A 256,148-nucleotide genomic window follows, 5' to 3' on the forward strand; every position below is an offset into this window, starting at 1 on the left:
TGGATAGGCTGGAGAGGTGGGAGGAGAGGAACCTCATGAAGTTCAGCAAAGGCAAGTGTGAGGTCTTGCACCTGGGGAGGAACTCCATGCACCAGTACAAGCTGGAGCTGACCTGCTGGAAGGCAGCTCTGCAGAGAGGGACCTGGGAGTCCTGGTGGACAGCAAGCTGGCCATGAGCCAGCAGTGTGCCCTGGTGGCCAAGAAGGCCAGTGGTATCTTGAGGGGCATCAGGAGGAGCATGGCCAGCAGGTCTAGGGAGGTTGTCCTCCCCTTCTACTCTGCACTGGTGAGGCTGCATCTGGAGTGCTGTGTCCAGTGCTGGGACTCCCAGTTCAGGAGAGACAGGAAACTACTGGAGAGCGTCCAGCAGAGGGCTGTGAAGATGGTTAAGGGGCTGGAGCATCTCCCCAATGAGGAAAGGCTGAGAGAACTGGGCCTGTTTAGCCTGGAGGAGAGAAGGTTGAGACTTAAGACTCTAAGACTGAGATTTATCAATGTCTACAATATCTTAAGGGTGAGTGTCAAGAGGACAGGGCCAGGCTCTTTTCAGTGGTGTCCAGTGACAGGACAAGGGGCAATGGGCCCAAACTGCAGCACAGGCAGTTCTACCTGAATATGAGGAAAAACTCCTTTACCTTGAGGGTGACAGAGCACTGGCACAGGCTGCCCAGAGAGGCTGTGGAGTCTCCTTCTCTGGAGACATTCAAAACACACCTGGACATGATTCTGTGCAACCTGCTCTAGGAGAACGTGCTTTAGCGGGGGGGGGGGGTGGTGGTGGCATAGATTAGATGATCTCCAGACACCCCTTCCAATCCTGACCATTCTCTGATTCTGTGATTACAGCAAGATCTATAAACTAAGCCCATTAAAAAAATCATGCAATGTTTTAAAGCTGCAGCTATCAGTGCCAAAATCCCACATTTAGATCATCCAGTCACCATGTCTCAGCTCCCGTCTCAAACCCTTTAGGAGTTTTCTATACAGAAGTGTCTACATCTTCAGTTTTAATTTCATTAAGAGCCTTGAAGGGCTGCCCTTGAGCACTTTTCCTCTTGACAGAGCTGAGCAGGTTGGCACCAATTTCATGCATCAGCCCCGCTGTTGCTCATGCAGCAGACATTTCTCCACACCTCTCCTCTTTGCATGACTCAACACAAAAAGCACTCTGAGTGCCAGCCAGCAAGCTGGACACTACATAAAGGCCACTCAAAGAGCAGCACGGGTGGTAAGGACATTGTTCCCTGTGCTGCTTTTCCAAAGTGTTAGCTGTCAGGGGGAGACAGAGGAGTAATCCCTTCCTCTGCCAGAGAAAAGTTGGAAGCAGCCTTGAGACGACCAGGTGATGGCAGTGGGAAGGGGGACAGGAGCACTCATTACATCCTGGAGAAGCAGTCCCACTTAGTGTGGAGTAATTATGTACAAGTCAGGTCTCAAAGAGAGAGAAAATCCTAATCTTAAGGAGTGTCCCTCAAGAAGGAATGGCCCTGAATGCAGGTCTTTCTTCCAACAAACACCTCACTCATTGAGTTTATGTCAAAGGTGCAGCTCGTGCAAAAGGGAATGCCCACAGCAGGATGGAGAGGGAGCAGATGTGCACACCCCCATGCACAGGGCACTGCACCGGGTGGTAAAAGTCACAGTTCAAATCATCTTAGGCAGCCAAGAAAAGGGTACAGAGATTGCCCCCAGGGACCTGAGCAGTGCTGCACAAGAGGGAGCAGATTCTCACTAGTCTTCAGAGAGGTTCCAGCACTCCATTGCAGGAGACAGCTGAGGATTTGGGCTTGTAAGAGGGTGAAAAAAACTCTTGGTAGCATGAAGTAGCATTCTTACATCCTGGAGCAGGTTGGACACTGCCCTGACATCTCTTGAGGAGAGGCCAGCTCTGCCAGGCCATTGCAGACCTCGTTCAGCCCCCAGTGTGCTGAGATCCTGCCTTTGCTGCAGGGGAAGCATGGGTCACTGAACCCAGGGCTGCAGATACAGCTCAGACCTAAGGACAAGGGAAGCTAAGGAAAAGCATGCTGTTGCTGGGAGATTACAGAGACAGGAGCTTGGCCACTTTGGACCTTCACTGGCAGACATTTGGATGCTACAAAAAGCTACCATCACAAGTTCTGAAAAATCCTGTTTGGGCTGAGAGCTGTGTGCCTGGGTCCTAAGATGCTTCCCATGTCCTGCACGTGCAGAAAGTCTGCAGCGGAGCTGCGGGTTTGCCCTGAGCCTCAAGCTGGAATGACTGAAACCGTTTTCTTCCTTCAGCTCACAGGAGACAAGAGAAAAATGTTTCTTGGCAATTAGTGCTCAGGCAGCCCCTGAGTTGTCATAGATTTAATTCAGCTATACCAATAGTCCACAGACTAAACTGCATCAAATATCTAGGGCTACTGAGGAAAGGTAACCAGCATTTTTTCATGCTTTTATACATGAAAAAAATACAAAACTCCCTGGAAAAAAAATTATTTTGGCAAAGCTTTTCCCATTCTCTGGGGGCAAAAAAACCTGTTCATTTTAATTTCTTAAGTTTTCCTTCTTGGTTTTAATGCAACCCAGTAATAGACTATATCGACTTTGTCCCAGACATGCAATAATCACTCTGTGGATGAAGGGTTTACAGTCAGGGCATTTAATAGGGAACTTTTTGCATACACTCATTTCCAAATACATAAATAAATAATCTCAGAAGCAGCTAAACTCAGTATTAGCAGCTGAATTAAACTTGCATATTTCTGAAGTTCACAGTCCCATTGCCTGAGGAAAAACTAAGAGAGTGAGAGACATTATAAAAGTGGCAGAGAAATACTGAATTGCTTGGAAAAGCTGCCTTTCCCCTTTTGGTGCTAGCACTTCCGTGACAGCACCCAGCAGAGCCTGGCTTTGGTACCAGAATGGCATTAAAATATAATTGCTACAAAGGTGACCAGCCTGATACATGGACCTGTTTTGTGGGGATTTTTTTCCCTGGACGTGAAAGAGAAGAGAAACCCTTAACTGAATCAAGCTGAAATGAAAAGGCCACAGGCCACAGGCCAGAGCAGCTTGAAAGAAAAGATGAGGTTAAAAGCTATGTTGTGTGAGAACCATTTTGCCCCCTTTTCTATTCACTTATCACCACCTACACAACGACTAGTTAAATCGTCATGGGGATAACCACCACATAGATTTTTTTCTGGCAGCTAAAGTGAAACTTTATTAATTTGACAGCATCTCGGATAAATCGCATAGAGATCTAGAATGCAAGATTTCCCTGACAAAAAACACAGTTTCAAAGAAACTCAGACAACTCCATCAATAGCAACTGATACAGCTGAATATCCAGGGGGAATGTATAAAGCAGTAAAAAGCTTTTCTGGGGGGTCAGAAAATTGCCTGTAAGAAATGTGTGATAAATGTAGATTTCAAAATGACTCTACATTTGTTTGTGCATGGAAGTCAGCTGAAACAGTGAACTGGACCGGTTTTGAAATTTAAAAAATTTATTTCAGCAACTAATATCTGCTTATTTGTTCAAAAGGGAAAAGGGGAATTGCAAAAAGTTTCCAATAGAAAATTGCAAGACAGTCTGAAAATAAGTCCTGGTGGTGTCAATATGGAATTTTGTAAGTTGTGTATGATACTGTGCCAGGCCAAGCCAAAAGGGGAGACCATTTTTAGGCACAGTGGAATGAAGAAGATCACTCCTACCTGGAAGAGCTTACTCTGACCAGCTGGGTTTGAGACTCATTTTTCTTTGCCATTTGGCTTAATGATTCTATAAATGTATAAAACAGCTCCACTGTTACTATTATTATAGTAGTATCATAATTTACTATTTGATCTACAACTCTCACTTGACTACTGCTCAAAAAAATGATGCTGTGGTGGAGAAGCAGGCTGAGTCTCTCACACAACGTTTCCTCCCTGGAGCAGGCGATGTGTGACTGGAAGCCAGAATCAGCTTCTCAGTCTACTCCCGGGGCAGACAGTTTAAACAGGCCTTGTGTATGGAAATAAAGAACAGGTTTAGAAAGCTGGAAGTGGATCACACCTCTTGGTGTATCACCTCTAGCCCATGGCTCTCTCAGACACTAGTGTCTGAAAACCCCTTTCAGAAGCTCATCAAGTGCCATCTTCCAGTCTGGTGGCTTTTTTGACCTCACTGTTAAAGGGCTGATCCAGCGTCTAGTTTTGTGAAAGTCCTTTCTTGTGTTTAACTCCCTCCCAGCTTTCATTTTCTGAGCATAAGCAAGCCAAAATCTTCTGGTGTTTTCTATTATGAAGAGCTCCCCCACTCCTCATACCATCACAGCATCCCCTTACAGTACATTTTCTAGGTTAAGTTCACCCATCTTGAACTGGGATGACCCAGACTGTATGCAACACTCCAAGTTAAAACCATTTCACTATTCATAAGTACTTATAAAATGTGGTGAACCCAATAATTATTTGACTGGGAACATAAGATACGGTCCCAGCCCCTAGAGGCTCTCAAGCCACCTCTTGCACTGAAAAACACTCAAAAATATATGGCAAGACCGTTGGTAAATAAACAATTATAATGCTCTCACTTCTGACCCTCTGAGTTTGCATTTTAGTCAGGCTAATTGCTCATTGAAAAGGGGATATGTGGGGTCATTTTTTGAGAATTAATCTATTTGGTGACAGTTCTAAACTCACAGTTACTTTCCTATGATCACTTTTCAGTTTAATATGTGAACAAATGAGTCTCCATTCTAGCCTTCTGAAGTGATCACGTTGGGTTATTTGTCAATATATGTATTGGACAGTGTGTTTTTCCAACAGGTGTGCTGAACATGGAAAACTATTAATTATGTCCATATTTTTCAGGATAATTTTAATTAACCTTCATGGCAAATCAAGATGTTTCCTGTTTCAATAGTCCCACACTGACACCATCTCAAATGTAGTAATAACTTACAGTTGATAAAAGAAGTACCGGTCATCTAGTGGGTGGTCTCTAAGCAGTGAGCCAGAAGACAAACTATTCCTAGCTTGCTTGCTTGCCTACAATATGAATAATGATTCTTTTACATCTCAGTTGGTTTTGTACATGTATGCATATTTTCTTCTTGCCTTCCCTCCTTGGATTTTAAGGTGATTGGGTCATAGTAAACTACATTAGCAAGTAATTTGGCACAAAAGGTATGTAACCACAGAGCAAAACTGTCAGAACTGGGGACCCAAGAGCCATGGTATTCATCTCTCATTTTGTGTAGCATATTTTGTCCTATGCATTTTGTTCTAGTCTGATTCAAAGCCCCAAAATCCCATTAGCAGCCAAAGCACCTATGTTTCTGGTTCAGTTTGGTTCAAAAGCAATCCAGTTTGCTTTCTTGAAAACCATTCCTTGATGGAAACCAGATTGTGGTAAGTACAGGTGGCCAGGAGACCTTCTTGAAAACTACACTCCTGCTCTGAGTGAAAACATTAGTGTATACTCATATGCTCTTTCATTTTGTTGTATGTTGTAAATGATATTAGACTGGAGCTTTCAAAAGTTAAAACAACATTAATAACCTAGAAAGACAGAGCAAACAGCAATACATGAAGAAGAGGTAGAATGAATGAAAAAACATCAGAGCAAACCTATGCACAAAGCCAGCCTTATTAATCAAAATATGTCAGTTTGGGAATGTTTGCAATCTTGATAGAAAATGCTGGCATTCCTGAAATTATACCTTTCTGAGTTAGTTCCTCACTTAATGATAATTAATTTTTTCTCCTTCATTGGGACACAAAACCGAATATTAAAATACTAGAATTTGGTGTAAGTTACAGTTTCCCCTTTTCAGTCAGTAACAAGTCCTTTTTTTTCTAAAAATATACAGACTGAACATTTTTATAATTTTCGACCAAACATTTTGTTATTTGAGATTGTGGTTTCTCATGAGTAAATAACATTGGGCACATTGGGCCAAAAACTGGCATTTGCATTTTGCAACTCCAAGGAAGAGCCAGTAATCAGAAGACAATGGCAAAAGCTAGATCAAAACCAAGATCTTAAGTGGTCTCCTCTTCAGCATCAAAGCCGTCGACAGCAGCTGTTACTGACTACCAAAGCAGGGCTTGATCACTGGGAATCAAAGGTCACAGTAATGCAAGCTGTATCTCCTGACTTCTTCAAATACTGTAGGAACTTGTTGACATTTTGGAGTGAAGTAGGAGAAAATTTTGCTAAGAAGCATCTTATTCCATAGAATTCACTTAATTTACTTGAATTTTTTTGCTTTCCTTAGATTTGTTCACCTAAATGGTAACTTGTGAATCTATCTTATTAGGCACTTGATTTTTGCCTTTATGTGTGGAACACTTTCTGACAGCCACTGTTGCACAGAGTAACATTTGTATATAGTAAATGGAGGCTTAGCAATTGCATATCATCGTCTACCCCAGAGAAACAAAAAATGATGATTCCTGATGCACACAGATGGCTTTTTATCTTCAGGGAAATACCAAGCAATTCTCTATGCACCATCCTCTAATGCTGTTAATGTTCATAATTACTATATGTTTTCATAACAGCATATTAAGTTTTTTTCTTCTTTATGAGCGTTTTCATTAGCCTTTGTTTACTTCCTAAAATGAACCCAAGTTCATTTCAGTTCACTGCCATACTTTCTTTTCTTCACACTTCTAACTACCAACGAGTTGCTTTATTTCAATCGAGGGCCTTAACAGGCTTAAGCTAAGGCCTGTTTAAGTGGCTCCTGCACTTAGGTCACACCAGCCCCACGCAGCGCTACAGGCTGGGGCAGAGCGGCTGGGAAGTACCTGGTGGGAAAGGGCCTGGGGGTGCTGGTCAACAGCCAGCTGGACATGAGCCAGCAGTGTGCCCAGGGGGCCAAGGTGGCCATCAGCGTCCTGGCTTTTATTAGAGACAGTGTGGCCAGCAGGAATAGAAAAGTGACTGTCCCCCTGTACTCGGCACTGGTGAGGCCGCTCCTCGAATATTGTGTTCAGTTTTGGGTCCCTCACTGCAAGAGGGACATGGAGGTGCCGAGTGTGTCCAGAGATGGGCAACGGGGCTGGTGAAGGGTCTGGAGCACAAGTCTTATGAATAGAAGATGAGGGAACTGGGGTTGTTCAGCCCAGAGAAGAGGAGACTCAGGGAGGACTTTTTTGTTCTCTACAAATCCCTGATAGAAGATTGTAGGCAAGTGGGGACCAGTCTCTTCTCCCAAGTAAGAAGAAACAGGATGAGAGGAAGTGGCTTTGTGCTACACCAGGGGAGGTTTAGATTGGATATTAGGAAAAATTTCTTCTCCAAAAGTGTTGTCAAGCATTGAAACATGCTGCCCAGAGAAGTGGTGAAGTCCCCATCACTGGAGGTATTTAAATGACATGTAGATGTGGTGCATAAGGACATGGTTAAGTGGTGGACCTGGCAGACCTGGGTTAACAGTTGGACTCAGTGGTCTTAAAGGTCTTTTCCAACCCAAATAATACTATGATTCTGTGATTCTAAATGTCTGCTGAATGGTACCACCTCCATGCAAAGCTAGAGGGGCCAGAGATTTGCAGGTTTTAAGCTAGGTGTATCACTTGCCAGGGTTAGGTAAAAGGTCCTGTATAATCAAGTTTGGGCAATGGATGCCCAAAGATTTTATCTGCACAAAAGGTTGTTTGTTCTCAGAATGTTTACTGTTGGTGTCTAGATTGCTTTGTTTATAAAAAGAGGTTTTAAGAGTGAAAATAATCTGTCCCTTCTGAGGCATCTAGGTGGGGGATGAATTCAGGTCATTTTCTTTGCACCATCAAGACATATCTGGTGGCATATCAGATGTACCATGCATACACCTTGTGAAAGCCTCAAGAGTAATGCAAACCCAGGAGCTTACATATGAAAGCGGTGGGAGCATTCAGAAAGACAATATTTCAGCCTATCAGTCTTGATAAAGGCCCAGATGGGTAAAAACGTCAGCTTTATGTGCATGTTCCAGCCACTCTCAATCAATCTACTTTCGTATGTAGGTTACTGAGTGTGTCTGCCCCAAAGCCTTGAAGGCTTTAAATCTTGTGCCCAGAGTGATGCCATTATTTTAATGATAAAATTGATCCAGGCAGACATCAACTTTCATTTTCATGGTGCCAGACTGGTGGGATTGTACTTTTCAGCTCAATGGTTCTAGAAATTCACATTGCAGTGGTGATGTATTAAATTGATTCTCCTTTGCTTTATATATCACTAACGCTGCACAGGAGAAGTGGAGGGTTTTTTCCTTTCTGCCCACATTTGATATGATGTAACTGAAGTGCTCAAAACCAGGGGACTTTAATAATCTTTCCACAAGGTCTTACAGCGAGTCCAATTAGTGTATTAGATTTCAACCATTGTATTATTAAATGCACTGGAAAGGATTCAGTGACGGAGAGAGAAAAATAACATTTTAAGGCCTGATGTGTAGCATACCTTCCCTTTTTTCTTGTCTTTTCCACATCTCATTCTGCCTCTTAATTTTCTCTTGGAAGTTCCACCTTTACTCCTATAGCCTCTACTACCATCATATATTGTATTTATAACTTGTCTTATAAATGCTTTTTTGTCTCCTTCCCATCTTTTCCATTTCTCTCAAAACACTCCTCATAAGCTCCCACCTCTTGTTCATCCCAAGCAGACACTGTCTGGCAAGCTGTCCTGTCCTTGGACTCTTCACCACCAGTACCTTGCCAAATCCTCACACAGTAGCATGGCTCTGGACAATCACAAAAGTGAACCACAGGACAAAATCCCTAAGTGTCTTTTCTGCACAGTAGGAAATGGAATGAAATCTGAAAGCAAGTAACACCCTCTGTTCAAAGGAGCAGACACGAAGTTCAGGTACAGTGTCGTCCAGTTAGGTGGTGGTTTTCGTAGTGAGGGCTCCTTGGTAGTCAAGCAGTATGCTGGGGTCAGAAAGGCAGAAAGGTGTTCTTGACACTATCACATATCTCAAAACCCCTGAGGATTTTCAGGCCACCAGCCAGTTTTGGTTTATATCCATCTTCTTGTCAGACATTTTTCACCTTCTCTGTGAGATACTCTGAACTTGAGGAATTTACCCACAGTTTTAAAACTTCACTGATCCATAGGGAGTTGGTCAATGAGTGGTGTCTTTCTGTCACCTACAATTCCATTTTATTTTACAGGTATTCCTTCCCAGAAAATAACTGCAAAAATAAATACATTTTAAGGTTTTAAAACTTTATAGGCATAAACACATGCCTCCATATTTACATGCTAGAATCATAGCACCTCCATGCATCCATGATACCTAAAATTCATGTTTGTTGCAGGGAGAAAAACATTGTTCTTAAATCCTTGAGGCATCAAAAACATTACCAGGGGATGACTTTTGGTTTCTGTAGAACTCTGCTGCTTCCACCTCTATCAAAGTCTGTGACACTTCTCCTGAGGATTTGCTACTGCAGAAACACAGGTGTTAATCCTCAGCAACTCTGCGTGTCCAACCCACTGTGAAAATTACAGAAAACAGAGCTGTTCTAATTTATTCTGTGCTTCCCACTGAATCCAAGGGAGCAGCTCTCCAGCATTGTCCCATTTCTTCTCCTTGTTTCCTTCCCTGATGTCTCTTGGACTTTACAAGGCAGACAGAAGCCATAATGCTGCATTATCTACCAAAAGCAGGGAGTCCCTGAGTGCAATAACTATATCCTACTGTGAAGATCCACTGCCAGCAAAGCCCCTTAACCTAAGCAAGTTAATACAGAGGTTCCCCAAAGTAGCAGAGTCTCAAATCTATTTTCTTAATAGAAATAATTGTTCAAGCAGCTTGTGAAAGTGGGAGTAAATGTTGATGTTGAATTCTAAAGGGTAAGATGGAAAATTCCTTTCCTTACTGAGCAATGACTGAGCAATGTTTAGCTATTCATGCAAACCATTTATGCTTACCTGTAACAGGGAGGAAGATCAGACTGTTATATACATTTCCCATTTCACTAGCCTTGTACTAGAGTTTCATAGTCAAACTTCTCCAGTGTAAGTCCGTAATTTAAATAACACTGAAACATCAAAACAAATCAAGCTTTTCTTCCTAGAACCACAGGATGCCTTAAAGTCTAGATCCAAATTCAAACCACCCCACAGTTCTGAAAAGCTCAAATGTGGCCACATAATTGATTAAAAGTGGACTTTTCCTCATGTAATTCCCTATGACTGCTATCTAACACAGAGAATTATTTGATCAGGAAGCCATTGCATCAGGGGTGTGGAAAGTGTTATCTATAATACCTGAGGCAATCCATTGGCACTTGAGGCTTCTCAGGCCATTCTGGATTAATATTGTTGAAATTAAGGACTTTTAGCTAATTTATTGGCAGAATATTCTGATTAGTCATATACTGGTCATGACTGTAGGCTGATGGCTTCAACATTTACACTCTTCCCATCCTCTAGCCTCTCTACCTTCATTTCACTTCTAAACTATCGATCTTACTTCTCCTAGTCCTTTCTTTCATCCTGTTTTCCTTCAAAATTCTCTCTCCTTTTTCATGTCTTTCTTTACCTATTAAAAAATAAGTTGAACTAACACAACATTTACTATTGCCATGACATATATCTTCGTGGTGGACCACATCCCTTGGCAATACTGTATCTGGCTTGTTTTCATAGATTTATGACATAGACTATATTCCACTGTCTGTGCGGTACAGCACAACAAGGCCTGATTTTTCAGTTGGCCCTTATGAATTATGGATAATTATTACTTATTGTTAACAAACAATACTAAAATTTCTAGAGTATCCCTTCTCACTAAGATCTTGATGACTGAATCTAGAGGAAAGACTCCTGCTGATGTGAATGGTCCTTACATTTTAGATCTGGGCACTGTGGTTGATATAGTCCAAAAAGAGAACTCACCACTTGGGAAGCCAATGTACACTTAAATCAAATCTTTTGAGGATGAGTCATCTCTATACTCAGCTCTGCTCAGTGACATTTAATAATAGTGTTACAGATTTCCCAAAGTAGCCTTTTATATCTGCATGAAAATGTAAAGAAGCAAATACCGAATCAGCTTGTTGTATAATGAAGAGGGTAGAACTGTGCAGATTTTACCACTATGATTCTTTTATCACCTTTCAATTTAACATTCAGAGTTGGTGCTTCTGAAATAGAAAGCAGTTTTCTTAAGGGATAACAACACTGCAGGGCTTGGAATTACACAACTGAATAAGAATATCGAGAAGGCTGCATACATCTCCCAGTCAAACACTTCCAAGTAACCATCATCGGTAACTGAACATAGTCCCCCAGCCCATCTTGATGTGAATATGGTTTTCAGAAAGTACTGGCTCATGCGGCACTGTTGCAATAAAAATATTTATTTATAGACTTTGAATAGTTTCTCTGCCACAATTGCAAATTCTGACTTCATTCTCATGTCCCACTAGGGCATTATTTGCTTATGGAGGAAGTACAGAAATATGAGGGAAAAAACCCATTAAAAAAAAAAAAAAAAGAAAGAAAAAAGGTCTATTTGATTTCACCAGTTGATATGAATATACTTTGTGGCTTTCCAAAGGATGACGTAAAGCATCAAATCAAAGTTGTCTAGTATATCCTGCAAGTTCTGGGATTTCCAACAGGCTGGTAGGTGTTTACTTCTCCCAAGACCATGACCTACTGCTGAAAGAGTACGGAGATCCCTGAGGTCAGCTCCAGTGGGACATGGAGCTCATTTGGCATTTTGTGGATTTTGTGTTAGCTGTTGTGCCCAGGACATCTCTCTGCCCAATGAAGCACTGAGAAAAAAGACCTGACGAGGGCTGTCAGGTCCTTTATATGAGAGAGTGCAAAAGTAAGATTTCAAAAAAATGCCAATATAGGAAAAAAACATGAGCTGGATGGGCACAGTGTGGGGAGAGATGTTTTGTAGTGATGGAGTGACAAGAACTCCACACTTTAGAACAGCAATAAGGCAAAAAATCCACAGTGAAGCACAGTAACTATTTAATGTGAGACTGACTAGATCACTACAGATATAGTGATCACTAGATCACTGCAAATGTATCAGTGACTGCAAATAGATACTAGAAGTCTAAAAACCAGGATGGACAAGATGAAATGCCTGGTTTAAAATGGAAGTATCCCTATATTCACACCTATAATTTAGGGGTGTAAAGGTGATCAGTGAGACATTGTAATGTTATGATACAAAGGAGACTCAGTCAAGGCGTTGATTTATTTTTTAAAGTATTAGACAATATAAGAGTAAATCATCATCTTAGAAATAACTTGGAATGTGGCTTGGAATTCCACGCATGTTAGGAGTGCAGAACTGTAGTCTTCCACAACCTGCTGAGGAAGGGAGATTAACAAATCTGTGAAGGCATACAATGATCAGATGCTCCCACATAAACATGCTACATCTCTGAGTCAGTTGTAACACACGGGCTGATTTTCAGACATGAGAAACAGCTCCTCCTTGGAGCAGCTAGTCTGAGCACTTGGAAGAAGAGGAGTAAATTGCAGTTTAACTTGGACTTCAAAAAAGGTTCAAGATGCAACTGTGTCCCTGTCACAGTGAGTATAATGCCTTCAAATTCAATGTCTTTTTCTTTCACAGGAAAAATTTTTAACAAATCACACTAAATAACATTTGATTTTTAAAAGTACAGCTACATAATAATGAGGAAAAAATATAAAGCAAAACGAAGTGAGCTGCTAAAATAGACAAAATGCTTTTTGCTGTTGTGGAGGCTGCCTAAAGACTCTACATCAGAAGTTCGGGTTAACGCCGTATTACTCCAAAAGATCCAGACATGCCAACGTGGATGAATGTTACAATAAAGGAAATTATTATGAGTAAAAATACATTTGTAAAAAAAAAGGAAATTCATACATAGGTGAGGAAATAGACCAGAATATGAGCATTTAAATATAAAATATATATCTAAATATATATATATGCATGCTAAAATATAATATATACTAATTCAATACAAGAAAGACCAAGGAGCATCTACCTCTATAGAAAGCAGAAAGCCTCCAAGCAAGTTCATGGGATCAAAAGTCAAGACAAGCACATCACAAAAAGCTAAGTGACTTACTTGTATTAGCATGCACATCAGAAACCAGGAAGTTTTCACACCACAGTAAACCTACATGGGTAGTGAGACTGAAAGATGTATTGCAAAAAAAAAGTGTCAGTGAAGATATTTCAGATTGAATTAGTAATTCAAATTGTAACATATCAGGAGGTAGGGTTTTGTGTTTTTCTCTTTTTTATCCAAAAGCTCCAAAAGAACTCAAATATGAAGTTGATCAGAACTGATTTTAGTTTGAACAACAGTTTATCCAATAGTCCTGTTCCATAATACAGGACTGAAAAATGGGAACTCTGACACCAGTCTTTAGGAAAGCCTTGCAGGGGTGATTCTGGGAACTACAGACCAGTAAACCTGACCTCTGCACCAGGAAAATGCTAAAAGCTATAATAAAGAGTGGAATTAGCAGACACAGAAATAAATAAACTTGGGGACAAGTCAACACCTATTAGTTCTTTTGAATTGATTTTGAAGAAGTCAGTGAGCATACCAGTAAGTGGCATTCAGTTCATTTAGTAAGGTTTGTTGGTGGCTACAAAGCATAATGAAACTTCCAGCTCACAAACCCACTAGGCTTTCAGTTGATGGAAGATGGATGTCTTTGCTGGTTTTATAAGGCAGCACGTGATGATTTCCTAAGGCTCTCAGTGATATCCCTGTCTCTGCTCCACCAAAGTAAATGGGAGTCTTGTTAGGAGCAAGACAAGTTTTTTCTGTTTTGCCTATGAATTTGCAGTGGCACATGTTTCCTCCCCTTGTAGTGCTTCCATATGCACTTTATTTATTAACTTTTTTGTCTTCATTTTAATGTTATTTTTATTTGAATTCTATTTTTCAGTTGCTTATCACCCCAAGTGCCTCTGCAGGAGAGTAGGGCATACTGTGCCCTTTATAAATTAAGTATTAATTTTATGATTAATTATTATCATTTCAGTTCCCTGGAAGGTTTTATACAAAGACAGTTAAAATGCATATATTCTCTAAGGTATGTCTGTAGTGTGATTATGAACTTCACACTTAACAAAGCTATTGATTTCTTTCATGTACTCTAGTCTACAATACCATGTTCTATACCAAATAGACAGTATTTTAATATGTTCCTCCTCTTCATGATTTTTTTTGTATAAATTTTTTGTATAAGATTTTATGGAAGGGAAAAAAAGAAAGTTGTATAATTTCTCACACGGAGACAGAAATTTGTTTCCTGAAAAAAATCTGTTCCCTTGGGAAACAGGGAAATTGTACTTAACCTTTGTTTTCATTAGTTGCTCTATATTATCATTTTGCTTCTATGCAATGAGATGGTGACTTTAGTGAACGTTACAGGCAGCAAAAGGATTTGCACTTATAGGTGAACTCAGAAGAAACCTTGCAGATATCTTCAAGCAAGGCCTGCTTTGGCTGTGGTTGCCACCTCAACAACAGCCTTGGGTCATGGGGAATTTACACTCTGTAATTTATTTCAGAGGCGCTTGTGAACACTTTTGGATTTTCATGCCTCCCAATTTTCCTTCAGAAGCTGAAGAGCAGCAGAGCAGCATTTGCCTGTTGGAGGGTGAGTACAACCCTCACTGGGCTTGGGACACCCTGTGCTCATCCCACCACTGGGGATTCACAGCATTCAAAGGGAGGAACCTCCCTCCAAACGTTTCCTTCCCTTTAGTAAAGCTATGAAGGCAAATGCTTATGAAAACCCCAAAAGACAGAGATGAAGTGAGTGCCACAGAAATTCAAGCTGACAGAGGAGCACAGGTGGCATGGGCTGGAGACCCGTCTCCACAGAGCTTCTCCAAAAGTAGCTCTCCCACATGACAGCCCACACTCCTGGGGACCACAGACACAGAAAACCAGGGAGGGTTTGGCCACATCCTTTTTCTGTCTGATTCAAGTGCTGTTGTGTTCCTCCTTCTGATCCTCACACGATGGTGGTGAGAAGGGAAGATCTTAACTAAAAGGATTGATTTGAGAGAGCAATTGACATTCTCAGCAGTACCCGAAGTTTATCTAATCCTATCAAACCTTATTGTTACTGCCCTAACATACATTCATCAGCAATAATCAAAACAATATGAAACTACACAACATCCCCTCCCTGGGGAGAGGGATGTTCCAATTTGCAGACTAGAAATATTTTTTCAAAAGCAAAACATTGTCATCAAATCCTCCAAAAATGATCTTGCTTGACAATATCCAATGTCTCCTCCTCAACGCAAGAGTATGGACGCCGTTCACCTCACTGACAATTAACCCTCCACCCTAGAAGGAGAAACCCATCTGCTTGTATGTCTGTTTTTCTAAACCATTTGACACTGGTAAGCTTAGCTAAACAGTCTTGGCTGCATTTCTCAACTGGAGTCTGTGTGCTATTCTTGTAGGCCTTTTAGAAGCCACATTAGAACCTTCTGCTGCCTCTCCTGTAGTCTGTGTCTATAGGCAGGTGACAACAAGGTAACGGACAAGCACGTTGTGGTAAATACCTGCACTACCAATTTCTGTTTTGTATGAGGTTGGTTTTTTTTTTAAGATAATGTACGACCTTTGGTTGTGTAGTAACAAGCTTTGATTAAATCAGTCATTTTATTGCAAATCATGTCACTAATCATCTTCATTTATTTACATATGTTTACATGAAAAATAATATTTTATCATATTAATAACTACAATGTGATGAAAGCTGTACTGTCTGACTGAGTTGTCCTAGTGGTCCAGGGGTCAGTACCTACCTCTGATTAGGGTCAGACTCTAGATTTTGTGCAGAATTAGATATGGATACCAGAGCTGTATATTTACGCCTTAAGGCTGTTTTGCTCTTCAGTATCAGGCTGGAGAAAGTGGCTGTCTGTGCCTATGCCTGTGCTCCCACTGAGACAAGTCAGAAGCGAGGGAGACAAGGCTGTCCTCTCATCCTAGCAGCAGGGCTAACCACTGCCAGGCATCAGCTGGTGCTGAAATGTGGTATGGCAGGTAAGTAAGAGCAACCCTCCATAAAATTATGAACTAGCACAATCCAGCTGTCACCACTGAGTTTGAAGTCCCATTAGAGAGATGGAAAAACACTGCTAGAGAGCAACCAAATCAGTCATACTTTAGGTACTCGGCAGCCCAAGTAACCATCACATGGAGGAAACATCTTCAGCTGACCTACTTGTGCAATGGGAGCTGGAGTCCTGGTCTGGACTCACACGAGGAGCCAGAGCGAAGGAAAAACTTCGTCATTCTGAGCAGCTTTAACACGAGTGTGAGTGCTGCTGGGTGGGGAAGCCTTCAGTTCACAGATTGCTCTGCACAGCAGAGCTGGTGCAGGGAAAGAGGGGTGGCAGGAGACATGAACACCAGAGCTCAGGGCCAAGCCAGCTGCCCTTGCTTGCCTTTGGTGCTAGATTTGAGGTACTCTCCCATTACATGTCCTGCAGCACCATGTGAAGCACTAACCCAAAGCATGCAGCTTGCACTGAACAGTTGCTGGAAGCAGAAAGAGGCAGGAGAGGAAGGGTGTTGCAGGCATCACAAGGGCACAGGGCCCACGGAGGACTGCGGTGTCAACTGACCACAGCAATACCTCCGCTGTCCTTCTCTGGGGCCAAAGAGATCATCCTCAGCTCCCAAAGCTCAGCCCTGGTGGCCCTGAGCCAGCCTAGACCCCTGCCCCAGCTATGCCCCTCATGCCAGGGAGCTGCTGATGAGCCACCTTGCTACAGTGCCGCTCGCAGCTCAGCCACACACTGGTCCATGCCATCACCTCAGTGACACATCCAGGAACGTCTGTGGCTAACGGTAAGTAGTGGTTGTAAAGCAGGGGATGTTCATGGGCTTAAACTTTAAGCTCTGTCCCTAAAATGAATTGGAAGCATCTGGCTGTTTTGCTGTTGGTGGGTAATGATGCAGCCCCGTCACAAGTCCAGATGTGATTCTACATTCCTGCAGCTGTTCTGGTGGGAGTTTCAACACCCGAAACATCTGCTACTGGGAATCAGAGGCACGATACTTACATGATCTTTTAGGGCTGTTATTTTTATATGTTTGCGATTTTGTTTTTTCCTTTCCTTTGGAAAATACATTTTCTTTCTATAACGTCATTCTCCATTTGTCTGGCAGTGACGGCTCCCCCAGTGAGAGGGGATCCTCACGTAAAGTTGTGCTATGCAGCACTGGGCACAAACCGCAGCAGATTCAGGGTGTCACAAATGAGGTTTATGGGGGTTGACGCTGCAGAACGTTATGGTCTGTCATGTAAATATATATGTAGGGAGGTGCTAAAATGAAGTCATTACTGTCGGCTGCATAAATATGTATTTAGACCATCTTAATAATACAGAAATGCCCATCTATCAGGCAATTAAATATTTAGACTGTGGGAGAAAAGGCTGTTTTGACATCCAGTAGTTACTTACATGCATTAAAAAAAATAAACCATCGAGGCAAAAGAGATGAGAAGACCATATCATGACTTTACAAGGACGATAAAGGGAAGATGAAAGTATGCAGGAGAAAGCGAGCTCTGGACTGTGGGGAGTTGGTAAAGCCTTATAGTGCCCAGACTGATCTACTGAATTTTGTAGGGGGGAAAAGGCAGTCCAGCTGGGACCTCTAAATACCAGGATTAATCCTGAAGTGAAAGTTCATTTTCGTATTACTCAAACCCATTAGAAACAGATTTTCTAATGGAAATGCTGACTTTGCACTGTAACACAAGCGGTCAATATTATAATTTCTTATTTCCTGTTACTAGGGACAGTTAATACACTGTAAAGAAACAGAGGACCTGGAAAATTTATACAAGAGACTATATCGTGCCATTTGTTACCACTCTGATAATCACACTTTGGTTCTCATTGCGTGACTCGGCGCAGGCTCACCAGCCCCCTGCATCTGGAAGCCATCCCTTGCCCTCCCGCTTCAGGCAGTTAATCCTACACCTTTTAGGTGCTGCAGAGGACATGCTACCCCACCAACTCTTCTGCATGCTGATCACCTCCCAAGCACCCATGAAAATGATGATCATCATGCCTCTGGTCCCCATGTTACTGTACGGAAGTGAGGCACCAGGAGGCCATGGTGGTGGTCGCTGGTGGCAGGGTCCACCTGCATGGGACTGGCAGGCAGCACTACACTCAGGAGAGAGGGGAAAAAGCCAGAGTAGGTGATAAGAGAAGTTGGGGACACCAAGGACAAGGTGATAGGTGCAGCAACTGAACGGGGCGGAAAAGGCAAGGAATGAGAAGATGGGAATGGTAGGTCAGAAAAGGAAGGAAGGCAGCCTGGAAAAAACTGTTGCCCTCAGAAACGTTGCTTTATTCATGCAGTTCATGGTGGGGCTGCCTGGAGAAGAGCCACTTCTGGACAGGGTAAGGGCTCCTGGGACAAACTGGGAAGCCCTGAATTATCCGCCCCAGCATAGGGAAGTAATGAGGTAATGGAGCTGAAGGGGGAAGCAGGGGAGCAAAGGGAAAGGCACATCAAAGGGATCAAGCAGAAATATTATCTTCTTTTGCAGTAGGGGAGGAAGCCCCCATTTAACTTTTCGATGTTTTTTTTGGATTGTTTTCAAGCAAGGCACTCTGGGTTGGTGCTACATCTCAGGCAAAGAAACTCCAGCAAAGCAAGCCCAGCTCCTCGCTTTGGCATCTCAGTCAGCAGTAATTTATATCGCTGTTCCTCCTTAATAAAATCCATCGTGCACTCCAAAAGAGTAACTAGGACACTTAGTTTTTATTCCACATGCATCTCATTTGTCTTCAGCAGGTTCTTCCATAATCTCATCATTATTGCAATCACCCTCTGAGGACAGCTGACTTGCATTAATCAGCTAGGCCTCTCATCCCTCACTAGATTCTTTACAGTTTTACTGTGCCCTTGGGCATCCTAACTTTACTTGAAAAATTAATAAACCTCCCCTCTCTTATCTTACCTTATTAATGTCTGTCTTTGTAACCCATTATCCCTGCATCTCTTTGGTGACCATTTGAGAATGTGGTTACCACCAAAGGATTGTGCCCTGGTGAGGCAGCACACAAGAGTGCCCTACATAATTGAAAAAAAAAGAAAGAAAGAAAAAAAAAAAAAAAAAGAAGAGTGGGTGTGATGAGAGAAAGAAGGGAAAAGACCCTAAAAATTTTCAAGTTCAACATCATTGTTTACAAGACAGAATAAAAATATAGGAATTGCTAAGAACCCAATATAGACTATTAAGACTCATCAAATAGTTCCTTCTTGCCTTATTCCTCTTTCCATGTAAGCAGCCCCTTGCCCTGCAGCTCTGCCCTCCCCCCCCTGCCCCATGCATTCTCCAGTTCTCACCGATCCCCTCCTGCTCCCTTTCCCTCTGATGTACCCCATTAAACCTGACTCAATCGTTTTAGATGTTTTGAAATCCTGGTACATTAATCATTTGTGTTTGCACACACTTTATGTGGGTTGTTGGTCATGGTCTGTAGTTATACTGGCTGTCTCCCTTGCTTACTTAAAAGTACAATCCAATTGAAAATAAAGATTTTGCAGGTTTGCTCATTTCACACAGCGATAGCAGCTGGTAAGTGTCTTTTGCAATTCATCAGAGGCCTCCCAGACCACCTGCTCTTGGCATCCTGCAAACAGCTGGCTCTGTGTAAGTACCATAAGCTATTATCTTACTCAATAAATAATGAAATAAAGAAAGAAAGCAGGACAAAACCACATCTTTGTGAGCAACATACATTCACGACTAGCCATCTATCCTGTTTCGGAGAAGAAAATCAAGTTAAGATCCTTTGCTGGATTTAGCAGTACCTCATGACAGAAGAGGGAGATAAATCAGCACCAATACATAGGGCTCTGTATTTTCTTTCTTTCTTTCTTTTTGAAACCTGCTCTATTTCTAAAAAGGCCATAGGGAGCTTTTATGAAAATTCAGCTAATGTCACCAGATGTCCCACTATTGAGAGGTGACTCTTGGTCTTTGAAAGACTGTCCCACTTAACATTTTTTTAAATGAACTTTTGTCCTCTCTTTCTGGTCCCAAGAGTAGATACGAGGTCACTTTCTCCTCCCCAGCGCTCTGCTGCCCGTGAGGCTGCTGCCAGGTCTCCTCCAGGCTGGGGGAAGAGCTGCCAGCTTGTCGGGCAGGAGACAGGCTGGAGCTGAGATCAGAAGGGCTATGAGCTGCCAGAGCTGGAGCATGAAACACATCCCTGTGACTGGGAAGGAACTTCAGAGGTGAGAAGGAGGAAGAGAATGATGGGGGAAACAGTGCCAGAATATTCCCTCTAAAGACAAATAAAGGTTTTAATAGGAAAGTGCTGCATTTTGGGCACAAAGCCTTTATCTTGTAAGGATTTTTATTTTTTAATCTATGAATTCTACGAGGCGCATCTAACAGATTTCTTGTGCTGCAAACAAAGGCAATAAATAAATGCAATCTGTTGCATGAATGATTTATATCAGCACAATTTAAATTTAGGGTCTGATTTATCTTATTTTTTTTAAATGGCCTCCTGTTTTATGTTTGCCATAAACTGAGGATGTGAGGGATGTCAGTTGGAGATTTGACTGCCTGAGCAGCAGAGAAAACTGGGAAGTTCAGTGTCTGCCACGATTTGCAGACACAGCCGCTCTCCCTCCCGCAGAGGAAAGCCTTGCTCGGTGGGCTGTCTCATTCCCTTTAATGGCAGTCCTCCTGTAGCAAGTTATTAATCACTGCGAGAAAGGATGCCTGATCCCAGCTCCTGTTATTGCAAGTGGGGACTGGGAGAGGAGTGTTTAAGAGCTGGCTTTTACATCCTGTAAAAAAGCATACTTGCGGTGGTTTTCAGAACAACTATTTTTTTGCCTTGCAACCACCATAGGGGATTTGTTACTGAAACTGCAGACCAAGGTATCATTCCCTCTCCTTAAATCAGATGGAGTGGCTGGTTCCAGAAGTGGGGTGGAAGGAAAGGAGCCCTCGTTTGATCTCATATGCGCCAGGCAGCACAGCTGAGCTGGCGCTGGGATGTTTTAGTTTGCTCTTGTCATAGATCAGTGGTGTGTTAATACCTTTCTGACATGGTGTGTAGCCAGGAGGGGGGCAAGGCAGGTACTCTGCCTCAGAGAGATGTCTCTGATGGGCCCCTTAAAATCCTGTGATTGACAGGGCCATGCCATGCACTTCTAATGAAGCATTAAAATGCCCCGGTAAGTACAGCAAATGTGCATGACATCCCTGCAAGCTTTCCTGTTTCATTTCAACCTTTCTGCCCTTTCCAGTCCCTCTCTCCTCTTGTTTCCAAGAGCAGTCAGTTCCGAAGGCCAATTTACACATAAACATGAGATGCAAACAAACCTGCCCAACACTTACCGCTCCTTTGGGCAAATGCTGGGGACAAACAGCTGCAAAGAAGTCTTTGGAAAACCCTGGTGCAAACATTACCAGTGGCTGGTTTCTGGGAATACCTTTCAGGACTGACTTCCAAGCCTGTGACATGGCAGACCATCTTTTTGGGCCATTGCTGTTCCAGCGGCAGGGCGGCCCATTCAGGGAGTGTGGCTGGCCAGAGGTCTTAGCAAGGGAACCGCTCACCCCAGTCCCTGCAGGCAGGGTTTTTCTGATTAAATGGGAGTGAAGGAGCAATGGCTTTGACAAGCATTGAGCAGTTTGGCTGCTTTGATGAATCCCGCAGTCTCAAGAGAACAGCAGAATGGATGGCAACATCTCTGTGATGTCAATGGGATCTGCAGAGGGTGGAAAGATCTGAATTGGCCTCAGATACTGAACGTTTTGCAACTCCTCTCCTGTGGCATTTATATACTTCTGCTACTAAGGAGATGAATACTGTCCCACTGAACATTATGTGTTTCTTGTGCTTGCAATAAACTGGAGCCTGAAGCAAAAGCCCAGACCTAAATGTTCCTCCATTCTGCGTATCAGATTTTCTTTATGCCCTATATCTTGCAGCTTTTTCTCTTTTTGCCACTAAGCATTTTCTGAAACTTGTGGCTAGAAGCTATAGTTTTTATGATATTTTTAGTACACTGCATGGTTGTTTAAAGTGCACCTTATAAAACTTCAGTCCTCAGCCAGCTCCCTATAAACTGGTTCTGTTTTACATCAACAGGCTTCAAACCTTCCTAGCTGTTCCCCACCCTCCCCTTTTAATAACGAGGCAATCTATAGCAACAATTTCTCTTGCATGTGGTGATGCAGCCTACTCAGAATTCAAGACGGGAGGCTTTTACTTTATTATTTCACCAAGACTAAAATCCTCCAGATACTATTTACATTTTTAAGAGCAGCCTGGGTAAACACTGAAGATAGAATTAAGAATTTTGCTCTTGACAGAAAGAAACTGAATAAAATGAACACAGGACATAGCGTAACCTAGCCAGGAACCTGAAAAATTAGCTAGGGGGGAAAAAAAAGAAAAAAGGCTAGCAATTCACTATGAGCACAGGCTCACTCTATCAGAACTCAGGCTCTAAAAGTCCTGAAACACGTGGGCAGTTCAGATCTCATTTCTGATCTGGCCAAATATGTGGTCGAACTGGTCTTTCAATATTAATTTTGAAGAGTTTGGCTTTGCAGCCAGCAGCTTGTGTTTTTCTATAAAAAGCAACGATGGGCCAAGCTTAAAGCGTATGAGCTTTGGCTAACATCTATTCTTCAACAGCAAGGCTATTTCTTTGAGAGTTAAGTGAACTACCTACTTCAAGACCTGCAAAACTGGGTTAGAAACAGCATGTTTTTTCCAATTATATTGACTGCTTCTTTTCCATCAGGACAGAAGTATACAAGTATCCTCTCCTGTATGGTACTGATGCCTCTAATTAATACATTACAATACTTCAATTTCAATACAGTAGTATTGGAGACTGCCTAGAACAATCAGCCAAGCCTAGAGCATTGCTGCAGTAGGCTCACTACATATATATATTTAATAGGAAACTTAACGCTGGGAAAAAATAACCATCAGTGAATCCCATTCACCACTTTTGCACCAGCCTCAGTGGAGTTTCTTTTATGCTTGGACGGGGGGCACATGCTTGCAAAACTGGAACCTCATTAGACTAAGAATAACAGAAAGGAAGTATTTTTACTTTCTCTGTCATGGTTATTGTTACTGTTTTGGTTTAGTGTTATTTTCACTGAGGGAATGGAGTAACAAACTCTCACCTGTGAAAGTTCCTCCTAGTCTCTTCTGCAATATCATCTTCCACACCAGCAATTCAGCACTTGCTTCCCTTTCTCCGAGTGTCATCACACACAAGGCAACATGTTTTTCAAGCTGCCTGCCACTGCAGTTGAAACTCCCATACTTAAAAACTAAAAGTAGATGGAGGATATGGAGTATCAATGGGAGGTAGCACTCAGGCTGATGGTGCAGCACTGTTAATTACACAATACTTTTATAGAGCAATTCAGTGGTAATTCTTACTGCTATTCCTCCTTAATAAGATCCATTGTGCACCATAAAATAGTAACTAGGACACAGTTTGTATTCCACATGCATCTCATATCTCTTTAGCAGGTTCTTCCATATCCATAATCTCATCATTATTACTATTACCCTCAGAAGACAGTTGACTTGCATTAATCAGACAGGCTGCCATTCCCTTGCCAGATTTTCTGCAGTTTTATTGTGCTTTTGGACATTTTAATTAACTTGAAAAATTAATTAAAAATCTTACCTTATTAATATCTTCTACCTTCCCCCTACTCGGTAATCTATTATCACTGTTTATCATCACTGACCATTCAATTCCAGAATGGTCTTGTAATGGAAGAGCACACTAGAATGCCCAGGTAATGCTAAAATGATAGGGTGACTCTGAGACATCTTAAAATGCTCAGTTTGCTCTTTTACTTAAAGTATACACGACCGTCAGAGAAGTAAAACCAAACTGCTACAGCTCATTAAAGACTATTCCAATTCCTTCCCACTCACAATCCAGTTTAAATGCTCAGACTTTTCTTCTGTTCTTGTACAGTTGGTTGGAGATTGCCAGAGAACGGACTGAATGAAATGAAAGCAAACTCATTTAAAGATGCCATGACACATCCCTGAAATTTGGTGACCAACCACATTAGTGTTTTACAATCTTCTTTATGAAAAAAAGAAAATTAAACAGGGAGCTATAGAAATTAATAAGGAGTCCATGGAAATTACTCTTAAAACATATGTACCTTAATGGAGTAAAAAAGCCTTTCTACTGATATTTTTAAAGCAAGCTACAGGAATTAGTAAAGAACAGTTGCCCCAATACTAAATTCTTTAGGGTGGTTTAAAATTCTCAAAGGCTGCAATATTTTGTGCAAAAAATGCAGTGTTAAGCAGAAAGGGTATTTTTCATGCATTTTTTGTCTTTTCTGCCGTGTCTCTCTGAGTCGCTCAGCACTATTAATATGTAAATTATGATTGTACTAACATGAGCCAACTAGACTAACTAGACTAACACACTAAGAGTGCCACATGCCACAAGGGTGCACAGACCTGTCCTCAGCACTTCTGTTTGAGGTGACAGCTGGGATCTCACCTCTGTTCTCCAGCTCATACAAAGTGTGATGCCTGGACTAAGATTTGGAAACAGAATATAAGATTTTTTATTCAGTGCATCGCTACTTTTAGTGATGATCCAATGATATGTCAGTGGAGCCACTACATATTACCTCAGCTTTAAAAACCTATTCAATGTTGTATCTTGGTCTTTTGTTAAGAAGGGCCAAGAGACACCTGAGTCAGTTCCTCAGGCTTAGGAATGGGAGCCCTCAAGCTGCTGAAGTGATAAATTATCACACACACATCCTGCAAGGGTTCATCTCCCTTTGCCCTGGGAAGAAGAAAGATAGCACCTGTGTACTGTAGTCATCCACGCAGGGTTTCAATAGTGAAAATAAAGAAAGAAACCCAGGTTCCTACAGACATTTCTTGTGATGCTGAACTTCTTTTAGAAAGAAACAGCACCTGCTGGAGACGCAGTGAGATTCAAGGTTTACTTTCCCTAAGAGTAAGAAAAGATTGCCCCATGGTAAAGGCACTTGGCTCATGGCTTAGGAGATGTGGGGTAAATCCTACCTATGGGCATCCTATGAGTCTAAATAAAAGTAATTTAGACATTGCCTGTCTCTGTCCCTCACCTGTAATCAGAGACATGTAAACAACTATAACTAACACTACTGCTCAATGGAGAGTCCCAACAGCAGAGAAAAAGTTAATTGATTATTGCTAATTAAAAAAAAAAGAAAGTTAAAAGTTCCCAGCAGATAACATACAAATATTCACAGCAAGAACAGCACACTTCCAGCTCCTCCTAAACAGGACAATTCCAAGAGCTCTCCATAGAGGAGGATGATCCAAAAAAGAGATAACACAAACTGCCTGTGGTTTCAGTCCTTCCAAGAACAAATTTGTTTTCTAATTAATGTCAGAGTTTCATGCACAAAGGCATTCACCTACTTTTCATCCAAGTAAGCACCCAGATTACCAGAAGACAAAGAAAAAGTTGTGGCCAGTATAGCTTATTTCCTAACAAAAAGCACTTTGAGGTAGTTTAAAGCTGTGCTTACTATCACAGCCAGGAGACAAGCTTCTGAATTATTTAGTAACCTCAGGCCTTTCAAAAGGAGAAGAAACTCATTGCCCGGTTCCATGGGACTTAGATGAAGTTGTGTGGGTAAAAGTAGTAGATATTTATTCACCATGGACTTTGATAAATAATTTACTGGTTCAACTGTGACTAACAAAATCGCTGAATGGTGAAATCTCTGCAGTAAGGAAATAGAAATGTTTCCTCTGCCAACTGCACAGGTGAGGTCCCAAACTCATCAAAAGAAACCCAGGCTGCATTTTCTAAAAGTCAGCCAGGTAGCCAGAAAGCTTTAGGGCAGTGGACAGAAGTATTTTGCTTCACAGTTATCATTATGGACCCAGTCTTACCTGGCATATGGTAAATTAATATAAGCCTGCACTACTGGGTCAGAGGGGCCCTCTGCCCAGTACCACAGTGCTTTTCACACAGATGTGTCAGAGAGATGAGGAAAGTGTCTTGTTCTTACAGCAAGCAAGCAAAAAGCATATGAATCCTTCTCAAACAGCAGAGCACTTTCAGCCATGCGTACAGAAGGGAAGGGAGTTCCCTTCATTAATGCTGCTAAATGTACAGAAGCAGAATTTATGTGCATTCCTAAATAGTATACCTTTCTCATTCCTTTTAAATAGGTGGCCCAGAGGCTTTCTTTAACCCCCCTGTCCCGCTCTTCTTTTGAACCTACCCCATTTATACTCTTACAGTTACATGTACATTGTCAAGCAATAGTGACATCAAGTGGCCTAGTTCAGCTGATGGCTAGCATTTTTGGTTCCCCACTCATCTGGAGGCCAGATATCGATCGTCATCAATCCTTTGTGTAAACAGATCTGAAATAAATCCAGTATCAGACATTTATCCTGTTGAGAGTATTGCTCATCAGCTTGATTTAAGTTATGTTTATATGCGAGTACAGTATGATTTACAAAAGACCTCCCGACTTTTCACTGTATGGTAGTTTAAAAGTTCTCTATCAGAAATATACCAGTATAATCCTGACAGTAAGAAGATTAAGCACCACCTTCTTCCATCTGATCTATAGCACAGGTAGACCAATGCAGCAGGAATGAGTATTATTTATTGTTTGTATTTCCTGACTGTCTAGTATCCACCAGCAGAGATCAGGGCTCTGTTATGCTAGACACTGCAAACACATGAGGAAAAATGATCCCAGCACCAAGAGACCTTGTAGTCTCCCCAGTGAGAAATGAAAAAGGCAGAAGCAGTCAGCAGATGGGAAAGCACAAGGCTATGAATAGACAAAAGCAAGACAGCAATGTAGTCCTGCCCCACCAGCTCCCTAAGTAACAAGGAGGCATAAACCCTTTTTTTATGGCTACGCAGCCCCTAAAACTATAAAGACATTGTGATGGCAAACCCGCCACCGTTGGCTGAAGGTATCTGGTAATGGAATGAACTTCCAGAAGAGATTAAATGATTCCAGGGTCTAACCATCACCTGGGACCACAGCCAAACCTTCTCCTCTTCCCTAGTGACACCTGCAATGGCAGGTCCACCTCACCTTCTTGAAAACAACAGCTGAAAATACTTATCCTTTTCCTCAAACCTACCAGCATTTTGAAGATTTCAGACAGATGCGTTAGCTGATGAGTACAAACTATTTTTACACTATTTTCAACATATCCCTAGTGATATATTCAATTGGTTATTTCCTGTGAGCTGTAAGTCACCTGATGTATTTGAATGGCCACAAATGGTACTTCAGTAAACTGCCCCTGAATTCTGAAAGTTTTCTGGGACAAAGGGTTAAATTCATACAGGTATCCATTCTTCAGAAGTACTCTGACCAACATCAGACAGTAGCATGTGGAAAAGGAGTCGCTTAGCAGACAATGACTCCACCACACACATTTTCATCTTAATCACAGCATTTATGAGCCCTAGCAGCTTTAACACGTGCCTTCGGTTCCTTTGGAGAGAGGGATTAGCGCAGCATACAAGGAGGGTGAGCATATGCTAGTGCATGTACTGAAGATGTCAATACAGAGAAATAAGTATAGATGCTTTTGAAAGCACACTTCTTCATCAGTGACTGTGATGGTGTATATGAAGTATACTCACCATCTTTTTAGAGGTACCTTTGGGTTTCAGATGGGGTCCACCATCAGCGGTGGATGTGGATGCAAAGCAAATTGGGGGAGGTAATACCATGAGCCTGCCAGCTTTAATCTAGTAAGGCAAGTGTAAGATCATGGAAGGCACAAACGAACATGCCTAAAAAGGTTGAATAAGGGTGGTAAGAAGTAGAAACATGCAGGGATGCTTTTTCCTTCTACATTAAAGGTGATGGTCACAGTCATATGACCGCACAGCCTGTCTAGTCTGGCTGCAGCTGTCCAACCTCCAAGCTAGTCACTGGGCACATACCCGAGTCCCTGGTTGCCAGTGGGTGTTGAAGCCTGTGCAGTGCACCTTCAAGGCTACTGATAGTCATGCTGGTCAACTGGCATCTGGCACTGGTTCCTCTCCTTGTGCTAAAACCACACCTGCAGTTTGTTATGGAGGTACATCCATGGCACCATGTGGTTCCTCTGCATCAGACCCGCAATATGTGGGAGCTGGATTTCCAACAAGAGTAAAGTGTGAGGGGCTGGGCTGACCGTGGTCTTGTCCTGTGCTTCTTTACTGTTTCCTGACACCTAAATAGCAAGATTCCTATTTCCTTCCTCCTGTATTGAGAAGTTAGCTGTGGTACAGCCCTCATGTGGGTTCTTGAGGCCCAGGTCCAGCTGAGCAAAACAGTGGTGTCTCGTGGCACACAGCAACACGGTGCACTACCCAGAGTGACCTGTATGGCACATGCACAGTGTCACAGCCAGGGGAAAAGAGGCCTTTGCAGCTGGGAGGTCCAGATCATGGGTCCCACTGCCCCATGCTGTCAGACAGCCCTGGTTATTGCTGAGTACAGGCGCAAGTGAGAGAACATGTTCCTGGTTATTAGCTATTCACCATGTGTGCTCCAACATGCATTAGTCTCCTGTTTAACTAGAGTTATTCAAGTAAGGAGCAGAGACAATACCATATGATTTATGTGAACACACACACGGTGAATAATGAATAGTGAATAGCCAAACTGAACCTCTCACTGGACTGAAAATGCTTTGTCCAAGCTGTTTAACAAATACTTAGGAATAATATTCCCATTGACAGAAAATGGATCTTGTTGAGGAATAATTGATGCATGCACAGAAGAAATGGAAAAAAAATAACCTTTACACACACAGTTTACTGAATTTTCTCACAATGAATAACCTCAGTAGGCTCTATTTTTCTGCAACTATGGAAATCCTTCCTTGGATCCACAAGAGGGGGAAATATATAGTTTTATATATCTACGCACCATACTTTTTTTTGTTGCTGTTACGGCTTTTTGTATTTTTCTAGACAGCAATAGTACTGAAATAGTTTCCTCTGACAGCAGACTATTAAGTGGAAGCACAGTGGAAAAGTAGGACAATGTTGCAGCCATGCAGGGGCTCATTCATCCTTTCAGATTTCGAGGGGAGGGACGTTCCTTCCAGTAGCAAGTTGCCCACATAGGTTGTAGGGACTATGCAAAACAAACAGAGATGCCTGGGCACAGACTCGCTCTGTCATTCTGGTCTGTCAGGGGATAACTTTTACTCCAGCTTTCTCATGTTGGGTTGTCATGTTGTGTTGAATTCAGTACTCAACCCAGAAATGAGAGGTGGCAGGATCAGAACGCTGAGACAGCTAACAACAAAGATTATATGAGCTGGAAATTATCTCTTACAAAGCAAAACCGTAAAACTAAAGGTAGCTGTATCTCCTGGTTATTATACTAATAACAGGTAGGCTGGATAGATGTTCTACAAGGTTCAACAAGGCTCAGTGCTGGCTCCTGCACTTTGGGTCACACCAGCCCCACACAGCGCCACAGGCCTGGGGCAGAGCGGCTGGGAAGCGCCTGGCAGAAAAGGACCTGGGGGTGCTGGTCAACAGCCAGCTGGGCATGAGCCAGCAGTGTGCCCAGGTGACTGACAGCATCCTGGCTTGTATCATAGATAGTGTGGCCAGCAGGGCTAGGGCAGTGATTGTCCCCCTGTGTTTGGCACCTCAAATACTGGGTTCAGTTTTTGGCCTCTCACTACAGGAAAGACACTGAGGTGCTGGAGCGTGTCCAGAGCTGGGCAACGGAGCTGTTGAAGGGTCTGGAGCACAAGCCTTATGAAGAGAAGATGAGCGAACTGGGGTTGTTCAGCCCAGAGAAGAGGAGACTCAGGAAGGATCTTACTGCAGGTAAGGATCTTATGACAGGTGGGGGTCAGTCTCTTCTCTCAGGAAACAAGTGATAGGACAAGAGAAAACAACCTCAAGCTGCACCAAGAGAGGTTTAGATTGGATATTAGGAAAAATTTCTTCTCCAAAAGGGTTGTCAAACATCAGAACAGGCTGCCCAGAGAAGTGGTGGAGTCCCCATCACTAGAGGTATTTAAAAGACATGTAGATGCAGTGCTTAGGGACACACTTTAGTGGTGGACTTGGCAATCCTGGGTTAGTGGTTGGACTTGATGATCTCAAAGGTCTTTTCCAACCTAAATGATTCCGTGATTCTATGATTCTATATGCACGGGCTATGCACAATGCATTGGATAGCAGCTTGAAAGCTGCTCCAAATGGCTTAGAGAAGCTGCTGAGGAGAAACTAATGTGTAAGACTTTTGAAACAATCAAAACCCTAACAGAATCTGAAATGGTTTCATCTTCTGCATTGTGTTTTGAATTAAATGACAGAGACACAAGCTGAAAATGAGGAGCTGTAGCCACAGCTTGATCCCTATATAAAGCTTACCTCACCTCACCAGAAGGATTCAGGGTAGTGTTATAAGCCAAATATTCACATCCTCTGTACTCTGGCATAACACACAGCATCATCTTTGGAAAATATATGACCTACCAGAAATAGAAATGTATAGACCCAGGATGCTGAAAAAATGTACCCTTTGCAATCAGGATCAACTTTTGTTCTTAACACACCTCTTTGTCCATTTCATTTCATATCACTCTGGTTTTTTGCACAGGAGCCATGCATAGCGCTGCAGATAGAGAGTAAAATCCCAGGGCTGTGTTAAAAAAATTCCAGATGTAAAGCAAAATGGATTAATACACTTTTCTACAAAGTGGTAAAATGAAAACACATCTGATGGACTTCCACACAGTTTGCCTCAGGCAAAGAGCATTCCATTAAAATAAAACTACATTTGGTTAGAGCAAATTAAATGTTCCCAAGGAGGAATAGCTTGAGGTCAAAGGTGAAGCCACTTTACTTGCACACATGTTTTCAATCTGTTTGACCTCTGTGATCAGCAAAGCTCAGATGTGCAAAGGGGAAGGAGCTTAAAAGAGATTGGGAAGAATAAAAAAATAAAATACAAAGAAATGCATAAAAGATCTGCATAACATAGCTGTAAACTCCCTGTACTGAAAGACAAAAAGTTGTGAGTTTTTCTGTGATCCTTCTCTGGGTAATAAAAGACCTGGAAGATCTTGACCACATTGCAGAATAATGTTTTTTCTCATCAGCTGGGACAGAAAGAACCACTCTTAAGCTGTTGTGGCAGGGATTGTGTGGCTGATGGTGAGCACACCTGAAAAGACTCAAGGGAATTGGATCAGAAAGAAGAAAAAGAGCAAGTGAAGGACTTTCTGAGGAACCAGTCCCCCGTTCGGCACACACTCCCCATGGAATGTGCTCTGGCTGCTCTCTTGCAGGCAGGCTTTTGGGGCAGGTTAGTGCCCAAGAAACCAGGGGGTTGAAGCAATCAGGCAGAGAACAGCACCCTGCCAGCTGGCCAGGTGACAACCTCCAGCACAACTTTCTCAGTGGCTTAAATCCACAAGGGATAAGCAGTGCATGTCCTGCCTCCTTTATGAGACTAACCTAAGCCAGGGTCTTATTCCTGCACTCCGGAGAGATTCAGCAGGCAGGGGAAACAGGGTGAGCAGGGGCAGGAAAAACGGGATTGTGTGTTTTGCCCCTCAGCTGCTTCCCATCTTCTCCTCTAATAGACATCATGAGTCACGATCTTCTTCAGCACAATGTGAATGTTTCAAACCCAGGCTCAAATATGTCCAAAGAAAAGTGAAAAACCCAAACACACCTCAGCTGAAGGCTCTTTGGAGCTTGCTCGCTTCAGCATATGTAGCCCAGAATGCTACAGACTACAGACGCCTTTAGTGCCAGCCACAGGTTTATGGTGCCTGCTAGCGCTGCACGTTCGCTGCCCTGGCAGCCCGCATCAGACTGGCTTTCCCCTGCGGCTGGTGCTTGAGAGAGGAGCCTCTCAGCAGTAGCTGTTCCTTGCAGCCGAGCCTTAATTGGGTCAACAAGAATGGATTTTGCTTCACTCTCCCAATGAAAGGCTGTCACATGAGCAGACTAGAAGTCCACAGATCCTTTGGACAAACTAGACTTACCCAGGAGCCACATTTGGTCGGATTGCTGTTTTGAAGCCAGTTGGTTTAGCTACTCAGTATTTCACAACTCATCTGTTTGCTATGGGTTAGCAAATCCATTGGCCCCTCTCCATCTATGACAGCTGTGTTATTGCCTATACCACTGCAGGAAAAAAGAAAGGTGCTTTACAACTTTCCCAGGTTATTACTGCAGATTGATCCATGCAGAGTGCTGCAGCTGCAGGTTGCATCCTTGGTGGCACACTACTCACCCACATGCTAGCAGGCACCAGTGCAACCAGTGCATCTGCTATGCAAAGCCCTGGGCTCAGCTGGGGCTCATGGCTCGTCTGTGCACCCATCTGGGCTCAGAAGATTTGAGTGGTATTTCCACTGGGACTTTCAGCACTCCTTCATCTTCTCAGCTGCTGCAAAGCAGCAGACAACCACAAACGCATTTTTCAGAAGGGGAGTGTGTCAGCATCTCTACTAACTCCTGATCAAGAAAAGCAGCTCTGTCTCTGTCACAAATCCATCTTCTCGCTGGTCCTGAAATCCCAAGCCAGCACCTCAGCCAGCATGAATGAGAGGACCTGAATCAATTTCAACTATATGATATGGGTTAAAATCAGCTGAAAATCTGGGAGGCATGGGAGGCAATGTTCAGAAAGTGCACAACCAACTAACGTGTGCTTCAGCTGCAAATCAACCCCAAAGTTCTGACCTAAATTCACCCTGCTTTGAGTCAGTCCCAAAACTCACACCCCGGAGCTTTGGGGCAATGGGGATCCTGAAATCAGACTTGAATCATTTGCAAGACCAATGCTATTTATGCCTTACCTGATGGCAGCAACACACCCAAAAGGGATTTGCTACACCTCTCTTAGAGTAGCCAGGATCTGTGAGGTCAGCTTTTTTTTTAACAGGTAAGTGTGTGCCATGCGAGGAACAGCAAAATTTGCACTTGCCATCTGCAAAATGAATTACATGTTCCAGGCATCTGCAGCTTCATAAATTATAACGCAGTGTCAACAGTGCACCTGTGAAGAGATTTTAGACAACAGGAGCAGAGACACTGCCAGGGCACCAAGGGGATGCACAGGCAGACATGCTGGAAAGGCATTTGGATGCTACTTGCTTCTGCTTGCTGAGCTTTTCCCTCCCGTGTGCTCATCCACCAGCAGATTTGCACCACCAAGCTTTTCCCTCCTGGCAGATTTGCACCACCATCACTGACAGTGCACACTTTCATCAGCCTTTTAAAGGCTCAGCTCCTCTCTGTAATTAGGCGTGGTGATGAAGCTCTGCTTGGCATTCGGATGTGGTCCCCCTTGAGCACCGCTGGTGCGGGGCCCCTGGGGGAGAAGGGGGGCAGGCAGGGGGCGGCGGGGGCTGAGGTTTTGCATATGAGATTAAGGACTGAAGATCTCGTTCATTTCCCTTTTATCTGTCTGTGTGCTGCAGCACTGAAGTCTCTGCTTTCTCTGTGTTATATTCAGTGTGCAGTGACTCATCTGCAAGCGCAAATTACCTTGCTAAAGTATTCTTAGGAGAAATAATTAGCCACAAGCACCTCCTCTCCAGCCTCCTGTATGTGCCTCCGGGGACTGGGGCGCTTGACATAAATCATTTAGTCCCGAGCCCTAGCACACACCTTTCCCAAAGGACTCCATAATTGGCAAAGTAGTTGCCAACCGGGTTTAAAGTGATTTGGAATTGTTTTCCATACAGCCTTGCTGATAGCAAAAGGTTTCCCCCTTTCCTCAAGCATGAGTTACAGTAACATGATTGGATGTAACCCGTTATTCAGTTCAAGCTGTGATTCTGATACGGTATAGACAATATAAATTCCCCAGAGGTCTGTGAGGCCACCTCAATGGTCCATTTAAGTCCAATTCAATTAGGCTCACTATAGTTCTTAGGATTTCTTAGGTATGTTTGCAGCAGCCTTGGGGTTTGAATGTGAGAACAGTATTCATCTAGGAGTTTTAAATTAGGTCTCAGGTGTCATCATTCTAAATGAATTATTACAGTGGTGTGTTCATGCCATTACAGGTAAGGTTATGTTAGTATCTCCACTCAGCCATATTAATGCACCAAGGGTTGGAGCTTGGTATGTATGTGAGGTCCTTGCCTTACAGTGACTTTTTTAACCCACTTTTCAAAATAATCAGACTGCCGGGCACCGAGCGGTATTTAAAATGCATGTAAATAAGTTGTTTACTTTCAGTTTCTGACTGATTGTCAGCAATGTGGTGTAGGCGACGACGCACTGCCAGGGCATTCCCCTCCACAGAGAGTCGGGGGAAAGCATCCCTGCCCTGCCCAGCTCGCTGTCACTGCCTGTGGCAAATAGGTGGCCAGGGGGGAAGGGAGTGCTGGGATGGGCAGAGTAATGGGGGAAGGAGTGCAAGCTGCTGCCTCACTCATGCCTTCCTTTCAGTTGTTGGATTTTGGAGTCCGTCTGGTTTTGCTTTATTTCCCTAGCTACAGCTGGTGGGGAGGGAAACATAAAGATGTCCTTTATTTTGCTTTCCCCAGCTTTTCTCCATTTGTATCTGAATCCAATCTCTCTCTGATGTTTAACACTTTCAGGAATGAGTGTGGGGAGGGGAGGGAAGCGCTTCAGCAGCCCAAATGGCTCCTCCATATTTCGTGTCTACAGATGGACACCGTTTGGTTCCTCTAATAAGGCAATGCAAACGCCAGGTATGCAGATGAAGCTTACTTCAAAGAAGGAAGAAAGGACCAGAGAAGATGTTTAATTTTTAGCAGGTAACTCTGGAAATCTGGCATTTTGACTGAATCCCAAGACCAGTATTTAAAGGGGAAAGATATGTCTTTATTGGCTTAAATGGAGAAATTATTTTCATTATTTCACTCTGGTCCCATCGAGTGGTTCCAACAGAAAGTGAGAGCCCCTCGGTCCATCACTGTATTAACAGGAAAAAACAGTCCTGCTAGGGCTAAATAGAGAAGGGGCAGGGGATATGTCGGGGGGGGGGGGGGAGCTGAGGAACAAAGCAATCAGCTGTCCTTTACATAGTTTTACACAGGCTGTCAGGTCTCCTGGATCCAAGCCCCCTCAGACCTGTGTAGTACTTTCTAGAGGAGTATCTTACCCCTCATAGCCGTAACCTTTTCCTATTGCTTTTATCCTAGAAATATCACTTAGTTTCTCTCTATTCAGATATGCTATGACCTGCTCCTGTGCTCCTGGGAGAGATATGCCAATATTTTGCCTGTGTTGTGTAGGGGAATAGTCGGAAAAAAAGACTCAAAATCTCTTTCCTCTGCTCTCTGTCGTATCTTTGCTAGGGCCGACTGTAGCCCTAAGGTCCTTCCAAGATCAAATAAATGCCTCCAGGAAGAAAAGATCAAAGGAGAAAAAAGCTTAAGAAGTCACTAGTCTGGGTATTTCCTCATATTAGAGTGGCCCATCATGATTCAAGCAGTCTCCTGGGTTACAAAAATTAAGGGGCAAAGCATCCTTCTCTGGGGACAGAGGTCCCCAGGTGAGGGGGAGGATCCCCTAGGGCACACCCATACAGACAGGGCTCACTTTTCCTTTCTCCCAGCCATCTAGCAGAGTTAGACCTTATCCACAGGCCAAGTAGCAACATTAGTACTGATTATTTCCAAGATTCACAGTAAGGTTTGCGGGCAGTGCAGCACTAGCAGAGGCTTGGAGAGCCACTGCTTCTGAGTACCTTGCTGCCCCTTCTGCCTGCCACAGCCAGGGTCCCATTCTGGCTGAGCACAGAGACATGGGGCCCGGGAAGGTCATGGTTCCTCCAAAGACATTTGGGGTACACATTGAGGAATGGCTCAGTTGTTTCTAGACCTGGGCTGGGATATCCTGACTGTCATTATGCCATGGGAGCTTTTCTGTGGGATTAACACTAAGTGGGGGATGCCTGCACTGTGCACAGATTACAGTTTAACCAAACATATTAGGCCACCTGCTAGGTGCTGGATGTTTTCCAGGCTTTCTTCAGTATCTGTTTCTAGTAACGGAATTTCAGCAATTAATTTTCTTTTTGCCAGCTTCACTTTTTCTGTCTTAAGGTTTGTTTCCTCACTCTCCCGTATCATCTTCTTTGCTCCTTTTAACGCTGCTACTATTAAAGTACAATCAAGATCACTTTTGGGTGTCACTCATGGGACTGTCCCTTGTCTGCAGAAACCCAAGGGAATTAGATCCAAATGACTTGAAGTTAGTCACATAGATGTCTTATTGGCTCAAGACTCCAGTGAGAGGGAATGTGTTAAAAGGAAAAATAAACATCTCCTAAGGAGCAATGTTCCTTTGCAAAGTTTTATCTTGTTCAGCAGAATGTTTTTCCTTCAGGTACTGGGAAAGCCTATGCCTTTCTGAAGTTTTATTTAAATAATTAGTTTGTATGGATGTATTTTCTTACCATTTAACTATCCCCTTTTGGAAGTTTTTGCATCAGCTGGAGAACAAGGATTTAGTAGGAAGACATCAGGTGCCTACTTTATACCTTAAGAAAGGTAGGACATTTCACACAAGAAGACAAATCTTGACATTTCTACAGAGTTAATCTAAAGTCAGACTGGCAACTGGGAGCAAAAAAACTTCCCTGAAGCAAAAAAGCACAACAGCTCTGTGTTGGACTCTCAGATCTACAAATTGATCCTCATCCGTGAGGGGCCTGTGTTCGGCACAAGTATTGGGGAGGAAGGAAAGAGAAGGAAAATTACTTCTGTCTCTGCTTCTCCAGTCCTAGAGCCTGCTGGGGCCTAATCTGTTCCTACACAAAGCAGGAGCATTCACAGCTTTGCCTAACGTTGTACTGGCTGCAGACACCCTCGAGCGCTCCCAGTGCAGGCACAGGGCATGGGGAGCAGCCCCAGGAAAAGTCAGAGGCACCCTAAAGCTGCTGCTGGGGGATGCTGCTGGCTGTCTGGCCTGGACCAGCTGAGAAGAGGCTTTGTTTGGGCCAGAGATTTGTTGCCACGTTTCTTCACTGTTTGTGCCTATTGCATTTTCGCAAGCTGTGAGCCAAGAAGCTGTGAATGTTCTGAAGTGGTCCTCAGCCCAAACCTGTCACTTCAGGGAAGCTCTTTCTGCCCTGTACCCAGCAGATTTCGTCAGGGTTTGCTTCCAGCATCGGTAAGGAGCAGACTCTATCACCAAACAACGCATGGCACCAGCAGGGCACAGTCTCAGAGCTTGCAAAATACGGCACCCATAGCATCCATACCCCACACCCACCGCATCCATGCGGACCCTTTGCGTGAGACGGGACTGCTCGGAGCCACTTAAAAGCAGCAGATTCCACAGAGGGTGTGAAAATCTGCGCTGTGCTCTGCCACCCCTTGCCATCAGCTCTGCTCCGGCGGCGGCTGCCGCGGGGGTTCCGCGGAACAACAGTGACATCCAGTGGCCGCGGCCACCCAGCCGAGCCGCCTAAGCCCTGCTGCAGGCGTCACTTGGGAGCGGGCGGCTGCTTTGCCTTCGTTATGGAAAAAAAAAAATAAAAAAAAAAATGTGCAAAGTACAGCCAGGCTGGTGAGACAGCAGCCTTACGGGAAATACAGATCTCGCTTTCCCGCAGCAAACCTGCACGCTGCTAAAGGCAAGCAAAAAGGAAGGGTCGCGGTTCAACCAGGGGACTCGGGAACAGAAACTGCACAAAGAATGCAGACGGAAATATTTTGGTGACAGAGGAGAGGGTATTTCTGGAAGGGGAAGGTTACCTCCATGCCCCTGGCTGCTAACCTCCAAAGCCAAAAAAGTGATGGGCTGTAGCCTCATATTAGCAAAATTGGCTTGGTGTAATTTTTCCGTCTCCTCCTTGTTTCAAATCTCACGAGTGTGTCTGTAAATCTTTCAACCATAATCAAGGGGCTTTAAAAAAAAAAAACAAAAAACAAATGCTGTGACTGTCCTGATACCTGCCCATCACTGTAACCTAGTGAGTACTGGGAAACAGGCAAAATCAAAGGGTTGGTGATGTTGCAACCTCTCAGACTTTTTTTTCCCCCAACAGTCCAGCTTTAGTGTAAACGCTGACAAGAGCTACCCTTACAAAACTGACCTGAGGCTAAGTCTGCACTAGAAACCTCTATCTGTGGAACCACATTGGTTTAAGCAGTGACATTTTTATTCCTGTTTTTTATTCCTGGTAAATCCCTAGAGCAGGATTAGCTGTACTAGCAAAAGCTCCTGTGAAGGAGTGACAGGAGGCAAGTTAACAGGCAGTAGTCTCCGCTCACTAGCGGTGCCTGGGGCAGCCCTAGCTCAGCCTCAGTGTCCTTTCCTCCTCACCTTCCTCCCTCTGAAGCGCATCCCATTGCCCGTGAGCTATGCCTCTGCGGCTGCGCCAGCTCGGCTCTCCCGCTACAAAGCAGCCCTTCATCATCACCCTTGCCTGCGAGATCCCTTACACGGCAACATGCCAGTATTTCCAAGCATATGAATTTACTGGCAACAGTACCGATTACAAGTGCTTCAAGGTAATTTACCATAAAGCCTATATCAATCTTTCCTCTCATAAGATCTATAATAGTAAAAATACTCATCAGGTGGAAAAATGCCATCATAAAGGAGGGAGAAGGGCTCTGAGCACCAGAGTCATTGCCTGTGCATTAAAAATCAAGGACTGGAGTAACTACCTGAGAAGCCACTTTCCAATGTCATCATCCTCGGTACATTGTAGATATCAAATCTTTAACATTTAAAAAAGTTACATGGCTGTTGAGAGAGGAATCCATGACCCATGAATGTTGAGAAGTGGCTCCTTGGTTCCTGAGAGGAAAGAAAAACATCATTAATTAAGGTAACTAGTAGCTTTATTTCTAGCTTTCCCAGCAGCTCCAGGGTCATTCAGGACTGTCAGTGAATTGGAAAAAAAAATTAATCAATAACTAGTTGAGAATTAAACATTTGCTGCTACAGGTCATCCCATGCAACCTTAAGCCATGGAAGGGGAACTCTATTCTTGTAAGATCTCTATCCCTGGGGCAGGTTGAAGACATTGGCAGGGCATTAGTATGGCCACCTCCCCCGACCACACGATACCCCTGAAGGAGGACAGGTCCCCTTAGGGCCTCCTACTATAGCAGGAGGTTGCACTGTCACTCCAAATCATCGCCTGCTTCTCCCATTTGTATGCCACTCAGAACAGTGCCTGGGACATCTCCCTTGCCCCAGCCATGCTCCAGCCCTGTTCATGCCTCCCAAGAATCACTTGCTTTCTAGAAATCCTGTAGGTGGTTTCTTCACTAGCAGTGAACATTTTGGGGATGCTATGGGTACCTAAGCAGTGCCAGACCTATGCTGGATGAGACGGCACCAGCAGGTGACTGATGGCACAGGAGGGCCTGCACAGGTGCCAAATCCAGAGGCACATCTGTGGATGCACACCCAGCACATGAAAAACTTCCCCTTCTGGGGAATACCCTCCACTGATCTCATGATGATAAAATGACTTTTTACCACTGCTGCTTTCGTAGTTACCACTGCTGGCTGCCCTGGCAGGCAGGCAGAGGGATGTGCTCCCTGTCCTCATCAGAATGCTACTACATCAACAGAGCACCCACAACTGCTCCATGCATGGAGGCCAAGGAAGAAAAAGGAGGACAGACTCCACTTTTCCACCCCTCATTAGCAGCTGCAGTGAAAGATGGACTGACCCTGCCTGTTAGAAAAACCCTCTCACCCAAGTTGCTTGTTTAACAGTGTTGGCTACTGCTGCTGCCTTTCCTCCCAAAGCCTAACAGGGAAAAACCCACGAGAAACCAGCTGCTGCTAGGTGTGCAGCAGTTCCAGCAAGGGGCCTGGGTCAGCGACAGTGATGGTAATGTGCCAGGACTCCTGGAGCCAGGGTACAGCTGTCAGCACAAGAGGTGGGCGCCAAAATTACACCAGCACCTCATTAACCTGGAGAAGCAGCTCTGCGCAGCAGAGGAGGCAGGGATGGCCGAGGAGGGGGAGGCCAGGCTGCTGCTAGGGTGTCAAAGCACAGGCGATAATTGACAGCTCCATGCTGGCAGGCAGCAACGAGGGAGAAATCTGTAGACCTGTCCTCCCAACATGAGGAAAGAGCCGCGTGGTTCTCTAACAACCTCGCTTCTGCATCGCCTTCCTTTTCATGTGTGTAATAGTTACCAGCAGCAGCAGCAGCAGCATCTCCTGTCAATCGCTGACAAAGGATCCCACCTGGCACTGTGCAGATGCTGCCTCACAAACAACAGGCCACCAAGAGAGAGGTGTTGAGTGTCGGAAGATTTATAGGAATCAAACTCTTCTTTGTAAAAGAGAAAAAATGTGGGTGGCAAGAACAAAAAGGACAGGAATGAAAAAAAGACTAGGAGGAAAACCTGCTGTGAGGAGGTACAATAAGGCAAATAACTACAGGAAAGAAGACAGTGGCCCAGACGGGCTGTTGTGGTGAATTTTAGTGCTGTGCTGATTTTGGTCCCCCCTCCTGGTTTGGTCCCGCACTGATGCTCCTTGTTATTGCTGGGGCCCAGAAGTGGAGCTGTGATGGGCTTCTACTGCAATGCCAGTAAAGTCCATCGCTTGTTGCTCTTTGCTGTCACAATACTATTGACTCCAGGTATATTTAGCCAGTAGTTCTTCACAAACTCATGATACCCCAAGTGGGGAACTTGAAATTTTTTGCTTACGTATGCAATAACTCACAAGTCTTAAATAAGTCCAGATCCATCTTGGTCTGGCACCAAGATAATGATATAGCAGTTCTGTAGTCTCCCCAAGTCTCTATTGTCAGCAAAAATGCGCAAATTTGCTGACTTCTACCCCGTTTTGTCTTTTGCTATTAAACTATATCAGGATCTTCAGTCACGAATACTGCTCTGTAGATGGAGGCCTGAATTTCCACAGATAGCTCCTACAACTCTCTTTAACTAATAAGATTTCTAAGTAGTTGTCATATCCCTTTCCCCAGGAGGGGCCAATAGGTGAGGTGAAAGATCTGAGCAGTGGCATTTTACACGGATACTTCTCCATCCTTTCTTCTCCTCAATTTAAGTTTCAAAGGTGCTGAGGGCTTTTCCTTCCCTCTAAATGTCATTAAGTGTTGATATTAGGTAGCACTGGATCTACAACCAAGACATAGCTCTACAATATGTCTTCATTTTTCACCTTTTTGTTTTGCAGAGGCACAGCCCCTCTTGCTCACCTGGTGAACTGAGTCATCTGACATTACATTTGCACTTTCCCAGAGGCCAGCAGGCTTCAGCTACTAAGCCATCATCATCTAGCGTCCCCCTATGGGCGTAATATGCTAATTTATATCCACAATCAAGCATCTGTGATACCATTTGTGCTGCAGATACTGTGGAGGGAATTGATGGTTATTCAGATCTTGTGTTAACTGAGGAAAAACTGATTTATTTCCCCACTGAGTGGAGCAGTTACTAAAACCAGTGTGGATGAACTCTCCTTTTTCACTGTGCTTTGGCTGCATGCTAATAGTTTGGAGTTTAGGTGACTCATTCATTGGAGAAACTTTGCTCTCTGAATTATTCACTTATTCAGCCTACTAAGCCAGATAATAGGAGATGGCAGAACCTTTCCTCATCTCTCAGAGGGTATATTAATGTCTTTTAAACATTCATACTCTGCCCAAATATATATATTTCAAGACTTATTTGTGCCTGTGTTCTTTTTCTTTAGTCGGCTTGATACTCTTTTGTTCTAACTTCGCTTGTATCAAGAAGGTTTGGCTGAGAATAGAGCCATGCTTCCACACAAAGAAAGGAGATGGGTTTCCTTTTTTACACAGACAACTTATATGTGAGGATGCTTGGCATTTATCCCCAATGATGGGGGAAATCCCAACACCACCACCCTCTTTCCTGCCCTATAGACATTGTCTGTACCCTAGGATACAGTCATTTCAAATTTATTTTAGAACACAAACATTTCTATATGGTTGAGTCCTTCATCATAATTTATGTAGTTTACATCAGCTTTTTTCTAAGATAAAATCCAAGATGCACGTTACTTTTTGTCTCTATTCAAAACGGATTTTGTGACACTTTTGTAGCCGTCTGTCCTTTTCCTTATGCTGATCCTCATTTCAAGTCCACCTCCTGCCTTACAGTCCTTTGCTGTGCCAGGGCCAAGCTTCCCAAAGTGCAGACCCCTTCCGCCTGCCCTCCTCTTACCAAAGGCCCTTGTCCTCTGTCGGCTTTACTTCCCGTTTGAGCCACAAAAAACAACATACTACTCCCACTTCCCTCTTTTTCACACCTTCTTCTGTGCTGATCCCTCCTCCTGGAGCACACTCTCCCCACCACAATGTGGGTCACTCACTGTGTCCCCAAGCTGGTCCCAGCTCCTCCAAGGTGAATCACCGAAACACTGCATCAGGGAGATGCAAGCCCCAAAGGAGAGAGAGGTACCAGAAGACCTTGCACACTGGCAGGGATTTTAGCATTGCTCTTGCTCTTATATACATATCACCATATATTTATTTATTAACATGTATTTCATTAATGAAGAACAATACTGAATCTAACATCAGAGAGACAAGATAGGTCTGACCCACCATCCTAAATCTCTCTTCAAGACCCACTTCTTCCAGGATCTCTGAAGGCTGAGAAGGAGTCACAAATGGCTGAGATGCTCTTCATTTACAGGTTTTATTTTATTCTATCACATACCAAGAGTGTTAACAGTTTTTCAGGCAGGGAAGAGATCATTCTGTGATTATAAAGCACCGTTCTGTAATTGTAACGGCCAAATCTTAGTCCAGCTTGTCTGCCAGCTCCCAGTTACACAAATTATGATAATATCTGACTTCATGCCTCTCCCTTTGTCCCTCCCTTGGAGCATCCCATATAAGAGTCAATCAGGGAGCAAACCACCCTTTGCATTCTCTGTTGCAACAGACTACTGTCCCAAGTTCCTCTACAAAATTAATAGAACAAAATAATACATAGAAAGTCTTCACTCATACTGCTTTTTTCGCATTTACTCTTACTATAGGAACTTAGCAAGGTCACATGTAATGATAATAATCATGAGATTAGGTGTAATTTTGAACATATATGAGGACAGTTTCTGATCACAGTGAGGTGAAACATACCTTTTTTTTTTTTTTCCTGCTGAGGCCTATTTGCTCTGAGTCATTATTTACCTCTGGCTCTTCACAGCCCTGCTGTGCTAATACTGTTTCAACAGAGATTTTTAACATTTAATCGAAGCACTATGTTAGCTTTTAACCAACTGATTGTTATATTCTTCATTGCTGAACTTAATTTTTTCCCCTTCACTTTTTTCAGGTGAAGCATTACATTTCATCTCAACCTGTCTCTGAATAGGCCAAATTTAAATATGTGCAAACTTTGTTGTGTTTTCTCCACTTCAGGATAATAAGGCAGCACATGAAATTAGTGTTTCTGAAGTTTAGTGCTGAACGACACACTGAGAAATAAATAACACAGACAGTAATGGGTGAGAGAAAGAAACAACATGGTGAGTGCTGTTTTAAGAATTAACACTTTCAAGGACAACTGGAAACACACAGGGACTGTGCCCATCCCATGGATATAAGCATAGGAGGGACCCAAAGGAATTTTTGCGCAGCCAGTGTAAACCACAGCAATACCCTTTGTGCCTTGTTGCTCCTTGCAGGGTCAAGAAGCAGTGAAAACCTAACACATATAGAGAGAGACACAGGCAGAGCCAAAGAAAAAAAAAAAAGGTCTTTCTCAGAGGTGTCCAAAGCTCTATGGGTCCATGCTATGGTACTATCTAGCACAGAGCAATATGCCAACCCTTTACAGCAGGTAAATAAAGGAGAGACAGTGTTAAATTTTTTGGCATCCAGTTTAACACATGTTCCATTCTGGGACCTTAATTATATCCAGGTGGTGTCCAGGTGCAGTTGTCTGGACTATCTCCATTGGGCACATTTGCTTATAGAATAGTCTGGTGGGTGGTTTGGTTGGGTTTTTTTTGTTGTTTTAGAAAAATGCGCTCTCCTGGCCATTCATTATGGGCTTCCACTCTTCCCAAATTTTCCCTATGTCCCCAAACTGACTAACAGCTAATCAGAACCATAAATAAAAGAAGCCCGCTTTGAAACTGAGAACACTTTTAGCACAGTTTATACAGTATGCTTGGCCTTGCTGATTTTTCAGAAATCCACAGCAAGGGCATATTTCAAAGCATGGAGTATTATTCCTGAGATTAATATAGCTGGGGGTTTTCTTTTTGTTCTTGATACCACTGAATTTCACCATGAAATTTACAAAATAACCTGAAATTTATAAGGCACTTATAAAAGAAGAAAGCCATAATAAGAAAGAAGGATGATACCAATATAAAAGAAGAGCTTGAGGACAAAAATAAATCACTGTTGAGTGACAAAGGCATTTTCCAATGATCGGCCACTGAATTCCACCACCACATTCAGCTATGCCCAGCAATCTCACTAAGGTTGCTCAAGAGGTAAGTGCTGTCAGAAATGTTATTTTAGCAAACACTGACAGCTTAGATCTAGGTTAGCAACCAAGTGCTCGTATGGCAGTATGGTCTGGCAATACTGTTAGCTGGGATGGCCAACAGGTATCTTCAGCCTCAGCAACCTTTGTTCAGTAAACATGAGATGATCACAGTCTAGACTTGATTTGGTTCATACTATTCATACTAAAGGCATTGTACAAGACAGCTGATCATAGAAAATACCTTTTATGAAGTTATTACAAACTGGTTCAGCTTAAACTAAATGGGAAACACAGCAAAAATGTTTTCTAAGTTAGGTCATTGATTTGAAAGAACAAAAGTGCAGGTAAGTCTGCCAGAATGAATATTGAATACAAAGAAAATGTTCAGCTTCCCTAAGACAAAGGTGACCAGCGTGTTCAAATAGGAAGGATGAGAAAATATCCTGCCTTAAGTTAGGACAGCTTTGTCATATGAATTTTTAAGCAAACCTCTTTGTTAAAGCAATCGAGTTGTGGACAGTGGCATAGGATTGGGAAACAGCAAAGGTATGACCTACAATTAAGAAGGTGAAAAAACTGACCCATATTTACAGATTTATTGGAGCCACTTAAGTAGCTTGCTAGGCTTTAAAATAGCATTCTGTGGGGAATCTAATTAATGATGCAGAGGTAAAAGCAATATGGGATAAAATGCAACATGGGTTTACTAAAGGTAGACCTTGCCAGACTCATTCCATTTCTTTTTTTTTAAAGGTAACTATGAGGGCAGCAGGGGAGGTATTTCCAGTAAAAATAGGGAAGCATTCATGTCACTGTACAAGGCCCACGTGATACCATATGGAAAACTGCATACAATCCTGGTCACCCACATTTCAGGGCGATACCTTCCAGCTGGAAGAGGCACAGAGAGGTCAGCAGGAAGGTCAGGAAAATGGATGTGAGATGTCTGGCTGTTCAGCCTAATGAGAGGTGGCTGACTAGGGATGTGTCTGTGAGAAGCAGCCTGGGGGGAGGAGGCGTATCTAAAATAAAAGACTACACTGCCACAGAACCTATGCATACAAAGTGGTCAAGAGTGAATTTAGGTTTGAAGGAAAACGAGCTGCAAAAGCTTTGCATCTCAGACAAAGGTTTCCAAGAAGAGTTGTGAGACAGCAAGCTAATTACATCTCAGGATGAGCAGTGGGTATGCGAGAAAGGATGGCCCAACAAAGTGACCTGAGAGTAGGGAACTGTCAGACATGCAGGAGTTGTCTTTTATTTCCTTAGTTCTCACTCGGTGCTTTTCAAAGACCATCACTATGTTTTACATAAAGCACGTGCTCTGAACTGACTTTCAAATCAAATTATTCAAATTAGATCATGTTAAGAAATACAGCATAAAACTAACATTAGGTTTGCACGTTAGTTTTGCAAAATGGCAATTGAATGCAAGGTTACTTGAAAACTGATATACATGGGTCGTTATAATATTTCACATAATTTCTATTTAAAAAATCCTGTATTTTAATATCTATTAATATTATCTTTAAAACAATTTATCACATGAATAAGTTAATAAAAGTAGGAATAGAAAAAAAGCCCAGCAGCAATACATAGTTATTGGTATAGGTATAGGCTGGATGTTACTAGCCATGAATACTGACTTCCCCTGTGAGTAAGAGGTGATACAAAAAGTCCAATTCTGTTTCCAGTTAAAACAGCTGGACAAGAGTCAAGCACTCCCCCACATTTTGATTTGGTTTCCCCACCTGTAGCACTGTAACAGGGCATAGCATTTTCAGTCAAAACTTTATTAAGGCTGACCAGGCTGTGAAAGAAATTAGGATGGTTCACAGTACTCTGTAGGTGCACAAAGGCTGGGAGACTGACATAGCAAATGGAGGCAAAAACCTGGAAAGAAACAGGGGGAAAATGTTGTTTTCATGTTATGTCCACTACCGCTTCTAACATTTGCCACCTTTAGTGTCCAGTTTTCACTAGACACTGACTACGTTATCTAGTTATTTTTGTTATTTTTGCATATCCATGTTACCTATGTGAACTAGTCAATAAAATAGGGCCTGCCAGCAGTGGCAGGCCGGGTGTGAGGTGGCAGGGGATGTTGCTGGCTGTTGGCAGTGCCCTGGACCGGTGAAAGCCCCTGTCTTATGTCTCACTCTGATGGGGCAGGGTGCTCTGAGGAGGTAAGTACCACACTGTGGTGGATCCCATGCATCGTGATTCCCATTTCACCACCTCAGAAACATTCCCCACCATGCAAATTCTGTCTTTCTTTACAAGTCCCTTAAACAGGAAAACAGTTGTGAATTGTAGCACCGTACTTCCTGTGCTTTCACTGCCTTGGAGAATCAGAACTGATACAGAGAAAGAAAAGACCAAAAAAACCCCCAAGGTAAAACTTGTTTGCACATTTAAAGTGTTCCCTGTCAAACGAAATGACCTTCACAGGCCCACTCCAGCCAAACTTATTCTGCAGTTATATAAAGTGGCACTACATCCCCCTTCAGCCTCTTCTCTCAGCGGAGCACTCTCATGGAAGCTGGAAATGATGTGGAGCAGGAAGGCTCTGCTCAGCGCCCGGTACAGTATATCTACAAAGGTGACACTGCAAGACCAAGCTGTAAGAAAACTACTCACAGAATCCCTAAACTCATGAATGTTTGAGGGGAAAACCCCAGACTCTGGTTAACAGTCCATTTCAGTGTCATAGATCACTTTGAGAGGGACATAATGTATAACTATATATGTATAGCTATGAAACATGCTCGATTTGAAAACAAACTCTGTTGCATGAGGAAGCCTTAAAATTTTTGATGTCTGAGGGATAGCCTGCAAAGCTGCAGCTAAGCTGCGTTAAAGATTTAAAGACAATTTATTATTTCCTACTGATCTAAATCCTTAAATCACATTAAACTCCTACCTCACCTAAGACCTTAAAATAAAAGAACTTAAACTCCCTGTGTCACTGTATCAAGCATTAATCTGATCAATATGTATTAAGCTTAAGTATGTAAATAAAAGTATAAAATTTATATTATTAAAAAGTTGTGAGGTTTTAGAAATGTCATGACTGACTGTGGGACACAGCTGCCTTCACAAAGGCATTCGTGTAAAGGTTAAAACTTCAGAGAGAGTTTACACCAGGGAGAGTTTACACTCTGCATTGTAGACATCCTTTAAGCCTGGGGATCCCTCTGTCATTTATGAGGTTGGGGACCGCTACAAAAAGGAATAATAAAATGACACCATAGCTTTTTGGGGTTGCTTGTTTTTATGAGTAAAGAATGCATTCCACATTATTTGAAGCTTCACTCTATCATTTCATTTTCCTTCGGTGGGGTTTTAGTCGCACATTGCACCTTTGTCACCATTATTATGAAACAAATAGTCTTGCAGCTAGACTTCTGCTTTCTTTTTCAAATCTTACCTCATTTTCCAGAGAAAGTTTACTTTCCCTACTCAGTGTTAAGTAGACTTGTACTTCCTCCTGTCACTAAAGGAGGTAGCTTTTCTTCTTCTTTCTGCTCCGTTAACAAAACCACACAGATGGAGAGAGAATTTTGCTTTCCCCAGCACTGAAAAGATGTCCAGGGCAATTAAGGATGAGAGAAGGAAAATAAGGAAAGAAAAGAGACCTTAAAGGACTAGCAGCTCCTGTTACTGGAACCACCCTGAACACTGCAAGGGGTGGTAGGTGGGGGTGGTGGGAATTCACGGCTCAGCAGAGAAGAGGGACAGCAGCACTTTCATATACCCCAACAGCACAGGGGTGATGGGACAGCCTAAGGACCTAGCCAAAGTGTGTGCTCAGCCAGAGGTCTTCCATGCTGGCCCTTGTCTCTTTGCTTCGCCCTTCAAGCAAACACCTCAACCACACTGACTCTTGACCAGTAAATAAACAGATTATAGCCTGGAAACCTCCTGAGACAGCATTTGTAGCTTAATTGGAGGTATTAAAGAGGAGTAAGTATACCTTTTGGGTGTAATTGGAGCAGGAACTGAACATAAGTTTGCAGGCAAGAAAAAAAAAAGTTATTTTTTTGTAAAGCCTGAAATATAATGAAAACCCAAAAGAATCAGAGGACGTTGCCCAGCTTTGAACTCATAAGCCCAAGGCAAATTTTAAGTTAGGCAAACCTGCCCTAGACACATAAAGATAATTTAGAATTGGGGCCCCTGCAAGCTGGGCCATCCAGGTCCCCATGGACAGGGTACCCAGCTCTTGAAAGGTGTCTCCTGGGCATGGTGCCATGTTGCCTGCCTTACATCTCTGCCCTCTCTCTGGGGCAGGGCATGTCTTTCAAATTCATCTCATAGCTGTGGAGTCCTTTTTGCTGATTGCAAAAGCTAGATTGGATACTAAGTGCTCTGACTGTCAGCAGAACACAGCTGATGGCAAGATCCACTGCAGCAGTCTGAAGCATAGCACTTCTTTTTGCAGGCTGCTTCCCCACCACAGGCTCAGCCAGCATCCCTTCAGGTGCCATGGTGGCAGCTTTCCTTTCAATTAAGAAATCTAAACTGGTAAAAGCCAAGGAGAGGCAGGAATTATGCAGGGCAGTCAAAGGCGACAAGGCAAAGTCTTGCCTAAAACAAGAAAGAGAGACAATCCAAGATTAAAAGATCCTAACCGCAAGGTCCACCAAAAAGCATGCACGGGAGCTCTTACACTGGTGATTTGTGCTTTGGGAGGGCCAGGGAGAGGGAGAGGAGGCAACAGCCTACACAAACACTTGTGGCCTCAAGTGTAAGAATAAGCAGACTTGCTCCAGGAATACTAATCACTGCCAAGAGACGCTGAGTTACTCCACTGTGGGTGAGGTAGTCCCCTCTCCCTGACATGACCGTAAAGCTGTGATATTATCAGCAGTGCAAAAGTCCAGCTCACTTTTTTTCCCTCTCTGAATATTTCTTTACACAGCTGACATGAAAAAAATTACAGGAATATTTTTTTAAAACCCAGCAATATAATAAACTACACCCATGTTACTAGCATCATTTTTTAAAGGCCCTTAGTTAAAATTCTAGCAAATTGGGGGGCAGAGGGAGGGGAAGGGGAGGGGAAGGCAGGGAGAGACCTTATTTAACCTGTCAGATATTTTTCAGCACAGAACTAGATATAGCGTAACACTGAATCACACCTGTTGTTCTGCTGGTTCCATTTCTCATGAAAAATACATCCAAAGAAGTCTGCTAGGTATCTCTGTGGTAATTGATTCAGCTGATCTTCAGTTAGTCCTTCACAGCATCTAAGAAATTATGAGAGAAGAGACATTCAGATACAGCTCAAGATCTTTACCTAAACCAGAGGGGGTTTGCCTGTTTGCTGTTTTAATAGGCAACTACTTACTTTCCCTTACATCCCCCATTCGGCTCAGGCTTTTCCTTTCTACCTTTCAAGATCAGTGTGGTTCAAGCAGAACTACAGCAATTCAACAAGTTACATTCGGATGCGCCAGAAGTCTACATATGCTAGTCTATGTGTCCTTTATTCATCCATCAAAAAAATATGTATATTTATCCATTGGAGCACTGGTACATAAAATGCATTTTATTGCTCAATATTCCAGGTCAAAAGTTAAAAAAAGTAAACAATATTTTTGCTGAATTAGGAGTAGCAAAACTCCCCTGGAGCTGACCAATAGTACTGGCTCCAGCATCCCAGTGCAGCAGGAACAATGCACACAAACACCCCTCAAACAGAGCTACAGTTTTGGTGTCATTCTCCTCCCACCTCCCAGTGTCACTGGAAAACCAAAGTCCTATCAATACGAGTGTCAGTAAAACCACTGATCTCAGCCTGTGAGCCCAATCAAATTGGACATGAGTTTTTTTCCCTAATAAGCCCTGTCCTGCTCAGCAAGGGACCAGAAGAAACCTCCTTGACTCAATCTGAAAACTCATTGCCCTCTCCGAGTTGGTCGTGGGTTTATTATATGTTTTAAATGACAAAGCGGCTCCTCAGCTCAGCATCAAATGTTTTTGCAGGTCTAATACCTTGGTGATTTGCTCTCCATGCTGGCTCCCTAATGGAGTTCAGGTCTCTCTTTTAAGGCTCAAAAGCTGCAGTAAGTTTAATCCAAGCCTCCTGCTTTTCCTCCCTGTGCTTATGTGCCCTCCCACAATACCAAGGAGCAACAAGCCTAGTGACTTCACAAGAAATAATTTGCACAGAGAGCAGGGCCTAAGCTCTGGACATGGCAAGAATCTCTGAAGGAAATTAAAGCTCCTTTTTGCCTCGATTTTGTTTCAAACTCTCCTTTCTTCAGTCTCTTATATGTACAGGTTCAAGTAGCAAGGGAGACATAAGCCTGCATATTAGGTGGGAAGAATATTACAAAAGATAATATTGCCATTCCTTATAAAAAAACCCCAACAAACACAACAAGCATTTACATACAGCTCCTCAAAGGACTCTTTCCTGTTCCTCCGGCATGGTGGAGAGGAAGGGTGCAACCCCAGCTGTGAGGCTGTCAAAGGAGGCGAGTCAGAGGCCAGCGCTGTTTGCTTCTGGCGGGATACACGTAGCCCGGTGGTCTGGTGCAAAGGGGCAGCTGCCCAGGCAGAAGACAGCAAAGGAACCTGGTGTATAATAATGAAAAAACTAACCAGTGCTTTCTGACGGGAACCAGTGTGAACAACCCGCAGATAGAAAACAGAAAATAAACAGTGTGCTTGTCAGTATAATGCCAGAAAAGCCGGACAGTTAATTAGCCTGAAATAGTAATAGTAGAACAATTTGGAAATTAATTGATCTGCATACACCAGAAATTGTTACTGAAATACAAATAATGCAAACAGTTAAACTCCAGAGGCTATACCCATTAACTTCCATGGCATTATTCCAGAAATTAATTTGGCTCATGTCCTATAACACAGGCATTTGCACTGACACACTGTCTTTGTATATATGTGAGGACTGACTGTACTTGCAGTCAGCTGTCAAAAGCAGCAGAATAAGTTGAATGTAAATGTCTCAGCAGGAAACCACACTAATTTCAACAGTTACGGGCAGTTTCCCCCATACAAAAGAGCTAAAGTTGCTAAGGCCCTTGGCACGCCAGGGAAAGCAATGGAACTGAGATCTGTCCCTCTGGGGAAGCCCCTCTGCCCCAAAAGCCCAGCTGAGCAGATCCCCTTGAAGTTGTCTACCATACCGATCAGGCAAAGTCTGACTCCATTCTAGTTGGGCGCAACTTTGCTAAAGTCGCTGGAGGTTTACCAAGACAGCCAGGCTAAAGCTCTGATCTGTAGAAAACGACTGAGAAACATATCCAAGTACCGATACCCAAAGCCTTCATCACTGCTTTCAGCTGACCCAAAAGCAAGCTGCTGACAAAAGCAGAGCTGTCACCTCTTCTGTTACACCAGCAGCTAGTGCTTCTGTGCTTGTGTGATAAATTCACCCTAAACTAACCAATCAAACAGAAAATTGTTACAGACTGACTGTCCTGTGCAGCTGCACAAGCCCTCGCCCAGGCCAGCAGTGGGGCAGGACTGCGGGGCCGGGAGCAGCAGCCACAGCAGGACGGGTAGGAGGGATGGGACAGCTTTTAGAGCAGCACTCCGCAGTTAGAATAGTTTAAAGAAATCGTGAGAACAAAGCCTTTTATATCAGAGGAGAGGGCACATTTTTTCAATGAGCCAAGGCTGAGGACTTGCTCCCAGCTCAGCAGGACTCTCCTCTTCCACAGGCGATGTAAGGCTCTGCTTTAAATGCAGAGCACAGGGTGATTTCTGCGCAGGGCAACTTAGGAAGAAGTCCTGCACTGATTTATGATTATCTGCATGACTAAAATCTTCTTTTCTTTGCCAGGGTAATAAGTCCTTCCTCTAACATTTTCGTAAATATTAGATGCAATGTAACACATTCGGTGTAATTTTTAGCAGAAAGATGCCGGTGTCATATTCATATCATACAGGATTGTGCGTATAAATGGCACCTTTTGAAAAACCCACGGATTTGCAAGGTTTAAAAATACCGTGTAGCACTAGTGACACCTGCAGGAGCATCTCAGTTGGAACAGCGAGAGGAAAATGCCAAAACTAAGGCTTCTGTGAGAAGCTATGATAAGGAAAAGCAGCAGATGCACTCACAGCACCTGCCTTCACAAGTGTACCCGGGGATGAACAGGCCCTCTCAACTGCTGTCTCAGGGGATTAAGTCAGACCCCTCCTCTAAATCACCCTCTGGAGGAGCTTCTCATTTAGTTGGCACTGCAGATGGTTGGGGAAAGCTGGCCTCCTGCTTTACAAGGCACGTACACAGCAGTGAGACTGTCCTCCTTCCTAGGAGTGAGAAATGTGAGCTTCAGGGGGAGGTCGTGTGGCTTCCTGGGTCAGAGCTAGGTATGGTGACCAAGAGACACCAGTGGGAAGAGGACAAACAAATCATTGTACCTTGTCCTACAGAAAACAGGGAAAGGGAGCAGCTGATATTTTAATGTTTCCATAGCTTGAGAAAGCACATCAGTGAAGTGTCACTGTTAGTTATATTAAGTCTCATTGCAACTCATAGGTCTAACGAATGCTCTTCTTTAAAGATAGAGTGATAAGGGAGAGTTCCTACCAAAATAAAAGCACACCCAAGATACAAACGTCAGGCAGAGCTGTTTAACAGGGAAAGAAAACGAGTACACAAACGAACGAAGATCAGAGCACTGTGCAAACATCTAAAGGCAAGAAAGTTTGATACAGCATGAAGTATAGTAAAAAGATCCTGAAAAAAAGGCTTGAAGGGAAAAGTCTTGAGAGGGCAATACCTAGATTTAGTAATGTAAGGAAGGAGATAGTCTCTTTTTTCATTTCCCCTCTGTTCAAGAAAGCAGTCTATTCTGCACAGTAAAAATTGAACTTTGCCTTCATCCTCTCTCAACATATGATGCTGTTCCAGTTTTATCATATACAAATCCAGCCACTCTACTATAGAACACTTCACCCTATTTACACTAGGGGTGTAACACTACTTCATTAACACTACAATTAAAACATTGTTTTTAAATTAAATGCACACAAGTAGAAAACAAGACCAAAGAGGAATTGGGTTTTTCTGGTCTGGATACATATGTTGTGTTTCTTTGCTTAAAGTGTCTTCATTTCTGATCTTGGTCGATTATTTTTTTAAACACTTTGTCTTGAATAAAAATTTTGCATTTTACATCATGTTTAACCTAAGTTTTCAAAACCCTTACAAAATACTGTGCCAGAACCTCCACAACATCAAAAGGAATCAGCTATGATTGCTTGTATTTGTTGGGAACACAGGCTGTTAGGTTTTGGCATTTGTGAGATAAGGCAGCAGTGTCATTTTAGAAATACTAGGGATGAGACCTGTTCTGAAGCGATGATGTGCAAGAACCCTGTGTTCTACCCCAGAATGACACCAGCCTAACAGCAATTAGGCTACGACTGGTGAAGTTTGCAAAGTTTGCATAAGGTAAGAGGAGGTATTTATAGTTGTCTTAGACTGCTAAACAACAGGTTTTTCAATCTCTGTGTAGATGTCTTAAAAAGAAAGATGCTTTTACGGTACAGGAAATGAGAAAGAAAAAGGTGGTGTAAGTGAGAACAGGTCTGTGATAGATTTAGTGGAAAAGCTGTACCAATATCCCTAGGGAACTCTCAAGCAGGGCACACAGAAATATGTGTCACAGCAAATCTATGGACACTACAACAATATGGAGGAACACGAACTACCTGATGCAAAATGGGAAACCAGGTACTGTAGGAATATGAGAAATGGGGAGACTGTAAGGAAAAAAAAAACAGCTTTGAAGGATGCAGTTGAAAGGAAGACTGATACAACAATGAAGTATTAGGATAGCACTGATAAAAAAAATAAAAGGAAAGGGTGGGATCTGGAATTGTTTTGGGGAAAAAAGGACAAAAGATGCTTGGCAGGCAGAGCTAAGAACCTCCTGGGGAGCCCCTGATCAGACTGGATTTGCTCTACTCGTGTGATTCCTTTTCTGAGGGACAAGTGATACCACAGATTATGCCACTATAGGTGACTTCAGTTCCCCAGGTATGGCTGGGGGAGAACATGACACAAACAGGAGGTGACAAGCTGGGTCTAAGGCCAATCTCAGAAGTCCAGTCAAAACGTCAAAAAAGATGCAAAAGGCAGAGCTGAGAGCAGCCTAAAGGCACCCATGTAGCTCAAGCCAGGACCACCCCAGCCCAACGGTGCTCTAGCGCCCAAGGTTGATGTCAGGGGTGGGAGTCCAGTTGAGGATGGTTGTGGCAGTTAAGGACTATTGGACACCCACAAGGCCCTCACACAAACAGCAATAAAACTCAATTGTCCTTGACTAAGATTTGCTCAGCAAGAGGTTCTTCATCAGTTCTTTTGTCAGAGCCCAAAGAAGATATTTTATGAATGACTATGCTGTTGTTCAGTAATTAAACTAAAAAGCCATGTCTCCAGAATTCAGACAGATTCCTCCTAAAAAGCATGACAGTTTATTCAACTTTAGCTTTTGCTCTTAGACACACATCTGAATTTTGTTTATAAAAGCTTTTTCTTTACACATTTTCATAGCAATTTTCAAGTAAATTCTGTACTTCAAAGTAAAGTTTTACTCTGGTAATTTGAAACAGTTGTTTGTTTTTTTTTTTTTTTAATGTGTAAGAAAGTCAGGAACTTGCCTGGGCACTTTCAATTACCAAATGATGCCTATGTGAAAAGTCCCTTACGGTTCTGTCAATCCAAGGGAGAAGTGAAATTTGCAACTGACAGCAGTATCACTTTCCCCTCTAACCAGCGCCCTTAGTGATGCCTTTCATCAGCATGGACCCCATGACATGGTTTGCAGGACCTGCACTGACCATGAGCTCCGATCAGGTGTAAGGAGACTTTTATGTCATCAGCACTTAGGTCAGTAGTGCAGCTTAGTTGTGCAAATTCCACAGGGACTCATGGTCCACAAGAACCTTCTTGGACTAAACCTTCCCTCTGACAGTTCCCAATACTTCTGCTGCCTGGCTGAAGGATAAGGAGCACAATGTAGAGAGATCCTGTGTCTTTCTTTGCTGGAAATAACTTCTACATCAGGAGAATAAAAAAAAACTAATCTAGCCCCTCACCTAAAACAATCCATTTTTCTTGCCCATCAGCTTCTTTCTTCCTTCTCTCTCCTACCAACAATAGCTCACAGAGAGTGAGGGAGACAAGTGCAACTAGATTCCCAACTTATTTCCCGGTGCAGTTGCAAAGGGTGCCAGAAATAAGGCAGAGGTATTACTGAAATATCTGCCCATGCTCCCAAAACCAAGTTTACATCAAAAAGCACTGTCCAGTTACAGTAATTATCTGTCAACTTCTAACAAGCCCAAATGGAGGCAGCATTACATGTTCCACTGCTCCTCAGAGGAGCTTGGTGTCTGCTCGGCATCTTGGTTCAACTACTTCAACTTGCTTTTCCTAGGCCTTGCACAGGGCACTGCTGCAGACTTCATGAGGTCTCAGGCTGTTTAAAAAGGAGTCCCTGTTGATGCCAGCATTCAGCTGTTGTTCTGGCCTGTACCAACCAGTTCTGGCAGAGACCAGGCTGGTATGAGAAGCAAGCAAAAGATGGGAGCAAGGAAAAGGAACAATAAAAAACCCCTAACATGTCATAGATACAAGAGTATGTGTCCTTATCTACACAAGGCAATGAGTTAAATTTGTAGGTATCTTTTTGATAAGCTAACCAGAATGAGATCTTTCACTCTCTATCGCTAACACTATCAAAAGCATGTCTTATAAAGCATTAAGGAGCTATTTGCTCTTAAAGCTGACACAAAAGTATTTGTTTGCACATGTTCAACATTACTGACTCTACAGGTTGCATTTTAGAAGAATGACAAAAGCTTTGCAGGGTAAAACCGATACACGCTGCACTTAAAACAGATGGGTGTAGTGGACTTCTGTGTTTTGTGTCCTGACCTGCTTTGCATATATCTGTTGAATTTTAGCAGCAATTACAAGCCCAACTCATTGGCCAAGATCCTATAATGCTAGGTGCTGTTTAGGCATCACCTAAAAAGATTGCATCTAGTTTAAATAACAAACCAGAAGTGCATTCAGAGAAAACTGGAGAGGAGGTAGAAAAGCCAATATGCTTTTGTAAACCTCCCAGTTACACCATAGGTTTCAGAAGTTTACATTTTAGATTCTGCTAGTCCAAAAAGAAATGTATCAGGGGAAAAAAAAAAAAAAGATCAAAGGAAATTATGATGGGCTAGAGTCTGTAGAAGGAAAGAACTTTTCACCTCAACAGCTGAGTATGACAGTGGAACAAGAACAGGTTGGGCTAGAAAATTATCTGGTCTGTCTGGAGACGATGCCAACAGAAGTACTTCTTCTTGCTGTATTTGTCATAATGCAGTTTATTATTAGTGATTAGACAGTCAAATAAGGGCTGTGTCCCTGGCCATCATTCTCCTGACACTGAACTCATGTTTATGTTTCCATCTGCCTGTTCAAGAACGAACCTTCTTCCTCAGCACTTCATACCTGAATCTTGGGCAAGTTTATTCCCAAAAGGCTGACTACCCATCAGTGTTTCCTAACATTTAAAAACTTTAAAAATATCAACATTGAGATTCTTCCCGCTAAGTTTTTTTTTCTTAAAAGTTATATATTCCTTTCACGTTTTCATTGCATTATGTTATTTTCTGTTCATATGTTGTGTCCCATGATTAACATCTTCAGCAGAGAACACCTTCACTTGAGTTTTTAAAATAGTCCCTGTATTCCCCTGATGTCTGAACATCCTTGGTGAAAGGAAGTAATCCTGCTATGTGCCTGACAACGAAAGTCATAGCTTAACTGGATGTTTTACGATAAGGAAAAAAATTCTTCTGAATGTACTACAAACTATTCAAAAGAAATACAATAGAGAAGATAATAATTTTAGAATACTATTGACCTTATGGCAAATACCTACCTTTACTGTATTTTTAACTACTACCACTCATGAACATAAATGTAAGTTGTACTGCAATTGACGATAGTATCTTCAACAACCAGAATGAAGATAATGTGGATTGACTGCTAGGGAAAGACAGACAGAGGGAATATCCCTTAACTGGCCCGTTGAAATAGCTGGAAAAAAGTACACAAAATTGAGCCTGCATGTCTGTCTGAAGGAGGACATATTTCATGAAGGCTTATCTAGGTTTTCTAACCAAACTAATTTCCTTGAAGAGACTAATTCTGATTTCAAACTGTGGCTACTTACATCCTCATCCAGCTCCTCTTGAGTCTTTTTTTTTTTTTTTTTCATTTTTCCTTCTAGAAAGAACCTAATCTCAATGTTGCAAACTTTTTGGGACATAATATATTCATGAAAGCCATTCGAAATTTAACATGACAGAGAGGGTAGAGAAATGGGTTCAGAGAGGAATTGATCCACAAAAGCCAAAAGGTTGTTTCATACAAGGAGCTATGGATGCACTTCCCTTGACAGGCCCCACGAATAATCATCAGTAAAGTGTACGGGGCCCAGCAAATGGCAAACACACACACAATTATGGCAAGCGACTTTGCTATTTTCTTGTCCTGCTGCAGTTTTGACCCAGTTCTTGAACGGAAAGAAACAGAAAAGTCCTTTTTGAGAGCTGTGGGGCTGGTTTGTGTTGGAGATGGGCGGTTAGCCATCACTGCTGGTCTCCATGACCTTCTTAATGACGAAACACTGTCCTCTGCTTCCGACTGAGACGATGCTTCTGGCCTTGGCAAGAAGCAAAATCTCCAGGACAAGCTGCTGCTCCTTGGAGGCTCACAGTCCTGCGTGCTGCCGTGCCGCTGGCGCCTCTGGATACTGTGGAAGATGTGCACGTTGAAGTAGGTCACCGAGAGCAGCGGCACAAAGAACTCCAGGGTGGACGCGCACAAGAGAAAGTACCAGTTGTCAAAGAACTCGGCGTAGCACTGATCCGGCGCTACCACGCTGTGTCCGGCCACGTGCTCCCAAAAGAGGATCGCTGGGCAGTAGAGAAGGAAGGCAAAGACCCAGGTGGCCACCATCTTGATGACAGGGTTGGATGTTATTCCCTGCCGGGCTCTGTAAGATACCTGCGAAGGAAGAAAAGAAGGTGGTCACACCTGTAGATAAGTTTTAGAACCAAGAAAAGCAGCAGGAGAGGAACTCATCAGAGTGCTGGTAATTTAGAGCTGCAAATACACAGATCGGCTGAAGCTCATCCAAGTATGTTTAATTCATCGGTGTTGGCATAACATAGGGGTGTCTCTCTATAGGCTAATGTAACTGTGCTAGGGTCCTGGTCCAGGTGATGAAATGTGATCATCCATCAGTACCTATAATTTGGTATGCCCTGTTGGAGACACCTGTGGTCCTGAAGTGCCAGAATAATTAACATTGTATAGTTTTTCAGAGCATGACTCTCATTCAATGACAACTGCATTGCTTTTTACAGCATTTTACAAGTAGGACTATATGCCTCACAGTGGTCAACAGAAAATGTGTCACATATTTAACACCCCCCTTTGGGAACATTATTTATTGCATACTTCATGAGGAGGTAGGAATAGATTCCAGCTCTGCAATGCAGCCTTTAGCTGATGAAACCACAAAATCATCCCTTTTCCCCCCACTACAGGGCCAGTACATATCTTCCACTACATGTGGCAAACAGACAAATACATAGTATCTCACATCCTGCTCCATCCCTTTCACGGGAGGACAGGGTGAACATGTAATTCTGGGAGCTTAGACATCCAACTGAAAAAACAAAAGGTTGAGTTAATGTCATTAAGGACTATCATACAAATGCCCATAGGTCTTAATTAATTTGTGCTCTGAATTTTGTGCTTTGTAAATACCGAATCTTTCGCTTTCCAGTGTAATGTTTCTTACATATGATATGTTTTGGTGTTTGATTGCCCAGAATTTTTCCTTAAAATGAAACAAAATAACATAGAATAGTAAAATGTAATAAAAAGGTGATTATTAGAAGAAAAATAACTATAATTAACAAAAATAAAATTTAAATTCTTTCATACAACATTATGTTGACACTTTCATACATCACCAAGGGGTAGGAATGTTTAGCTCTCCCTGACATTTCCCTGCCACTCAAGCTAACTGTGTGGCTAGTGAGAAATGCTGGCCTCCATCCTTAGCATGAACCAAGAGATAAAGCACACATATGGTGTGTGGGATGCTCTGCAGAAAGCAGAGACATAAGTGTATCTGAAGTTTGGGGTTCTGTTCCAGGCCCTGAGGGGAGTTTATTGCCACATGTCCACAGACAGTCGCTGCAGTCTGCTTCTTGTCCTACTCTCTGCCCTGTTTGTTCTTGCTCCCAATCTTCTCCAGGACCATTCAGGACCATGTTTCAGGTCACTACCCTAGCCCCACTGCCTTTTCCTTCCATGCCTGATTTGAGGTCCAAACCCAAATCCAGCTTATTTTGAATTTCCTCTTTCCTTGGCCCCTTTTTACCAGCCTCCTGCCTTACCCTTTTCACCCGTCATCCTCCTTTCCCTCAAGCAGTAGCACAACACCAACCTGCAGCAGCAGTCGTGAGAACAGCCCTGTTTGACCGGCTCTGGGCTGGAGCATGCTCAGTGCAGGATACTCACCACATCTAGCTGCAAATATCTAATAATTTCCACATACCAGCATATTTTTGAGGGCTATTATCTCAATTAAATTTGGGCTTTTACTCACCAACATGGGAATGGTTGGTGAATATAACCCTCCAATGATCTTGCAACAAAATCAGAGAAGCTATAAACAGGGTACTTACAGCTTTAGTAACGGAGAGGAAACGGTCATAGCTGATAAGAACAATGTTAAACACTGAAGCTGTGCACAGGAGATAGTCCATAACTAGCCAGAGCTTGCACAGGCCTCTTCCCAAGTGCCATTTCCCTGTCAGGCTGTAAGGGATGTAGAGAGGCATGCAGAACGCACCTATGGGAAGCAACCACAAAGACACCATATGGTTCATATAGATTGCTAACGGTACTCCTGGAAGCAGAGAGAGACACTATTCTGGTACTTGGCTAAAAAAATAAATATATATATTAAGGTGAATATGTAATTTATGTACAGAATTCTTACATTCTCATGAAATCTGACAGTGACTTTATGTATTAAATCTTAGTGAATTTATATATACTGATTGTTGGGAATAAGTTCAAGGTAAATCAGCAAAGAACGATCTGCTGAGGAAGAAAACTGCAGTCTAACCAACTTAAGAGTCTCTAAAGGTATATGATCAGTGCTGCAGCATATTTGCACTGTGTTGCACTTTAACATGTAACCTCATCACTGTATACTCTAGTTTTTTATCTGTGTTAGAATTTCCCCCAAAACACATCTACAGATGTTGCTAATGTCGGTTATTATTGTGAGATCGGTTAGTGTGTGTAAGCTAGAGGCAATAGGTTGGACAGTGTCATGGTTTAACCCCAGCCAGCAACTCAGTACCACGCAGCTGCTGGAAAAAGGTAAAACCCGTGGATTGAGATAAGAACTGTTTAATAACTGAAAAAAAGTAAAATATAATACTACTAGTAATGAAAGTAATGAAAAGGGAGATAACAAATAGAGAAAGGGGAATAAAACTTAATAACAAAACCTCAAGCAATTGTACAATTCAATTGCTCATTACCCACTGACTGATGCCCGGCCAGTCCTCAAGCACCGATCTGCCCCCCTGGCCAACTTTCCCTGTATACACATATATAAGTACACTGAACCATGTATACTGAGCATGACATCATATGGTATGGGATATTGGGGTTGGGGTCAGCTGTCCTGGCTGTGTCCCCTCCCAGCTTGTGTGCCCCTCCAGCCCTCTCGCTGGCAGGGCCTGAGAAACTGAGAAGTCCTGGACTTCATATAAATACTACTTAGCAACAGCTAAAAGCAATTGACATTATTCTCATACTAAATCCCAAACACAGCATTGTACCAGCTACTAGGAAAAAAAAAATAACTCTATCCCAGCCAAAACCAGGACAGACACTCTGCATGGTGTCTGGAAACATCTTGTACCAGTGTCAGAGCAGACACAGCAGAGGTACGAAACCCTCTCCCCTTCCCCAGCTGTTTTAATCTCATGTTTGTTCTCCAGCTGAGATTAACTCCAGAACTATATTTTGGTTTGTTATGTTTGTTTTTTTGTCAAAAAGGACTTCCACTGAAGTACTTTTATAAGAAAGTCATGTTTGTGGTTTATTTTTAAGCCAGCAACTTCTTCATTTTACCACTAATATGATTTCAAAGGTATGGTGCAATATCTGATACTACATTCCTGAAAATGCTGATCTATGAGAGACAAACAGAAAACTACATGCAGCTTCAAGATCCATTTTAAACTCCTCAGATTATTCTTTTCTTAATATGTCCATCAAGATCTTAGAAGTTACTAAGCATATCTAGGCTGATACGGCCCACTGACAATAAATCTCTGGGCAATGCACTGACGGTCTTGTCGACAGGGAAAAGCATACAGAACCTTCAATACTGATGGCTTGTTTTAACATACACCTTAAATACAGGCGACATCCTTTTGTACAAAGTACTCATTTTTCATAGTCGCCGGTGACAGCTACTGCTCTTATCAACTTCAACGGGATTGATGTTTGGCACCATGTCAAAAAGTAATGACTGCTTTTAGCTATGAATACAGATGCAAAAACCAGGTTTTAAGCATTTATATTTGCAACTATTCTCCTTTTTCCTAATCAGTGGATGCAAAAGACACAATTCACATGCCTGGAAAGATGACAGCCTTCTAAGAAATTTAAAAAATACCACAGCAGCTTCAGAAAATAAAGCATTTTCTGACTGATCCCAGAGGCAGTGTCTTAGATTTATATGGTCTATAGGCCAGCATAACACCGATACCAATCATTTCCTCTTGGTGAATTTAAGACTCTATAAGGCACCAGCCAGAAACAAGAACTGATGGAGGAGGTAGACATTTAAATCTCTTGAGTAAACTGTAAGATAACTAGGAGAAACATTCTTTTGCAGAAGTCCTGTGCAATGCAATGGCAGCTCTAGCAAATTGCCTGCCTGAAGCAGGAAAGCAAAGGCTCCAGCACACGCATCGTTTGGTTTCTGCCCCGTGGAGCGAGCCCAAGAATTAGGCACACAGGTTATAAATTACATAAATGGAGGGAAATCTTTAAAACTAAACTAATGCACTTCACTACACAGCACTGACAAAGGAATAGCAGTTAGCAGGGACAGTATTGCCAGAAGTGGAGTAGGTTGATGAGTGCTATTTTCCTCCACGTGATTCACTGGTTTCCGTGACTGTCCTGAAACGAAAGCCCTTGGGTGCAGAAATACCTCCTTGCTAGCCTCAAGTCAAGATGTTTGCTGGAACATCTGCCACAAGATCGTGGTCTTGTCAGGCTTTCTCTGATGCACTGGCTGTTTCCCTGGCCTGAACCCTGATGGAGTGCTGACAAGGCAGTCAGGCTTCTACCTCCTTGCCTGACACCAGCCACCAGGACTGGACCCATGGCACCTCCAGGCACCAGCTCTCCTGGACTTCTACAATGGCACTGGAAAGAGGGGACTAATAAGGAAAATAGATGGAAGATGCCAGCAGGCTGTTACTGGCATCAAACAATCCATTTGATCTATAACCTGCATTGAGCTGAAGGCAGTAAAAAGTCATAGTGGTAAAATGTTTTGTCATAGTGTAATACCCTGTGTGGAGAAGTTATTAATTTACCTGGACATGCCACAGATAGCTGAATAAGAACAGTTACACTGTCAAATATAAGGATGTTCTGAAGTGTGAGATGAACAATCTTACAGGAGGAGCAAAGGTAAATCATAAACTTTAGCAAACAACCTCTTCCCTTCGATTGGTACTCACATACAGTAAATTGCTCATTTTTCCTGAAACAACATTAGAAGTATTTATGTGGAAAAGGAGGCATTTGTCATTATAACTCATAACAGATATGTATACGTATATTAGTTATAATCTTCATTGTAACACACTTTGTGAAAACTTATAGGCTGCTAAAACACTTCACGCAGCTTCCACCATTCCTTACTCTTCCCCTAGACACACAGCCGGGAAACAGCTCTCTTAGAAGAAACCACCCAGAAAATCAACCCCGTTGCTTCTCCTAAGATTCCAAGGAAACCAAGAGGACATGCCTCCACAGCCGTGACTTACCCACTGCAAAGTCAGAAATGGCAAGATTGAGGAAGAAATAGTTACTCCGGTGCCTGAGGTTCCTGTCCATGATGAAAGCAAGGATCACCAGGATGTTCCCAAGGATGGTGACCAGAGCTAGCAACACCATGAGGAAAGCCAGCAGCACCAACACGCCCAGCGAAAACTCGGAGCTCGGGGGCTGTGTGGGCAAAGTCACGTTACAGCTGCCCGCTGTGTGCGGGGTTTCGGCGCTGCTGTTGTGCATGTTGCGTATCCAGGTCAGCTCAGCCTGGGGAGAAAATTGCATCTGGCAGAGTTATCCAAAAGGCTGAGACAAGTCTTTTCGTAGGCTGGGCTGAATATTGACACATCCAAAAAAATTCACAGTATCCAAATAACAGAGCACAAGTTTCCAGGGCCTGAAGTCTTTAATGTTCTTTGATCTGAATGCACCTATTGGCCTGAAAACAAAATCTATAAAATGACACCGCATAAGCAGCAGCAAGTGCACACTTCAACATAAATTATCTGTTTGTCTCCTGAATGCTGATCCTTATCTATTGAGGTCAGAAAAGTTAGTCTGAAAACAACTCTTCTAACAGTCAAGCACTTTGCATTGTGTAAGCATTTTTACACATTGAATTCTGCTGAAGCTAAAAACAGATCTCATTTTCACTTCCCCAGTGGTCAACAGGATTTAAATTATTACAATTCTATTTCTCTTACAGTAAAATATAGGCATTGTTGCACTTGCTGCTATACCACTTACTAAATTTTACAGTTAAGAGCAGATGTGTATTTCTTAATGCTGCTGGTTACAGAGCATTTTAAATCGTTATGCATAGCAGAAGCATCACCAATACATTTTCAGCTCATCCTAATCAAGCAAGTCCCACTCATCCTAATCAAGCAAGTCCAGCCCTAGGCACAGCAAACCAAATACTTGGACTTTGGAGGACTTTACAAGCGTGGCCCATCTAATCCTCCACTTCCCAAGTAATTCCAGGTAAGCTTCCACTCCACAAAGTGCCAAACCCATAGCCTTTTGCAGGGCTGAGAAGGTATATCCCTTCCTCATCACAATTTCATTTATTTTTGGTAAGAGTGCACAGAATTTGGCAGGCCCTGGCTGTGACTCATGCCTGCAGCTCACCAGCTCCGTAACACCACGGCACACCCCACGACCAGCTTTTTGGACTGCAGCCACAGTGATGGGTGCTTGAGAAGATGTAGGGCAAGAAACAAAGCAAGAGAGGGTGGACAAGATGTGCGGAGGAGAGGCTGCAGTGCTCTGATCCTGACTTAGGGAACAAAGGGAAATACATCATAAAGAGTAATTAAAGCAAAAGGTATGGGGCAACAGGAACAGAAGAGGCCTCAGGAACGATAAAATGTGGCAAACAGGCAGCTGCCTCAGGTGCACATGCACAAATGCAGCTGAGGAAACACCCAGGAGGAGCTAGAGCTCCTTGTGCAGTCACAAGTCCAGTGATATGGGTGACAGAGTGGCAGGAGTGTGTTGCAGAGCAGCCAGATCAGGGTGAGGGAGATGAAGTAGTCATCTTTAAGCAAGTCAAGGAAGCCTCTGGATCATAGACCCTGTTTCTTGTGTAGGACTTCTGTGTTCATGACATCTGCTGGAAGGGCAGCGTGGCAGGTACAAGCAGTCAACAATCCCTGCAGAGTGTCAGGGAGAACTTTCTGACACAAGTACTGAATGGGCTGGCAGGGGCAACACACAGCTCCATCAGCCCTTCGCTGGTGAAGAGGAGCTGGTTAGGTATGTGTGACCTATGGCAGCCTTGGCTGTAGCAACTATGAGTTAGTGGGGTTTAAGATCCTAAAGGGGGTGAGGATGGAGAGTAGCAGTACAGACCACGGACTTCAGGTGAGCAGACTTTGGCTTATTCAGGAAAGTGGTAGGTGGGATCCCATGGGAAGCAGGTCTGAGAGCAAATGAGCTCAGGGAACCTGCAGACCTGTAAGGACAGCAGTCTCTATGCACAAGAAAAGCCCATTCCAATTTTCAAGAAAACAAGTAGATATATGAGGACACTGGCTAACCAGGGAAGCTACAACGCAAAAAGGCAGTGTGGAGGAGTTTGAAAAAGGGACAGGCTACAAAGGAGGAATTTAGAAATGTTGTCTGACCACATAAGTATGATGTTAAGAAAACCAAAGGTCACCTACAACTGATGCCCGTAAAGGACACAAGAACAACGTGAAGAACTTCAGCCACCCCGTTAACAGTAAAATGCTGAACAAGAAAAATGTAGGCACTCTGCTAAATGGGGCTGGTGATCCAGTGACAGCAGTTGTGGACAAGGTACCCAATGCTTTCTTTGCTTTATTCTTCACTAACTAGGTCTCCCTTTCCTCTGTGCTTAGTGAATGAGTTAAAGGAGGAGACCTGTCAAGAGCAGGTGAGAATAAGGCAGAGATTACTTCAGAGGACTTCACCTATAAAAGTCCATGGGACCCAATGGCCTGCACCCAAGGCAGCTGAGAGAATCAGCTACCGTTCTTGCAAGGCTCTTCTCTTTGAAAGGTCATGGGCATGAAGGGAGGTTCCCAACAACAGAAGAAAGGCAAAAGTTAAAACCGTCTTCAAATGATGCCACAAGGGCAAAAGGTCTTTCTCTCTTTGGTCCCTAGGAAAATAATGGAGCAAGTCCTCTTGGAAGCCTCTTGTGAGAATTTGAGGGAGGAAAAGGTGAGTGGAAACAGTCAGCATGGGTTTATCAAGGATACATCGTGCCTGAGCAATGATTGCCTTCTTTGGTAAAGTGACTAGATCAGTGGACAAGGGGAGAGTATTAATTTGCTTTTTAAAATTAGGGAATAAATCAAATGTTGAAATTTTAATCATAGGCCTTCATGGGGCTGAGGGAGGAATCTAAGTGCTCTCTCCTTCCTTCCTGTGGAGGAAAACCATAGCCTAACATAACGGAGACAGACATTAGGAGAATCATTAGGGTCACATATTTGTCTCAGAAACAAACAAATGATAACAAAATTTCTGCCAACATTTATGTTTTATTTGGGTGTTTGGTTTTTTGGTTTTTTTTAAGACCTCAGAGGGTCAGGTTAGAAAAATACTGCTGTGGTTTGAGTTAAACCTAACTGTCATCCTGTATTTACAAGACCTATTGGATGTCTGCAAAGGCAGAAGAAAATTCAAGGACATGAAATGGTGAAATGGATGAGTGAGTGGACAGAGAAACTTGGATTGGAAATTGCTTTGGCAAGCAAATTCCATGTGTCAGTGCATGAAAAGTATGCCCAAGAACAAATGCTGAACAAGCATCTTACCATAACCCTGCAAAATGTCCAACAGAGGGAAGACTTAGGATGCCACTTGAACAAGACAGCTTTAATGCTGTGAGCACAGCAACTGAGCGCTTGACTTATCCTGGGAGCATTAAGCAAAACTTTCAACAATTAGAAAAATACAATGTAAAGTTCTTCAAATGTACAAGAGTGGTGTGGCAAAACAGTTTGAACACTGTCTGTGTGATATAGAACATCAAAAACATTGATCTCTAGTAGCTTCGCTATGCAGTTTCAAACTTGCTGCACATTGTGCTCTGTGACAAACTCCCTGACAAACTAGTTTTCCAGCACTGCAAAATGTGGATACAGTTTACCTAGTCAATTTTGTAGGGCACTTTCCCAAAGTAAACACCACACTCTTTAATCATAAAATGCAAACTCGATTTTCACACTAGAAGTGTAGGGATAGAAAAGCAGACAACTCACATACTTCTCCATTTGGGGCCCACCTTCAGCTTCCCTGTTTAACAGATGTTTATTCAGTACACCAGCTATTCTGTAAATGTTTTAAATGTGCACGTGTGTTTGGGTTTTTTAAGCCTCACAGAAAAACAAACCCCACAAAATCTATGCCAGCACCTCAGCTGTGCTGAATCAATGACCTCCCCCTGAAGCTGTACCTTTCTTAGCAACGAGGCTCACAATCCCTAACACTATCCATGTGAGGCAAGGAAGCGTAACAAGAATGAATGGTCTAAGATAATCTTCCAGCAGTGTGAAAACTGGCAAGAGAAGCATTCCGTTCCAGACCTCTGAACAGAATAGCATTTTAGCTCCTCAAAGCCATCAACTTTTATGCTATGATTAAGCTGCTTACATGCATTTGAAATGTGCTTGCAATGGAGTACTCTGCTTTTGCAACACTTCCACAGCCAATTTCAAATTAGATTAAAAGTACTATATAAATTGACTATTGCTCGTCATTGTTCTGGGCATTAGATTTCTCTTCCCATATTTCATACATTTCTACATACAAAGAGGAAAAAAATACGTAAAAGGAGAGGAAAAAATGTTTAACCAGCGACTCTTACTTACCCATCCATGAAAGCTTTCTGGGCGAGTTGCAACACACAACACAAGGTAAGAAAGTTTAGTACATGGAATGGGTTATAATCAAGCTCCATTGCCTTCTCCAACATATCTACCCACTGCTTTCAGCCCTGCATATTCAACTGCTTTGTTTATTAAAAGCTGCTTAAGACACCTCTGTGTCAACTTTCAGACCTCTGTGAATCCCATTCTCAAGCAGTGAATATGGCCCCTCTTCAGTGATAGAAAACGTCTAGCTTGATACTGGTTCAGTGGCAGAGAAAATCCATATAATGTCACAGTAACGGGACACAAAGAACTGACCTAGTGTATAAATCACTCTGTCAGTTCAAATTTGTTCCAGACGTTTTGATGGAATATCTTTGCACTTGCAAAGCTTTACACCTGAGAGGGTATTGTTTATTCTCGCACAGCCAGCCAAAATCATAAATCCAGTATGAACTCTGTATTGCTTGCCCTGCTAATTCAAAAGGAATGTGATCAGGTGCCCAAGCCCAGCCTACCTTTTAGGAAATCAAATACTGCACAGATCTGGCATTAAACATCATTTAAGCATGACCAAAGAGGCAGCCACTGTCAGGAGAAAAGACAGCACTGGTGAAAAGAGTAACAACCATTTATGCCTGTGACAATTTTGATAAACAATCTTGAAATTCCTTTACCATGGAAACTTTCTTCCTCTGTAAATCAACCAGAATTACTAACAATGTGTACTGCATCCTGCAACACCAGATATGAACTATATTAAAATTGGAAAAGGACAGATATGCCAGATTAGGCAATCCATTCACTTGCATATTGCTCACTGTGGGAATTATGACTACAGGACACTATCTTGTCTTCATAATGTTTTTTAAAATGAAATTGTACTGCTCCTTTCAAAAACAGAGCAGAACTGCTTCTTCACTGATAGCTTTACTTTCACAAATAGGACATAAATTTATTTTAACTCAACACACACAAACAGGAATCTCGCTCCAATGAATCTCTATGGTGATATCTATAGAAGAGTTCTTTCATAGTGCCAGCTTTATATAAAAAAAAAGTTAAAAACAAACAAACAAAAAGATACCTCAAACCCACAAACCAAGAAGAACATCCAGCAAAGTTTGTTATTCTTTTCATTGCACTAGATGGTGTTTAGCCTGGCATTGTATCAGCAAAAACAAAACCAAGATCCTGAAAACTAGCAAAATCAGGCAAATACATACCTCTGCTGCTCTCTTAACTAATGCCATTACTAAACAAAAGTTTTTTCTCTATTTCTATTGAAGATACATGTGAAAAATTAGCACTAAAGAGGAGAGGAACCTTATCTGTAAGTTAATTTATTTTAACTCTAAAAAAAAGATGTGTTGCATGATCTCAATGTTGCAAATTTTTTGGGACATAATATTTTCATGAAAGCCATTCGAAACCTCATATGACAGAGAGGGTAGAGAAACGGGTTCAGAGAGGAATTGATCCACAAAAGCCAAAAGGTTGTTTCATACAAGGAGCTATGGATGCACTTCCCTTGACAGGCCCCACGAATAATCATCAGTAAAGTGTACGGGGCCCAGCAAACGGCAAACACACACACAATTATGGCAAGCGACTTTGCTATTTTCTTGTCCTGCTGCAGTTTTGACCCAGTTCTTGAACGGAAAGAAACAGAAAAGTCCTTTTTGAGAGCTGTGGGGCTGGTTTGTGTTGGAGATGGGCGGTTAGCCGTCGCTGCTGGTCTCCATGACCTTCTTAATGACGAAACACTGTCCTCTGCTTCCGACTGAGACGATGCTTCTGGCCTTGGCAAGAAGCAAAATCTCCAGGACAAGCTGCTGCTCCTTGGAGGCTCACAGTCCTGCGTGCTGCCGTGCCGCTGGCGCCTCTGGATACTGTGGAAGATGTGCACGTTGAAGTAGGTCACCGAGAGCAGCGGCACAAAGAACTCCAGGGTGGACGCGCACAAGAGAAAGTACCAGTTGTCAAAGAACTCGGCGTAGCACTGATCCGGCGCTACCACGCTGTGTCCGGCCACGTGCTCCCAAAAGAGGATCGCTGGGCAGTAGAGAAGGAAGGCAAAGACCCAGGTGGCCACCATCTTGATGACAGGGTTGGAAGTTATTCCCTGCCGGGCTCTGTAAGATACCTGCGAAGGAAAAGAACATGTCACATATTCAAGACATTTTGGAACAACTACCTCAAAAAAACATAGGCAAGTCAAATACAATATGTTTTCTGTAATTCCCCAGACACCTAAAACATCTTCACTTGTATAAGGTCCTGAAAAATTCTGTTAGTATTGCTCATCAAATACAGTAGCTCTGTGATTGATTTTAATACTTGGGATTGGAAAGGAGCAGAAATTATGATGGCCAAACTACTGATTGGCTTCCAGGTGTGAAAGGACATGGCTTGTTTTCACCACCACCACAGTAAGGCAGCGGTAAGGAATCAATTTATGATTCATGAAATGCCCAGGCTCAGAGCAGAGTGAAAGCGGCTGGGGCACTCCCTTCCTGCACAGGCAAAAGCAGAAGCCTTCTATATTAGATGGGTCACCATGTGAGACTGCAAACACTAGACAATGTCATTTTCAATACTGTTTCCCCTTGCTATAGCAGAAAATTCTATCTCACACATGCTTTAACATCCCTTACTTTATTGAAACATTGTTTTAACACTCACTTTACCTTGTAAACAGCTCATTGCATTACTGCAAACCTTAACGTTTTTACGTCTACCCAGACTACATTAATTTATTTTACTCTCTAGCCATAAATACCTCTTTGAAAAAAATATTAAGAATTAAATCATGTCATGTAAAGTTAGGAAATTCGAGATTTTAAAAAGTCCTTAAAATAGCCCAGCCAGTATGTGCAATGCATACTTCTAGCTCTTCATCCCCTGCATCTTTCAGAGCACAAGGTGATCAGTTAATGAGAAGCTGGACAATTTTGTTCAACATTTGTCATCCCAGGCTTTACTCAGACCCAGAACCACTACCTTCCTCATCAGCTTCCTAGGCTGTTCATTAGCATAGCATCTCTATGCTATACAAATATTAATGAGTGGTATCTTCACAGCCACATATGACCCGATGGACTAGTAACAGAGCAGGAGTGCAGTGTTACACACATTATTTTAGATTCTCTTGTCTTAAACACCTATAGCCTGAAGATTCAGACTCCTCTACATCTTAAAGCATCCCACTGGGTGAGAGTACAGCTCCAGTTCTGCAATAATGAATTTGCAGCTCTTTGCAAGACCACAAGCATCTCAATTTAGTAGCAGAAAACAGGAAGCTCAGGACAGCTTCACAAATATTTATGTCTGAAATGGCCCCTGGCCACAGGCTAGGTTTTCAGCAGAGGCAGATGTGGATCCATGAAGTCCATGAAGAAGCATGATCTCTTTTCTTTGGATAACAGCCCTATGTTACACACTCCTGGACACGCTCTATCCTAATTACCTAAAGGAGAAAACCAGAATGTGATCACATAAACAAAGACCATCAATAATGCACAAGAACGTGGAGCTCAGCTGGGTTGCAGAGGCTCTTTTAATTTACATTTTTCACATTCTGATCTCTGCAAGTTTATTAATATTTTTCAATATTATTATTTCTTAAATACAGGCATTTTCATACTTTATCATTTAGCTTTAAAAAAAAACAACAGCAACAACCAAGCACAACATGAGAAAGAGATTAGGCATTGTATCAGCACTTTCAAAATAAGAACCTCCCAATCTAACACAGCCTATATCGCTTGAGCTAGAAGACTCATCAAAACCAAAGGATGTTGATCGTCTTTCACCTGGACGAAACACCAGGTAGAGCTCAGAAATGGTGAGTGATAATATTTACCACTGGATTTCTCAGATATCTTCTGAAGCAGAAGAATGATAATACTCAAGGAACACCTCTTCCATCTCTGCATACTTTGATTCAGTCTTTTTTCTGCTTCGAGGGATTAGTTGCCCCCCAGTTGCCCGCTGGCAGCACATGGTAGCACCCCCTATGCTAACACAGATCCTCATCTGATCTTCAGTCAGTCCAGCCCACATCTCTCTCCATACCCTCTACTCCTTCTAAAATTTATCCCAAGCCTAAGCATATCCTTGACTCAACCTAGTTTTTGTTACCACTCTTCTAACGACCAAAACTCAAGTTCCTCACACTCTTGCTGCCCTTTTTGAACCTTGACTTTCCCACCTTCTCTGTAATGTAAGCAATTTCTAATCCAGGTGGCAGGAAGGAAACATGGAAATCATAGGCAAGGCATCGTCTTATCTTAAGTCCCAATGCAACATTGAAGCATCAATGTTTCTCCAGGAAAAAAAAAAAATGGTAGAGTAATGAAGGAGTATTTAGCTTCTAGTGCTAATCATGAACACTCTGAGTTTTATAGAAATGTAAATATATATATAAAGCAATAATTAGAAATGTTCTTCTTACAGCTTTTGTAACTGACAGGAAACGGTCGTAGCTGATAAGGACGATGCTAAACACTGAAGCTGTGCACAGGAGATAGTCCATAACTAGCCAGAGCTTGCACAGGCCTCTTCCCAAGTGCCACGTCCCTGTCAGGGCATAAGGGATGTACAAAGGCATACAGAACGCACCTATGGAAATAAACCAGATGCACATGTCAGCCAGCACTGCAGGCAGTGCTCGTGAAAGCATAGAAACATTTCTGTGGTATCTGATAAAAGCACAATACTGACTAGAATTGCCATGTGGAAGGCTTTGTATTCTCAGGCAACCAATGAACACTTCACTACAAATTACCAGTAACATTCTTATAATTAGTACCTGGAAGGTGTACCATGTTTATTGTTTATCATCATTACTTCTCCTGTTTATATCAACTCCTAAAGGAAGGAGCAGCTGACTTTACCTGCTGAAGTAAATACTGTTCTGTATTAACTACTGAAATTAAAACAAACAAAAAACATCTTTTCCCCTGCTACTGTGATTTACTGACTGTTTTCTACAATAAATTGTCTAACTGCTATGCTTCTATCCTCTTAAAAGCATGACATGGTGTCCAAAAGTGCTCCAGAAGTAACTTTTATAGAAATACAATATGAATTTCAGACTAGTTTTTTAACTGTATGATCAAAAGGCTGACAAAAGCTGAACAGTTAATTAACTGTCTAACATTTCTTCTCATCATAATTCTTGATCATAACCACTTTTCAGTGGTGAGCTGATAGGGTATTAACTATGGGAACACACCAAGCAGTGGGAACAGACATGAGTGACCCACACCCATAGCTATCTAGATTTAGGCTGTTAAATCTAAATGTTGTGAAAGTGCCAATATAATCTCATTTTAATGAATTTCTAGGGGAGGCTGAAGAACTAGTGGTGTGGTTTGCTATGATGCAGAAATGCAGAGAACAGTGTCATCGCCATAATGAAATGGAATTACTGCATCTGCAGAGCAACTAACAGTTCCTCTTTTGAGTAAAAATTTGTATTATCAATTTTAACATTCACAAGGGAGGAAAAAGAGTATCATTTCAACGTTAGATTTACTTCATAATAGTGAGTACTCCTGTAACAGGTACTGAAGAGAATGTTGAGAGTTTCATTTCCCTAAAAATATTACAATTCCTGTTATTCTCCCTCTACTAAGAAGAAATCTCTATTCAAATCCAGCTATAGGTCCAGAAGCACAGAGATAAAGCAAAAGTTGTTGAAGGTCAAAACCGGGTTGATTACATATATTAAACGAATAAGCAAAGGCTCTGCAAGCATGAAAATGTGTGCTTTTATCAATTAGGATCAAGCAGAAATTAAATAGGTAATTTAGGTATACCCTGAATCTAAATTACGTAGCTACGGAAATACAAATCAGTTTGACTTTAAAGTATGCAAAGCTTTTAACCAAATTGAGAATGAAAACCTAGACATTCAAGTACACATAATATCACAAATCAAAAATTTGTGGAAGTTAAGTAATGCCAGGCAAGCTCTACTTCCTTCTTTGACAGAGGACATTGTTTACTTCTTACTTCTCAGCTAGATGCTGGTATTTGTTCAAGATGTGCTAGACTGTGAGCCAGATGACAGAACACCACTGTGTCCACTGGTTTTCTGTTGCCTGCTCTGTGTTTTTCCTGTGTACGTTAGCTGGACAGCAGGCAGCAAGAGCTCTGTGGCACAAGGCAGTTATAAGCTGGAAGACATTGAGTGTATGGGAGAAGGAATCAGAACATTATACAAGGGGATCTGGGCATCACAAGGACTGAACTATTAGTAGCTGTACCCCTAACAGAACTTCTGACAGTGGCAATAAATTTGAAGAAGAGTTTATTCTGTTCTTCTAGTATCCTTTTAAAATGTGTAGACATAAAAAAAAAAGTAGAATAAAAACAATTTTAAAAGATTTTGTTGTGATGTGAGAAGTCAGAATATAGATTTACTGAAATAGTCACACCTGTTCAAAATCATCCTTCTGCATACTCAATAATTTAACCAAGACTTTTACCAGAGACGCTATACCTCACAGAATACTGCAATACATCAGTCTGCAATTGCACATCACAGTAGTTTGAATTGTACTTTTTCTCAGTACAAGTTTCAAGATAAGATGGGTCCCTATGTATAAATGTATAACATCAAACTTCTTAGAAACTATTTGATTTGTTATTTTTGTTTACCTATACAAACATATATTCTAAAGTATGACTCTAGACAGAGCAAGCACAGCAAAAATACTATTCATCACTATTTAGCTGCAAACTTCAGGTGATTATCTGTATTGTGTGAGAGCAAATTGAAATAAAAGATATCAACCATGTATGCAAGATCTGCCAGGTAATAAGTGCTGTATTTTATTTGACTATATAGACTTTAGTCAAGACTCTACAACCAACCACCATTCTTTGTTATTCCACATAGATTCACGCACAGCAGTATTTTTTCCTGAAGCACTAACATTAAACATTACCTGTTTACCCGATAAAGGATATGTTTCTTTCTGAAAACTTATAGGCTGCTAAAACACTTCACGCAGCTTCCACCATTCCTTACTCTTCCCCTAGACACACAGCCGGGAAACAGCTCTCTTAGAAGAAACCACCCAGAAAATCAACCCCGTTGCTTCTCCTAAGATTCCAAGGAAACCAAGAGGACATGCCTCCACAGCCGTGACTTACCCACTGCAAAGTCAGAAATGGCAAGATTGAGGAAGAAATAGTTACTCCGGTGCCTGAGGTTCCTGTCCATGATGAAAGCAAGGATCACCAGGATGTTCCCAAGGATGGTGACCAGAGCTAGCAACACCATGAGGAAAGCCAGCAGCACCAACACGCCCAGCGAAAACTCGGAGCTCGGGGGCTGTGTGGGCAAAGTCACGTTACAGCTGCCCGCTGTGTGCGGGGTTTCGGCGCTGCTGTTGTGCATGTTGCGTATCCAGGTCAGCTCAGCCTGGGGAGAAAATTGCATCTGGCAGAGTTATCCAAAAGGCTGAGATTCAAAGGACCGTGTACAGAATGAGCCAAAAACATTAAAAAAAAAAAAAAAAATTACTCAGGAGGGGAAAAAGTTGAAAGGTTCTGATGCTAGATAAATCTAGTTTTCCTAAGATTTTTAAAATATGTGTATCTCTAAAAGAATTACTCGTAAGAAATATGCAGGTTTTCAATTTCATATTTTAAAACACAGGGGTTTTATGCAACCTGATCCTTATCTGGGGAGGTCAGGAGGGCTGATTTGAGATTCTGTCTTGCTTTCCTCCCTCCCTCCCTCCCTCCAAGAAGTGTTTTGCTTACTAGCACTATGGATAACAACTTTTTTCTAATTTTTTTTTAACCTTGTATATATCTTTATGAGAATTTAAACCACTTTCTAATCTCATACTTGTTATTTCAGCAAGTCTGTAGTCCCTCTCTGTTATGTTATACCTTTTTGTTGACCACGAAAGGCACGGTCAACTTTCTTGTTGTTGCCACTGTTCCTCTTTCCGCAGAACCTAGGGCTGAAAACTGCTATGCTGTAAGTAAAATACAGTTACTTACCAGAGCAGTTAACCAGTAACAATGCAACCCGAAGAGATCAGTTGCAAAACTGCCGTGGAAATTAGTTTCAAAACTTTTAGCAGCAGCCCCAGTGACACAGCATCAGCTGCTGCCGTCCCAGAACCAAGGAATGAAATATTGACTCCCTGAACGTGAATGAGTGCTTGGCAATTAACTTTAATAGGACACGGCTTTTCTTTCCATACTGGTGGGAGAAATTGTGCGTCTTCCACAAGTGCTTATATTTTGTATGAGTAATGAAACCACTTGCAGAGAGCTGTGAGTATTCCACAGTTGTAAAAATTCAATCATTTTTATTATGGGTTCTAAAAGCACTTTGGTGTCTAATTTTAGACCATTAAATTTGAAAAATGTTGGCTGTCATGTTTGTTCTGTTGTGGGAACAAATTCATTAGCATTTGCCAAGTGCTTTTACTAAACGTTTGAATGGCAGCAGTACAAAAAATGCAAAAGTTTATTATCCATACAAATATCTTCACAGCATGCATGTCCATTACAACTTTAAGCTTTATTTCATTTCCAGGTAATGCTAGAAACGTAGAAAACACACTTCGGCAACAACTACTTAGTAGTACCACTAGACTTTCTTCTCCTAGCAATACTGAAGCTGATCTACATGAAGTCTTGGAGATCCACACTCTTACGTGGTTGAAAAGAAAATCAAGTGGTAAGCAAATGTGAGGTCAAATTAAGGGTTCAGACAAGTCTGTATTCTGTCTGTCTCAACTGCCTGTAGCCTAAAGAAGAGTGTAAGAACATGGGGAAAATACACTGCCGGTGTGCTCCTCCAGTGATTTGTGGCCCAAGGTGCCAATATGGTACCAGAAGTGACATTTGATCATTTTATTTCCACTTCATCTTCCAAACAGTCATCTTACCCCCAGAATTTCTGCTTCTGCATTTTTTTTTTATAATAAAAGACTCTACAGGGCTCCTATAGGCCTCCGAGGAGGGTAACAGTCCTTGTGTTATTGCTACCCTGTATCCAAATCCATAGAAAGCAGGAAAATTGCCATGGATACTGCCAAATCATGGATCCTAGATAAACTGTTACCATGTCCCAGTTATACTTTTTTGTTCCTCATACCTAAGGCAAGCAGTCCTTTTTGACTGGTCTCACCTATCACGAGAGCAACAGATCATTCCTGTGCATTCAAAGTGACAATCCCTTGGAAAGAAGCACTGAACCTGGGGCAGCTCATACACACACACACGATACACCTGCTGCAAACCTTTGTCAGTGGGAGCTCAGAAACTGCACCAGATCATATATGCTAGAGAATAGTATGTAAAAGGTTTTCTTTTAGACATGAGGCCTGCTCGCCCTCAGCCAGGGATGGGTTCTGGAATGGGTTTCTCCATCCCAGTGACATCCCTCCTTTTCAGCTGCAGAAGAAGGGGGAAGACCCAAGCTCTTAAGTATTCTTTTCTATGGGAAACTTTTGGATATACTTTTGATTCCTAGCTTGTCCCTGAATGGCCTAGCAGCATTTCTACAGACTGGTGTCTATGGTGAATCAATGCACAGCCACTAGTGTCAGAAGAAAAGAATTTGTTAAAATTTCCCAACAGCCCCATGAGGACCAAAAGTCTTCAAAATTCTTATAAAAGCAGAAAAATCAGATCAAAACTGTGTTCCAAAAGAATAGTTTTGTAAAAAACACACAAATAGACAAGCCATGAGGCTGAAAGCCACTGTTGGTAGCAACTGTAGTTTTAACTGGATCCTCTTAATTGCAAAACCCTTACTCAAGAGTTACACTTTTTTTTCTTCAGTGAGAATCTATGCTAAAATAATTAAAGCTACAGTGGCAGTTAAGTTACTGATGTCATTTGCAACTACTGCGCCTTAGCATGGTGCAATTACAGCTCTTTGCAGAAGTGAGTATAATGTTTTGGACCCTCTTCTTCTCCCTCAAGCTGCTCTACAAAGTTTAAATAGAAAGGTTCGCATCTTAACCCAAAATAGTCAGTGCTGAGGAACTGAATTAGAAGAATATTACTCCTCTTAGAAGAGGCTGCCCACACAATGTCTTCCAAGATACGATGACCACATCCTACATTCTCACTTCTGTAGCATGCAATAAATTGTTGAGGTTTTAGTACACGCATATAACAGCTGTGCTATACCTTGTTAAGGTAAGAAGAATCTAAGCAGTTAAGTTAAAAAATACAGTATCACTTTGAATTCCCTGCTTTTCTTTGATATTGTGTATTTATTGCTGCAAGAATTAAGACATCATCTTAAGTGCAATAAAGTTGAGCAGTTATAGAGCTCCCTGGGAACCTGGAATTTCTGAGCTCCACTTTTGGTCCAAGTGGACACACCCACCCCCACCCACCTTGTGACTTTTCAATCTGTGACTTGAAGTCTTTGTTTTAGTTTCTTCAGCAGTAAGAGGAAGGTAATGCTTAGTGAGCTTCTCAAAATCTGAAGGTAATTCTGCATTAATTAATAAAGTATTTCAGTGGAAAAGAATGAAAGATACGCTCTCCAAAGTACCCTTAATCTATTAGTTAAGATAACTCATGTGGGAAGCAATGAAGCCAGATTTCACAGCCTCCAAAATCTAGCTGAAGACAGGATTCATCCTAGCTGAACACCCTACCCATATACTCTCCAGTCTCAAGAGGAGACTCAACAGCTTCACTGTTTCTCATGAGAAACAGCTGACCTTGCCAAATGGCTTAAATCCTAGGGTGCCTGCTAGGAGCATATAGCTACCTAATCCCTTTCCATCTCCCTCCCTCAACATTTCTTCTTGACGTTAACTTAGATCTAACTATGTTTCCCAAAATCTTAGGTACCTAACTTCCACACCATGCTTGGAAAGCCTGCAGGACACCTAAAAATATGGATGCTACACATGTGCCTTGTCAATATACATCCAAGATTACAGACATATTTTGCACAAGTCATGATGTCACGTAACTAATCTGTTCACATCCAGAACATAATCTACACCAGTCAGCAAGTTTTTTTAAAACATCAGTAGTGTAAGTGAAGTTTAATAGAAGATCCACTACATAAGCTTTTAGCAGACTTTTTTTGTGTGGCTGTAACTATGATTAAACCAGTCTAGAACACATGTCTAGCTAGAAATATATCTGAAGTAGATAATAAACTGCTGATTTTCTGCTGATGCCAGGGCAGTATATGAACTGTTCAGTGATAATCCTATAAAAAGATGGAATTTTCATTCAAATAGACATGCTAGACAATAAACACATAGCACAGATTAATATACCAAAAAGATCCACAAGTAAATTTTCCAGCTTTCTCTTCCCTTTCTTCTTCCCCAGATATTAAACAAACAGTAAAAGCACAACCCTGAATTACCTGCTTATTAAAGTGTTCAGACTTTATTATATTAATAAATTGCAATTTTAATAATTAATACTTCATTAATTAATAATTAATAATTGCAATATTAATTATTTCTTAATGATTGCAATATTAATAAATTACAGTCCAGAATCACTACACTGCAATTAAGAAAGAGAATTATCTTCAATTTAAAAGTTAAGGGCAATAGATTTTAAAAACAAGTGACCTTTCGATATTCCAGCATGGAAGATTTCCAGATATATGATAGGACATTTAGACTAAATGTTCTGTCTCATCACCACTCTTGAAGAGAAGCTTTTAAGAATGACAGGAGCTCTTTTCCATGGCTCAATTGTCTTGAGTTCATTAAGGCTTTTCTATCTGAAGTCTGTTTAAAGAGAGACCACACGGCAGCTCTTTAGCAGGTGTTTTGCTATCAACATACCCTGATCACAGACCAGATACAAACTCCAGCTCTTGAGCAACAAAGAAAAATAAATCATTCTGATACTACCTTGCAGGAGACTGCAGTCCTGTAACAGCTAATCTGGTTTGAGACACACTCCTGATTCATTTCCTGAAGAATAAAGCAAAAACTGTAAAAGAAAGAGGTAAGACAGAGTGGCAGAAGTCACAATCTACCTTTTTCTGCTAGTGTTTGATTCTACACAGATACATTTTTATGACAGCCAACTGTACTTTAGGTATGAATTAATGCTATAAACCTTTTCTTCTTGTAATCAGCTCTCTAACTTTTCCACAAGCAGGGGATATGTATACAGTTTATATTGTCTTAAACAAATATACAGTATTTCATAATAAAAACTGTTAAAACTGCTGCTTCAGTTTAACATCATATATTCTGTTTGGACATTATTTTTAAAGTTAGCGCTGTTGCAAGCCATTTTTGTAATCTCCCTTGCTGGATCCCACTTGCTAGTTCACATACACGTAATTTATTTAATGCAATCTGATTTCTCATCGGGTTGCATCATCAAGCTCTGGACTGAAGACCACTGGTGCTCCATTCTGATTCAGCTGTTTTTCAATACAGTTTTCTAGATCCTTATTTATAAATATTTAACTGGCAGTAAAATGTTAAACCACCATAACTTACATCGATAAATAAGGTTATTACATTGTTTAGCAGTAGGAGTTTAGAATATCAGTGCTTATAATAATGCATTTATAGCAGTTGTGTCCCCAACTTACTCAAAGGCAAAAGCTGTCCCACCCTTGTTACCTGGTAGGGGAGGAAGCTGTGCGCAATCTAACGCAGATCTGTCAGCACACTTCAAATAACAGAGTGCAAAAATTCATTCCTTTCCCACCGTCACGGGGACTTTTTCTGCTTAACTTCATTTCACTACAGAAACCTGCAAAACCAGTGACACATACCTAACAGAAAAGGCAAATCTTTCTCTTTTCTGCATAGACACTCACTGAGTGTTACAACTTGTCTCTTCATATCTGTAAGTTACCCAAACATAAAAAAATGACGACTTACATCAGCAACATGAAAACTAAATGGCTGTTAGTTATCAAAATGACAGGGTTATTATGATTACATGTAGTTGTCCATTTCGTTCTCTTTACATTTTTTAATTAACAAGGAACACCAATCTAAAATTACTATAGTTCAGATACAAAAGATGTCAGTACTTAACAGTCCATTCAAGAGCAACACACTGGCTTCAGAACAACATGCTTCACAAGCACACCCAAACTTCATCAGAGATATCAGCCTATCCAAGGTCAGACTGTTAGACTACAGGAACTTGCAACTTCCACAAATAATATGAAGTATAACTTCAATATTTTTTTTTGTAAGATATCTGAAATTATTTTTTTGCTACTTTTTTAATTTTTTTTTTTATTTTTTAGCAATGGTTTATAGCCTCAGAGCACAAGTGACTAAGGAAGCAAGCCAGCTGCTTGTAAGAATAGGCTGACTGGTTTTCTTCCACAGATTCTGGGGGACCTCTTTCCCCCAGCAAGAGAAACAAAATGTTTTATAGAAGTTTCTTAAAAAATTAAGTTCCTGATTTACTTGTTAACAAGCCAAATGCATTATAGGTAATGATGAAAATGTGGGGATCAAAATATTCTGTGATTGCTGCCGCTCTGCTCTACACACTGAGTAGGCTATTTGTGTCCTTTGGTTACCAGTCCCAGTACGAAAATACTCGACGTCTCAAGGACTTCAACTGCTCATAGTGCTAAATTTTTTGATCCTGACACGTAACAACCACTGCTGCTCTAACATTTTCTGAAATACAAAGCAGAAACAATTGTATTTAACTAAGTGATGGGATACACCCTCCTTGAAACACAGCTAATAATCAAAGAGCAAGAATTACGGGTTCTTTAGGCCACAGGGTATGGTGGACAGGACAAAATCCTGCAGCGCAGAACTCTTCTGAAAGAAGAAAGTGAAAACTTGTTCTTAGAGTAAGGGAAGTTTAAACTTAGGAATGCTCACAAAGAAAACCAGGAAGAAAATGCAGCTTCTCTAACCAAATGTCTGCAAGATAGCTAGCCAGCAATTCATGTTGTCTCTGAAAGAAACTGCATGAAAATACGTATTCCCCCTTTGATGGTTTGCTTCCAGCCATTTTAAGGAATGGGGATTCATTTGGCTCACTAACTGGATAACCTATATTGTCTATTTCATTTACGCAGAAAGTGGTTATCAACAACTTCCTTCAATTTTGGGGTTTTAGTTTTTGCTAACACATACTGAAACATGAGACTCTTGAGGGCAAGGATCAATACTTTCTGAATAATAATAATAATAATAATAATAATGACCAGACACCTAGCTTTCACATACCTCAGACTGAACACCCAGAATTTCAGACCTTCAGAATCCCTTGTTGATTCTGAGCGTTCAAAGCTTAGAGGATGCTCTTTGGAAGAAGAACATGTGTTTCCATGAATGGAATTGCGTCTTGGGCAGCTGCAGCAGAACTTCTTGCAATTCACCTGCTTCCCATATTAAGTAATTGCTACAATTTCAAACTTTCATAAAAGCAACAGAAACCTTGGAATACTTAAGTCAATAAAGTACTGGAAGTGAATGGCATAATTTTTACTTTAAAAGAGTCTACCCATAAGATAGACGAACTATGAACAAGAAATACTTGTATGACCCAAAAAGTGCAAGACCGATACATACTGTAATACATGGATCTCCTTCCCTGGGAGGAATGCAATTTTTTTATCACAAGTGCAGATGCTAAGGCTTAACCCAGAAGTTTTACTATGCAGACAAGGTCATGTAACTGCATAAAACTGTTTCAATAAATCAACGCAGAACCTATCTTCCAGAGAATCAGCAATAAAACCAAAAATTTAAATTTAAGTCATGAATTTTAGTGGTACTTATCAAGTTACTGAAATAGTTAAGGAATATCTCTGTTGCTATCAAACTTTGGAGTAGTTACTTTGATTAGATGCCTTGGGAAAGGTTTTCTGGGGTACCCATGCTAGAGAACTATAATGAACAGTTCAGTATAAAAACATACTGGCAAAAAGTCGTATACTGAACCGGTGGGCAAATCAGTTAGTCTTACAAATACACCTCTGAACTCTGTAAAAGCACTAGAGAAACATCATTAAAAAAAGTCACTGCCCTGACATTACTGTACGAGCTATGTAAGATGTACCTGACCTAAGAAAGCACCTGTGACTCAGCTAGTAATTAATGGATCACAAAGTTTAGAAATTAACTTGAGAAAAAGAAAAAAAAGTCCAATGGATCATTAAAGTCCATACTCCCCAAGTAGAAGATATCAAGCGAATGTTAAAGAATATTTACATCTAATCTAAATAGCAACATAACAATTAACTGACAAAAGGTCCTGTTAATTATTTTGCAATGCATTAGAGAACAGTCTGGAAGGTATTAATAAAAGAGTAGAAAATTCAAGTGTTTGTGATCACATCGTTAACACTTTGTTTTTTCCTCACTCTACACCATGGAAGTCACTTCAGAATGTTTACTGATGTTCGCTACTAGCTGTAACCATCCGATTTCAAAATCCCCATATTCTTTGTTGAAATCACTGGTTTCTTTCATTACACAACACTTAATTCTCAGCTTTTCAACAGGCTCCTAGAGTCCTGACAGCCACAGAACAATCCTCAAAGAAATTCCAAAGGAATTTGTGTTTCTTAGTTTGTCACTCATGTCAGTCCTTCTTATGTCACCAAGCATGCCCTATCTAGTATGATCAAGAACTGCATAGACAGGACCAGGCTCTCCAAGGCCACACACTTTCCTTTTAAGTACAGAAAATCTAAAACTTCATAAGTGACCTGGTCTATGAATGACTCCCTATGAGTCTCACCCTCAATGCAACAAACTAGGGAATTCAATTACTAATACAAAACAGGTGTTTGAGTTTGAACCCAGGAATAGAGAACATTTTAAATTAGTCAACCATGGTTTGGAGGGAGGGGGTGGGGTGTGGAAGGGGTTCCAGATGTTGCAATGCACTCAGCTCCATGTTATGAAACACACATGAATATAGAAAACTTCTGCCTAAGCTCTACTTAAGAACAGCAAAAGAAATCACAGAACAAGATTAAAATACATCTACAGCTTTATTGAATTCTTTTTGAATACAAAATGTCTGTTGTATTGGATAAGGCAATAGTGTCCATGTTTTCTTTGTATAAATACATGGAAAATAATATTTTATAGTTTTTAAAAATAAATTAGTGTTCTGTTCTCTTCTTGTCCTTCCTTATCTTTTTGCTCTTTCCTGCTTGTTTAGATGATTCTTCCTGAAATGAAAAACAAGCATTTAAAAATTTAAACAGCATTCTTACACACTGTGAGTATTCTCTCAAAGTCACCCATGAGAATTATTTTTAATATGAACAGTGTTCATAGTTCACTGAGATTTATGAAAGTTTTGAACTGTTTTATATTTATCCAGTTTCATTAATTTGTCTGCTTATCTTGCTATTTAGAAACTTCTGCCTTCAGCAACGATAAAATTATAGAGAGAGCTATGCAACAGAAGCATATAATGTAAAAATAATCTAAGCCATTTCCACTCAAGGAAGAGGTTTCCAGTACAGGAATACTTCTACACTACGCCGCGCACCAATATATTAAAACTGCTTCCCTAAGTGAAACAAACCTACACTGGGAAAAACAAAATTTTACCAGTTTTGCTGGATCAACGATCACCATTGTAATGCATTTTACATTTACGCACAAGTCAGCTTACTGACTGCCAATTCTGAAAAACGAGACTCTTCTTCAGTAGGCATTCACTCCAAGCACTCCCCAAAAAGACAAAGGGATCTGCCACTACATCGGCCAGAATCTGGGACATTTTAACCTATTCCCTTCTACCTGTTGCACATGGGAGGGAAACTGACCCTAACAGGATGTCTGAACTCCGCTAAAAGAATACTTTTACTAAGAGCCACATCTATGGTACTAGAATATCAATTACTGTCAGTTCCATCTGTTATTTTTCTGATGAACACTGGTAACAAAATACCTTTGTTAATACACCATAGAGTCTGAATTAAGTTGTTAAAAATAGAAGGGAAAAAAGAAAAGTGTAATTTTTGGTACTAAACTTTTTTGTGAGGGTAAATGCTTCAAAATCTTGTTAGTTTCATTTTATGAGCAACACTTTCAAATAAGAGAACATTGATAAACTGCCTCTAAAATGCAAAAAAGCAAGTAACTGAAAAGCGTAGGAGGAATAAATGCTCAGCCTTCAGCCACAGCAATCTTTGATACTTTCATATAAAAAGGAAAACTGACAGTTGCATACTTTTTCAAGTATTCATTAGTAATTATTCCCTACTGTCTTAAAACAAGAATATTAGACTATTAAATGACCTAAGTTTCTTAAGAAGTAAAATGCCATTTAAAGACATTTGGAACTTCTGTCACCCGAGTTATCTAAGCTCCCTTGGACCATTTTCCTGTAATCTTTTCTGTAACAGTTAGTGTTACTTTGTTTGAATTCTTCTAGTTGTCATTTTTCTTTTTAAATGGTGTCTATCATCTACAATTCTGAAAACTTCTTTGGGTCTAACAAAGCTTTCAATTTTTAAAATGCCTTCTAGTTACAGTGATTCCCAGGATCAGTCTGCCTACACACTAGAACAGGTAAGCAAGAGAAGCAGCAGCTTCCAGCTTTCTGAACACACAGGAAGAGGCATTTCCCCCTCCCACCCTCCCCCAACCCTCAAATTCATGTTCTGGATCAATGTCCCCAACTGCTGCCACCCTTCTGTTGCACACCTCACACTGAGAAATCAGGTCACTAACTTATTTTGAAGTTCTTCAGGAGTCTTCCCACTGATCCTATGCACACTTTCAATGCATCAAAGCAACCAGAGAACACCACAGGTTATACTACTTTTCTTCTGGCTTCATCTTAACAGTGGCAATTTACACAAGTTCACATACAAATGCCGTCCTCCTAAGTGGCAGAAACTTACCACTGAAGGTACATAGTTGTATTCCACAAGTACATTTCTTGCACAATTGTTTATATGTTTAAAACGATCTGGTCCTAAGAGAATACCTCCATACCAGCGGGATACCACAACTAATACATTGTGGACATTCAGAATCTATTTTAAAAAAGAAAAGAAGACATAAAAGTGGTTTGTTGGTTGGTTGGTTGTTTGGTTTTTTTCCATTGAACTAGTTTTACTGTTGACACAAATTTTAAACAGAAAAGTCTATTATCTCACATTTTTAAGAACTCAGTCAGGTAAGTGTCACACATACATTATCAGAGGGTAACAAACAATAACAAGTCCGCAGTTGTGGTAAGCTTCCATCTCCAAGCTCCTACCTAAAGGTAAATTCAAAGTAAAATGACTCAATATCCTTCAGAAAGGGCACAAAGCTATCTCATGCATGCTACAGTTGTTCATCGACATGTCACAAACTTTAGGCATGACTTAAAGGGAAAATTATTGAGTTACATTTATAATTCTTTGATATGATGAATTATTATTTCCAGAGAGCCTCTGACACTAAGCAGATTGTCTATCCACATTTTTGGAAGTGCTGATGGATGAGCCAGGGGACAGGCATTACACACATGGATACTAAAATACTATAAGCTAGTACTGTTGCAATGTGCAGGAGGACTTCGCAACGGCACCCAGATAATACATAAAACCCTCTTCATTTTCCAGGTTTGAGTCCTAGTCCCTTACAACCAAGCAGTTGCTTCCTGAGCTCAAAAAGGCATACACAGAGTTCATGTAACATGAAATAATTGTGTATTAAGACTCTACTTGATTTTGTTGCTCACAGAGTTAAACAGAAGTGGTGATTTCTTTTACTGGAATTGAAGGCAAGAAACACAGGCGGCCTTCAACAGCTTTACTTTTCACAAAATCTAAAAGTGGTTTGACTAGACTTGAAAACTGGCATTTATTCCGCCTTACAGCAATTCTTTCCTCAAGATCCCCCCATCATCAGCAAACACTAGTAACACAGGGAATGCCAACTAAGAATCAGAAAGAAACACACATCTTGTCAAAATATAAGATATACGTTACTGCATGGAAATGTGCAGTGACAATCACTAGTTAGCATTTTTGCTCAAATTAGCCTTGCATGGTTAGTGACCACGATTCTGAATCTGTCCCTCAAATGAAGTAATCTTGAAATCTCTGTGGAAGGTCTTCACTTACAAGCAACTACACTAATGCACACAGACAGCTTGGAGCCAGACGGAGCAAACACAGCTTTATTTACATAAGGCTGAACAAAACCACGGTGGTCTGCAAGGTATCATGGCGCTTTGGTGGAGGTGAGAAAAATCACGTAAGAACTCGCTATCAATGAGGCATGTTAACAACTATTCATCGACTCCATTAAGGAGAAAAATACATATATTTGTCTAATTTGAACAATACTATTAAAAGATTCTATTACTGTTTGTGAAGACAGAAATATTCTTAGAATTTTAAAATTAAAAAGGATAATGTAAAAAGAAAGGAGGATTGGGGCAGGTTTTTTGACAGGCATTTTCTACTCCACATTTACACACTGGCCATAAAGTCTACGTATAGCAACTGTTCACAGTAAACAGGATGCCAAAGACAGTTGGCAAATTTTTTAACTCTACGTTCGAAAGAATTAATCTAAAATACAGGGGGTTTTGTAACCGGAAAGTGCTATCTTGACTGAAGTGCTAGGTTTATCTGAAACAAGATAAGATTTCTATTGCAAAAGAAAAACTGTAACTATAGCAACAATTAAGTGTATTAAACCATCTCATTTTCATGCCTAGATCATATTTCATAGATGCTTATAACAGAAAAACTACGAGACCTATGAACATACAGAAATCAGCCCATAAACTATTTTAATGTTTTCCTAGAGGTGAAAATTGCACCTTTAGAAAACCCCTGTTGTAAAGGGGACATCAATCTAAAAATGAAAATTAAAAAAAATAATTAGTGTGCTGATATAGCTAAGTGACTTGAGGCACTGCATAAGATATACCCAGCTGTCCCCTGTAGTTATGGTATTTTATTTATGGTTTTACTAGGGCTTGCATCATGCCAGCGAATCAAAATTTATCAATTTCAACTCGCATTTAGTAGCAAATTTGCCAAGGGATTATCATTTCAACACTTGAAAAATGAGATATATGTGAGTACGAGTAAGACCCACAACTGGAAACAGCACAAAGAAACATATTAAATGATCAAAAAAAAAATTAACTCGTTCACTCTCACTACCTTTTGCAATTGCAGCTCTACTCTGCAAGATCAAATGTGTCTTTTTATTACAAGTATTTGAGGAAAACAAATGAAAGGCTGTGCAAAGGTCAGCTGTTGCATTCTGTCAATCAGCTTCTTCCAGACTTCATTTTCTATATACCTTACACCACACAGTAAGCATAGGAATCAAAATTTACTTATCTTTTAAACCATTCAAACTATTACTGCACCTATGAAGCACTATTTTTTCCTATGATCCAAGACTTGGAAATGCAACAGTTTGTGTGTTTTCTTTCACCTTTGAGAAAGTAATCCTCTAATTGGTTACAGGTAGAGCAATAACTAAAATAATCTTCTACAAGTTTATTTATATATTAGTGATTTTTAAAATCTGTTCAAGACTTCCAGAAGTCAAAGATTAGTTTTGATAACCTGCATAAGATGAAGAAGACGTCCACCTGCTGCTGTCTCCCCATCATCTTCACAATCCTGTAAGAATGTCTGCTTATCTTCACAGTATATTCTTAAAAAGAAAAAGCCCCACCCAAACAAAACAGATTTTAAAAAAGTCAATCAACTGACATGTTGACATGATTAATGAAGTCTGAGATCTTTTATAGGCATGTGTATCAATTCTACTTCTCTACTAAGGACATTTACATGAAAACAGGATGAGGCTTAGGGTAAACCACAAGTACTTATTCTGTACAGCAGAACAAGTTTTGAGAAGCTTTTACATGGGCTTTAGCTAATTCTGCTTCAGCTTAACTCCAGAGTCATTACCAGTGCAAAATCCCTAATCAGAAAAATCCTTAGGTTTTTCACCTAATAATTATGCCTAGCTGAAACCAACTCTACCAGATACAGGTTTGAATTATGATACACAACCACAAACTGGAAGAACTCGAACAAAAATATTATGAATAATTACTTAGGTCTGTATTTCAGCAGCAGCATGAAACTATTACTGAAGTTCAACTTTAGATTCTCCATGCCACCTCCTTCCTCACAAGGCACTCCAGGAAACTTTGGGGTATATTGTTTGATATAAAGGACAGCTGCCCAGGTCTAAATTTCCAGAAGTAATGCTTGAAGGTCTACTGTTTGTTACCAATTGATTTCATAACTTCCAAACTTGGTTAATCCACAGGTGACACAGTGACAAAGAGGCTTCTGGTACTAGATGACAAATACGAAACTATGTTTCTGTTGCGTTTTGGAAATCTATTTAGATAGTATGAGTGAAAGAAACCAGATCATCATTGGCAATAACAGAAACCCCCTCTCTATAGAAACCTTTTACTTAGGTAGACTTCTTGGTAAAGTAAGCTTTCACTTGGTCTCATTCATATTTCATTAGGATCACGCCAGAATGCATATGAATGGATCAGCGTCTATACGGGCTTTTTCAGACAACTGGTTCCTCCAGTAATGAAAAAGGCTCCTTTTACTGTCACTTACATTCCTCAGAAAATCTGCATCACTGTCTGGACCGAGAGCAATTAATTTCATGCAAGCTATGCTCACAAAAGTTGCCACAGACAGACCACTGCGAAACTCACTTTTACCTGTTTCTCATCTTCCCTGAAGTTTCACAGCTGAAACTTCATATGTCAGATGTCTGCATCAGGCTTTCTGTTTCAACTCTTGTATCAACTAAAAATGTTCAGCTATTTCTAAATATAAGGTTGCCGGTAAAAAAGTTACTTTGCCCAAGTGAAAACACATTTAGTTCAGGATGATGAAGCATTTCCATGCTCACACTCAGAACAAAGTATAACAACACATTTCACATCCACCTCTAGTCTTTTTTTTTATTCCTAATGCTGCTTTACTATCTTAACATATTTACTACTATATGATCTACTTTCTTGACTTCAAGTTTAAAATAAAGACTAAAACCTTCACCATACAAATAAGAAACCTACTCCTATAAAGATTTAATAGCAAGAAATTTTACTTTTCTCACATCCCGCACTCATTTTTCAAAGAGCACTGAAAAAAAAAATTTTAAAAATCACTATTCATCTCTCACCTGTATGCATATATGTTGTGGGTAGCACTTGCAATTTTCTTGTTCTCATTCAATTTTTCAAGAACTCTCTTTACCTTTAAGAAAACAGAAATAAGTTTTGTTTTATAACAGGGATTTCATACACACCATCTCAATATCACTGCTAAACAAACATCACCACCTTAATACCATAATGAAACAGTTTTACACTTTGATATAAAATTAATTAAATATTTAAGAGCAATAACTCAAGAAGCAACTTCTCTGTACCCTCATGCTAGTTTTAAATAATTTTTCTGGGATACTGAAAACAGCTGTTCCTTGCATTTGTGCATTGTGTACATTCATGTAATTGCTAAAGATGTAGAGGTGTCAAATCACTTTACAAAACAAGGGAGGCAGTAAGATCTAGAAGAGATTTTTAATCAGCATTAAGTAACAATTACATCTGCTTACTTTTTTGAACTATAACATTAAGCTGGAATGTAACAAAACTTGATATGCATTTTCCCATGTAAAACATAAAAACACACTGCTTTTACATATTTCACAAAAAACATGTGATGTTTAGAAAGCTCTACTACGTTTTGAGTTTTTCCTTTTTCCACAAACACACCTTTTTTCAGAGTTTCCATTTCACAGAAATAATACTAAAAAAAAAAGTTCTATTATGGGTCTGGAAGTGTCACTGTTTCCCAGAAAACAGATATTCCCACCATGACATCTCTCTGCTCCTAAGTACCACCAAGTTCAAAACATTTATCAGTATCAGTTAATCTTCCATTTCTAATTAAACAAGCTAGCAATTGTTCAATCCTTTCCAATTTGGTCTAGCAAAAGGAGAGCTTTGATGAAGACATTGTTTTGGTACATAATACAAAATTAATACTAGTTTGAGCAAAACATTACTGAAACATTTGGGAAAACATGCTTGGCAAGTAAATTGCCTTCCACTCCAAAGAAAAACGTCTCTGGGGAGTAATCAATATACATATTTAATATCCGTCTTAGCTATACTATGCTAATTCCAATTTTTCTGGAAGAAATTCAGCTTATAAAAATCACCTCAAATATAAGATACCCCAATGAAAAAACTCCTTTTATTAATGGAGAACATTGCTTCAGACATGCTTTCTCCTTTTTTTCCCCCCTAAAGGGGAACACTGAAGAAAGACAACTTATATTACTTAATTCACTTTCATAAATATATTTCAATACATGGACGTAGGGTACAAGGCATATGAAATAATCATCACCTTTGACATTACTTATCTGTCAGCTACCAGGCTCCTAAAAACATACCTTAAAGATTCATTATGTATCTGTATTAGCAACGAACCTCCAAGACACACATCTTATAGCTAAACAACAGTTTATCTTTTTTCCTGTTGTAGCTCCTGAGCCTTTATTTCTCCTGTTCCCCTCTCTGTTATTCCTGCCTTAGGGAATTAAGGGATATAATTCTCTACATGTCAGTGACACACCTCCTTATAAAAGACAGAAGATGCTTAAACAGATCAGTTTTCAGTGCTACCTTACTAAATCAATGTCAATTCCAAGACTCACAGACATTTTAAATGTCAGAATAAGACAAATTCAGACAAGAAAAAGCAATGGTACCAAATACAGCCTGCTACCTGAAATATGACAATCACTTTCTTTGCCCCATAAGGTTTATAGTAACATATTCTGTTAAGTAATTACAGTACCACTCTGGCTACCATTATTCAAAACTATACTGGAAGTTAAGTTCCACTATTAAAAATACTCAATAAAGGAATTTACACAGCAATCTGTCCTAAAATATCAGTGAATATCATTGCAGCATATAGATTATGCAAATGAAGTATTACGGGCATATACTAATCTCTTCAGCTGATAAAGAAGCTAGCTTTCACTGGAATGAGGGAGTATGAACCTGTTGAACTATAGCTAAGGTATCTAACCTACCAGTTAAAACTGTTTCTGCAGCAGAAGATGACTGATGCAATACCAAAACCTCAAAGGTACTTCAGAAAGGATGCAGGGAACTAAAGACAAAAGTCTTATGTCCATACTAGGCAAACTAATGAGGAAGCAAAAACCCAAAACCTATGGACAACTTAAAATGTTACAGCTTTTTTATACAGAAATATGCCTCAAAACCCTGTCAATCTGCCAACATTCTTTCAGAATCACTGAGCATGTAGTAGATCTAGCTTACCTGGAATTTCAAAAAGCATTTGACAAGATCCCTTACCAAAAATTCTTAAAATAAAAGCTAGAATTAGATAAAAAGAAGAAGAAAATTGTAGAGGGATGAAGGCAGTGGGTTGATTAGCATTGATAACATGCAGCTGTGGCCTTGCCGCAGAGGCAGTGGGTTGATTGACATGGATGATGTGCAGGTGTAGCTCGTTCTGCTAAGTGGTTAAATAGCCCTGAGGAGCATGGGAGAGGGGTTGGATGGAGGAGCAGCGGTGTGGTCTGATCTCTGGAGGAAGGAGGTACAGCACAGACAGTAGAATCTGACCAACGGTAAAGCCTTGTTGCAGCACAAACTGGTAGGCTGCAACAAGAAAATCCTTTCAAGGTTCAACTCTCAGTTAATTACAAGAAAACATGAGTTGTTCAGTAGTTTCCCCACTAAACAGATCAAAGGAGACTGATATTAATAGATGCAAAGTGATGTACAAAGTAATTCCAAACCAGCTATTGGCATTTGCAAAAATAGATCTTGCTGTTACAGCAGACATTACTACTAAAACACCAACTCAGTGCTCAATAACGGTCAAAAAAGTAAGTTGAAAGATATTACTAGGAAAAGAATATGGAAAACAGAAGAACTCTTCACACCACTATAAATCCTTGGAGTGATTGTATCTTCACTGTTGTGTACGGTTCTGATCTGCATTTCAAAAAGGTTACAGCATACATTACATGTACCAAAACAGACTGGAGGTTTTTAGCCTGGAAAACAGAAAACTAGGGTCTATAAAATATGACAGATGTCTAGAAAAATGTAACTGCACAGAGAAAGTGGAGAGGTGCAACAAACAGTTATGAGCAACTGATTCACAGCAAACACTGGAAGGCATGTTTTCATACAATGCTGTGAATTCTAAAAGTTATTTCCGGTGCAAGAAGCAATGGGACAAATTCCTCAAAGGATAGAAAAAAGAAAAATCAGTAATATAAACACAAGGATACTTTTGTTACCTTGTGTTAAACTGCTGAAAGAGGGGAAGTATGATGGGAAACAAAATGTATCTGCCCTTTTCTAGCACTCTGCCTAGGTCTACACACACCAAGGATCAGCAAGAGAAAACTAGCGCTAAGATTTTTTCTAGCTATAGGCAAATACACCTCTAGAAGCATGCTCACCCCTCTAACTTAGGTCTTGATAAAGATTTACTTATCCATTATCCAAGTGTATTTTTCAATTGAATTCCTTTCTGAAGGAAAGAAAACATTTATAAACTCATTTTAATTCATTTTCTAAGTAACACATGGTAGACTCAGCAGCTTCCAAATATCTTATGATAAAACTTGCCAACATCCAAAAGTCAAATTTCAGTTTTATTATTCTTTTACATCTAATGCACATAATGGTAAAGAATAGCAGGAAGCACTGCAGAGATGATATTTAGAGCTATTTAGCTGATCATGAAAGTGAGAAACTGATGACTACTCAGACAATATTAGCAAAGACAGATAGACGTATTTGGCTTTTCAGTAATACTTTTTCAAGATCAAAGTACAGACAAAAAGAGCAGATTTGATTTCTACTAACTTGTTTGAGTGTTACCACAGGAGCCAGATGTGCCTGGAAAGTACTCCTTCGATCTGTAATTGGGTTTCCGTGATGTATGGATGGCAGTTCTTCATCTACTGATCACAAACAAGGAAGAGTTTGTTTTCTTTTAAAAGGTACTGAAACACTGCATATGGCTACGTAAGTAAAACATGTCTCAGCTTCAAAAAATGGATTTGTTAACATACGTAAGATGACATACAGAACCACCAAAAATATGCTGGGGTTTTTTATGACTGTTATTAATCTTTATTATAATTTTAATGTTAGTAATTTTACTCAAAAGCTGAGCAGAAAACCACCATCTTACGGCCTCTCCCTTCCAAGTTATTTCATCAGAATTAACAAGGACATATTTTTTACCTTCTTGATTTTCAGATGTAATGTAATTTAACATTTTAATTTGTTCTTCCTGAATGGGCTGATAGTCTAAGAGAAAATCATCTCCATCATCTTCATCAACTTCTTCACTGGTTTTCTTAATATCTGGATCTATTAAGATACAAGTAGTAGAATGTCTTACATTATCTTTTTTGAGACCAGACAAATTTTTAAATTCTTTTTCTCAAAAATCTCTGGCTTTTCAGTTCTAATCAATTTACTGTTAAAAATTATGAAATGCAGAATGATAACATTAATTATAACAAAACCCAGAAATTCTTAGTCCAGTATTAGCTATAATCTTCCTCAGAGTTTAGAATACAATACTCATGCAAGGATCCTTGCACAGTATCTTCTGTTTCAATACTAATTAACAGTATTTCTAAAAAGAAAAGAACAATAATGTTTTTAATTTCCATTAAGCTTTTACAGTGCTACCATTAATTTAGTCTGAATTTAGAGTCCAAAATAATCTGATATTTCACAAGAACTCCAATCTTTTATTGGTCATTTGGGGAAAAATGTAGACCTGATGTTCAATGCTATTTCATGAAGCTATAAAATCTTTATATTTCAAACATCTCTCTGGACAAGTTTCCAGCACTCCAGGATTCCCAAAATCCTATTTTACTTCATTCATAGGACACACAAAAAGTAACAGTCAACAGGAAAAGAGTAAATATCGCACACAGTCAGTGCTCTGGCAACTGGATTTAGAGGGAATCTACCATACAGACAAGTTAATATATCACAAAGTAGTTTCCTATTTAGAGGGCCTATGAGGCAGTGATGATGCAGTTCTTAGAACATAGGTACATTCTATGAAAAAGCAGAGGGGTGATACAGCATGCTCAAAAGGCCTAGAAAAATCATTACATGCATTAAATAGAAGCCACAAGCTGAAGTCAAAATACCCAACAAACTTCCAATATTGTCAGTAAAATTTGCACTTCTCAGTATCCACTCCTTTAGTCACATCAATGAAAAATGAGTTTTTAAATGTCTGCGATGTAGCAACAAAATGCACTGTTTATTGAAAGACTAAAACTAGACCTTATGAAGCAGCACTGAAAATACATCTGTTTTTTTTCCTCTGCAGTCTTTTATTCCTCATAGGACTAAACTAACATCCGTAACAGAAAAATACTTCTTCTTCCTTTTGCCACAAGTGCATGCATGCATGTCACTCATGCACCTCATAGCAGTTTAGCTTTGTAATGCACAAACAAAAACCACCACGAAAACTCCACCACTTTCTGAAAGACAAACTGTGAGTTTACACAAACTCTGTCACTGTAAAAGTAAGGGCAGAGTAATGACTGCAACTCTAGTGATGATGTACTTCTCATCCCAATATAGTAAAATGCAACTAAGATAGAATACTTGGTTATTTGTCTGCACATTCCACCAAAGTTTATCTTCTCTTGAGGCTAACTGCAATCCCCCAAGAGTGCACTTAACACCAGAAATTAAGTATTGATATGAATAATCCCTTTGCAGAACTGAGGACAATGAATAATGTACCTGTGTGCAGCACTCTTGCTTTCACACAAGTAATTTAATTCCTGAGAGAACTGAGGACCTTGTTCTAGTTCACTGAGGCCACCCACCCACCTCCTTTTCTTCCTCTACCGCTTTTCAAAAAAGGCAGCTATCACGGTAAAACAATGAGCCATGATGCTGAAGACTGCTGTTTTCTGTTATTTAGATCCAATACAAAACCGGGCATAAAGTTTTAACTTGTAATGAATTTTTACTTCACAGTGGAACAAGAACTAAACTGAAAAACCTGTGTATTTTCTGAAGTACCTTGATCTGATGACCGTGCCTTTTCTATCAGAACTTCTCGTATCTTCTCCACCCATAAATAAAGTATACTTTCACCAAGGTTCTGTCTGGAAGTTAAAACTCACAGTGAACAGAGAATAATTTTTGTGGATTTCACTTGAAAAGTACACCATATACAGATTTCAGACACACAGAAACAGACCATTATAATCTAGTGACATAAAGAGCTTAGATGGGCTTGTGAAGAGTTCTGTCTCAGTAGTTCACTGGGTGAAACACATGATATCAGCATCATTATAGATTTTTTCTGTGAGTGGCTTTTTTTAAAAAAACAACATTAAAAGCACTACTGCTGGAGAACAGCCAGAAGCTTTCTGACCACTAAGGAAAGGGAAAGCAACTGTGAGAAAAGGAAGCTGGCCAGTCTTCAGTATTTTCAAAAGAATACTAAGCTAGGATGTTTAGCCTTACAGCTTGTTTCAGATCAGTTTTCTCCTCAAAACGTACTGCCAGTGGTGAGCTCCTTCAGATGCTCTGTGGCTGAGGGCTCTTTCCCTTCACGTTTGGGAGTGGGCTCTTCCTTGGAACAACCCCACTTCTCTTCCCCCTCAAGCAGCCAGTGCACGCACAGCAGAGGCTGATGTCAGTGGACTGTGATAGTGAGTGGCAGTCGACACAGTGAAGCACTGGACTGATATGCTAGAGTCTGGGTAACAAGCAGTCCTATAGGACAGAGAGGTAAGGATTTAGGTTTAGGAGTCCTCAGCTGGGGGGCACAGCTGTGTATTAAAGTACTGGGGGAGGACGGGATGGATACATTTTTAATGCACACACTCAGAGTTAAGAAATGCTGCCTTAACGTGCAGCACGACCCAAACAAAATATATTTGAAATGGTGTCCTAAAAATTTGTCTTTACAATTATATTTTAATATGCCTCAAAAACAAAACTAAAGATTTAGGGTTGTATGTAACTCACGGTTTCTCATTAATTTTGTTCTTACTGCCACCATCTGGGGCACCATGTAAGCACATATAAGTGACAAAATTACATTTGAAAACGCTTACTTTGCTTAATGTATACAGCACTACTGCTGAATACAATCAGAAATTCATCTAAATATAGATACGTTAAGAAAAATATTCAAGCAAAAATAAGGAATTTATAACCTTGTAGCGCTCTCTTCAAAATCTGGACAGAATCCAGAACAATTCAACATCCTGATTTCATGTTGCTTCTTATCATACGGAAGCACTACTTCAATACATGAAGAACTATATTTGTTTTAATGATGGAATGAGAGAGATAAGACAATTAATAAGATTGCCCTGTTTTGCATAAGTAAATAGCAATTTCTTCAGCTATCACCCAATTTCAGTTTCTGCCTATTCGCAAATTACACTCAGTGTTGAAAGGTTACCTTTCTATGTTGCTGTTTTTCTTGTCATTTTTGTCTATGTCATGAAACAAAGCTTTCTATTGAATAAAAGTTTTACCAGAAGAATATCCGGAAAAAAAAAGAAACAAAAAACAAACCAAACATTTGCTACGTTTTTAAGAGTTTTGGGTCTCCTACAACAGACTTGTGATCTGTAATTATCCAGTTTTTCCACCTCCTTAAGAATATAGTGATTGACAGTGTAGTTCATACTGTTTTACATTGCAGAACTACATAATTTAGATCACTAGGGACTAGAAACCTAGTGAAACACACAATGTAAATGATGCAAAGTACCTTTGTTTATTTGATAACTATTTAGACACTGGATAGATAAAAGGCTTTTACAAACACTGTGCATATCAGTGACTACTCCAGGTTTTTAAAGTCTAAAATGACATACACGGCCTAAAGTACAAATGTATTCATTTCCTGCTGAACAAACGAAGATGACAGCAGACCAGTGAGGGCTCTGAACAGCAACTGATACAGACAGAATGGAGCTGCAAGGGACTCGTATAACTAGCACAATTTAACAGCCTACAAGACTGCAGGGGGAAAGAAAAGAAAAGAAAATTGCTTCACAACCATGCTATTCCATCTCACAGTCCTCATGTGGCAACTTGTGCAAGATGCTCAGGACATTTGAAGAACCACCTACAGCAGCTCTACCTCTGGTAGAAACTCCAGCAAATCCTATGAATCTGGACAGAGATAAGGACAATCTCTGCCCTTTTAGTTCCACTGAACAACGGTAGTTAATAGGACCCCATAGAACTTTTCATTTACAATCCTTGTGCATTTTTAAACACTTCAAATGCAGTTTTACTTGCTTAAATTACATGTTGCTTAATTAGATAAGAAACCCAAGTTAATCAAAGTAACTGAGCAATTAGACAAAAACTCGCATGCAAGCTAAGTGCTCTCTTCCTTATTTTATGGCATTAAAAAACATCTCTTGTGCGAGATGTTCAGATTTTAGTACTTTGGGCATGACTGTGCTTCCTTATGACGTATTTTCATTTCATTTCATTTATATTCTCTTTGGGATCTTGAAGAATTAAGTAAACCATATAAAATTACTACATTTACTACCCCAATTTCACACCAATTCAGAAACGCATAATTTGAGTATTTCTAAATGTTCCCTTTATTCTCCTGCATTCATTATGCATTGTTGTTAAATGCACTCTGTGACAGTAAACAGTCCGCTATGTTAGTTTCTAGTTAATAGATTCTACATATGTTTAATTTGTTTTAAAACCTACTTATCCCTTAGCTATCTTTTAAGAAAAACTGTTTTGCCACTTATGCACTCTAAGACATGATCGAATGTTTCCACATCCCGCCATTTAACATTTAAATGTAGAACAGATGCAGAAATCTCATACTTCATAGCACCAATTCATAAGCGATCTCATAGATTCTAAAGGGAGTCTATTCTATTAGGAGTCAAAATGAAGCTTCTATCCTTACAGAACACCAGGTCTAAACAACATAAATCAAATTTGTCAGTTTAACACGATTCGTTCTTGCAAAACGCTTACTAAACAAATGGCACCTTTACCTGTTAGATTTATAAAAGAAACTTGCTATTTCATGCAGGTACTTCAAAAGCATACACTGAGAAAGGCAAGAAACTGAAAATGCATTGTCTCCTTTTACTGTATTTCACAAATGTCTAACTTACACATATATTTCTTCCAAGCTATTTGCTAGTTCCATATAATCTTCTCTCCGAAGCCAAGGGGCACTAGAATGAAAAGAAATACAATGAAAATTGTGCCCATATGCTGATTCCAACATCTCAACAAATATACATTTTAAAAGAAATGTGACAAGCACCTTAAAAATATAATATTGTCAATCATTCTCATTTAACAAGATTCCAGTTGTAAATATCTTGGTAAAAGCATGATCACCCAGTTCTCCTTCAAGACTCCTAACTTGGGCTGCCTTTTCCTATCTCAGGTAAAAAAGCTGGAATCATTTTTCATGGTAGGCCATTGTCACTTCAGGGCCATCTTATGTATTATTAGTTTACCTTTCCAACTCCTTCAGCACCATAGTATCTATTATATTTAGAATGACCCTTCAGTTCTGTACCTGTACCCTCTTGGTCTCACGTTAAACTATAACCTTTGCCTCAAGTTTACCAGCACTCTTTTGCACTGCCTTGTCAATACTGCTGACCAAAAAGTAGATAACGCTGTGTGTCATGCTCTGCAGGTCCCTCCATCATCCAAATCAGGGACCTAGCTTACATGTCTCCATTCCCATCTCGTTTACATTTTAGGCAATAAGGGGAGAGCAGGGAAGGAAAATAGGAAGATGGCACATGCCAGGCTCCATCCCAACAAGAGTCAGTGCTCAAATGAAAAGCATGCCTTACAATCTGAAACAAAGATCCAGACATGGGGTGTACACCCAAGGAAGCACTGAGACATCATGGTCCAACACAACAGGCAGCAGCCACCATACCTTCCACAGCCTAACTGCTGCCTTGCCACAAAATAATGCTGCAAGAAATAGAGTTGAGGGAAGAGAGCAAACTGTCACAGGGAGCTCCATGAGGCTAACTCAGGAAAAAGAGCAGACTATTCTTGCTGGAAACATCCCCCATCCCTGGTATGTTTTAACTCAAGGAGTCATCTTATCTAAACCTCAACTTATACCATAAACAGTTAACAGAGGTAATACAGAAAAAAAAAACCATATGTTTGAAAGAAAACTTCACTTACTTTAGTTGATAAATAGGTGGCTCTGCAGTTGGATATCCTGGTGGCAAAATCACCTGAAAGAAATTCAGGGTAAGTATTCACTAGACTACTCCTATCAGCTTTACTGATAGACTCTGACGCCCAGCACTAGGACTACTATTAGTGTCACAAACGAAGAAAATAGTTCAGTATGTTGTTACAGTATGTCAAGAAAACCCGAGTATCTGTATTGCAGATTCCAACAATGGTAATGCATACAAATATTATATTTCATGGTGCAATTTTTACAGATGAAGTGTCATGCAAAATAAAGTGCAAAAGAAATTTGAAAGAAGCTGCATACATGGTTACTGGACTGATTTAAGTGGCACTGCACATCCATAAGTAAGACACTTCAGTGTTTTTTCCACAAAGCAAACGCTGTTTTCAGTTCTGTAAACATAAAGTAGCTAGTTACTCAATTAAGTTGATCCGAATTTCATTTCATATCCACATTTTCCATAAAAGTAAATTTGAAGCAATTGCAGCAGATTCACTGAGGCGTCCTGCACAAAGTCAATGTAAAAAAATATGTCAGAAATTAGCCTTTGAAGAAAAACACTGAAATAAGTTTTTGTCAGTTGTGGAATTAGGATATGTAACTACTGAAAATATCACAAGCACATTGATGAGTTACAGGAATAATCACTGGAAAGTCTATGCCAGTTTCCAGTCGAAAAGCTCCTTAATCCACATGAGCAGATAACAAATCCTATTTAAAAGGGTTTCATGCAGGCACAAGATTTTGCCTGAATCAGTTCAACTTCAAATTGTGTGCCAAACTCCTTAACATCACCATACCTGCAAACAGATGGTCCATTTTGGTTGATCCAGACAGTCATTTATCTTAATGCAATAGATTTTTTCATCTTCATCAACAACACACCAGTCTTCACCATATATGGATGAAAGAGCTTCAATTTCATCAATCTGTAAAAAGCATTAAGGAAAAGTCAATAAACCCTGCCAAAGGCCACAACCTTGTGTGCCGATCACAGTTTTAAGGCTCTCTCTGTTACAGCTTATTTACAGGCGCGACAAGATTCACTGCACTGGAAGGCCACAAATATTGGGGATCCAGTCCCGATTCGCAGCACAAGTGACCTTTGCTCAGCTCTTCCATGCACACACCAGCTTTTGCGTTTCCATGGCTAATCCCGTAACTCTCAGCGGTGACAAGGTGAGCAAAGGGTGGCGGCGCTGCCAGAACACCCCCCGCAGCCCAGCGCCGCTCCGGGGTGGCCCAGCCCCTCCGCAGGGGAAACACCCCGAGTGCGAGCGCTTACGGGGTAAAACCGAGCGAAGCCACCCAACAGAGCCCCACAAAAAACGGAGGGCCGCCTTCCGCCTAGAAACGGAACACCTAGAATGGGGCGCCAGCGCCCATACGCAGTCACCCGCTGGTGCCTGAACAAAGCCAAGCTGCCCACGCCCCTCGCCAGGCCGGCGCTCACCAGAAGCCACAGTCACCGCCGGCGACGGGGCTCTCGCACTGCCCGCCCGAGGGACCCCCAGCCCGGCCCGGCCCGGCCCGGCAGGACCGTGCCAGCCCGAGCGCACACACGCCGCTGCCCGCAGCCCCCCGCACCCCGCCGCCGCTCACTTGTTGCTGGGCCACTTCCGCGTCGCCCGCCGCCATGGGCACCTGAGGGAGGAGGGGCAGGGCAGGCGGTGCCGGCGCAGGCCGTGTGCGCATGCGCCCGGGGGGAGTTGCGCAGGGGCGGCGGGGACGTGGCGGCCGGTGCCGCCGCCAGGACGGTGCCCCGGCGGGCCAGCCGCAGCGCAGCCGCTCGGCGGGTGTCGGCGCACGGGTGGGTGTCCGTCTGCGCCGCCGCGGGGCTTGTCCGGGCCCTCTTTGGTCGGTGTGCCCGTGCGATCGCTGTTGCGTCCCGGAGCCCACCTGGCGAGCGGGTCGGAAGGGCAGAGGCGGCTGCTCAGGGGCGCTCGCAGAGTGTTGCCGGGACAGCCGGGCTGTGGTGGCCCAGCCTCGGGGCAGGGCCGCGGCTCCTGCTTGGGCAGGCCCCGGCTGGCACCTCCCGGACCGAGGCGAAATGGCGAAGCCTGTCCGTGCATCAGCTACTTCTGTGTGAGGGCCTCCTGCAGGCCTCCCTGCCCAGCCCCTCGGCTCCGGTTCTCTCGGGACTGCCTCGGCACCCGCGGCCTTCCCTTCCTGTGGCCCGTGTTCCTGAGGGACAAGCGGGGTAGTTCCTCCTTCTGTTCCTTTGTCCCCATTGCCTGCCGTGCAGCTCCCCTGAACCATTCTTGTGTGTTTCTGAAAGAACGCGTGATCTCGAGTCATAAATTTGTTCCCAGGTTAGGTTTAATTGCTGTCCCAAGTAAAGGAAATTCAACATTTCTCCTACTCCTGTCAGTAAGTAGCCTATATAACTTGCTCAAGAGGTAGCATTAATAAATTGTTACAAAATCTACTTCTGTCATGCTTTGCTGCAGAATCAAGAGGTTTTTATTTACTCGTTACATTTTTTTGCTTTATTCATTACATTCTACTTTTAAAATGTGTAAGCAGTTATACTTCAGTGATGATTTTACAAATAGTCATTTTTACCTTGCATTTATGTCACTCGAACAATTGGCATTCTTATAACTATATAATTTCTTTTTAAAAAGGATTGAAAACAAATCATAGGTGTTCAAGCAGTTTTCATTACAGTTACAGAAATGCAGTTCATTTACTTAATATTGGCAAGTTTTATGCGTTTCTTTTGGAGAACAGCACTGATCAAGAAAGATCTCTTTGCTTGAGTGAAAAGTACGAGTACCTTTTTTGCAGTTTGTAGTTCATATGTTTTCTTCCGATGTGTTTCTATACTGACAGAGTTGTGAAGAATTAAAGGTAATCTTTGTTTTCCCCTTTCTCAAAAGCTGGGAGAATTTGCACCTGCTCTGGATAACAGGATTAGAGTTCAGAAACAGTACACAACATTCTAAAAACAAAAAACAGTAACAAAAACACCCCAAGATGCAACTGAGCATAGACAAACCCAACACTGTATTATCAGCTGCATATATTCAGGATGGAGAACAACTGGTTACACAGCAGTTATGCTGAAATTATTTGAGAGTTAGAGTGATTACCAAGATAAGCATTTGCCAACAGTGCCATTGTTGTAACTGAAAACAGTTGTAATTGAAAAAATAAAATAAAGCTCTATCCTGATCTTGTTTGAGTACCAATACAGCTAAATACATAACTCTCCTGTTGTGAGATAATAAATACTAAAGGTTGTTCTATATGTGATAATTGGAAAGGTAATTTTTTCCAGGATCAGTGAGGCTTCTTTGTCTTCAGTGTCATGGACAGAGTTCATTTAATTATTTTAGAAACAATAATAAAAAGAATATACCCAGTCTCAGAACATGACAATAATGCACATTTTAAAGGCGAAGCGACATATTCCACTTAAATTTGAGAGAGGGCTTTTTTGAACACATGCTTTCTTTCTGATCAAAACATAACAAAGTTTTAATCTACAAGGACCTAAAATAGATTGTGCTGCATCTGTTAGTTCTAATATTAAATTGCCTTATACATTTAAAGAGAGAACTGCAAGACATATTTTAACTTTCTGATAGCAATCCCTATATCGTGCTTGCACTTTATAAGTTGCTAGTTTTGACTGTAGAGTTTACTGAAATATTTGAGGTCTTTTAGTACATAACTGAACCTCGCTGTTCTTTATGGTGAGCATCTCCCAAACTGATACTCTGCACAGCAGTACATGAACTTTGATATTTAAAATGGTTACTAAAACTAACCTTTGACAGTTACTAAATCTAACCTTTGGCCCACCTGTCTTTGTGAACTATAGATAGCAAATGAAAACTTTTAAAGCTCAAATCAAATCAATTAATCAAAAGAAGACCCTCAAGGTCATTAAGTGGTCCCAGTTACTATGGGGAATGTGAATTGTTTTTTCTGTCTTTTCAGGGCAAGATAATACACTGGGTAATTACTGATGCCTTTCTGGGACCAGAATCTAATCCTAGAGCACAAAAAGCTTAAACCAGATACAGCTAATATTCACATAGTTAAGGAAGCGGTATTTACACAGAAAGCATAAACAAGAATATTATTTAAATGCAATGCATGTAAAAGCTATCCGCAGTTTTGAAGGAAAAAAAAAATAAAAAATGCTTTTTCATTTATTTGAATACTGTTTACATTCTACTACCAAGTCTGTCCAGAGGGAGGAGGTAAATAGCCACATTTTTATCTTACTTTAAAGAAAAAGGAACTTGCTGAAGAGGCTCCTTCTCCCTGTGTATATAACTTCAGCTCATATGGGCTTTATTTGTTGCAAATTATTCTATCTCCACCAGTGTTGGGGGTTTTTTAAAACTTAATGATCCGAGCCTTAGAAAAATCTAGATTTGCATAACAAAGTGTTACATAAATTATATTAGGAAGACAGCATAGAGTTTGACAGCACAAATTAAATGTTGATTAGGAATAAAACACCACAGCTGATATGAGTGAAGAATTCTGATCTGTGACTAAGAATCACATGTAAGGCATACATCATGAAATCTTAACTTCACTAGAGTTGATGAGATTTTGACTGTTGACTCTGATAGAGGCACAGTATGTAAACACAGAAAGATATATCAGTATTGAGTCACAAATAAGTGAAAAATAAAGAACTAAGAAATACAGAAAACCTAAAGCATTGGAATAAAATGTCAATAACCCTGCTTGATTTTGCATACAACAGTTCAAGTAGCAATTTGCTACTTCTCTTTTACAAAAAGAGGAAGATTAAGACCAAATAAGGACAATGTCATGTCATGTATTACCTATTAATGCCCTCGGTTTTGAGTAGGTTTTTCTTCTACTGATGCTCTGCTCATACTGTAACTTTATCTTAATTAATAGCTCAATGAGAGCATTTTCCTATAGTAACTCGGCAACAATTTTCTCTAATGTTCCCATTCTACTCTACATCCAATGTAAATCTCAATCTGGGTCATCCAATAAGGAGCATATATACATTTAAACATGAAGTACTTCAGCTGGTTTCAGTTTCACAGTGATGTGTTTTGCTAGATTGCAATCTAAACTGACATAAATTAGCTATAAAGTTCATAGTTAAAAACTCTCCACATGCAGCTAATTTATCATTTTGGAACTAAAACCAAATCAAACGGATTGAATCACAAGAACAAAAAAGTGATTAACCAAGCCTAAATCTTGGTCTAAGACTACATGGCTGGTAAGGCTAAGGAGAAGTATATGTACAGGTGACTCATACCTTGGTTAAGAACATTTCTTTTAGCCACAACTCAGTTTTGTGCTGGCTATAGCAGTGTACAGTTGTCTTCTATAGAGCTAGAAAAATCCAAAAGCTTTTCTACAAAGTAGTAACTGCTAGCAGGTTTTAGGAGCCTCCTGGCAGAAAAGGATCAGTGAATTCTTACATTTTCTCCTGCCATACCTATATTCAGATAAAAAGGGCATGTTAAAATGAAGTCTTCTCTAGTATGTGGTTTGGTTGTTGGTTTTTTTTCTTTTCTTTTCTGCTACAGGATACCTCCAGAAACTGCCTGAGCTTGCTTCAGTGCTGCTTTGAGGAGCAAAAAGCCTTCCTAATCTTAGTTAATCTGGCTCACACCATCACGCAATTTGAAGCACAAATACAGGCTAGTAAGAGAATAGATGACAACAGCCCTGAGGAGAAAGACTTGGGAATGTTAGTGGATGAGAAGCTTGACACGGCCCAACAATGTGCATTCACAGCCCCAAAAGCCAACCGAATCCTGGGCTGCGTCAAAAGAAGCGTGGCCAGCAGGTCAAGGGAGGTGATTCTCCCCCTCTGCTCCACTCTCATGACACCCTGCCTGCAGTGCTGCATCCAGCTCTGGGGCCCCCAACATAAGGACATGGACCTGTTGCAGCATGGAGTGAGTCCAGAGGAGGGCCACAAAGATGATCAGAAGGTTACAGCACCTCTCTTATGAAGACAGGCTGAGAGAGTTGGGGTTGTTCAGGCTAGAGAAGAGAAGGCTCCAGGAAGACCTTACAGCAGCCTTCCAGTGCCTAAAGGGGGCCTGCAAGAAAGCTGGAGAGGGACTCTTTACAGGGGCACGTAGTGATAGGACAAGGGATAGCGGTTTTGAGCTGAGAAAGAGTAGCTTTAGGTTAGATATTATGAAGAAATTCTTTACTGTGAGGGTGGTGAGACACAGGAACAGGTTCCTCAGAGAAGCTGTGGATGCTCCATCCCTGGAAGTGTTCAAGGCCAGGCTGGATGGGCCTTTGAGCCACCTGGTATAGTGGAAGTTGTCCCTGCCCATGGCAGGGGGGTTTGAACTAGATGATCTTTAAGCTCCCTTCCAACCCAAACCATTCCATGATTCTGTGATCTACAAATTAACCACATTACATGGTTATTTCTTGCAAAGCATAAAATAAATATCAGCAATAGACTCAGATCTGTAAAAATTCCTAGTGCCGGTAGTTCAGAACAACATGAAAATTTGCTTTCATTACTCACTGGAAGTTGCTTTTGGTAATCCAGGGAGAAGATCCAGAGGAATCATGCCTGAAAGTGCCAGCGCACATTAGTTAATTCTCCTGTGCCTTTCTTTTGCCAGTCTAGTAAGAAAAATCAGTATGGAAATATGATAAGAGCCTGTGCTTGCACTGCTTTCCAGACAGAGCTGAGGAGCAACTTTCCCAAGAAGTGCACCAGGGCTGCATGCAAGCTACTAAGGAACGAATACTGAGCTTCTGTCCCATGACCATTGGTCAGTTAATGAACACTCAGTCATTAAACATTTTACTGCATGAAAACACATGCAACCTGTCATGTATCATTTATTACTTCCAATTGCCATTTCCCTGTATATACTCCCTTGCTAAGTTGTATATCTCAAATTTGACCAGTATGCTCTAGTCTGAAGAGGAAGAAAACAAAGTGTCAGCACAATAAAGAGTTGTATCATAAATAAAATTGTAACGTTTCATGGGGGATAACAACATCAATGCCCAGTAATTCTTGTCTGTCTCCAAGTCTGAAATGTTTTCCAAAAGTTCTTCCTTAGTTCAGCCCTGGATAAATCACCAGCAACCTAAGTGAACTGTGCAGAGGCAGAAAGGGGTGTAGGGAGGTGCTACTTGTCTTCTCTCAGCTGCGAATGGTACTTCAAAATGAGAAAAGGTCAGCATCTTGGCCTGTATAGTTGCTAATGATGACATCAACCACAATAACGTGATTATTTTTTTTCAAGTAATGGCAATGAAGAGTGGCATTATTTCAAAATTTCCAGGTGAAATACTTCTAGTCATAGGGTTTGGTTGCCTGCAGCCATGAATTCAATTAGTTGACTATGTGCTACACCCAGCAGAAGTCCCCTCCCTAACTAAGTTTCTCCTCAGGAAGCGCTATGGCCTTACAGCTTCAAATCCAGCAGTCATATTGCCCCATTGCCCCATCCCAGAATGCTAGAGGGTGTAAAATATACTATACTGTGAAAATCATAGAACAGTTCAGTGCATTCTCTACGAGGCTGTTTACCAGTGCATTCATCTCTAACATGGAAGTGTTTCACGCTTGCTTCATCACTAATTTCAGCAGGTTATCTGAAACAGGAAAGACATGAAAAAGAAGGATAAAAGGTACGCTCAAAACAGAAAGAACCCTTGATATCAGCAACACTATGGTGGTTTTTTTTTATTTCCACACTTCAAAACACACTGGGTTATTATTCTGGGATGTGCAAGGAGGCCAAATATGGGTGAAAAACAGGCACGCTGAAGATGCTGGAAGCAGGTGGAGTATAGTGATCCTAACCAGACCACTGTACATCCAGGAGTCAGTGATCCACAGTACAGTGAACTCGAGCAAGTCCAGGTCTGTGCTGTGCTGCCATCAGGCCTATGGTGTGACACACAAATTCCTTGGCTGCAGGACAGACATACTCCACCAGCATCTTCTCAGAGGAGCCTGCTGGCAGCTCCCACTTGGTGCAGGCGGTTACACCACCTGCGTGACCTTGCCTTTATCTAGAAGTGCAGCAAGAAGTTCTCATGTGAACATCCTTTGTGAATAGCTGTTTTCATGTAAGAATATTTAAAAAGCTTGAATGACCAAGGAGGAGCTTCCCTCTATGGATGGGGCCTGTGCAGTGTGCTGTGGGATAAGTCCACCCAGAGTCAGTCCAATGCTGCAGGAATCTGAAGGGGTGTAAGATTTACTTGCTATCTGTATTAGTCATCTCCATTTTGTCTTTTTAGAGGAGAAATTTTATTACATCATTTGTTGTCAAGTGTTCCTTAATGAGATTCAGAGAAAAAACCCTGCACCATCCCTCCCAATGTGTTGCCCTTACTCCCCGGTGCAGAACAGGGCGCTACAGGGTAACTGACTGGCTGCAGGATAAAGCTCTGTGCTATAAACTCTGTGCTGCATTGCAACAGGTTGCAGAGTAGGGAGATGCTGATACTTACATTTTATTACAAAGATTATAATAAATATGAGGAAATAATATAAATATTTTCATATAGTATTTGTGTATGTAAAATACAATACAAAATAGGAAAAGGGAGGGATGCTTGATTTTATTGTGAGGCTGTTAAAAGCAGTTATGCATTGTGAAAGATTGCTCAAAGCCAGAAGCCAGAGGAAGAAATAAAGGGAAAGAAGCTTAGACAGACTGATAGCAGTGGCCAGGAGCATAAGGGAAGATGAATGTGGCAATGAAACAGCTAGTCCTCTGAAAGTCAGGACAGCAACTTGAAGACCTGCTCCTAAGGAAAAAAAGCCAATGCAACCCTTCACAGCAGCCTCTCAGCTGGCAGATACTTACTGCTGAAGCATCCCTGGAATTAGATCTCTTAACTGAAGTTTAGAAGTTTGTTTTAGTAATGAAAAGCAGAAGTCCAAACACGATAAATTTGTGTTATCTCTGCAGGTGTTGAAGCGTTCCTTTTCTTCTTTCTGTAATTCATTCTTAAAACATCAAAAATATATGTAGTTATAGACAATACAGAAAAATGAAGCGTGCCTCGTTATTTATGTCTCAAGCGTTTCACAAGAATTGCTCAGGTTTAAACTTGGCCACTGTTGGAACAGAAGTTTCATCCTCATCTTTTGAGATAGCTTCTCATAGCACCTCAAGCTCCCGCCCTGCCTTTTCAGCCTTCCCGCATATGGGACAGACTTGGTTGTGCCTCAACACCACAAAGCTTCCCTAATAAATTCCTGCAGGATTTCAGAGGCACTGTGGGAGCTTTCAGGATGTGAAACCCCTCTCAGATGCTAAAGGCAGACAAACAAGGTGCTGGCTATTGGCTCCAAGCAAACGTGTAGCAGAGAATAAATAAGGGCAGGGCAAACAGCTGGGAAGGAGCGGTGGGCCAAAGGGCCTTGAAGGAAGGGAATACTTTGCTTTTTGTCCTCAGCAGTACCCAGTTCCTCTCACTTTTTAGGTTACTCTTGGCCACGCTGTTCTCAGGAGGGTAACGTATTCACAATTCCCTTTTACTCGCATCACGTTTGTGTATGAGACTGAAGGGATTCCCGGGAAGGCCCTTTGTCCCCTCTGGGGACACACCGTCCCCGCACCCTCACAGCCCTCTCCCGAGGCCGCTACGCCCCCGTGGCGGCCGGCCCGCGCTCCCGCCGCCTCTCCGTTCCGCCCCGCGGCTCCCCTCCGCAGCGGCGCAGGCCGGGGCGCCCTGAGGGCGGGGGGAGCCGGCGCCGCGACCCACCAGGCGAACCCAAGCGAGCGCAGAGCGGCCGGCCAGGCAGCCCCGGGCTCGCAGGCATCGCTGTCCCTCCCTGGGAAGAGCGGCCGCCGGCGCCCGGTGTGGGCTCGCTCCTCTCAGAGAAGGGGCGGGCGCAAGACCCGCGGCAGCTCCGGGGACCCCCGAACCCCCGGGACCTGCCCCGCGCACAGGGAACGGCCCCGCCGCCCGGCCCTGCCGGGGTGGTCGAGGCGGGGGGTGGGGCCGTGGCGAGGGGGGCGGAGCTTCGCCCGCCCCGCGCGGCGGGGGGGGAGCGGCCCGCGCTGCCGGGGCGCCGCCGGCGGTCACGTGCGGGGCCGGTGCGTACGGCACTGCGGGGCGGGCGGCGGCAGGAGCGGTGAGGCGCGGCGCGGCGAGACTGGCGGCGGGTCAGCCCAGCCCAGCCCGCGTAACTCTTCCGCGGCGCGCAGCGGGGACTGGGGAACGGCAGGTGACGCGTCCTCCCGCCGCGGCGTTTGTTTTGTTGCTGCCCGTGTTACGCCTTTGGCTGCCCCATCTCCCCGGGCTGCTCCCGGGCCGGCGCTGCCCGCTCGTGCCTGCGGGGCGGGAGAGGGCGCCAAGTTCGGCCGGAGCTGGCTGCGAGGGGCGCGGCAGGGCGGCCGGGCCGGAGAGGCCTGCGGGGCCGGCGGTGCGTGAGGGGGGTGCCTGCTCCCACCGGGCCGCCCGCCCCGCGGGACCCCGGTTCGCTGGCAGCCTCAGGCGTCGTCTCGGCCCCGGAGCTGCCAGGAGCGTGTCCGGGGGTGTGGTGCGGCTGTCGCTGCCTCTCCCGCTCGGAGCCGGTCAGCGTGAGGCGGCCAGCCGTGCGGGGGAGCGGCCCGGAGGCCGGGGCTGAGGAGCCGAAGCGGAGGCAGCCTCGGTAGCCGGGCGCGGGGGAGCCCTGGCCTTTGGGAAGCGGTGTGGGGGCCCGCTGTGGGGCGCGGGTGGGCCTTCCCCCCCCACCCCCATCCTCCTCCTCCTCCTCCTCCTCCTCCTCTTCCTCCCTCTCCCTGCAGCAGCCCCGTAGCCGCGGCCGGGGGCCGGTGCGGCGGTCTGAGCGCACCTTTCCCGTAGGCAAGAAGTGCCGTTGCCGTGACACGCGGGCCTGTCGCCTCAAAAAAGTGTTTTAATTACCGGTACGGAAACGAACTGCCCGATTCCAGCGCGTGGAGAACTCTAGCGGCTCTGCTGAAGTTCTTCGGTGCTTGGCACTGTGCTTGCCTGCTGATCCGGTGGGATCTCACACTAGCTGTGGTAAGCTTATTCAGAGCTCTTGGGCTGAAAGTCTTTGATGTAACAGAACTAGAAACTATGTGCAGCAAACAGCCAGGAGATGCCTAAGAATGAGGATTAGTTTACCTATTGCCTTGGCAATGGTATTGAATTGATACTGTGTTGTTGCATCTGTGTTAATTGCTACTGAGCAGGCAGTAACTTGATTTTTAGACAAGGTGGTTCTTGCACATGAGGTACCATGAGACTGTTACAGAAGCAAGTTCAACTTCTAGAATCCTTTACTTGGAAGTTTGAAATAACTGCTTTTAGATAACATCACTCATGCTTCTAGTACTGCAACTCTTTCTTCTTGGAACAGCTCCTGTCAGTGCAGTGTGTTGTGTGGGTTTGTAGACAGGTTCTGTCTGTTTGTGTGGTTTTAGTGCATTTTGTCCTCCTCCTTTAAAAGCATCACATCATAGCGTGTGCATGCTGGGACGTGTAAGAAGTCTTCCTGAGCGAGTATCACCCTTTTCTACAGGAATCTAGTCTTCATTGCTGGAAGGAGATCTCTTGAAATACTAGCCAGTGCTGTGCTTTTTACCAGTCTTACTATTTGTCACAGATAGAAAGCTTCCTATGCAACCAGTGGCTGCTGACTCAGAACCTTAACATCAAATACTGGCATTGCCACTTGTCAAGCTGCGGCAGAGTGAAAACTAGCCACCTTCTGCTTAGTGTGTATTCTTGTTATTCTGGGATGTGTACGTGGCAGGAGGCCTCAGCAGAAGAACCCAAAGCAAAAGCAATTGGGTCTTATCAATTGTGCTGCCCTGTGGTGGGGGATGGTGCTTTAGGTCTTTGTAAACTGCTTTGAAAGAAAAGCACCTTTTTTGGCTTGGACTCTCTCCTAGTGGTTGAGTAAGGTTGGTAGTTTGTAGATCAGTTGTTAGGTGGCCTTCTGTGATTAAGCATTCTGCAAAACTCCCTTCAGCAGGCATGCAGGCAGATTACTAACCTGAGAGCTCTACTCTGTGTTGGAAACAACCTCTGCGTGCAGACAAATGCTGTAATAGCATGAGATCACTCTGGCATAGATCTCATAGAAGAAGATAAAAGCAGAGCATGTCAATGCTATTTTTTATACCTTCTTAAAGGATAAGATTCAATTAGCAGCCAAGTACTGCTCCAGTAGTCCTAATGAGTTCAGTGGAAGTGCCTTGCAGTCACATCTCAGCTGTATAGGAGACACTAAATACTGGTTTTGTGGTGTTTTCTCAGGGTATATCAGTGACTGTAGAGACTACCATACAAGCTTTTCAATAACAGAAGGCGTAAAGATGGACTGTGAAAGGCAGTTTAACTTATATTAGCTGATTAAAGGAGTAAGGTAATGGCGGCAACACCACTGACTGAACATGTCAGCTCTCTTAAGTGACTAGTAGCTTTTGCATATGGGCAGCGCAATTCATATAGATTAACCTGCTATTAGTATCTTATGCCTAATAAATCCAAACTAAACTATTAAGTTTCTCCCTCAGTGCTGATGGTCTGGCTCGCTACCTCAAAACTAGTGGGTGAGGATTTTGGAGCTCTTTTGGTGGTGCATCATGTGATTAAATAAACTTGCCTGCAGGGGAATACGGGTGTGGGAAGTACAGTTGAGTTGTAAGCACATAGCTTTTGAGTGCCTGTGTGTCATTTTCTTTCCATACTCTAAACTTGCCACTCAGACTTCTGCTGATGGTTGCTCAACTCCATTATAGAGCAAATCCTGTTGCTTGAAACTGTATTTTCAAGATTATGCTAAGTCCTGTTAAGAGCCCTTTTGCTGCCAGCTTCATTTAGACACTCTATTTAGCTTGTTAGCAAAAACTTCAGGTTCTGTATCACTTGTCTGATGAGTTACTGCATGCAGTTTCACTTTCCAGCATGGATTGTAGGAACGTTTTCATGTGAGTGATCCTTCTAACTGAGTAATAGCCAGCCATTCTTCCGCATCATTGCATGCTTCAAGCTTACAAAGTGTATTTGAAATGGGAAGGTTGGCCTAAACAGCAAAGTCTTTGAGACTAAACCAGTGAGGCGGACAGACCTTCCTTAGCCATGTTACTATGCATATCACTCTACTGCTAATATTTGTTGCAAGAGTGTAAACAAATTGGTGGTTTTAACCTGATGGCTATTTGGGGGGAGAAAAATCATGCAAATAGTTTTACACAGTGATTCAGCTTTCTGTGTATTTTAAGCTATTTAAGATTCTGCTTATGTGTGTAGCTGCGCTTGCTGCATACAAGAGTTGTGCATTTGGATCAGCTTCTTGGTTCCCTTCCCAAGCAGCCTTTTTTTCCTTCTCATCAATATCAGATGGAAACTGCAGGTTCTTAATATGTTGAAAGTGCATTGCTATTCATACCTGCTGTGTATGTGGGATGTTGACAAATGATACAGGGTAATGATAGGAGCATGCTTCATCTGAGACATTTGAGAGATTGCTAAAGAAATAGTGTGTGGGAGGGGGTGAAAACAAAAGATGAGTTTTGCTCCCATACACACCCCACCCCCATTGCTGATGGGCAGACCAGCAAAATGAGCTCTAACTATCCTCTTAGCTGTATGATTCTCAGTGCTTGCATTCTCTGTCTGCCCCTGAAACAATATCACTCAGCCTCAGAGAAAGTATTACAGACTGATAATATATTAACATACGTGATTTTGGTCTGCCCCAGTAACAACAAACTGTGCTGTGTTGCCTTGGACAAGTGGATAGACTCCTGTTAAAGTAGAAGGTAGCTTCAGGGCTTGAAGGATTACTAGAAGGAGGACTAGTACTGGTGGTTTGTTGTTCGGGGGTTTTTTTGGTAGTAAAACTGAAAAGTTGGCACAAGCAGGAATATTGTCTATAACCACTGCTGGAGAAGGCATTTGTATCCCACGTCTGTGATAGATTGCAAGGACTGATCCAGTCTATTCTTCTGAAACATGATAGAAAGGGCTTGCTTAGTCTCCCTGTCAAATTCTTGGAAAACAGATTTGCTCTTTCCCTTTGCTGATTGAGCGAAAGCTAGGGGAAAACTCTTTTCTATTGTTAGCTCTTTGGCAGTCTGTCCTGTTCTAGATTCTGTCTCTGTCTTGAATGTTACAAGATCTGTCACTGTTACAGGCTTTTTGTTGCTTACCCAGTGTTCTCACTGTCTCTTTTCTTGCTGAGTGGCTTTTCATCTTGCAGTAGTCAAAGGGCTCCCTGCATGTTTCAGCTATGAGTGTGTGTGGTGTGGTCAAGCTGCCTGACCAATGCAGCAGGGTGTAAACAGTTTGTGAGACCAATCAAACTTCTGCTGGTATAGGAGAGCTAACTATGGGAGGCCAGTAATGATCTCTGCAACAATCTGACTAGTAGCCTAGATTCTGCACGATCTGGTAGACCTAGTGTGTCATGGGAAGACGCTAAACTGGAGACACTAAATTTGGACAACCTCTTCTTTTACTGTTGCTTTTAGCAGCAATAAATTGTGTATTGCAGCACAATCTTTTGAGGCTGCTTTTAAAATTGCTTTTAAGAGGTGTCAAGAAGCAGTGTATTTAAATAGGACATTAATTTTTTTTTTTGCCTGTGGTGAGCTGTGTTGCGTCTGGATCTAGTTGTTGTAATAACATTTAAAAAGCAGCAAAACAACTTCAGATTGTGATTCTGTCAGTGTGGAAAAAGATTGGTTAAGATATCGCCTAATAATTGTATTCTGCAAGAGACACGGTAAGTAGCAGTGTCACTTGCCCAAAGATCTAAGGCTCCCTGTCCAATAAAGAGCTGTAAAAATAGCTATGGTAACAGGATTTGTTTTCTCCCTTCTTGACAGATGTAAATACTGATTTTTATTTTTTTTTTTTAGTTCAAGAGCAATGGTAAGATGAGCATTACCTAGTGATGTTTTACAGTTGTTACTTCTTTATATTATACTATTGTGTTTCTTAAAGATAAGGTCAAATCTACAAAGTTGTTTGTCTTGACTCCCCTTTAAGTCAAGGCAGGAGCAGGGGAACAGGTATCTGAGTTCAGCACTGATAGTAACAGTCACTGATGGGTATCTGGGACCTCCATGCAAATTCATCCATGTGAAAACAGATTCTGTTCCCTGGGGCTGGCAGCCAAAATAAGTCTCAATTAATTCTGAAGAAATACTTGGGCTAATAGGCATGCATAATTACTATTTTTTTAACTCCTTGCCTCTGGAAACCTAACCTTTAGGGGTAAAGGTGGAAACCTGATGAGGAAAAAGTAGGTGCTTACTAGTTATGCTTGTAGGAAAGCTTGCCTCATTTGTGGCATACATTCCAAACTCCCAAGCCACATTTAGAACCTAGAAAACTGAGAAACAAGAAAGCATGGATATTTTGTTATTTAACTGCTTTGTATAAGGAATTTTAATGCGTCTTAGTGGCATGATGAAGTGCTGGATTGTTGAAAAGAGCTTGCACATTACTTGTGTTCCACAGAGGAAATAATTAGCTTTCTCATGCCAGTGTTAGTATTAAACAACAGATAAAAGTGACGTAATGTTAAGCCGTAATTTATAGCAGCATAAGAGATTGCAGAATTCGTTCTTTCGTATCTTTATTAGAGATGAGTACTGAAGCAGAACAGCAGCTTCTCCATGATGCTAGAAATGGAAATGCTGAAGAAGTTAAACAGCTGTTGGATACCATGGTCAAAGGAGAAATAAACTTTGATATCAACTGTAAAGGTTAGTAGCCCTCCTCAAATGTTCGTAATTTCACTGTTAAAGCCACATGCAGTGAAACTGTTGCTGATAGTATAATCTTGCTTTCTTTGGAGTGCTCAGTAGAGTAATAAAAAACACTTAGCTGCTTTTACCCTGTGAATAAAGGCCATACTTGCATAGGGGAGAGTTCATAAAAGTGGAGTACAGATAATTGTAATTTAGAAGACCTCAGAGTAATTCACAGAGGCCCGAAGTGTCAGAAAGACAAAGAATCAGTACCTCTTTTTGCTTGTATTCATGCTTATGCCAATTTCAGAGCTTGTAATACTAAACAAATGCGAGGGCATGGTTCAGGGGAGGTAAAGAGCTTCCATCAGGGCTGCAGAGAAGATTAGGTCATTTATTTGTGCTCTGCTAGCTCTGATTTTTATTTTATTTTTTTTAGGCCATGTTTCATTATCATGTAGTAGGAGCAGCTACATCTCTTGCCATTTGCAGGAATGGTTGAGACAAATATATGCTTTTTAGCATTAGCAGTATACTAGGTTACCTGGGAAAAGAAAGCAAAACTGCTAGTTATCTAAGTATTTGGCCAACACTGAAGTTTTGCATGTGCATAGCTACAGTAGTTATAGCTAAGCAACTTGCTGAGCATTAAAACTTCAAACTGGGGCTGCATTTGCAAGCTTGCTAGCAATTGCAGACTGCCCTATTTCTTTATTCTTTTAGTAGCTTTATATTTCTCTTTATTTACATGAGTGTGTTTCTGGTTGCTTCAAAAAAAGTGGATGTGCATCCCAGTCTTTCTGTACAGGTCGGTATTTTTGTTCAGCATTTAACTGTTAAGTAGCACTGCAAAAAGGAGAAGGGAGAGAGCAACTAGGCTTCTTCTCAGCCATGACAGAGGGAACACCTTGCCCTAGATAACAGGCTTCACTGCTCTTTAAACAAGCTCTATCCCTTCCCCAAGTCTTGTTCTTAATCATCAGTTTACTCATCCTTTTGTTTTACTCAGCCACGTCTGTGTTTTCCCAATAGATAATGTACTCACCTCAGCAAAACAAGTCGTAAATCCCAAACCCTTGCCACTTCATCTTTACTGCGCTAGTTCACAATTTAAAAGGGAACTAGACAGAGCTTGATGGTGCTGAAGTCCTCCACCCTCACAAGTATATTCTTTGCAAATTTTCATGACAGCATATGTAGTACCCAAACAATTGGAATGAAAGCACCTAAAGATATATGCAACACCCACAAACAAGTTGCTGAAATGTCTTGTGCTTAGAAGAGATTTCAGAGCTTCTCATATGTGTTCTTAAACATAAAATGAAGCGAAGAAAGCATAATCTTCAGTCCTGTATTATGTCAAGCAAACTGGTCTCTGCTCAGCGTTTATGCTCAAACTCAAGTCTTAGTATTGTGAAAGTCTGCAGCATAGTAGAGACTTAGCTGACTAAAGGAAACATGGTGCTTAGCTGTTCTTCCAGTTTAGCAGTACATGGCCAGGCAGCTAATACATGCTTGCTAGTGGGAGGTGTAGGAAGCTAGAGGGAACGTGCTGGTGGTAGTTCAGGTTAAACAAAATAATTGTGAATATGAACAGCAGAGACTTCGCTATGTATAAATTCCAAGTTCTGATTCCTCTAAATGTTAGAGGATGCAAAGCGTAGCTGAAGTGTTCTCTTGGGAACTGTTGTGGTTGTATGAAACTTCAGAGTTAAAACTCTATTATTCCACAGTCACTCTTCAGAGACTGTTTCAATCACTCTGCTCCTGTAGAGTACTCCATTGGAAATAGACTTAAGACAATTTCAAGCCAAACGGCCTCAATCTGCAGCGTAACTACCCCTGCCATTCTGCCTCCTCACTAGTAAAAGCACTACGTCTTGCTACAAAACCTGATCTGTTAGGCACTACCAGATAGTAATTGCATAACCACATGATGATTAACTAAAATACAGGCTGTAGACTGCAACTTTTTGCAACCCTCAATCTTTCTTCTCTTCCTTACAGCCTCTTGTCCTTCTGTCATTACCTTCTGGATAAGTAGATGTCCCTAGAAAGTCAGGGTATGGGGAATGTCTTCAATGCTGCAGCAGTTCCTTCAGGACTTGCATCTGATGTGGCAGTGACACTTGGCTTGGAATAAAGTACTTTTGGAGCAGGTGGGAGGCTGTACTGGAGGTAGTGTAAACTTCCCCCAGAGTGTGCCTTGGGAGTGTGTAAGTCCGACACATTGATGTGCCTGGGTGTCAAAGCCTACCTTCAACATCTTGTGAAACCTATCTTGTCTTTCCATGGGTGAGCTTATATCTGAGACTGTGCTCTAGGTTTACAAGTATGAAGTCTGACAACAGTGATCCCAAACATCTAGATTTCAGCCAAAGCAAAGGAGGAGAAAATAAATCCAAGCTTCCTGTACTTGCACTGTTGTGACTGGATTCTAGCTGCAGATAAGCAAGACTTGCTTGATGAGAATCCAGCCACGTGAAGTGAACTTCCATTTCCAGTTTTCTCAGTTCAATGATTTCAAAAGAAGGTATTCACATTAAAACAGCACTAAACCCAGGTTTCATCCAAAACAATTATGTTTTCTAAGGCTGTTTATGTTGGCTCATTCTCCTTAAATACCAGAAAATAGAATATCTAGGACTCTGCAAAGTGAGAAAACTGTAAAATAAGATCAATGGTCAATAGTGTTATGGCAAAATATCCATTTGAATGACTGCACAGTAGCCTAGTAGAACACAACCAGGAAATAACTGCCTAGCTTGTCTCTGTTCTCTGGAAAAAAAACAGTAATGCTTGAGACTTGAAGTTAACTGGCATCAAAGCAAAGAACTGGTTTGGAGGGGTAGGGGAAATTTTTTTGTGTGTTCTACATTCTTGTCCTTGCATTCTCCCCTGTGTAATGATGTCCTGGTTTAAAATAATAATAAAAAAGCGCAAACACTTGTGGTTACTTGAAGAGAAGTAACAAACACCTCAAGAGCTCGAGAAGTAACTGGTCAGCTAACATCAGAAATGCAAACATTCAGAGTGCATGCACAACAAGGGCCTTTGGCACTTTATCCAGTAAGAACTAAAAATCTGGATGGGATCCTGATTTTTTTCTGTGACTGAATTCCTTGGCAGCAGTATTGTCTTGTCAGTGCTGTAACTCATGATGTCTTGGGCTAATTGGATGAATCCAGTGAAACTTGGACCTATCCTGTGTTCTTTGAAAGAACCTTCTTCCTTACTAGACTGAAGGTTGAATGACGTCCATTTGGTATGTTATCCAGCATAAGCAGCCCCAGAGTTGGTGATCCACAAAATATTTATCTTCTCAGGTACTTTAACCCATCAGTCGCATAGGGCGGGAACTCTGTTGTAGGCCAGACTGGGATGAGGGAAAAACATTAGATCTGGGGTTGGAACAACAGAAGATGTTGAAAAGAGAATCAAGTAACAAAAGAAATAGGCAAAATGTAACAAAAAAGTAACAAAAATAAAGGGCAAAAATGTTAGCTGGAAACAATTACAAGAAATATTTCAGCTGTGAACCACATTCTAATGTTAATTTGTAATATGAGAGCAGAAAGAGTGATGAACTTGCAAGACACTCAGCAGTTCTCTCTTTCCTTATGCTAGTGGCTTGTCTCCTCAGGGCAAACTTATATTGTGCGTGTTCCAAGTATCAATGCTTGGGGATACATGAAAGGGGAAAACTTAATTGTGGCAGTAATTTCAAAACAATTTCAAATGCCTTGTTTTCATTTTTCTTCCAAATACAAAGTGATAGCTTTTAGGTGGTGCTTACAATGCTGTAGGTCTGTTGCTTAGTGAAAACAAAGCACGTCAACTTAGATTAATACATTCCAATTCTAATATTCAATTGTATTGTGCATTATTAATTTAGTAATCTCTAATGCTTTAGTGTCTTGCTTTTAAAGAAGCAACTGTAGGACAGTTCTTGAATTTCATTCATACAGCCAGTCTTACAGAGCATGTTAATTGCTTTTTGAATCATAAATCATAGTTTTCTTTGCATGGTCACTTCTGTGCCTGCGCTTATCATTCCTGCAAAGGCTTAGAGCTGTAGGTGGTACATGAGTTCTACAGCGCACAAAGATTTCAAATCATGATGCTTAGAAAGGCTATCTTTATTGAAAATGAAATGAGCACAAGACAACAAAAAATGTCTTAACATTAAGTTGTCCCACCCGGGTTTTTGTTTTTTTTTAAAAAATTCTTTATTTGGAAGATGGGTTGTCCTACCTCTCATTTGTATGTAGAAAAGAGTCAGGTAAACCAAACAGGTTTTTGATTAAACAAGAGAAAAATGTGTACTTGCATGTACTGTTTTCATAGTTAATGAAAGTAATTGAAGCTTCTTGCTACTGTTGAACAAAGTATTACATGAAAACAAAAGTTTTATTTACCATCAGACTACATGACTTTCTCCTTTCAGGAATATTTTGTAGGTTTGAATCTTAACATTCTCAAACTGCATCCTGATTTAGTAATTTTGATGACGTGAGTAGTATTGATGTTTCTAGCCTCCTTGCCTCTGTTACTGTGAAGAATGATCATCTAAGTACATGACAAGATTTTTTTGTATTGTGTGACAAAATTTAATTTACTTATTTTGTCTTTTAGGTAGAAGTAAATCTAATATGGGTTGGACACCTCTTCATCTTGCTTGCTATTTTGGACATGCTGTTGTGGTAGAGGATTTGCTGAAGGTATGTTTCTACTTGCCTGTGTGGGTAAGGCAGAAAATTCTTTGTTATGCTAGAAACGGTATTTATTCAGGTTTTTGTGATAGAAGAAAGGTGGCTTTGTAGAGAGGCAGAGCCACTCCTACAGTTTATCTGCATGTAACATGGAAATAACTGATTGTTAAAACTAAGGAATGGAATAGTTGCAGTATTAAGATCAGCCTAGTTTACAAGGACCCAAAATAGTGACACTGGAAGTCTGTACAGTAGTGTACAGTTGTTAATCTGAACAGTGTTTACAATTATCAGTACTTATCTGACTTTCTCATGGGGTATGTGTGTTTGTCTAGGTAACCACCCAAATGTAGGAATTAAAAATGTGTATAGGCATGCACTCATGAAAGTCTTAGCTTTTGTCAATAATGCAAATGCTTCAAGGGCCTGATCTTGCTTACTGTAGTACATAAAGTATATAATTTAGGCAGTTTCGTTTACTGAGTTGTACAAGACAGTTCAGTGTTTCAAATGCAAAATGATCTGCATTATCTACCTTTATGTTGTGCATAGAAGTATGTCCAGAATTCTGTGCAAAGTAACCGGTATGTGTTTCTTTCCAGGCACGAGCTAACATAGTTTGACTCATGATTTCTTTCTAATGTATTTGAAATAATGAACTTTGAAATGGTGAACATCTGTTGTCAAAGCTGACCTGTTTGTATTTTCATAGCCATGTTTGCACTGCATTTGCAGTTGTTTCTGAGTTTATTTTTTTTTACCCTCAGCTCTCAGAGTAGCTTCAACCCTAACTGTATTATACCCTATTCGTGTTTGAAAGATTTTGCTGCAGATGGAAGGAACATGCTAAACAGCCTCGAACACATAGGTAGCTAATCTAACCTTGAATTTCATTCAGAATAAAGGCCACCAGCCATTATCATGACTCTAAAGCAGGAAATAAAGTTGAGTTTCTTTGAGAAGTTCTTCTCTAGCCTACATGTTTGCTTAGTAGATAATGCTGTTCTCAATCCAAGAGGGCTACTTAAAGCAAAAGGTAAAGTTTTGTCACTTAATGCATTTATCAGCACTTCCAGAGTTGGAAGAGTATGTAACTTTGGCTCATGATAGAGTATTATTTGAAGAGTAAGTTGAATAATAAAGCAGGCTGTGCGCCTCTGGAAGCCCAGCATATACAGGTTGTGTCTGTGTACTTGTGCCTAGATTTTTGTGCTCAAAGAGTGAGTGAGGTATTATCAGAAACAGAGCTCTGGAACTGGTCAGGTTCATTATTTAACTTTAGGCAGGCAGCAGTGACCTGGCTAAATTATGTGATGTAAACATATGTGATAGTTAAATATGTCCTGCCCTTTTTCTGACCCTTTGAGAGGTTAAGTAAAGCAGTGTAGAAGAGATCTTGAAAGAAAGAAGGATAGGATTTATTGGTTTCCTGGAACAGTGTCTGTGCAGTGCAGCTATCAGTCGTCCTGTCAGATAAAAGGTACAGGTTGGAGAAATTGCATAAGACAAGGAAAGGAGATTCAAGACAAAGATTGCAGAAGAGAAAAAGGAGAAGAAAGGTTAAGTTTCAGATGGTACCATCTTAATGCTGAAATGGAAGTTTTCACTCTAAGTGAAGGAATAGCAATAGGTGCCTAGAGAGAACAACACCACTTGCTAAATCAGGAGCACCAGGAGGCTGGTGCTACTGTGTGTACATATGTAATAATATATGTATGCTTGTTATACAGTACTACTGCAGTTCTTTCATTAAGTTGTTTTTTTTTCCCCCAATGCCTACCCTCAACCACCAACCCACCCACCCCCAAATACACAACCCCACTCCCCAGCCACCCCCAATAAATGTAAACCAAACCAACACCCCCCCCTGCCCCGGGTGTTAATCTTATGTTCCATATACCACATTCTTAAAAGTGAGAGGGATACCTGGAAAAAATGCAGGAGGCTTTTCCTTTTTGAAACAGTTTATAGAATGTTGGTTATGAAGCTTGTATATGTAATGTATCTTTGTTTCCAGGATGGCTGTGTTACAGTTCTGATATGATTTGTACTGTCTTCCCCTTCCTCTCAGTCAGAGGGAATAACTGTGTAGTTCTTGTTGGAAGGACATTCGGTATCTTTTGGTCTTGCTGTTTAGGCTGGTGCAGCTGTGAATGTGCTGAATGACATGGGGGACACTCCACTCCATCGTGCAGCTTTCACAGGACGTAAGGTAAAATATGTTGCCTTTTTGTAAGCCTCAATTTTGGAATTATTAAAGAAGTACTAGCAATAAGATCACTTCAAAAACATGTTTGTACAGTGTCTAAAGATTATTTACCTGTTTTGGTACAGCGTGTTCAAATGACTAGGCACATTGCGTAGCTAGTATAACTGTCCAAAACAAAAACATGGTACAAATATCTTTTCTTGAAGATGGGAGAATACTGGTCCATGGATTTCCTTCGTATTCTTTGTCATATTTTTTTAGCTTTTTGTTGGCAAAGATTTTGCGGGCAGAGAAAGATACACAGTTGAGTGCTACAGTGGAAAAAAACCTGCTATCAGCTCTGTAACTAACTGATGTTGCTTCTGTTCTGCTTCTGCTGTGTGTCAGAGAAACTGCTGAAGCATAACGCTACCTCTAGCTGCAGGTGCTAATTACCGTGTGGAAGCCAGGGTGAAGATCTCTCATCAGCTGCTAAAGTACAACATATTAATTTGTGTTTGTGCCTGGTATGGTTGACACAGGAAAAGGAGTAGAGATGCAGTTAGTTAGGAGAAACAATATTTACAAAAGAAATTTACATGGAGGGCTAAAAACTGTAAATTAGGACACACTGGTCCATTGGATGTCTGGAAGTGCTGTTTCTTTATAGAAAACTAGAACTAAAGAGCTTTTTATAGGCCTATAATGTAAGACTAGTTTGATTTTTCCCCCACGTGCCGCCATCATTCCCAAACCAGTACTGCCTCAATGGATAACCTCTTCACCCTTCTGAAGGAGTGATTACTTAAAGTCTCTAATCAAAAGAGCCAACTGTACTATTTTTATCTGTTAAATTCAGCATTCACACCAGGTACACCAGCTTTTGAATCAGAGTGGGCCTGTTCAGCTGTAACTAATCTCTTGTTAGTTCTTTCAGCCTGACTGATGTGAGAGAGAAGGTTGCAATCCTCTTAGTCCCACTCTTCAATCTCTAAAACATCCCTTCCTGTTTTTGTAAGTCAGCCATGGTGAGAAGCCGTTACACAGCTCGTTTTACAGGATGTCAGTAGCTGGAAAGCCTGATTGTGGCCTTGCTGTAACAGACATAGATAAGCAGTGTTTTTCAAATTGTTTTCCAGGAGGTGGTGATGTTACTCTTGCAGCACAATGCTGATACTTCTATTGTTAATGGGAGTGGAGAGACTGCAAAAGAAGTTACTCATGATAAAGACATAAGGACTATGTTGGAAGGTAACTTTAATAGGTCATAACCTCATTTGTTTCAACACTTGTATATTCTAAAAGCTGATTTTCTTCTGCAAGTTACTGAAGCTCAATTGAATTTTCGCTTTAAATTTGGTTATTAGAAAGAAAAAAGTCATAGGTTTTTGTTCCTCTCTGCAGTACTGACAGTTGGAAGTTTTTTTTTTTCACAATATGTCTGCAAGTGACTTGGAGAGTTAGGTATCCTGAATGCCAATAGCATTATTCAAGTAACAATTTCAGCCTTCTTGGGGGTAATACTTGGTACAGCTCTGAATGGTACATGGCAGTCAAAGCCTTAGCTCACTGGCAGAGAAAAAACTCAAGAATAGTAAGTGACTTTGTGTCAACAAAATCATTAAAAAGCAAAATTCTGAACAGTTTTCAAAGGTGGCCCATTTTTGGATCAAGTTTAGGACTTGCTATTGCAATCTTACAGGTTGTGTCAAAAGGAGAAAAAAGTAAAAACCCTTCCCCACATTTGCTCTGTTGCCTTACAGGTATTGAAAATGAGTGAGATTGTGTCCAAATACTTACATATGCCCACTGCTTAGATTTTTGGAGATTTCAAGAACTGTGTTGCTTCCTGGTATTATTATGTGATACCCCTAAATACTGCTGAAGCTCTGTGTCCAATAGCACAGACTGTGTATATGAAAAGTGAACTCTCTTCTGATTCTGCATGCAAGTTACAGATAAAAGTCCTTTATGTTGCTTATCTGCTGAATTGTTAGAGAAGAATGAAATTTCTGTAGGATGATAGGAAGAGAAGAGAAATTGAAAAGAACACAGGGAAGATCTGATGGGATGTTGCATAGTTCCCCTATTTTTGCTTTTTAAAGGGAGTGAGGTTGGGTTGTGTCTAAAAAAAAAACCAACCATATATATGTGCGTGTGTATACACTTTTACATATCTTGTCAAATATTACATGTATTGAACATATTTTTGCTCTGACGTAGACTTTTCTGAATAAATATTTCATTTATACCCATCTCAGATAATACTGGAAACGCTTGTTTTGATACAGTTTCTTGAATGCTGTACTTTATGTGCTACTTCATTGAAACTGACCTTAAACTTGGGGTTTTTTTTAAATAGCAGTGGAAAGGACACAAGAAAGGAAACTGGAAGAAGAACTCTTAGGAGCAGCAAGAGAGGGGGAAATGGGGAAGCTGACTGCCTTGGTAAGAATTCAAGTACTTGTAATACTTTGTGTGAAGTTGTTCAAGCCATAATGCTAATGTAACAACATAAGACATTAGGCCTTGCATTCCAAAGGGCTGTGACTTCAGAATATTACTGCTGTGGACTGTGGTATATTGGTAAAGTGCCAAACCTTCAAGGGTTTTCCAGCCTTCCTGTTGGAGACTGAAAAACAATGTTTTTTAGCTTCTCTCATGTTTCTAAATACTCCTCAGTTAGTTGTAAATAGCAGTTCTAGATCTACTGGTGTAAGCTGGTTATGTTTTTGTGGATACTTTAATGTCGTGGGTGCCTAGGTTTTCACTATAGTATGGCCTATTTTAAATCTTGAAAGTAAGCTTTTGTTGTTAGCACCCATTGCAGCTGAAGTCTCTGTAGTTTCTAATGGACAGTCAACATCCATTTTAATGGACGACATCAAATTCAGTGCATAACACAATTTCAGGCTGAGCAGGAATTGAAAGCTGTTATGTGCACATGTGCACACTCATAGTAATTCAAACTGAACAATACCGTGGAGTGGAAAGGTTATTGGAGAAGCAAATCAAAGAAGAATTGAGGCTGGAGGGTGCCAATTCCTGTTTGCAGAGCAGAATCAGCTAGAGCAGATGACCTAGGACCATATCCAGATGGGTTTTGAAGCAGGGTCTCAGTGCTTGAACTCAGGCTTTTGTGAGTCCTGAAGAGTTTCCTTGGAAGTAAGACATGCAGTGTGGAATACTTTCTACCTGGTTAGCACCTGTAATAATACCTTTTAAGACATCAAATCAGTCTGAATACTTCTGCTTGCTTCTACTGGAAAATTCACAAATTAGAGATTTGTATTTTGAGAAATTTGAAATTCTTTTCTGTCTAGAAGACAGAGTGAACACTTATTCAAAATTTGTTATTTCCATTCTCTAAATTTGTCTCTCCTAGTCTGAAGAACCCTTGTCTTTCTAACTCCTCCTTGCATGGAAAATTTTTAAATCTTTGGTCATCCTTGTAATTCTTATTTGTACATTTTGTACTGTCCTCTTTGAAATGGAGAGAGAACCAGAGCTGTACACAGTACATAAGATGTAGAAAAATAGTGTGTTAATTCACTGGTATGATTGTATTAATTGCAATTAATACATTGGCATAAGGATCTGTTCTTGATTGTAATAACTTGTAACATCTGTTGCATGCCTGCTGACTAAGCATTAAACTGATGCAGAAAAAATAAGAAAAAGGTGACTCCTCATAGAAGTCTGTCATTAAAGAACTGTGCTTTTTCTCATGTACCATGTAACCATGCATGCACATGTAACTGTTCCTGTGAATGTTTTAGTTTCTAAGTGATTTTTTAAAATATTTTGTATCATTGAGATCTGTATTTGTGAGGACAGATATATGTTGACCTCTAAAACTTTTCAAAGTACTTATCACATTCTTGACCCTGAGGCAGTTCTTAAGTCATAACAGGTGTTTCTTGGAATCCTTCAGTGAGTGCTTGGACCTGTGACTGTTGAATTACAATTTTAATACTTCCGCTGATTCTTGAGGAAGTCCAAAGAACTTTTTCCACTTACAGCTCTGTGGTGTAAACCTTCATGACTTTCCTACCCTTAGGTTAATACCTCTGTGGAGAGCTGGTGTAGCTCTTTGAGCTGCCCTTTGTCTTGAGAATTCCTCATACTTACCTACTGATTTTCAGGCCTTTCTGCTCCTAGTGTATCTTTTATTAGCAGACTGTTATACTCGTGAAACATTGGCTGCTTACATCTGCTTTTATTGAGACCTAACACACCAGAATTTAGTCTCTACTGCCCTGCTTTTGGAACAGTGTGCCACTTACTTGAAAGATACCCTTGTATTGTTAATTCTCCTTTATCTTGATTATTTTTACCAAAAAACTGTACTGCATATTGTAACACAGTTGTCTGGAAGAGATAATTTAACGGTGCAGTTCCTCTAAGCTTTCTAATTGCGCTTCAGATCTAATTTTTTCCCTCCTTTTCCAGCATGCACTTTAACTTTACAACTGCTCATTCTATTGAAGTTTCTTTAAGTCAAATGATAGCGTTGGCTTTTGTGTGTCTCTTCTGTCAAGATTCTTACAAGATCCCAGTGTGTTTTGTGTTTTGCTATTAAAAGCTAGACCTTCAGTAGTTGAACCTTAACCCAAGCTTTTTAGTCTACTTGAACCAAAACTAGTGTGTTCTTCCTAAGAGTTCTCAAAAACATACTGTACGTTTGCTGAAATGACTGGAGAGCTTTTTATGTCACTGAGTCAATGCACAAAACTTCCTTCAAAATACTTACAATATGGTGTAAGCTGCTGAAAGCACAGGCATGCCGCTTAAAAGGTCTGGAGGCAAGAAGTCAGGAGGCAGAGATAAGGCAGATGTAAAACAACTGGTTGGAAAGAGCTAAAACCTAGGAATCCTCAGGAAGTATTTGACCTCAGTATTAATGATATTATACTCCCCCAAGCTGTCTGTTCTTGACTTGTGTTCTCTTTTCAGTTGAACTGTAAATAACAGCTGCAGGAGTTTATCCTTTATTTGACTATTACTGAAGCACTTTTAAGGTGGTTACTGTTGATGCTACGTTGAATTGCTCCAATGGGTGTTCTGTTGTTATGAGTAATTTCTCTTAAGATAGCATATAGCTAATGCAGAAGGCTTAAATCGAGTTTCTCTAAAGTTGTCATGCACTGCTTGTCACTGCTTAACAGTAGCATAGCCTTTCTATTAAGGTAGTCCCATTTGGCTTGGAATGGTTTATATTGAAAGGGACCTTTAAGGATCATAGCGTCCAACCCCCTTGTACACATCCAGTAGCCATATATCTGAGTAGAAGTGTTGTATTTTAGGGCACTTAGTAGTGTCATGCTTAATGACCCTTCTCTTTGAGGACAGCTTCTCAAAACATTCATATTATGTCCAGGTAGAACTTGGGTTTCCTCTGTTACATAGTTGCTCTAACCTTAATTTCCGCAATAGTTAGACTTCAGAGTGCAGTGGAACTGTTTGTGTAACAGACTGCCTGTACTAGGAGCTTCCAAATGGTGTATGATAGCTCTGTCACTGAGACTGGCAAGCCTGCCACCCTTCTGTATGAAGTTCTTACTGTCTGAAACAGGGTGACAACACAGGATTTAGCACTGGCCTGTGCTGACTTTTAGACTGTGCCTGGGAGTCTTCTAGAGGAAACGGTAAATTTTGACAGTAGAATCATACAGGACCATTCTAGCATTGTAGTTCAGTCATTCATATTGCTGGGCAACTCTCTCTGGCACTGTGCAGCTGACCAGGATAAATGTTTCATGTTGTGCAGCAGAAGGGATTATAGCAAACAAAAAACTGAGAAGTTCCTTACTCTAGCCAAACATCTTGCTTAATTGCTGTAGTCCTTGTCCTTCTCATAATACTTGCTACATGCCCTCTTTGTTGCCAGATCTGCATTGAAGCATCGTAGTTAGGAAAAGCTAACTTTCAAAAGAATGAACATGGCACCTGGGGAGAAAAAAATAATAAGTAAGCAAAACTTTTTTTTTTCCCAGTTGAACAAACCCAAACCACCTGATATCAACTGTACAGATCAGATGGGGAACACACCATTGCATTGTGCAGCATATCGTGCCCATAAGCACTGTGCATTGAAACTTCTAAAAAATGGAGCAGATCCTAAAATAAGAAACAAAAATGGTAAGTACCAAATGAAAGTACATAAAGTGTTAAGAGGAGACAAATTCAACAGCATCTAATAAGCTATGTTACTTATCACTCAGCGTTCAGGGAAAATCTTACAGTGCTTTAAAAGCTTTGTATCACAAATAAAAGAAGCCCAACACTGACCAGATTGCAAGAGACTTAAGAACTGTAGCAAAATACTTAGCATATATGCTGTTATTTTCCAAACTTACCCATTCCTAGAAAATTTACCTGCTGTATGTCATAACCGTGAAATGTGTCTGACACTTGTTTTCTTGATGCTAAACACTGAACACAGGTAACAGAAGGAGTGGTAAGTTTGAAGAGGTGCTCCAGACAAAGTGACTCTTCAGAAGGTGGCTTCTAATGGGAGCAAATCCAGGAGAACTTTACTCGGATGTTATGCAAACTGTGTACTTGTCATCTGATTAAAAACGTCTCTGTCTTGATATTTGTGAGTGTTCTGAACTGTTAATTTTTAGCTCTTCAGCTATAAAAATCTTAAGTAAAAGCAGAAGCCTCTCTGTGGCAAGTAGAACTCTGAAGGACAGTTCAGTGCACAAAAGTTCAGAGCCTTTCTAGTCTTCTGCCTCTGAGGAGTTTATATTCCCCAGTTCCTAGTAAATGTAGATGCTTGTGGGACCAAACTTTAATGGGTAAACAGAGTGTCAGATTGTTTTTAAGTTAAGTACATCTAGGTTTGTTTGCATCAAATTCTCATGCCCCATCTTGATTACTAAACAGATCAGACACCCTGTGATCTAGCCCAAGGTGCCGAAATGAAACTGATACTGGGAGGTAAAACCGGAAAGGTAGGAGCTTTTATATCCACTTCAAATTCCGAGGCTGTCTAGTTGGAGCTATTCCTACATGAGCTTTAATTTTTATGCAGGTTATCAACAAACCTCTGAGACGATATGAAGGTCTCCTATGGAAGGTATGCCTTATTTCCTGTTCTAAAATAGCTTGTAAAATCTCAAAGTATGTCGGTATGTGCTTTTCTGCCCTTCAGTAAGAACTGATGCATGATGGAACTTTTCAATAATACATTTGTTAAATTACTTTAGTCTGGTATATTGGATAAATTGTAGATGGGCTGGCTGGGTGGAGCAGTTACTAGATTCATGGCACTCTGACCTTAACCTCAGTCCCTAAAGTCTCCATTTCTTGGTAATTTCTGTGGCAAAGCTTAACTGTGGTTAGTTTGTATTCCTTGTCTGTGTGATGGGCAAAATGGGTTTTGGTTTGTTTCTTTTTCTTTCCCGAATAGATGTCTTTAATCTATGACTAATATAATATCTTTCATAATCTATTGCTAATGTTTTGCCACAAGTTCTCCACCTTCTGGAAATTTTAAAACTTTGAGGGAAGATGTCAATCAAATGGTTGTTTCAAGTTTGTTTTGCTCTGATACTCAAGTGGTTATTTTTTTCCTTGCTTAAACAAAAAAGTTTCTCGATTTTTCTACATAAATACTTAATTTTTATTTTCCTTAATGAAATCTTTGAAGTTTTCTTCAGTGTAAATTTTCCTAGGTATTCACTCACAATTGTAATACAAGAAACTGTTTTTAAACCAGGACTATATACTAAAGCTTGTGGAAGGTAAAATATTGTATTTGGATATCCCAGTGTCTTTTGTTTCTTATTTGCTTTTACAATGTAGAATTTTGTGGTGATCAACAACCCCTGTAATATTAAAAAAATCAGCATTTTAATATTTAATATTTAAGTTCTAACTGAATAACAGGCTCAACAGCACTTTTGTCTTTAGATATTTCCAAAAAAGAGAATAGCACTGTAACTGTGAAGTATTCTCAGGTTGCTGTGATCACCAAGATATGTAAAACCTGAAATGTGTTCCTAATGACTACCAGTTCTATGTAAGAGCCTTCAAGCTAACTCTTCAGCTGTTAACCTTACCTGGCCTTTTACAATTCTTTTGGGTTTTTTAGAGCTCACGATTTTTTGGTTGGAAACTCTACTGGATAGTTCTAGAACATGGAGTCCTTTCCTGGTATCGGAGACAGTAAGTTCTGTGTTTAAATTTCTGAAAAGCGTTTTGAATTCCTGTCTTCACTTTATTAAATCTCTTTTTCTTTTAAAGAGCTGATGCAGTGAATAATGATCATCGTCAGGGATGCAAGCATCTGACACAAGCTGTCTGCACGGTAGGAAGTGAAATTACTTCTGTCTACTGGCTTTTCTGTATCATGGTAGTCCATACCTAGGCAATGAAAACTTCAGCTAGCTTGGTAGGCATCCCTAGTTTATAAAAAAGGGAAAAAGCTTGTGGTGTTGCAAAAAAATGCTAGTTCTTTTCAAGCAAAGTATTCTTATATGTAAAGTGGCCATAAAGCTCCTTCACTTCTTCCTAAAGTCTTCAAGATTTAAACAAACATAAGGCTTCCTAAAACCATGCCTCTTCAGTTGTGCAAAACAACTGTTTGGGGCATGTGATACAGAATAGCAAAGCTCTAGTTCCTCCTGTAGCTGTCGTTGGCTACTTGTGACTGATTGTGTAACTTAAGCTGATCTCAAGTTGCAGAGATGATCAATTCTGAAGGTGATTTTTTGAAAACTTTCTTAAATTCTATTATGCTTGTGGGTATTCCTTTTGGAAGGGGTGAACAGAGGACAGAAGAAAAACAGGCCAGGTGTCATTTATAATACAAAGGAAGATGAAGTGTGTAAGGAAAATGCATTTAGAATCATTTCAATACTTTTTGTTTTAGAAGTAAACCTGTCCTAGTGGATTGGCACAACAAGTTCTTTTAAACTACAGTTATATATACGCTTAATACATGAAAAGTCACTCTTACTTTCCCGTATCTACAAATTCCTTAATATTGGTGGTCTTGCACCATTGCTGTGATTTTTGCCTGAATCAAGTGGTGCAAATGTAGTATTTTGACATAACCTCTGTATTCTCATTCAAGATGTAAAATGCAAGACAGCATACTTTGCAAAACTGTTCTGACCAGGTTTTGTAAACAATAGTTAATTTGTGTCAAAACTGAAGCAAAACCATCTGATTTGGAAGTAATTCTCCTCCTTGGTTACTCCTAAGTGTTCTCTTTTCTTACTAATTCATTATACTAATTTTGTGTTTTCTCCACAATGCTTTAGGTAAAATCTACAGACAGTTGCTTCTTTTCTGTCAGATGTTTTGATGACACTGTTCATCGTTTCAAGATTCCTAAAAATAGCCTTCCTTCTCAGACTAGAGAGGTAATAATGACTCTCCATCAAAGACTTTAAAATCTAATTTCCGTAATGAATAATTTGCGTACTACTTGCTGTGAATGCATTAGCAGTGGGTTCAGTATCTTGATCACCAGGACTTGGTAACATAAGTGCAGATACTGAATCTTGTAGCATGACTATGGACTAAATAGCAAAAATGGACAGATTGTCATTCTGTTTTTTAGAATTATTGCCACCCTGTTTTCCAGGTCTGTGCCTGTATTATGTTCTTAGTCTAACTACCTCTTTTTCTTTTCCATGTGGTAAATTTCTATTGCAACTTCCTTCTGTTGCACTTTCTTTCATCGTTTGTTATCCTAAACAAAAGTGTTTAATGGTACGTTCTACTCTTAGCCATCCTCCTAGATGACTTAATTATATTTTCTTAAAAGATGGGCCTGAAACAAGAGCATAACTTTTTTTTTTAGGGTTATTTGTAGTGTATTTACTATTGTGCTTCTGTAACTGTACTAACATGATGAAGTAGTGGTGGAGGCAACTGGAGTACTGCGTCCAGTTCTGGGCTCCCCACTAAGATGATTACAGGGACAAGAGCATCTCTAATACTAGGAAAGGCTGGCAGTGCTGGGATTGCTGAGCCTAGAGGAGAGAGGCTCTGGGGTATCTTATCAATATATGTAAATACCTGAAGGGAGGGTGCAAAGAGGGATGGAGCCAGGCCCTTTCCAGTGATGCCTGGTGACAGGACCAGAGGCGATGGGCACAAACTGAAACACAGGACATTCCCTCTGAACATAAGAAAAAATGTGAGGGTGACCGAGCACTGACACAGGTTGCCCAGAGGTGCTGTAGAGTCTCTATTCTTGAAGATATTCAAAAGCCATCTGGATGTGGTCCTGGACAACCAGCTCTAGGTGGCCCCGCTTGAAGCGGGCGAGTGGGGGTGGGGGCTGGCCCAGATGACCTCCAGAGGTCCCTGCCAAACTCTGCCACTCTGATGTAATGAACAAGAAAATAATCTACCTCTTAATTATGATAGCGCTTCCGGTTTTGTAAACAGTTTGTCACACATAAGGCAGCAGACTTTGTCACAGGGATCTTGCTGTCTGAATGGAAAACCAAAGATGCAGAACACATTCCCTACAGTCTTTTCTTAATTGGTGCAACTTTTTTCTGTGTGACTTTGGGTAGGCTGAGGGGTGGGTTATGTTTGTGCTTAAAGTTTAATCAGATAAGTCTGTGACAGTCTGACCACAGAGTATCTCATCTTCAATACAGGTAACCATTTTTAATAATCTTATTTTCTGCTTATTAAGATGTCTCATGTTACTAATTAATATCTCACATCAATCGAAAATTTTGATTTTTTCTTTTGCATGTATGCTGTTGCCTTCTGGGGATGACCTTTCAAATGTGTATTAACTCTGGGTTTTTTTGTTCAGAGTTGGCTGGAAGCAATAGAAGACCACTCTGCTTATAGCACTCATTACTGCACACAAGAACAGTTGAGTAGTGATGATGAGGAAGATGATACAGTATCTGTTACAGATCTACAGGATACTTTGAAAGTATGTCTCAAGTACTTACTTGGCTCGTGCATCTAGGCTGTTGCAGTTTAGTATTGTTGTGTGTTGAAATGCTTTAGTGTACTTTCAGCTAAAATTAATGATTCTTTTGTCCCATGGATGCATAAGTGCTGCTTGTATTTGTACTGCTTACTGTCATGTACTCCTGTTCGGACTATGTGTAAAATTATGTTAATCTACAGCTAAAGGGCTGTGGTTTTCAGTTTTACCAGCACTTACTGCAAGGTAGACAGTTGCTTGAGATTTTCAGCCAGGAGAGGGAGCCTTGTGTACTCTATTTGGTGACACCAAAACTGCAGGATAACAAAAATACCCTTCAGCGATCTCTACCTCTATAAAGCAGGCAATGGAATGGCTTAGAAATGAACCTCAGGTCACGTTAGATGTGTTGTACAGTGATCGCAGAGACCTGCAATGGAAATGAGTCTTCCTTGATAATTAGAGCATTCAGTCTGTTTCTTGCTTTTTGCCACACGTATACTTCTAAAAGCTTTTACTCTAAGGAAAAGTTGACACTGCCATGCAAAAATCTTCATGAGACTGAACTCCAAGTGGCTTGTACCATACCTTTTGGTACAAGAACTTGAAGTGGTTCGTGGCAGAACAGAGACGGGAGGTAGCTGGTGCTGGCAGTTCCCAGCAGCCTATGGAAGAAGATGGTATTATCTAATAGATAACTGTCTCCAAGTTCAAATGCAGGCTTGGAATAGGATCTTGGGGTGTATTCCTGCATGTCACTGTACTTGCTGTACATCAGTTAACCTATGCATTTGCTTACTTTTGGCCTCAGGTTTGTCAAAGAACAAGCATTGGCTCTTCTGGGTTTTCAAACTTTTTAATAAAAAAGGGGAGGAAATGCAAAAGTGGTACATCCAACATCCTTTGGTGTTTGGTTTGCTATGCTAATTTAAACAAAAGCTGGTCAGCCATATAATGTGCATAAATCTTCTGTTTGCTTCTGTGACTTTAGAGGGACTTAAGGTAATTTTTTTCAGATTTAATGTATCTGTCACTGGGAATCTTTGTTAAGTTTTAATGCTCTCCAAATTTAAACATTTCAATATAGTTGATGGAGAATAAACATACACTTCCCTCGGAACAAGGCATTTCTGAACTAGCTATCCTTGCTGTCTTTCAGAAAGCACAAGCATGCCAACAAAGACTCAGTAAAGAGATTTCGGATTTCCTTGCAATGGTTAAATCTTTGGATGCTGCAAAAGGTAAAACTTATTCTTCTAAAATGCAGTTTGTTAGCAGGCAACTATTTTCTTTTAAGCAGCATGTGCTTTAATCTGAAATTAAATTTTCAGGAGCTTGAAAATATAGGATTGTCTTCCTCATTGAAAAAGCTTCAAATAAAGTAACATTATAGTAACTGCTAAGAACTAAGATTTCAGATTTGGAGAAATGACTAATAAGTACATTTACTGAAAGCAGCTTTCTGTGGCTGCAAATGTGAAACTGCCATTAGATACAGTGCTTACTGAGTACTATCACATAGGGGTTTGCTTTGAAGGTTTAAAAAGAATCTATAGTTGGTAGCTTATTGCAGAGCATAAGTGTCCCCTGACAGCTACAAAGAGCTAGCTGTCTTACTCAAAAAAAAAAAACTTGTAGTGAGTAGAAATACAATGAAAGCTGAGGCATGATAGACAGGATGTGAAGTGAAATCACAAAACTATACAAGGAACTGGAGCCATGGTGTGATGGAATATATTCCACAGACTTCTGTGAGTTTTATGCCAGATTTGAACTTCTTGGGCTTCATTTCTATATAATAAATCTCGATGTGTACCTGGATTTTTGAAGCATAACTGCCAAAAAATAGCACAGGCATCAGGCTGTTAAGAGTTTATAACCGGTTTCATTTAATGTCTAAAACATGTACACAAGTTGCTCATGTACTAAACTAAGGAGTTCTGTAAGAGTATGTAACTGTTGTTCCTTGTGAACATGAGTCCTAGTTACATATTGTGACTAAAATTTATGAAGCTCAAACTAGACAACAAGTTGTTTATCTGTACAAATCCTAGTCTGTAACAGAACAAGTTTCAGGTGGAAAAAAATTCTTCCTTTTCCATCCCTGTGGCCTCCCAAAAGGAGTCTAACCCCAGCTTTTTCTCCATATGCTACTGTGTAAGTTACTGCATGATGTTAACATATCTTGCACTAACTGAATTCTTACCGAATTTTTATTTCACAAAGAAAAGTAAGGTTTTATAATACATATGAGTGTTTTATTGGGAAGCCTTTGTAATTAATAATACAATAAAATCTGAATTAGTCACAAAAAAAGCAGTTTGAAAATTAGCATGAGGTGGAAAAATTTCTCTTGGGTAGATGTAGGGGCAGCTTCTCTGACCCCATATTGCTGACCTGAAGAACTAGTGAGGATACTCACTACTCTCAAGAAATACACAGCTTGAGTAACCAAAACCCATAGTAAAGCAAAACCAGATACTGTCTCTTTCCTAGAAACCGCTAGTCTTGGCCAATAGCAGGCATAAGTTCCTGTTTTCATCCTAATGAATGTTTGTGACTTGACAGGTCAGTGAACTGTTTCCACATTCATGTGCAACTTCTGTGGGTCTTAACAGAGAGAACTGCTGCAGCTCTCCCAGTTCTCACATTAGGTTGATGTGGTATCTTTAAAGTATTTGACTCCCCTGGCTCCAGAAGAATGCAGATTTCGAGTTAAATGTTCTTCCATGTGGAACATCTCCTAAAAGCTTTTGAGTAATAAAAAAGGCTACCTTAGGACCTGTACTGACTCACTGTGCTGCCCCTTCTTCTAGAGGTGCTAGCTGTTCTTGATAGCTGCTCTAAGTAGAGACTCCTAATTCCTAAGTCAGTAGTGAGATGTGGTATCAGACACCAATTAGTGTGTGGATATGTACTGTATCTTGTCCTGCATGAGCAGTATAAGTTGCAAAATATTCAAGAACTGTCACTGCCAGACTACTTAGTCTATATTGTTATGACATCAACTTGAAGCACCTGTGTTACTAAATGGTGTCAACTGATCCTGGAGTCTGTGGCCTCTAAATGAACCCTTATTTTAATTGTAACAAGTATGCTTCCTGAGAGAATAGTTTGCATGACTTCTGAGGAGTTGCTGTACATCATAAATCTTCAAAGATGAACTCAAATATTAAATAACTTCTACTGGCTGATTGGGTTATCATGGTTTTCTGCTGGTTCTAGGCATGTAGCTGCTGCTATAAATGGTCACAGAAGGCAGGATGTGAGGTACTGTTGCCCTGCAAGCAGTGCTACTTATCCAGAAGATGAGTCCACTAAAATAAGATTTCCTTCCCCTTTTATTGATCAGTGCACTTGTAAGTCTCCATCTATTTTTTCAAACCTAAATCTCCAGCTGCACTGTGGAAAATTTTTTCTGTTCTATGTAATACCGTGGCAGAAGGCAAAAGGAGCTACATTTCTCACTTACATTAAACCAGTGCAGTTTCCTTTGTATTTGAATTCTGTCAGCTGGCAATTCTGAGGCTCTTAGATCTAGAAAGTGGTTAAAAGGAGATTGTTGCTAGTAACTTTCCAGTGTGTTGCTGTCATAGCTTACTACCTCTGTTTTCTAAGCCATGCTGAAAGAGAAACTTGATCCATTCATGTGCCATTTATACCAGTACTAGGGAAAGAATGCAAAAGAAAGAACTTATGTTCCCTCGGTGCTACTTTTCCTTGCCGTTTCCTCACACAGATCTTGCAGTTCACCAGCCTTCCTGTAGGATATGAATGTTATGCCTGTATTACTTGGAGGAAAAAAATAATTAAAAGAATCCTGCAATTTACAGTGTCCCCCTAATGCTACTAATCTTTTGTGCTTTCAGGAATATCTTCTCCCCTCCTGCAAAAAGTTGATGTGGTCTCTGAAGTATCCCAGGAAACATGTGAGGCCCTGGCTGACTGCCTCAACCTATTTGCAAAGCAAGAAGGGGTATGTATTGTGCTGCATGAGTCTATAAAGGGTTGAATGGCTTAGTATATTTTGCTAGTTCCCTGCTTACCTGTTACAAAAATAAATGCGCAAACACATAGATCTTCATATTGTTGGTAAGCTGTCCTTTTGCATACTGAATGTGATGAAAACTCATGCTTTTAAAGAAAGAGTAGCTAAGTTCCTCTACAAAAGGATATCTTACTATTGAGTGTTCAGAAGAGACACAGATTTTTCTTACAAACTACTGCTTCTAAGGTTCAAACTGAATGCTTGAATTCAATAAGGCAGTTGCTTTGCTGATTTGAAGGTTAAAATGTTGAGATTTTTTTTTTTCTTGTACTGGCTAACTGAATTGTTGAACAATACTGCTTCTGAATTTGTTTTTCAGACCATGTGCTTGGTGGGTGTGCAAATGCTATCTATTGAACTTGGCTTTCCCAGTGACAAATGTATGGTGTTAAACATCATGCAAATGCTTCAATTTGCGAATGTATGTCAAACTGATTAATTTATGGGGTAGGATATCTGGTGTTTCTCTCCCCTCTTAAAGATACCTTAGTCCGTGGAATAAACTTGTCTTCCTGTATTGTAGTAACAGTAATCGCTTAGTTAGGCTTCTGTTGTCGTCAGTAAGCTGTTTCAAAATGAGGTTTGTGTTGGTGCTGTTAGTCTTCCAGTTCTTTTAACAGTGAGCTGCAAACACTGGCTCCATTGTCTAGGGCTGGTTTAAGATACATTTTTTTTTTTTCCCCTCATTCCTTTCCAATTCTTCTTGTCTTCAGTCACGAGTCTTCTAGACTTGCTTGAGTCAAACTCTGGCAGAGTGGAACAAGCATTGCTTTTTTACAGTGAGGGTTTTTTTCTTTAAGAAAATCTAATATTAAAGTTGACAGTTCCATTTGTGGATGAGGGGGAAATTGTTACAACAGTGGGTGTATAGTGTTAGTTAGTATTCCTTAACTGTGTTGGCATCTTGCTTCAAGCCAGACTAAAATAGCTTTCCAGAGTAGAATATGGCAAAACATATGGTGAAATTGTAATTTCACCTTACTTGAACTTGAACAGTCTCAGTAGGTGTTGTAGAGGCCTTACTTTAATCTGGAAGCACTAGGTTTCGGCACAGAGGGATAGGCTGAGGTGTGAACTCAAATTTCCACCATAGCTAGTGAGATCAGTTGGTCATGACAAGGCAATGTGATTGTGGAGAGTTTTGCGTCTTGATATTTTTAAACTTAAAACTATTGCAATTCCAGAATGTAATATAGGCTTTTAAAGATGCCATAAGCTCATGAGGGAAATTACAGCAGCAATCTCTTCCTAAGACTTGAACCTTTCCAAAAAGTTACGTTCCTTGAGCATTACTGTTATTGAACCCACAGCATTTGGGTTTGTTGTCCATTGTAAGAAAAGGCCCTGTTTTTTGCCATTCAGTGTTGATTTCTAGGCTGCAGTTCTGCTGGCATCGCAAAAACAATATATTGGGTTCTGTATTGACAAGTGATAGGACCCCAATTAAATGCTTTAATATTCCTTCCAAGTAGATAAGTATCAAACTCTAATATAAAAACACTTGTGTAAAGTACTCTAAAAAAAAAATTATATATCTTTAGTGTTTGTTTCTCTTCTGATCATGATCCTCAATAATGAAGTTAAGGCTTAGGTGTTGTCAATGTTTGGGACCAACTTCCGTGAATGCTCTGGCAATAATTGGCTGCTGTCGACTTGAAACTGCTGAATGACCTTCAGGAAGGATAACTCTGCAACTGTTGTCGAAAAGCTTCTTTCCTGCCTGTCCTGTTGTCTCCAGGCAACTGTTTGACTGCAGCTTGTCTTACGGGGGCTTCCTGTGAGTACAGAGGAATTAATTGCTCCGTGAGACCTTTCAGTTGTAGTGTATGTGTCCCGTGAAATCTGGTTCCCTCTAGGACGAACATTTTCTCAAGCTTCTTGGTACCTTTTTTATCTTGCCACTTTAAGGAGAATTCTTTTCCCTATAACTTAAATTGTCAGCATACCAGAAGCCACTGTTTGACTAATGAGGGGAGGCTGGGCTGCTAGCTTCCGTAAGGATAACCCCAGCGAACATGCTTTGTCTTTTAGAGAAAACTTCTTTGTTTAGCATTGCCCATTGCTGCGCTGTGTAAACTGTAGCGTAAGCGTGCAGCCTGCAAATGGAACTGCTAATGCAGCACTAAAGAGGAAAAAAAAAGACGGCGAGCTCCAGCATCCTCCGCTTGCCTTAGAAATGGTGCATGAGCGTGACCGGGGAACGCTCCATCTGTCCGGTGCCGCTCCTTCCCCCAGCGCCGCTGTCCGCGGCGGCGGGGACGCTTGCGAGCGGCTGCGGGACAGCGCGGCCGGGTTCCTCGCCCGGGGGCGGGCGCTGTGGCCCGCTGCGGTGCCGGCTGCGGGAGCGGGGTCCCCGCAGCGCCGTGCTGGCCGCCACCCGTGCCGGAGAAGGCGTGACCTCGCCGCCCCGCTCGGCGGGAGCTGCTGCGACGCCGCAGAGGGGAGCGGCGACGGCGCTTCCAAAAATAGGCCACTGCGGCGGGGCTCCGTGCGGGGCGGCCCGGCGGGCTGCGGGACTCGCCGCGGCCCATGAGCGGCGGGCGGATGGCCCGGCCCCGGCGGCGGGGCGGGGCGGCAGCGCTCGGCCTGTCGGGCCATTTTTAGCCGGGCTGGGAGCGGGCCCGCCCCGCTATTTCGGGTCGGCCTCCTCCGCCCCTTCTCCGTGCCCCGCGCTCGGCGGGACCCGCCGGCCCTGGCGGGGCGCGGGCTGCGCGGCGGGCGCCACCCCCCGCCCTGCCCGGCCCTGCCCTGCGCCGCGCCGCGCTGCGCGCCCTGGTGCAAGGTGAAGGGGCCGCCCGCCGCGCTGCGCGCCCCGGCACCTCCTGCCGCTGCTGCCGCCGCACGACTCCGGGTCCGCGGTAGGTGCTGCGCGCGGGGGACCGGGTTTGGCATTTCCGTGTGGTTGGGTGGCTTTTTCTCTTGACATTGGGATGAACCCTTCAGAGTCAGGCGGAGATGAGCGCAGATACTTCTTGCCGAACAGTTAAAACATGTGAGGGGGAAAAAGGAAGATAATTCGATTGCTTTAATGTGAACATTTATTGAGGCGTTTGTGTCGGAGATCGTACCACTGGAAACGTTTTCTGCAGTGACTTTGGCACAAGGTTAGTAAGTATTGTTGCAAACCAGGACTTCCCTTGTACTATGTCTAGCAGATACCAGAACCTGCATTCCAAGAGCAGTTGGATTTTAGTATTTTTATATAGTTGTAGGAGAAGTTTAACACAAGGTTTCTTGCACGCTATTATCTCTGCTAGATTTTCTGGCTGAGTTTGACATTTATCTCCAGTACTTGAGCTGCCAGCACTGAAGCTGTATGAAAGGTACTCTTTAAAGGAATCAGCTTTATTTTTATTTTAAACTTGCTTCTTCATTAACTAATGCTAGATAAAGCATGCTGATGAGTATACTGACTCTTCTAAGTTTCACTTTTACTATCAAAGGTTATATTTAACAGTAAATTAAAAGCTCACATTGCATGAGTTTAGAACAAATAACAATTGTAAACTGACTTCATTTGTAGTCTGTTTGATCTTCTTACTTTGTAGCTAGTGTCATTCCTTCCTTTTTTTTTTTTTGTGGGGGGGGTGTGTGTTTTTGAAAAGGGCATTTGTTTACAAGCTGATGAAAAACCTCAGCAAATGAGACAAGGGATTCAGGAAAGGTTTCTTCATTTCTTGTTTTAAATGGGTTCTATACTCAACTAGGGAATCTGTCGTAACAAATTAAGCTTGTCACTTTTAGAGAAACTTTAAGGTCAAAATGCTGTGGGTCATAGTCCTTGAGTTTAGTTAGGTTACGCCATGGTAGAGATTATCTCTTGCATATATAACTGATGTACTATAAATAAAAAAATGCATGCAGTTCAACTAGCAAATATTAATCTCTAGGAGTTCGGTGTACTGCCTTAATTTGTTTCATAATTTTTGGAAATGTAATTGAATGTCCGAGGGTTAGATGTGGCTGTGTGTGTTCTTGTGAATGAATGCATGCATGCTCTTTGGGATACAAATAATTGTCTTTTAATATGTGTCTGGTTTGTGGTCTGGGAGACATGTGTGGCTGTTAAACTTAGACCTACTACCTTACTGGATTGTGAATGAAGAAGGTGCCTGTAAACTGTGTCCAGGTGACACCTTAATAAGACTTTTTGTTACGTTTCCATGTGGAGGTGAGGGGAGCAGTGATGACACCCTGCAGTCAAGGGAAAACTATTGATATGGGCACCCTGGGCAAATCTGTCTAGAAAAATCCTGGAGTCCATCAGCAGTCCTTTTTTCTGCCACCTGGCAATGCAGTCAGCTATGCTAATCTCTGTAAGGTCTAGGGAGCCTTCGGTGTGTGGGAGGGAGAGATGAAGAGGGATGAGGGACTCAAAATCAGGGAAGCTAAGAAAGAGGTTAATTTTGTGATTTCAAAGTTAGGTCTGGGGATGGTGTCATGGCTGACTGTTGTACTAGACCTAGAACCATAGAGTCTTTAGCCCCTCAATCATGGCACCAGTACCTGTGTTTCTCTGCTCTTTTCTCCTTGAGCTTAGAAACAGATGACAGCCTTTTCTGGTTGGTTTTTGGTGTTGGGTTTTATTTTTTTTTTTGCTTTCTTTCAATCATTGGAGCACAACAGAGCAATTCTGTTGTCAATTCTGTTCTGCAGCTCTTGCTTGAAATAGTGGAAATCAAGGTGAGACCTCAGTGTGTCAAGGCCTGTAGGCAATGCCCCAAACAACTGAAACACTGTTCAACTTGCAAACTTGGGGAAAGGAGAGTGTTTTCCAACAGCTGATAATTGCACTCATCATTGATAATTGTTGAGAAACTAAAAGTGTGTCTGCACCAAGAAAACCTGTGCTGGCTGTATGCATTTCTGACTTGTCCCTATTTCTTCCCCTCCCCTCCAAATGAGTAGAAGTGTCCTAGAAATACCTAGTGCACCTTTAATCTTGTTTGAAAGTAACAAGTTCATTGGAAGGTTCTCTGTGCTCAAACAGGTGCCCAGGTAAAGATTGGTATTTTTCCCTTACACAGAAGAGCATGAAATATAATGCGTTACGGGTCATGTATATGCATGGCATGTGGGAGAACAAAGCTACCGACAGGAAAATCATTTGGCAGGTGGTTTCTCCTACTAGAATGGTGGCAGGTCTAGTCATGCCTTGATGATTCTTGCTGTGCTCATTTTTGGGTGCTGTATATGCATGTGTCTTTCATATGTACTAAAGCTCTAAAGAGAAGCTATTCAAATCAGAAGAACTTGATAATTAAATGTTTGCAGATGGCATAGTGTTCTTGCTCTGGAAGCATTTTCTTTCTGCCACTGTACTGCAGGCTTGCAGATAGAAAACGAACTACATGTCTGTGAAGACACTGTCCTTATCAGCACTATGTAAAGGAAGCAGTTTAGTGAGTCCAAAGTGTCTAGGAAATAGGGGAGTTAAAGAACATAACTTTTTTTGAAAGACTTTCCTAGAGCAGCCAAGACTGAATAGGTCACCAGAGTGGGCAGAGAAGCTAAGCAGCAGCTTAGACAGAAGCTTGTTAAAATAACAAGTACTGGGATTCCATTCAGGGGAAAAATAAGTAAGTATTACTGCTTTTCTTTTATTAAAGGGTATTGTGTGTTGACAGAATACTTAAATTTTGAAGCAGTCGATAAGATCCTTGGTTAAGTGCTGTATACAGAAGGCTTCTGAATGGTGGACGGTCCTGGCTGACACAATGACACTTGGATGTTACTGTAGGGCAAAAGATGAATGCTACTGGTCTTTTTAGCACAGCAGGGTCCCAACTTTTGGGGTTTGGTTTTTGTGTTATTGTTATTTTTTTTTCCTTAAGAGTGTGTACTTCAGAAGTTAACAGTTTTCCTTGTAGCTGGTGATATGGTTGCCAGTAGATTATATTCGAAGTTATGTGCTAATATCTAGCAACAGTGAAACTGCTGCTGACTTGGAGCTCTACAAGCCTACATGAAAGCTGGTCACACAACTTGTCTGAAGGCATTCTCCACTCAGTACTGTATTGCCCAATTTGAATCACACTGCTAACCTGTTCTTGCACTTTCCAGAGTGGATTAATACTTTTCAAAGCTTGGCTTGTAGGTGTGTTTTTTTTCTTGGCAGTTGTTAAGCAGCCTTATGTAAACTAACTTGGAATCCATTTATGGGCCTCTGGGGAAACAGAGTGTAAAAACATATTAGTTTGAAATGAGACTCCTTCTCACTGTGTTTCTGCAGCTCCCATTCTGAGGTTTACTTCTGAGGTTGTCTACAACTTGTTGGGGGATTTTACTTTTTAATGCAAAAACATGGAGAAAAGGGGCTTAGATGAGGCTGCAGGGGGGAAAGATCAAGCAGCAACCAAGTTTAATAGAATAGTACTTGTTATAGTAAGCTTCTCAGATAAAAATTATGTTAATAGAAAACAGAATTACTATTTGAAAAACAGTGCTGCTGTCTCTAAGCTAATAGAGGAACAAAAAAATACATAATGTGGAAATTTTCTTTTGCTACTTACTGCTATGAAGGTATTGCTCTCTTTTTTTTTTTTTTTTTTTTTCTTCATGCTTGGAAAACAAATTGGAGTGGGAAGGGTACATACTTTTATTCTTCTAGTTTCATTGTGATTTCATAATGGCATGCAAAGCTGATCAGGACGTTTTCAGTGTTCTTGCTTAATATCTATCTGATGTGTTTTGTAAGAATGGATGAACAGCAGAGTTCTAAAATTCGCTAGCTCCCAGACAGCCAGTGTATTGTCACTTAAGGTCTGTTAACATTTCAGGAAAAAACTGAAGCAGCAAAACCCGGGATTTAAGGCTGAACCTCTGCACATAGCACCATACTTGTTAACTTTGTTCGCAGGGATTTTTGCATGCTAGTGTCTGAGATACATGACTGCAGCGGCAGTTTGGCTGAGCGGTCTGTCTCCCAGCTGCATAAAACATCAGAATGCTGAGCTCTGTAACTGCAGTCACACACATTTACTAATTCACTGGAGATATATTTTTCCTTCTTGACCTTTCTTTTTTTAAACTTAGGGGTTTTATAATGCCGTTTTTCCTTGTAAAGCTGTTAAAAGCTAGTTTCTTAGAATAATAATTAAAAAAATTATGTCTACACATGTAAAACAAACTTCATTTAGTCTGTCCAGTATTGGATATTAACACTTGCTTTTGAGGGAGATAAGTTATTTAATTTTTTTTTACACATACATTTTGTATGATGTTATTTAATGCATTGTCTCTGAGTAGCAAAAGTAACTTAAGGCTTGACCGAACTGTTGTCAAATCATCTTAAATTCACCATGTGGTGGGATTTTTGGTGTGTTTTATTTGACTTCCTTAAATGTCAATGACTTCAGATCTATTGCCTTTATGGCTTAGTAGGCTGTCCATGTGCAGTTGTGTTAGCCTTTCCTTGAATAAAGCATGTTGACTCAATCTAAACTTACTTCTCTGCTGTTCTTTGCTGTCTTTTTAGTTGTTGTATTTTAGTCACTTCTGGTTACATGAAATATAGGGGTCTTCTAGCTATGAAGAATAAAATGGATGATCTCCTGTTTAGACAGTACTAGTATGAGGGTGTGTTATCTATTTTTTTTTTTCCACTTCACTTGGCCACAGTCAGGGCTTTTCATCCAAAACTATTTTTTTTTTACTTTGTTTATTGAATAACTCTTCAGAGCTGATACCATTTTGTAATAGAGGTAAGCCATTGTGGAATTTGACCTCTTGTCTGATTTTTAATCTCATGAACCGAACATGTACTTGATGGCCTCTATCTCTCCTCCACGCAGCCAGTGACTTTAAAAGCTTTTTTGTTTTAATATTAATATTCAGGACCGTGTTATCTCTGCTTGTTGTGCTGTCCCGTAAAGAAATGCATCAGTGTAATGCTGGCTGCTGAGTCACTGAGGTTATCACCAGAATTAGTAAATGGGCTGTGCTTAGAAAGTATTTGTACTGAAAATTAATCACTAATATTACAGTTTTCCTTGAAGGTACATGCCAGGCCTGGTCATCAAGGAACGCTAGTAACCTCTTTCTCCAGAGTGCTTGTATGGTTCTTAACATCACCCCCTTTTAAATGCAACAATAATATACTTTAAATGTATTCAGTGTTATGTACAAATGGGGGAAATGCAGGCCTGTGATAATCCTATAAGGATAGTTGATCAGCACGCACAAAACAAATGATGCTCCATTTATAGTAAAAAGCTGAGCTGAATGTTGCTGCAGAGGAGTGGAGTGGTAAGATAGAAGGCCTCTTATGAATAAAGCATATCCATTTGTTGTGAATATCCTGAAGAGTCCAGTATAAGAGGATGTCCAGTTCTGATGTAAGAATAACCCTCATCTGAGTATGTCATCTTCATGGAATGCATTTGGGAATTGACACCTGTGATGCGCTTACTCTGTTTGCATAGCTCGATGTTAAGCCACTTGTAAGGTAAATGTAGACTTATCAGTGGTTTTGAATAGGAATGTTTTCCCTCCTCTAATGCTTGTCACTGCTACATTATTAATTTTAAAACTTGGACATCAGTGTGGTAACTCTTGGATCCACGGGTACACTAGGAGATTTTGAGAATGGCTTTAACGCATGCCTATTTGAAGGAAGTCTGCAGTGTACATCATACCATAGGGGTGTTCCTTAGTTTAGAAGAGAATAGTTTTGTCGCAGAAGCAGACTGTAAACTTTTTCATCTGGCAGCGGGAGTTTTCTGCTGACAAAACTACGCTGCTTCCACAACATAAGCTCATTCAGATATTTGGCCCGTGACTAGAAATACAGTTTCCTATTAATCTCATAATTTAATAGTGTTGCTATTTTTTGAGTCAAAAGCTATAGTGGGAGAAAGGGTAGGGAAAAGAAAACTACTCTTGCCTTGTCTGGAAACATCTGCAGGAACTTGGAGGGTAGGGTTTGAACAGATAGGCATGAACTAACGGGGCACAGCCATACACAGGCATTTTACCACTGTGGTGCGGAATAATCTTAAGTTGTCGAGATCATGGTATAGCTCCTCTAGGTAGTGTGATAATCCATATATGTCAGTAGCTGGTACCTTTCTGGAAATGCCCACAAGATTATCAATTGTGGAAACATTCTGTGCTGTGCGTGCAAATTGGATTGTCTATTGTTCCAGTGAAACACTTTGCTGCAAGGTCAGACAAATCAAATTGAGATGAAAATGAGCTGGCTGAGCCTTTAAGACGTCTTGAAACTTTGGACAGTTGCATCTGTGCCTATGGATAGCAGAAATCTAGTTTTATCTGACCAGTATTCTCTTCCATCTGAAACCACATTTCAGGCTAAGGGCTAAACTGTAATCTCACAGGATAAAAAAAATGGAAATAGTTGAGCTTGGCAGGGACCTCTGGAGGTCCTCTGGTCCAACCCCTCTGCTCAGACAGGGCCACCTAGAGCTGGTTGCCCAGGACTGTGTCCAGATGGCTTTTGAGTACATCCAAGGATGGGTACTTTACAACCTCTCTAGGCAACCTGTGCCAGTGCTTAGTCACCCTCATAGTAAAAAAAGTGTTTATTGATGTTCAGAGGGAACCTCCTGTGTTTCAGTTTGTGCCCATTGCCTCTGGGACTGTAAATGGGCACCACTGAGAGGAGCCTGGCTGTGTTGTCTTTGCACCTTCCCTTCAGATATTTATATAGATTGACATCCACCCTGAGCCTTCTCTTCTCTAGCCTGAACAGTCCTCAGGCATCCATGCAGTACTGCATCCAGGCAGTCCTGTCCAGTAGTTCTAGACAATTTCAGTGAACCATGTTCCACAGATCAAGCGATAACATATGGTCAGTGCTTTTTTACTATTGTCTTTGCTCCCACGTATAATTTACTGATGCTAAAAAGAGATATGTCACGCCAGGCTGTCAGATCCTGCTTCAGCTTGGCGTGGGGAGAACTCTTGGTGTTCCTTAGACTTTTATCAAATCTACCTTCTAGTTTTATTTTAGAAGCCAGTGGATTTTATTGGAGAAGTTCATAAAAGAGCTTACTAGAAGTTTAAGCTAGGGCCACTTCTTCCTCTGAAATGTAGATGCTACTTGGATTGCCTATCTGGGAGTAATAAACTGATTTATCAGTAAATAGCTTTGCTACAGTGTTAAGCATATATTTCCAGGAGAAGTGGGCTTGTTCTACCTATTCAATTCATCTTTAGTTACTTTTTGCACAAGGGGGGCCTGAGTAGCAGTGAGTAATATACTGCATTCTTGCAACAGAGGAAGTAAAACCAAAAACAATCCCCCCCAAAAAAACAAAGCAACCCCCCCCCCCCCAAAACCTAGCCACCACTAGATAAGGGCAAAAGTGGTTGAGATCATTCATGAAGAGAGAAGATCTGTTCCACTGAATTTGAATGCTCGGATTATCTAGTTGTTCTGCATGGCAATGATGGGTGTTCTGTTGTGTCTCCTTGTAATATACCAGTAGGGATAACGGTAGTGGTTTGAGACTAGCAATTATTTATAACAAAAATAAGAACAGAGCAGCAGTATTTCAGATCTCATTCACAGTATGCAAATGTATTTTTGCTAATTTGATCTGAGGTGGTGAACTTTTTGTTTGGATTTCAGTAGCCCAAAGCATGGTTATCTGTCTGCCTAACTGCTGGACAAACTTCCATATGACATACTCTAATTTCAGGAAATATCTTATCAGCCTGCCCAGGGCTTAGCTGATGTCTGCTGGCTGTGGCCTGCTTAGGGACAATTTTCCTCTGAGACACTGTTCTGTCCTTACCCCTAAGAAGAGACAAACTCCTTAATGCTGCAAGTCCTCCTAAAATCTGAAGTATAGGTGAGATTTTGGCATGTGTGTGTCTCTGTGAAGTCTGATTCTTTAACACTGGAAAGTTGAGAAGAGCATGTTCTGGGCAACAGCAAGTGAGAATGCTTTCCAAGGTGGGTTTTGTTTGGAGATCAGAACTCTAGCACTGCATTGTGAAACTCACCGTTGACTTCTGGCCTGTGTAGACATTCAACTTTTTTCATTTTTAACTGGTTTGGTTAGCATCCAGAATGAAATAAAAACTAGCAAATAAGACATTTGAGTTGTCCATAAATGCAGAACAACTATACAGCTTGCGTGTTTGTTTTGGAGATGCTTTTTAATAAAACTTGTCAGTTATTTTTCATGAATAATTAACAAGGATCCCAATAACGGAGCTTGTAGAACAGACCACCAGCTTCAGAAGTGTTAATTTTTTTAATAGGAAGCTGGTTTCACTCCGAGTCACTAAGAGCCAACAAAAACAGCAAAAACATGACAGTTGCTTCAAAAGATAAAACATTAATACACATGCATTTGCTGTGATCCAACTGGGAAGAAGTGTGGGGGAGAGAATACAAAGGGCTTGATCAAAGAAATCAGTTGTGTATACCAAAAAATACTTAAAGGAAGTAGTTAGAGCAAAACTGCCTTAAAATCTCTTTTCAAAACAGTCCTTAAGAATAAAAAGGAAATGTTTCCTGTGTGTGTTTTTAAGAACCCCTGCATCTTAAAGCCTGGTCTCTCTGTCTGTGGGACTAGTTAACTTCAAAGATGTCTTGAGTCTCTCAAAGGGAAAAGACACAGAAAAGTCCTTACTAGATCTGAAAACAGACAGCAATATACTGTTCTAGTCCTGTTGGCATTAGTGTAATATATCAGCGTGAATGAGACCCTTAGTTTGGGTAAGGTTACTTGTGACACATTCCTCTGAAGAAGTAGATGCTTAATCTCACTATGGCAGAGATGGTTTTTTTTCTGGTAATAGTGTAGCTCTGCAACTTGAAACAAGCTTCCCAAACATGTACATCGCTGCTGATGTCATTCAGTCTCAGCTTATTTTGGCATAAGCTATTGGCAAACATGAATAGCAGCCATATTTAATTTCAGCTTTACTCAGAATAGAAACAATACTTAATGGAAAACAACAAAATCAGAAGGCTTTTTGTTTGAACTGCTGATACTTGACTGATCATTATTATAATACTGGAACATGAGTAGGGACAGAATGCACTCTGGAAACTGGCAACTTCTGCAGCTTTCAAACCTAAGCAGAGACTTAGGAAGTCTCTAAGAAGAAGACTTGAAATTGCCATTAAGTCTTACTTCAGAAACAAACCAGGAAAAACTCTGTGAAGTCTTGACCAGTGCAGAATCACTTTGAAGAAAGCAGTTTCTCTGATAAAAAAAGCTTAAACCGAAGCTTTTAAGCCATAACCATCCTTCTAATCTGCAACCAGAACTGAAATCTTTGCAATTTTTTCTTGTGCTTCTAGACAGGTTCTTGGCTCAGAACTACAACATTCCCCACTGGTTAAAACTGCGGTGCTTCATCAGCCTCTGAATAAACAAACTTTGACATAGCCAAATGTGGAAACAGGAGAGGGGAAGGAAGGCAGCAAGGTCCATGTTGAGAAGGAAGTGTGAGTGTCTTAGGGAAAGGTGGGAGGCAAACTTGCCTTTGTCCCTAGCACGTGGATAGTTTAGAAACTGTTAATCCAGGCAGTCTTGAATCATGGAGTTTTAGAATAGACTTATATGTTGCAAGAAGGGTACTGACTGCTCTCAGCGTCTCCAGCTCTCCTCTTGAACAGCAGTTCTGTTGCTGCTTTGATGTCTGTCTGTGTTGGTGTGATCCTGCTAAAGTCTGAATTTCTTTTGTGTGGATGATAGCTTGGTTCTTGCTTCTGGCAGTGGTTCCACTGTCTTTTTAAGTTTTATGATTATATGTGGTCCTTCATTACCAGAATTTTATTATTTAAGTCAGTCAGATATAGAGAAATTATAACTTTGTACTCAGAAGAATGAAATGTGTCCTTTTCAAATCTGCCCTGCTAAACTCCTCCTCTTAAACTTTTGAGGTGAACATTTGTAGTTGACTAACAATAAGTCCTTGTGTTCATCTGGAGAATGATTAAGGCAGAGTCTTATGACTTGATTTACGAAGCCTTTTATTTCTTCTATAGGCTTTGAGATGTGAGTAGATTTACCAGGACTTCAAATAGATATGTATGGTAGTCTTTCAGCCTTTGTACAAAAAGGAACTTTAGTGCTGATGTATCCTGTATATGGATCTGAAAGAAAGCAAAATGTTACGTTAGCCTTCTGAGTTTTTTGTTTGCTTTTCAATTTGATGATCTCAGTAAGATGTGGTACTCTGATGCTGTAGCTGTAGTCAGCTGGCCAGACTTCTGAGATGAAGACTGATGCTGTCTTGTGATACAGTAAGTAACCCTTTACTTGTCGTCAGTGAGCTCAGCTTACCTCCTTGATTAACTGATAACATCTTGTTTTACATTTCAGTAGTCGCACTAACAGTAGTTCAAGTCACTGGCAAGTGCTATCTAACTATTCTATTTTTAACTGGAGATCTGATAGATTTCTGCAGCCAGGTAAATGGTAAGTTTATAATACAGAGAGAGAGAAAACCTAAGCAAGAAACAATGGTTGAAGCAAAGCATGACTCTTGGGATCAGTCCTCTGTGCCCTGGGGTGAGCCAAGGCTATGATGAAGTTGACAAGAGCTAGTTTACTCCAGCAAATGAAGAGCTCTGATACAAGGCCTTACAGCACGTTAAGATGTTCATCACAAGTTTCTTGTGGTTGATGGTGGTGGGGAGTGGTGAGTCAGCAGGGGGCTGTGTGGAAAGGCCTGTGTGTAAACAGATGAGAACTCCAAAAGTTTTGTATGAAATATTTACATGCTTTAGCAATCTAGCAATGTGTTCATGAAACTGATTGCATCTTTGTTTTTGCTTTAATGTGAGCAGTGTCACGTTTGCAGTTTTATGACATGTCATAGGAGTATTCATAAAGCACTTGTTCCTTTCCCTAATGCTTCAAATACCTGAGGTGTGCTTGCAAAGAAACATAGGGAAACTTTTGTTCCTTTGTTTAAGGTACGGATTGTTAGGAAAAAAGCAGGTGATACACATTAACATCATGTACTGATGAGTGCTTAGTGGGAGTTAGTCCCATGAGTAAAAATCAAGCCTTTTTATTTTCTTTCTGGAAAACTTCCTCTGTTAAATTTCAGATGTGGTTAAAACTATAAGAACTCCATGTGAGAGCAACTGGTTTCAGTTTTCAATTCAGCAGCTTAAGCAACAACTTAGCTATTGTCGGAAAATCTAAAAGCACTTTTTCATAGAAGCATATTCTGTAGAATTAGTGCTGCAGAAGCATGCTTCAAAGTTAGCTAACAAAATACGTAGATCTGTTCAATTTCTAAACAGAGATGCCTAGTGGAAGATACTCGAAGTCTTTACATTTCTTCCATGATGAAATGAAAAGGCAGGTTTTGTTCAAGACATGGAGGCAGACCTGAGACTTCTTGAAACTATGTAGTTCTCATTCTACATTAAATGTAATAGAATAACAGTTTTACTCAGCACTGGTTTAAACTGGTCATCACAAAGAACTGGTTTATGTAAGGAGACGCTAGCAATAGGGACTGTATTGTACTAACAGCAAAACTGCAGCAATGTGAGCTTGTCTGTTAGAATAGACAAATAGAATACATATCAAACTGCATTGAAGTTATGGTTTGCGCTGATTGCCTCATATGTTTTGGGAGGGGTTTTCATTTAGTATGAAGGTCATAGAAGAAGGGAAAGAATCCTCACTTTGGATTCCCAGTGCTTCCTGTGAATAGTTTTCCATAGTGTAATGTGTTACAACACAGAGCTTTGTAGGTCCTGTCTTGCAGGATAATATGTCCTGTTGGAGTATCTGACCCTGGAAACTAACAGTTTCATATAAATAGATACAGTGTGAAACAAATCTGAGGTTTGATTGACATTTACGTCATCACAGAAAGCAGGATTACATTTCTTAATGTCAGGAGGTACCTACAGAAAACTGTCAATTCTACTGTAGCAGTGTTTTTCTCATCCCTTGGTTACATGTTAATTTCCAGCCAGGTGTTAGACTAGCCCTTAGCTTGCTACTGAAAACTTGCACCTTGTGTCTGTGCTTTGTGGCAGACATCCCATAAGCGGTGACGTTTTTGGGAGGATGGAATTTCTGTGGCAGTTGGACAAAGCCATTCATTTTGAAAACCAACCCCACTTCTGAGTAGTCAGAGACATTGAGGTAGTGTCATAGGCTGTTTTCCTGCACTCAGTTTACTGCAGAGCAGAATCAGTACGCGGCGTACTGACGTTCCGGCAGAGTCTGGCTTCAGATCCTCTGGTGGTTGCTATGTGAAAGAGGTGGTTCTTCCTTCCTACAGCTTGAAAGTCTGCATATTTTGGGCATTCTGATTCCTAACACTGAAGTTGAATGGTTTTGAAAGTGAAATTCAACTAAACCACCTTGCAGTGTTGTGAAGACTGTCTTAGAATTTTTTCTCTCAGTCCAGGAGAACCTAGAGCTAAGGTATGCTGCCTTTTAATTTGCTACTCTGATGTTAAAGACAGGTAGCCCTACATGTTGTTGAGGTGTCTGTATTTGTTCTATGCCTTGCTTGCTATGTACTGTTTTTAGGATTTACTTGCAGCTGCAATAGCATGTTGCTGGGATGATGATTTATTAGCTGGGCATACAGTGGTGTGACCCTTTCCTACCCCACAAAAGTGCCACTGTTGTTGGGCATTAATAAATAAAAAGCATCCAGTACCAAACAAAGCAAGTATTTTGTGTGTTGTACTGAGATGTCTTCAGGATGGACAGAGAAGCCTTGGTTACAGGCTAGGCTATGACAATATAGTTCAAGACTTCAGGCTTTAAGAAAAGAAGGAAAAAAAAAAAGAGGAAAATAGTTTTTTGGTGCGTGTCGCTGGTCTCCCATCTGCTTGATGGAAGCTGAGGGTACAGAAAGAAATGGGCCTGGTGTCTGTTCACACAGATAAGCTTTTTGATATTTCGAAATAGGCATGTGAACTTTCTGCTAGTAATATGCAGTTGAAGGAGTTAACTTTTAAAACATGTTCTTGTGCTTAGCAGGATTTCTAACAGCATGGAAGGACAATAGAAGTGTCTTCAAATAGCTTATTGCATTCCTTTAGAAAAAAGAAATAAAGGTCTAACTGCTAAAATAATTTTACCATTTAAACTTGCAATTCAGTGCTTGCAGCTTGAAGGACTCAAATATTTATGGGAAGCTGTTGGAATCAGATTCCCTTTCAGTTAAACCAGAAATGAAACCAGTTACCAGAACATGGATATCAAAACTCTTCAGTGGAGAAGTGTTTCTTTTTAAAAAAAAATGAATTGTTGCACTGACCTAGATACTGAAATCTTGGTAGGTCTGTGTATCAGACTATAACCGTGTCTATAGCTGTAAGGTTAATGAGTGAGTGTTTACACTTCTGTGAGACAAAGCTAGATAGTTTCCATCAGCAATTAAAACCCTAAAGTTTTACCATAATAATATTATTCTCTTTAGAGATTACAACAAGATGGATCTTCACTGTTGTTGTCTGATAGTGCAAGCACAAGCCCAACTTTATTGATAACCATAATTGCTCTTGTGCAGAATAACTCCTTACAAGGGGGTGAGATAGGAAGACTGACCAGCTGAAGATCGGGAACCTGGCTGGCCTCATGCTGGGCTTGCTAGAGCTCTCTGTGGCACTATCCCTGTGGAGCTCAGTGGAAAGCTTACAATGCTGATGGTGGTACTGGCATTGTGGGGACCAGTGACAGGGATCAAAAAGATGACAGCTGTTCCATAGCTGGAAGATGAGGAGCTGAACCCAGTATGATGTGAATTGCCATCTGTCTCTTTCTCAGCACAGGCACCACTACTAAAGGTACAGAAACCACAGCTGTATCCCAAGCTGTGCAGCCATACGCAGGCTGTCAATAAAATGTCCCTTCTGATACTTTCCTGAGTGTGCTCAGACTGCATTTCCAGAGCTATATCCAGTGTATACACTGATACCTGCATCATTTTGGTGTAATATTTACAACCTTACATAAGTATTTGTCACTGTCTAAAACAGTGCAGAACTTGGCTAGTGCAACTTCGTGCACTCAGCTAATCAAACTTCATGATATTCCTCTGAAAAATGTTGGTCTGTGTGTGTCCAGTTAAATAGACTGAAATGCGTATGCTTCTGAAAGAGAATGTTTTCTTTGTCGTTTTATGCTTGTCTTCCTGCTTTATACATAGATCCTAAAGATTTTGTGTCAATAAGCATTTTTAAAACTAGTCTGGAAGGTCCTTCTACAATCTTGCAGTTGTGTTTGTGTTGGGACAGTGAAGTAAGACAAGACGGGGAAGAAAAAACTTTGGGAAGGAATAAAACTGAAGTTTAATCTCCAGAAATGGTGGTGGAGTGGCCGGGAAGATGGAATAACTAACCTCAGAATTTAATCATAAGTCAAATCTTGTGAATGAAAAATGGAGTGTGGCAAAATTATGCGTAATAGCAATCTACTTAAATTTTGGTAAAACCTGAGACTCAGTTGGTCAATTATGTTGTTCAATAAACTTATGCTTTGAAAATAGTACCGATCTGCCTGCATATTTCTTGTTAAGCTTGGAAGAAAGGAGTGTGTGGTTCTGGGGGAAAAAACCCCAACAAATCAAACCACCCCCCACCCCCTGGACAACAAAAAACCAAACCAAAGCATCCTGCCTTTACAGTTAAATTATTCCAAGGGTTTAGGAAATATATCTTGTCAATAATAAAAGACAAGGTGATAAAAGGGTGGTATCACTTAAAGCTGCTTTGTGTTTAAAAAAAAATAATAAACAGTATGCTTATTTCAAACAAGATTCTTTCTCCAGTGATATCTGTATTTTTTTAAGAGAGTACGCGGAGGTTGTAGTAACTCTGCAAGCATTGCTTTTCTAGAGGTGAAATCAGTCAAATAGTGGCTGTAGAGCCACCCCCCCACCCCCCCCAAGTTCTCACATTGTCACTGTGGAGCTGTTTTGGTGCTTAAGGACGTAGTATAGTTACAGACAGTATTTCCAGACCGCTACCTTCAGAGAGCTGCTGGTGTAAACTCTTACCCTTCACGGAGTACTAGGCTGTACAGATTCGCAGAGCTGCCTCTTGGCCCTCTGGAGTGTGTGTGTCCATCCCACAAGCTCAGTATTGCTGACAAAAGTTTTTTATTGTTTTTTCGTCTCCCACCCCAAGTACTGAATTAATGCTTTAACACAATGAACCCCCATTTAAAAAAAAAATGAACATCCCAAAAGTTACAGGCAACAAACTTAAACACGTTTTCTTTTTTCCTTAGCTTCTGGCTAGTGTCATGTTCCTTATGTAACAGATGAAAAACTTTTTTTGTTACCTACTAGTAGTGTGTAATTGCTGTACTAGTAAGTGTTGGGCAACTCGAAAGCCTGGAAGTACACAGAAGAGTGAACCTTACTGTAAAGCTGGCTGTTTATTTTCCAGAAGGGGAATTTACTTCTAGTATACCTTCTACAGTTGTGAATAGCTTTACATTATGATAAGGCAGAGGAACCTTAAAGTCATAAAAGACTTTTCTGAGGGAGGTGTGGTGTCTTAAGCCTGTATCTGTTGTTGCTTGTTCAGTCATACTACTGTGCTTTTAGGGGATGTGGGAAAAAAGCTTCATCTGGGTTTTGTCAGATACATTTTTACTTTTTTTCAATTTGCTGTTAAATATTGAAATATAAGTGTTATGTAAAGATTTAAACCACCCAGTTTATCAAAACAGAGCATTAGAGCATAAAGGCATCTAATTCAATACTGCAAAAAAAATGCAAATAGCACATTAATTACTGGTTTTGCTTTGCTGTTTAATAAGAATGGAAAGTCCCATTTTATTTTCAGTCCTTTCCCCTCCTTCAGGAGAGTGAAATACTGATGCTGTTTCTCTAAATGGGCATTTCCTTAACTACTTGATAGTATAGAAAATGTAACCCCTGCAGAAACTGCTTAATAACAGATCTTTTGCAGTGGTGTGTCTGATGTGTGTGAAACATTGCAGTAATTGGCTTTGTTGGTATTGTTGGAATGAACTTTAAATGAAAGTGACAGTAACTAGTCCAGACTTCTTTCATTTTGTTCAGGGTAAAACTATTAGACAGTAAGTGACTTATTAGTTTTATTGCTTTCAATTAGCAACCCAATTTTATACTCTGGTAATTATCATTTAATTGGATTGCCCCTTTACTCTTAGAACCTGGCAACCAAACCAACTGATGCAGTGTTTGGCACAACTGAGGAGGTGAAAACTTCTTTCACAAATCTTTCTCTAGACGATATGGTACTGCCAGCATAGCAGCTCTTCTCTGGAAGTGGCAAATCTGCTTTAGTATTTCCTTCCTAGCCTCTAAATTTGCACCCCCTCATTTATGCCAAACTCCAAATCCACTCTTCGAATGGTTCTTATAACCCAGGGGGCTGAAGCCTCCAAAGTAAAGCTGTAATGTAAAATGTAACCAGATAGGACACATCCATGGTTCTTAAATCAGATTCAAAAAGGTGATGTTGGTATATGTGTGAGTTGTCCCTGTAACTGTTCCAAGAGATTGTCATGTCCTCGTGTGTTCTTAGTGGAGGGAGAATCAGCATTGTAAACTGACCTTTGAGAGTAAGGTAGAGGATGAGGCAGGGGTTGGGGTGCTTTTAAAAAGGGACGGGAAGGGAGGAAGGAGAAGAGGCTGTGGTTTAGGAACCGAAGGAGAAAAAGCAGCACGTTTCTCCCAGCCCAGCAAGGCTTCGGAGGCCCTTCCTGAGCCTTCAGCTCCAATCCTCTCCCCTCCCCTGGCAGAAAGAGGAGGTGGGAAGGCATGAGCAAAAAAAAAAATGAAGAGGAAATAGGAAGGACATGTTGCTCTCCCATTACTAGTCCTGGACTCAAAATGTGGATAACATCATCCTCTCTGGAGCTGATTGCCTGTGTGGGCTTAAAAAAAATGTCCACCATCTGGTGGCTGGACGACTTTTTTTTTTTAATTTCGTTTGTTTTGTCATCTTCTGCCTCCTCTGTAAACTGTTTTGGGAGCGGGGAGAGAGGGCTGTTTATATCGACATTAAATCAGTTAGTAGAGGAATGTCTTTTTTAACCTCCCTCTGTAATCCTCAGGGTTAAATGTTTTCAGCTCATAGTTCAGTCGCAGTTATTTGTAGCTAGCATTCACATTTGCTCTGTAATTCAATTTAGATGATGCTGCTCAGCCCAAATTAGAGCAGACTAGTACAAGGAGCTTGGTACATGTAGAAACCAATCGCTAACTCCATAGTTAAGGTCATCCAAATAGAGTTGTAAGTATTTCCCCTCAGTTTTAAGGTATAGTTAGTTACTTGGCTTGAATTCATTTGTGGAATTGGGGTTTATACCCTCAGAGCTTGTCAGATTTCTCAACTGCTGAAAATGCTGAGTAACAACCTTATTTTCATCACAAAAATACTGTAATATTTTCATTAATCCATGTATTTTCAGTTCCAGCTGTTTGCCAGTTATTTATTTGAGTTTATTTTCTGAACAGCTTCCAGCTACACATTCTCCAGAGACATGAGATTTTATTCATACATGTATCTACTTATAGGTGAGGAATTTGAAACTGGAGCATGAGCAGGAGAAAAACAAGATCTTGTCAGAAGCATTAGAGACGCTAGCTACTGAACACCATGAACTAGAACAGTCTCTGGTTAAGGGGTCTCCGCCTCTTAGCATCATCAGTGAAGAGCAGTTCTATGATGCTGTTTCAGGTAAGTAGTGATGTTTGGAATGTGAGTGTGTAGTCATGTTTGTGGTGAATGTTTGTGGTGAATGCAGTGGGGGTGGGGGGGTGGGAACAGTCTCACTTTAAGTGAAGTCTCAGCCTTTCTAATGTGGAACTAATTTTAGGAGAATGCTTCATGTGCTTTATGAGTGGGCCTCTAAAAATTTGCCTGAGTCCGGCTGTAGAATTGGATTAGTTTACCTTAGTATAATAAAAAGTTATAAAACCACGGGGCGGTCATGAAAGGTCTGATTCCTTAGGTGACTACGCCCTTTTTTTTAAATAGCAAAAGTTAAGTTAAGGCTCCTATTTTAGTGGATGTAACTGTATCTGGTAGCCTTCTGACTCACTTTCTCCATGGTGGTGTATGTTTTTTCTTTTGTTGTTAAGACTGATCCATAAAAATCCCTAGTTTTGAGGGATAATGAGGTTTGTTCTGTTTCAATTTTGTCTACCTTAAGTGTCACAGGTGGAAGAAAAGGATGAATCAAAATACTTTGTGTATTTCTGAAATATCTTTTCTTTTTCTGTCTGCTCTTCAGTTTAGTATCTTTCATATTATCACATGCAAAACACAAAAATAGTGATTTTGGAAAACTGAACTGCGTAAGATGATTACAATGTGCATCTGTATAGAGAGGCTGTACATAGTGCAGCTCAACAATAACTCTAACTGGGTGATCCCGCAGCACACAGCTGTCTACCACTATGAAGGATCTGGAAAAGCTTGAGGGTGAACATAATCTAACTGTAGCAGTCAATTAGGTTGTGATGGCATACTTCATGAGCAGCTGTGGGGGTGCTTTTTATGCGAGCTTAACTGTCTGATGCTTCTGGTGGGTGAGAAAGGCAGTGTTCCTAGAATCCTTGGTAGGTGTTCTGCAGTGTACAACTTAAAGAATAAAAACAACCAAAGTGGAGTCTATGCTCGAGTAGAGCACTAGCACAGGAACACAGTGGATCAACAGCAGGCTTTGCTGCTTGGTGCAGTAGCAAATTATCAAGCCTTCAAGGACGAGATGAGATTGAGGAGCACTAGAAACAGGTTATTCAACCAGAACCAAAAGAACAATTCTGCTGGCAGGCCTCAGGCTTTTTCACTTTTTGCAACAAAGCTGAGAACAGTTGTTTATCCGGTGTTGCTGGAACGTAGTCTCTCCAGCCAGGCTTTCTTTGTGTATATGAGAGAATACTCAGCTTTAAAGAACTGTTAGTTTATACATCTCATAACTGACCAGTCTCTAAATCTTCTTGAATGGAAGTGTCCAAAGCCTCTTCTCTAGGTGGGAGAGGTGGTAGTTTTGTCAGGTGAAGCTGCAAACAAATTGCATCAAGTGGGTATGTGTAACTGTGAAACTTGTTAAGTATATGTGTGTGCGCGTGCACACACACATACTTTGAAGGGACCTTGAAGTTCCACCCCCCCTAGACCAGGTTGCTCAAAGCCCCATCCAGCCTGGCCTTGAACACTTCCAGGGATGGGGCATCCACAGCTTCTCTGGACAACCCGTTCCAGTGTCTTGCCATCAAGAATTGCTTCATAATATCTAATCTAAATCTGCCCTCTTTCAGCTTAAAGCCATTACCCATATCCTATCACTACGTGCCATTGTAAAAAGTCCCTCTCCAGCTTTCTTGCAGGCCCCCTTTAGGCGCTGGAAGGCTGCTGTAAGGTCTCCTAGAGCCTCCTCTTCTCCAGGCCAAACAATCCCAACTCTCTCATCTTTCCTTTGTAGGAGAGGTGCTCCAGCCCTCTGATCATCTTTGTGGACCTCCTCTGGACCTGCTGCAACAGGTCCATGTCCTTCTTATGTTGGGGGCCCCAGAGCTGCATGCAGCACTGCAGGCAGGGTGTCATGAGAGTGGAGCAGAGGGGGAGAATCACCTCCCTTGACCTGCTGGCCACGCTTCTTTTGACGCAGCCCAGGATTCGGTTGGCTTTCTGGGCTGCAAGCTCACATTGCCAGGCCATGTTGAGCTTCTCATCCACCAACACCAAGTCTTTCTCCTCAGGGCCGTTGTCAATCCATTCTCTGCTCAGCCTGTATTTGTGCTTGGGCTGGCCCCAACCAATGTGCAGGACCGTGCACTTGGCCTTGTTGAACTTCATGAGGTTCACACGGGCCCACCTCTTAAGCCTGTCAAGGTCCCTCTGGATGGCATCCTTTCCTTCCAGTGTGTCAACTGCACCACACAGCTTGGTGTCATTGTCAAACTTACTGAGGTGAACTCATTCCTGCTGTTCACGTTGCCAACAAAGATGTTAAACAGTGCCCGTCCCATACCAACCCCCGAGTAACACCACCTATCACTGGTTTCTACCTAGACATTGAGCAGTTGACTGCAACTCTTGATTGCGACCATCCAGCCAATTCCTTATCTACTGAGCAGTCCATCCATCAGATCCATATGTCTCCAGTTTAGAGATGAGGATGTCATGAAGAACAGCGTCAAATGCTTTGCACAAGTCCAGTTTTTTCCATATATACATATATAAAGCATATATGTAAATTCTTTCTCCATTAGAAGTTACTTGACAAATTCATCTTTATTGTACTTGAAATAATTTTCCAGCACAGACTCACTTTCTTGACTGGCTCTCAACTTCATCAGGCATCTGTTAGGTTGTCTTCTGTAGGTTGTTAACATTCAGTGCTTTGCAGTGATTAGGGTCCTCTCTGTCTCTGAAGGCATGTGTTTGGAGGATGGCCATTTGTGATTGAGGGGGTGCGGCTAGAGAAGGGGTAATGTGACATATTTTCCTGGCTGCTGGATGCACTTTACGACTTTCACCTTGAGCACAAAAGGAATTAGTTTTTTGTGGGTGTGATTTGGAGTGGGGGTTTTTTGCTGATCACTGGGATCCTGGTAATACTTTCTTGCTTTTCTGCCATGTCTATGGAGTCTCAGCTAGAAGGCTTCTTATCTCTGTATGACAAGATACAGTGAGAGCAGGGGGGTCAGGAATATTTGACACTGGCTCAGAATTTGGGAATGTGGGTCTTCTTTCTTGGGCTATTGAGAAACAGGAATACGATCATAAACATTTTTATAAGAAAGCACAGTGACTAGGCCTAGTTGTCAGAAGCTAAAAATTTCTATCTCCAGAAATCTAAACTACTAGGACTTTGTCTTCAAAGCTTTTGCTAAACTTGATTTGCAGTCTGATAGTATTAAGTGAAATGATACTGATTTTGGATAAATAGTCATATCCCTGAATTATCTTACTAGGCTTTATAGGAGATGGAGCAAACACCGATGTATTTTAACAGGGTGATGTGACAAGTTATAGTGTCTGTCAGTGGGAAGATGCCACTGCTTTGAGAGTGTTTTTATTAGGATACCGTCTTATTCTAGCTACAGTTCTCTGAGTTTTTAAATCTCCAACGTAGGAGTGAGTTTAGAAGTGAGAGTATTGCATAACTAGGCTTGCACTTTGAGCTGAAGAATCGTTAGCTTTGACTTGACAGGTTGAAAGAAGAAGCCACTGCTACTTTTTGTTTCGTTTTTTAAAAGAATGTTGTCTGCATATTAGACACTTCTGCATGTTTACTCCCCCAAAAAAGTATTTCTAGCTTTGATAATTCAGTGCAATGCAAGAATTTTCAAACAGGTTTTGGAACAAGTGTATTAGAAAGGATATGTTCACAGCAGCAGCTACTTGTCCCCATTTACCATGACGTGATTCACATTTGTAGAGCAATCTGATTGCATCAACCAGGCTCCTGAATGAAGCTGAATCAGAAGATACAGTCCAGTTGCTATTGGACAGCTAATCTGAAGAGAACACCACCAGGAATTTATCTAGTTCAAGTGTCCAGTGATCAGCACTATCTGTTTGGCTTGCAAATCTGCTTCAACTGAGCTATACTGCCTGCTAATGTTGGCATAGATGAAACTGGTCACTCATAAGTCTCTGTTCTGTGGTCCTGTGTGTAGAAATTGTAGATACAATTACGGAAATATCCTCTTTCTTTTCCAGAACTGTGGTGAAAAAAATGTTTGTAACGTGGTAAGATTGCTTACTGAAGTAGTAGTCTATTTTCTCAAGTCTCTCTCCTCTTTTTAAGTGATGTGCTACTGACTATCAATGCTTTCAAAATGTTGTGGTAACTCCTAAGTCCCTGCAAGGGGAGAGCAGTAGACACTGGACATGAAAGGAAGAACCTTCAGGAAATGGGAGTTATTTGTGTTACTGAAGCATGGTATCCAGTGTTAAGAACTGTAAAGTTAAGGGTGTTATTAATCTGAACTCTGATAGCAATAGGTTGGTCAACAGTGTCTCCTGGTGTGCTGATCCTCTCATCATGGGAGTGGTGGAAACGTGTAATTAAACTCGATAACACATGGATTGCAGGAGAGCTCTTGGTTTCAGGATTGAAAGCTTAACATGTCAAACTCTTTTATGGTGATCGGGGGGTGGGGGGTGTGTGTCAGGCAGGTGATGGGGGCCGGGGGAGCATTGGGGAAGAGAAGAAGCACCAAACAAGTAGCAAAACATTCTAAGACCAATGGCATCTCCTAGAGAGCTAGGGAAGTTACTAGCTTTGATTAAGAATACAGACCTCAGGAAGCATATGGAAACAGAATACATGTGCAGAATGCTGAAAAATGGCTAACCATGTCAAGAATTAAAGAGTGAAGGTACTCGCAGATAAGGCTCCCTGGTTGTTGGTTGTATGCAAATTGCATACCCAATTTGGGAAGAGCTTAGAACTGTCCTAATTTTTCTTTTTAACAGGTTTTATCTGAGAGGTGGGGATTTTCTGCAAACGCAGCTTTTGTGTGTATCAAAGGGGGTATTGATGGTTTTACATAGATGCAATCTTACTATAAAAGCAGTTGTTTAGAGGAATATTTAGACTGTACTAAAGCTAACCTGTCATAGTAAAGCTTGAGCTGTTAGGTACCACTAACGGGTGCTGTTTATAAAGAATGCTTCTAAATGGTACAAGAGAAGTAGTAGACTAGTTGTTTTGCTTTTTGCTCACTTCCTAGTTTGTCTCCCGTTACCAGCTCACTTTAAAAGTTGTACAAAAAGCATAGAAACTTACTGCCCTTCCTTCCATGTTTAGGGTAGCTTGTCAAGGGCTTTTTTTGAACGCTACCAAAAATGCTCCACAACCTCTGTGCTGCCTGTGGGCTTCTTGCTTTGAATATAGTTAAAAGCATGAATTCAGGTATCTCAGAGAGGGATGGGAAACACCTGGTCAGAACTCAAACCCAACCTTGCTAGCGGTTAAACACTACCTTTTTTCAGGTGTATTTGTTAATCAAATACATTGGCCAAACTTTTCTATTTGGAACTGAAGATTTACCAGTTGTTGCAATAGGAGATGAACTTCCCTTGAGTTAAGTTTCTGTCATTGCTTCCGCTGTTTCCCCTTGCTCTTCCACTCTTGCAAAATGTAGCCGGTGTTTTTACTGTTACCCTGACACTTCAGGTTTCATGAGCTGGAGAGCTTCCTAGTCAGCCTGGTGGTGTCTCAGGATCACTTAAAAAGTTTGGCTTCTGAACAGGCATTCTTACTCCTTCTCCCCTCTCCTCAGCCCACACCCACTTAAGTTCAATAGAAAAAAAATCCACCTCATTTTCTTCTAGTCATCTGTTTGACAGCTGCTCTGTAGCAACTTGTGAATATAAATCTTTTTTTGCAGTGACGGGGGAGTATGCAAATCTTAATTCAGAAAAGAGTTAGCTGCAAGTACACGGGAAAGAGCTCAGGCTGAGTTGCCTGTTGGTCTGTGCTCACAATACAATACTAGGCTTGTTCCCTCTGACACCTAAACAAACGCAAGGCTTGTTAAGCTTGTTGGGTCAAAGGAGGTAACTGAGGTTGAGGGATTGGAGACTGAGATCGTTGGCAGGAGCTGGTGTAGACGTGCTTTCTCAGTGAGAGCAATTTCTCAGGAAGATCAGGGAGATGTCTCTAGGGAGCAGATTCTTATAACAGTGCCCGGATTCATTCTTCTACTGTTCTTTATTGTATAGCATGCTTTTGTTGTATTAAGCAAGGCACGTGCCCTGGAGAAGGCTGGCTGGTCACCGTCTACAGCTCTGGAGAGGTTTGCCAGCTGCTGAGCTCAGTCCAGCAGAATCGCCTCTCGGCACTGTAAGGTCAGCCTTAGGAGAACTGATCATGTGTGTAAAAAATCCTTGGTTATACTGAGAAGCGTATCAGAGGGTGGTCAGCAGCTCTGGTGCAGCCTACCTGTTCTGCCCTTTCTGCCTGTGCAGTCCTAGGCCTGTTGCAGAAACTCAGACTGACGGAATTTGTGTGTTGTGACTCTTGTCTGAAAACAAGACAGCGCTGGATGGTACAGAAGAAGGGAACCTTACAGGAGGCAGACGCTTTGCTTTATGTTACTGGGTTGGCTTCGTGCATTTCTTGTCATGATAACCACATGTTGGGCAGCTCTTTCAATAGAGATGTGGAATACTTCACCTTGAAGAGATTTATAGCTTGCCCTGTGGTCAGGATGCTTAGGCCCACGTGTTACACTGCTAGAGTGTCTCTGCCTCTCTGATATTTGGATACACAACAGTGTTTTCCTGACTACCTGGGCTCCTGATCTCTGGAGAAATCTGTATTTTATGTAACAGACTTGTCCACAAGTAAAAATGCTTCTCCTTATCCTACTTGTTATATATAGTACCACCAAACTAATGCTTTGATATGTTATATCATAATATGGCACAGAACTAGACTGACAAATGGGGAAACTTGTGAGAAGATTCTCTGGAGTGCCAGTCCACTTTTTTAGCATATCCTCAGCACCAGCTGGCAGTTCTTTTTCATTCCCTAGCAACTGGCTTAATTTCAGTACTGTCTTGATGAGGGTAGGGATGGATGTTTTTGATGAAAGGAAAGATTTCCTTTATGCTCCTAGATCTCACTCTAGAGAGGATGGAGACATGGTGGCACAGCCATCCATTCATCAGGATTTTATCCTATTCTTGACCCTTTTGTAATGTGGATGTAGTAGAAAATCCTCTTATCACTGTCCCTTTCACCAAACATAATTTACATGTTGTAGAGAAGCTGCTGGCATAGTTTTGGGGTTTTTTTAAGAGAAAACAGGAAAGCACCTGGGAATGGACAGCTGTGACTGAGATACTCTTTTGGATGGACTACTACTTCAACAGGTTTTGATTACTAGTTTTGAATTAGAATCAGCATGTGAGAGAATGACTAATCTTGCAATTGTTTCTCTGGGTATTTGCAGCCAAAAGCAGGAGCATATGCTGAAAGAAATAGTACGTAGCTGGAATGGTGTCTGCTGCAGTTTCTGTTCACTTTTTTCAGAAGTGGTGAGGCTTGCATTAAGCTATTTACCATTCGATGTTGTACCTGGTTTCTGCTAAAGGATTTCCCAAATGGGATAGAAGGTGCATCTTTACTTGTCTTGAGTCGTTCCTTTGCTTCCTGGAACTTGCAATTGGATAATCCTTTCACAGTGTTGTCAGTTATGAAAGAAAAACATGAAACAAAAATACAGCCTTTTGCCAAGAAATTTTTACTTTCTGATTTGGGGCAAGACCGACTCTTCTCCAGAGCTGGTTAAGCGTTACCTGACCAAAACACTGGTTGGAAATAAAGTGGTGTCACTAATGTTATTTTTAGTTCTAGATGTGATTGTGGATTGCACTATTAACCTACCTTCCAGAGTACAAAGTTTATCTTACTGATTGGAGAGCTCATCATTTTGACTTTGCTGGGACTTTTATGGCTAATGTAATACACTGTGTGTGATACCTCCTTCTGTTCTTTGATACTTGTTTTGTAAGGTGGGAAGTGAAGGTTGCTGAACAGCAGTGACTGTCGTAAGAATTTAGTCCAAAGTGAAATATTATATAGAAGAAGGAGTCAATACTTGAATGTTGAGGTAACTGTGTTTAGTTAGGTGAGGTACTGGTGTCTTTATGACACTGGCACTTCTCCTAAGCAAGTTGTAGTAGCTTCAGCTTAGTAAGAATGTCAAATTTTGCCTCTGTTTGCTAGGTGATTTTTAATGTATTGTGTTCTTGCTTGTCAAGCAGTCTCTTTATATCTAGATACAGAGCTGCAGTGGTCTGTGGCAGTACTAGTTACTTACCAAATGGATGCTGTCATCAGAACACGGCAGCCTACTTAGGTTTCAGTTTTGTACAAAGAAAGAAGATCTGTTAGTGACTGAAGTCTAGCACAGGCGGTAGATTCATTAACATGCACCTGCTCTTTTGCAGATTCAGAATCTGAAAAATCATTAAGTGGGTTTGAAACAACAGCCTACTCGTTGGAGGACAGCATGGATTCAAAAGATACAATAACTTCAAGCATGTCTGAAGAAAAGGTTTGTGGCAGTGGGGAGTCGCTGTCTAACGGGATCAAAAAACACAGGTAGGATGTTGCCTGTTCTTAAGGTATTACAATATGCATTAATGGTGAGTAAAAGACCACAGGAATCTCTGATAAGCTAACTGTGAAAACTTCCAAAACTTTGTTAGGAATGATTGACAAGTAGTTGGTTGTGCTATGATTTTATAAAGAATATTTTTCCAAGGCTAGTATGCTCCTTTGCATCTTGTTTTTTGATGATCAACTCTGATTAAGTGAAAATAAAATATAATGTGCTATGTAAAAATGAACACACTTGGCTTTTAATAGATCTTATTGAAATCTATGTGGATTTTAATTCCTTCATGTATCTTTAATGACCTATGCCTCCTATTGCCTCTTTAATTTCCAGTCATTTGATCCTTCCGTTGGTATCAGGAATGAGTGAAAAATATTGCTAGCCTGGCATCAGAAACTCAGATATGAACAAAGGGAGTCCTATTCTAAAAGTCCTCATCCATGTTTTATGTGCTTATTTTGTGTTGTCAAATGATCCATTTTTGTTTGTTTCCTTGCTGATAAAGAAGGACAATAGGTCTGGAGTTAATGAGATGTAATAGACACCACTATTCTCGAGTTTCAGTGAAAGGGCAATATAAAGTTTGTGCTACAGATCAAGCCAGACTTCAGCATGTTTCAAAAAGACTACTTTGGAAGTGTTTTGGATATGCAGAATGATGATGGGGGCACCACACTTCTGTAAAAACAGGAAATTAATGTTCAATTTTACAGAAGCAGAACAGGCACGCATAATTACTTGGTATCTTAAATAGCTAAATTGCAGTGACTGTTGAAGCATGTGGTAATGCCAGAGACCTGATGTTTCAAGGTTCAACCTTTGCATGTGTATCCCTCCCATAGTAGGCAAAGAATAAGGCAGATGAGGGCGTGCAGATGAGGGTGTGAGTGGAGTAATGGGGTTGTTTGGGAAGGTAACATAAAGCAGCTGACTAAGCGTGTTGCTCTGCACTCTTGTGCTGTTAGCAAGGTGGTATTTATGGCCTTGGCTAAGTGCCTTTCCTAATTAGAGCAGGAAGTTCAAGGGTGGGGGAGAAGCACTAGGTGAAGGTGGACATTGAATTGCATTCATTGCCTAGGAAACTATGAGGAGAAAGGCAATTCATGATCCGCAAGAAAATGGTGATGCATGTTGACATGCATTGTCTTTAAGAGTTTTAACAGAAATTGATCTTCTGTTTACTACAAAAAAACCCAAAAATTGGCAGGTTTCCATATTGCTGCACTTACGCTGTCCAAACTGTAGGCAGCCGGTGACTGGAGGAGCATTTAAGATCTGCTGATTTTGTAAAGGGGAATGAAAAGTAATAAGCAAGTACCTGTGCATGAGTTGTTCCTCTGAGTTGCATGTCTTTAGTGGTAAAGAGAGTATGGGGTATTGGCGTAAAATGAATGTGTAAATTGGCTAGCTAATAATATACTGCTAAAGAAAAGTGGAAACATCTGACTTGCATGTAGGTAAGTATGTGTGGTTATATTTATGTGACTAAATGGCTACAGAGCATGTTCTAGATTGAGCTGTAACTTCAAGCTTTTTTACCTGGCACCTTGGTGACACATCAGGATTTGTCCACAAAGATATTGATGCAAACTGTTTTTCCCCAGAGCTCAGCCAATTTAAACTTTACCTCCTAGAGAACCTTCTCAGGGAATGGGAGTTGTGTGGTGTTTCTAGGCTCATTTCTGAGTTTCTTGGTGGCAGTGATACTTGGCCTGGTATGGGATCTGTTTGATGTGACTTCAGAACCGTGTTAGCTACCTGGAGCTGCTGGCTCCAGTTAGTACCTCTTTTGGGTTTGGGGCTAGTTAGAGAGCATGTGGTCAACTATGCATCGTCTGTGATGCCACCTGCGTCCTTTTTGGAGCAGACACCTTAACTTCTTGATGCTGTGCAAAATGAGGGGGTCAGAATAGTTTGACAGAACTTAATTCTGTGATTACATCCTTGTGTTTGCTGTAACTTTGTTTACTTCTTTTTGTGTTAGCCACATGGAAACAAGTCACTTAGAGAATAGCCTAGATCGATGTCCTTTGCTTAAAGTCTTGATACTTTCTTGTGATTCCTCAGATGAACCGAGGATCTGCATCTCCATCTGGGTTGCATGTGAAAATACCTAACACTGTTTAGCAGTCAGTATAAAGAAGACTATTTCTTACCTTAATCTAGAAAACCTGAGCTCTAATCTGCCTCGCTTGAGCGATGAGGGTTTTGCACAGGGAGGTGGAGGTCAGTTTTTAATGGAGGGTTGGGGTGGGGGTGGGAGGGTGGTTTTGGAGATGTAGGAATAAGCCTGCTGTTTCCAAGGAATTTAAAGTGTTGGGATGTACTTATAAATATAGGTGGAACCAGTGCCATTTACCTTATTCTGATTTTTTTATTAAGGTAGTTTCCATCCTACTGATTTTTCATAGAGTATTTTGACAGTGGACTTAATTTTTGAAAACTTTTTGGGAGGGAATTTGAGAGACAGGAAAATAGTCCATTAAGTAATCCGGAAGCATTCAAATCACTTCTTTTTAAGAGGGAACTGTTTCATTTGAGCCAAATTAAAAAAACCAAAACCAAAACCAAAAAAAACCAAACAACAAAAAAACCCCACCCACACACAAAAACAAACCTCAAAAAGAAAACCAAAACCCAAAAAACCCAACCACCCAACCAAAACCCCAAAAGACCCTTGCACAAAAATGTTTTATTAATACCTGTCAACATTTAACAGCCACTTGTTGCTGCTGTTTACCTCTTACTGCTGAGGTTTCGTAGTCAGCTTTCCCTTTGGTCCGCTGACTGGGGGCCTTTCAGAATGTAGATGTGTTTCGGTTTAACTTTTTGCGAGCCAGGAGGTTATTCGGTCAGATGAAGAACAAGCTAAACATGCCTTTTTCACACCATATGCCTCTCCTTCCCCACAAGATTCCTGTAACAGTTGATATGCTATAGATAACGCTTTGGACAAGTGTTTTTGTTAAAATGAATGCTCTTAAATACATCTTATCTGTTCTACTGCACAGAAATTCCAGCAGATGTTTTTGTCACTTAAAGCTATAATTAACTTCCTGAGTCGTTTCTAAAATTGACATCTGGAAGGAAATTTTTGCATTCACAAACCTTACCCTTAATCGTAGGGAGTATGTCAAGGTTAGTAGGCCTCAGGTCTTGGCTGCCTGTCATTTTTCCACGTGTTCTTACTTGTCCCTGGGATCTTTCTCGGTGGCTTAAAACTGCTTTGTTTCCTCAGTATGTGTGTGTTCTGTGGGGAAAAGAACTGGCTCTCATATCAGGTGTGGCTGATACAGATAAGAAATATGGATGAAACTGAATGATAGCTTTCAAGTAAGCAAGCAAATTGAACAGAGGGACATGTTAACTTTAATGAAATTTAAGTTTTGTTGTGAAAGGAAAGCAATGTGTATACTGTAGCAAACTTTAACAATGTATACACTTGAGAAAACTAGAGGCACATCAGTGTGTTTTATATGCAGAAGGGCTTACTTAAACACAAATTCCCACTCTGCTAACTGCTTTTGTTAAAGAACACACAGAAAAAAGTTAACACTACAAATGAAGGTAAGACTGAATACTTGGTGGACACTGTCCTCTTCTGGACATTTGTATCAAAGCATCCACAGAAGTATTTTATACTTCATATTTTTCAAGATGATCTGTTTCATGAAATACTTTTGTATCAGTGGAAAATCAGAATAGGGAGTGAGTGATATCATGTTTGTCAATTAAAAGAAATCCTCCTACACACTCATCCCTTGCATGGGAGCTTAGTAAAACAATTCAGTGTTAGGTTGTTAGCTACTTGCTAACAAAACAGTTTGGTACTGTGAGGAGCTCAGGCATATGGCTAGGTTTTTGATTGGATGGGTGCTCCTTAAAATATGAGCATTTTTTGGTTTTGTTCTTTCTGAAAACTGAAGCATCAGCCCTGGTAAAGGTGTTTCAGTAACAGATAAATATGGGAGGCAACACAGCAAGCAGGGCTACTGAAACTAACAACTTAACCACTACTCAGGCTGATTTTCTGTTATTTTTTTTCTCTTGACCGTGTTTCTGTTTATCAGAAAAGGGGTGTGGAGGAGGCAGCTACAGCCTGTTTGCACTCTCTGGAAAGGTATTGCTTTAGTTGCTTTGAGCAGAGAAGAGACCTCCTTGGTTAGGAGGGCAACGTGATCATTCAGACAGCTAACTAAACTTCAAAAATCAAACAGTTCATGCAGTTTGACTGAGCTGTAGGTGATTCTTATCTACTGAGAATTTTTCTCATTGGTAATAGCTTCATGAGCCAAACACAGATTTTAGTGTTGTAGACAAAGGGCTTTGGCTGTATTTATGCCTTTCTATAGGTATATCGGATTAATAGTTTAGCTGGTCAGTAGCAGTAAGAAAACTGAATGAAATCTGTACCTGATTTATCATAAAGCTGAGAAATACAGTCTGCATTACTCAGCCTAAATGTTGGTCTTGAAAGTACATTTAAGACTTGCTTCAGAATACATCAGCTTCCTGTAGAACAGGCTGCTCTCTTTTCTTTTCTTTAACAATGCTGCTTTTTCTGTTGTAGCTGAGGGCTGGTTTTAATACGGGCAATAAATTTCATGGCCTTTTGTTGTCCGTATACAAGTGACTAGCAAAAATATCCCAAACCCACAAATCTGTTCAGATGTAGTGAACATACTTATGTACCTACTCAGAAAGAACTTTTTCTTACAAAGACACAACTAAATAGCCACTATGAAAATATTGTTTCAATAACTGATTTAGAAATTCTCTTCCACTGCACTTATGCAAAACGAAGGGAATGGCTCTAATTCTGTTTTTGGGGAAATTCAGATTTCTGTGTAGGTAAAACAGTTTAAGTTCTTCAAAGTAGCACTGTAAAAAACCCTTGGGAATTAATTTAAAAATTTGAAAACTGTCACTTTCCAGAAAGATCATTTGGGTTTCTTAGTAATGGTTAGTGATGGAAAACTTTTCTTACTTCTGCTTTCTTTCGTTCCTTTCCTCAGAACAAGCTTGCCATCTCCGATGTTTTCCAGAAATGACTTCAGTATCTGGAGTATCTTAAGAAAATGCATTGGAATGGTAGGTAATCAGAAAGCTATGATAAAAGATGTGAAGTAATTGTTTCACTTGAAGCCCAAAATAAAACTTTTTGGGGAGATAATTTTTTTTTTTTAAATTTGCTGCTTATGCTTTATTTCCTTTCACAACTTGAGAAGGTAAGACTTGGTCAGAGCAATATTCACAGAATTACAGCATGGTTGGGGTTGGAGTGGATTTCTGGAGATCATCTAGTCCAATCCACCCTACTAAAGCAGGTTCACCTCGAGCAGGTTGCATGGGATCATGTCCAGGTGGGTTTTGAATGTATCCAGAGAAGGAGACTCCACAACCTCTCTGGGCAGCCTGTGCCACTGCTCTGTCACCTTCAAGGTAAAGAAGTTCTTCCTCATATTCAGGTGGAACTGCCTGTGCTGCAGTTTGTGCCCGTTGCTCCTTGTCCTGTTACTGGGCACTACTGAAAAGAGCCTGGCCCTGTCCTCTTGAAACGCGCCCTTAAGATATTTGCAGACATTGAGAAGTTCCAGTCTTAGAGAGTCTTGACTCTCAACCTTCTCTTTTCCAGGCTAAACGTGCCCAGCTCTCTCAGCCTTTTGTAGCCCTCTGCTGGACCCTCTCCAGTAGTTCCCTGTCTCTCTTGAACTGGGGAGCCCAGAACTGGACACAGCGCTCCAGGTGTGGCCTCAGCAGGACAGAGCAGAGGGGGAGGACAACCTCCCTCGACTTACTGGCCAGGTTCGCTGCACCTCAGGATCCCACTGGCCTTCTTGGCCACCAGGGCACACTGCTGGCTCATGGCCAGCTTGCTGTCCACCAGGTCTCCCAGGTCCTTCTCCCAGAGCTGCCTCCCAGCAGGTCACCCCCAGCCTGTACTGGTGCATGGGGCTGTTCCTCCCCAGGTGCAGGACCTCACACTTGGCTTTGTTGACCTTCATGAGGTTCCTCTCCTCCCACGTCTCCAGCCTGTCCAGGCCTCGCTGAATGGCAGCGCAGCCGCTGGTGTATCAGCCACTCCTCCCAGTTTTGTATCATCAGCAACCTTGCTGAGGGTGCGCTCTGCCCCTTCAGCCAGGTCACTGATGAATATGTTGAACAAGACTGGACTCAAAACTGACCCCTGGGGAACTGAAAATGTCTCTCGATTTTAACCCTTAAAGTACTTCGAGGTAGCAATTTTTCTTTTTATTTTTACTTTGTGAAAAACCAAACCAACCAAACCAAACATAAAAAGCTACTTTAATTTTGCTCTTCTCCCTTGTCCTTAGTATCTCTGTCTTCCCCTCCCCCCCCCACCCCCCCACCCCCATGGTGTTACTGGCCAGATGGTGGCCAGATCAGAGGTTAGCTGGTTGGCAGCTAATCTGTTTCCAGCTAAGGGTGAATTGAGAAGATTGCTTCTCTCCGTTAGATCCTGCAGTAGGTTGAAAGTACTTACTGCTGATAAATCTCTTATCAGCCTGTAACAGTAGCCTACAGAAAGGAAAGTGTATATTTAGTCACTGTTGTTTTCTCCTCCTCTTCATGCTGTAGTTAGAAACAGCACCAAGCAATGAGATGTGGAAATGCCGGGGGGTGCATGTTTCAGCAGCTCCAAGTCTCCTGAGTTGTTGTGAAGTATCTGAGGCTTCTCACAGTGGCTTTAGCAGAGAAGCATTGTAACCTTAAGATACAAAGAGTAGATTGAACACCTGTCTTGCATAAGGTGTGTGCAGGAAAAATATCCACAAAGGTCTTAATTCTGCTTTGCAGAAATTGCTGTACAGAAGTTGCAGTTTGAAGGGAGGGTTCGGCAGAACTTGGAGTGAGTTGTGCTGAAGTGTCTGCTCCAGTTGTTAGTGCCAGATGCTGATATTATGGTTAAGAACAGTACTGTTTACTGCGCACATTGCCAATGGTCATATATATGCTTTCAGTTTGCTACTGCAGGCAGTTTAGAACATGCTATGTTGTGCATTCAGAGAGCATGCTTTTTAAAACTGGGAAAGAGAATAAACAGCATCAAAGCTATAGGACTTCTTTTACATTTTTATTCCTGTTACAAAAAATACCTTTTTTCTTCAGAATACAGAATCTATGTTTTTACTCCTGTGCCACCATGTTGCCCTGTCCTTTCTCATCCTCCTGCCCCCACCTGCCTCCAAAAAAGATAATAGTGTTTAAGTAATTAGATGGCCTATAGCTATTTTAAGAGTGATAAATAATTTTGTCTTTAGAAGGGTCCTTAATACTTCATTCCATTGTTTCGTCTCACCTTCTTAATGCATTTGTTGATAGGAAGTTAGTTTGCTTGAAGTTTGATTTTCTTTTTGTGTTAAAAGTAGCCTTAACATCAACACAGATAAGCTTATCAAGCTCATAAGGGATATACAGGGTTTTTTCTTTGCAGCATTAGCAGAGCCAGGTCAAGCACATTGCATTAGCCCTAAGAGTATCATTTATTTTTGTAATAAGCCAATTACACTTGGGTTACTGCAGGCCAGTGTATCTAATCATTTGGTTTTTAACACAAATTTCATTTGTGCTTCAGGAGTTGTCCAAGATCACAATGCCGGTTATATTCAACGAGCCACTGAGCTTTCTACAGCGACTTACAGAGTATATGGAGCATACATACCTCATCCACAAAGCCAGCTCACTTTCCAGCACAACCGAGCGAATGCAGGTACTTCGAGTGCACTAATTTGTGCTAGCTCTTTTTTCTTCATTGATAGTCTTATTATAGGAGAAACGCCTGTAATTCGCTGCATGTCAGATTCTCTTATTCGTTACCTAGTTTTGCTTATCTGGGAAAGTTTTGCTTTTCCTAAGGCTTGCCTAAAAAAGGCTTTTGATGAAAATTGTTTATTCCTCTGCCTTGCAAATAGAACTTTGCTAAGCTATTTCAGAAGAATCATTCTGCAATACCATGGCTGCTGTTGATGCTTGATAAAGTCTAAAATTCAGGAGATTAACTTTGTACTCTTACTTTTTTGAATAGTGTGTTGCTGCGTTTGCTGTGTCTGCTGTAGCCTCGCAGTGGGAACGTACAGGGAAGCCATTCAACCCATTGCTTGGAGAGACTTATGAACTGATCAGGTAGTGAACAGAAAATGCACTGGAAAGTGGAGAGTGATGTTCTGTGTAATGGATGTTTCATTAGACTTGTCAGGTGGCTTGCAGACTGCTCGTTGGTGTGTAATATTCCACCCGTTCTCCTAGCAGCTGCTGGAGGTGCTTGCAGTGCATTTTGGTGTTCAGCCATGCACCTTCCAGTGAAGGGAAACTACTTAACTTTTCAACTCAGAGCAGTCAAAGGAAGTTTGCCAGGTTTAAATGTAAGTTTTTTTACAAAAATTACTTTTCTTCTGAAAAATTTCTGAATGGAATTCTGAATGAAAAGATGCACGGTACATAAGGGAGGTGTTGGAATTGTGATATTCATTATATGAGTGTCCAGAATACCAATAGGCAACGTTAGGCTAATAGACTAATAGTATGTAGCTGGACTTAGCAGATTTTTCTCTCAGATGAGGGTTTGGCCGATTTTTATGTGACATTTTAAGGAGGAGGTCACTATCAAAAGTAAACATATTGTCTGATCAGATTTGGTAATTCTTGTTACCTTTTTACATTATGGCCTCAGTTATTTAGAATGAGGATGTTCTATGTATTAGTTGATCTGTCTTTTTGTTTTGTCCTAGAGTTTTAACTCTTGCACTGAGTACAACTGTGCATGGGTCCAATCTGCTTCACTCTGGGGAAAAGAACTGCAGCTTCACTACACTTGATATGTAGATACATGTTTTTGGTAATCTTTATTTTGCAGAGATGATCTTGGATTTAGACTTCTCTCGGAGCAAGTTAGCCATCATCCACCAATCAGTGCTTTCTATGCTGAAGGCTTACATAATGATTTTGTGTTTCATGGATCAATTTATCCTAAACTGAAATTCTGGGGCAAGAGTGTGGAAGCGGAACCAAAAGGCACAATGACTTTGGAGCTTCTTGAGTAAGTTGATAAACAATAACTGCGTAGGCACAAGTGCCCACATCCATGACGATTAGTGTGCAGTAAAGTCTCGTGGCTTAGGAATGGATGTGTCTAACACCCACATCCTAATGTCTGATGGCAGATGACTTTGTGGGGAGGAGGGGGTGAGAAGATGAAAGGAACTACCATCATTTCTTTTAATATACTGCATGCTAATGGTAGCAGTAGTTGGGGCTTGTGTCTGTATGTTCTGCAGACGCCTGGATGTCAGTCCTACTAAGACTAGCACACTTAGGGTGCTGTTGGCTTTCCTTGTGTCATTCAGTGCAACAGTGACTGCACTGAAGCAGCTGTTCTAAGGAACAGATAAAATTGGTAGCAATAGGTTAATAAAATTCTTGGGTTTCCTGACTTACTGCCATGCCCGTTTCAAGACTTGGTGTGATTTATAGATGATGGCTTGTTGCAGGAGTGACATCCAGTACAAAGATACAGTATTTTAATTTTTATTCCACTCCCTTAGACACAATGAAGCCTACACGTGGACGAATCCTACGTGCTGTGTGCATAACATTATCGTGGGCAAGCTTTGGATTGAGCAGTATGGAAATGTGGAAATAACTAACCATAAGTAAGTCAAGAGTGTGAGTGCTTTCACTTGCTGCCAGTTTGAAAAGGAAAAGCATTTGGAAGTAATTGGTGCCCTCTTGTTCTGCCTTTAGAACTGGTGAGAAATGTGTACTAAGCTTCAAGCCCTGTGGCCTCTTTGGGAAGGAGCTGCACAAAGTTGAAGGCTACATTCAGGACAAAAGGTAACAGCTTCATTCCTAGTAGGAAACAATTGGCTGCCCTCTGTTTCTGATGGGAGCTGTAGAACTGAATGTCTTGTAGAACTGCATAGCCTGTCAAGGGCATGAACCTGCAACAGCAAGGTTATGGATTGTGTAGCACCAGCAATGGAGTTTGGAGAGTTGTTCTCAAAAGCTCTTTTAAATATTTTTGTCTGAAATGATGCATTAAATCTCTTTAAGCTCCTTTGTAAACGTGGTCTTTTTTTGGCAGCAAAAAGAAACTTTGTGCGCTGTACGGGAAGTGGACTGAGTGTTTGTACAGCGTTGACCCAGCTACTTTTGAAGCTTACAAAAAAAATGACAAGAAGAATGCAGAAGAGAAGAAAAGTGGTAAACAGGTATTAATCACGTAAAGAGGTGGTATCTCAAAAGTATGATAACACAGCTAAATACTTTAGTAGCATTTAAGAGCATTAAGATTTCTTTTCACTTATTCTCTCTTTCCTGGTAGGATACAAAACAGATTGGATGAGTACCAGCACTAAGGGATAAAATGCTTTCTCTCTCAAGGATTTGTATCCAGACTTCCCAAAACTGGATACTTCTAAATACTGGTCTATATACCTGCCTTTTCTTCCCAAGTTGCATGCAGAAAATCACATGGCTATTGGTTGGACCATGGTTCTGATCATATGTGATAATATTTGTATCCTAGTAAGAGGATTTGGACTCTTAGAGGCAGGATAGACTAGTTTCTCATCTTGATAGAAGATCATATTTTCCAGCTTTTACAAGGAATTTGTGTATTGCTTGCTGTTAAATTTTCACAACCATAGAAAAGCTTGCTTTTGTTTTTTCTCCACAGTTGCTTTTTTTTCCCCCCCTTCTGGAAAAAACCCTCTTTCTTAATTCTTCCAGATTTCTGGTCAACAGTATCTTTTTTGTTTAAGGTGAATGTGGCAACATACAGCTTGATGAAGAACAACCACTCACATAGTAGGTTAAACCAGGGACTGTTCTTCTTTGACTGAAGCGAGATACCTTTTTTGTTGGTTTGGATGTTGGTAATTTTTGTACTTAAGAGAAAAAGAGACAGAGAAGTCTGAAAGCAGTTGTTCCTGAGCAGGTTCAGATTGTTGCTCTATGTGAGATTGCTCCAGTGCTTGTCATCAGGAGAGTGTTAAAGCACTGGGGATTACTGCTTCTCTTCTAGTCTGACCCTGTGAGCTCTAGGGAGAAGGAGCAAAGAAAAACATACCCTGTATCTTTGTTCAGCTACCACTTTGCGTTTTCCAACAATGCTTAAGAAGGATCTTGCTTTTCACTTCAAAATGAAGCATCCTATTGCATAAAGCTCAAGCTGCAATGTTGCTCTGGCTCCAGAAAAGCATGCTTTTTCTACTTATTTAATAGAACTATTTCTGTGTTAGGAAACTCTAAGCTTTGTAGCGCACTCTTATGAATCGGGTAGTCTTTGTTGAGTATGTTCCTGCTGCCGCCTTGTGTTTGAGGGGCTGTTATTTACAATTTTGAGCATCTAAGTGAGCCAAGTCTCATGCATAATGTCTGGATGTGGTTTGTCCCTTCATGGTAGTGAAAGGTTCATTCAGGCATGAAAGTACATGGCCTTTCAAATTGCTCCCAATTAGAATTTTCAGATTTATTTAGTTGTTTTCCAGCTATTCCTTTGTGCTGCATTGCTACTAATGAATAATCACTTCTTCTCCCTTTAGGGGACCTGCTTGGATGCAAGTCTTTTTGCAAGTTGTCTTGGATTTTCCCCCCAAATCCCTTTGATTTTTTTTAGGGATAAAACTTAAAATAATTTTGCAGGGAGCTAGGCAAACCTTCATGTATGCTAAGGTGGTATTTTACCAACATCAGGAGAGTTACAGTAAACCTGGGGTTACACCAGGGTGATTCTGCTCTGAATGAACTGGAGCCTTCTTTAATCAAGACCAAGCATTTCATGCCGAATTGTCAGTGCAAATGTATGGAAGAGCATAATGTAAGGCGACAGCTACTGCCCTCACATTTGCCTCTTTTACAGACACCAGAAGTCTTGCTTTGGCAAAGTCACTTGCTACCCTGCTAGAAATATATTGAGAGGTTGAGTAGTGCCGAGTATAAAATACGGATCACTGTGGCAAGAGCACATGAAAATTCACTTTTTACCTAGTTCTTTGTAATTCTTACCACATTTTTAAGATTATGTATCCAGCAAGCACGAATTGCAGTGTGTACTGTAGCATTTCTATAAAAGTTGGTTTGGAGTTTGACAGTCTGGTATTGAAGTGTCTTTGTTTTGATATAAGTATATATTTCTAACCTGTTCTGCTTCAAATTCCCTATTTCTGAAAGACTGATTGGTGTCCTTTAAAGGAAAGAATGGCAGGTTGCCAGCACAGTTCAGATGTAGTCAACTAAAAGCCCTGTTTGTTTTCCTAGTAGCTGAGGGACTGAACCTGGTCTGCATGTTGTTCTGGTTACTTTGCGACCTGTTCGTTATTAAAAGCACTGTACCCAAGTGCTCCACAGTGAAACGGAATCCTTACTACTTCCTAATTTTCTTGGAGGAGTAACACATGAATCTTCTAAGAGCTCAACCAAGACCAGTTTGGGTACTGGATTTTTCTGCGCTAAAACATCAGTCTGTATTATCTGATGCAGCCATCAGAGATCAAAGCTTATTAACAGCAGGATTAAAGCAGTTGGCATGTAGCCAAAGCATTCAAAGAATTAGTTGCCTTTAAGTGCAGCTTTAATTTCCAGTGTCTTTGAAACATGCTGCTGTTTTTAGCTGTGCTAGTGACACCAAGTTTTCTTAGGAGAGCCGTATTCATTGTCTAGCTGGTTTTAGTTCAGTATTGTAACATAGGCTTGTGTGGCAGAATTAGCGTCAGCAGCATTGGGCCCCAGCTGCTTTAAAGCTGTTTGTAAAAAGGGTGATGCTTAAGAACTACTTCAGGTCACATCTACACTGTGACCACCAGTTATTCTCTACTGCCCTTGTACCCCTGGGTGGAGTTTTTCCCTTTCTGGGAAAACCACGTCACAGTGCTGTGCCTGCAGCTGCTTCAGGCTGTGTATGTCTGCCTTCGTAGGATGCCCTTCCCAAAAGAAGTGGCTAATCTGGGGTATTCATTTAACCTTTGCAGTTTGCCGTTTCAGTAGTATAGTGGTCAATGGAAAGGCAGGTTCCTCTGAGCGAAGAGCAGTAGCGTAGGGCTTTCTGTCGTGCACAAACTGAAGGCGGCGTTTGCATTATGTGCTGGTGTTCCTTTGATGTGGAAGGGTGAGGAATGTAAGTTCTGTTCTTCAGCTTTAATGAAGCAGCAATGGAGTCAAATATCAGGCATGGAAATGCTTGTGTTTAAGGAAACGGGACATGTCTGTGGTGGAAAAATTGGCATTTCATAACACTTGAACATCCAGATTATATCTATGACGAAATTGATGCAGGAAACTGCTGGTAGTCTTCCATTGTGAAAGAATTGGGAGTGCGCTGTTTGTGCTGTTATCCTTCTTGCCAAACATCTAGAAAACTTTCTTTGTTGCTGAAATTACTTACTTTTGGTCAAGGAAATAATTTTACGTAAGTTCCAGTGTTGAAATGAATGGGTGTAAATGGTTTATGACTCCAGATGGTTTATGACCTCCTCTTGTCTTTGTGTGCTGCCTTTAGGTGGGCAATACTGAGGACCCAGATGAGATGCCGCTGCCAGATTCTGAGAGTGTGTATGTTATTCCTGGAAGTATTTTGCTATGGAAGATAACTCCAAGACCTCCAAATTCAGCACAGGTCAGCTATGCTTCTGCTTACTGAAAGTGTGTGCTATCCTGTTACTGTGTTCAACACAAAACAAATCCATTTGATGTCTTTTTCATTAAGTCTCAAGTCACCTGTTTATTGCAACAAACTTTCCCACTACAATTGTAACTCTATAATGGGGGGTTGGAAGGATGACTGCCACAGGCATGACTCCAGAGTTAGTGGTATTTCTCTGGAAAACAGGACGCTTCGTGTAGCTAGTGGTATGGGGACTTTCCCCACCTCTCCTTTCTACCCTGCTCCCCCTGCTGAGGTGCCTACCTTGTGAGAAGTCTCTTCTGAAGTGCTTTATTTGACGACATGTACTTGCTAGGAGATGCAGAGCCTGCATAGCGTGCATTGGTGCATGAAGGGCTGTGGAGCTTGAGAGCCAGTGGGTGGAATACAAGGGTATGTGTGCAACTGGAAAGACAAAGAATTGGAATGAGAAAAAGTGCCCTCAGTGGGTTAATCAAGGGGGAATCTCTCTACAGAGATAGGGAAAATACCAGTAGGACTGGAAAAAGAAGATAAGAGAGAAATAGTGCACTGAGTAATTGGATGCTGGCCTGCTTAAACAGAAACACCAAGGATCACCTACACGCTGCCTGACAGTGCAGATTTGCTGGTATCTTGAGTATTCCTATCTTGAGTGACTAAATAATAAAAAAGCGCTTGGATGTTTGTTTTCAGATGGCAGCTTTCTTGTGTATTAAGATTAGCAGCTAGAGACATCGTAAAGTCACATTTTATCTTTGTCTCTGAATTTCAGATGTATAATTTTACTAGCTTTGCTATGGCTTTGAATGAGTTGGACAAAGAAATGGAGAGTGTCATTCCCAAAACTGACTGCCGGCTACGACCAGATATCAGAGCCATGGAAAATGGAGAAATAGGTAACTTCAGTTATTGGCAACGGTGGTTTTATATTTTATGCTAAAACTGAGGGACTGGGGAAAAAGTAAATTCCACATTCAAGCTGTTAGATGAACTGTTAGAGTAAGTAGCTTCCCATAAAGATACATTCCTCCATGCTGCAAGACAGTAACTCTTTAGTACAGCCTTCTGCAGGTTGCAGTAAACTTCTAGAAAGGTATGTCATCCACCTGTACTAGGGCTGGTTGAGATGGAGTTTCTTCGTAGCAGCCCATATATTGTGCTGTGTTTGACAAACGTTTTGGCCACGTTGGTGACCAGAGCAGTGTTGATAACACGAGACTGTTGTAGCTATTGCCGAATAGCATCTGCACAGTGTTAAGGCCCTCTGTTTCTGGGGTTGGCACGAGGCTGGGAGAGCACACAACTGGGACAGCTGACCCAAACTGACCAAAGAGATATTCCAACCATGTAACATCATGCTCAGCAATAAATTCTTTGTGTCAGGGGGAAGCAGCTATTGCTTGGGAGACTGGCTGGAAACAGGTCTGCTGGTAGAAGGTAGTGATTGCCTTTGCATCAATGTTTCCTCCTTTTTTTCTGTCCTTTCACTTACTAAACTGTCTTTACCTTGACCTGTAAGGTTTTTTCACTTTTGCTCTTTGATTCTCTCCCTTAACCCACTGGAGTAGATAGGAGTGCACAAGTGGCTTGTGGGTGCTTAGCTGCTGGCCAGCAGCCCACCATGCCACCTCCTTGCTTATGATCTTCCATGTAAGCATGAATCGTAAACTTCACGATGCTATGCTATTTATTTAGCTTTAGGCCCTCTGCTGTGCTCCGTAGTCAAGCCCTGTAAGTGGAAACTAGCCTAAGACTAAAATCTCTGAGCATCGAAAGGGAGTATTTGTGAAATTTTCAGTTTTCTGTTTCTGTTAGCCTGATGCAAAAGAAGTATTTTGATATACCAGTTCTGAGAAATACAGTCTAAAATATTTAAGTGAAACTGTAATGCCAAAAAATATAGTTAATACAGAATCATTCTTCACTGGGAGTTGAACACTTCTGTTGTCCTGGAATAGTGAATTAGAAATGCATTATGAGATTTCCAGTGAGTAGGGACAGTGTACTTCTTGGAAACCTCATCGAAATTATTACTGTAGATGCCATAGAGTGAAAAGTGTCTTAGTATTCTGACACATGACTCGGTGTTAAATCCTTCAATACGGTGTGGAACAGCCTTCCCCTGGCCCTCTTTTGCTCCTTTGGCATTTTGCGTATTAAAGCAGGATGGCCAGCTTTGTAGACTAAAAGCGTAGGGGCTCTTGCTTTCTCTGGATTGCTTAGTGATTGGGGTAAGTCATGAAACCTCTGATTCAGTTTCACCTGTGTAATAGGGCAATGGCTGTGACCACATCTGATAGGTACTCTGAGGTCTAGGTACGAAAAACAGTGACACAGGCATAATACAGTGCAATTATACTTGTGCTTTTTTTTTTTTTTTTTCACAGAAGCTGATAACCATTTATTTGAAACTTTTAAAAAAGCAGATCAGTGAATTCCCACAACCAGTCTCCAGCCTGTGTGATTCTTTTGTGGCCAGCAGGATGGATGTACTTGGTTCAGAGCATCCCCAGTAATTTGTCTAAACTTGAAGTGCAAACAGTTACGCTATCTGCAATGGGCCATATTCCCCAGCTCTGTAGTAACACCATAAAGTTCCTCTAGCAGACAGACTGGTAATACGCAGTGTGTTAGTAGCTGGCAAGGTAACTGGGAACAGCTGATAGTCTTCAAAAATGGTTCTCTCAACTATGTCTTTCTAAGATGTGATGTTTATGAAATGCTTTTTGAGGATTCAGGTGTGAAAGAGATCGCCCTTCACCTAATCTGCTTCTTAGTCTGACTTACTCCTCAGACCTTCTGACCATCCCTTGTGCCAAACAGAAGCAACTGCTCTGCTTGTTGAGGTCTGTGATCTGTGCTATCTTAGTGTGTTAACAAAAAAAAAAGAAGGGATACTGCAGAGAGACAATTCTTTGTGGTTTGGAAATGAATATTCCAAACCCTTATTGCCCAGGGACTGGGCACTAGTAACAATTTACCCCAAACCTTAACAAGAAGCAGGAGGTCAGACTTCTGAAGTAAATCCAGCATTATCTTAATCAGTTTCCCTACTGAAATAAATTCTAGGTACGCCACCTCCCCTAGCTCACATTTGCTGTCTACAGCAAACACATTTTCAGGGTCCTCGGGCCACAAGCATAAACATGTATTTAGCAGTTTCACCCTGTGCCACAGCTGGCCTGGCGTCGCTATTAGACTAAACGAGAAGTCTTCTGTGTTATGTAGGCAGCTTTTTAAACGGACATCTTCTACTAGTTCCCGTATTTATTTGCTGGCTCAGATGGAGTAATGGCCCTGTCTTATATTACACTTTAACATCCTCTTTATTTTTATTTGTGTGGTTTTATTCCTTCAAGATCTAGCTAGTGAAGAAAAGAAGAGGCTAGAAGAAAAACAAAGGACTGCCCGCAAAAATCGTTCAAAGTCAGAGGAAGACTGGAAGACGAGGTTAGCGTGCTTGCTTCTGTGTTCATGTTATTACATAAAGGTTTTGAATATTCAGATTAACTGCCAGTTCACGCCGGTGACCTGCAGTGTTGTGTCAGCACGAAGAGCTGGCATCCTCAGGTTTGGTAGTACCGCTGCTGTATGTGCAGGCTGTAGTGCTTCCAGGGAGAAGCATCAGGGCTGGTCTCAGTTCCTTCCCTCACTGCTTGCACACCCGTATTCAAATACAAACTGTGTTGTCTTTCCTGAGCACCTCTTGGTTCTGACGCGAAAAAGATGTTGCCACCGATAGCTGCTTGTAAGGACAGTTTTTGCTGATAAATTGGTAATTGCCTCAAATTTGCATGCTCGGCCACAGAGAGGAGGAAATGCTTCCCCCGGTGGACCTGATAGCTTACTGCCGTGACTTCTCAGATCAGTTGCCGTCTGCTGGCAATACTGCAATTCCCACTGTGTACAGTTCTTAAAGTCAGTGCAAAACTTGTATCACCCAGCTATCCAAGTCATTGGTCGTCTTTCTGAGAGGGTTGCTAACTACAGAAGTTGGAAGAGCTAAGGGAAAAGTTAGCTTACAAGGGATCTGCCAGGATGTTTGGGGTTTTTTTGTTGTTACTGTGAGAGTCAGTTGGGAGCTCTTACACACAAGCGAAGTTGAAACTGAAAACATCATGAAATGAGTCTAGTTTGACCAGACACGGTCTATTTAAAAGTATAGTAATAACATTGGTGGTGTCTTCACAGAAAAAAAAAGGTAGGGCTAAACTCTTTAAAAGTAAGCAAGCTTCATCTCTTCCCTGTCAACTAGCGATTAAGACAGCCAGACACTGTGGATTAAGTATCTTTAAAATGTCTGTTTGTAACTATAAATCACTTTTTTCTTTTTTTTTTTCTTTTTTTTTCTCAAATGAAGTCACCCATCATCCCAGAGTCCCAGGTTTGGACATGTCTGCCTTTGTCTTTTTCCTGTGCCTGCTCTTCTGAAGTGTTTGGGTTTGTTTGCCCCGAGACTGATGGAAAATAACATCTTTGTAATGCTTCCAAGTAAATGTGTTAAGTGCTGGACAGCCTTGCGCCTCCCTCTTCCTTTCCTGAATTCAGAGTGGTTCTAGCCCTCACCAAGTGTTTTCAAAGCAAGGGTTCGTTATATTGTGTTCTTCCAGGTGCCTGCAGTAGCTTAAGGTATAGCTCAAAGCACCTTGAGGTTGGTATTGGAAATTGGGGAATTTCCACAGGGCAACTCAGAGCAATGCAGAAACCATTCACAAGGTTCTTCAGTTGCTGTTGTGCAGGTACTGTAGACCTGCTTAGTACTTGCCTGGGATATCTTCTAAGAGTTCTTTTCCAGGATTCTAAAGTTATGGCAGAAAATTCCTAGTGTCTGATCTCTTTCGTTGGCATGCCAGGTGTGACTGCCTCCAAAGGGTGAATGTGAAGTGTGTAGGAAGAGTTGTGCTTTGGGGGCAAAAAATGCATACTGCGAAGGGAAGCTGTCCTACCTGTTCCCAGAAAGTGAACCACAGGTCTTCATCTGCGGTGTAATATAAACTCTGATGTAACTGCCATTTTCTTGCCACAGAAAAGCAGACTTCTTTGTCTAGTAGAGCTCCTCACTCGTCAGACAGTTATCCAAAGTGCCTATTGATTCTTTTCATTATTTTGAATCCACTTTAGAAGCGGGGTCTTGGCGGTTCTGAAGAAGTGATTTGTGTTGAACACTTAATGCTTTAGAGACTGACCAGGAGTCTTAAACCTTGGGTAAAAGAGTAGTCCAGTTCTGAAACACAGTAGTGGTCTGTTGCTTTTGATGAAAATCAGTCTCCTCCTCCTCCTATCACTTACCTGGCTGCAATGAGTTTTTCCCATCGCCTTTCCCCTTCCTGCTGAAGTAGGTCGTCACTGGAGGAGGGGTACACTGCCCTGACCTGTACAAGTGTCAAAGACACACTAAGCGAGGTCCTGGGTGGCACAATTCCTTCCTCTGAGAGATGAGGTAACTGCGCTTACAGCCCTGCCCCTCGGCAAATGCTTGGCTTTGCGCTCTGGAATGAGCTGCCGTTTCCTGGGAGCTCAGGTGAACTAGACACACGCACAGGCGCACACACCAGTTACTTCGGAATAGTTGCCTTGTCCTGCGTGGAGGTGATGCAGTAGTGAACCACGTGCAGCACCAGGGGTGAATGACTTCTGTCTTCTGTTGACTTCGGTTCATTTAACCAGGACAGCAGGAGAACCGTTTAAGCATTCGACTGTCCAGTTTACCACCGTGAAGATGGTACAAGGCGTTTCTTCTGATACACATCTCAGATCTTTTGAGCCAAGGAAGACTTACCCGTTAGCAGCCCTGCTTTGTAATGTGACGCTGTGATACTGGTGGCCTTTGTGGTTTTGCTTTTTAAAAAGGTCAAGTCATATTTGGTCCGAACGTGCTTTAATTTCTGTTCTGAAAGCTTACGGTACCCTCCAAGGGAAGACCTGAGTTAAAATGGGTTGCCTTGCACGCATGATTTATTTGAGTGTTCGCTGCAGTGAAGCACATAAAGAACTGGCTCTTGTGGCCGTTGAGGAGGTGAAAGGAAGCTGTGGAGCATATTAAGCAGAGAAGTAGCCTGCAGCAAGCTGATCTGTGCCACAAACATGGCTTGGCAAAATGCAACAAGAAGCTAAAAGGTCTGGTACTGTGCGGTGTGTGCTGTTGAGGCAGACTATGGAGTAACTGGGCCCAAACCGAGAGTGCCGTTCGGCAACGGGCTGCAGGACTGCCAGACACAGCGGTGCGAGAGGAGGAAGGACAAATGTCCGTGCCACGGTGATTTGGCAGGGTTGTACTCACCACTGAGATAACTTGCCAGCGGTATGGCCTTCTGGGTGCACCTTATTTACAGATACCTTACCTCCGATACACAGCCCCCCTCAAAAGGTTACGTACACATGCAGGTGTCAGCAGTGCACGTGTACACACGGTGCCTCCAGATTAGGTAGGAGGGGAGAGGGAAGGAAAGAAGCGTTTCTACCAACGACCAGCTTAGCAAGAGCGTGCAGGTGACTTCTGGCAGGTGGAATCAGATTTCTGGGCATTTAGATTGAGCCTCCCATGGCTAACAGCGTAATGCAACACAGTTAAGTTGTAATAAGCCAGGCCTTTTCCTGCAGCCTGTGGGTGATTTCATCTACACTTGGTCCGAGTTAAGTGCATTGCAAAACAAGGCTTTAAAAACCAAGGGGAAATAATGTTTTTCTGTTTTCAGGACTGCAGTGCTTGTGGTGTTTACATGTCTTGCAAAAATTGTTACTGCTTATGCATGCCAAAATCATTGTTCACAACTGCTTTGAAACTGTACCGGCCCTTTTTTATGTGATAGTCTTGACTGCTTCAAGCGACAAAACACTGGTGTCAGTAATTTCCCCTAGGAGACATTGTAAGTCGTGTGACGAATGGGGAGATCCTGGCCGCTGAAGACGACTTCAAATTCACTCGTGAATTTTAAACCAAGAGGGGTTCTGTGATCACAGTAATTACTTTGAACAATGAACTGCTGAAGATGCAGCAAAGCAGTTCTGAACTTCTGTAATAGTGTGTGTTAACAGCTTCACTAACATGCTGTGTTTCCTTGCAGATGGTTCCACCAAGGCCCCAATCCCTATACTGGTACACAGGACTGGCTTTATTCTGGCAACTACTGGGACAGAAACTACTTTAACTTGCCCGATATTTATTAAAATGCAGTAAGGAGCCTGTGACTGATACAAATAAGTCTTAATCTGTTTTAATGTTTTCCCTTATTTTACTTATCTCCTGAAAAAACTGACATGGTATCAAGTGGAATATTAAGCATCTCCGCAGTAGATCTGGTGGTACACGATCTGCAGTCCCATAGGTTGGGGAATGATTTTTCTGGCCAATGGTGGGTCCTGTGTGGATGAAGTAAATTGCCATGGTTTCAAGCTGCCCTGTTTGCCGAGTACACCTGTATTAGGTTGTGGTGTATGAGCAATAGAACACCTTCGGCTGTTCTGTGAATACTTTCTTTCATAGATAACATTGGCACAAGTAAAACTGGTTTTATTTATTGTGACAAGGGAATGTTTCAAAGCACACACAGTAACTGCAATATTCTGTTCTTAAATGAAGAAGGGTGTGTCATTTTTTGTAAAGATGTAATTTTTTCATAAAGTGACTTTTCTTTTACTAAAGTAACTCCCTTGAATCCTGGCCAGAGATTCCAGAAGCGTTCCTGTCTCTGGAGCATTAATGCAGTTGTTTAAGCTGGTAACATTACTCAGAGGTATTTATTCAATGTTTTGTGCAGTGTGTTTTGAATTTTGCTCTCCTGTTTTGCTACCAGCCTTATGGTTTAAGGAATTAAGAGCCATTTAAATAACCTACAGATTTGATTGAACTGCACACTACAGGTTTTAAAAGAACCTGTTTCACACACTAGAAGTTCTGGTGCCCAGCACCACTGCAAAAAGGCAAGAACCTAATCAGTCCAGGACTGGGTAGAACATGGCAGGGGGCACAGGACCGGTGTCTGTACCGTGCAAATGCCCTGGGAGGAAGTCTTGTGCATTTCAAAGGTAGTACAGCACCTCAGTGAGGCCTCCTGTGCACAGCTGCTTTACCCCTTTTCAGTGGGGTGCATTCAATCTTAGAGTGTAAGTTTATATTGAACTGTGTACAGAGCTTCTAGAGGGCAAGCTGCTCTTTGTACAATATTTTAACTGCTGTCTGGAGATTAGTGTTAATTAAATAATTTAATTGCTACTAAATAAAGGCTTCAAAACTTCTTGCATCTAGTCTAAAGTGAGTGGTGTTTGACAGTGCTGACCCTTTCTGAGCAAGCCTACTCCAAAAGCTGCTGCAATGTGCTTTCCTGTGCTTCAGGGACCTCTTTTCCCCTAAGCAGGAACAGTTTGCTTATGGGAGGGGGGCGGCTGGGGAGCCAAGCGCTTCCTCCTTAAAGATGCAGTGAGGCTGCAGCTCGAGGCTTGAGGGTAGACTACTGCAACCATTAGTAAGGCAATAAGATACTTTCTATTTTTATTCTGTGCACTACTAGAATTACCCAGGTAGTGATGCCAGTGCTTATTTGCATAGGTAAGGGAAAGACTTTTCTTCGGCAGCCTTTCGAGTGAGGGCCTAGATCTCACTGGGACTTGTAGATGCAGAAACTGAATACCTGCGTTGTCTCTCGGAGCCTCATCTCTGCCCCCAATCCAAGACTCTGGCCAGAATTTCTTGAAGCCTGTCTTAATTCCTGTGCAACTTCAACTGTGAGTCCGAGAGCTGTAGAAAGTCTAGCTGTTGGGTCAGTGCTTCAGCCGGTCACACAGCATGAACACCCAGTGCTCATTCTTCCTAAACAAAGCATTTAGGTCCTTCCTGCCCTGCCCCAGGTTCAAGAAGGGGAAACCTCTACACAACATCAACTTTGCTTCTTTTGTTTTGAGCAACTTGTTTCATAAGAACAGATTTTATTCTGTAACCCCTTCCAAGAAGCATAACCTCAGCTGTCCTCCTTGATAAACCTCTAGTTTGAATGACTTGACCATGTGCAAGAATAATTCTTTCCTTTAGTTGATAGTAGGACTGTCCTCTTGCTCCTGACTTTTGTGTACAGTTCCTTCCTGGAACAGAACCTCAACAGTGTAGACTATGCCTGCTTACAAGGAACTAACTTCGGCTCTGCGTGTAGTTTGTCAGAATCATTGGGCTTTATGCATACATGATGTTAGCACAGTGAAGAAGTGAAACAGCTGCAACAGATGTTTATCAGTGGTCGTAATTCACATGGAGTCAACATTCAGGATGTTGTGCTGTGCTAGGAGAACACAGAATTGCATTCCCATGCATTTTAACTGCTGGCTTTTTTGGAGCATTTGCATTATTTGATTTATTACAGTGTAAACTCCATTCCTCTTGAACTGTTCCTGAAGTACAAACAGCCTCTCATCTCAACCTGTTTAAAAAAATAACATGAACGCGGTAGAAAATACACAGCAAGAACTACTTTAATGGCTACTTAAGTGTACTCTAAGGTGACGGTATTTTGTCCCATTCTGAATATTACACAAATGGTGAGAGGTCAGGCTGCAGGCATAAAGACGTATGTAAATATGAGACTAAAAACTTTGTTACTTTAGGCTAAAACCAGAGCAAGACTGGTACTACTACTTGCAAAGTGTAACAAGCAGAGGAAGGCACTGGGCCTGGTATATATGACAAGTACTTTAACCACTGATCTTAAACCTAATTAAGCTTTTAGCAGTAAAATCCAAATGCTAGCATCTCCCTCTGCAAGACCCATGCAAGAAGCAAGCTTACTTCTTCAGGACCCTGCCCTGGCAAGAGGACCTGGAGTAATGGTGATCTGTCCTGTGGTGCCGTAGCTTTCTGCAAGAGCATTTATACCTGGGCGCTTAGCATCAGCTGGAAAGCGTTTCTTTGTAGGTATCGCATCATCCAGAGGGATGGCAACTGAGAAAACACCGGGTGTGCATGGCTTCACTGCAGTTTCCTCTGCAGAATTAGAATTGGGGCTTGCCGTATCCGTTTCCTCAACAGCAGGCCTGGCACCTGAGACCAGGACAGTAGTGAATCTCCTGGCACCTGCTTCCTGCTGTGCGAAGACAGCAGGGCGAGGAATAGGTTTCCCCAGTCCTGTGTGTTCTGAACATTAGAACCCACTGAAATGAAAGGTGGAGCACTTCTCTTGCTTTCTTCTTGCATCACAGAAATTGGAGCAGATACTTGTGACAGTTGACCACATTGATGACCTTCCCTCCAGGGAAGGCTGAGGGTTGACTGGGAATAAGGAACACCAGCTCCAGCAGGAGAGACGGATGGTGGCGATTTCTGACCTGGTCTCAAGTCAGTTAGGTGACAGAAGGTCCACACATTAGAATGTGGAGGGAGCTGTCCCGCTTCACTTGATACCATGGCTACAAAGATACAAAAATAAGAGCGCTGGAATCAGGAGCAGTGAATTCTGTAAACTGTAAATCCTTATGTCTAAAACAGACATGGCTACACTTGGTGAAGCAAGCATGTTAGAGAAGAGAGCTGGCCTAGCAGTTTGGTATGGGGCTGACAAACACCTGCAGCCTAGAAAAAGTAAAACTCTCTATGGTCAGAGCAGAGGCTCTTCTGGAAAAGTATTTACCAGGTATTTCTGAAACCAAAGTCTGTCAAACTCCCCTAAAAGTTTGATTTTTTTTAAGAAAAGCCAATGTTAATTTACAAATCTGCCCAAGCTCAGCTCTCCTCTACAAAATGCTCTGCTGAAACCTCAGCTGTACTGCTTCTCCTGGGGCTTGGGATGGATTCTGCAGTACCAGGGAGACTCAGGGCAGGGGAGCTCCACCGTGGAGGGTTTCTCCAGCTGGGCAAGGGATGAGCTGGGCACGTGTCACCACAGGGAAGAGATGCTGGTGACAGCCTCACCACGAAAGGTGAGCACCAGCACTCTTGCTGTTTGTGGAACTGGTGACAAGTGTTTAGTCCAGCTACAGAAACTCACCAAGCTCAAGACAGCAGAGGCAACCACCACTGTATTTTTTTTTTTTCTAATGGAAAACCGCCTAGGTCAGTGCTGTAATATAAGAACTTTCAAGGGAGGAGAATCAAAACAAAGCCTCCAGCTGGTCATCTCTCTTCAGCCACAGAGCACGTGTTATTACGTATTAGGTATCTTAACCCTGTTTCAGAAAATCCAGCTTGTTTTGAGCAAGACCATTTGGCATCGATAGGCACCTTCCCATCACTCGTACCTGTATGTTTGCCTGTGGAAGTCCTGCCCACAGCTAGCCACATCTTTTGGAACAGACGTTGTAGATGGCAGTAGATCTAACACACGTGCACTGGGGCCAAGCAGACAGTATTGATACAGTAGTTTCTTAGAAGTCATCTCTACCCTGCCCTGCGCTGACATAGATGCTTTTCCATTTAATGACCACAGATGAAGCTGCAAAGCTAGAAGCTGGAACAGGAAGATGACACAAAGACCCCAAACTTTCTTACCTGACCAGACAAACTTTTTCAGCTGATTCCACTTGTGCTGTAGATTCCATTCTCTCAGGATGGCACATTAGATCATCATCCAATGGACCTAAGGTTGTAGCACTTGAGCCCTGGTATGCATTTAATGGCTGCTCAATCTTCAACAGATAAGCTGTTTGGTCTACAAAGGGAATGATTATTTTCTCTGGAAACTGCTCTCTACGTAAGGTGGAACCTCTGCATCCATAACTGGCTCATCATCTCAGCACAGTGATGCAACCTCAGTGGTTGAGGCAACCTCAGCTTTGCTGCAGGAAGGCACAGCCTGCAATGGATCTTCAGGAGTAGGTGATGGTGAAAGAGGTGATGGTTCTTCCCAAAAGGGGACTGAGGGACCTCGATTTGCATCATTTGTTGAGACATGAGCCTGTCCATCTGCAGGCCCTAGTTCTCCAGCTACAGGGCCCTGACTCGGCACTCCTGGTTGTGACCTAACGGCCTCCACGGCAGCATCATCTTCAGCAGCACCTTCTACTGGTGTAAGTTCATTCTCTGAGAACTGAGAGTCTTCATAAAGAGTCTGCACACTGCCGCATCCCTCACAGAATAAAAAGAATCACTGTTACATAGCACATGGGCAGCAAGCTGTGCAGGCTTAGCAGGGATGTACACCAGTCCCTGAAGGGATGAAGCTCCATCAGATCCAGGGCAGGATCTGCTTTCTGCAATGGAACTGGCAATTGATGGGTACTGAGTTACTTTGGAGCTATATTGAGTATCAGGTTTTTCAAGGAGCTGGTCTTCTTCTGTGTCAGTACACCTGTCCCTCTGCTTAGGCTCCCCAGAAAACCAAGTGTCTGTGTACTGTGATGTCTTCTCTTCCAGTCCCTCATTCCCATTTTCAGCAAGGTAAAAAGCACATAATGGCAATACATGAGCAACTGTTCCCATTGAAATAAGAGTGATTTCAACAACAGCTCAATTAGATGCTCTACAGCACATTTATGAGGCTTCCCGGGTTGCAAAGACTGAATAATTTAAGGAGGGGGTTTGCTCCCTGCCTATCAATAAGGGGGAAATAAGAATTCAGAGAGCACTTCAAAACCTAGGAAGCCTCAAGGGTACTCCTGATCCTGCAGTAATGGCTACGTTCTTACCTCCTGCCCACAAACATTGCTACACTGAAGGGTTAAGAGATTAAACCTTTTACATTAAGCACATCAGATATCTCAGCTGGATGAGTACAGCTCCTCTTTGCAATACCTCAGAACTCTCTTTGGATCCACAGAAGTTATTATAGATGCATATATGGCGATATTTTAGCTTCCTCAAGAGTCTCGAGTAGTTGAACTGACACGTTAATGAAGTGAAGAACAGGGTAAGACACGACCAAGTTTTAAATACAGAGTGAAAAATGGCCTCTAGATTAGTTATCGGGGAGGAACACGAGAGTACTTGGAAGATGAAAAGAGTGTTTCATCACATGGTTAGTAAAACCCTCAGCATTGAAAAAAAAAAAACCCCAACAAACCAAGAGATTTGGTTTCTATCATGATGGGCAAGAGTTGGCCAATACAGAAAACCAGCACAGTAGCAGAAGAGATGTCTTTAATACATCATCATAGCTCAGCACTGAGGTTTTTTTCTGAAGTCATGACTAGACGAGGTATGAGAGCCATAACTCAAAGGATGATAGAGCTAAATCCTCTCTGAAAAAAACCCACATTAGTCTGACTGCCATCCCAAGCCAACTCATACCCATTTATAATCTAGTGTCAGTATCAGGCAATGCCACAGAAAAGAAAGGCTCCCTTGCAGCTATACAAGCCAGCTAGCTACCTACTGGTGCACAGTCCCAAAACCCATGCTGGCACTGTGGGCAGGAGACTCCAGAGGAAACCTTGCTCGAGCTTGCAAAGGAATTCCTCTCTGATCATTGCCTCTCATAACACAGTTATAGTCGGGGATGGATGACACAGAAAGAGAGGGGTCAGAGAAGGACCTGTATTAGAGACCGGTGAGCATGCAGGGGTCAGGTCACAATAAGCAAGCCACTGACAGGCATTCAGACAGAAAACTGCTGCGTTAAGCAGCCACCCTCCAACACGCTTAAGTCACAGCAGTCAGGCAAAGTCCCCAGTGCCGAGAAAGGGGAATATCATACCTGTTTTTAGAACTGTAATGGGATCTCTAGGAGCTACCGATCAGCCAGCCTCACCTCCACACCTGGTAACATCATGGTACGGATCCTCCTGGAAGATCCATCAGAACATACAGAAGACGGAGAGTTGATTAAAGACAGCCAGCAAGGGCAAGTTCACAGAGGCAAATGGTGCCTGACTAATCTAGTGGCCTTCTCCAATGGAGTGACAGCACCAGCGGACAAGGGAAGAGCTACAAAGCCATCTACCTGGACTTCTGTAAGGCCTTTGGTATGGTCTGCCACAGCATCCCGGCCGCTAAATTGGAGAGAGATGGGTTCGATGGGTGAACTATTTGATGGATAAGGAACTGGCCAGATGGCTGCCCCCAAAGAGCTACAGTCAACAGCTCAATGTCCAAGTGGAAACCCCTCAAGGGTCCACACTGGGACCAACTCTGTTTAATATCTTCATCAATGACAGAGTTAAACTGAGTGCACCCTCAGCAAGCTTTCAGGTGAGGCCAAGCTGAGTGGTGCAGTTGAGTCACTAGAGGGAAGGGATGCCATCCAGAGGGACCTGGGCAGGCCTGAGCAGTGGGCCCATATGAAATCTCATGAAGTTCAGTAAGGCCAAGTGCGAAGACCTGCACCCGAGTTGGGGCAATCCCCAGTATCAATAAAGACTGGAGGAGGAACAGATTGAGAGCTGCCCTTTGGAAAAGGACTTGGTGGTACTGGTGGATGAAAAGCGCAGTGTGGCCCAGCAATGTGTGCTCACAGCCCAGAAAGCATCAAAAGAAGCATGGCCAGTGGGTGGAGGAAGGTGGGTCTGACCCTCTGCTCTCCTGAGAGCCACCAGGAGTACAGTGTTCAGCGCTGGGATCCACAGCGGATGAAAGACATGGATGAGGGCCATGAAAGTGATCAGAGGTCTGGAACACCTTTCCTGTGACGAAAGGCTGAGAGAGTTGGGGATGTTCAGCCTGGAGAAGAGAAGACACCGGGGAGACATTATTGTGGCCTTTCAATACTTAAAGGGGGCTTTAAAAAAGACTAAGACTTTTTACTAAGGCCTGCATGGACAGGACAAGGGGCAACAGTTTTGAACTGAAAGAGGGTAGATTTACATTAGATATTGGGAATTTTTTACAATGAGATCCTGGGACAGGCTGCCCAGAGAAGCTGTGGATGCCCCATCCTTGGAAGTGTTCAAGGGCAGGTAGGATGGGGCTCTGAGCAACCTGGTCTGGTGAAAGATGTTCCTGCCAAGGGCAGGGGGGTTGGACTAAATGATCTTTAAAGGTCCCTTCCAACTCAAACTACTCCGTTACTCCATGATTATGCAAAACCTGCTGTGTAGTATCATCAATGCAACATTTGCAAATGTACCAAAATTCAGCCTTCGGTGCCAAGTTGCACTGCAACATCCACCAGTCATTTTTACAAGGAAACTGCTTCAAGTGCTGAAGTCGGCAGTGGTTAGCTTTTTTAGAGGAGAGCCTAAGCTAGGAATAAGATAGTAGTACTTTCTGTTCATAGCTGGGGCTTCTCTTCATTGCTGTAATTACCTTAGTGTATAGCTCTCAATCTACAGACCAAGGCTGGCTGGTTCCTGGGTTACCTGGAACCCAGCTTAGGCATCCTTTTTGAATAAAAGGTATATTTGAAGCTGCTGAACCTTATAGTAACCAGATGATGGAGCCCCAAACCAGTAGGGCAAATACAAACAGGCTGTGGGCTAGACACACACCCCTATCACTGGTCCCACACAACCTGCAGGCGGCACGAGGTCTTCCAGCCTTACAGCCAAACCCAAGGAGCAGCTGAAAGCTCCCAGCACTTCCCAAAGGAATCAGCATCCCACAGAACTAAATAATGTTTTTATAAACAAAGAGATACAATATCTATTTACAAGGAATATGTAGGCAGAAAGTCACTATCTGCTTAGAGGGTGACAGTTCGCACTGCAGTATCTTAAAATTAGAATGACTAAAGGCATCAAGGCTGCTCTCTATACTCAAGGAGAAAGTACGGCATCCAGGGGACTAATTCTTTCCACATTAAATAGAATCAAGTGCTTTCTGAAGATGCCAGACTTTTTGATAGCCCATAGCCTATGTGCATCCTTCACATGACTAGACACAGATGGAATGCAACCCGTAAGTGAAAACTACTTGCATCCATTCAGGCTAGAACATTATCTCAAAATATCTTGAAAGAACAAACAGCAACCATCTTACCGCTAATGATCTCAAACTTTTCAACCAGTTGTTATATCCAGATTTGGATGCCCTGAAAACAAAAGCAGAAATGAAGCTGCAGTGGGATAGCACTCTCAAACAGCTCAGCTCTTCAGATGAAGCACCAGTCGGAACAAACCTTTTCGGAAGGCGACAAGCTCTTGGAAATAGAGCAAAACACTAAGCAATGTTGTCCAGGTCGTCTTCTATGGCAGCCCAGCTCACCCCCTTGAGCAGGCCCTTGAGGCTGTGTGGAACAAGCAGCCCAAACTGAAGACTGCATCTTCACCCTCTCAAGTTGGCTGACAGTTTCCCATCTGTACAGACAAACAGAAAACCTCAGCTGAGCATCTGCCCCACTCCAGCGTGGTGTCTAATGCCAACAGTGTGATCACAGCTGCTATTCCCTTGCCACGCCATCAACAGCCTTCCTCCACCCCTTCCCAAACACTCCTTTAACTTAAAGGGGATATCCACCATCTGCAGTGACCAAATCCTTTACTTCCCCTCTGCACGTTTAGGCGGCAGGTGGCCAGCCAACTAGGGAACCACGATGTGAATTCAAACCCATGCCCTGGATTCACTGTTTTAAAGGTAAGGTCCACTAAAGCACCCAATGAGCCAGAACAGCCATTCGTGTTCAAACAAAGAGTTTACAGGACACTTCTTCCTCCTCTCTCCTCCTCATCCATCCCCTCCCCTACTTGCTCTCTCCTGGTCCTGGCCTCCCACCAACAGATCCGTACAAGGGTGGTGCCACACCCAGCCGGGAGGGATGGTCACAGTGCCCTTGCATCACCCACAGGTTTGCGCAGTGTCTGCAGCATTAAGTTTGTTGGTCATAAAGGATTACAGGAAGGAGTAGGAGGCAAAAATACATGATTAAAACTTACCTCTGGGCAGTAGAGCACTCTGCGGCCAGGTGACACTGCCACTTACCAGAAAGAGCTTTTCTCCTGCAATAAACACCCTGATTGCCACTGCCACACAAGAACCGGTGCATTTAACGGACATAACAATTTGAGCACAACTCTATTTATAACCCTCTCAATAACGTCTTTTAAGACCAAAGTACAGTGTCGTGGCTACCATTACTCAGGATGAGCAGCGCAAGGGCTGCGAGGGCGAGGCTGAGCACCCGTGGGTGCTGCCTGCCACAGGGCGCAGGGGAAGCTCACACCCCCTGCGCTGCTGCCTTTTCTCCCTTCCCACACCACCATGAAACCCCTCCCTGCTTCTGCCACCAGCTTTTGCCTTCAAGCACCTATCTGGCTGAACCCGCAGCACATGCAGAACACCTTCAAGAAAAGTGTTTTGCCTTTGCTGAAACACCAGTTTTCCTCGCTAGCAGCAGGCAGCCAAACCAGAGACATTTCCTGCCAGCACAGGAAGAATGTAACTTTGTGCTCAGTCTTGGGTTATGATGACTTCACACGATCCAACGCTGCAACCTGCAGAAAGGCTGCAGCCACATCCCCCCCACCCCTCTGCTAGCCACACCAGGGAGCTGGGTGCACAGACCCATCCCCTGGTTCACAGCCTGGCCTTTTAAGATAGGTGACACACAACACCCAAGGGATTTAAACTGACATAACAGACTACGAAATATAGCACCCGAGAAGCGATGTTCTGCAGTGACCTCTGGCAGGAGCTCACAGCAAATGGCTGGGGACTGTAATCTCTTCAGCCACAGCAGCTACACCCAAAGAACAACAAGATTATTCCTTAATATGGTTCCATTCATACTGCAGAACCTAATGACTGGAAGGGCAAAACTTCAAACAAACCTCAACAGCCTCAGGGACAACTTTTGTTTTCCAGTACATACTTTCAGTGGATACACACATATTTTTCTGTTCCAATAAAAGAAGCACAAGAAAAGTAACTGTACAGTGCTGTATTTTGAAGGTTACCACTGTGTTTCTGAGGATCATGAAGGCAGGAAGATCATGGGGGCAAGCCATGATCAGGAGTCTGCCACAGGATAAAAACTTTTACCCACCAACAAAGCTACAGTTCAGTCTTCATCACAGTTGGAAAACCATAATTTACCTACCTGCTCTTGCATTCCTGGATGTCTGCATCTCTATAAAAACCCAAGAGGAATTCCTACAGTACTGAAGACTCAAGTGTCGCTGCTGCTAAAACATTCTGACTATCTACAATAGCTTCCTTTAGTAATCAACATATTCGTAAGAGGTCATTCAAAATTAACAGACTATTGTATCACTTTCAAATTAGTTTACTGGAAAGTATGTTAACAGTAAACTCACCACAAAATGCTTCTTCCATAAAAGGATCCTTAGCAAGTAATTTCTCATTAAGAAAACTTCTCACAATAACTCATCAGTTCTCAAGAGTGATAACACATACTATAATATGAAAAAAGTTAAATAGGAATATGTTATGACTTATGAAATTAGGAAGAACAGCTATCCTATAGAAAGAATAAGATATACTTCAAGGATATATGTAGAGATATATCTGTATCTCTACAGCTGAGATACAGAAATCAAAATTTCAGATTACTATGGAGAACATAGAGAAGCCATAAAGGCGTTAAACATACCTGGGTGCAAAGGCAGTCGCAAGGTTACTTTGGAACCATCCTTAACAAATACAGACCAGAAGAGGACTTCTAAATTTGCTTCTTTTGGAAATTTCCAAAATTCTAGGTCTGCAAAGCTCTGCACAGCAAAAGCTTCAAAGATGATTAAGTACAGATATCATACACCACAGAAAAATTTATTATCAGAGGTAACAGAAGCATAAACCTCCTTAAATATTTAAAAAGGCTTCAGCCCTTAACAAGGAAGTCTGCATGTCTCAAACTTTCGAAGAGCTACAGGAAAAATATGACTGGAAACTAATTCACTGTGCTGGAACTTGAATGCTGTATTTGGAAGCCATCTAGAGTAAATCCATCATACCAAGCGTACCAGTTACTCCATACGTTAGTTACCCTTTGGCCCCAAGCTGAAGAGCTTTTCAGCCTAACAGCAGTTTGCCCAATTGAAGGTAACTACCTTGTCCTACCATCCTTTGCCCCATCTGCAGAAGTAACAGCTTCCAGACAACATTAAAGTCTTAAGAAGGTAAGAGATTGGACTGAAGTTCAGCATATCAAGGTCCCAGATGAGCCTTATTTTTCTGCCAAAAAAAAAAATCCACTTCATTGAATCATTAGAGTTCACAACAGGTTAATGAAACATACTGGTTGGGGGCATGTGGGGTGTGTTCAGTTTTAATTTTTTTAACTTGCAATCTCTTTCAAAGCTTCAGCTAAACAGGCAGGAGGACTTGCATTTTTTGCAAGCACCATCTTTGTGTTTCTACCTGCCAATTCAGTAGAATTCCAAGTAGGGCTTTTTGCATTCATCTGCATGAAAACCTTCTTGCTTTTCCTACCAAAGGTACAATACACTGGTTTTATTTAAGGTATCTTCACACATATCTGACTCTTGTCTTTACCTTTGTTGGGGCCTTTGCTACAAGTGGGGAGAAGTGTATGCCCCAGCAGTACAATTATCTTTTTTGCAATACAGTAAACAAATTGCTTTTAGTGAAAGACTAGGAGGTGTTTGTTAAGTAATGGTTTTGCTCGGCAAAGCCTGATAATCTCTCTCCCCCCTCAACTATTCAATTCAAACTAGCTTTTTTTCCTTCTCTTAACCCCTTTACCTGGGAACCCTTCTGGGCATCTCCTATAGATAAACACAGCTTGCCAAAAAACAACTGAAAAACACTGAGGACCAGCCAGTTCTGCGGAGCTTAGCAGATTACTTGATTGGAATGTCTTGGAAGAAGTCCCATCAAAAGGTAAAGAGCATTTTCAAAAAAGTAGCAATGAAAATACGAGGGCTAGCTAACAGTAAGGCAACTGAACATGAACTCCCCGTGGTAAAACACACTGGCGGTCAAAACACAGCAGCTAAATAGGTCATGAAAATTTATATACATAAAATTTGTAATACAGAATTGGGTAATTAATCGAGATTCTGAGCAGAAGCAGGGAGGCAATATGCAACTCTAACATGCACCTAACCTGTTAACCTATGTTGGGTTCAGTTTTGGGGTCCCAAACACACATAGAAGTGTGGTAAAAAACAGAAATAATTCAGTGTTTAACTCTGGAAAGCCTGCCTCAAGTTGAATTTCTTCCTGTCTCATAAGAGGCGGGGGTGGGGGTGGAGCAGGAGTATCATTTTGTGCCATCTAGCATCAGCACACTTTTATAACTGTTTAATTGAACAAGTTTTGAAGTTCAGGGAAAATACAGATCTGCAACACTGTGATAAAGTAAGCCTTTCGTAAAAGGACCCAATCTTTCTTCTAGTGTACCTTGTACACCAGCTAATTTCATACAGGAACTTGCTTTGGCATGAATTAGAAGTATTCTCTATAGATACAGATAACTGTGTAGAAACAGCAGGTTCTCATGCCTGTTGAATCTTGGTCTAGAATACCGTATTTTCATTGTTCTTTGGTCAAAATGAACCAGAACTAGAGCTTGCCTGTATATTTCCATCTTCTGTAAGTCTGCTTGTCCAGATAAAAGTAGATTTTGAAGCAGTATTTTTCTACCTCTCCTCGGAAGAGTACAGATGCAAGACAGTATCGTATAAGCAACTACTCAAACTGTAATTAGCACAAAACCAACTCCCTGTGCTGCCTTTTTTCCTAAACTCCTAATTTATATAAAAATTTGTCATACAGTTCCTTCAGGATGAAGGATCAGTCAATATACCTGTAGTTCTTACTCCCAAATTTCAGTGAAGTCTACCACTTGTGTTCTAGGATGCCTGCTGAGCCAAAGATAAGCGTGCCAGTCAGATGCCACTGGCTGCCCAACTGCCTTAGAAGACAGTCAAGTATAAATTTACTTCTTAACCTTCGCTTTAATAATGCTTGTTTGGGATTGCGTAATTTTTCAGGAAAGGTATTGCTACCACTGTTAGTATTTTGTAATGATGACTGGAAAGGGAATGTCCTTTATAGGCTACCCTGCTCTCACTCCACTGACAGGTTCAACCAGCACTCTCACAACACCATGTATAGCTCTACCTGTATCAAGCTAACGCTTCCCCCTGTTCAAACTTCAAACAGTTACAGAGCTGTTTTTAAATGTGAGTATGATCAACTGCTGGAAAGACACCTACATTGTTGTAAACTGAAGAGGAATTCAATACAACATTTGGGAATTTTATTTAAGAATAAAGCATAACTAGAATATGAAACAAGCATTCGCAGTCTGAGAAGAAATTAAAGTGCTTGCTTTAGAGTAAATGATAAACATTTTTCAAAAGTGTAAGAATACAACAAATACAATTGTGTGTGGTTCTTTTTCTTTAATGAAGGACAAGTAAATTTGATGTCTTAAAAACATCTTAAACCTTGTTCACTCTATGGTTAATTTCAGCATGACACATGTAACTCACTTTCTAAACCAGGAGACTGTAATTATACTGGAAGAACAAAACCTGAGGTAATTGCTGACTAGAAAAACTTGGTTACAGAGTCACTTGACATCCCAGAAGTTCTCCCAGTACTTAGTATCATCTTGCTCGAGGCCACCAATTTAAAGACAAATTTGAGGAGCAAGGGAACAAAACTCATGTCCACATTTCTTTTAATTTTACTCAGAAATATAAAAGTGCAAGTTCTGTAAATTAACAACATTTACAGTACATCACAATAAATATGCCACCTTGTGACATCTAAAAATTCTAGTTATTTGAAATGAGTCATATTGAGATAGAAACTGCATCAACGTCAACAAAAATACCTGACCCAGTAAAGATAATCTTAACATATTAACTAGCAAGATGCATATTCCATTATTGCTATTAGACCATGCCTCCGAGTTCCAAAGTATAAAAACTTACCAGTTTACAGAAAATACCGTTGAAATTTTTCTCTTCACAGGCACAATCTAACATAAAAAAATAATTTTGACATTTACAACGTAGGATATTCTCCTACGAGGGGAGGAAAAAAAAATACAGAAACAGATAGTGCTATTTCAGTGATAATTCACTAAATTCACAGAAAAGCTGCAATTTCCACAGAGTTAAACTGTTATATGAATATATAGTGTCTTTCCATACGCGCTCCTGGCCTGGTGAGAACAACAGGCCTTTTAGTAAATTTACTACAATTTGCTAGCTACCTTCAAGTATGTAGACCCTAGATATCCCAACACAAATCGCATGCAGGTGCTTTGTGTCCTGAACAGCCTAGTCTCACATTATATCTAAGCAGTGTGTTTGAAAGGAACTTTGTCAGTAACTACCATTTCTAGCTATTTACCCTAGAACGGACTGTCTCTCTGATTTGCAAAACATTAAAAGTCAGATAGGACGAAATAAGATCTCAAGTACATTAAAGCCCATTTTTAAAATCGTTATTTGAATTCTATGCAGTCACTATATACACAATACATTGTTTTCTAGTCAAAACTTAGTTGGATTGACCAAACAAGGTTGAACACTCATGACTCAATATTACTGTCAAAGTTGAATAAAAACCCCAGTGTACTACCTGTAACACACCTAGATTATAGAAAAATAAAACTGCTTTTTTAAGAGTTAAGTGTCTCTCCTCTCCTTCACAAACTGCAACAGAAGTGTTTAACTGCTCTAGGAATGCCTTTCATAGCAGGAATGGTGTATATTTCTAGAGAGAAATAGAAGTGTCTCAACCATTTCATTTGGCCTACCAAATAGGACATTACTTTGCTCCTCCATATCAGTCTTGCTTTAGATTCAACCTCAAAAGCAAATCAATGAAGGTTAGGTGTGGGCAAGGTCTAAAACTTTGGCAACATATTCTACAAATAGGTAAGGAAAAAAAAGTTTAAGCTAAGGAATTGTTTAAGGCAACCTGACCAAAGTAAAGATAAGGCTTTTAGATAACTATTTCAAGGATATCGAGTTTTCTTAGCTTTGCAAAGTAACAAATTCAACTAACTTTCTGGTCAGATTTCCATTCATAAGCTTCTTTAAAAAAATATTTACCTTCCTAGAATATGATATTACCTGAATGTAGGAGATACTACATATTACAGGCAAAAGTAATAAAAAGAACTATAGATGAACACACTGATGGCCAAGTATTAACAATTATATGGTCATGATAAAAGTTTTAAGCTCTCCGAGGTATTTCAGTATTTTAACACCACAGGTTTGGAATACCATATAGAGACTTAGGATACCATAGTTATGGTAGAACCACCAAAGCAGATTTTTGGTTTTGTCTTTTGTTTGGTTGTTTTTTTAAAGTATTTTTAAAGGTCACTGCAATGAAGATGCGGCAGCTTGAATGAAAAATATGAAAATCACGGTATCTGGCTTAAGTATTTTAACATAATATTCAGGATATTAAGAGCAGAAAAAAGAACTGCCCACACTATAACTGCATGTCAAAGTTAAGTATTTGCTGGAATGTACCAGAAGCAGAGAATGTACCTAAATATTGACATAATTTATATGACAGGTAGGAGTTGGGTTGGGAGGGAAGGAATGAAAAATGGAAGGAGATGTAAGGTTTAAAATTCACACAGCGGTCATCACAAAGTCACTGACATAAGCCACTATAATTTAGTAAGATTTGCTTTTTGTGGCTGAACAGTTTTCTTCCTCCTGTGCATTAGCCGATGTGCTCAAAGGAGGAAAAATAGAAGGAAAAAAAAAAAAAAGTGTTCTGACTGTTCCCACTTCAACATTTACACCAATTACTTTTATCGTATCATTCTAATCAAACCAGAAGCTCTCCCCTTGGCATATTTTAGATCTGGACCTATTTTAAAATTAAAAACCACACCTGCCACGATTGTTGAAGTAAATCATGTGTGCTTATTTAGGCTCACCCACAGACGTACATACAATTGCATTCAGCTTGGTTTAAACAAAATAAAAACTGAAGAGTTGAAAACACAAGGTCACTTAACCTTCCTGGTTGATTTACCTTTAGTTAAAACTGTAATCTTTCACTAAGCCATACCAACTCTGACCATACTAGGAAAGTGTCTCTGGCACAAGTGGTTTTCAGAAGAAAAGCTGGTCTTCCCAACAGCTTTTTCTTCTGCTTCATCTTAAAGTGCAGAAACTGTGGGAACGGATAACAAGACTTCCTGTCCGTCACTGTGGAACTACTTCCCTTAGAGAGGCTAAGGCTGCGTGTATGCGGACATGCAATCTGTTCTCAAAGTCATAGCCAGTAAATTCCTCCTGGGAAGAAAATAAAAGAAAAGGAAAAAAAAAATAAAGAAGGAAACCACGTAACCATTAGCCTCCTTCACTTTTCAACGTGATGATAATTTTACTACTCATGCTTAAGAAGTCACGTTACAAAAGAGACCGAAGGAAAGAGGTGAACTGGAGATTGGATGTTGCAATATCCCTACATAACCCCAAGTAACAGGATTATTACAGAAATTTCAAGTTGGTGAAGAGAACAGAAAGCTTCCATTTCCAACATGCTGTTTGGATCCCATGTAGTTAAACAGCACCTGGCAAGTTCTGCAAGACCAAAAGCTCTAGAAAATCCCAACGTGCCCAAGGCAGGAACCAGTTGGAAGAGGCAAGGAGGGGAGAGTTGTTATTTTCAAACTTTCTGTAGCCAAATCTTAATTGAAACACTTGGCAAGGCTCTAACAGTCCAGGAGAGGTCACTAGTGTGGGCTAAGTGCTATGACTAACCTAGAAATACATATCTACATAATATACATAAATGTGTATCATATACATTAATGTATATCTACATGACAGTGTTGTAGATTACAGGTGAGGGAAACCGACACTTAACTGTACTCCCACTGCCCCAAATCCCCCAAAACCACAACCTCTCAAATGCCCTCATCTGAAAGATAAATCTGAAAGTATCTTAGTTTTTACCTTGGCTTGGAGAAGTAAGGTTTTGCCTCTTGGCACAGTCTACAAAAAGACAAATATTGCATTAGAAATGCATTGCAGACATTGCAGAGAGTATCTAAACATATGGCCTGGTCAGTCCAGAATAGCATCTTTATCTTGAAAACAAGGTATCCAACAGACAAAACCCTTTCAAATTAGCAAACTAGAAATACTAATGAGGCACCTAAAAAAATGCAGTATTATGTATTTCTTGTCTTCTACAGAAAAGGAGAAATTACTGCTTTAAATGCACATTGCTATTGGTGATGGTGAGCTACAATCCATGAGGAAAGAAATGAAGCTACAGATAAATGACTAATTGAGTAATTTTTGTTTCTTACCAGAAGTTCAAGCCATTTATCTACAAAGTAAGTTACTAGATTTTAAACATTAAAAGTTGTTTCAGAAATCTCAATTTCAAACCCTTAAGGAAAATATATGTATTTGCAGATTAATATTTACTACCAAAAAGCTCATGTTTTTTTTTTATCATGCAGTACCTTTTTATTTTAAGCCTTACAAATAAATAATCAACTGCCTGATAAGACAGAAAAATATGAATATATGTATTTATATTGGTTAAGTTACATTCAGTGTCTAAGAATTCTACAACAAAAAAAAACAACCTGTAAACTTCTTGACATAACCATATTCAAATCCTGAAGAACTTGATTAGAATTAAGTTTAAAACAACAAAGATGATTCAGATGACATGGTAAACCAAACACATAATGGTGAATAATGTCAAAGCAAAGTAAATTTAGTAACAGCATGGGGGGTTTTATACTAAAATGCATATTCATATCCGTATCTGTTACTCAGGTCTCCAGCATGCTCAGCCTCTCAGGCAGATGTGATTTGTAAAATCCTGTTCCCTTTTCTTTCTTAACAATTACAGAGCTCTCGCATGACACCTCAGCTAGGAAATGGAATTTTCTATAAAACAGCATCCACTCACCTGGAATTTTAGCTCTTGCTTTTCCCTATCCCATCCCCCTTTATTCAAGTCAAACATCATTTACCTCCCCATTGCCCAAGTGCCAGGACAGGGAGCTTCCTGCATGTCTTTAATGTACTAAGCACTACCACAGCTTCTCAGTACAGCCGCAAGCTGAGGCTTGCTCAGTCCTCAAACATCCAACACTAACCACATTCAGTTACCGTGTGCACATACTACATTTAAAGCAGCAGGGAGGAAGGAAAGACTGCTCCCACATTCTCAAAATCTTCAGATTACAAAAAGGCGTAGTGGGTAGCAAAGTTAAGAGACACGTGACATAATGAAATGTAAATATGAACATGGAAAAAAGGCAGCAGGAACATGGACTCAAACCTCCCTACCAGGCTTCAAGGCCCAGTTCCAAGTCACAGGGCAGCAGGGTTTTCAAAAAACAATTATTTTTAAAAGTGTTTTCTAGTTTTGTCCTTTGTCACAATAATAATTTCTCTTGAAAGATTTTCCTTTGCTTCCCTCTTTAAGGGGAAGGTTCAGCTCAGATTATTAAATCTGACAAGATCAAAACCAACTGAAAACAGAATCTTAAGAATACGGTATACTATCAGCCCAACTACTTTCTACACAACACCCAGTGATGTGGAGGTTCAAGTCATTACCCTGTAACCGCTTCCCCTACCTTGCAATCTAATTCAGGAAGCACCACGCAATGTGGCATAAACTCCAAGTAGTGGTATTACATGTCTGAGGAGGGAAACAGCACCAAGAGTGGTGCAGAAGTTGCCCTAGTTTAAGATTCTCTAGGCTCCCTAGGAGGCAGGGCACATACAAAGACCTGAACAATCAAAAGTATCATCAACCAAGCCATGCGGACAGTCTGAAAGCCAGGTGGTTTATTTTCATCTTCATCCTCAGTAACAAAAACTTCACTAGTCAGAGTGAAAGCCAAAACGCCAACAGAAGCAGCTTTAACAGAATTTAAATGACTGAAATCACTTTACTTATACATCCCCTACAATGAAACTGTATGATCGTATGTGTGCCCTCAGTCCAGCTAGGTTCCCAAAACGCAATGATGTGCAAGATTAGGAAAACACCAGTCTTAAAGCATGGGGATAAATAATCCCAAAGTAAAGACTTCTGAAAAACACCGTATCATTCCAAATAAAAGTTTGATCCCAAAAACATGGGAGCTATTTTAGGAAGGCATCAATTTCTATTTGGAGAGGATAAATACAGGTAAACTTTGAGCTTGAATAGCATCCAAGAGGAAATCAAATACATAAGGATCCTGGGCATTCACCACACTAAGTACCACCTGCAGACAACAAATCCCTACCTACCCAAGGCATTCTTGGCACGCCTCTGCTGCCACCAGCAGCAGGAACACTAAGGGAGGTGAAGAGGGAGAGAAGGCTTTGCGTCTGGAGGAGTAACAGAAGTATTGCCATACCCCAGTATTTCCATCTGCTGTTTCTATAAGGCACATGAGAAAATGCGCATCATGGCACAATCAGAGAGGTGAAAAGTCAAGTCTCTGGTGCTTTCTGCAGTAAAGTATTAAATAATAATCAAAACAATGTGGTGCTACACTCATCAAAATTCTTGCTTTACTGCTTCCTGTAGGTTTGCAGGCATGTTCATTGTACTGCTAGAGAAAGACACCACTAATGATCAGGAAGGTAACAACGGCCCTGAAGAATCCAAGACTCAGGCTCTGGTTTTTATGTAAAAATAAAACCCAGTAACAACAAAACAAGCCATTGCAGTGTTATCTAAGCTCCTCAGAATGTCCTTACAGCTCCCGGTATTGAAAAATTCAGACTGTCGCCTAACACACATTGTATGTCTTGGTTTAAAAAAAAAAAACAACAAAGTAGTAACTTACTTTACAGCAGGTATAAACCGAATTTTTAAAACTTAACATACATTATTATCACCTATAAACTTTGATCCATTGTTTGTATAGTGGTATTTTGACTCCCCACCTTAATTTTAAGAGTTTAAAAATAGGCTATGCTATTACCTCTGGATTGTCTAACAAAAGACAGCCAAGTTCATAGCAAGCATATGGCTGGACGTATAAGTTGTTTTGACGACACATTTCATCTTTAGCAGCTCGCTGGAAGAACTATGAAAATTAAAGACAAAAAAAGAAAAGACTGCAGTAATACATCAAAATTGATGGTTTGATACTTCAAAAAAATCCAGAAGTACAATTCAACATTAAGCACTAGAAATCAGCCCACAGCTAAAATGAGAATACATTAACAGTTTCCATTGGTAGAGATTCTTTAAGCTAGGACCTAGCCATTTTTACCAAAACTACTGTATCAAGGCAAAATTACTTGTTTGGATTTTTTACCAAGTAAATATGTTGACCATTTCAAGAGTTTTCCAACTTCATATTGAAAAACGTATTAGATCTTAACATCAGAGATGAAGTACACAGATTACTTAAGATATGCTTGAGAAAAGACCAAAAAAAAAAAAGAAAAAGAGAAAAAAAGATGTAAAGCCAGCATCAGCTCCCTTGTTCCTTATTGGATTCTGTTTGAGGGAGGTGAAAAATAAAGTTGTGCCTACAGATTAAATCCTGGAGCAGTGGCAAAAGTGGCAAAATTATTCTTTGATAAACAAACCTCTCAGTATCTAATAGGTCTGGAGGTGAAGCAGCAAATCTATGCTTTCGAAAGGTCAGTCTCAGAGTTTTGGTTTTTTTTAGAAAGTTGAATTTTCTTTGTTGGACAAAGTAAATCCAGCAGAGCAAGAACTTGCCCGTTCATCTTCCCAGCTTCCCCTTAACTCTTGCTGCTACAAGCCACTTTAGCTGCCATGTTCATTCAACAGAGCCAATTACCTAGAACATAATGAAGACACGCTAAACCAGAAGATTTGAAAAGAACCTGACATACTCTGTTGGAATTAACAAAACAGAATGATAAATAGCACTGAAAACTAATGGCTTGCTTAACACTCTTACTCAACAATACTTACTGTTCAACAGAATAATTCATACAATAGGATTACTGGTGTAAATTATCATTTAACAACTTACCTGAACAGCATCTTCAGAATTCCCTAAGCATTTGTGTATGGCACCAAGAAGCAAATTCCTCAAACCAACAGCCGATGAATCATCCACATCCTGACAAGCTTAATGAAAAGATTCCAGTAAACAAACAAGGTGGATTGAAATCCTTCCTTATAAAAGAACTGTGGTCTATGGTGACTTTTAGTTTGATGATTAAATTTAACCAGAAAAAGGAGATGCTAGGAACATTAATATAAATCGAAGTAATTTGGTTTCTTTTAAATACAACCCATTTTATGTGAACCTCATCAAGTAATGTGTCACTCATGAGAACAATTCCTAACAGGAATGAATGGGCTGAAGTCAAAGGCAGTTGGTGCATTCTTCTCACGAGGAGAGGAGAATCCATTCCTCTACTGGTCTTTGAAATACACACTAAAAGGTAAAGTTAAGAAATAATCACCACCTCCTGCTGTTATGGGAAACTGGTTTGTCCCAGATACTGAAAGAAAAATATATAGTCCAAGTTACAAGGAGCACAGGGCAAGTAGTTCAGACAAAGCTGATTGTTCTGAACTGAAGCCAAGTCACAGACAAACAAAAATCTGTCCTGGACTTAACCCAGACTAGGGTATTTTGGCATCACGGTTCTCAGTGCTGAGAGGATAAAGCTTATTTGCCAGACCTTAGCTGGCCCACAATCCAGGGACAGACTGTGCCTAAGTTGACAGGTGCTCTGATTCCAGAAAGACCTGAATCACAATGCACATAACTGTCTCTAGATTTATCAGGCTCCATTTTGATCAAACTCATTAGCACCAGCTCTGTCCAATCAAGGCCAGTTCCATGACGAGCCATTTGCACCTGCCTGCATGGTCCCCTCCAGGAAGGCCAGGGCACAGGGAGACCTGCAGGGCTTTTTGTTGCTTCAGAAGGAGTTGAACTGCTGCACCTGGAGCAGCAGCTCCTTTAACTTCACATTCTGCCTCATCTCCTAAACCCTGCCAGATCTTAACTAGCTCTGCATTCAGAACACAGTTAATCCACAACCCAAATAAGCCGCCTATGAATAACTAAGAGTAGGCTGCATGAAGAATTTGGATGTTACACAACACATGAGGCTGTCAACTCTCACTTGTACTGCAAGTCTCAATTTACTTGGCATTTTACTTACAGAGATACATGTGGATACAAATTAATTGCTGTAAGTCAACTTCCAGCCCTGAGGAAGTCTGGAAACTTACCCCAGCAAATTACACTCCAAGTGTTCAAGAGAAGAGGAAGCGAATACATATAAAACTAAATCCTCTACCATCTCATCATTCTTGAAATACACATAAGGCACAGCAATAACACTCATGCAGAAAATTTTAAACCAGGGATCACTAATGCAGACACATCTGTCTGTGTCATACCTAGAAAAAGTCTATCTCTGAATTTCAATCTATACTGCTATTTCACAATGAAACATGAACCACTGATTAGAAGCTTATACAAGGAAGATCACAGCTTCTGAATGTACCAGGACTACATACTCTTTACAACCTCTAAAGCTTATTGTTCTGAAGGTAAATGACAGACAAAAAATTCCCAAAATTTATTTTTACATAAAGTAAATCTAATTTTAAAGTCTTCAGCATTATCTTTGGGACTAGAAAACTAAGGATGTGAATGTAACCCGCTATCAACACACAATTTAAATAGACAAATTATCTTAAAATAAAACCAGAACAAAATCCCACAACCAGTCCTAACTCTCAAGTTAAAGACTGGTGGTTTTCTAGCTTAACATAAAAATTGTGTAGTCCCCAAAATTTCACAATTACAGAAAAAGGGAAGTATCTCAGTGGCAGACATTTTTTATTACCTGCTAATTTAGAAAATAAACCAACTTGAAATTGTTTGCAGAATGCAAACAAGACTGATCACTTGGATGTCCTGAAAACAAGATAAACACTGCTAAAATAAACTTCATGTGACATACATCCAAAGACATCTGGAGTCTAAGAAAGAGGCAACTATAAAATGCTCCTTTCACCTCTAAGATGGTCCCACTGGTCAAGATAAACAGAACCTTTGTATGATAGATGACCTCACAAGCTACATATAGCCTCTTAGAAGAGAGCCGACATCCAGAAACGAACTGCTAGGTTTATTTTATTTTTTATTATTTTGTAGCTAGGTTTAAATGAGTTAAATTCTGCTTAGTGACTTTGGACAGTAACTATCATGCTAGTATTTCGTTTTAAACAATGGGCAAACGTAACTGGTTAAAAAGCGACCATACATAGCAGGCAGTTAAACTTCCAAAAACCTAGAAAAATGGTAAAAATAAAGCATTAAGCTGAATCTTAATGGGTCATATTTTTTTTGTTACTCAAACTGCTTTGCTATGACACATGCACGTAAGTTTAAATTTTCATGCTACAACAATCAGCTACTCTGTGCAACAGAAGAAAATTACACACCTCATTTACAAAAGTAAACAAATAAAGAATAATATTGTACCTTGGCTCATATGCTGTAAGTTTGAGAGGGAACAGTTTGGAAGGGCTTTCCATAAGTACAATACTTCAATGGATGCCAGGACACAGAGCTCTTTGGTCGGCATTTGTTTTCTAAATCTATCTGCCTGCAAGGTGGGGAGAAAGAGGGGAGATCTGTCATTGATCCCTTTATAGGGAACACAGTATTATTCACAAGTTATACCACAAACAGCAATTCTAACTGTTTCATGAAAGCATCCAACAATTTTATGAAAATAAAGTCAACAGTAACTGAGCTTGAAGATGTTAAGACTAAAAAGCAAAATCTTTCAATTAATTTAAAGGCTTATATATTGACCACAACCAATGCTTCCTTGTATGCAGTCTGATTTGTTTTACTGTATTTCACAATCCCAAGTACACACTGACTGGATGCTGAAATGGTAACATCTGCAAGATCATCAGTGGGAGATATTTCCTGGACAACTCCTAGCTTTCAAAACAACTAAGGCTTTGACAAACAAGACAAGATAAAAAGTAGTAAAAAAAGGCTAAGCTAGAAGGAAAATTACTAAAGCAACTACAATATAATGTATTTTTATCTTTAACAATTACTGTAGTTGTAAAGCAAACAGCTAATTCACATTTCCTTTGCTAGGTTCTTACAAGACATGACGCTATTGTTTTCCCATCTGAATCCATCCCACTAATTCTTATACACAGCAGAAATTCTTATACACAGCAGAAAACAGATACATCCTTCAAAAATAAATATTGGTAAAGAATTCAATAAAATTACCAAGTGTAATTATTGTACTGAAACAAGTCAGCCTGAGCTAAACCAAACCTTTTTCACTGAAAATTGTTCAATCTGATTGTTTTTTCTTTTGAAAAGCTTCTGAACTTCCTTAAACACATTCTGAGCACCACCGACATCACCAGTGGCTCCTTGACACACTGTAACAACACAGAAACAAAAATGTGTTAACACTACTGGGATATGAAACAGGAAGAATTAAGATTAGATACCATACAGTCACAGCAAAAAACACACTCACTTCCAGAAAGGATCCAGACCAGGGATTTGACAAAACATGCAAACTCCAACTCTCCCAAGTAACCTCTGTGATCATTAACAAGTCAATACTTCTTTTTCATACCCATTAAAGGAACTAGTATCACCCAACCTCTAAGGATTTATTTATTTAATCGTTGCAATACACTATTATATGACCTGTCACTACACAGGCAATCAGAACACATTGGGTGCAGGAGGGGAACATTCATGTACGTGTGCACACATGCAAGTGTACATTATATAAACAAAGGAAATTATCTAAGTGAACTCTGGCATAAAGCTGCATAAGCGGCAGGCAGTGTGGAAGGCACTATGTACACTACTAAGTTTCCAAAACCAAAACAGTGCCAAAACCTTACCACATCACCGATTTATCATTTATCTAATACAGTGAATATACTCACCTGCCGTTAAATAAGCATAGTAGCACTGGGACCACCTGGATTCATTTTTAAGCCTTTCAAAGGATTCAAACGCATCTTTGAAATTCATCTCTATCATGCTGCACCAACCTAAAAGCAAGACTAATTTAACTTCAGAGAAAGCACGGTAATTCAAATTTGGTGTCAACATTACTGAAACAGAGTCTGTTATGAGAGCTGGAGCTAGTTTAACAACAGTAACTGGAAAACTTAAAAATAAAACAAATTGATGACATACATTTAAAGCCTGATTTAAATTCACTGGGAAATGTTGAATTATAAGAATCCATACAAAATAATGAATCTACTTCAAACCAACAACAAATCTATACAGACACTAAAAGCTCTTTTTTTATTATTTTTAAATAATACCATATTTTTGTCAGAGGCTGAAACTTACAAAGGTACTACTTTCTCCCTTATTCTTCCCCACTGTGACAAGATCCCTTAAGGAGTCACATTTAAAGCTTGACGCAAAGTATCTTCTCCAATATAAAGGCTCGTACGCAAATTAAGAACATACAGCCTATATCGCGACTCATAGATATAGGTCCTGCAAACTGTGAAACAGACCTATTAGGTTTTGGCACAGAAATGGTGATTCCACAGACAAATTCAGATTAATTAATTCCTCATTTTTAATAATATTCTGTAGGTGAACAGTTTGCCCTTGATTCTGCAGTCTGCTCTCTGATTTTGTATCACCTTATATCTGCATAAAACAAAAACCTGTTGAATTCTACTTGCCCAAACAAGACAACAGGATTATCACCATAGCCCATCCAAGACAAAAGGCTAGTATTCTAAACCCTTTTTTAAAATCCTAATTTAAAAAAACCAAACACAACACACTTTGTTCACTGAAGTTGCTAGTCTAAACTTGAAAGTGAGCTATTTATAGATTAAACATATCCAACTTACCTATTTCGTATAAGCAGACATGTTGAATCTCCCTTTGGTCTGTTGCAAGTTCCAAAGCGGTATGAAATGAGGTCAAGGCACTATTGATTTGACACTAAGAAATGTGAGAGAAGAAAAAAAAAAAAAATATTCAGATGCCCGAAATCTGTATTTTTTTGGATAATTTGATTTCGATAAAGAGAACATTCAGACTTTTGTTAACAGGTATTTAAAATAACTATATGGTTAAAAAAAAATAAATGAAGTGTCTTACAGATTGCACCTCTGGTTTCATTAGATGAAGGAGGCACAACATCCCACCGAGAGGAAAACCTCAAAATTCATTTCAGACTCCAGATTATTTTAAATGAGCTAAAATCCACCATAAAGCTAACCGTTTGAAGAAGAGCTAATACTAATTCAATATACCAGCTCTATATTGCAATTCCTTTGGCCAGCTTCTTTCCTCCCAGCTTTCTTGACCTGATCACTTCTGAATGGAAATATGGGCAAATTATGAGAACGCCTTTATTTACGACAACAAACAAGCATCTTAAAGAGGTCCCATGGTGGACTTTTTTCCATGTATTTCATATTCATGATACGAAACACAAAAGAAAAGCTGACCTATAAGAGGCAAGGAAAGTAAAAATCACCAATACAAAGCAACTCAATATTTAAATGAAACTCCAGACAATGCAAAGCATTTGCTTTGTAAAGTATTAACAATCAGTTCTACCATGTACAAGAGTAAAAATTAAAAACATATGGTAAGAAACTTGCACTCTAAAAGTCATATTAAAAGAGAAATGTAGGACACCAGTTCAAAAAAGGAGGGAAGGGGATAGTAGAGGAGTTTAATAACGTAGTAATGATCAGCAATAACTTACAGCCAGTTCAGAATCTCTCTCAACCTTAAAAATCACTGGCTGCATTCCTTCTATTTTCTATTAAGTCCTAACCTAAATTAATTGTGTTTGTGCAGTAAGCTTTTGAATAATCTCATTTCTACTCTTAATGACCATTCCACCTTTAAAAGTCTTATTTTTAGTATCTGCCAATAAAGTTTAACTTTATGCACAATAAAGATATCTTTAATATTTAATTTTATTTTTAACTATTTCACCTTCTTCCACATCCCTCAGTAACAACTTTAAGCAAAATTTAAACTTTTAAGTTGATAGAGAATTCATAAATGCTGCATGACATGAAAGAAGACATATAAGGAAAAAAAAAAATTTTAATAAACTCATTACCAACAGCTTAGCAAAAAGAGGCTGACTGTTTTATAAAAACTTGAACGATAGCTCTTTTGACTACCTTAATTACCAGTTTCTGCAGTCTAGCATGGGACTTCTCCGTAACACTCATCACAAAGAGGGGGATGCAAATCAACATTTAATTAGTTTTATACAGACACACTATATATCCCAATATGACCTATACCCACTTCATTAGTGTTCCTATATTTATTTTCACATACAATTGCGTTGATACAACAGAAGAATCTTTAAGTAAAAGAAACCCTTGTAAACGCAAATCTGTCATCTACGCAACCGTAACTGAATTAAAAAAATCCTGCAGAAATCTGCAGCGTTGTATCTTAAAACCACACAGCGCTCTAAACTGATTTTGTTAGATCTTTCTTGTCTCACCAGGGAGAACTTTCACTTGCTAAGTAACAATTGATCTGTAAATCATATATATTGCATCAAGACAGCGCAAATGCCAGCAAAGGGATCCACTGCTGTACCAATATAAACACTGTACACTTAGAAAATAGAACAGCAATTAGACTAAGATGCTTGTTGGCATAGCAGAAGCATATACTACACAGAAAGACAGGGGAGTTGTATTTGCCCTTAAAGTTACCAGGGAGCCTCCAGCAACATACACCTTGTTTACTTTTGAAGCAGCACATTCTCTATACTACACATTACTCAGCTGATGCTGCGTCACCCCAACATGACTTCCTAGAAAGCAATGAGCCCAGTCTTACAGAAAAAATAAAATCAGGTAACATCAGCTTAGAACTTTATCTTTGAGCTAGGAAGTTTAGAAATGCAGTAAACCGATTTTCTGAGGAAAACGCAAAAAAAAAAAAGATCTAAATATTTAGTCCTCTGTGAAGATACTTTGCCTTCTAAAAACCTAAAAACAATATGAAAATATAAATCACTTATTTGTAGGACATGTTATTCCACGCAATGACTAATGGCAATTACATCACTGCCTGCAATGCCATACACCAGCCTGGGGCCCCACATGAAATACTGACCACCTAGCAATACACAAGATCAGTTAGGTGAATAGTCAATCTTCTATAATCCATTTCTCTAATTGTCTAGATCTCTCAAACGTTTTAATATCTGCCTTAAGTTTAAGCACTAAGTTCAGTAAAGTATGTTTCTGAGACATTCCTTAATAATTGTAGTTTCAATCATGTCCAGGGATTGCGACAACATGCTAAAACATGATTTTCTACTCTTAGCGTTAACTCTTAAAATAAATTATTATCCATTTACTCTTTCAAAGAAGAAACAAACTATCAAGTCCCAAGAGTCTGCAAGTGTTACTTCATGGCTGTCACCTGAAATTGATGTTTTTGAGATTTCAAAAAAATATATACACACACACACTTGTAATTCCTTCAACAGGCATCACTCATGTCTCTCTTGGACACAATACAAAGACAAAAAAAAAGATTAATTCATAAAGTGTTTACTATACAGACCTACATAACCATGAAGAAGATTATTGAAGCTAATGCGAAAATCACAATCTTACATTTCTTGACTTCAGATTAAAAACAAAGACACAGTGATTCACCGACTATGCATCTACAGAGCTTCCTGAGCTAAGGCAGTTTCCTGAGCCAACGCACCTCTGCAGAGCTCTTCTGAAATCTCAGGACACTTTCCCTCTCCCAGGACCTCTCTATTCTTGATCAGCACCATGAATTTGTAAAGCTTTTGAGTCATCATGCTCGTAATTAAGAGGAACACAGCAAACAATATCTAAAAGGGGACAATTTACACTGGAGGACACTGTAGCGGAATTTCAAAGCCTGTATTTTCTATTCCTTAATACCCCCTGCCACCAATTTTCCCTAGACATGCCACAAAATCAAAACATATTAAAACTAGGTTTCTGTATTTTATAGCCTAGAACAAGTAACTAGAGGAACCAACAGACCTCCTGAAAAATAAACCTTGACATTATGCAAGCCCTGAAAATTTCTTAAGACATTATTATGACTTCATTCCAGAAAATTCATTTAAGACTTTTCAATGCTTATTACTACTCTTGCCCTCAGGCTACTTTTGCATGCCATACCCTCCCACCTCTAAATAAGGATACCACTGATACCAAGATGTCTACAAAAGGTAACTAAAAAAGCAAGAGTACTTGTAAGTATTACATTTAAGCCTGCAATAACACTGCATATTTTCACCAGCCCGCACATCAAACACACTGTAGCACACCTGCTTTGCCTGTCAGCTGGAGTATTTGGTACTTTTTCCTTCACTCTTAACATGCACCTATACCAACTGAACTCTATAGATCAAGCCTTAAGTTTTTGTCCCAGCCCCAGAGATTTCTTGTCATTTATGTATACATACCCAGAGTCCGCTCTCCATTCCAAAAGAGAAGCAACCCTGCCCAGTTCACAATTTTGTCAAACACTATTTTGGCTTTATACCCTTACCACTCTCCATATGAAGCTATCTATTTAACTATTTCTAAGTGGGGTGATTTGTACTATTTAAAAAAGCAGGTGGAATTTTTTAAAAAGTGTTACTGATTAGGAAAACCAGAAAAAAGAGAAAGCAAAATTGCAAGCTGAAAAGCAGAAATATCTAAGATTTAGACCACCACCTTTTACTCTACCTTCTACCATGCTACGACTGTGCCTACCTTTCACTACTGGCCATGATACCACACTCCAACACTTTAAGTAACAGTTTCAAAGTAAATTGTTATTAACTAACAATTACTAGACTGGGTTTCAGACCAGTGGGTTTCAGCAGCTATTATACTGATTATATTTTTTAAGTACCCTTTAGGCATGAGTATAAAACATTATTCTCACTTGGGTTTAGTAGCTTCAACTTACTTGAAACATCATTACCAGCTTTAGTGGAAAGTATTTCAAAGATAGAAATAGACATTCACATAGAAGTACCTGCGAGGCTGGAATATGTACCACACAATCCTAAGTCAAGCACAGCAATAGCTATGCCCATAAAAACAGCCAAGTGAATTAAACAGAAGTCAGGAAAACCACTACTTTCAATACGCAGTCTCTTAACCACCTCTTTGGGGGAGGAGGGGGGGCACGTTTGATCAGCCTACCAGTGCAATCTTTAACTTTCTGGTGCACTTTCGTTCCAGCTTTCCCAGATCATCCTCCTCTCCTTTCCCCTAACTCATTCATTTCAATAGTCTCCAAACACTTTCAGACTTCATTTCTCAAAAAAATGTGAATCTGGGAAAAAAGTTGAAAAATAATTTGGTCCACATTTAGAGTACCTGTTAAGGCTGCCACTTAGAAAACCAGTCTGTTAAGGCTTTTATTGACTAATACTCATACATGCTTTTTGGTGCACGAAGCATTATGCAGTTACATGTTCTTCATTTGCCTTTCACAGCACTGTCACTATGAAATCTTCCTTTCTCCTCAACTACCATCTCCTTGGCAATTTTCTCTTTTGTCAGATCTGTGTCTCACTGTCCAGTCTTGCATTAACTGCTTCTGTCTTTTGAAGTGTTCCCCTTCCTCTAGTGTCCATGGCTGAATTATGCTTCTTAATGTTTCTTTTCTCCATAGAAAAAAACCATACACACATAGCATACAGGTGTATGCAGACTTGCTAACAGAAGCTGAATATACCATCAGCTCAGCTGAAACATACCCAAAACATATGCAGGAACAAAGGCTATAAAAGAAATCCAATGGACTGAGTGCTAGTAGGCTCCAATACAAAACCTACACTGACCATTACTGATCCGAACTTCCACAAGCTCTTCTGTGTAACAATGTCTAAGCTGCCTTTCATCTATGTACAATTAAATGTTATCACAGAACTGTTAGAAGATAAGACATTGAAGACTATAAAATCTATAAGCTTCAGCACAAGGTACCCTTTTAAGTGGATATAGGTTAAAGCACGACTTCCCAATTTCATTAAACCATCTGAAAATAATATTCTCATGTCTGGTGGAAGGAATTTAAACTTACCTGTGTATTAACAATTTCAAGGAAGACCATTTAAACATTCCCCAGACTTTGCAAGTGCTCTCCTCACCCACCTTGGAGATGAGGTTGACATTTAGATTATAAATTAATATGTTGAGTCATAGAGTACGTATGCACTTCTGGTTCAGAACGGACAACGGACGCTCTAAGACCCATGCCCGGATTTGAGACATGTAACCACAAGTGTAGTGGCAGTGGCATGGGGAGCTGCACTGGATTTCTGCACACCAGTCACATATCTGCCTTTACTATGATGCCAACAACATTTGAATAAATGAAGCCTGTAAATCCATAAGAGTCTACAGAAGAGCCAGACACATTTAACCAAAGCATTTAGACACAGCAAAGCCTCAGTGATATGGTACCACTTAAAGCAATGACGGCAGGGGAAAGAGGCTGCTGAATGGAAAAAGGTTCATGCAAACAAATACCTGAATAGCAAAGGAACATTGTAATTCCTGTTAGTAATCAATAAGCTTTCTGCTGACTAAAGTTCCAGCTACGCAGCATAACACACAGGATTTTGCCTGCCTAAGCTAACTAACTTTGTTAATATGGCCACACTGTCTCGCACACAAACTATTTCACTTGGAGTTAAACTTCGGTATCTATATACGACATCTTTTAATGCACAAATACTACAAGACAACGTGTTAAGAACTCTCCTTTGAAACATAATGGTACTCCAGAAATGGACTGACTACACAAAACTGACATTCATCCCAAACCTATCCTCTGTGTTTACACATAGGAACATATACTGTTTATTGACAACTTATGTTTACGCTTTTGTCCTAGCTTGCCCTGCAAGTCAGAAGAAAGCAGTTGAATTTTATTCTTCATTACACTAAACGTGGGGGGGGATGACATTCTGGTAGTCAACATATTTACCTTTTTAACTGCACTTGCATTCATTGTGCAGCTATTCCTAGCAAATCTGATTTTTACCGTAAGAATGGAATGTGCATATACTTGAACAAAGACCATTAAAATCTTTCCTACTTGGAAAACAGCAGTACTTCTCAAAGACTGACAGCTTGCCTGTGCCAGTGGAATTCCCCAAATGCACTCTTCTTTCAGAAAGACAGTAAAAAAAAAAAAAAAAAAGAGAGAAACAACATCCAAAGCCCATGCAAGAATATACCTGCAAAATCTAATAGGCCACTGAAGCCTGTGGCTTTGTTCTATTATTGTTGCTACTTCCCTTAAAATATTAAGCTGTATTTGAGAGGTAATTGCAAATGCTAGCAAACAGCAACCACCAAATATTAAAATCTGGATTAGCTCTTTTCATTATGATGCTGAGATGAAGAGTTTGAACATTCTGGGTTTGTGCTTTTGTGTTGGATTTTCTTGTTAATCTAATTGCTCTGGAAATATTCTGGTCTGATGAAAGCAGCAGGTAGGAGTTGAATAGTTTCAAGTACTCGCCACCATCTTGTATTATCAGAGATTCTTAAAGAAGTACTCAGCCAAAACTCATGAAGCTGCTGCAGTGTTTGAATAACACTCTGCAACAGCATTCACAAACACATTTTCAGTGAATACATTTCTGCTTGGGTCAGAGCTCACCCTTAGCAACAGAAAACATCCTGGTTTGACCTCTTAAAAGCAAAAGCAGTTATTTGAGGGAAATCATTGCAGAGAATTAGCTGTATATGAATAATATATAAAATGAAAAGAGGAAGATAAATGCTATGTACTCAGCAGATAACACTCAGATTTTAGCTTGACAAGCAAAACTGAAATAGCTATTTATACCACAAGAAACTCGTGAGTGGCCAAAAGCACTTCCTTTTAGCATAGAGTTACAAATGTATCAAGTAACTGAAAAAGAATTTCCAAGTGCCATTAATTCAGATAGAAGTAGTGGATGAGCAGATTTGTCCTGAACTTGAAACTGGGAAGGAGTTAATCCTTTCTTCTTATCTTCCCATGTAACTATATTCTCACTCACAATTTGCTGAAGCTTGCACAGTTTATTCACATCAGAAAAACATAAAATAACAAAAGGTGGGGAAGAGAAATCTGTCAAAAGGAAGAAAACATGCAATACCTCTAATCGCTGTATCCTTCCCTTGAAGAACATAAACAGAGAAGAATTTGGATAAGCAGATTCTTTTTTTGCAAGAATTTCTTTTGCCTCTTTCAATCCTGCCTTGTTATCGCTGCCATCAAGGGCAAAAAAGGGACGAACAACTGTGTGGTACCACAAAAGAGCTAATCTAAAAGAAACATAAGAGTAAAAAGGATTACAGCTCGTAAACAGAGACTGAAGGATAACATCCTACACAGGCAAGTTTTTTAAATTACTCTGACAGACAAAGAAAGATATTAATCTTTTCTTAAACAACCTGGCTTTAAAACAAACAACAATGCTATTGCTATACAGCAACGTACTCCTAAACTGCACCTGAACATACAATTCAGTGCACATGACCCAAAGGTAAGGTAACAATCAAGCTCAAAGCATCAAAGCAGTTCGGCCTTTAGAACTCTAGATTTCAGAAAATAAAAACCCGACAGGAAGACTCTGAAAACAAATTGTTCATTGCGGGGAGGGACGGGGACGACTGACGACACACAGGACATGACACACAATATGACAGAGGGATGACCCAAAAAACAAAACTAAACACACATCAGCAGACACACTTGAAATCAGTATCAAAAAGAAACACATCCAGTGTTCAGGAGAACAGACATCTATATGACCTGCATCACTCCTGGAAACAAAGGCAGAGCACAAAGATTTCCAAGACCATTTGAAGGAGGAAACACCTCCAAAAATACCATTTTTCTTCCCCAGAAAGGAGAAAAACCCCAAATCAACAGGAACACTTAATCTTAACCTTTCTTAACCCATCAGAAATCTGATTCTTCTCCTCAAACAGAAGAGACTTTAGCTCTCCTGTCAATGTTTCAAAAATGACATCTGATGGTACCTGCAGTAGGTCCAGTAATAAAAGCACTGATTTGTAGATAATGGGATAATAAACCCATTTATGAAGGCAGTTTAAATTAGGTCTGGCTAACCCTTCGCCTCATAAGACCACCTGAATGCAGTACAAAGGCTTGGGGAAAAGGCTACACAAAAAATACTCTTCCAAAAAGACTCATTTTACTCAGATGCTAAAACTAAAAATACACAGGAAGAGATATTTGGCTGTTAGTAAGGATAAACAGCTAAGTGAGATCAATGACTCATACAACACGGTATGCTCTCTATACCAGAGACTATAACTCAGGTAAATCTACTCAGCCTTCAAGGAGTGCTTTTATTTATTCTGCTGGCATATAAATTAATAGACATCACAATAACAGGTACTGAAGAATACAGTGAAGAGCAAACCTCGAATACATGTAAATAACTAACAGCAGAGATACCTCATACACTCCGAAGTGATGAATTTACTAAAACATGGCATGTTAAACAACAAACTACAAGTTTATTTTACCTGCTGTTGTTTCCTTTAAAGCAACATGACTTTTTGGTTTTGACTTTTTTCCAGTTACTTATTTTTAGTATTAAATTATCTACCAAAGCATTTCAATATAGCTACTCACGTAGCTAAAGGGGCCTTCATGTCCTTACTTTCACTTGCATACATCAGTGAAGAAAGCCCCTGTAGGCGGTCTCCAGGAAAACCCAGCAGGTTGATGATTTTGAGCAGGTTTGGGGGCACCATGGATATGCAAAGATGAAAAAGTCCATATCCAAAGCTAACAGCACCTTTCAGTCTGTTTAGCGAATCCTCCGTTACACCTTCTGCAGCAATATGATTATCATTTGCAGCATCAGAAGTCAAGGATTCCTGAGTTGTTTTCTTCTGATATATTTCCTGAAGTGTATTAATGTCCATATAGCACTTATTGTAAATTTTCCAGGCTTTTCGGAGTATCCACCCACCTTTTATGTATGCTAAAAATCAAGGAAAAAAGTGTTTCAAGGACATATTTCAGAAGTAGAACATACTAAGTAGCGAATGCTATTTCACAAATCCTAGGATGCTCTATTTGCATTAATTTGTTCTATAAAGGATTCTGTAATAGCTACTATCCTCTCAAAGAGTTCTGTTATACTGGGCACTACAAACTTAAACGCTTTTCAACCACAGACTTTAAAACAGCATGCAATACAAAGGGACTTCCCTTCAGCTGTGTAGCAATTCAACTGTCTAGCAATTCAACTGTCAGAAAGAAACAGAGAAATGAAAAAACTCAATGCTGGATTCTGCTCCACTACAGAATAGAGATGAAATGGCTGCCTGACAGAGAGAAGCAAAGCTCTAGGAAGAGATTACATCTCTTAAGCACAAATAACGTTAAAAGACAGTTGATGGGAAAATACCGAAGCTCCTTCCTTTGGGTTATATAATAAGGTTTTCAACACCGTAATTTCCCTGCCCCTCATACAAACACAGCACCTTACAAGTAAAGAAAAAAAAAATCATAGGAAAAAAAAGAAGAATGAATAAATGTTATGGCTTTAAAACATTTTTCAGTTGCCTAAATTTCTCAATTTCAAATGCAAGCTGGGTACCTACATTTCCCTAAAAATCTGGTTTGGGGCATTCTCAGTTGAAAATGAGGCAATTCTCAGTCTCATTACCCTCTCTACAGGGGGTAAAGAAAGGCACAATACACCAAAAGATGAAGATGTCCTACTTCCCTATTCACACAGCCACACATCTTGATTATGGCACATCCTTGGATAATGGTAAGTGGTAAACAGAAAACAACACTGAATTTACTTGTACATATTAACTGTAAAAGCAGACACCAGCACTTGTGTCTCTGATAGGAGCTCTGAGAGTTAGGAACTGCATTGACAAAAGGAGTTAACTAAAATGAGAGAAAATAAAAGCATGGTTACAGCAGTAGTGTCCTAAACAGGTATCAACAAATTTGCAGAGATCAGTGTTTTAACTGATGCCAAAATTAGATCACAACAGGTGCAGAGTGTCAAAGAAAAGCAAAATGCTTTTAATAGCAAACCATTTTTCATAAGCCTTTGAATCTTTAACAAAATCCTTCCAATTACAACAACAACAAAAAAATCATCTAGGCAAAGTACCATCATAGACTAGATTACCTCTTTTTGGATTCTTGTTGTATGAAGAGGGGATGGAGCTATCTGATAGTCTTAAGAAAATGCACTGAGAAAGACTGTAGAATTTGTATTCTCAGTTTTGACAGAAGGGTTCTGTCAACATGAAATTAAAGTACTAAAAAATTAATCCTCTATCTTGACCTCCACATTAAAGTGTTATAATAAAAAAGTAAACCTCTACCATGATTCAGCTGCACTACAAAACTAACATTACTTCAGTTTTAAGCAATTAGGTCACTTTTTGGCTGCACAGAATATTTTAAAAGTTATGTGGTTCATTCACCACAAGATGAATGTTTATACAACAATGCACAGCGATGCAGCAGACTAATAAGGAAAAACCCACATTTTACTTATCCTACAGATAGTGTTTCTGCTAATAGCTAACTAATGTGTTCTGATGCGTGCATCAAATCGAAAGGATACAATGTGGGAAAAAAGTATAGTTTTAGGCTTTACTTCCATCAGTGTGCTCTCATTTAACAGTTCACTAACAGCATAACCCTAATAGATTCAATACACTAAGATAAAACAATCTAACAAATCAAAATGACTTTGACTTTTTAAACATAAAAATTAAATCACGCCCAATCACTGAGCTGATTTCCCCCATGAACTTCTGAAAGTAGGCAGATCCACAACAGCAGTGGTAAATATCAAGAAAAGGTAGTTCAATATTGCTGTGGGAAGCTAATATAAGTTGCTGTGTTGCTAATTTTATGATTTGTATAAATTTATAATTTGTAATACATCCACGAGGGTGGAAAATAAGATCTAAAATGTGTGAGGCATATGAGAAAGCAGCTTGCATGTCATCATATGCTTCTTGTCAAACTGTTCCAGGAAGAAAAACACAAGACATTTTTTACTCATCCACTGATTAGAAATATTTGTCTGCCTCTGGAGAAAGCCTTTTTTTTTTTTTTTAAATTACTCCTTTCAATAATCTGGTTACTATTTCTGTACAGAAACACAATATAAAAGAAAGATGTTTATACATAATCAGAAAGATAATAAACTGAAACAATAGATGCAATAGTTCGGCAACTAGCAGTCACTGAAGTGGCATTTAACCACCTGGAATATTAACTACAGATTTCAGGTGTATTTTTCACTCAGTAGGCTAACCCAAATACAATGCATGTTCTGAAGTGGGTAGCAGAGCACTGCAGTTCTCTGAGACAAGAGAGAAAGGAAACAGACACCATCCTCAATAAAAGCTTGCAGGGAAAGGGGGCGGGGAGGAAAACCCCCACAAGCGAAAACCTAGAACTGCATCAAAAATTTTAAGAAAACTTCCCCGCAGCACTACACACACAGCAAACAGAAATATCCCCTGAATTCTTGCTAGCTAGAGCCAAACATATTCTTGATGCCACGGCCTGGAAGAAATAAAGTCTGCAGATCACAAAAAGCATTATGTCCTTGACTGAAGGTCTTAAGTGTTATTTTAAATAATCTGAATGTTATTTCCCTGGTTCCTTCCAGCTGGCAGCAGGGTTTTCACTGACAAGCTAGTCTGACTGCCATCTCTTGGTCTTCACTGATTTGGTAAGAGCCTAGGAATGCGCTCACTTTGTATACAACCTTGATCATATTTTCTATGAATGAAATGGATGAAGGCATGTTTTAAGATTACGCAAGAGATCAAGGAATGCAAGAGAACATTAGAAACAGCTTTGCAGCTGAGACAAGGAGGTCTGTATTCAACACAACAGGATTAACCTCTTTGGAATGCAAGGACACGCTCCGGTGACCAGAGAATAAGAACTGATTTAGTAGCTCCATCTTCAACACACTTCATTTAAAATTACTTTCACTGGAAGTTAGTCACCTCCTTGAGTTGTCATGAACATAATGTATATGGGACATTAGGATTTTCCCAGTGGCTTGGACTTAAAAGCCTCTTATCTTGCAGGACACACAAAGCATACAAATGCTACCCGTCTTCGTACCAACTCCTCAAATGCCTCTATGGGACATGTAAAGAATGCCAACCTAGCTAAAGAGAATCAGTTGAATAGGATTATTGATATGAAAAAAACAGGAAGCTGTAACCTGTAGCAATCAAACTCATTTTATGATACTACTACCTACACAAAGGTATAACCTCTGCAAGTGTACTAATCTTGGAATGTTTCAAATGGAACTGTGCTCGCTCTTATGAAACAATCACCTTTACTGATAGTCATATTGCCACCTTATGATCAAGTTTTATTAAAAAGCTACAACGCAAAAAATGTATCTAAATATTAAAGCAACAGTATACCTGATAACTCTTGTTTTACAAATGAGAGCACAGCCAAGTATACTTGACAGTCTGCTACAATTATTTGTCTTTGTAGACGATCTATCATGGATAGGGTGGATTTTCGTCCATCAACCTGTTTAGATTATATAAACACAAAGCACAGAAAAATATTAACAAAGATAATACATAATACTAGTCTAAATCTGGCAAGTTACACAATCCAGAATTAAATACAAGTAGTAGTATTGCTACTAAATTAACTCAGCATTTTGAAGTGCAAAACTATGCTAAAATTTCTCTCACAGATCATCAAGCAAGATCTTACTTAATAAATACGGAAATCTTACACATATACTAGAGAACAGATTTACATTTCACTTAATTATTCCTAAATGCATCAGACATGCAACTAAAAGATATTAGGAAGAGCACAGAAAGGGGTATATACAAGTGGCAGGGAAAACACAGTGCTTCTTCAGAGCAGAGTTAAGTATGTTAGGTTCAATACTTTGTTATCAAGTAAACTAAATAGTGAAGAGAAACAGCCTCTTTTTCTGCTATAGATCTGCTATGTCACACTAGGCAGGTCACTCACTGGACATTTCTGTATTACTACTTTAACTAGTTCTCAATCTGCATGCTTCCTTCATTATTTAGAATGAAAAGAATCTAAAATAAGAAGGAAAACTCCCAACAAATATGCCTGGCACACAGCACTCTGCAGCTTCAACATCACACCTTTTGAACACTATTAGAGCATGTATGAATTAAAGTTAGCCTGAATTAAGACAGACTACAAGGCTCCTGAGATGATTTTAGTACATCGCTAATTTGAAGTGTTAGGAAAATAAGTACCAACACCAACAAAACCTGCTGATGAATTACCTGAGTACTTTATGATAATTAGGAAATCCAAGCAAAATATTTTACTTAATTTCTAAATTTATTATAAATCTCAACTGCTCTTCACATAGCTAAAATCATCCATTCAAAATACAAAGATGACAGAAGGGAAGTTTCCAGAAATACTTATCCAATACACAATTCATAATTTTATAGATAATGTTCTTACATTCTTTTTAATTTTATTCTTGATTGTTTCTATAACTCCAGCTTCTTCACTTTCACAAAGTTTCTCTGTAGCCTTTAAGTCATCACATGCCAGTTGCATTTTCTCTTCTTCAAATGTCATCATGGCATTCTACCAAAAACCAAAACAAGTTTGAATGATAAAAATCACAAATATTTTTATTTCTACAGAAGGTACAGGACAGTAAAAAGTTTTCATAAAAACTTGACAAAACTTACTTTCAAAAAAAAAAAAAGAGAAGTATTAATACACACACACATCAGTACACATACCTACACAGAAATACCAAACAAGCTTTACCAAAATTTCAGGACAAATCAGAACATATTAAGTCCTAAACCCTTACCTTGAAGCTTCATATACAGTCAAACTGAATGTGCTGTCACATGATATTAAATGGAAGAAAAAGTAATATAATTTTCAACTATTCTTATGTTAAGGCATGATTCGCATCTGTGCAGGTACTCCTTTTATATAATTCATCCATATAAATAACAGGCCTCCAAAGTCAGTAACAAGTAACAGCTATTGCATTTTTCAAAATAATAATCACAATTCCTACATATGCAAGAAAAAAAAAAAAATCACATCAGACTCCAACTACTGCTGAGCCAATTTAGAAAGAATTTCAGGACAAGTAACTTATTCTCTTGATGCTTTATTAAACTAAAGCTCTGAATGACACAGGCACACGAAGTGCTGCTGCTATGTTTAGAACAGTAGCTAAGCAAAGTATTTTCAAGATCCACTGATGCTGCACTGTGATGTTGCACTGGTTCAGTGCATCAATTCAAATAAGCAAGCCCGAGAGATTCTCCTTCTTTCCTTTCTCCTTTCCACTGACTTAAAAGCAAGCATGCGCCTCAGGAGATTTCCTAACCAATATATTTTTCCATATTGCGTAGTCTACAGACACTAAAGAGAATTCAAATTATTTTCATTTACAACTTACCTATTTTTGGCATATTATAATAAATTCTGTCTTTAAAAGGAGTATTGTCATAGTTATTTTCTGGTGCGATCTAAGGTTAAGCAGTAAAGTCAGAATAAGGACAGTCTAAAAAGCAAGATCCAAACTTTTTCTAATACACCTGCTCAGGTTTTACATAATGTATTCTAATTTTTAATACAATAAAAAAAGAAAAGCATTTAACAGGCCTAACCTGCTCATTGTGACTCTTTAGTCAATCAATATCCTCAGCTCTTGTATATTTAAAAAGGAAGCAATGTCAACAGATCAAATTAACAACTTTCACTTGGCAGTATGATGGAAAAGTTTTCAACAGCAAAAGCTATCAGGAAAATGGCATTTAGGAGTATTATTTTAATAATACCTCTACTGCTCACTTAAGACAGGGTTTTATTATGGCTCTTTTAATGGAACACATAAATATTTCATACATTTGAGAAGCTGAATCACAGAACCTTTACTTTCTATGTAAACCACATGAGTAAACAAGTTTTATATAACATGACTTGTTTTAAATGTATCTAGAATCTAAAAATTTGAAAAATTTAAGTTTCATAAAAAGAAACAAGCTAGAGTATCCACCATTATGAACAAATACATACACATACAAACATTAAGCACAACAGATGTATACTCTGCTCTCACCTACTCACCAAAAAACTGACAAAACTGGCTCCAAAACTCATTAATGGGCTATGGTTTCTGTAAAGAAAACAAAATGTAGTAACTATATTTGCATATATGTCCCTTTGTAAAGATCAATATTGCATTTTTTATTTTAACTTATACATCCGTACACAAATCTTGGATTTTTTTGTATCAAGTTACAAATACATCATTCTGCAAGATATAATGGAAACAGAAAGCCAAAAGCTTCATTATTTTCACTAAACAATATCTTAAAAAAATTTTTCAAGCATCAAGCTGTAGATATTTGGGTTTTTTAAGAGAAATCACTGCCATGAATATACATTCAGTGCAGGTAAAATAAAAATAAAAATCAAGAGCTACAGAAAATTAAAAATCTGCTAGTTCTACTCTTTTCTTGCAATCCATTACTAAAATTTTGACCTAGCAGACAAATGTTAACAAGTTCTATCAAAATTCAAGTTAATTTGTTCAGATTTTAAAAGAATGTATATGCCACATAACATAAGTTGTTGGAAATACAAATTTCTTACAAAGCTTACATGTTTATAGCTGCTTTGTTTCAAGTCCAGAACACATCTTACTACATCTTACTATACTATGTAGAATGGTTTTAAGATGCTTCACCTATTCTGTTTGCTGGAGTATTCCAAAAGGGTGAAATCAATTGCTAGAACAGAAAATGCAGGCAAACAAAATCTTGGTAATATATGGGACAGGTTTCAAGTTTCAGGGTTATTGTAGTCACACAGACCATGAAGCTCCAGTGACATCACACAGAAGGCAATTGAAAAAAAATAAAAAGCTTTCAGGATCTCAGCAGTACCACTGATCCCCACTGATCAGCAGTGGGCTGTCAGGTTATATAAAAACACTGACTTCCAGGATTTAAGAAGAGGTAACCTTTATGCTACAGGTACATGTATTGCTACAGCACAGTAATTATGCTGTTTCGAACTTAATTTCGCAAGCACCCTATGAGAGTTTTAAAATAGGACAGGCATTTGAAAAATATGGAGAAAGTAGTATATTGTTTATTACAACATATATTCCCAGTACTAAACCCATATTATAATACAAGACTTTGGGTTTTTGTGGGTTTTTTTTTTTTTTTAAAGACAGTAATCTATATTTCCCATACCCCCTCCTCCTTTTCTGATTTAGCGTAAATATATAAAAGCAAGGACATGAACAAAAAAGAAAGAAAACCAGGGAGGATAAAGGAGGTTTGAACCTTCCCTTTTTATGTATGTTCCTCAATTCTGGATATACATATAAATGTGAGTTCAACGTAACTTGCACCGTTTTTTCATTCTTTTCTCGAGAAGAATAATTTTCTTCCCATTTGTTGGCCGGCCAAAGAACAGCTGCCAGTATATGCCTCTGCTATTCAGTACCTGGACTGTTTACTAACAGCTGTGTTACACAGAGCACCAGAATTCAGCTACGCGAGTTATACTTGCTGCAGCTGACACTTTTCAGCATGAACTCTTGCTGCAGAGGGCACATGGCTATCTCATAATCCACTTTTCAACTCATGAGGCATGTGGGACCCATTCAGCAGCCAGTACTACCACCATACACTGCAGCACATAACCTTCACCATACGTTTCAAGGTCACACCTACTACATTATCAACACCTAATGGATCTACAACTGCAGAACAGATCAGCACAAGAAATTACATCCTTATGTACAAAGTTACACTTAGATCATACCTTCAAGGAAGCTAAAAATAAATCAAGTGTTGCATTTTTGAGCTTCCTTAGATCTACATACACAGAAAGAAAGCAACTCTGGGGAGGAAAGCTGCTAAGCATCTCTAGATAATCAATCTTTCATACTGAAGGCCATTCAGAACAGAAAATTAACGGTTAGAGAGAGATTGCTTATCAGAGTGAATTAAAAGTACTCAAGCACAAGTCTTTGAATACAACCAGAAAAATAAAAATAGATGACATAAGAAATAGTTAAATAAGTAATTAGGTTTGCACTTCTCAACAAGATCCTTAGAGCACATCTCTTGAACATTAAGTTTCCGTTCGCAGTGAAAATGTTACTTCACTAGCATGCACAGATACAAAGAAATTATTTTAATAGAATAGCTAAAATTTGAGAATCTGAGCACCTGTAAAAAATTTACTTGTAAATTTGGTAAGTATTACACTCATATTAGAACTTTGCACAACAGGACTAAGATTATGAGGTGGGTTTTCTTCCCCTCCTCTGAAATGTGTGTTAAGTAAATCAAATAAGCTAAGCAACATATGCATTTGGCTCTCAGAAGAAAGTAGCATCCAAGTATTCCCTAGTACCTGACAAGAAAGGTGTGCATTCATATCAGCAAAACGTAAATACAAATCAAGTTGTGGAATTATAGAATTAATAGTAAGTGTTGCATATGAAAACATTTTAAGTTCTAGACTACTTTTCATTTTCTATGAATTTATAAAGAGATCCTAGAAATAGTTACTGCAGATTTAAAAACAATTAAATACATCAGCTTCAGAGATAAACTGATTTCCTGTCTATGGGAACAGTATTTTCAAACAGAGCAGCTTGAATAATGACCATGTTTGGGAGTGAAACCACTGAAATTGAATAAACAGGAAGGCAGCTGAGAATCAAAGAACATATATATGCTGTTCCAGCAGCTCGATACATATAGTAATTAAAAAAATACGCTATTAAAAAAATTTTTAAAAATTCTTTTCTTTTCAGGACTTTAAGAACCTGTTCTTAACTGTGCACATAGTGTGTGAACATTTAAATATATATTTCAAAAACCTTTTTATTTCTTTTTGGTAAATTTTATCACAATGTTAAAAAACGAGCCAGCTAGTTACAGTTGAGAGCCAATTGCTCTTCCAGTATTACGAAAGATATTGAAGCACTTGTTACAAGTGATGAAAGTTTGTCCAAGTATTTTTACATATATTTTTCAAGTAAAACTGAGTTTTTTCCCCAAATATTTATCTTTTCAACTGATTTTTCAAAACTGCTTCCCTACTTGCCCTCAGATACTCACAGCTAGCCTTGTTTACAATTCAAAGATGAGACAACAAAAACCTTGAGAACATCATTCTCTTCTGAATTTATCACCAGCTGCAATACATGAGGTGAAATGTTGCAGATTCATTCTTTTTAATTTTCAGTCTGTCTATAAAAAGCATTGTCATTGCAGCACATATGGGCTGTAGCACATAAGGACCCTGAAGCAAGAAAACATGGTGCATAATATTATACTATGTCTGGGAGACGCTTCTGTTGAGACCATGGAGTTTGGCAAACAAAACATGACAAACTTTACTGTAGCAGCTCCTCACACAGAGTTTGTGTCATCACTAAACAAAATAAGGAATGCTTCTATCACATTCCTACATAGTCACTCGGTACAGACTACAGGTGCAAATTTATGGAAGATCATTTGTTGAGGTAATCTCAGCGTTTAAAATCCATTTTAAACAACAACTGTGTTTAGTGGTCAGTCTTTGTGAATATTACATTGACTGATAAATTCTTCAATAGTTTAGAGTTATCTTTTCCTTGAAAGCTAAGAAAAAAGTTTGCAATGGCACACGACTGTCCCAGTAAACACCAACGCATGACCAACAATGACAGTAAGTTTCTGAGAAAAAGCACAATTCATGAAAATAACCCTCAGCTTAAACTCCTTATACGTTTGAACTTATGTCAGCACCAGACATGATTTTATATCTTTTGACAGATTCCAAAAAGTTGTTAAGATACAAAAAAAACCAACAAAAAAAACTATGAGGCAGCACTTGACAAAATACTAACAGCAAACCAATGGCCTTATTAATGTTGACAGGAGTTATGGAACTGAATATAAATGAACACTGGGACACTGCACTGCCCAGGTTGTCCTCACTACTTTGAAGCAATAAACTCCATCAGGTAAAGAAAAATCTCAAGACTTAATTCAAAAATTCAGTCTCCAGACATATTTTGTAAAATACTGTTTGTACCTCACCCACGAAACTAGGACTCAGAATATACCTGTGTTACAAGAAACCATGCTATTAACACCATTTCTACAAGATTCCACAGTAAAAGGTTCTACAGATCAAAAAAGTTGGAACATAAAACTAAACTTAAGTCATAAGGTGTAGCCCTTTCTTCCAGGTATATAAACTGGTGTTATGAGAGACATTGCTCCTCCCAAACAACCCTAATTCACCTCATTTCATGACACATCTTTAAGATGTTAATTCGCTTTCAGAAGAAAGGTGTTTGCCAGGTGCCATTTTCACACATGATGATAACACTCAAAGGTTTTAAGCCTTGGTTTAAAAAGGCTGAGATAATAGAGCCCAATTTTACCATTAAAAAAATAAATGAGAACTGAAGCACATCAAAAGAAAAATTACTTCCACAGTATCTTCTTTTTTTCTACAGCCATTTCCATGATAGGATTTCACTTCCAAATACATCAGCTTCTAAAGCTACTACCATCTAGCTCAGGTTCAAAGTTAAGTAATGTAATTAACCTGCCAGCATCTCCTCCCCACTTTTACAGGCACTGCTACATAATACTGATAGTGGTGCTCAAGCTGAAACAAAACAAATTATTTTCCTCCAGAGTGGGAGAGTAAAGCTTAATGAAAAATGAAGAATTCAGGTAAGTTCACAGATAAAAATAGAAGCAGCTACCAACTATTTTAAAATAAGCAGAAATAAATATAACCCATACATAGATCAAAGCATGGGTGCACTAGCAAGCATGAAAAGTCTTCACAATATCTGTATCTTTCAGAGCTGATTTCTTCAACATTAAAATAAAACCGCTTACTATCACACCTCTTCTGCCATCTCCACCAAATCTGACTTCTAACATCAGAGTTATTAAATCAGATTTTTGTTAAGCTTCCTGTCATCTTCCCTCGGACTTCTAGCCACCAGATTTTGTTCCTTATGCCAAACGGATGTCCCAGCCTCCCTCTACCATTTCACCACTTCTCTTGGCAACAAGACCTGTCTCTGTCACGTGGGCCACAAAACTAAGCGTTGCATTCAATGTGATCATCACTATGTACCCAGGTCTCGGAAGACTTAAATTGTAGAATACTTAAAATTTTTCTGATCTATCCACATAAAACCAGCATCAGTTTTCCAGTTATGTGCATCACTATTACTACTAACATGCTCTGCCTAGCCTTAAGCAATGAAATCTTCCCTTACAAAGGGATACATTTAGAATATTGCTGCTAAAAATCACCTCCCTCATACATAACTCAACTCTTCTATGTATCCATCTAGCAGCTGCTCATCTGCCCACCGCTGCAAAAACCAAAAGCACACAGGGTTGCTTCCAAGGCACTTATGACCTGCTCTCACACTGCCAATGAAGATGTCATCATCCTTCTCCCCCAATTATGTCAGTTTTCACCCTGCTGTCCTTGTCTTTAGAGAAGCTGCTGAAACAACTACTATATCACTTAATTTTTTTTTAATGTTCCTTTGCTGAACTCCATAAACAAGAATTTCAACTGTGGTTAGACTGCCCATACATGGACTATAACCAAGCTGCTGACCCATGCCAGCTTAATGTCACCTTGTTTCAACTTGTATTTGGGTCAAAAGTTTTTTGAGCCAGATATACTGTTATAGATTGGTAATATTACATTGAAATACCTACCCACAATGGAATTTCTGGTCCACTATGGAAGTTTGTATGTCTTAATACATATACAATTTAACATATCATAACTTTAAAAATTGCAGGTTTTTCTCTTTTTTTCTCACTTTCCCATTTGCTCCAACTTTCTATGCTTCTCCATGTTCTGCTTTACCCTATCAGGTTGTACAGCATGTTTTCCTACACTGACACTATTCTTCAAGTCTTTAAAGATTCTGTCTTAGAATCACATTTCCTCTACAACATCATTTTCTTCTTTCAAGATGACCTTATTATATACATTATATTTATCCATCTTGCATCATTTCTTTTTTCATTCAGATGCAAACTGAAAACTTTATCAAGCCTTCTCAGAAGTGTCATTCATGCAGAGTCAAACATTTCCCTGGTAGGAGACAGAGGATTGTCAGATTTCTTGTAAGATAATATCCCTTATGTTACGTTTTATGTTGTGAGTCAACATTCAGCTAAAAAGCTCCTGATTTTATTTGACACTATCTTCTCTTAGGTGGAGGAAGTTTTTAAATAATTTCTGAATTGTAAATGCTCTTAAGAAGCAGAGAAAAAAAAGGTCTTTTGACAGTTTCTTCTTTTCCTAAATGTTTAGGAATCCACAAAGCTAGAAGGGGAAAAACAACACTCCAATTCCAGATTTGTTGCTAGTGTCAGGGTAGTTCACATCCCACAGGTTGACTGTGGGCTCCATCTCCAATGCCTATGTCTTTTCTTAACCTCTATGTCTCCTGCAGCTTTCACAGCCACTCAAAATTCAAACCGATGAAAACTGGGATGGTGTCAGCATTGATCAAGCTGACTAGAAAGATTGATACCCGACGGTTTTAAATTGAGTTAGCACTGTGGGGACCCAACACAACACAAAATCACAGCATTAAAGACAGTGGTGCTGCCGTCTGTTGAAGATTTACAAAAGTATTAAATCCATTGGGTTTTGCTTCATGTTCAGAAAGTCGTCACCACTAGCAGGTAGAGGATCTGGGCTTCTTATAAAGAAACAAAAACAAAAACACCCACAAAAAAGATTATGCAAATGTTGATGCTACTTGCAGATCGCTTTTTCAAACACTGATATCCTCCCTCAAGTATAATTAAAAACAAAACAAGTCATACACTACACCTGAACTGTTTTACAGGGATCATCAAAGCAGTTCCAACTAAATGTTGAATAGAACACACGACAGACATGCTCATCTGACTTCAGGTTCTAAATAAGTATGTATGAGCTCTAAACACCAAAAATATAAACTACTACTCTCCCATACCCAACACAGAAACAATAGTTCCATAGGCCATAACTTCAAAGTACCACCACTCTTTAAAGCCAAGATTTACTGGTGTTGCAAAAACATTGAAGAGCAAAGAACGAACCACATCCTACCTACTCTGGAATGACAGCTGTCCTTAGGCTCATCAAGGCTGTCTACTGTCCCATAAAGATAGCAGCCTTGATCCGAATTAATTTTTCACACTATCCTTCACATGGAAAATGAAGAAAAATATTAATCAAAAGCAGAAGCAAACCCAGTAGTTTCTAAGAAACACTTAACTAGTTTAAGTGATGTGGCTAATGAAACTGAAGTTTTGCTGACTAATTGAGTTTCCAAGTAGTCTTGTAGGTTCTTAAACAGTTTCCATAAGAAAAAAGATTTCTTTTCCTCCCTTCGCTTCTACGATTCATCTGATAACTTTTAAGCTTCTGAAACAGAGCTAAAATACCTGCATAGGCAGTAGTCTAGAGTTAACATGTTCTATTATAAAAGGTCACTCAAAATACAGACAACACACATCAAGTTCAAAAAGCTGCATTTTGTCAGACATCTTTGAGCTCTAGTGCTTCAAGTTACAAACATCCATATTAAATTACGAAGAGCTTCCAAAAGTTGCTCATTTGGTTTACCAGTCCCATTTAGGATGGGTCCTATTTCATAATCTCAAGCATACACCAGTAAAAACATACCCTTTCAGACTCTATGCAAAGAAACATGTAATAGCATTACTAAGTCCTTGTAGGAAGAATGCACCCAAGGCAAGTATAGAATCAGAAACCATTGGGAAGAAAAAGTGGACGTCACTGCATACCAAAATCCAAATTTATAGAAAGTTGAGCATACTTTGCTGTATCTTCTCTCCCACATCTAATGCAAAGATTCAACATACAGCTAATCTGCAATTCAACAGATGTCTATTAGTTCACAGCAAGAGGAACTCTGCTATGAATTTCGGGATAAGGTAGACAGCGCTGGAGATTTTCACAGTCATGTTAAAACCAAGACGGTGATTATTGATTTATGAATCATGAAACCACTCAATATAATGCAGAAATCCTTACTTATTCCTCGCAGGTAGTGTTTAAAGGCCAAGATCAACTAGTACACAACTTAATGGCACTTCTTGATAAATATCAAACAAAGAAAAACCCACACCTGGGGAAAAAAAAAGTAGGTAAGTTTCTGGGTTTAAGAAATCCTTAGTAATAAACCTTCTAGATAACCAAGAGAACAATTTGCAGAAGAAATCATCATTCACCCTTTCAAGGGACAATTAAACTGCATTTGGAAAATAGGAATCTTAACAGTTTTACTCCCTAGCACTCGTAACAATATAAGAAGTATCACATATTTAGAATTACTAGACTACTTCCAGATTCACACTACTGAGAGAAAGCAAAGGCACAAAACAAAAGCAGAGGGGAAACCTCATCAAGCGATCTTTAACTGACACCTTAAAAAAAATACACAACACAAAAACAAACCATCAAAACCACAGGTTCCTTAGATACCCAGAACTGACAACTACAACAGGTTTAAGAAATAAGTAACTCTTAGGCTGCAACCTCATATGAATGTGAGCTGCACGTTATGCATGTAAGGAATGCCGATTCAGGACCTTGTCACCTGCAACATTCCAGTTAGTTCTACACAACAGTATCGTGTATGTAGCAGCACTATACACTAAAAACAGAATGACATGTTTAATATTTGACCGAAGCAGGTACACAGTGAAGTTATTACTCCATTATTATTACAGGGTGTTTTCTTAATCTGTCTCACTCCACCCACTCTACCTCCAAATATCCTCTTTGTAAATAAAATGTAAGTACATAAGTACACCACCACAATGAAGTGCTATTTTAAGTCAACCAAAATCTTTTTTAATCATACAGACAACAGCAGTATAGTGCATATTAATTATTTATAACATATGCGCAATTACAGCAGCTCAAGCCTGAGTGGGAGACATCAGCCCTCAGACAAAAAGCAAGCACAGGTATGGGCGATCTCTCCTTTAACACTGACTTACGAAGCTGTGTTAACACCATGCCTACCGGATGACTACTCACACACAAACCTAGGCACGATGCACGTTGCGATTATGAACATAATCTCACAGCCTGAATATAAGCCACAGCAGCATTTCAAGGACCTCCTGCGGCTACGCGCTGTGCTGGCTTCACGGTTCACATCGGCGCATCGGAGCGCAAAGCCCCAGGCGCCGTCCGCAGGCGCACGTGTGTGTTTACTCACGCACGCCGGCGACACGCAGCCACAGCCAGCCAGGGACCCCGCCGACCCTCGCCCAGCCCTTCCCCGCTCCTCCAGCAGGGCGACAGGTACCCCCCGCCGCAGCCCACCGCCCCCGCCAGCGCAGCGCGCTGCCCTGCAGCCCGGCACAGACCCCGCGAAGCGGATCCGCAGCCCCTCACCCAGGGCCACGAGGGTGAACCACGCGCGCCCCTTCCCCAGGAGGCGGCAGCCAGGGGCACCGACCCCCCCGCTCCCGGGAGCCAGGCAGGGTGAGGCTGCCCGCGCCCACCCTCCCGCCCGGGGCGGCGGGCCCTGCGCGCCTCACGGCTCCGCCGCCCGCCCGCCGGGGAGGCCGCCTGAGGGGCCGGCGGGGCAGGCGCGGCCGCGCAGGTGGGGACAGGTGCGCGGAGGCCGGGGCGCCGCCGGCGGGGGGTGCCCGGCACCGCGCTGGGGCAAGGCGCCCGGGGCTACCTGTATTTCTTGAAGAGCTGGTCGGACTCGCGGAAGCCGTTGTTCAGCAGCATGTTGATGCCGGCCAGCGCCAGCTCCGCGTCCTCGATGGGCAGCGGCGCTTCCCCGTCCTCCCGCCGCGGCGGCGGCTGCTCCGAGCCGGCCATGACGATGAGGAGGCAGCGGGACCCAGCCGACTCCCCCCTACCTACCTACCTACCCGCCCACCTACTAATCTATCTACCAACCTACCCGCCCACCCGGGCGGCTCGGCGCTGCCTCAGCGTGCCCGGAGGGAGGAGCCGGGGGCGCCCGGTGCCCACGGAGCCGCGCACGCAGCGCCCGCCGCCAGGCCGCGCTCCCCCGCCCGCGCTGCGGCGAGCCGCCTCGCGCCCGCAGGTCCTCCAAAGGCAGCGGCGCCCGCCTCGCGCCCCAGCGCGCAGGCGCCACGGAGCCGCGCAGGCGCGGGGGCGGGCGGCGCGGCCGCCGGGTGAGGGGCCGCCGGCTGCAGCGGCCGCGGGGAGGCTGCGGCGGCGGCGGCGGCGGCGCCCGGTGGGGCGGCGGGTGCTGGCTGCCGGCTCCGCGGTTGTCGGATCTCTGCCCGCGGGCGCCGTCCCCCTGGCACCGGGGAAGGTGTGGCGCGCCCCGGCGGGAGGGAGGCGGGCGCCGGTGCCCGGTTCGGAGGGTGTGCGCAGAGCTCGCTTGCTCCGTCCCCCTTCGGGTGTGTTCCCTCGGGGAGTCTCTGCCCCGCGCCGCGCCGGTGGCGGCAGCTGGCCGGCCGCCCTCCCGCCGGGCGGGCTCTCCGATGCTCGCAAAACCCACTGGGGTTTTTCACGGGTGGGGTGCGGGAGCTGGGGCCGCAGCCGAGCCGTGGGTGTGAAGCACTGAAGTCCTTTGATAAGGCAGCTTTCCCTTTTCAAAGAAGCGATTTTTTTTTTTTTAAGTCATTCTGGTCGGTGGCCGCGGTCAGTAGCACAGTGACTGATTTCCTCATGTGTACAATGGTGACTTTGTGACCTGCGCAGCACGAGCCCAGGAAACTGGTATTCTAGGAATTCACTCCCTGACTCTTGACGCCTACGGTAATTAGCAGCAATGTGTACTTGCCTGCGGTGATGACAGCAAAAAATCAGTATTTTGCAAGTTTGGTGCTTCAGGTATGGGCTAGTCTGGCAGGTGTTTCCAAACAGGGCGGGTGGGAACGTACACATGTACAAATGTATCCATTCCAACCCAAAACGGCCAAGTACCTGGACACTGGAAATGCACCCCCGTTGGTTCCAGCCTCCTTTGCAGGAAGCAGCTTTCCGTGCCGTGTTTAGATTTGGTGAAGACAAAGGCTATTGCCTACAACCTGGGTTTGCTTCCAGCCAGCTAGGGCAGTGCTCCAGCTGCTCTTGTGAAACTTTAAGGATCAGACTTCCCCCCGACACTTGCTAGCATACACAAAGAATAGGACCACACTCTACTTGTAGTAGCAACCTCTCTTCCCTCTCAAGAAAAACATCTGCCTTCCTCTGAGTTGAGTAGCAATATTTCTGTACGTGTCTCATGGGAATCCCTACCTCTGCCTTGTGAAATACTCTGTAAAAAAACTCCCGAGACACTTTTTGAAAGGTGAAATTGTCTAATGCCAGGAGGCTTCTGAAATCTGTCTGCTGTGATTTGGGCCCTTTGGCTGATTCCCAGCCCCTCTGTCTCACTGAGCAGAGCTGGATACTCAGAGGGGTGTTTAAAGAGAACATGCCTTCTGTTGCAACGCACATCTCCAAAACAGCATGATCTACACAGCCTAAAAATCCTCAAGGGCTTCCAGGAAGTCAGCACAGCGTGAATGGGGAATGGCATGTTCTCCCATATATTTACAGGTTATTTGTGAAATCTGGACTCCAGAAATTCAAGCAGCCTTGCTAAAAGGAAGCTGCAGGTTGCAGTTCCACTTCGTTGTCTTTCAGGTGTGTGCAAGACACTGCATTCCAGGTTAAAAATATTACTTCTATAAGGTTATCTTCTATGCAGAATTCTGTGGGCAGGGATTCATGCCAGAGTGGTTTATAATATCCTTTCCCTTAGTCATATATGGTCAATTTGATCAAGAAGCAATGAATCGTCTTATGGATTCCCTGAGAACTTGCCATAGAGAAGGCTAACTCCTACCTCCAAGTACCATATCTCAGGAGCAGCAGAGCCAAATTCCTTGTGAAACACCTACTCTATTTCTCCAAAGCTAGACTCCTAGCCCCTGTGTTTGAACAATAGTGTAGCAGGGCTGTGTGCTCTCTGCAGTTTTTTGTCCCCGTGCACAAGGAGCTAGAATTCTTGATCTTCTTTCTAGCACCCAGTTGCTTCAGACCTTGTTCAGGGCTGGCACTGATAATCTATTTTGTGTAACAAATGCTTTTATAACTATCTGGTAGCTAGCTATTAATTTTGAAACTCAAGATGCGAATAGCTAAATGAACTCCCCAGAAACACAGCTATAAATCTACAGAAAATATTGGCAGGATGACACTGCATTTCAAGTGCTCAAGTAGAGGAATAAGACATGAACACCAGTAATGAAGCAGTATGACAACTGTAGCTTGACTCCAACAGCTGAGCAGCAGCAGTTTTATACTGCATGCTCCTGCAGACCTGGATTTGAAATCAGCTGGGCTGTAAGTCTCCCTGCCTGCTCTGTAACGGCAGATGAGGTCTTGTTATGGGTTATAGTTAGTTTGATTCATATGGAGGATGTGGTACCGCTGATTCAGCCTGTAAAAATGGCCAGGGGAGTGAGGAAGTCACAGTGAGCAGAGCACTACGTGGATGACTTGTATTTGCTGATCAAAGCTTGTATTTATTTCCCACTCTACCAACACTGAGCATCTGTCTTGGTTGGTTTTTTCCTTAATTCCTGTTAGCATACTATCATCAGTATGATAAGCAATTATCAGCCACCAATTTCAGCAGAGGGGCCAGTCAGTGTCTAGCCTTGTGAGGTCCCTTGGCCTCACAGCTTACTGCAGTGCAGTGTTGAAGAACCCATGGCCTATGCTACCTCTCATGAAAACAGATTGACGTGACTGGTTTGTAACTACTCAAGATCAATAAAGTTACTGATGGTGAACAAGAATTGTACTTTCAATAAATTAACTGGTCTAAAATTTGCAAGACCTTTACTCTGGTTTCCCAGAAGTTGTTAGACAGATGAAAGATAAAGTGGCTACAATATTCACATTCTGTAAGAAATACAGAATTGTGGTGGTTGTTTGTTTGTTGGGGTTTTTTTTCAGGACACTGCTGTTGTAGTTCATAGCTGTACTTCCAATACTCAAGTGCTCTCCGCCTTGACGTGCTTTCCAAATTTCTACCCTGTCTGTGCTTCTAACAGGGAGAAGTCCTGCAAGTCATCATTTTCACATACCAGTCCCCCAAGTTGAAAATTGGTTTTCATTGATGTTTTTCCTCTGTAAATCTATTTGGAATTTAGCTCTACTATAAACTCCATAAGTTACAGACAATGGCAAAAGTTGAAGTAGCAGGGAATAAATTATTACAGAAAAGCATACCAAATTATCTAAAGCATCAGCAAGAAAAGAGTTAAGAACAGGCCTATATTCATATTTTCTTTAATATCATTTTCATACTCTGTAAATTAGTTCCCATTTGCCCCAGGACCCTTTTCCTCTGTGTCTGGAGGCGGCAATCTAACCCCTTGCTTTTGTCTCAGTTCCCTAAATCTGATTTTCCTGGGTTTCTTTTTACCTATCTTGTTCCAAAAATCTACCTGTGTCCTGGAACTCCTCAATAAGCCTGGTGCAATTTACACTTTTTAAGATGGAGAAGTAATTTCAGCAGTGGATTTAGAGTATCTGTTAATCAGCAATTGTTAGAATCACTGCTCATTTAAGTAGAATTAAATCCTTCATAACGGAATTAACTTTTTTCCTCTGTGTTGCAGAAAGTGTGACTGTGTATGTGTATTAAATGTTGAAAACACTAGTTAAAATTATAAGGACATCTCCCACATTTTTTCAATCTCAGACACAAACCCGCATAATCTGCTTCTGTAATTATGAGTTCCTTTCAAGGATTTGCTATTCTAGCTAAATATCAGGTCCAGTCCCGTTGGTGGTTATGAAGGGCTGTTACGATCCAGGCTATAGCCATCTTCTCCTCACCAGCTGTCAGAGGGGTCTTAACTGTGTTGTTGACGGCCTATAACAGCTAGTAAATACATTAACAGGAGTATCTTCTTTTTTTGAGCGTACTGTACTTGGTAAGAAAAAAATCATTAAGCTCACAAGTACATTTCTAAGGAAATGTACTTTTTAAATAGCTAAAGCCACTTGTTCCTGGGCTTTGTGCCTCAAACTGTACCTCTGAGTTTTGCAACAATGAAAGTGCCTGCCTATTGTGTCTCGTCACTTAAATATTTATGAGTGGTGAGCTCTACATCTGTTATCATCATGCATTTTCCATACAGCACAGCAACTAGGCAATATTACAAAGCTAAGACAATCTTCAGAGCTGGCTCTCCACATTTTCCTATTGATAGCCATTGTCATTTTAAGGGCTAAACACTGCCTAAGGATACACACATGAAATAACTATCAAAATGACAGGTCTGTTCTGTCAATAGAGAAGGAGTATGCATACATAGCCTGGTAAAACAAAACAGGCTCAATGAGCCTCTTCATCCAAAGTATTTATTTCAAGGATACTGAAATTGAGTCTTTTGGCCCTTTCCTCTGATTAAAGGGCGTTACAGTAATAACAACTAGAAGAATAACCACTGTTTGCTGCAGTGGACTTTACTCCACAATCAATTACCCATTCCTCTCACAAGTGTTCTGTTTCCTTGCCTGTTTTTCACAGGAAGCCTTTCATGTATGGAGAGCTATCAGATGGAAGGTGACTGAAGTCTCTGTCCCGGTCTCGGGTTCATGGCTGCTCTCATCTAGTCTGTAACAAGGGCTGCGCTGCAGCATTTCTGCACAGAGGAATCACACAGATGGCTGAGTCAGAGCACGTAAAGTTTTTGGAAATTCAAAAAGGAAAGTGGAAGATGAGACGGCGCAAGTAGCAGCAATTTCATATGTCTTTTCATATTTTGATTATATTTGATGTTTATTTTTATCCACACTTATTGTTGCTCTGGACGCAATATATAATCAGTCATATAATGGATAAATTCATGTGCTGTCACACAGAGTTATTTTTACTGAAGCATATGAAGGTGTATAATTTTTGCTATATAAAGGATACTAAATGACAGAGCTTTTTAGTGTTGGGGTTTTTTTCTCACAATGTGCTAATGGCCAAACACATGCACACAGTTCCGGAGAAAACAAAGGAATACACAAGTATTAAATACTAACAGCTGCTCTGTTCAGGCAGCAGCCACATGCTGGCCTTCTTTATGAAAATTAATCAGAAGAACTTCCACACAAAATGATTATCCTACTTAATTTTTAAGAGCCAATTTAAAATGTTTTGCTTTCAGAGGAATGACATCCTACAGAGTTCAGATCTACATTTGGTTGTAAAAATACCTGCTCTGTATTGCCAGAGAGCATGAAATGTAAAGCCCAAAGTGATTGCCAGAAATCTACCAGTTCTATAGCAGTCCTTTCTGGGGAGTCAGAACAACTTCATGTGGATTGTAAAAGACAAATCTTTGTCTAAGTGTCCTTAAGATCTTTTCAGTATGAAGAGTCTGCAAATTAATTTTCCCTCTTGTTCTCGCTCCAGTGAGCAATTAAAACAATTGATTGCATCTTTGTCATAGAAGCAGCAGGGTAATAGCAAATTAAAACATGCAAGCTTAATAGTTTTGTGTATGGAGGGTGAGGTAGGCTGTCTTGCCCAAATTGGAAAATATAAACATTATTTGTGCCACACAATACCCTTGTTTCTACATTAGGGGATCTTGATTGGGGCCCTATTAGTCTTCCACTTTTTAGAACAAATAACAACCCATTCACTTTGACCTTTCACAAGCAGGCCATACATTTTAAACCTCTAACTGTTTTTGCTGATCTACTTTAGAGGGTCTCTCCAGTTTTCCTGAATTTTCCATTTGTACACGAAGCCATTTCATAAACCAGATACATTTGTGAAGGATTTTCTGAGGAAACACTAGTAGTTTCTTGGAGTGTGTGGAAGAAGATAACTCCCTGACAGAGCCAGTGAGGGAGCCAGCCAGGGGAGATGCCCCGCTGGACCTGCTGTTTACAAACAGGGCAGGGAAGGACTGGTGGGTGATGTGGTGGTCAGGGGACATCTTGGGCATAGCAATCATGAGATGATAGAGTTTTTGATTCTCGGAGAAGCAATGAGTGGGGTCAGCAGAACCCACTGCCTTGGACTTCCAGGGGGCAGACTGTGGCCTGTTTAGGAGACTGGTTGACAGAGTCCCTTGGGAGGCAGCCCTGGCCGGCCAAGGGGTCCAGGAAGGCTGGACATTCTTCAAGAAGGAAAGCTTAAAGGTGCAGGAGCAGGCTGTCCCCATTTGCTGAAAGACAAGCTGGCAGGGAAGAAGACCAGCCTGGCTGAACAGAGAGCTTCAGCTGGAGCTCAGGGAACAAAGGAGAGTTTGCCACCTTTGGAAGAAGGGGCAGGCAACGCAGGAGGACTATAAGGATGTCTCAGGGCTACGCAGGGAGAAAATTAGAAAGGAGAAAGCCCAGCCGGAACTCAGGCTGGCCACGGCTGCAAAAGGTAACAAAAAATGTTTTTACAAATACATTAGAAACAAAAGGAGGGCCAAGGACAATCTGCATCCTTTATTGCATGCAGGGGGGGAACATGGCCACAAAGGCTGAGGGAAAGGCTGAGGTACTCGGTGCTTTCTTTGCCTCAGTCTGTAATAGCAAGACCAGCTTCCCTCTGGCTGCTCGGCCCCCTGGGCTGGAAGGCAGGGACAAGGAGCAGAACAAAGTCCCCACAGTCCGGGAGGAAACGGTCAGTGACCGGCTGCTCCACTTGGACACGCGCAAGTCTATGGCGCCGGGTGGGATCCACCCCGGGGTACTGGGGAGCTGGCAGAGGAGCTCGCCAAGCTGCTCTCCATCATTTATCAACAGTCCTGGCAAACTGGGAGGTCCCAGAAGGCTGGAGGTCAGCCAGTGTGATGCCCAGCTACAAGAAGGGCAGGAAGGAGGATCTGGGAAACCACAGGCCTGTCAGCCTGACCTCGGTGCCGGGGCAGGTTATGGAGCAGGTCATCCTGAACACCATCACATGGCATGTCAGGACACCCGGGCGATCAGGCCCAGCCAGGGTGGGGTTATGAAAGGCAGGTCCTGCTTGATGAACCTGATCTCCTTCTATGACAAGATGACCCACCTAGCGGATGAGGGAAAGGCTGTGGATGTGTCTCCCTGGACCTTAGTAAAGCCCTTGACACCATCTCCCACAGCATCCTCCTGGAGAAACTGGGTGCCCATGGCTTGGGCAGGTGTACTCTGTGCTGGGTTAAAAGCTGGCTGGCTGGCCGAGCCCAGCTGGTGGTGAATGGAGTCACATCCAGCCGGGGACTGGTCACAAGTGGTGTTCCCCAGGGCTCAGTGCTGGGGCCAGTGCTGTTTAGTATCTTTATCGATGATCCGGACAAGGGGATCGAGTGCCCCCTCAGTAAGTTTGCAGGTGACACCAAGTTGTGGGGGAGGGTTGACCTGCCGGAGGGCAGGCAGGCTCTGCAGAGGGATCTGGACAGGCTGGACCGATGGGACAAGGCCAACTGTTTGAGGTGCAGCCAGGCCCAGTGCCGGGCCCTGCCCCTGGGTCACACCAGCCCCACGCAGCGCTACAGGCTGGGGCAGAGCGGCTGGGAAGCACCTGGTGGGAAAGGGCCTGGGGGTGCTGGTCAACGGCCAGCTGGACATGAGCCAGCAGTGTGCCCAGGGGGCCAAGGTGGCCATCAGCGTCCTGGCTTGTATCAGAGACAGTGTGGCCAGCAGGACAAGGGAGGTGATTGTCCCCCTGTGCTCAGCACTGGTGAGGCCGCACCTCGAATGCTGGGTTCGGTTTGGGCCCCTCACTACAAGGAGGGCATAGAGGTGCTGGAGCGTGTCCAGAGACGGGCAACGGGGCTGGTGAAGAGTCTAGAGAACAAGTCTTACAAGGAGCGGCTGAGGGAACTGGGGTTGTTCAGCCTGGGGACGAGGAGACTCAGGGGATCTTATCGCTCTCTACAACGTGAGAGGAGGCTTTAGGCAGGTGGGGGTCAATCTCTTCTCACAGGTAATGAGTGACAGGACAAGAGGAAACAGCCTCAAGTTATGCCAGGGAAGGTTTAGATTAGATATTAGAAATGTTTTTTTCACTGAAAGGGTTGTCAAGCGTTGGAACAGGCTTCGCAGGGAGGTGGTGGAATCACCATCCCTGGAGGTACTTAAAAAACATAGAAATGTGATGCTTAAGGACATGGTTTAGTGATGGACTTGGCAGTTATTTTTTTATTCATTATTGTTATTGGGTTAATGGTTGACTCGATGATTTTATTGGTCTTTTCCAACCTGAATGATTCCACGATTCTATGATTTTTCTCTCTATATTCCTCTATCTACATACATGTGTATCTAACTATATGTACAGCATTTGCCAACAAATCGTTTGCCCAGTTACTGTGGACATGCCTTTGTACTTTCAAACTTATGATGAGAAATGAGTAGTCAGCAAGGATGTAGATAACCTGTGGCAAACATATCAGCTTCAATAAATGCCCTTTGTGTTAGTGCTCCCCTCCAGTCCTTGTAATCTAAAATGATCAAAAATCTGTGGGATGTATTTTGAAATGTTTGGAATGTAAGAAACATAACATCTTGCTCCAGCTTATTTTTACTAGTGCAGCAGTAAATATTTTCTCACAGGTGTCAAGCAGTTTGATGTATAATGCAATTTGAAATTAGATTATTTAATGATTATGCATCAGCAACACTTGTATTTTTCTACTTCCATTTGGGACTTTCGGCATTATATGTGCTTTATATTTAGCATCTTAACGTTTTTCACTTGCTTATTCCTCAGTCCTTCACTACAAAAATGGACTCTATTGAGCTACAGAGGTTTTATTTTGGCCATGTTAGATGTCACATTTTTTTTCAGTTTTCAAATCTGCACTTTTTGCCCTTCTTTCCCCTAGTCTGAGAGCAGGAAATATTTGGTTTAAAATTCTAGTGACAAAAAAAGTCAACAAAGCCCATTGACAACAGTTTTTTGTGACACAAAACACAAGTTTATGTAGACAGATTGTTCAGGTAATCATCTAGAGGATGCTAGGCATACCTACGTGGCCTAACTTTACAGTCTGCTTTGAAAGATAATTACAGCTGCAGTGACCAGTAGTTGAGTTAAACACAAAGGAATGCATGAAAGAAAGACCTGGTGGGCTGATGGTTGGGTATTAAAGGCATCCAAGAGCTCAGCTTGAGAGGCAGGGGGAGGTTATGAAGCAGCCATGGCAGAGCTGTGAATCTCTGTCCTGGAATTAGTAAAAGCTGCAAACAGTGGATTCTTGTGCAGATGTTTCTTTTGTCCTGTTTTCGCATTTTCTTGTTGCTGTAGGCTTGTAGGTGGGAGCCCCACTTCAAGGTCTAAGATATCATCACTACCTGGTAGTCATATGTCACTCTCATATGAGGAAACCTTGCCTCATCTGTGTCTTTCAGCAAGCCACTTAAGTTGTCCATGCATTGGTTCTCATATCTGTTGATGAGATTGTAATGCACAATAATTTTGTGCATGAACATTGGTGACTGTGCTACATCAAGGCATTCAGTAGCCTACAACTGCCTCAGACTAAAGCATCTTGACTTTCTGTAACTGGAATAGACCACATAGAGTATGTTCAGTTGAGCAGCTCTGTCAGCAGTATATGACAGCATGCCTACAAAGATGGTGAGCTTCTTCCCTTGCATATACGCTATCTTAGGTACTGATATCTTTGTCCTTGATTATTTCAGTTCTTTATGTTTTGGGATTTTAATCATGTTGTCTGGAACATAGTGCTCTGTTCTTTACAAAACTCCTCTCTGAGGCTTGCACACACAGACACAGCAACTGGCTTTTAAAAGAAGCAGTATGATCTGCAGCGTATCTTGTAAGACAGAAAAAAGCCTAAAAACCATGTTGAGAGACAGATGCTACCCCAGATATCAAAATTTTTATTTCTGGATACTGGGTTTTCAGCTGTGAAACTTGTGCCTTGGTCTGAACACTTTTGCTGCTCACTCAAGAGAATAACTAGTTGTACCATTTAATTTAGATAACCATCTAATTTGCAAGAAAAGCCATCGTGTCTGTATAAACCTAAAGTGAAGGGATCCTCTGTTAAGGGTGTTTTCAGGCAGTATGTATATTTATATACACTCAGGTTGCAGCGTTATTTAAAGGTAACAGCTAAACAGAGCTGTGTGCTTAAATAATCTCCTTTCTATTCGTCTTTGCCTTAATTTGTTGTTCTATAGTCATAAACATTAGTTTATGTGTATGGACTGTCAATTTAAATGAATGCAAGCTTCTTCACATTTTGATGTGTAAAACTATAAAGCAGACATAAAAGATATACATTTGTCATTTGGTGAGGTTATTTTCTGTAGCTGACATTTAAAAGAGAATTTCAGAGACTGGAAGCTGATGCTTGACCAAGTAGATTTTGAGCTGACATTTGCATAATGAAACTAAGCAAAACCAGGAATGTATGTGTTATCTCCTGGTACTTAATGAAATAAGCAGCATGCTGTTGACCAAGGTTTCTGTTCTCTAAAATAAGTGATTTTTTTGGTTACCATTAGGTTTTCCCACTCTTCCACTTCTGGAAATTTGGGCCATTTATTTGGAATATGTACTCTGTCCGACTTGGTTTATAAAATGTTCCTATTTGGACACTTGTTAATCAAGGTATGTGAATTGGGAAACGCTCTTGAGAATTAAAGATTGCTCTAAGCAGTGACTACCAGGATCAGTTTCCACAATGGGAAGTGGCAGATTGGCAAGTGAAACACTGCATTGCAGATAAAGGGAGATGGCAAAGTGAAGGTTCTGTGTGCATGTAATGGTAACCACAGGGGTGACTTACAAATCTTAATAAGCAACAAGATTTTCATTAAAGTAACAGCAGAATAACAAATTAAATAACTCCCCTATTTTTTTAAAGTGTATTTGGATTCTGAAAGCACTCCTGCCCTTAAGCAGCACAGTGCCTTGTAAAACCACATAGTGGGTGACTTATTCTGTACTGAGTCACTATTTATTGTTCTACCAACAGCATTTTGTGAGACTGAGAGCTACGTACTAGGCAAGCATCTTAAATCGAGTTGCATAATTTTAGCCATTGTGAGTTACGCACAGCAATAACTAGGATAATACAATGAGAAAAGCCATGCTTTTATTGCAGGCCATTTTTTCAGAGTACCTCTTCCAGGCATAGCAAAAGGAGAAATCATCTTCTATTTTCTCAGTGCACTTTCCCATTTTTCATTCCATTAGCATTTTTCTCAAATGCTTTTTTCTACTGCAATTCATCCAGCAAACATTCCTCTCTTTTTCCTTCCATTCATTTCATTTTAATAGCTCTTGCATTTACCTATTGTTAGGGGGGTTGTAAGTACACAAGTACAAGTAAATACACATTCTGTCTCACACCTCTTTATTTTATGCACCATTCACTTGGGGTCCAGCCTACATTTTCTTCTTAGGTTCCCAAGCTTCAAGTCATACAAAGCACTGAAGAAAATAGTTCATATATGTTAGTTTCCTTGGTGTAAGGTAGAAACTAGGAAAAAATATGATCCCACCAATGTGTCTGGCTCATCTCAAAAGCAATGAGTTCAATAGAGATTTCTTGCAGTGGTAACCTGAAAAATAAGGTGAAGAAATGCTGGCAAACCTAGTGTCACAGATCCAAGCACTGTCTTATCATCGTGATGAGTCACAGCGTGGAATATGGAGATGCCAGGATCTAACCACACTGAGTAACTCAATACTGAAAAAGATGAGTGACAAAAGCATTTGTAATGACAAATTTTCCCTATAATTGGAAGTAGGAGATAACTCCCTGTGGCTTGTTCCTTTCTTCACTGAGGCCTGCTGACAGCATTGCACAATGGTATTTCTCTAGCTAGGTTGTAAGGTGGTCAAATTATTCCTGAGGACTAAAGTCTAATCAAGCGCTACATCCATCTTCAGGGACTTAGTTCAGTGGGCTTCATGCTTGGAGCCCAGAGCTAGGTTAGCTGCTGCCTTGTCCTCTTAGGGCATTTATTTAAGATGGTGTGCGGGTGTCATTTTGGTTGGGAGTAACTAACCCCCTCCTCTGATTATAGAAGGCGAGCCTAGACTAGATAACCGATTTTAAACAACTGAAGTTGTGAGATGAGTAATCATGCTACTTCACAAATGCTATGGGTCTTACTGAAGTCAGGTAGGTGTTACATAGCAAGTACAGCCTACTGGCCAGTTTCATAGGCCCACAAGTCTGTCTAGCCTTTCCATTTGCTTAAAATCAAGTAGGTCCACATATTTTTTATCTTTCTCTGGGTCCCAAATGAAAAATAATGAGTTCACCTACCCTAATAGTGAAACCCTTAACATTTTTGTCTGGATTTGGTGGTGGAATGTGCTCCCATACTCACAGCTATGCCTGAAATGCAGATGCATGTGACAGTCTTACAGTGCTTGTTGGTGCCAGCCAAGGTTGTTTTGTGCATTGTTGTTACAGGACATTCATAAAAAACCTACATTGGTATTCCCCACTGAAGCACAGGAAACTTCATATTACCTATACTTAAAGCAGACTTTTGGTTTCAAACATGCCTTTGGGCCTTAATATGTTTATGAAAGCTGCAAGTTTTATTTTCAAATGACTACCTGATGAAATGCTTTCTGCAATTTGTGTGAATTTGTTCTAGCTGGGAATGGCTACATACTATTAACACACACAAGTAAATCCAATGGAAATGTTGCAAATTATCCCCAGGAACATTATTTCAAACATGCACAGGAATTCTCCAGCAGAGATCATTATGTAGGTATGAGACTCTTACCTCAACAAAAGCCTTGATCAGGCAGCTCACTTATACAGTGAGCAAATGCAAAGGGCCACATGGAATTATCACTGTTGTCCAGATTGTGAAGCCATTCAATCGAATCTAATCCCTGCTTGAGGCACAGCGGTCCCTTTGATCACACTCCAGCCCTTTCTTCTCCAACTTGCGGCTGTCCTAGCTGAAGCCTGCCCTATTACCACACTCCATTTTAGCATACAGATAAATGAAAAGATACGATGCCAGGGGCTGAAATCCTCTGGGGAATATCCAATGCAGTCTTTGGTTTTTACCAAACTAGAAATTTGTTGTGCTTTGTAAAAGACTCTTGTGGCTCTTGGTTGCAGCCCTGAGCAACTTCTCTTTTAGCTGCCTGGAAAATTTGACTCTATTACAGGAGAAATGAGGACACCTATCGTAGGCGACAAAAAGCTGCCTATGGCTTCATTGCCAGTGGACTCTCTACAACTGAAAAGGCAGGCATAGGATATCTGTATTTACTTGACGTGATAAGATTTTATAATATGCCCTTCATAGGCCTAGCGTGGAAACCATTGGGCAAACGGAAACTTCTTTATAGCTGCAGGGAGTAGAGAAGCCGGTATTTGCCCTGGGCAACTGCAGCAATGGAAGTGTCAGCCTTAGAAAATATCGGTGTTCAGAAACGACTCTCCAGAGCTCAGTTTCCTCAGATGGGAAAGGAGGAACTAGGAACGAAACCTGCTAATAGCCCAAGTTAAGCTGGGATGCAGATATGCGTGTTTGGATTTGGGTTACTTGCATCGTATCTTATACAGAAAGCAGTTTCTACTAGAAATTGATATATCAGACAAGTTCATCCTAGTCAAAGTTGTATTGAAGGGTTTAAGCCAGGGGTCCTCACACTTTTTAACCAGGGGGCCGGCGCGCGGATGCAGTGGCAGGCAGCCATCTGCGGCTGCTTGGTTTCCCCCCCAACCCCCGGCGGGGGGGGGAGCGGGGGGCTCTGTAAATACCGGGGGCCGGATTGAGGACCCTGGGGGGCCGTATCCAGCCCACGGGCCGTAGTTTGAGGACCCCTGGTTTAAGCTCATCTGTACAACTGTCTTCACAAATAAAAGGGAGGCCAGTGCTCAGTGCCTCTCGGAGCTGGATGCATGAGAGGGCCCTGTGAGGGGACGAGAAGAATAGGCAGGAAGGGGTGTGGAAAGCTATCTTATGACTAATTGCTGTTTGCAGCTGCAGATAGACACGTGCTTAATTATCTGCTATATACATGCAAATTTGGTTTGCTGTCACTAGAGTCCAGATGTTCCCTTACATTATTGTAAGTACAACAAACAAAAGAAAAAGGGTCAGAGAGCAAAGTAAAAGGGGTCAGGAGTGGCAGCATCATACTGTTTGCCTTCCTGTTATGTGCTCAGACTGGCCCACCATTTTTCTGATGTCCCCATCACAGACAGAGATTTGTGAGTTCATCTGGCCAGAGGAGAGGTGAAGTGTGAGAAAAGCTGTTCCCCCCAGCTTCCCTCCCAGGGCAACACAGGGGAAGGGGTGCAGGCAGGCCCCCAGCCCTGCAGCAGGCAGAGGCTGGGCTGTGGAGGGGCTGGGGCACCTGGCACGCCATGCAGGAGCTGCCCAGGAGTGTAGCATCGAGTCTCGGGTTGGAAGAGAGCAGTGGCTGGGCTCCTTGCCATGATCACGCACCCTGAAATTGTCCAGTCAAGCTAACATCACGGTTTCTAACTAGCTTCTCTGCTGTAGGCGTTTCTCTTGGCAGGGGTAAGTCCTCTCTGAGCAGTTTTAAGGCTTGCTTTTTCTTATGTAGCTTTCCTTCTTAGCTGTAAAGTCTTTTTCTTTCTACCCATCCTCGAGGCTCAGACATCTGGGTTTTAGGCATTTTTCTTGTGCTGATAAAAAAACCCATTAGTTTTTCACAGAAAGTGATTTGAAATATTCTTAATTCTTTGTAGCAAAGTTCTTTTAACAAGATCTATGAACTGTGTTCCCAACATTTACAAACAATAAGCTACACAAACATGTCTTGAACCTTTTCTCCTATCAGCCCAAATCCAGGAACAATAAAGCTATGCTGATTTATACCAACCATGCACCTGGCCTTTATTCTGTCGATGGCATTCAGTGTCTCTTTGGAAGGTTTAACCTATTCATTCCATTTTAATTAAATAACAATGATGATCATTGGTGGCTTTGTGGTGTCTGTTTTGAATTAAATTTGTTCTGAGTATATATGTCATGTTGATTAATTTTATCTTTCGTGATAAATGCAATATACATAGATTCAGTGATCACATGTTATTTTAAGTGGCTCAGCAGTGGGAACATTTCCTTTCTTTAACATGGCAATGTCAAGTTACAAGAATCTGACTAAATACAACTTAATCAGTTCAAAATTTGGTCCTACTCTTCTGCATGCAGGGACAATGAAAATTCTAGAAGGGTTTTCTTTCCTTTAAGCCTGGTAAAGGCATAGTGGGATGACTGCAGTCACTTCTGATTTCAAGCGGCATGGGAAAGGGGCGAGCCCAGGCGGGCTCTTTGGGTGTTCAGGCTGACTGGCTCACAGAGGTGGGGTGAGACCACCCTCCGCAGCACTGCCATCACCACTGACACCAGGCAGAACGCTTTATCTGTGTGGTCTCCTTGCTTCCACCCCTATTGCTGATGCAAATACCCTTTGTGTTTGTGTAAAGTTCCCATTTATGTGTATTTGCGTAGAAAGAGTTGTCTTCGGTTTTCTGGAGACTGTCCCCTGCCCTTTATTACATAACAAACAGATTTAATCTGCAATAACAACTCTTTAGAAACCTTGGCAATATCTTAGAATACATTTTTTATAAACTGTATGTAAGATTTTCTGCATGTTTTGATAAGGTGTGTGAGCCGAAGTCCTGTGAAGCGGTTAGATCTTTCCACTCAGGATGGAACTTTGGATCACACTTAAGTGTTTTCTTGGAGAATTGCCCAGAGGGCCTTCAGCTTCTTTACTGCTTAGGTTACTGTCCCCAGGGGTACGTCATTACCTTTGATTTAACTGAGTACAGCAAAGGGAAAATTAGAACTTTATTACTGATCTGATACCTTGTTCTCAGTGAATTTTATTAGTTGAGACCCTTGCCTTAGCCAGAGGAATTGGTTTCTGGGTGTATTACTGACTCTCTAGGTTTGTAGAATCCAGCCAGTAATTCTGATCAGAAAGTAATGAGAAGGATCTAGAATTAAGATTTATGGCAGATGCTGTACCTAACACTATAAATTCTCTATTAAGTCATATCTCATGCCAATAGATTTCAGCTCATTATGTTATTAACACATTGTTAATTAAAACTGTGTTAGCAAGAGCTGGACGCAGAGCCATTTTATTTCTGTATCCTTTAAAATTATTTTCTTTGTTATGTCTTCAGGCTTCAAACACCAGATCTGAACTGTTCTTTTTGGATTTAAATTCTAACACTCTTCTTCCATATTAACTTATAAATTACTGACATACCTATGAATGTAATTATTCATTCTTACCAGTGTATAGTCTTCCTGCAACAGGAATCTTAGACATAGGCTCCTGCACAATAGAGAAATCTGTTGCTGTTCCCAGTTTAAATATAACTGAACAGAGACAAAAGATCGTGATGCCAACTATCTGTCTTTTTATTCTGTGTAACAATGCAGCAGTGCTCAATCTTTATCAACGAGCGGGTGACATCTTAACAAAGAAACTGCATCTCATGGAACATTTCACATATGCTTCACATTTGGAACAACCTGTAGGAAACGAAGTAATTGCCTGAGGTGCAAAATAATTATAGGAGTGTGTTTAAAAAAAATAACCTTATATATTTGGAATACTATCAGCTGCAAACCAGGAGACACAGTATGATATGAACAACAGGCCATAGTTTGGTTTCATTGTTACAGAGAATCCCCAAAACCAACAGAGAGAAGGTAAAGACTCACTGGTTACTTTGCTTGCTGTTCTTTATACTCAGAGGATGCT

At 41.0% G+C, this 256,148-nt stretch overlaps 6 protein-coding genes across 11 annotated transcripts; 1 reads left to right on the top strand and 5 right to left on the bottom strand.

Moving 5' to 3' along the window:
• Nucleotides 1–56,662: 56,662 nt before the first annotated feature.
• On the bottom strand, nucleotides 56,663–66,681 carry LOC119145309 (histamine H3 receptor-like). Its single transcript, XM_037381685.1, has 3 exons — nucleotides 63,639–66,681; nucleotides 60,231–60,397; nucleotides 56,663–58,533 (listed from the first exon to the last, which is right to left on the bottom strand). Exons 1-3 carry the CDS (start codon nucleotides 63,925–63,927, stop codon nucleotides 57,751–57,753), a joined length of 1,239 nt encoding a protein of 412 aa, XP_037237582.1. The 5' UTR covers nucleotides 63,928–66,681; the 3' UTR covers nucleotides 56,663–57,750.
• On the bottom strand, nucleotides 66,673–75,960 carry LOC119145308 (histamine H3 receptor-like). 2 transcript variants are annotated; one of them, XM_037381684.1, is made up of 4 exons: nucleotides 75,859–75,960; nucleotides 75,156–75,426; nucleotides 72,445–72,611; nucleotides 66,673–70,134 (listed from the first exon to the last, which is right to left on the bottom strand). In XM_037381684.1, exons 2-4 carry the CDS (start codon nucleotides 75,400–75,402, stop codon nucleotides 69,343–69,345), a joined length of 1,206 nt encoding a protein of 401 aa, XP_037237581.1. In that variant the 5' UTR covers nucleotides 75,403–75,426; nucleotides 75,859–75,960; the 3' UTR covers nucleotides 66,673–69,342. The 2 variants fall into 2 exon arrangements, with proteins under 2 accessions (XP_037237581.1, XP_037237580.1); XM_037381683.1 differs by lacking the exon at nucleotides 75,859–75,960 and having other exon boundaries at nucleotides 75,156–75,691.
• A 7,994-nt stretch (nucleotides 75,961–83,954) lies between these two features.
• IMPACT (impact RWD domain protein) lies at nucleotides 83,955–103,595 on the bottom strand. Of its 3 annotated transcripts, none has more exons than XM_037380495.1 (11): nucleotides 101,875–103,564; nucleotides 101,073–101,201; nucleotides 100,254–100,306; nucleotides 99,203–99,265; nucleotides 96,096–96,181; nucleotides 94,269–94,397; nucleotides 93,885–93,982; nucleotides 90,134–90,207; nucleotides 88,531–88,621; nucleotides 85,846–85,980; nucleotides 83,955–84,156 (listed from the first exon to the last, which is right to left on the bottom strand). In XM_037380495.1, the coding sequence occupies exons 1-11, from the start codon at nucleotides 102,568–102,570 to the stop codon at nucleotides 84,088–84,090; spliced, it is 1,623 nt and encodes a 540-aa protein (XP_037236392.1). In that variant the 5' UTR covers nucleotides 102,571–103,564; the 3' UTR covers nucleotides 83,955–84,087. The 3 variants fall into 3 exon arrangements, with proteins under 3 accessions (XP_037236392.1, XP_037236393.1, XP_037236394.1); XM_037380496.1 differs by having other exon boundaries at nucleotides 93,885–93,979; nucleotides 101,875–103,552; XM_037380497.1 differs by lacking the exon at nucleotides 85,846–85,980 and having other exon boundaries at nucleotides 101,875–103,595.
• Nucleotides 103,596–110,345: 6,750 nt separating this feature from the next.
• Nucleotides 110,346–188,767, top strand: OSBPL1A (oxysterol binding protein like 1A). Of its 3 annotated transcripts, none has more exons than XM_037380670.1 (29): nucleotides 110,346–110,467; nucleotides 111,088–111,267; nucleotides 115,848–115,970; nucleotides 120,591–120,676; nucleotides 122,805–122,879; nucleotides 123,995–124,106; nucleotides 125,218–125,303; nucleotides 128,852–128,996; nucleotides 129,747–129,814; nucleotides 129,895–129,939; nucleotides 130,957–131,030; nucleotides 131,109–131,172; nucleotides 132,131–132,232; nucleotides 133,651–133,776; nucleotides 134,933–135,014; nucleotides 137,643–137,749; nucleotides 158,312–158,474; nucleotides 166,716–166,869; nucleotides 171,901–171,976; nucleotides 174,483–174,617; nucleotides 174,933–175,030; nucleotides 175,761–175,943; nucleotides 176,449–176,556; nucleotides 176,648–176,737; nucleotides 176,988–177,114; nucleotides 180,402–180,518; nucleotides 181,300–181,423; nucleotides 183,887–183,977; nucleotides 184,888–187,585. In XM_037380670.1, the coding sequence occupies exons 3-29, from the start codon at nucleotides 115,850–115,852 to the stop codon at nucleotides 185,084–185,086; spliced, it is 2,958 nt and encodes a 985-aa protein (XP_037236567.1). In that variant the 5' UTR covers nucleotides 110,346–110,467; nucleotides 111,088–111,267; nucleotides 115,848–115,849; the 3' UTR covers nucleotides 185,087–187,585. The 3 variants fall into 3 exon arrangements, with proteins under 3 accessions (XP_037236567.1, XP_037236569.1, XP_037236568.1); XM_037380672.1 differs by lacking the exon at nucleotides 184,888–187,585 and adding an exon at nucleotides 187,592–188,767 and having other exon boundaries at nucleotides 110,348–110,467; XM_037380671.1 differs by lacking the exon at nucleotides 111,088–111,267 and having other exon boundaries at nucleotides 110,362–110,467.
• CABYR (calcium binding tyrosine phosphorylation regulated) lies at nucleotides 188,023–197,380 on the bottom strand. Its single transcript, XM_037380675.1, is given in 6 exon segments — nucleotides 188,023–189,934; nucleotides 190,387–190,627; nucleotides 190,630–190,916; nucleotides 194,973–195,099; nucleotides 196,496–196,673; nucleotides 197,250–197,380. Coding segments are annotated over 6 exon segments (948 nt in total). The 5' UTR covers nucleotides 197,360–197,380; the 3' UTR covers nucleotides 188,023–189,929.
• A 1,249-nt stretch (nucleotides 197,381–198,629) lies between these two features.
• Nucleotides 198,630–239,547, bottom strand: TTC39C (tetratricopeptide repeat domain 39C). Its single transcript, XM_037380674.1, has 15 exons — nucleotides 239,148–239,547; nucleotides 229,481–229,529; nucleotides 227,840–227,968; nucleotides 226,786–226,900; nucleotides 222,971–223,325; nucleotides 221,460–221,628; nucleotides 214,165–214,258; nucleotides 213,226–213,333; nucleotides 212,591–212,700; nucleotides 211,766–211,889; nucleotides 209,282–209,379; nucleotides 208,250–208,354; nucleotides 205,251–205,289; nucleotides 198,926–204,584; nucleotides 198,630–198,728 (listed from the first exon to the last, which is right to left on the bottom strand). The coding sequence occupies exons 1-14, from the start codon at nucleotides 239,291–239,293 to the stop codon at nucleotides 204,495–204,497; spliced, it is 1,731 nt and encodes a 576-aa protein (XP_037236571.1). The 5' UTR covers nucleotides 239,294–239,547; the 3' UTR covers nucleotides 198,630–198,728; nucleotides 198,926–204,494.
• Nucleotides 239,548–256,148: the final 16,601 nt, after the last annotated feature.

This window comes from Falco rusticolus, chromosome 3, assembly GCF_015220075.1.
Source record: "Falco rusticolus isolate bFalRus1 chromosome 3, bFalRus1.pri, whole genome shotgun sequence".
NCBI classification, from domain to species: domain Eukaryota; kingdom Metazoa; phylum Chordata; class Aves; order Falconiformes; family Falconidae; genus Falco; species Falco rusticolus.

Coding starts and splice junctions, on each gene's coding strand:
- LOC119145308 (XM_037381683.1), bottom strand. CDS start 75,444: ATGCAATTTTCTCCCCAGGCTGAGCTGACCTGGATACGCAACATGCAC. Junction 72,612..75,155: donor CATTTCTGACTTTGCAGTGG/GTAAGTCACGGC, acceptor TTATTTCCATAG/GTGCGTTCTGTATGCCTTTG. Junction 70,135..72,444: donor TCCTGTCAGTTACAAAAGCT/GTAAGAAGAACA, acceptor TTTCCTTCGCAG/GTATCTTACAGAGCCCGGCA.
- IMPACT (XM_037380495.1), bottom strand. CDS start 102,570: ATGACTCGAGATCACGCGTTCTTTCAGAAACACACAAGAATGGTTCAG. Junction 93,983..94,268: donor TACATCTGAAAATCAAGAAG/GTAAAAAATATG, acceptor GTTTGTGATCAG/TAGATGAAGAACTGCCATCC. Junction 84,157..85,845: donor ACAACTATGTACCTTCAGTG/GTAAGTTTCTGC, acceptor TTTTCATTTCAG/GAAGAATCATCTAAACAAGC.
- TTC39C (XM_037380674.1), bottom strand. CDS start 239,293: ATGGCCGGCTCGGAGCAGCCGCCGCCGCGGCGGGAGGACGGGGAAGCG. Junction 229,530..239,147: donor CAGCTCTTCAAGAAATACAG/GTAGCCCCGGGC, acceptor TTTTCTTTACAG/AAACCATAGCCCATTAATGA. Junction 214,259..221,459: donor GAAGGATACAGCGATTAGAG/GTATTGCATGTT, acceptor CACATTTCTTAG/TGTCAAATCAATAGTGCCTT.
- OSBPL1A (XM_037380670.1), top strand. CDS start 115,850: ATGAGTACTGAAGCAGAACAGCAGCTTCTCCATGATGCTAGAAATGGA. Junction 132,233..133,650: donor TTCCTTCTCAGACTAGAGAG/GTAATAATGACT, acceptor TTTTTTGTTCAG/AGTTGGCTGGAAGCAATAGA. Junction 171,977..174,482: donor TAAGAAAATGCATTGGAATG/GTAGGTAATCAG, acceptor TTTGTGCTTCAG/GAGTTGTCCAAGATCACAAT.
- LOC119145309 (XM_037381685.1), bottom strand. CDS start 63,927: ATGCAATTTTCTCCCCAGGCTGAGCTGACCTGGATACGCAACATGCAC. Junction 60,398..63,638: donor CATTTCTGACTTTGCAGTGG/GTAAGTCACGGC, acceptor TGCTTCCCATAG/GTGCGTTCTGCATGCCTCTC. Junction 58,534..60,230: donor TCCTCTCCGTTACTAAAGCT/GTAAGTACCCTG, acceptor CTTCCTTCGCAG/GTATCTTACAGAGCCCGGCA.